The sequence below is a fragment of the Heterocephalus glaber genome, unplaced genomic scaffold (assembly GCF_053883595.1).
Source record: "Heterocephalus glaber isolate CG9 unplaced genomic scaffold, H.glaber_assembly_v1.0 deba00001743, whole genome shotgun sequence".
Taxonomy (NCBI): domain Eukaryota; kingdom Metazoa; phylum Chordata; class Mammalia; order Rodentia; family Bathyergidae; genus Heterocephalus; species Heterocephalus glaber.
This window is the reverse complement of record NW_028258449.1, coordinates 623,051-911,408: the sequence shown is the minus strand read 5'-3', so window position 1 is coordinate 911,408 and position 288,358 is coordinate 623,051. Positions and strand designations below refer to the sequence as shown.

At 47.2% G+C, this 288,358-nt stretch overlaps 2 protein-coding genes, 1 long non-coding RNA gene and 2 pseudogenes across 10 annotated transcripts; 2 read left to right on the top strand and 3 right to left on the bottom strand.

The window, feature by feature from the left end:
• Window positions 1–5,356: 5,356 nt before the first annotated feature.
• Window positions 5,357–6,079, bottom strand: LOC101696510 (DCN1-like protein 1 pseudogene; annotated as a pseudogene).
• A 108,620-nt stretch (window positions 6,080–114,699) lies between these two features.
• Window positions 114,700–255,824, top strand: Spats2l (spermatogenesis associated serine rich 2 like). Of its 5 annotated transcripts, none has more exons than XM_004871675.4 (13): window positions 114,740–114,838; window positions 135,525–135,677; window positions 186,182–186,242; window positions 205,488–205,596; window positions 208,604–208,653; window positions 211,997–212,240; window positions 225,189–225,395; window positions 226,487–226,622; window positions 240,960–241,018; window positions 246,156–246,265; window positions 249,112–249,214; window positions 251,490–251,710; window positions 254,971–255,824. In XM_004871675.4, exons 3-13 carry the CDS (start codon window positions 186,204–186,206, stop codon window positions 255,367–255,369), a joined length of 1,677 nt encoding a protein of 558 aa, XP_004871732.2. In that variant the 5' UTR covers window positions 114,740–114,838; window positions 135,525–135,677; window positions 186,182–186,203; the 3' UTR covers window positions 255,370–255,824. The 5 variants fall into 5 exon arrangements, with proteins under 5 accessions (XP_087056499.1, XP_004871732.2, XP_087056497.1 ...); XM_087200371.1 differs by having other exon boundaries at window positions 114,758–114,838; window positions 135,525–135,574; XM_087200373.1 differs by lacking the exon at window positions 135,525–135,677 and having other exon boundaries at window positions 114,700–114,838.
• On the top strand, window positions 251,717–254,964 carry LOC106008415 (serine/threonine-protein kinase 17A pseudogene; annotated as a pseudogene).
• A 2,063-nt stretch (window positions 255,825–257,887) lies between the features above and the next one.
• LOC147821395 (uncharacterized) lies at window positions 257,888–258,966 on the bottom strand. The gene is made up of 2 exons (XR_015447059.1): window positions 258,236–258,966; window positions 257,888–258,086 (listed from the first exon to the last, which is right to left on the bottom strand). It is a non-coding gene; the product is annotated as an uncharacterized LOC147821395 (long non-coding RNA).
• Window positions 258,967–262,456: 3,490 nt separating this feature from the next.
• Window positions 262,457–280,067, bottom strand: Kctd18 (potassium channel tetramerization domain containing 18). 4 transcript variants are annotated; one of them, XM_087200375.1, is made up of 10 exons: window positions 279,814–280,067; window positions 278,510–279,512; window positions 273,004–274,713; window positions 270,725–270,915; window positions 269,074–269,263; window positions 267,731–267,809; window positions 266,706–266,899; window positions 265,318–265,412; window positions 263,834–263,936; window positions 262,457–263,356 (listed from the first exon to the last, which is right to left on the bottom strand). In XM_087200375.1, the coding sequence occupies exons 3-10, from the start codon at window positions 273,081–273,083 to the stop codon at window positions 263,086–263,088; spliced, it is 1,203 nt and encodes a 400-aa protein (XP_087056501.1). In that variant the 5' UTR covers window positions 273,084–274,713; window positions 278,510–279,512; window positions 279,814–280,067; the 3' UTR covers window positions 262,457–263,085. The 4 variants fall into 4 exon arrangements, with proteins under 4 accessions (XP_087056501.1, XP_021105428.1, XP_021105430.1 ...); XM_021249769.2 differs by lacking the exon at window positions 279,814–280,067 and having other exon boundaries at window positions 278,510–279,760; XM_021249771.2 differs by lacking the exons at window positions 273,004–274,713; window positions 278,510–279,512; window positions 279,814–280,067 and adding an exon at window positions 272,565–272,703.
• Window positions 280,068–288,358: the final 8,291 nt, after the last annotated feature.

The window sequence follows — 288,358 nt, the reverse complement described above, 5'->3', positions numbered from 1 at the left end:
GGCATCCTGTGCTTCCTGCTGGAAGCAGGAACTACTTAGCTTCTTGGATTCATTTCCTCAGCTGTGAAATGAGGATGCAGCTAGCCGAACATAAGGAGAATTGAGAAAGGAAGCATTGTGACTGCTGTTAGTATTGAAATGTATTCACAGTTGTCCTGGATAACTTTGAAATCACCCTTTTGTTTATTCACCATAACCCCATGGAAAGCAAACCCCACTCTTCACACATGGGCTTAGGACATGAGAACATAAAAATTCGTCTGGGGGAAGGTTCTCAAACTCTTAGGTGTTGCCAACCTGGCTAAATTAGCCTGTCTGTAAAGGATAATTTCAGGTTAACATGAAAAGCTATTCAGTTGAAGTTTAGCTGATAGTCGGGAAGAATTCACTGAAGTTAGTGAAGAGTTCTCGCCCAGTGTGTGTCTTCAGTATGGCCCGAGGTGTCCCGGTATTGCTAACCGGTGTAGCTCGGAAGCTGGGATGGTCTCACCAGGGGACAGTGTGGCCCCCCCAGCCTGGGCCAGGGTCTAGGCCCTGCAGGGCAGCTGCTGTCACACTCAGTCTGCATCAGAGCTACGAGGAGGCCTGAGAACTCAGCCCACCCAGAGCAGAGGCGTGCCTGGCTCAAGGTCTCTCTCTGTAAACCCCAAGTGCTGAGAACACAGCATGGCCTGGGGTGCATTGAGGAGCTGGCTACAGGGCTGCCCCACAGTGCCATCTGCCACAAGCAGCCCTGCAAAGTTCACTTAGCCAATGAGCATTTCTCGAGAGCCTGTCTAGGAAAACAGAACAGAATAATGATCTATCAGAAATAGCTCATGCAGTCGACAGAGGGGCTGAGTAGCCAAATGAGGTGGTGGGAGCCCCGGGAAAATGCAGTGGGAGGAAGACACTACACCCGAGTCCCTGGGCAGCTGGAGGAGCAGCATGCCTGGAACTCAGGGCCCAGGGGCCTGGTGTTGACGGAATTAGATGGGGCCGGGTGCTTGGGGAACGGGGCTGGTTCCTGGGCAGACAGAAAGGGAAGGATGGAACCTTGCGCCTGCCTCTGGCCCTCCCTGCATGCACACACACACGTACATGCACACACTCATGTGCACACACACACACATGCAAAGACACGTGTACAGAGCGGAGAACAGATCCAAGGGCCACAGGCCTGGGGCCTCCCACAGGTCTCCTCAGGAGGACAGAGGGACGGACCTGCCCCCGCCTCCCAGGCCCTGGTCGAACAGGTGGAATGTGGAGCCAGCAGCACTGTCCACTCGGAGTTTCCCGGGGTCCCGTACACCCAGAGAAGCAGTGTGCACTGGGGTTTGCCTCCCCCACCCCACGTCCACACTGAAAGCTGACTTCCACCGCCATGGTGCTCAGTGTTTGGCCCTGGAACGTTATGGCCTTAGGGAATGGGGTGGTGCCGGCACCCGGGGAGGAGCACTCACTCTTCCCGCCCTGTGGGCACCGAAGTCAGTTGTCTACACTCCAGGAGGCGGAACCGGACCTGCCAGTGCTCTGACCTCAGACCTCAGCTCTGGAACTGGGAGAGCTAAGTTCCTCTTGAGGTTAAGCCGCGCAGGCTGTGGCATGTCATTTTAGCAGCCCAAACAGACTAAGACAGGAAACACTTAAGTAAGTTGATTATGTTGCTTTACAGATAATGATGCACACAGTACATTTATCTACAAGAAAAGCTAAGCTTTAAAATGATTAAAATTATAATTATCATACAATGCATTCTTGCTCATCTGTTTAGGAATAAAGTTATGGAAGGAAATATTTTTCTTTTGCTCGAATAAACATACTTTGTATAAAAGTATGTTTTGAAATGGAAAAACTCAGAAGTAGCAAGGTTATCTTTTGAATTTATGAACATTGTTACTGTTGTGTAAGTTACATTAAAATTAACAGGCGCTGAGGATGTGCACTGGGGGAGGAGTGGAGCTCTTGCTGAGCCTTTTTTGGGGGCCATAGCTGTGCCAAGACATGGAGTTTTAGTCCTGATACATTATGAAGCACAAATCGGTAGCAGGCAGTGAGGCACCCATGACAAGTACACATGGCCGCCTTTGACCCTTGAGTGCTCTGCTCTGTGGACACCCCAGAATCAGGCACACATTGGAATCCAAGTTCTTGCCAGGAAAACTCTATTTCTCTTGTAAGCTTGATTTGGGGGTGGCAGGGTAACAGAACTGTACCGTTGAGTGTAGTTCCCTGGAATGCATTTGAGTGACCTTGGCATTTGGGGGAAGATTTCCGAGAAGCTGTGAGATAAGCACAGAGCTGCTGGCTAGCTGCAGCCAGACAGTAATGACATCAGCTCCACCTGGGAAAAATAACAGCATGAAATTCAGCTGATTTGCCTCAAAAAAAGGACATGAAATTGCATGTATTTGTCTAGAGCATTCTCATAATAGCAGTAGAGGGATAAAATTTTGTTTCTTGGACAGCAAATGATTTTGAGACATGGTTCACATCCAATATATCATTGTAGCAATAAACAAGTGTCAGGAAATGTCTTGTCTTCCTTCAGTATTCGATGTCACTGAGTAGCTTATTGAGAGCAATGGCATATTTTCCGCACAAGTCTAGAATCTTTCCCGGACCATCTGCAAATCTTACTTTCAGGTCAGCAGCTGAGCCTGTCTTCTCTGTGGAGACAGCAAAACAGTGCCTGCTGGTGAAAGGACACCGATTTCTCTCCTGCCAAGAAGATTGTGCTGGTGCTGGTCTGCATGCACAGGTGTCCTCACAAGGTAAATAAATGTTCCTGACAGGCTGTGCGGAAGCTGGGTCATTTTCCCATTGGCTCATGTTATCTTGTCAGTGATCTTACATCTTCCTTCCAGACTGAACTTCAATTAACTTCTAACACTTTCTATTTCTCTTTAGTCCTATACTCTTTCCAAACTTCTCCATATTCATCTGGGTAGCCTGAAAAACACAAAAATATTTGGGAAACTTCGTACTTGGAGGATCCTTTTACTCAGCCAAATAACTGCCCTTCTTTCCTTTTTTTTTTTTTAGCTGTATATCCTTTAATTGGTGCATTTTAGGTATACAATATAATGACATTCATCATTGGAAATTTGCACCTTTACATAATCTCTCTTGGTTCTTATTTTTCCCCCATTCCCCTGCCCTCCCTTCACCCCCTCCATCCCTCCCTATTTACAAAGACTTTGTTTCCATTTTTTCATTTTCTCATATTAATTCCATTCCCTTCTTTCCTTTCCCCTGCCCCTCCCACTTCCCCTTCCCCTTTGCCTCTTTTCTTCATATTTCACATTATCTATTATACCTTTTAGTCCTTATTTACACTTTCAGTTTCTCACACTAGAGAAACTATTCGGTATTTACACGTGTGTCCGATTTATTTCACTTAAGAGTATTGCCTCAATTTGCATCCATTTAGCTATAAATGTCTCTAATTTCTCATTTTTTTATGGCTGAGTATTACTCCATTTTATAAAAAAAAAACACACACACATTTCCTTTATCCAGTCTCCAGTTGATGGACATTCGGGCTGTTTCCAAGTTTTAGCTATTACAAACTGTGCTGCTATGAACATGGGCGCACATATACCACTGTGGTATGATGCTTTTAATTCTTTGGGGAAGATACCCAGCAGGGGAATAGCTGGGTCAAATGGGACTTCCAGTCTTAGTTCTTTGAGGTATCTTCATACTGATTTCCACAGTGGTTGCACCAGTCTGCACTCCCACCAGCAATGGAGAAGGGTTCCTTTCTCTCCACACCCCCACCAGCATTTGTTATTGGTTGATTTCTTGATAGCAGCCATTCTTTCTGGGGTGAGGTGGAATCTCAGTGTTGTTTTCATTTGCATCTCTCAAATGACCAGTGATGTTGAACATTTTTTCATATGTTTATTTGCTATTTCTACTTCTTTGTGTGAGAAATGTCTGTTCATTTCAGATGCCCATTTTTGGATTGGGTCTTTAAATTTGGGAGGTCTGATTTTTTTAAGCTCTTTATAGATTCTAGATAGTAGGCCTTTGTCTGAGGGACAGCAGGTGAAAATTTTTTCTCACATTGTGGGTTGTCTCTTCACACTGCTGGTGGTTTCTCTTGCTGTGCAGAAGCTTTTTAATAAGAAGACATCCCACTTGTTGATTGTTTGTGCTAGTTCACAGGCAACTGAGGTTTTGTTCATAAAATCTTTTCCTACACCAATGTCTTCAAGAGTTCTACCTAACCTCTGTTCCAACTGGTTCAGAGTTTCTATTTTAATATTTAGATCTTTAATCCATTTAGATTTTAGTTTAATGCATGGTGAGAGATATAGGTCTAGTTGTAATCTTTGGCAAGTCAAAACCCAATTTCTCCAGCACCATTTATTAAAGGGGCTGTCTTTCCTCCAGCGAGGGTGTTTGGCTCCTTTGTCAAAGATGAGGTCTGCCCTTCTTTCCTTGACAAAAGTCATCCCTGCACATAATAAGCACATTTACCTATTATTGGGAAATTAAATTCAATGATTGTGCACTGAATGACCAGTGTGTGCCCTGCTGGCTGCACCTGGGTCATCAAGGATGTCCGCTGCACCCCAGGAGAAAAGGGGAAGACATAGGCATTTCTCAGTTGCTACAACCTGGAAAAGTCATGCCTGCCAGCTGCCAGGAGAGCCTTGATACCTGATGCTTTCAGGGTTTGCATCTTCTCTATGGAAAAACAATGAGGGGCTCCTGTATGGTGGACGCTGTTCATAGTCTTGACCTCCCGGCCACCTTACTGTATGATCCTGCACTGAGATGCTTGCCTGAGACCCAGTGCCCAGCCTCAGTGGTCAAGGGTTGCAGCTGGGGTGAGCCCCGTAGTGGAGCATTTGCCCAGCATGATTGAGGCTCTGGGTTCCATCCCTAGGACTGCAAAAAACAAAAATAAGCATTGCATTAATTTCCCTCATTCGTCTTCTTTTTTTTGTATTTAAGAAGTTTTTGTAAATTGTTTGTGATGTTCATTATGTTTAATTCTTATGCCAAACTGTTTTCTGATGAAGACAGCATTATGCTTTATGCAAGAATGGAAACCTCAAAATAATCACCATAAAGCTTCTAAGACTTATGGGAAAATAAATGAAGATGGTCCACAGATATTAAGATGAAATCCACAACGTTGGAATTATAAATGTTTAGAGCAGCCCAGACTAGAAGATGAGCCCAAACCACCATGTGAAGAATGAAAAATGATGTGGTCTAAAATGTATCCTTAAAGCTTTGTCTCAACCCTCAGTCTGAATAGTGGGGATAGATCTTCATTCCAGCCAGCAGTAACTGACTGTGCAATTTTCCGGTGTGTTTATTGTACAGACTATGTACATTCTAGGAGGTTCTTTTAGTGCTACACTGTGGTACTTTTTGCCCCAGCAATTTGCAGGCGTTCAAATTCCACAAAGTCATCAGTGAGAACAGGCCGTGCTCCTCTGTCACAATTAGACACGTCATCTGCAATCACTGCACTAAAGTCTAAAGAAGACTCCAAGTATCTTGGTATCGATCGTTTATGATGTTCCAACAAAAATTTATTCCACAAGTCTAAGAATTTAAATCTTCCATTCAGCACTAAGTTCCAGTAGGCAATGGCCATTTCTAGATCTAATCCTTTCTGTCCTGGATTCTTTGCAAAATTAAAAGTAAATTGGTACAAATCCTTAAATCATGGTTCTTTCAATTCTTGTTCCATCTTGGGTATTTGAGCCTTTAGCTTTTCCATGCTGGCTCATCCTGATTCTGTCACGCCGTTCATGAACTCCTGCGTGGAAAACTCACATTGTGCTGATGCTCTGAACTTCCATGCAATGATCAAAATACTAATGCTGGCTGGACCAAGTGCCAGGTTATCACAGAATTGCTGTATACAATCTATTCCAACTTTATTTTCATCTTCAGGATCTTTGTATCTATTGTATAGCTGTTCTATCTTCTTCCTGTCCAACGATCCTTTTACACTCTCTCATACACACAGTTCAGGATTTTGGAAAAAATTATTTGTTGCATCTAACTTCCAGTCATTTTGAGAAAGACAATTGACTGCAGTTTTTTCAGTAGATTGTGTGAAGATCATAAACTGTCGAACTTTATCCTTCTGTGATGATTTCAACTTGTTCACGTTGGTGTCCTCCAGGCCTCTCCCCTCCTCCTCTCTCTGATTCTTCTTCCGTTGCACTGTAGATGTTTTTCTACTAAACAGTCTATCGTGTAATAGGTTATTATAGTTTAGACTAAAATGCACCCCCCCAAAGTCTCATGTACTCAGAGGCGGGGCTTGGGAAGGTGACTGGATCATGAGGTGGGCTGCTCTACTCGTCAGTGGATTCGTTCATTGATGAGTTCACTGCCAAATATGGTGGGGCCTGCTTGGAAATATGTCACTGTGAGTATGACCTGGAAGCGGGTATTCTGGTCTCCATCTCTCCCCTTTTCTTTCTGCTTCCCGGCTTCCATGGGTTGAACAGCTATTCTTCCCCCATGCCCTTCCACCATGCTGTTTCTGCCTTGAAGCCGAACAAAAATGGACTGAATCTTCTGAAACCATGAGACAAAAATAAACTGCTTCTTTAAGTTCTGGGCATTGAGTATTTTGTCCCTGTGGTGGGAAACTGACTAATACAGGCTACATTGTGGAATCCTACAAATATAGGTTTGAATTCAATCTCTAATAGCTAGTAACCACATAGTGTCTGTGCCTCGATTTTTCTCATTTTAAAAATAGATTTATTATGCACTGTCTCACAAGGCTGTTGAAAGGCTTAGTAATAACATATGCTCATACCTAGCACAGAGCATACACATAATTGACACTCAACAAATAAGTTATCATCTATGAGCTAAGACCAGCATAGTACCAAGCATAGCAGATCCTCACTAATTATTGATTGAAGGAACCTAGAGGTAAAGTTGACATGTGAGGTTCAGATCCATGGACTGCAGATTCCTTAAGCCCCACCAGCCTGTGGATATGAAATAATTCAGGTTTCTACTTCTCAAAACACCTACCCACACTGCTCCTTAGCCTCTCATGTGTGCATCTCGGCACTTCCGTGGGCTTCTGGGGTGGTCTCTTCTGTGCCCAGCTCCATTGGATGGCAGCCTGGCAACAGCAGGAGGCCTGGAAGGCTGGAGAGAGACAGCTCCATGCCCTTCACAGCTTCTCAAGTCAGGCCATGGCCTGCTCCTTACTCCTCCAGACCAACATCTTCAGGGTCACCAGCCCCTTGTGAAAATTGCTTGCGCTCAGGACCAGGCAGCCGTCCCTGACATGTGGGGCACAGCCGAACCACTACACAGCTAAAGGCGGGTTCAAAACTCAACGTCACCTCCTCTGAGCTGGTGACGGGTGACACTGGCAGAAAGGGGCTCGTCATTCCTCCTTCCTGCATGAAGAGGGGGAGAGCATGGAGTCCAGAACACAACCCTTCACATTGCCACAGGGCCCAGGGACTGTCACCCTGCTGTGGCTCAGAGTCCCTTCTAGGAACACTGGCAAGCAAAGCAGAAAGAGCTCCTGCACAAGTGACACTCGGACTCCAACCTCCCTTCTATCCCCACACACGGGGAGGCAGGCAGCGGGACAGGGAGGGCTCAGGACAGCCTGCTGACCACCACACTCTGCAGTCCCAGGAGCCAGGAGCACAGGCGGGGCGGGGCTGCCGCTGGCCTGGGCACAAGCTGAGAGGACCCAGGGGCCCTGAGTCCACTGCTGGAAGGGAGTCTGGGCAGAGCCAGGAGGAAGGCGTCCCCACTGTGACTGCCTTGCCTGGCAGTTGTCAGGCTGCTAGTCGCTGCATAGCAATGAGGAGAGGAGCTTCCAGAGGGTAACGACTAATGGCCCTGGGTTTCCTGCTGATGCTGGAAGTTTTGTGTCATTTTGGTTTTATGTTAATTTATGCACACAGGATTAGGGTATAGCATTATGTGGTCATTTAATTTAATTGAAGTATAAAACTTCATGGGCCTAGTTTCCCCTTTCCCACACAGATCTCGGTGATTTAATCTTCCCTCAGATCAACATTCCTCATGGCAATGATATCACATTTACATCTGCACCCCACTTCCCTTCGGGGGCTCCACGCATCATGGCCCATTACCCCACAAGAGCGCTGCCAGGCAAATGCCAGGGGATTTGAAGCACTTTTCTGAGCTTTTACATACATAAAAACCTCCAGCCTTTATCACAGAGATAAGTTCCCAGCATTTAAATTACTCCAGGATGCAGTGAGAAGCCCTGCTTATGCATAAGGCACCTCCTGGCCTGGCCTCTCCAAGCTCAGAAATGCGTGACCTTTCAGCTGACAGCCTCCCTCACAGGGCAGGAGTTGTATGGAGCCTTGGCTGATCTGCCTTCCTCCTGAGGAGTTTGGTATCTGTGTCCCATTGCAGGAAAAACTGTCCAAGGTCCAGGAGACACCCAGCTGGAAAGTGCGGGAGAGAAAATGGTGTCGCTGCATTGGTTAAGAAGCCTCAGAGGTGAGATTTTCCTGGTGGTTCAAATCCCAGGGTGTCCTGAGGCAAAGCCCCCTCCTGCTAAAGGGCCATGCCAGTGTCCACCCATGACGGTGGTACGTACGCAGCACTCTGGTTTTCTAAAGGCCAAAGAATGAGGAAAAGCTGCTGAGCCTTCTGCCCAGGTGTGGTAGGGAAAGAGCCCTCTCTGGTCTGAAAGGGGGTGTGGGGAGAAAGCAGAGAGGTGGGCAGGTATCGGTGCAGTTCTGGGGCACAGCAAGTGGCTGGGCTTTCCCTCGCTGGGACAGCAGAGCCACACCGTCAGCCAGGATCGCTGCTGACAGCCTGCAGCATCCATGGTGGAGGGAGGATGGAGGTCAGCAGAGAAGAGTCGAGACAGCCGACACCCGCCCCAGGTCTGCAGGCCGGGCACGCTGTCTTCACCTCGTGGTGCACTCAGCACGCAGAGTCAGCGTGAACCCACAGGTTCAGAGCTGGGTCCTCCCACTCCAGATGCCACTTGCTAGTGGGGTCCCCAGGCCACCCACACACCTGACCAGCTGCTACGGCTCTGGGGTTCCCATGACTCCCCTTGGGTTTAGTAACTCACTAAATGATTTGCAGAACTCAGTAAAGCACTGTTCTTACAGTGTAATATACCAGCTGCAGACTGGACGGCAGAAGTTTGAGGCCCAGGAGGGGCTGGGATGGAGAGCTGCCACCTGCTCCTCCTCTGGAACAAGGAGTTGCCCTTCAGGATATTGCCACTGGGCTCCAGGGCCCTTGATATAGGAGAAATGCAACTCCTGATCCTTTAAATGTCAATGTGCAGAGTTTGTGGTCCCACAACATGGAGGAATCAAGTTTCCAACCGAAAGGGGAAGGTAGGAGAGTTTTGTTGGAAATAAGGAAAGAAGAATAGCCCCCAAGAGACAGGAGGGGTCCCGGAAGTGGGTTGCCATGGAAGCCTTTTGTCAGGGGTAATTTATACAGCAAAGTCACAATGTGGTTACTGCGGGGGTCAAACTACCATCAACCTACAGGATTATAAGTAAAGCCACTTAGCTAATATGGCTCCAGTAGGGAGGCGGGTCACGGAGCAAGGGTGCATGGAAAGAGCAAAGGCATTATGGGGAGGGATGGGTCCAGATGCCCTCGTCACCCAGCTGGGCGATTCATGCCTGTCTGGACTTCCTGGACCAGGCGGTGCTAATTACAGTACAGTCTCAATTTGCCGATTATCCCTCAGGGAGGCATGCAGGCCTGGCCACTGCATCTCCTTCTTGAGGCCTGGCCTCCTTCAGATGCGCCTCCAGCCACAATCCTGATGTCTGTATTTTTGTTCCGACTTCCTTGAGGGCCCAGTCCCTCTCTGACCATATATTAATTTCTGTCTAACTCAGCTGCCTATAGCACCCTGACTGTCCCTGGAATCATGCATCACACAGGAGTGATTAAATCATCACACAGGTTGTAACTCAGTCTGACACTCCACTCCCCTCCCTCGGAGGCCAGGCAGTTCCCCTTTCCCCTGTTGTGCCATGGCTGTCCTTTCCAGGGAACTGTCCTCCTCCAGAGCCACCTGGCCAGTGTGCACTCAGGATGGTGCAGGGGCTGGTGAACAGTGCTGCTCCATGAGCTCAGTGGAGTCCAGAGCTTCCAGAGCTCTGTGCCAGGAACCCTAGGCGAAGCCAGACAGATGCTCCCCTCCCCGCTATGGGGAGATCACACCCAGGGCCCAAGCAAGAGCTCTGCCAGCGAGCCACACCCCCAGACCAGACACATCCTCCAGCGCCCAGTCAGAGCTCCTGGTCTCTGGCAGCACACACCTGCCGGCTGGGGTCCCGAACCGAGGGATAGAGTGCAGAAGGTGCGTGGCTCCACTTTCCTCTTGCTGGGACAAAATCCTGGACCTCAGCAACTGAAAGCGAAGAGGTCCATTCTGACTGGTTACAGGCTGGGCCTGAGCGGTCCCCAAGGCTGAAACAAAGAAGCCATCCCACTCTTGCAGAGAAGTCTCCAGGTTCACTGACACCCATTGCGGAAAAATAACTTTCAGGACGGGTCAGTAGGAGGCCCAGGAAGGGTTTATTAAAACAGAGATTTCAGGACACACACAACAGCAGGATGTGGGGGTTCAGAGAAAGGTGCATTATGAGCCGGAGCTGGGGATATCTGGGGGCCTTGGGTGCCTTCGAGACTTGGGGTGTGTGTTCCTGCTGTCACCCGTCTGCCCGTCTGCCAGGCTGGATCAGGATGCGATACAGCCATCCACACATGTTGGACACTGAGATCCACTTTCCCCCAACATTGCTGCTGGCTGCCTTTAGGGCTCAGGAAAGTGCAATTTACAGGTGAGAAGGGCAGGCCCAGAGCCCATCTTGCAGGATTTTTTTTTTTGAAGCAAGTTTCCTGGAAGGAAAAATCACTTGAGCGACTTTTGTGTCTTGAAGCTGCAATTTTCTTAAGTACAATTTTCACATCTTGATTTCCTTGTCTCCTTTCTGCCTAGTGTTTACTTCTTCTGTCCGACCTCAGCCTCTAAGGCAGAATCGGCATGGTGGAAAGGCGTGGGGAAAGGACGCTGTCCACCACCTGGAGCCAGGAAGCAGAGGGCAAAGGGAGGGGCTGGGGACAAGGACCCTCCCATCCGCTCACCCCCCAGCAATCCCTGCAACCAGCACATTCAGCCAGGAGCAGCGGGCTGAGTGGCTGAGGTCAGGGCCCTCTTGAGCCAGTCCACCTTCCAAAAGGCAGCCCCGGCTTGTAACACCGGATACTCTGGGACACTAGGTCTGAACCACCACAGAAGGAACCCTTAAATTGGGATTTAGCTCAGTGGTTCCACTGCCTGCCTCGAACCCTCAAGGTCCCGAGTTCAATTCCCAGTACCAAAAAAAGAAAGAAACCGAAGTTTTAGAAAACACAATTAGGAGAAGAAAAATACTCATTTGCTTATTAAAACACTGGAATTCTAGCATCTTTCAGTTCTGGTGTGCTTGAGATGTGATGGTGGCATCAGGGAGCTACTGCCGAAAGGTCGCCTCTAATCCTCTCAGCTCCCACACATAGCACCTGGGTTTGCGCGCACTCTGTCTTTGTGTGTTTAGTCCGTAGTTTTCCCCATCGGTCCAAACCCACAGAAACGTCGCATGGCCAGTCAGGTTCTGGCACACGGTGCTGGCCGCTCTGTGAGAGCTCCCTGAACAGCCCTTTGCTGTGTTTGTCCCTGAGGGGAGACACGGACGCCCCAGGCCTGCACCCGAGAGGTCTCCACGGCGCGTAGAAGGGCAGGACTTCGCTGCAGTAACTGTCACCTCACTTCATTCTATTTAAATCTGACTCGGAAACCCCACCTGCTGACCTATTAGAAAGAACCTCATTCGCCACATAACCCGGCCCTTCCCTTCACTCATCACCCCAGAGTATCACAGCAGGTCCCCGGGAGCAGCTGTCCCCATCCCTGCCCCACCAGCCTCGACTGACAAGGCCACTACAGAGCCCACATGAGCCCTCACATCCACAGGCCTGACTAAGGGTCACAGGCTAAACCATCAAGCGATGCCACCGCCTCCTACCGAGCGGCCAGCTAACAAATCCTGAGGGCGCAGTTTCGGATGACAGTGTGCAGCCCGGGCTCGGGTGGGCAGGGCGGTGGAAGGGGCGCAGCAGGCTGACCCCATCCACGCGCCATCACCACACGCCTGGAAGTTCAACGCACGCCTGGAAGTCCACCCCACACTCTGCGTGCGCATCCGCACAGAAGCCTGCACGCGGCGCTCACAGTGGCTCTACTTGTGGTAGTCAGAGACTGAGAACCAGGCCGAGGTCCTTCCGCAGGAGGGGGATGAGCAACGGTGGTGCACGCGGACCAGAGCACGCTGAGCACGCACGCGGAGGGTCTCAGAGACGGGCGGAGAGGTGCCGTCCATCGCATTCGTGGGCTGTGCAGAGAGACAGCACTGCGGTAACAGACAGCAACCCGATGGCTCCACGGCTGACGTGGGTGCAGCAGTGACTACCGAGGGCTAACAGGGATTTAGGGGAGATGGAACTCTCCTCCATCCCAGTAATGTGAGTCTGTACACATGCTGGCATTCATTGGGCTCTACAAAAGAGAGGAGTAAATTTTACTGCGTGATAACTTTTTAAATGAACATTTAAAACTGAATGTAAGGGCTTATTCTTTTGATGCCAGTTTCAAGTGCAGAATTCCACAGATCTGGGGGCTCCGTGCTGGGGTGCAGCCTCCCAGAGCCGCAGCCTTGGGTTTGTCGGGGGCAGCAAGGCCCAGGGCAGCACCTGCCCAAGACTGAAGACTGGGGAAGTAGACAGCGAGGAGGGGGCGGAGCAGGGCTGCAGGAGGCCAAACAGCGCCCATGCGGAGAAGTGGGTGGAGAGGGAATCACCCACTGTGCACCAGCCCCATTGTGCGGTGCTGAAATGTGTCTGTGGAAGGGAAATTCAATATACAAACACAAAAATTTGGAGCCACTAGAAAGATTACATATATTCTAATTGAATTCAAGTACTTACCATTACACAAAGCCCCAACTTGCTGAAAACCAAGGAGAAATGAAAAATGCTGGTGAAATCTCTGCCTCCTAATTATTCAATAAAAATAAATCTTTAAGCTATTATAGAAAGACATGCATTATACCAGAAAGAAAGAAAGAAAGAAAGAAAGAAAGAAAGAAAGAAAGAAAGAAAGAAAGAAAGAAAGAGAAAGACAGACAGACAACTGGGTGCTCCTAAGGATACACTGAGAAACAGTGGCCAATGCTGTTAATTGTAGTTTCCTGCATCTACCTTCTAAAACAGCCAGTGAAAAGAACAAGATACCACGATCTGGATAGATCACCTTCTGATTTTCTGAAATAATAATAAGATAAAGTGATAATAAAAATAAAATTTTAAAAATGCAGCATTCAATGGACCAGGATCCCAGGGGCTTTTCGAGGTATTCACAGATCTACGTGCGCCAAGCATTGTCAGGATGGCTCTGAGCAGCCTGAGGCCTGCTACATCTCCCGTCTCTGGTCACACTCGGGAACAGGGCCAGTGGGCTGGGCTGGGGATGCTCCAGTGAGATGCCCTCACTGCTGCACCCCAGGTGGGAGCCAAGCCCGGGCTCTGCTTCTCCAGACCCCTCAGCTGGGCACAGGAGGGCTGTGGAGACAGGACTCTGCACACCCTGCCCCACTCTCTGGGCTGTCCTACCCTGCCCCTCTCTAGGTCCTGAAGTTGCTTCGCCAAACTTTTAGGCAAAGCTTCTGTCTCGCTGGATTCATGTGAGTGATAAAACTAATGCAGCATAGGAGCAGTGAGCAAGGGGTTTAGCGTCTTCCCCTGGGTTGACACCAGGCCACAGGGAGTCTGCTTCGTAGCACTGTCTGTGGGTCAAACAAAGAAGGAAAATTCAGATCTTATGGGGTTGGCAAGTTATCTTTTGCCTTTAAAAAGCAATCTTGTCACAATGCTATCTATGTAGTATTCCAGTCCAGCCAAGAATGTGTAATCTGAATCTAATCATGAAGCTAATCAGGCAAACTGAAAATAAGGAACATTCTATTAACAGTAGAAGAAACAACTATAGCCTTCAAAAATGTTACTGTCAAAAATATAAAGAATGTTCTGAGCACAATACTTACCCCTAGCCTGAATCCTGAATTGGAAGGGGAAGTGTGCTGTCTTAAAGGACATTGGGTCCATGAAATGTGGATGTAGATTAGATAAAAGCATTGTGTCAGTCATTGCTATAAGGGGAATTGTGTCAACTAAATGTGGAGTAGATTAGATACAAGTACCATGTCATTGTTAATGAACTTAGTAATCATACTGTGCTTTACAGAAGAGAATAAACCCTATTCTTAGGTTATAGATGCTGAGGTATTTAAGGATGAAGGGTCATGAGGTAAACAACAAATCTTTAAATTGTTCCAAAAAATACTAAATGACATGGGAAGAACATAAATGATAAAGTAAATGTTCATAATAAATGAATCTGATAAGCGTATTTCTTCAGTTTCTTCCCACTCTTGCATATTTCTGCAAGTTTAAAGTTATTTTCAAAAAAACCTTTATTTTAAAAATATTCTGATAAAAGTCTTAATGCCCAAAAGGTTGAGAATCATGAACCTCAAAGTGTGAATATTTAACGTACTTACCTGCCTCGGATGCCTTCCTTTGATCAGAGTAAATATATGGTTAAATTCTGAAAAGTGTCTGCAACATTGATCTGTTTTGTTTCCTTTCTGGCCTCATTCAGCTGGGAAATTTGGCAACATTAAATTTTATTTTATTTCCCAATGAAATAGATGCCTACTGTGCACAGGGCACTACAGGGATGAGAAGACACTGTAATCGGCTGCCTTTGTGGAGCAGAGATTAAGTGGATGATAACAGTGCTGAGCTCACAGGTCTGTTATGCGGGTGTAAAGCACTTAGAAGAGTGGCTGGCTCTTGTAAGTGTTCAGTAGATGTTCACTGTTATTGTCATCACACTCACTGCATAGTCACAACAATACGGTCATCTTCATGTACATTTGCAAACCCAGCTTGAAGTCCAAATACCTTTCCTCCAATGAGCCGGAGACTAATCAAGTTTATCAAGGCAGTGGTCTTCAAAGGTTTTTGAAAAAATATTATAATTATTAGCACATATTCCTTGTACTTATCCCACACGTGTGATCATGCATGTGTACACCATGCACTGAGCATGTCCACCCCCACTTCTTTTACTGTCCCCCCCACCTCCATCCCTTCTACTTTCAAGTCTTGTTTTTAAGATTCCACATATGAGAGAATGAACATGCCACACTTGTCTGTCTGTGTCTGGCCTGTTTTGCTTACCATGATGTCCTCTGGTTCCATTTTCCTGCAAATGATAGGACTTCATTTCTCCTAATGCTGCACAGTGCTTCCTTGTGTACATGGCCATGTTCTTTTATGCATTTACCTGCTCATGGGTCCTAGGCTGGCTCCACAGCTTAGCTACTATTCGAAAGCCCTTTGTGTGCTGACTTCATTTCCTTCAGACAGGGACCCAGGGCTGGGGTAGTTGGGTCTATAGCAGCCCTGCTTTTGGGTTTTTGAGGAACTGACACACTGTTTCCACAGTGGCTGCGTTAATTTGCATTCCCACCAGCAGGGTACAGAGATTATATTTCTCCATATCCTTATCAGCACTCGCTATAATTTTATAATGGTCATTTCAATTGGGCTGAGATGGAATCTCACTATAGTTTTGACATGCATTCCCTGATGGTTAATGATAGGAGAAGGTCTTTATGTATGTATTGGCCATTTATATATTTTTTCTCTTGTGTCTTTTTCAAGGTCAGATTACTTTTGGTTAAGTTTTGAGTACTTTTCATACTCTGGATGTTAACCCTCTGTCAGACAAATAGATGGCAAATATTTTCCCCCATTCTGTAGGGTTTCTCTTCACTTTTTTTTTTTTTTTTTGGTACCGGGGATCAAACTCAGGACCTTGTGCTTGCGAGGCAGGCGGCAGCAACACTGAGCTAAATCCTCGGCCCCTCTCTTCACTCTTTTGATTGTTTCCTTGCTGGGCAAAAGCTTTCTAGTTTGATGTAATTAAAATAATCATTAATGATCCAAGTCCTATCCAGAAAGTCATTGCCTGTAATAGCATCTTGGAGACTTTTCCCTGTTTTCTTCAAGTAGTTTCAGGTTACCAGCCCTCACCTTAAGGTCTTTGATCCATTTAAGTTGATTTTTGTAGGAGAGAAAAGGGCCCAGTTTCAGTTCTGTACCCACAGACACCCAATTTCCCCAGCACCAGAGTAATAGAGGGCGTCCGACCTCTGAGGGGGTAATTCACACCCCTTGTGGAGAATCAGGGGGCTGCAGATGTGTGAGTTTACTTCTGGGGCCTGTATTTGTTCCACCAACCTGTGTCTGTGTGTGCCAGTGCCATGCTGTCTTCATTATGGTTTTGTGGTGCGACCCACTTTGCTCCTTTCTCTCAGGATTACTTTAGCTAGGCAGGCCTATTGCACTCCCATAGGAGTTTAGGCTTGTTTGTTTGTTTGTTTGTTTGTTTTTTCTAGTTCTGTGAAAAATGTTGGTGTTGATGGGATTGAGTTGAAGCTCAGGACCATTTTGGGTAATATGAAAATTTTAACAATATTATTTCAATCTATGAACTTGGGAGTCTTTCCACCTTTTAGTGTCCTTTTCAATCTCTTTCTTCAGTGTTTTAAACTTGCCATTATAAAAGTGTTTCATTTCCTTTGCTACGTTTCTTCCTAGGCATGGACGGGTATTGTGAACAGGATGGCTTTCCCGTCTTTCCCGCAGATTCTTCCCTGGTGTATGAAAAGGCTCTTGGTCTTTGTGTGGTGACTTCATATCCTGCAGCTTTGCTAAGTTTACCAGTCCTAAGAGTCTTTTCGTGGAGACTCTGGGTTTTTCTTTACAGAGAATGATATCATCTGCAAACAGGTACAGTCTGACTTCCTTCTTATTCGTATGTCGTTTCTTTCTTTCTCTTGCTTAGTTTTCTGGCTACAATTTCTAGTACTGCATTGAATAAGAACATGGGCATGGACACTTGTTCCTCTTAGGAACATGCGTGCACTTCTAACCTGTGTGATGCGTGATGACAATTGCACAGCTTTCACTCTGTTGAGGGATAATCCTTTTATATCTAATTTGCTCAGGGCTTTTATGACAAAAGATACTGAATTGTAGCAAATTTTTTTGTCACTCTTGTCATATGATTTTTGTCTTTCATTGTATTCATATGCTCACTAGATTTACTGATTTGTGTATGCATTCTCAGAATGAAACCAACCTGACCACGGTGCATGATCTTTTGATGTGAAATGAAATGTGATTTACCAGTGTTTCGCGGAGAATCTTGCAGCTATGTGCAGGAGAGATGGTGGTCTATGGCTCTCCTTTCCTGTTGTTGTCGTACCCTTGTTAGGGTGTGGTAACAGGCTAATGCTGGCCCCACAGAATGAGTATGGAAAGTTCCTCCCTTTGAATTCCAGAATAGTTTCAGAAGTATTGGTGCTGGTTCTTCTTTAAACATTTGGTAAAATTCAGCAGTGAAACCATCTGGTTCTGGGCTTTTCTTTGTTGGGAGGCTTTTTATTACAGATTGAATCTGATTCTTTCTAGTAATCTAGACCAGACTGGTCTAGTCAAGGCTTTATATTTAATGTTTTCCTTATTAGTCCATGTTTACAGTACAACATGTCTTCCTTCTCTGGTGGAGTTGGGGCATGGACACGACACATCTTACTTCCTTTTTTCATCCCCTTCCCTCCTCCTCCCTCTATCTCTTTCCCCTTTGAGAAAGATCTATTTTCCTAATTCCTGTGACATATTTTTATTTTGATCTTTATTTACAATTTGGGTTTTTCATTTAAAAGAAACTATGTGATATTTAAGCTCGTGTGTCTGATTTATTTCACTTAACATTATGGTCTCAAGGTGCATCCATTTTCCTACAAGTGATTCAGGTTTATCCTTCTTAGTGGCAGAGTTTTTTATATCCTCTTACTTCAATTTTGGTAGATCATATGTGTCCAGAAATTTGTCCATTTTTTCTAAATTTCCTAATTTATTAGCATAGCATATATATTTTCAAAATAATCACTAATGCTCCATTGAATTTCTGTGGTGTCAGTTGTAATGTCTCTTTTTTCATCTTAAAACTTATTTGGGTCTCTCTCCCTCTCTCTTTCTCTCTTAATCTAGCTAAAGATCTGTCAATTTTTCTAAAAAGAACCAATATTTTGCTTAATTGATCATTTATATTATTCTTTTAAACTATTTAATTTATTTCTGCTCTTATCTTTTTCCTTTTACTAATTTGGTGTGGGTGTTTTCTTGTTGTTGTTGGGTTTTTTGTGGGTTTTTTGGTTTTTGTTTTTACTTTTCTAAGATCTTGGGTTACATTATTAGTTATTTACTTGAGAACTTTCTATTTTTTATGTGAGCATTCATTGCTATACATTTCCCTCTTAGTAGTACTTTTGCTATATTGTTCCATGGATTTGGGTATACTGGGTTTCCATTTTCATTTGTTTTAAGGGACTTTTAAATTTCCCTTCTGAATTCCTCAGTGACCTATTGTTGATTCAAAAAATGTGTTGCTCAATCTCCAAGTATTCATATAATTTCTAAAGTTTCTCTTGCTGTTGATTTCTAGTTTCAATTCATTGTGATGAGAAAGGATACAGAGGGTTATTTTAATTTTTTTTTTTTAGCTTTGGGAGTCTATTTTGTAACCTGATGTGTAGGCTATTTGAGAGAAAATGGCATATGCTGATGAAAAGAATGTGTTCTACAGCTGTTGGACAGAATATTCTATAAGTGTCTGTTAAGTCCACTGACCTTTTAAAGCTTTCAGTGATAACAAACAGCTGGCTGCAGCACATGCCACCCCTGATATAATTTTGATGTTTCCTTGTTGATTGTTTTGTCAGGATGATCCTTTGGTGAGAGCAGGGTATCAAAATCCCCTAATTTTATTGTAATGGAGCCTGTATCTCCCTTTAGATCTAATACTGTTTCTTTTATAAAATTGGGTGCTCTGATAATTATGTGCATGTAGATTTATAATCATTATACCTTCTTGATGAATTGATCCCTGGATCATTACATATTGACTCTCTTTGTCACTTCTTACTGTCTTTGTTTTAAACTCCATTTTGTTAATTATACCTACAGCTACTCCTGCTTGTTCTCAGATTCCATTTTCACGGAATATCATTTCCACCCTTTCGTGTTCACTCTGTGTTCCTTTATTGGTGAGCTGAGTTTCTTATAAGTAATATATTGTTGGGTTTTGTTTTTTAATCTATCCAATTAGTTTGTATCTTTTAATTGGAAAGTTAAGATTATTTACATTTAGAGTTATTAATGAAAGGTATAGATTTGTGCTTTTTGTTTATTTTCTTCTTGTTTCCAATGCTCTGTTTCTTCTTTTATTTATCTTTTTGACTTAATACTCTATTGATAATATTTGATTCTTTTCTATTTCTCATTTGTGTATCTACTCTTCTAGTGAAATTTATACTTTTATGTTATGATTGGAGTTATCTTTCTTCTGGCTGTAGGATTTACTTAAGTATTGTCTGTAAGGGTGGCCTGGTGGTTATGGATTCATTCCCTTAGTTTTTCTTTATGTCAGAAGGTCTTCATTTCTCTTTTGATTCTGAAGGATAGCCTTGTTGTGTATGGTAGTCCTGGTTGACAGTTATTTTCTTTCAGGACTTGATATCCTATGCCCTCCTACTCTGTAGGGTTTCTCTTTAAAAATTTGCTGTTAGTCTAATGAGGTTGCCCTCAAATATGACTTGGCAGTTTTGGCTTGCAAATTTAATTTTTTTTCTTTGTTCTAAACTTTGACAGTTTGAGTATAATCTGTTGTGGTGAAGCTCTTTTTCATTCAGGTCTATTAGGAGTTCTTTAGATCTCCTGTACCTGGATTTGGGCCCAAGATTAGAGAAGTTTTCTATCATTTCATTGACTAGGCTTCCTATGCTTTTAACGTTTATTTCTTTCCCTTCGAGTATGCTAGACATTTGATCTTTTAATAGTGTTCCACAGATCTTGTATGTCCTCATCCTCCTCTTCATCTCCCTCCTCCTCACCATCCTCCTCCTCCTTCTCCTCCTCCTGTTTCTTCTTCTCTTTCCCCTCCACCTCCTGTTTCTTCTCCTTCTTCTCCTTCTCGTTCTTCTTCCTCTGTCTGACTGTGATATTTTGAAAGACCTATCTTCAAGAACTAATATTTTTTCCACTTGATCTAATCTATGACTGAGGCTTTCAATTAAATTTTTATCTGACTTATTGAAGTCTTATTTTCCAGCATTTCTGATTGGTTCTTTTTCAAGATTTTTTTTCATATTCTGCATTATCTTCAAATTTCCTTTAACTATTTTTTGTATTCTCTTGGATTTCATTGAGTTTTTAATAAATCATTCTTTTGAATTGTTTAATATCTTTGGAATATGTTACTAAAGGATTATAATCTTTAGGAGGTATCATGTTGCCTTATTTTTCACACTTCTTATGTTCCTGTGTTGAGTTTTACACATCTGGTGGAATGGACGCCTCTATCACTTTTATAGGACGACCTTCTTAGTAAGCAGCTCTCTCCTGATAATGTGTCTTAGAGTCTCAGTTTGTTATTTACTACTGAGTTCATTTCCAGATGAGCACCTTAGTGTAATCTCCTTATAGCTTCTTCAGCTGTGATTAATGAGTTTGGGCACTGTGCATACTGTATTAGAGTTGGATAAACTCACTAAATCAGTAGCTTGTACAAGAATGAGAATACTCTAGTGGTTCAGACAACTGTAGCACAGATAGAAGGGTGTGTGGTGTGCACCCTGTGTGGTTACTTCTAGATAAGAGTGGTGGCCTTATTAACGGATATTTGCTCTGTTAGTTGAATGGGTCTCTGGTGTTGGCTGGTCCAGTAGAAGCGAGGGTCCTAACACATTTGTCCCCTAATTAGAGACTGCTACAAGTCCAGGTGCTTCATGGGAGAGGCAGACAGAGGACTCACAAGGCCCTCTCTGGATCCTCACACCCAGTCTTGTCAGCAATGCATGATCAGTCAAGGTCCAGGGGTGACAGTGCAGGGTCCCATGAGGTGTCTGGAAGCCAAAGTTGTGCTGCTCCTCTCTGCTGCTGCTATGTGCCAGCCCAGGGACAGAGCACCGGACCCCCTAGCTGAGCATGCCTGTGACAGGGCAATGGCTCTCCAATTTTTTTAGCTGAAGTGCCCACCAGGAATTGAGCAGGAGTGGGTCATGCCTAAGCTGAGTAAAATTCAAGTCTTCGTTGTTGATTAGAAAATGAGACTCATTATTTAGCTAGCAGTTGGGTATCACTTAATTATAAAAATCTGGAGTCTTGTTTTTTTTACCATCATCCCACTTTTTCAAATGTGTCCCTGGAATGCCTAGGGACATGGGACCTCTGCCGTGGAATTTACAAAAAAAATTAAAGTTCCACATTTCAAAGAAAATTGTAAACTGCTTGTGAGTGTAGACAAACAAATGAAATCAGTCTTCCATTTTTTTCTTAAGCAATAACTCTGCTGACTCTTCAAAGAATCCATGATAAATTCTGATGAGCAAAGACTATTAATCAGAGCCAAGAAGGTGGGTCTGGAGTATGAAAATTTGATGAATCAAGTGTGACACCAGCAGAGGCTCAAACTCAAATCAAACGGGGGATCATTAAAATTGGGGTGCTGGCTTCCCATGAGACCATGATGGTGGGCATCTGGCTTCTCGATGCAATCTTCAGAGATGTCTGATTGGATTGAAAGATGTCAAACTGCACGCCCAGAGTGAGACCTTTCCATTGTAACAGCACTGCCAAAGATCACTCTCCTTTCATCACACCTTCAGAGTCGTCAACTTTATCCCAAGCTAAATCCAGATCTCCCCGAGAAGAAGAGGTGGGGGTGAGGAAGAATGCTGTATTATGTTACTTCCTGAGAATTCTCTTTCGTTAATCTTTGCTCCGAAGGTGCCTTTGAATGGGTCTTGATGCCATGAATAATGTTCACGCACAATCGCTCCTGTCAAATATTTTACTCACTCTAAAGTCTGTGGACAGTTCAGCAGCAGTGGCATTTGCTATTATGTTTTCCAATTGGCTTTCTATTGTCACTTCAAAAAGTGTGGAAACACTTGATTTATGAGAGCCTTGCTTAAAAAGTGTCATTTCCACTACCTACTTAGTAACCACCTCGAATACATAGAGGAGGGCAATTTGGCCTGAACTTGCTGTGAGAAGCTCTAAGTTTAATTTATACATTGGAGAGAGTTTTCTGATTCATTGAAATTCTGCTTAATGCATCCTCAGAAAACACCTGGAAGACAAGAAAAATAAAGCTACAGGACGCATGACCTTCCAGTTGAGGCAGCAGCTGTGTGTTTGCGAATATGGCCCCCAAGCACATGCTTGCTTCTCTGTCTCCCCGACAGTGTCAGAACATATGAAAAACAGAATTTCAATGGCTTGGAAACTGTTCCATAGTTAATAATTAGCCAGTTTCTCAAAGATACTTTATACTTCTTATTTCCTTAAGTACTCGTATATAGTTTATGTAGGTTACGCTTGATATATTTTCTCCAATAACCTCATGCATGGTCCACGGCTTTAAAGTTACCAGCAAAGAACTGACAGTTTGCAAAGAGACGAAGTTTAATTTAATACATGCAGGCACCAGAGTCTCTTAGAAGACAACTGGTGCCCAGAATTTTGGAAGGTCATTATGTGGACACTCCAGCACCATATCCTTTGAACCTTCTTAATGGGGAAGGAGGAACATTTATGCATAGTGTTATGGGCTCTTTGTACAGTGGTCCACCATGCTGTCAGTCACCTGCAGGTCTCCAGAATGAGTTTTCCAAATGCAGGCTCACACTCACCTAGCTGAGCAAGCAGTTTGCAAGCTCCCCCCGCCCAAATTGGTGAGAGTTTCTTAGAGGCTGCCTCTCAAACTTTAATATGGAGACAAGTCACCTGGGGAGGTTGTTTTCATACAGATCTTGACTCAGCAGCCCAAGCTTGGGACCTGAAGTTCAGGGAACTGGTGGTGCTTCTGGTCCACCATCCACACACAGGGAACTGTGCCACCCCAGTTCTCGTACATGGAAACAAGGACTGGAGTATCAGGCATGCACAGTTCTACTGCTATGGTGGAATTGTCTTCAGATTCATCTTTGGTATTCATTCACAGTTTTCTTCTGTCACCTCCAATTCTCCCTGTTAAAAGTGAAGAGACTGAGGCAAGAATTCAACAGATTTGTATGAATCACTGAGAATGGTCTCATGCTCTACTTGGTTTTAGATTCTGATTTGATGGTCAGAAGGTAGAGTCTAGCTCTTAACCCGAGTACATCAGCATGCAAATTGTAACTTACAGAAGGGAACAGCAAAACTTGCATTTGAGGTTGACTTTTCTATCCTCAATGATTTGTCCTCAAATGAATACTGAGGTCAATGTGGAATTGCCAGGTTTTGCCATAATCTGTACAACCGTTTTCATGTGTGAAAATTGAGTTAGGGTTCTAGATTTGCTGCATCTGTGACCCCCTTTTCATTCCATGAGAGCAATGTAGGCTTTCACACAGGCTGGGATGACACCCCGTGGCTGCATTGGGGAGACTAAATTGGACAATAACTCGGGCTTCTGAGATTTAAGGCAGAGTCTTGCAGTCCCAGATGTCCCTTCCCAGGCTTCCCAAGCACTTCTCACCTGCTCCACCTGGAGAATGATACTGCCTGACTCCCCCAGCCCAGCAGCTCGTGCTAAGTGGGTCATGATGCTAGTGCTGAGCCAGGGAGGGCAGAGGTGGTTAAGTCTGAGACAGTGGGCTCCAAGGTCAACATCAAAGTCCCAATAACATGGTAGCAATGAGCCCTGACTTATAACTGCATAGCACTTTACCATTTATAAAGTTCCTTTATTACGTTTTGATCCTGACAGTAAAATTCAAAAGTTAAAAATGGCCATCCTCTCTACTGACTGAATTCTAGGGTAACAAGGATGTGTGGGGTAACCTTTGACTATGAAATCCTACAGCCAAGCCAGCTAAACCAATAGAGCTGCCCACGTGAAGATCATAAAAAGATTATGTGATGCTTATTTGTGTAGCACTGATTTATCTTGGGTCAATACGAAAGCCTTCTCTTCTTCCCAGATAATACATAATTAATAGCAGTAAGAGCTAACATTTATTGAGAGTTTTCCATGATTCAGCACTGTTTATGATTCGGATAGTCAGGTTTCCACCCCACCCCATAGGCTGGATACTGTTTTATCCCTGCCTTACAGATGTGGACTTCGGGATTCAGATAATGCACTCAGTCCCTCATGGTGCCCAGAGCCCTGCGTCCCGGAGGCTGTGTCCCTGACCGGAGCTGAAATTGTCTTTGGTCCTGAGGAAGGTGTTTTGATTGCAGTGGACAAAGGGGCACCTTATTAGGACCAGGCCTGCACCACAGTCCAGCCTGGGATGCTCTGTGCTCCCACAAGCACAGGGCCTGGAGCTGCGCCCTGACAACCTCTGAACCTCCTCCGGCTCTGCTTCAGCCACCCCAGGATGACTCCAGGTCAGTCTTCTGTTCTGGTTGCATCCCAGCCCAAGGCTCTTCCTCCATTAGAAACGTCCGCCTCCTTGGCCCCTTGCTTCCTCCTTGCCCTCTGCAGTGGGCTCTGAGCGCAGCAGGGGTAGGCTGGGTTGGCTTGGTGAAGGCTCGGGCTCAGAGCCCCCTGTTGCCTTCCCAGCTCACTCAGAGGAGACCCAGTCCCCCAACAGCCGCAGACACCTGCAGCTCTGCATCCCCAGCACTTCCTGAACTCGCGTTCTGCTTCCCTCTTCTTCCCCCACGCTGGCTGCTGTGCTACTCCTCTGTGCCCACCACGCGCGCACGCAGGCTTCTCCCCTCCGTCAGGACCCCACCCTGAACACCTCCACCTAACACCAACACCGATCCCCCGCTTAGTTGCTCATCGTGGCCTTCAGCTCCAGCTCCTTTTGCGGCAAATGACCTCACAACCTCGTGGTTAAAAGTCATCGTATTGTGCTCCGCGAGTTCCGTGGGTCAGGAGCTCAGCGAGGGCACCGGAGGGTGGCAGGGCGACCTGAGCGCCAGGCGCTGAAGGCGGGCGATGGACGTGACCTCCAGGCTGCTGCCAGGCCCGCACAGCGCGGCGTCTGCTGTCCCTGGGACTGGGGCTAGAGCGTCCCTTTCACGCAGTCCCTGACTTGCCCAGGCTTAGGGAGCGGAACCGATACCCGCCGCCACTTCCGGCTGCATTGTGCGGGAACGCAGTGGGCGCGCCTCCCCTGCCGGCTTTATTTTATTTATGTATTTATTTAAATGGGGGGGGTACCGGTGTTCAAACTCGGGTCCTTGTGCTTGCAAGGCAGGCCGCAGAACCACTGAGCTAAATCCCCGGCCCTGCTGGGTTTATTTTAAATTGCAATTACTTCCTGCACTCTGCCTCCTCCATATCAAAATTCTCTACTGCCAGTCCTTTAATTTGCCCAGAGCTTTGGTATTAGTTTCCTGTTACTGCTGCAACAGATTACCATAAATTTTATGGTTTAAAGCAACATGAATTTATTTTCTCACAGCTCTGCAGGTCGAAGTCTGAAGTCAGGGTCACTGAGCCAAAATCTAGGTATGGAGGACTGGGGTGAGCCCACTGCCTCATTCTGCGGAGGCTACAAGGCCTGTTCTCTGCTTCTATCATCACACTCTCCCCTGACTCTGACCCTCCCCACTCCTTCCCACAAGGCCCCTGTCTTACACTGGGCCTGTCTGGACAGTCCAGTTACTCTTTTTATTCCCAAATCCTTAGTTTGTTTGCACTGAAAACTTTCCTTTGCCATATAAAGCAGCACACTCACAGGCCCCAGGACTAGGACGCGGATGTCCCTGAGGACATCCCTACCAGAACACTGATCACCATTTGACTTATTATATATTTTAATCCTTTTCTCTTTTGTTTTCTGCTGTGTCCCATGAACCTAGAATAATCCCTAGCATGTACCAGAACACAGTATGCATTTATTGATGAAGTTACTTGCTCATTGAATGAATGGTTCCTCCATGTGCCAGAAGATGTGGCTTTGTTAACATTTATTTTCCTGAGAGATCTAAACACCCTGTGTCTATAAAGAAAGCTATGTGTGTGGTTCATCCCAGTAAAAACCCAAGAATCCAACCCATAACCATTATAAAATAAAATTTTTCATTCCTTTCTGTACATTTTGCCAAAAAACACATTGCCTCTGTCACAGCACGCAAATAGCATGAGTCTCTGTGACCCTCCCACCCCCAACCTTTGTCCTAAGGAAGAAGGCAAGACCAGGGGTGAAGGGCCCCAGCCTTGGTCTTCCCAAATGTAATTTTTTTTTTGTACCGGGGATCGAACTCGGGTCCTTGTGCTTGCACAGCAGGCAGCGAAACCACTGAGCTAAATCCCCAGCCCTCCCCAGCCTTGGTCTTGATGACACACAGCAAGGATTTGGGCACTGCTGTCATTTCCCTCCTAGCTGGACCGACCTGAGTCTGCTCCTGGAGTTTTGTTTCCATAACCTTCTACAATATTTCTCCAGACAGTAGGCAAATAAAAATGGTGTATTAGCTTTGAATATCCTGATTCTGGGCCAAACCAGATATGTGGAAGAGAGAGGGAGAGTTTGTTCAGACATTGGTCCACATGCTTGCATAGATGTGAATTCTGTAATCTTTTCTTCCTCCTTTTCCTTGGTGATTTGTACACACAACCTCCTAAGGCAAATTTAAAATTAAGTCGGATCTGTTTCAACCATGAATGTTTCAAAAGATCATATTCATTGTGGTGTCCATATCCATTTAAGCAAAAATATGGTCACATATGTCCACAAATGAGCCTCACGGAAGATTGGCCTTATCAATTTTGTTTTGCAACACAAACCAAATTGGACTTATTTACATTCATTTCAGATATAATGACTTAGCCTGTTACTAAACATCATATAGGAACCAAGATCTCAAAATAAAATACAGCTAAATTAAACAAAAAATGTTTTCTCTGTCAACTAGGATTAGAAAATAATGTATAGGGAAAGAAGCAAAGAGTAGTTAAGAACTATCGTTTCTCTCTAATCCTGTTTTCTCCGCTGTGGAGTGGGCACACTAAAAACTTCCTTGGTGATTTACTTGGCCTCTATGAACTTGATGGCTCTTCCCACAAAATTGAGCTGAACAAACAGAAGTTGAGCTGAAGATGACACAGGACTTTGAGGGCAGGGGACAGAGCCTGGGGGAGGAGAAGGGAAGGGAGCTAGGAGGGAAGGTGACGTAACCAAGGCGTGATAATATTGCAAGGAGCCTGGCAGTTTGTACAGTTAACATGTGTTAATAATTATAAAAATAAAAAGCCAAGTTCTTAGTTAATATCTAATACATTGAACCCATTATTATTATTCACACATAGGAATTGATTCACATCAACAGATTGGTAAATATTTTTTAAAGCAGTGTTTTAGAACACCTGTGGGCTCAGTATAATTGATCTAAAAGCACAAGATGTCCCAGAAGCCTTGCCCCACACACGCCTGTCCATCAACATCCCCACCAAAATGACCGCTTGTTACAGCCGATGGCCCCTGTAATATCCATGGTTCACAGTTCACATCGAGTTTCACCCTGTGGGCCTGGACACCTTATCATGAACACACCCCGACAGAGCAGTTGCACTGCTTGTAACTGCTGTGTGCCACCCACCCAGCGAGCCCCTGGTCTTTCTACTGCCTCCACTGTTTGTGCTGTTGCTGAAATGACTTATGTTGGGACAGACAGTACACAGTTTCTTTGGATTGGCCCCTCTGTTAGTAACAAGCATTTAACATGTCTGTCCATGGCTTGGGAGCTCATTTCACTTCGGCGGTGAGTAATATTCCAATGTCTGGATGTACCACAGTTGATCCGTTCACTTACTGAGGACATCTTGGTTGCTGACACAGCTGTTATTTGTAAAAGCAGAAAGGATTATTCTAGTTGAAAAACTAAAGAATCACTTATATAGTATTATTTAAACAGCACTAAGAATGTTCTGGTTGTCCTTACAAGGTTCTCTTCTACCTTGGAACACAGCCTCCTGTTTCTCCAATAAAGCTGAATTCATCTGACCTAAGATGTTAAAATGGAAGTACTCCTAGGAGCGGTGTTACTCCAAGCATCGCCGGCTCCTTACGCTTTGGAATAAGTGCGTCTTCTGAGCAGCCTGCGGAGAGCCCCGGCAGGAAGGAGAGAACTTCTCCTGCTCCACGATTACGGGTGACTTCCAGGGTCAGCACGCTCGATGAGACAGGAAACATTTGGTCTCAGAGCCCACCCCACAGCTCTCCCAATTCCTCGCCCGAGTGAGCAGGCCTCGGAGAGATTCCAGATGCAGGCAAAATCCCACTAACTGACCCACAGCGTTCCTCAGGGTTGAAAGCTTGCCTTAGAGGACTTATCACGGGCCTTGGAGCCCACGTACTTGTAAGTTTCATGCTCGAGGCAGAAGCTGAGGAAGGAGTGCACCGGTGTGCTGCACCCACTGCAGCTCCCCTGACCTTGCAGGGCGCCCGAGGCCCACCCGCTCCCCTACAGGCCTGCCAGCCTGGGTCTCCCAGAGCGAGGCACGTGGCCCGCTGCGCCCACAGCCAGACCTTCAGCAGCTCTCCCTCACATGAGCTGAGCCCGGCCCATTGCTTGCCTTCTCCTGGCCTGTCCCACTGGGTAGGAAAATGGGGACCGGCTGAGACGATCCACGAGACAGACCCTCCGGTTCTGATCACTGCTCCTGGCCGCTCTGTTCGTGCCTCAAGACCAGCTGCCACTGTTTCCCAGGACTCCCCAGGACTGTGGCTGGGATAGGAGCTCCAGGCAGTGCCCCTGTCCTTGGCACCACGCCTTCCTCTGCCCACCGCAGCCGGGCCGAGGCGAGGCTTCATGGCCCCAGCTCTCCTGCTCCCTTCCAGGGCAGCAGGCAGGCGATGCTGGAATGCTCAGCCTTGCTTGGAAATTTCCCCATGCTCTCTGACTGCTGATTTCTTTCCCTACAAAATGGAAACAGCAATGCCCATCTCATTGGGCTTTTGGTGGGAATAATTCAACCGCTCTCCTGACACAGGGCCTGGCATATATTGCCAGTTTTCCCATCCTCTGGACTTCACTGATCTGTGCTTTACAGATTCTGACTTCTCCTCAGTGGTAAAGGGAAGAAAATGATCTAGCAAGACAAACCATCCCGCTGTCAGCAGGCTTCCAGGCTCCATGGGCTCAGCCTTTACCTCCAACCCTGGAGGCTGCGGCTCTGAGAGATTGGGGGAAGCAGGGGTCTAGCTAAGTGCAGATTTCTCTCTGGGTTCTGAGCACAAAGATCCTCAAAGTGGGGCCAGGGATTTAGCTCAGTGGTGCCGCCGCCTGCCTCACAAGTGCAAGGTCCCGAGTTCGATCTCTGGTACAAAAAAAAACAAACAAAAAAACCCTCAAAGTGGGTTCCTGAGTTTACTTTGGCTGCTAAGCAGCCAACTAGGCAGAGCAGAGGACGGGAACAGCAAATCCCACATCCTCCCCCACTCACCCACAGACAGCTGCACCACCTCCTGCCTGGGAACCGCATGGCCCTGAGCCCCCACCCAGCCAGCTGCAGGTGCAGGGAAAGGAGCAGGTGGGAACTGGGCAGTGAGGAGCTGAGGGCAGCTGGGCCCTTGTGAGGCTCACACAGAAAGGCTGGGCCCAGACCCGTCCTGGCTTGGGGGCCAATCCCTGCGCTGCCTGCAGAAGGGTCCAGGCCCTGGGCTCAGTGTCCCTAGCGCCATCCCTGCAGCTTCCCCTCCCTGGTGACAGCTTCTGCTCGCTGAGTGGCTTCCACAGCTCCACTTCCTCACAGGTCTGGCAGCCTCCTCTCTCCTCTGCCGACATGGCCTTGAGGCCACATTAGGGACCACCTTGTCTGTCTTGGGCCTGCGCCCCTCGCTCCTGAGGTGGCCAGGCTCTTCCTCCCCTGGGGTGTGAGCTGCTGAGGACCTGCGTGATGCGCTGCTACCTCCAGCCCCAGCCCTGCTTGTCCCCAGGCAGCGGGGCACTCGGTGGACATCTCTCCCGTGGATGCTCTTCCCTAGATGCAAGGGAGCTAAAGGAAGAGAGGCTGCTCTTTCACCGTGTGGCCATGCCCCTGGCCCCAGGCTCCGAGGGCTCGAAGAACTGAGGACCAACTAGCTCTGGCGTGGCCGGAGTCCACTGAGTCTGGCCAAAGACCAAGCTAGAAGTCATCTCAACTGTGCGAAGTGAACACTTGCTTAGCCACTTTCCCCCAACTCCACAGTCTTTCCCTGCCCACTTAGAAGCCCGTCTACTGCAGCAGCAAGGCAGTGTTCTCACTGCCCGGGCTCCGGTCCTACCTCTCAGACTGCCTCTTACAAGCCACACCAGCAGCTGGGAGGAAAAGCAGGTCATGCACTGGATGTGCTCAGGGATCTGCCATAAAATGAACATGAGAACAGGTGGGGGAGGGGTCCTTCCTGACAAAGTGTGCCATTTAAGCCTTTCTGAGATGATCCATGGTCGCCCACCATGGAGGACTCCAAGGCGTTCACGGGGGCAGGGTTCACTGGCACGACGCTTCCTCACCGGGGCACAGACACTGTGCACCACTGCGTGCGTGAGGTTAACTTTGCTCTGTCTCATCAGATGATCACACAGGCTACAGACACGCAGTCTGCAGGAGCATGTTCAGTCTGTGTGCTGGCAGTGCTCAGAGGGGAGTTGCCAACGTCTGTGCCCAAAGCGCTGGCCAGAGCTTGGCGGAGGTTCATTCTGAGACCTCTCCTGCCGCCTTCACAACACTCATCCCCTCGTGTGTGGCTCCCCTAGAAGGACTCACAAATACCTGCAGAAACAGCATCCTCGCAGAGAGACAGGGGCTCCACGCTGGAACCTGTGGGCCACTGAGTGGCCAGGAACCCTTCTGAGCTGCAACTTGGTGGGAAGGCCTGACACAGCCTTAGGGGTCTTGGAATAATTATATAAAGAGAAGCATGCTAACTCTTTGTTCTCTTGGGACCTTCAGATACCACTAAAGTTACATTCTTCCATCATTGATGTGGACCACAGGGAGGAGTAAATTCTCCTGAAGCAAGTTTTATGTATGGGGAGGAGAGGGCACAGGGGAGCCAGGTGCAGCTCTGGACAGGTCTCCACTGGGCTTTCTGCCCTGGAGCTTGCTTGGTTACCCTGACGCGCCCAACTCCTAGGGAGGCTTCAAGAGGTTGCAAGCTCATGGGTGCTGTGACAGGCTGGGGACTCAGGGTGATCATCAACTGACTGGTTTAAGGCACACTTAGGCGGTTAGCAGAGCACACTTCTGGGTGTCTGGTGGGTCATGAGGTGTGGCCTTGGGGACGCTGTCTGGATGCTAGATTACTGACTCCATTTTTGCACTAAGAAGGGTCTGCATATGTCTAGGACTTTTAAGCAGTCTATAATAGAGCTGAGATTTACACTTAGGAATTTTCTATGAGCTTGGCATACCTCTCAGCTCCTTGAGCCTCAGTGGAGAATAATCCTTTTCACAGTGTACATGAATTGCCTCACTATTCTGCACTCAGTCTTCTGAGACTGCACCCCCAACTTCCCTCTGAAACTACTCACCCTGCTCTCACTGTGTGTGCATTGGGTGATGATCTTGGCTTTGGCACATGAACACATTCCTTTCTCCAGGAGCAAGGACAGTGAGATTTACTGGGTGTTATTGTTTAGATCTAAAATATACCCCCAAAAATTTCATGTTTGAGGTACACCTAGCTGGAAGGAGAGGAGTGCTGGGGGCATGACCTATAAGAGTATATCCTTATATACCAGCTTCTCTCTTCTCTCTCTGCTTCCTGGTTACCATGTGGTGAGCAGATTTTTCCCCACTGTGCTATTCTGCCTTGGAGCCTGCTAACCATGGACTGACTCCCTAAAACAGAGAGCCAAAATAAACCTCTCCTCTTTTAAATTGTGGATGTGAGTATTCTGTCCCAGAGACAGAAACCTGACTAATACAGAAAATTGGTACCAAGAGTAGGACTGTTGCTATGACAGTGCCTGATTAAGTGGTTTAGAAGTGTTTGAATGAGTTTGCATGAGGAGTTTGGAAAGGTTTAAAGATGTGGGCTACAGAAGCCCTAGGATGCTATGAGCTGAACTTGATGGGTGATAATTATCAGAGCTCAGAAGACCAGAATGCTGACAGGAATGTGGACAGTAAAGATCAGGCTTGTAAGGTTTTAATTAGTAGCAAGGATTCCATTGGTAGTTGGACCAAAGCCCATGTGTGTTACACTCTGGCAGAAAATGTATCTACATTTTGCCCATATGCTGAGACTTTTGAGAGAATGAAATTAGGGGTAGTTTACTAATTGGTCTGGTAGAGTAAATTTTAAGGTAGCCCAAAATTCAGGCTATGGCACAGATTCTTCTGGCTGCTTTTGGAAAGATGTATAGTAAAAATCAGGAGCAAAAAGCAGAGCCAAAATATGTGGAAGCTCAATATGGTGATGCACACCTATAGTCCCAACACTTGGGAGGCTGAGGCAGGAGGTTTGCCATGAATTTGAGGCCAGTCTGGGCTACATAGTGGTTAAGGCCAGTCCCTATCTCAAAAAAAAAAAAAAAATTGGAAAATTTTGCTGGTGGCCAGAGCAAGCACATGTGAAGTGGATACCAAAAGAGTCTGCTCTCTTGTGTGCTAAAGACAGGAGCTGCTAAAGAGATTAATACCATTATAAAGGAACCAAATACTTTGTATGGAGAAAAGAGGCCTTTGGGGCATCTCTGGAGTCAGAAAAATCCCACCTATCACAGGTTCACAGGTGCAAAAGTGACAATCTTGCTTTTGAAAACTGAGCACCTGGGCCCTCTGTTCAAGAAGGGCTGCCTTGGGGAATTGGTCCCTGAGATTAGTTTGCCCAGATGCAGCCATCCAGACATTGACATCACCTACATGGTGCTAGTTTTTCAGGCATGTATATTGCAAGAGTTGTGGGCTTGTGGAGGCTTCCACCCAGATTTTAATGGAAGGCCTGGGAGGCCAGGCACTGTGCCCTTGAGGTGATAGCACATGCAGCTATGAGAGTGAAGCCAAAGGTTCAGTGGCGACAATGGAAGTTGGAGATGTAAGGAACATGGAAATTCTGCTGAGGAAAGCCACAGGCAGTGAGCACAGCCAGCTCAAGGGAGAGGCCATTTGGGCCACAGCCAGCAAGGCAGAGGGGCAGCTGTCCAAGCCTTTTGGAACTTACATCTCACCACAGCCCACTACAGAGCTATGAGATTTAGAGTTCTGCCCACTGGATTTCAGTCTTGCTTTGGCCCGATTCCTTTCTATCTCCCTATACCTCTCTTTTGAAATGGGAAGGTTTACCCTGTGCCACTGCATATTGCAAATGTTTGACTTCTTGATCTTTACAAGGGCTCACAGCTAAGAGTTTGCCTTGTGTCTCAGATGAGACTTTGGACTTGGACTTTTCAGCAGTGCTGGAACTGTGAAGGCTTTGGTGGCTCTTAGAGCTGGACTAACTGCATGCTGAATAATGAGATGAATATGAGACTTTGAGGGGCCAGGGTCAAAATGTTATGGTTATGGTTTAGATCTAAAATGTCCCCCAAAAGTCTCACATTTGAAAGTAGAGTCTGGTTGGAAGAGGCAGGTAACTAAGTGCATGGCCTGGAAAGGTGTTTTCTTGCCCCCGGCTCCACCCTTTTGTCTCTGCTTGCTGGCCACCATGCAGTGAGCAGTTTTTCTCCATCACATCTTTCTGTCTAAGAGCTTGCTGACCATGGACTGAAACCACTGAAACTGCAAGTCAAAATAAACCTCTTCTCCTCTAAGTTGCAGTTGTCAGGCATTTTGCCTCAACAATGGGAAAGCGACTAATACACTGGGGAAAATACTCTCCCCTTTCCACAGTAGACTTAATACAAAGAAATACATGTGCTAGACCTGCTCTTCAACCTCATCAAAATCTTCATGGACTTTTCCATTCCAGGTCATTGCATCCTTAGCATTTTCCTTTGCCCCTTGCCTGGAACACTCTGTCCCCACCTTGACTTTTTGTCCAATTATTTCTCAACCTCAAGATTTAGTTCTTGTTTCTTAATGATCCAGACCACCCTAGTCCAACTTCCTCCTCATCACTCAAGGACCTGAGTTAGTGGCCTTGCTTTATACATCTGTGGCCATTGTATCTACTCTGCTGTACCACTGATCACCTTGCTGTGTCTCCTTTGGCTTCTCTACCATTCTACATCTTTATCACCCAAACAATGCCCAGTCCATAGGTGATGACATAAATTAAATGACTGGAAGACTGAATGGTTTATGGTAAGGCTATCATGACCTCCGTCCAGTATAGTTCCCCCCACGGGGTAAAGGCAGCAAGTAGCTGATGAAAATCTCAAGTTCTGCTCTTGGCTTTACAATCTCCTGGTTGCTGATGGTTGGCACCACAATGTGTGGGGGTTGAAATGTTGGTTACTATTTGCTTTGGGAGATGATAAATAACATCTTCCAGTCAGTTGAGATCTGAGGCACAAGAACAAACATATAAGGATTAAAATGTCAGCTGCATCATAGCTGCAGTTGGTTGGGTGCATGACTTTGATTTGGTAGCAAGGTGGGCTTTCAATTACTTACTCCCTTTGGAATAGAGTGAGCCTGCAGAACTGCTGCCTCGCCCACCTCCATGGCAGACAGCAGAGAAACAAAACATTTGAAGAATTTTGGCCCATAGCTTCAGGAAGTACTAATAGAGTCTTTGCAAACCCAATGATCACACAACTACCTCTCCTGTCTCATGTGCAGAAGTAAGAAGGTGCCAAGGAGAGGCTGCTGTTTTGCTTAGAGAAAGCCATTCCTGGAAACATGAGGACATCATGTGTACATCACATAAAGGACATACAGAAATCAGGGACTCTTCAACCCAGGAAGTTGTGGAGTGTCCACAGAGAAATACATTGGTGCTGGTTTAATTGTTACAGGGAAAGCTAACATACTCAATGAAGCTGAGATCACAAAGTTCTTATTTGGGTGCTAGAAAACACTGATTAAGAATTTGAGCACTGTGCATTTTATCTACTTCAGCAGTAATATTTATGACATGTAGAATAACAAGCCTCTTTGCTAACACGTCCAATGACATTTCTGAAACATGAACAATTACAGTGTTCTTTAGTTTACACGGCAATTTCGTTTCTAATGGAAAATGATGAAATATTGTATTACAATCTTCAGGCTGAAATAAGCAAGGCATTTTTTATACTGTTTGCAAAACTTGGGGGAAAGAGCAGCCCAGGCTCATTTCTTTTTTTTTTTTTTTTTTTTTTTTTTTGGTACCGGGGATCGAACTCAGGTCCTTCCTCTTGCGCAGCAGGCGACGAAACCACTGAGCTGAATCCCCGGCCCAGGCTCATTTCTTATTGCAGCTTAAAATGCAGCACGAGGCTCGCTCACTTCCCCACCTCAGGCTCCCCTTTCTTCTTAGGTTACAAATGGAGGGAGAACAGTGAGTTGTATAAAAACGGAACCAGTGGAGCCTGGGATCTCAGAAAGTCAGTGTGGGGAAGACCTCACCTCCTGAAGCTCAGTCCTCGCCTTCCACCTGTCACGTGAGGATACTAAAACAGCACCAGCTGGGATACAGTGTGCAGAAATCTGTGGGACAGTGCCAGGTGTTGAACCAGGTGCCTGATAAATGGCTCTGAAGGCATCAACAAGTCATCCATGGAGTCTATGAGGTTCCGGGGCGTTCTGATCGGGTGTGGCTGAGTTTTGCCAGGGGCAGGCTCATCCTGGAAGCACAACATAACTACTAGCATTGATTTACAGAAACGCCAAGGTTAAATCCTGGGAAAAGTGAGAGGAAACATTTAAAGTATTTCAGTAACCTTTCTCTAAGCTCTGCAGTAAGGCCTCGAGACAGGCACTGTCGCGGATGGATACAGAGCCTCTGAGGTCTTGGGGTGAGGAGGCATTGGTGGGGGAGACTTTCCTGCAGTGTATACGCAGGCAGCAAGCAGCAGCACCCTGTGAGAAACCGTTCACTGCAAGCCAAACACCACGTTGCAACATTTCAGTTTTCCATTAACCAGTCGAATGTTCATGACAAGTATGCCAAGAGCTGAGTGTGTAATTCAGGCTGCAGGACGCATGCTGTGCAGCCCAAGGGGTACAGGTACCAGAGAAAAAGAGAAGACCTGGAGGAATAATCGCCACCTGTCTGGAGGTTTTCTGTAGCCATGTGTTTCATCGGCTGCCGTGGCTGGAGTCTCGGACTGTGAGCAGAGAAGGCAGGTAGACAGCGTGGTCGTGTTTGAAGGCACACTTTGAGAGGATGCATCTTGTATTTCAAGAAAGATGTGCATGGATGCCTGTCTTCAAGTTGACATTTGAATTGTCCATTTCCTAATTTAAAAATATAAACGTGGGCTTTGCAGAATTAATTGGTCACAAATGTTATTAAAATTGCGTACAAGATTTCAAGCAGGAATATTTTTAACCATTTCATCCTGTTTAGTATCTGCCTGCAGTGACCTCATAGAATCTCAATACCTATGGAGTTAATGTAACTAAATGTAAATGTCTTCTAAGAGCCATAGATGCTGCATTGGTTCCATGTGTGTCTGTATCCTACAAAAGAAAACTAGGTGTAGTAATACATGTGGCATTGGGAGCACTCTAATTGTGATGTCCAAAGGGTAAGTACCATCCTTCCCACGTGGCTGTTGCTTGCAAATGAACCTGGCACCCCAAGGAGGCAGATGGCCTGCTTGGGTCACTGGAGCACCCAGTCCAAGCTGCCTGCACCCTGCATCTCAGCCCCTCTGTGCCAGGCCCCTCCTCACCTCTCTTGCTTCCCTCTGTGCTTCAAGGGTCTTGGTCTTGTGGACACAGATGCCCACTTTCTCCAGAAAGGACAGAGCAGTGCATAAAAGGTGATCAAGACACTACCTGAAGTAAACCAGTTTCAGATGGAAAAAGAAAGCATCAATAATTTCTCCTCAATGCCTGCTCTCAAGATGGCCAGCAAGAAAGATGTGACTCTAATGCTTTTCCCCTCAGAAAAATGCTTCGTTCTGCTGGTAGCTCAGGGTTTACTGTCTAATGTCACAGCAGAGAATAATTACGCTCTACTTCCCTGTTTTTGTTCAAGACAAACTAATGCCAAGCTCTGCAGCTCAACTCTGGAAGGCTGAAATGAACATCACAGGAAGTGATCAGAAATGGGAGGAGATATTTTTGTAAAAGTTAAGCATTCTTCCACTTAATTCCCTCCAGGACAGATAAAGGCAAAGCCACCATAAAATTTTATTTCCCAGGACATCCACAGAAGCACTCCAAGCCAGGGCTACCGGAAGTGCCTCTAGATTTGTCTGTTGTAGCTTCCACTTGAACTCCTGCTCTGGCATGGCCTCTGCCAGCACCTCCCATTCTTGGCATCCATGCCCAGAGTTAGAGGTTCATAGCTTGACTGCAGCCAGCCAGCATGGACAGTTTCCAAGGAAATCCGTGTGTTTATGAACTAAGGAAAAGTGAATACGGTATTTTAAGCACGTGTCCCAGAAGCCTCTGAAAGATTTCTGTGAGACAGACAATAGGAGAGAAACGGAAGAGCAGATAGGAGACAAGTAGATAGGATCAACTCAGAACAGCTGAAATGAGACTGAGAACAATAGTCCTTTGATTGATAAGGTGATTTAAAAATTAAAAGCAAGGAGTCTGTCTGTGAGCGAAATGCCAGTTTCTAGAGGCTGATGGATGGCAGGCGGCTTCTTCCCTTTGTGGCAGTTCAGATAAAGATGTGGGGTTTTTAGACTGATTCTTTCTAAAACAAATGCATGACTGGAGCACTCTGTGTGTGTGTGTGTGTGTGTGTGTGTGTGTGTGTGTGTGTGTGTGTGTGTGTGTGCTACCCATTTCAGAGCAGGGCTCTGTCTCCACCGAGAAGGCTAGGCTGTCCCACACCCTTGAAGCTGCCTGCGTGGCGGAGGCACTTTGGAGACCCCTCCCCGACAAGCTCTGTCTCCAGTTGTGCGTGTGCACCGTGTTAGCCCGCGTGATTAAGGAAGAAGGGATTGTGTGAACCTCCGAATCCATCTGTCATGTCGCTGACATTGAAGAGCCTCACTGAAAAATTAGCTTCCTCCTTCCCCCAACTTGTGTTTTCATCCTGGAGACAATTCGGGCAGCTCTTAGTGGGGAGAGCAGGGAACAAAGGGGCAAGGAATTCAATAAAAAGAGATCCTGGCAAAATGAAATATTGTTTCTCTGTGTACCGGAGCGTTAACCGTTTCTCTGCTGCAGCAGGGCGGAGTGTGGGAGACGCCTGCGTGGGAGGCGTGAGGAATGTTGGGAGGAGGCTGGGGCCAGAGCCACCCTGGGCACCAGAAACGGCCAGCGAGACAGGAAAACACCGCCAGGTCCCACGTGCTTGGAATTTTCCTGGTACACCTGCTTAGTTATACGTGTAGGCTCAAAGGCTTCCTAGATTCGTAAACCTCCTTCTTCACATCAAAGAATGTCCTCAATGTGTGCTTACGGTTTATTTGCTTTTACACATGTGCATTTTTCCAGGGAGAGAATCCACAGCGATCGTCAGACTTTTGAAAGAGCATTTGTGATCCACAAACTTCAAACACCAGCAAGTTCTTTCTTACCTATTATCTGTTTATTTTCTCAGTTGCAAAGGGTAGATTTTCGTTCACCGGGGATGAGGAGTTGGAAGACAAATTCTATCTATGAAATACTTGGACCAAGAACAGACAAAAGACACAAGTTAACTAGAAAAAAAGATACAGAATTAGAACACCAAAGGGAATAAGGTGAAAGATATTTGATTTACAAAGACATTTCATAATTCATAAAGTTCATTTCATAATTGCAATTCAGACTCAGGCAAAACATACAAGACACACAGTGTATAGATTTTTGTTGTTTTTTAAATTATCCTTTTAGGAATTTTCTTATAAATTTCTTCTTATTTCAATTGAGAGGTATTTGCAAGTATTTGGATGAATGAATTCATTTAACATTCCTTCAGTTGATATTAGATCTGAAGAAAGTTAATTAAAATAGGAAAATTATAGAATAGCAAACTTGTTTCAGGTCAGGGGCTTTTGGTGGAAAGAATTATTAATGCAGCTTGCCGTAAACCAGCTAGCATGGCATCACTGAAAATTTTAATCTGAGAGCATTCTGCTTAGCCTCAGTATTTTCTAAAAGTTAAAAAATAACACATAAGTGTATTGCAGAGTAGATATATCATCAACAATGACTGTAAAAGCCACGTAGGGTGGGAAAGTCACCCCCAGGTGTGGGGGCAGAAGAAGGAAGGTCTCTGTTGAGAAACTGACCCCTCCCACCTCCTTCTCGAGTGTCAGAGCAGAGATGTGTAAAGTGACCCCGAAGAGACCAAGGCCCTCCATGATCACAGCGCTCAACACACACTCAAGAGAGAGATGGAGCTTGAAAAACCAGAACCTCACACTTAGTGTAAAACACGAGATGCTTTCTTCCCAAAGGGTGCCTCCCTTACCATATTCAGCCATTGTCCTAAAGATTCAAGCCACGGAAATTTATTAGAAAAAAATGTAGAAAGAATCCATGTTAGAAAGGAAGATGTTAAGATATCTTTATTCACATACAATCCTGTACAAAGAAAATCCTAAGTGATTCACAGAAAAACTATTGGAGCTAATAAATAAGGGCTGCAAAGTTGGATACAAGATCAATACAGAAAAATCAATTATATTTGCTATGCTAGTAATTAATAAGGTAAACATAAATTTAAGAAAACAATTTCATTTATGATAGTATCAAAAAGAATAAAATATTTAAAATTATTTTAACAAAAGTAGTGCAATTTTATGCTCCAAAAACCACAAAACATCTACATATAGGTTTGCAGATCGGAAGACACAGTGTTCTTAAAATGATAGTGTTGCCCAAACTAATCTTAGATTCAACACAATCCCTGCTACAAACCCATTTGGACTTTTTGTTTTCATTTTAGCTCGGTTTGTTTATTTGCTGAAATTGACAAGCTGATTCTGACAGTGACTTCGAAGAGCCAAAGCAACCTTGAAGGAAAAGAACGAAGTTGGAAAGACTTACACTTCTTTATTTAAAACTTATTGTAAAGGTACAATAATTAAAATGATGTGACAGTGGCATAAGGACAAGTGAATAGGTCAATGGAATGAAAGTGAAACTTCAGAAGTAAGCTATTACATTTATGTTCAGCTGATTTTCAACGAGGGTACCTTAGACACTTCAATAATAGAAAGAATGGTCTTTTCAACAAATGGTGTTTGGACAAATGGATAATTACACACAAAAGAAGCTTCACTATGTAGACACAAATTGATGTGGAATGGATCACAGGCCTAAACATAAGTGATAATACTCTTAGAGCTATGAAACTCTTAGTGGAAAAATACGCGGGAATGTTTATAACTTTGGGTTAGGCAATGGTTTCTCAGACACAACAGAAACACAAATAACAAAAGAAAAAGCATGTGATTTGAACTCTTCAAAATGTAAAACTTTTGTGCAAGAAAGGACCCTATTAAAATGCCCAGCAAAATCCCACAGAGAAGGAAATCATTTACTCAGTACAAGTCTAATATTCAGTTTTAAATCATTGAAAAAAAGATAAAAAATAACCAAAAGCTTGAATAGACATTTCTCCAAAGGAAATGCAGGAATGGCCAAGGGCCACACACAAAAGCTGACTCCTCCAGTTCTTAGGGAAATGCAAGTTCAAACCCCAGGAAACACCACCATTCCCCTGTAGGTTGCTGAAATACAAAGGACAAACAATAGCAGATGCTGGCAAGGGCGTGGACAAATTGCAGCATTTGGACATTGTCGGTGGAGGTGTAAAACAGTGTAGACATTCTGAAGGGAGTGTGGCAGATCCTCAAGATATGGCCCATCCACACCACTGTGTGTTACCAAGAGGGTTGAAAACACACATACACAAAAAAATCACAACCAGAAATGTGTATGGCAGCATTATTAGTAATAATCAAGAAATGGAATCAACCCAGAATCCATCAAATGATAAAAGAATGAGCAAAATATTATACATCCATACAATGAGCTATTGTTTGGCATTATCAAGGAGTGATGTACTAATCACACTACAGTGTGAATGAACCTTGAACACACTGTGCTGAGTGAAGGAAATTGTCACCACAATCTCACGCCGTGCAATCGATTTAGGCAAGTCCACAGCTCCGGAAGGAGACTGGTGGTTTCCAGGACCAGGGTGGGGGAGGGGCAGTGATGAGATCGTTCTGAAAGTAGATTGCTGATGGCTGCAAAACGTGTGTGTCAAATTATATGAAATTGCCATTTGGGGCTAAGCAAAAATGCCCAATTATCAGGAATTTCATGTAAGTTTGTGGTGATTGGGGGTGGAGTACTCTACCCCTTCCTATTGATATCGGTTCTGATTGTGTGACTTGCTTTGTCATACAGAATTAGTAGCAAGTATTTGTGAGCAGAGATTCTAACTGTGCTTATGTGACTTGTTTTGTGTCATAACTGTTCATCATGAGGACATTCCCTGGATTGTCCAAGGAAGCTGAGATATATGTGGGGCAGAGCTGGCATCATTCACAGCCTGGGGCTGTTCAATAGACTGGCAGCCTAAATCATGTGCCTGCGCCTTCATGAGTAGGAGAGTAATAGTACTGGTGTCAGCCAGGGAGGTTTTGAAGTTATTTGTTACACAGCATTATCATGTAGCTAACTGATATATAGTATCACTAAACAGTGAAAGGACAACCACCTGAAACAAAAGCAGACAGTGTCCAAACAACATTCCAAGGAAATGCAGCCCTGTTAAGCAGACTTGGACAGATGAATGTGGTGGAGCCCAGTGGTGGCAGTGGGTAGCCCAGGCAGTGGACAGTAGCATAAAGACTGGCCTTGGATCATTGATGGAGTATCACACTAAAGGGAAAAACTGAAAACTGACAGATAGCAACTTTCAGAACTTCCCAATGTAGACCAAAATCTGTGTTGCAGCCTGGGCTTTAATCTGAATTCTCATAAATGGAAGAGAAAAATCAAGGAAAACAGTTGGAATACAAGCAAGGGCCCAGGTTAGTTATGGCTGTAATATACTGTGGGCAGACACTCAGGTTCTATATTGCTTTCATTTATTTTGAATTTTATGCTAAGTACTTTTCAGTTGTGGAAACCCTAGAGTTGAACAGAATTTCAGAAATGAAGCCAGAATTAATTGAAGTTGTTGGAAAATGCAGAATCAAGGGCTCATGCATTTATTTATGTCAACAATTCCAAAGAAAATTGCTGTTGTGTCTTACCAACTGTCATCCACTTGTCTTCTTTCATATCCTGGGGTAAACAATGACAATAATATTCGCCAGTCCCCTTGAGCAGTAGCTGCTGCTCGCTAAATCCTTACCAGGTACCAGGGGCTCTGCTGGGCCCTCCGCAGACCTCGGACCCGGGCCCCACCTGTCACTGAAAGGAGAGCATCATGACCCCAGGAGGTGAGTAATGCTACATAGTTAACAACACAGGGAGCTAGAGTGGGGACCAGGTCTGACTCTACCCTACTGAGTTGAGCAAATATCGTTTAGCTGGAGATTTAGTTAATGAAATAAAAATGTCCCATTCATGGAGATCTAGCTGCTGGCATATAAAGATCTTTCCATAAGGTAGTTCCAGTCACCTATCTATCTGTCTATAATCTCTCTAAATCTATAAGGTACACTCGAGAACAGTCACCAGAAAAGGCCTGCGTGATCTAGATTTTACCTACGGGTATCTCCTTTGTCTGAACATTTCATTCATTTTCAGCTCAGTTACTGCCTGTGTCTTATCACAACTGCATCATGGTTCCCTGGCTTCGTCCAGAACGGGATTGCTGTGAAGCAGTCTAAATACAGATTCCAGTCCTTGTCTGTATCTCTGAGAAGACCCGCATGGAGTGTGAACACAGAGTAGCCAGGTCTTAGGAGCCCAGGGTCCCGAGAGCCTCCTGCCCTCAGCCCCAGGAAACCTTTAATCCTCCCCTTCCCCAATACCCTCCCTCCTGCATCTCTCCTCTGTCCTCTGTCCTCTCTCCTTCCTCTTACACCCTTGACGCTGGGCCGTCCCAGACCCCCAGGAAGCAGTGCTTCTTTCCAGGAACAGCCTCCTCCGAGGCTTCCTCCATTCTAATCCTCTCCTCTCCCTGCCCTTTTTCACTCCACCTCACAAGGACCACACTGGTCCAGAGCTCTCTTCGCAAAGCTATGGGGCAGCTAAACCCGGAATATCCTCTCTGGCAGAGCTTGGAGAAGGAAAGGGAAGGCTAACTCGCCCATCCTTGTTCATGCTGCTGGCCCGGTCGTGTGGTATACTGGTTTCTTATCGCTTCCAGTGGCTTAAACAACGCACTCATTGTCTTTAAAAAGGAAGCCCACGTGGGTTTTGCTGAGCTGGAGTCACTGAGGCTCCAGGGAGGATCCACCTCCTTGCTGGTGGTGGTGTGGACAGAATCCAGGTCCTGGCAACTGCAGGACAGTTCCTCCCCTCCTCCCCTCCATCTCAGCTCTCCAGCCCTTAGGAAGGTTCTCTGCTTCGAAGGATGCCTGTGCAGAGAGTGGGCCATGCAGACAGCCAGGGTAATCTTTATAACTCCGAGCTCGCACACAGCCACAGCTGCAGGTCCCGGCTGTCATACACAGTAACGTGTCTACAGGTTCCTGGACCACAGCCTGGGTATCTCTGGAGAGACGCTATTCTACCTAACACATGTAGTCCCTTTTATAGGTGGAGGCTGAAGTCTTGAAACCATTGCAGGACTGGACGTCCACTATAATTCAGACCAAACGAAGGGTCAGACTGAGCTGAAGCTAACATTCTCCATCTGGTCTTTGTCCTTGCAGAAAAAAACAAATAGTTGGGCCAGGAATTTACCTCAGTGGTTCTGCCGCCTGCCTCACAAGTGCAAGGACCTGAGTTCAAACCCTGGGACCAAAAAAACCCCCCAAAAACCAAAAAACAAATAGCAACATAGGAAAGTCACATGATAGCTGTTTTTTGATCTGTACAGTTTTTTTAAAGCTGCATATATTTAGAATGCTTTCAGTTAAGTATTAGAAGAAGAGAGACAAGTTCTCTTCAAGGTATGTTTTTAGAAAAAAGCTTTAAAAATAAGTGTCTGTGATTTTAAAATGAGAAAGACTGGTTTGTGTTTCTGTTAGGCCACCTCTCAGTAAGGCTTATCTTTTCACAATGCCTTTCCAAGAAAGTCGCGTTTCTCTACAACATCCTCTCTAAAAGTCTGAATTGGCTGGGTTGAGGTGACTCAGGAGTCCCCGGTCACCATCGCACAGGAATCTCGGTGAAAGATGGGATTCGAAAAGCTTCTGCTAAGTGGGAGGCTGTCTGGGGCGGTGGGATGGCCACTGCTATTTGCTCCGCTGGTGCGCTAGCACTGCTCCGGGAAAACCAGCAGCCAGACTGCCCCAGGGGACTGCAGCACGCTCGAAGCCAGGGTGGACAGGCCCAGGGCTACCAGAGCCACTGTGGTGAGATCAAGAGAGAGAGAGGGAGGAGATGGTGCAGCAGGGTCAGCAAGGCGTCACCCACACCTAAGCTAAAGAGGGAAGCACATGGTGGGCAGTGAGGACACGCCCTGGGCTGTGCACCCACAGGGGCTGCCAGGGTGGAGGCTAAGAGGCCTCTGTGGCCTCTGTCATGGGGAAGATGCAGGAGAGTGCTGGTTTGTTTGCCCTTCCATCAGCTGCCAGATCTTCCCAAGGATGCTTTCTGCCTCACTTCAGCAGGGAGCAGGAGTCATTAGGGCAGTGTGAAAATGTGGGCTGCATTTACATAGTCATTCAGTGCCTGTCATGTAGAGCCAATCGCTGGAGCACAATTAAGAGTCTCTAATTTGAATAAAAACCTGTTCTTTCTGTTTCCTGTCATATATAAGATCAAGATGAGCTCATCTCCGAAGCTATCATAGCGCACCCCCCTGCACCTCGAGGGCCCATGCCTCTTCAACCCTCCCCAGCTCATCAGCACCGAAGCCTGCATAAGCGGAGCTTGGAGCTTGCATGCAATTAGCCTGATTCTGTTCCAGCGTGGGGGGGAAAGATCAGATCCAGCCGAACAGTCTTATCAGGGACTCATGAATTGATAATCGTGATTAATAGGAAACCACGGGGCAAAACTTGTTTTAATTTACCTGCGCATGTAACCTGTGCTACAGAGAAATGTGAACTTCCATCCAGAGCAAACAAAGAACGTGGAGACCAGCAATGAATTTTAGCCCCGGGCAAGAAACATGAGCCTCCAATTTCAAGGATAATCTGGAAGGATAGAAATCAGTGTGGCAAAGTCGAGTGGCTTTGAAAACACCCTGACCTGAGCCCACAGAGAGAGAAACAGTGACACAGACCAGGTTCTTTGGTTGTCACTCTCAGTGTGTGAAGCAGGGACTTATGCTAAGTGGAACAAATTAAGCTTCCTGTCTCTGCAGAGCCTGAGATTCCTACAGTGCGCCTTTTCTTAAAAGTGGTCTTTGAAAACAACTGCAATAGGGCTATATGCCCCAAGAACTGACCACTTGTAAGAAACCCAGAATCCTGACCTATCATGCGTTCCCAACTGAAATAAACTTCGCGAGCAATTGTCATGTGACAGGACCCAGGCCGAGTGCTGAGTAGGGCCACCTCAGCCTCCAGGCATGCTCAGGCTGCTGGGCCGGAGGATCGGGAGGCTGAGATGGCCCTGACCACAGAGACGTTGACACAGGGCTGACAAGGGCCACACTGTGTCACTGTTGCTACAACGAGTCAGCCAGGGAGGAGAACCACACACCAGCAAGGTCCTGACAAAATGGCTGTGGGAGGCTGGGTCCCCTCCCTGACCACTGTGGGGATCGACAACTACTGTTGCCCCATGGGGTTTCAAGGTTCACGTGGGAGCTGGCCCAGCCCCAGGAGGAGGTGTGCCCACCCTGAAGACAGGCAGAGCTGGACTCTGCTTCCATGAAGGACCTGAGACCACCACTCCACGTGTCGCATCCCCGTGAGAATGCTGCTGACTTAACACTGCCTTTGGTTTTTCTAATTTGTTTTCAAGAGAAGCTGGATTTTGGTGTAAACTTGAATTATTAATGTTGGTGACTAATTCAAATTTTTTAAATATTGTGTGGACCAAATAAAATTCAGATTCCATACTGATTCGTGAACTGGTAATTTCCAAATTCTAGGTTATGCAAAGATAAAAAAGATAAAATAAAAGGTGTGGGAAGTTATAGGGAGTGAGTAGAGAAGTTAGATTTGGAGGTGGACGCAGAAACATGGATGGGACTCTGAAAAGATGGGTTGACATCAGAGACCACAGAAAAGATTAACCTCCAGAACTGGTGTAAAAGAGCAACTGGAACTGTCCTTAACATTTTCAACATGGAGGAGCCTGGGAATTGGAACAAGAAAACTTGGTGGCCTGGCAGTGAAGGAGCAGGCAGAGCCTCGCCCCCACCAGGGCCACGAGACAGCGAGTGTGACATGTCATCTTCTAACGTGAGCTTAAGGGACAGTCGCTGGCAGGGCTGCAGCACAGTGGGAAGGACTATGGCCCCTGCCACTTCTCCCTTGAGTCCGGGGGACAGTGTGCGTGCTCAGGGCTCTCACTAACCAATTGCTCACACTCCAGTTTACAGGGCTCCTCCAAACTTAGTCATTCGTGGGTTGAAAGAGTTAGAGTGAGGTCAGAGAGGGAAAGAAAAGCATAGAGTGAGCAAACACTTTGCTTGCTTAAAATCTAATCTCCCAGCTGATGGTGACCATGGGCTTGGTGATATTTACAGAACAGTGCAATTAAAGTGTGCAGAGCTAGGATTTACTCTGTACTGCGATTCACTCCTAAATTAGAAGGTTTTCAGAATGGATGTATTTTCAGGGTCTTTAAAATAATGAGATCTTGCAGTTTTTTTTCTTTAATCAGATATTTCACATGATATAGCATTTTTCATAAAGTGTGGTTTCTTTGACATCTCTTAAAAGACTCCATCTGTATTGAAATACCTCATTAGGGACAGAAACAAAGAGAGCTTTTTCTGCTTTGTTTGATCTGACAATGACGGGCTCATCAGGCGCTAAACTGGATGGTGCAAGTCTGCAGCTTCCTTCCCATTCTGCAGACTGTCCCTCCTCCCAGCCCTCGGCCAGGTGCTCAGATTTCTTTCCAAAGTCACAAAACACAAGACAAGTTGAACATCTGGCTCATAAAAGTCTGTTTGAAGCAAAGCAGAAGATCTCTGGGTTGGCAGCTCTTCTGTGTCCCAGCAAACCAGGGAGGTCACCATCATCCGGGTACCTAGCTGCCTGCAGCTGTAATGGGAAGTTTTCACGCCATGTTCAACAGAGAAAAGGGGTGTGCACATCACAGGCTAAACCTGCAGTCCGGGAGCTATGACACGTATCTCATGCAAACCACCCTTCAGGTCCCTGGGAATCTGATTTGGATGTAGCAGCTGCCAAAAGGATGAAAATGCTGACTGTGAAAGTGTAAAGCCCAGGGAGCAAGAAGAGAATTGTTGAAGTCACCCACAGGGAAGAACGATGACAAAAATCTACATTTGATAAACTCTGACTGACTAGTTGACCATGGAGCTAAACTGTGAGTTTCTGCTCCTCATTTCACACCTCCCGGGGGGCTGGAAGTGGCCCAGGCACTTGAGCGTCACCAGTAGGCAGCCAGCCAAGGCTGGGCATCTGGTCTACCTTAACCAGCACTGCTGTCTTCTGCTAGTACAAGGCTCTAGGCCCATTGGTCCCTAAATGACTTGTTGAATGCTTTGAAAACTTAATTGTGTGGCCAAAACCATTCTGTAAATTACCTGTGACACGACTGTACAAACCACACCCACCCCCACACACATATATTATGTTGTTACTAAAACTGACCCCCAAATAGCTGTGTTTCTAGGTGTATTTCCCCCTTGTCTTTGTCCCTGTTTTAATGAATACACCCAATTTACCTCCTGGATCTTTGATTCCAACAGGAAAGAAACAGAAAGACCTTCTCCCTCAGGACAAGATGCCTCCAGAACTATTAAATACATCCCTACCCTGCTGGGGTCCAATCCTGAACATCCAATTTAGCCAGAAGGGATGAACTATTGCCTCAATAATTAAAAGGGCAGAAAACAAACCCAGGCACCCATTGCCCAAGAAACTTCTGAGATATGTGACAAACGTGTGTCAAACCAGTGCAGAGTCTAAGGGCAATCATCAGCCTCAAGCTCCCAAGAACGTTGGTCTGCAAGGAGGATGACACCGTGTGACCGAGCTGGTATCTCTGTTACTTAGTGCAGCAGACTGCGAAGGCCCCTCTGAGCCCTCAGAGGCTGACAGGGGACCGCAGCTAACGGAGGTCTCTGACTCCACCTCAATGCTTCTCAATCACCACAAGCCTCAGACCTCCGGTTCCGCTGTTTCTCTTCCTTCTTCCTTCCCTCATGCCCTCCCTTGCTCCCTGTTTAATTTGATAGCTCAAGGTCATAACTACACAGGAAGTGGAGGACACACTGAAACATTTTTCAGGTGATTTGAAACGAGTTTAGTAGAGGACTATTAGCAATCATAGAAGGAGCCCGGGACAGGCAAGGCAGTTCCCAGCTCTGGGAAGAGTCCGTGCAGCTCGCTAGCCCTGCCGGAAGGGGCAGGGCAGAGGGCCCAGGAGCCGGAGAGGGCTGAGTGGGAAGGGGCTCCTGGTGCAGCGTTTGGCCTGCCAGGAGGGTGGGTGGAACAGACTCCTCCTGCCTCTGCCTCCACCCGTGCTTCTCACTAAACTAACCCACTGGGGGCAGCGCAGGGCCGGAGCTCAGTGCAGCCTGGAGCCTGAGGCCAGGGTCCCAGCAGAAGGTTCCTGGCCCCATGTCTGACTTCCGCTCAACAACAGATGTCCCAGGCCGTTATTTTCCTCCTTCAGTTGAATTTTAAGGTTTTTACTTCCATCTCCTGACTGATAGCCTATTTTAACTACACAGACCTTCATTGTCTGGTTTCCAGACCATTTCAAAAGTTGCAAACCAAAGTAATCATTTAGAAAACCAGACTGGTATTTACATCAGCAACCATGATGGGTATTCAGTGCTCACTGTAGGGAATTTAAATATCTAGGAGTTATTTTGAATACACACATTCTTTTCTTGGAGTTTACACTAAAAGACTGAAATCTCTTCATCAGAAGCCAGACTAAAAATGCTAGTTTGGTTAAAGTTAACCACATCATCAATTCTGTGCTGAGATTCACCCAGAGTGGTTTATGCTCTTTATGCAACCAGAGCTTAAATCTGGAACAAGACGTGGAATTCTCATTTGGAAGCCATAAGAACTCTATTTGTAAGCCTTTCACGTTGGCCACCTCTCCTTCCTTCTCCAACACGGGGAGAAATCCGACTCCCCCACCACGAGCCCCCACCCTCATTTGACCACAATAAAAGCCCAGGTTGGGCTTCCACTGAGAGCCCCAGGAATCACAAGGTCGGGTTTTTAATTCAAAATTACTTCAAACCTTGCACGGGCTATTTTCCAAGCGTGCATCAGCTTATACGAGCGGACTTTCCATCCAAACACTGTGTGCCTCGGGCTGGCTTGCGTAGGACACTGTGTGTCTGGGTGGATGAGGCCGCTTCGCCACACGTGGCTCCTCGTGAGTGAAGGCAGATCCGTGGGCGCCAGACATGGAGCCCAGCGCTGGGCTCTTGAGGAGGACGCACTTGAGACTGTCTCTTCCTTTGCTCCGTGTGTCTGCACTCTCACCAAGGTTTCTTGGAAGTGATTTAAGAACCACTGAGCCCGTAACACTCCCTGGAGACACGGGTGCCTCCCTGTGAGGCAGATGGGAATTGTCCGAGGCCTCTGTGAGGACAGCAACTCCTGTCCTTGTCCTGTAGTGGGGATCTGTTCTCCGGGTCCTGCCACTCCTGTGGATGTTCCTCCCAGTACCTCCTCCTGCCCACCAATCCATGCAGGAAAGCTGGACCAGCTTAATTCTCAGGCTGTTCTTGTTGTCCTCTATCTACTCAGCAGATCCTTTTATTAAGCCATCCCATGACACCCAAGCTTCAGCTCGAGCCTGTGCTTTGCCCTTCCAGCCCGAGAGGTCCCAGCCTCCCCTCCTGCAGCTCCTCTCGCCAGCCCACCTCCCACTCCCATGCAGAGCTCATTTAGGAACAGGCTCACTCCTTGCTCTTGGATGACTTGATTGTCAGACATCTGTTTCCCAGTTTGGGCAGAACCTGTCTTCAGGGGTCTGCAGTTGGCTGCCTCCCTGTGGTGTCCTCCTTTGCCATCTCACGGGCGCTTCCGGGCCTGAGGCCTCAGGCAGACACGTGGGACAGTGAGGCACCCACGAGAGGCAGGCCTGGGCCCCAGGGAGCCAATCCCACCCAGCCCCAAGCCCTGCCTGCCAGCACATCGGCCGTGGTTCTCTCTGCGGTCTCTACACCCCAAGGTTCCCAAGGACAGGACATATTCTGTAGCGAAAACTACCGAAAAGTGCCCAAAACAGGCGAGGCTTTTAGACAGTGGTATCGTGGAAAAGGTGGTGAAGATGAGAACAGTGCTGGGCACAGAGGAGGCGTCCGGGACTCTGTGCTCCATGGAGATGCCGTGCCTGCCTGGAGTGTGGCCTAGCACCAAGTGTGTGAGGCACACAGCACGTGCGGGCGTCTCGAGGTTTCTGAGGCCAGCTGGGGCATAACAAAGGTGGCATTAAAGGAGAAGGATGTGGCACTCGTGCCTGCCAGCAATGCCAGGCCAGAGCAGGTCACTCAGGCAGCCCAGAGGCAAGAGGCAGAAAGAGGACCTGCAGTGAAAGGACCTCAAAGTCATGCAGCAAAAGATGCAGCCATGGGAGCAGTGCAGCACCGGGTCATGAGTGCTGTTTACCCCACTGATTCAGAGTTGGTCAGGATAGGAGGAATGCAGATACCCTTTGTTCATCACAGAAGAGGATGATGGGTAGACATTGGTGTTTCCCTCCCCTGGAGCACTATGCAGCCCTGAAAAATGAAGAAACTGTAGCTGCCTGGGTGAACTCATATGAACCTCAAAAACAAGGTGTTGACTGAAAAACACGCAGCTGCAAAAGGAAAAGCAGAATATAAAATTGCTGTGGTGAGCTTCTAAATTGTTGTGGATGTACATGCGGGAATAGTTATGCGTGTAGTAAAAATGTAAAATGTGGATAAATAGATGCAATTAAAAACACAAAACGTGGACGAGACAGATGCACCCAAGCTCATCAGCTTGGTTCTTGCTGGAGAAAGAAGGAGAGAGAGGCATCAGAGTGGGCTGTGGCTGGGCCTGTGGCGTTGTCTTCCTGGTATAATAAAACAGGAGCAAACACGGGAAATCAGAACGTCTGCTAGATCTCAGCACTGACCGCACGGCGGCCCTTGCGAACTCTGGCAGTTCGTCAAGGTCAACAGGAAGCCACTCAGCTGTGGGCCTGGAATAGAGGCGATCTCAGGACGCCAGCCACAGCTCCACTTCCTGTTCCACTCCCCGTCAACACTGAAATCGCTCCAGACGCAGACGCTGAGAAATCAGGCAGAAAATGACAACCGGGAAAGCGAGCTCCACTGCACCTCATCCGGCTCGCCCGTGGGTTTGGGCTCTGAGTCCCAACACAGACCCCACTGGTGCTGGGGACAGGCCTGGCAGTCGGGGCCAGCAGATTTCGGCCCTGGGACGAGTCCAGGCTGCGGGGAGAGGATTTGGCCTGGAGGGAGGTGCTGCACTCGGGGCTTTTTTCTTTTTAAGTTAAACTTTTATCAGAACATCTCAGAGTCTCTTTTCTTCCCAAGGGAAATGAAAGGGCTATTACAGAAAGAAAATAAAGCCCAAATTTTGTTACCCAATGTTAGGAAAGTTGTTAATCGTGGCAGAAAAGCCTGGCAGCTGAGCCGGGAGTGAGCCAGGCGTGGGGTAGGAGGGCAGTGGGCCTGGCCGCCGGCTACCAAGAGGTGGGTTCCTTCAGCAGTTGGCTTTTTCGCTGCAGCATTTCACTCTGGGGATGAAGATCCTGACTGGAAGCAACTGTGTGTGGAGAGGCAAGGAAAGGACAGCAGGATGCTCCAGGCCCACGTGGCCTTGGCGGGGACACCGGGTGGCCGTTTCATACACAGGAAGGCTGAACGGAGCCGCGTCTTCAAGATCGCTACTTCATGGAGAGGGCGGGGCGGCCAGGTGCACTCCCACTGCCCAGGGCAGAACTCAGCTCGAGCCCAGCACCCTCAGTGACCCGCACCTCGTGCTCCGTGGCAGCCTGAGCAGCTTTTCTGTAGGGCGACTTTAGAGTTATTATCTGTGATTTAATAAACTCAATAAAGGGAAAAGCCTCCTGTCCCTCCTCCTCCATTCCTTTATGGCTACTCATGAGTTAGCTTCTGAAGTGTGTCCTGCATTGCTCCATTTCTAGCATCTCCACGGCCCTGGCTGCCACCCCAGCCAAGCCACCCTGCCGTTGCCCTGGGCAAGTAGAGCCCCACCCAGGCCCTGGGCTGCTCTGGCCTCCTCTCCCTGCTCTCCACACAACAGCAAGAGCCGCCTTTCTAAACATCAGTATCGAATTCCCTTGAATTCCCCGGAAAGAAAGCTGTCTCCTCTTTCTCAGTGGCCCTCAAATCCTGCGTGTGGCTCTGCCTACAAGATGCACTGCTGCCAGACTCCCGCCACCTCGAGATTCTGCTTCCACCCCAGTTCTGATTCCTCACGGAGAGGAAAGGGCTCTGCAGGCTCTGCTGTCCCTCTGCAGACTGTCGCGCCTCCCTCCCGCTCCCCAGAGGAGACCACGTGCTCCCGTCTTGTCCAGGCAGATTCCTCTGGACTTTGCCCAGGAGTCTCTAAACACTGTGCTTCCCAAACCCTTTTCGTGAAGGTGAGGACCTGCTCTTTCCCATCTGTCTCCAGTGCCCAGTGCAGCGGCAACACTTCACAGCAGCAAAAGCAACAAGCGACTTGATCCGTCTCTTTCTGTCCCTTCTATGGTATCCAGGCTACCGGAATGAGGGCGGTGTGAAACCGAATCGCCCACCCTAATCCCAGACCCCCAGTCCTAGCATTGCTCCAGAATCAGTCACACTCTAGATGGAGCCACCTCTGAAAAGCCCCCCTAAGACTGCAAGAGGCCCTGGGGGACATCTAGACACGGCCATGACAGTGTGCAAAGCAAAACTTAATGAATACTAAGTCGTGAACTTTCTATAATTTTCATGTATCACAAACTGCCATTCTCCTTTTTATGAGTTTTTTCCCCAACCATTTCTAACTGTGAAAGCGTTCTGAGTTCTTAGGGAGAACCAAGCCAGGCATGGGCCAGATCTGAGCCTGGCGCAGTGGTGTGTGGAACCTTGCTCTAGACTCACTGGGTAAACACAGGCCGGGTTCACATTCCCAGTCTGAGGAAACCTGCAGTTAGTACAGGACTGCCACGCTCCATAAATATTAACTGAGTGGATGAATGGCTGATTTATAAGCAAATTATAAAGCCCTGAGGTAGGAACTTTCTGAAAAACCTGTAGTGTTCACTCCACATCCACCCTCTCCACTTAAAACCTAGGTGCAAAATTACATTTGCAGCTTTATTGACATTTTTCTGGAAATATAGCAGCATCAGTCTGCCTAAATCTCATTTATCCATAACAAATGTGCCCAGAGAGCCTTGAATAATCTGAAACTTCAATAGCAGAGTGGTGGAGGCTTGGTGCCCTCAGCTCTGCAGAGAGACGAAGCAGTAGCATCAGCACCCCTGGGCCCACGCTTGACCCAAGGCCAGCAGGAGACATGGAGCCAGCCCAGCCCACAGGGTCCTAGAAGCTCGGCCACACCCCACCTGCTCTACGAGAAACCCCTGCCTGACATCCACCCGCAGGCCAGGCCAGGCCAGCATCTCCACCCCCTCACCCCACTTCCTCCTTTCTCTCAGTGCTGGAATTTCCCTCCTGTCCTTGCCCCTCCTAATCCTGTCTCCTCATCGCTGCAGGCTCCACTAGATCCCATTCATCCTCTCCTGACTCCAGATGAGTGGTCTCCCAAACTAGCCCATCTGCCGGGGCTGAGCAGGGGCATTGCTTGAGTGGTCCTAAATGTCCCTGCCTTTGTTAAGCTCACTGGAGTGTGGAGCTTCTTAGAACCTCAGCCTGGCCACGTCACTTGCCTGCTCCAGAAGCTTTGGTCGTGGTCCCTGCCGCCAGACACAACCACCTCAGCCCACACTGCCAACCCAAACTCTTTAGCTTCATCTCTCACCCAAGGCCCGCATCTCTGGCAAGATGAGAGTGGAAGAGAGCACTTGTCTTCCAGCATTTATCTTTCCCTTCTTCCTTTGACAAGGCACCCTTGGCTTTCACATGGACCTGGGCCACTCCACTCCCAGCCTGCCCTGCGGTCCGCCACGTGCATTTGTCCAGGTAGCAGCAGGATTCGAGGCGAGCTGCGGCCTGCATCCCACAGGGAGCACCTTGGCCTGGCGTGGTTCACCCTGTAACCATCTTCTCCCATAGGGGCTGCTCGCCTCCCCTTTGCAGTCTGCCCTGCCTGCCTCCAGCATCTTCCTCCACCGTCCGGGCCACACATTTCCCACTCTTTAGATTCCCCAGTACTTTTAATCCCCATCTTCCCTCATTGTGGTCCTCTCTGACTCAGTTTACCTCATGGTCCTCTCTGCTGTGTGAGGGCAGACAGCCCCGTGGCACCATGGATCCCACGCATTTTGGGAGTCCCCCAGCCCCCAGCAATGCGCACCCCACCCCACGCCCATCAGGCTTCTCTCAGCCCTGACTGCCCTGCAGGCCGAGGCCCTGTCCTCCCTGGGGGCTGATCAGCTGCGTCTCCTGAGAAGTGGAGGAGGGACAGAGGCCGCAGTGCAGTGGGGAGATGGAAGAGACGGAGAGGCACTGGCTGTTTTCCAGTGCTTGTCTCGCCTGTTCTGGAGGCCAGGAAGTGTTCTCTGTGAACCTCTGATTCTTAGGATAGCAAATGTCTGCTCTTGGCTGCAGCTGCTTCTGGCTGACTCTTCTTCCTTTGCACCAAGAGGTCAATATACACATTTGTAGAATTTTGCTTAACAAAACAGATGCATACACTCCTTGTTGGAGGGTCAGAGGGTATTTAGCGACAGTGCTGCAAGCCTGTCAGCTATGTCGATTCTGTGGAACAATGCTGCAGGTTAAGAACTTCGCACATTTGTTTCTTTCTCTCTTTTCCCCAAAGTGTGACCTCTTTTGCTTTTCTGTGGCCTTTTTATCTGTGGCCCTCACGACATTTACCGTCTACTGCCTTATTTTGTCAGTTTCCTTGAGTATTTAGTTCACAAACTCCTTGTTTCGGCTTAGATCTAGAATGTTCCCCAAGAGCCTCAGGGGTTCGGAGGCGGCTTTTGAAGGAGATTGGGTCACAGCAGGGCTCCAGCTGACTGCTGTTAGGAGGTGGGGCCTGGCTGGAGGTCACCACTGAGACAGGACCAGGAAGGCAGGAAGGCAGGCAGGCAGGCAGGAAGGAAGGAAGGAAGCCAGGCAGGCAGGAAAGAAGGAAGGAAGGAAGGAAGGAAGGGTGTGTTCCTGTTCCTGGACCCTCCCTTGTCTCTCTGCTTCCTGGCCTCCATGATGTGGGCAGCTGCCTCCCCCAATCCCAGCCCTCATGCACCTCCCTCCTGGAGCCTGGTAACTATGGACCAAATGCTCTACACACTGTGAAGCCAAACAAACCTCTTCTACTTTAAGCTGTGGGTGTCAGGTACTGTGTCCTAGGGGCAAGAAAGTGGCGCAGGCTCTTGTATAATAAGATGTGAAACTATCTTACTGGCTCTCGTGTACATAAAAGTCTCAACTGATCTACCAGCATGTTAATGTCTCTTCGTGAGAACTGAGAACAATCTGAACTCTCACAGGCCAGTGTTTGTTATCCTAATAAGTTAACTTAATCTTCAACAAGATTGAGTTTATTTGTAAACTGAGGTCCACAGATGAAAGAAGTAAGAAGAAAGAAAGAAAGAAAGAAAGGAAGAAAAAAGAGTTGTATTCTCTTTACCACCTTAAAATCCTGACCCCAAAGAGCAGAAAAAGCAAAGGTGAGCATTTTGAAGAAAAGTGCGTTTCAATGAGAGAATCCTAATACGAGCCTCACTCTGTGGCATGCACAAGAAGGCTTGTTTTCCTGCTTCTGTGTTTAGCAGGCAGCTGGAAACCCAGACAGGATGCCAAAACAATGTGACCTACATTTGCAGCTAGCCGGCATTTGCTGAAAGGAAATCCAAGATTCAGAATCTTTCACTTCACAGTTCTATGGGAGTATTATATGTTCTGGATAATTGGGTAATGGATCCATTGCTTGTTGGCTTCCGGGTATCTATAAAATCATGTTAATGTGCCTCTCTATTCTTCAAAAAAAGAACAAGAAAGAAAACTCCACTGGAGCTTTTATTCAGTGATAAAATGTTACCTAAAAAAAGTTTGAAAGTTTTGTGGGGTTTTTTGGAAAGTTTAACTAATGCATTGTATGTCTGCATCTTTGGGGTTACTGAAATAAACTACCTTCTTACATCCCAATTTACATCTGCTTCCTATTAGTATGGATAAAATCAATAAGGCTAAATAATTCGCAATGCAGTCAGATTCATTTTCTCCACACACAAGTGCCTGTGAGTTCCTTTTCGGGAGTCAAAAGCAGATGTTTAAAGGGAAATTCCAGATTCCCCTGGGGTTCCCTGAAGGTCTTCTCGGGTCTAGCAAAGAACTCTGTTACAGTGGGCTTTGTGTGTCAACTGTGCAGCCTACGCCGGAAGGTGTCAGGAGGCCCCTACAAGGCTCTGCACCCGCTGACCCTGACTCACTAGACTGAGCAAGCGTGTCTACACCTGGGGTGACCGCATTGACTCGCAGCCTTTGGCTCTCCCCTCCACTCACTGAGCTTTTCATTTCCCCAAACTTCTGTGGGAAATTAACAGACTATTCCCACACTTCCCAGAGTACCTTCTGTCCGCAGTGTCTTTACCATGCTTCTTTATTATCTCTTCCCCCCAGTTACCATTTGGCCAGCAATATAAAATAATTGATTCAGCAAGAATTGTAGATTCTATAACTAGGGGATGAAAATTTGAGGAGAAACAGGACATTCATGCTGTCAAGAATATCTCTCCACAAGAGTCTTACTTACAAAGAGAAAAGTAGTTTCACAGTAGAGGAATCTAACAAAACCCACCTTGACCCAATGACCAGAATGACCAGGACTGGGATAAATCCACACCATGAGCCTCCTGACAGGCAACTCGGAGGAAGATGCAGCTTCCTCGCTGCGGGATTCTTGAGTGGATGTGTTACCAGACTGATCATGGGGAAACACCAGGAAAACCCACTCAAGAGACTTCCTGAAAAGTAACTGGCCTGTTCTCTTTAAAATACTAATACTCCCTGAAGTTTGAGGGAAGATGGACTCCAGAACAGAGGAGACTAAAGAGACAAGACACCAAGTGAACAGATGGCCTGAAATGCTCTTGTGCCCTGCAGAACGGGTCTGTGCCGGGAGTGATATCTGCCTGTCAGGGAACAGGGTCGCAGCATGGGCTCCTGACGTTCGGGGCGCAGTGGTGAAGAGGGGCACATCTCTGCACCTCGGGGAACACACTGAAGCTCCAGTACAAAGCCACACATGATCTGACTTACTCCAATGGTCCTGAGGAAAATAGCACGTGGAGAGAAAGCAAGCAGATATGGAAACTGTGATAAGATATGGGTACAGGAATTATTTACATTATTGGAAATTTTCTCAAGTCTAGAATTCTGAGAAATAAGGTGATCCAACATGCCTCTGCTTCTCACCCTGCCACCTGTCACCCAACCCGCGTGGCCTTGACAGGATCTCCAGCGACCTCAGTCCTCCGGATCCAGTCAGATCTCTCTGTCCTCTTCTGGTTTTCTTCTCATCAGCACCTGACACTCCTGTTCTCCACAAGGACTAGAGTGAGGACTGTTTGTGATTGCCTCTCTCTGGGCCTCTCTCTTACGTGACTCTTATCTTCGATTAGGAAACTCCAGCCCGTCCGTCAGGTGTCAGCTCGTGAATGGCCTCTTTCACCACACCCTGTCTAGTCCTCCACTCCATGCCTCCTCAACCCACTTGAGACCACATCCCACCATGTCAGTCACTTAGCTGTCTCCCAGGCAGAACCCGGGGCAGGGACCTCAGTGTGCATGGGACACGTAACCATGATGGAAACATCGTGTTAGATCTGAAGAGAGAATCTGGGTTCTTATTCCTAGGCATGTCACCCCAACGCTGGGTGTTTCCGTGTGTGTCTTGCTAAGTGGGCATGTCTCATCTCTAGGGCTGCTCGGGGCGCGTGGATGGGTCAGTTGTGGGCCTCCTTCCGGCTCCTCCGATAACAGATCGGGTGGGAGAGTCAGCGCTGTCTGTCAGACTCTGATCTGCTGGTCTTCTCACGCCTAATGCAAGTTCCATTTCTTTTATACTCTAATTTCCTCCTGGTTTCCATTTGGTAGAGAAAATGAAGTTTGGCATAGGAGATAAAATGTACTCATTATCTTTATAACAGCTTCAAAATGATGCTTAAAATGACTTTGTTCTCCTGAAAAAAATTTTTTTGAATTACTGAAACAAAATGAAACTCCAGAAGAGTTTCACATAGAAATGCTTTATTTTTGTCCCTCATAAGGATTTATCCCAAAGACCAGCATTCATAATATCTTGTCACAACTATAAAATAGCTGAAAGGCAGCTCACCTCTAAAACATGAATGTCTTCGAGGTCACACTTCAAGTCCTTGGCATAGAGCACACATTAGGAGGGATCTTACAGAACACTAAATTCAGTGTTGCTGTTTTCAATGGTTAAGAAGTCCTTACTTTCTGTTTCTGACTGTGAAGAAAAGCAGTCAGGGATAAAGTTGGCCAGGAGAGTAGCTTGACTGGGCTAGAATTATCATCTCCCTGGGCTTCTGCTTCCTCTATTACCTCTTGGAAACTATGTCTTCAGCTGAGTGCGGCTTCGTGGGCTTGGATTTGCATTTGGATCCGGATGGACAATGAACTATGAGACGACATTAAGGTCTCAGCAAACTGGGAGAGAGAGGAGTCACTAAGAATTCAAGGTTTTCTCCAAAGACTCCCTTTTTTCACACGCCCAGAAGTTAAACTCAAGTGCTGTTCTTGGTGTCGGTGAGACAAGCCCTGTCCTCCTCCCTTGCCTGGGTGCAGCCTGTTGCCTCTTGGAGCTTTGGGGGTGGCAGACCCAAGACTCAGCCACTCAGTCCTGGTGACTCTTTTGCTCCCTTGGTGCTCACCAGGGTAAGCCAGGTGCCCTCTCCACTCAGCACCCAGCCGCTGTCGGGTGACTCCCCTACACTTTTGTTTCCGAGAGCTGTGGGCAGACCTGGCCTCTGCCATTCTGAGCAGAAGCAGTGGAGGTGACAGAATTCTGCCCATGCCCTCCTGTTCTTTCCTCCGGCCATGACAGCCTACACAGTGAACATTTCATATGCCTGGGTCTGGAATTAAAAGTCTTAATAGACTTGCATCACCCACGGGGTTGTGGCCAAAAAGAGAATATTTATAAGGTGATCACTGAAGTTCTGGGGTTGTTTGTTGCTACCAGAGCTGACTAACATATACTCCATCTGGCAAGTGCACAGAAAATTCTACAAACTTGAAATCCCTGGGAACCTTTTCCTTGCCTGTGCTGATCAATCCTTGAACTCATCCAGGAATTCCAGGCTGAGTGCAGGGGATAGAACCTCCAGTCTGCCCTCACCCTTCTTCCTCCACTGGCACCTCTGCACCTTCCCGGGGCACGGAGAAATCTTTTCTAGCCTAAAGGAGAGGCAGGAAGCTCCTTGTCTTCCCCTCAACCTCAGCCTCATCTTTTAAACTAAAAAGCCAAAATGTTGGCATCTTTGCCACACTTAGATGGCCCAGAGTGGCTAGAGTTGGTGGCTCAGGCACAAGAAGATCAGGATTCAAGAGAAGAATTTCAGGGAAGCCCAGGGTGGGAGTGGAAAGTTTGATTACTAAATCCAGAATATATCCATGGAATAAGCTTGAGAAATTCACAGCTGCTGAGAAGACACAGGCTGTTCCCCTGGGCCAGGGGAGAGCCTGCCGGTCTGCCAGACGCCGTAGGTAAGGAAGAATCCCCTGGAGTCCCACCAGGAGGACAGAAGTGCTACCTGCAGAGGAACAGAACAAAGGCTTCCTGGGAAAATGGCCCCAAAATGGAATTAAAAGTGAACATGATTCCCACAGGTATAAAGAGAGGAACCCCACGGGCAGAAGGAAGAACGTGAGCAAAATCTGAAAGCTTTGCCCAAAAGGCACCATTTTAAAACAGATAAATTGAAATCCACGATTATAATTTTTATTATGTTCTTGACCATCTAATGGGTCTTGCTTTATTTATTTTCTAGATTATTTGGTACTTATGGGCTAACAAAGATGGCAGCTTCTTCATAAAGTGCATGTGTTATATGTTATATAACTTGCTTCATTGCCCTTCTTGGCACACTTATTCTTAAATTCTAGCTTGTCTAAATTTAATACTATTGTCCTTGTGCTTTTTAAATTTTTCTCTTTTATTTCTTTCTTCTTATTTTGTTAAACAGTTGTCTGTTGTCTCTTTATTTTTTAGTTTTTATCCTGCAGTTTACATGATTTTTTTGCAATCAGCACATAACTGGGCTTTATTTTGGTGGCAGTTAGGTAGTTTTTATCTTTTAATGGGAAAATTTAAGTTTGGTCTCATGTGCCACAATCACTGATAAAATTGTATACCTTTTATCTTATCATATTTACTTTCTTAATTTTTTCCTTTTTCTCCTATTTTTCATTGTTTCATCAAGTTTTTATTCATTCCTTTTTCCCCTTGTAAATTCACATTTTTTTCTCTGTTAAATTGCTATGTCATTTCCCCTGTTCTCACCACTACTTACCTATCTGCCTTGTAGGATTTGAATAGGAGATATTTTTCTAAAGACACAATGTTTCCTGTTATTAGAGTCCCTCTCCCTCCATCTGTTTCCCAGCTCAGTGGAAGTGACCATCAGAACCTTTTACTGCCATATTGCATCCTCCCGGGCAGTTCCTGGGTTTTGATTATGCGACTTAGCTCTTGAAATCATGGGCTGCTGCATGCACTCAGGTCTGTCACTGAGAAGTTTTAAACAAATTGGGAAAGGGGAAGTTAAAAAAAAAATTAAGAAGTGTTATGTACATAGACCAATTCCCCATGGTGAATGCAATCATTATGTACTGCAAACATACACTAATACATTTTTTTAATTTAAAAAGCAACATTTCCGGAAAGAATTAAAAGCATCATACCACAGCGATATATGCACATCTATGTTTATAGTAACCCAAATGCCCATCAACAGATAAATGGATATAAAAGATGTGATTTTTTAATACAATAGAGTACTATTATATAGAGTACTACTCACCATAAAGAAGGATAAACTTGAGACATTTATAGCTAAGTGGATGCACCTAGAAGCTATACTCTAAAGTAAAATAAATTGGACACACATGTAAATGTCGCATTGTCTCTCTGGTGTGAGAAAATGAAAGTGTAAACAGGGACCAAAATGTATAATAGATAATGTGAAATAGGAAAACATTGTACAAAAGGAAAGAGGAACTAGGCAGGGGAGAGGGAGAAAGGAAGGGAAAAAAAGGAAAAAAGAGAAAAGAAGGAAAAAATAGAAACAAAGCTTTTGTAAATAAGGAGAGGAAGAAGGGTTGAGGGGAGGGGGGGAATGGGAAAAAAGGAATTGAGATGTACCACGAACAGGAACAAATTCCCTATGATGAAGGTGATCACTATGTATATCTAAATTGTACCAATAAAATTAACATATAAAAAAATAGAAAGGAAAAAATAATAAAAAGCAATAACAGCAAAATAAAAGTAACTGTAGCTTCAGTGGAAAAACCTAGACAGGAGCCAGCTATTTCTCATACTCACATTTACCAGCCATCCATGTGCTGAGTGAGCTGAAACAAGCACAAATGAGTGGCGTGCAAAAACATGACGCACATGCTCTACGTTACATTACACTGTAAACATTACACGACGCCCCTCACAAATCACCAGGCCAACGGAGGGCTGAGAGCAGGGGGAGTCGGGGCAGGTTGCCCACACTTCCTACCTTGGCAAAGCCAATCTTCCTGTGCCTTGCGCGGCCAACAGTGGACACCCTGTGGCCTCCCAGACTGAAGTGTCCTCGGGGCTGTGCCCTGGAATCTGTGGCAGGGTTGGCCAGAGCTCCGTGTGTGGAGTGAGCCGAGTGCAGCCATGGAGGGTGCAGGGGAGAAGGAGACCCCAGATGACCCCAGCACCCACCAGATGGCCCGAAAGAGACCCTCACTCCGAGCCAATACCAGGAATGGGAACGGAAAGGGGACCCTTGGCCTCTGCCCCTCAAATGTACACAAGCGCGGTTAGGGAAGCTGCTGGGGCCAGAGCGGAGCTTTGTGTTACACTGCAGGTTGGAAATTAGGACCAGTGGAGCTGGACTTCTGAGTACCTGAGAGCAGAAGCGCTGGTTGACATGGATGAGGCTGGGAAGTGGTGAGGTCGGTGGAGGAGGCCAGGCCGGCGGCTCTGAGACTCTGGTGTGAGATTGGAGCTGCTCCCGGTACACTCCAAGCACCCGAGCCCACTGTCACACCGGCCTGTGCAGCGAGAGAGCAAAGCCAGTGTGTGTCCACACCTGCAACCACACGTGCACTTCGTGGGAAGTGGGTTTCTTAAAGATACACAGAACACGGGCAGCTTGATAGTGAAGAACAGGAGGAAGACAGGAGTCCACGGTAAGTGAGTATCAAAGGCCGCAGGGAGTAGGACAAAGCCCAGTGGTGCAGGGCCCCCTGCTTCCCGCTGCCGCTCTGTCTCTCCCCTCTGAGTCCCAGGACCGCTGGCTCTCAGGCACCAGCAGCAGGTCAGGAGCAAGAACAGGGGTGCGGTGTACCTGCTCCCTGTGCCCCATTCCTGCCCGGGAGTGGGCAGTGGTCACATCCTGGTTCCACTGGGCGCCCTGATGCCCTCAGCCTCCCCAGAGGGCCTCTCCCCAGTCCACACTGCTCGGTCACAGTGCCTGCTGCCCAGGCTGGGGTGGCCATGGCTTCCTGACCATTGCCTATGTCTCACGTCCCTGCTGTCCCCTTCCCCACCTGTGCCCCTTTGACAAGAACTGCTGTTAGACCCCATCCATCCACTGAACTCCTCTGCGCCTTTCTGGGAAATCAGACTTCCTTGCTGTCAGTGATGAGCAGGTTCGCTGACAGGGCCACCACGTGGCCTGGGCCACATAGGATAGAGCAACAGCTGGTGCAGCATGAGCCTAGAGCCCAGGACCACCAGCAAAGCAACGGAAAGGAAGAAGGCCTTTTGTGCCCCAAGGGCCCGTGTAGGAGCATGCTACGCGGGACAGCCCCTCGCCAGAGGGCTTGGAGAGACGAGCCCAGAGCGCGGCCCCGTGTATGCCTGGCCCAGAGAGGCCACCGCCTGGTGCACAGCAGCGCAAGGATGGTGCCCTGGCAGCGTGGAGAAGGCACCTGTCATGAACTCCATCTTGGAGGGTAAGGAAGAGGTGCAGGGGCAGAAGGGAGAAACGGCACCCAGATGCCCAGGACTCCAGCTCCTCCAGGCACATGCCCGCTGCTCCTCTAACCCAGACGTCCCGCCCCGCTGCCTTTGCTATCTTTCTACCCACATCCACTCAAGGTTTCACACACTTAGATCAGTGGTGGCGAACCTATGGCACGCATGCTGCAGTGGGCTGTTAGTCATCACTGAACACTCTCAAAGATTCGCCGTCGCTGCCTAGACTGTCTGTCCCTTCAGATGTCAGCAAAGCCACACGACGCAATAGCATCCAATGTGACAGACACCACATACCCTTGCACCTGGACAGCAGGAAACCCTGGGGGCCTCACTGGCTCCCCATGCTCAGTGGACACAGTTGTCGCTCCCCGCCAGGGTCTCTGCTGCCCTGAGATTCAGGACCCAGGTCCGAGGCCTCCTTCACCAGGAACACAGCATGGAGATTCCTTCACCAACAGCACCCACACATCTGCCTGCCGGCAGCACACACCTGGCAATGAGCCTTTTTAAGTATGTTGGAAACCACTGCAGGGTTAAGGTGCCTGTGCTCTCGAGGCTGGGCGTGTTCATTTCCACCGAAGCAAACTCATTGCATTGTCGATATTAGGGAATGGATTCACACCAGCAAAGGGCTTGTTCACTTTCAACTTGCTCTTTAATTTTCATCCATATGGTTCCTGAGAAAGAACTTTAATATAGCAACTGAGATTTGGTTCCCTGGGCAGCAGCTTTTGATGAGTGAGCAGGCCACTCACGAGTCATGGTGAAGGACCTCAAGCTGTGTGACCCAGCTGCTCGTCCATCAGCAAAGGGGAAGACGCTGGAGCCGAAGCATGCAGGCCACACTGAGGCAGGCACTTAGGCAGTGAGGAAAGTAGAGCACAGAGCTGTTTGAGCAGAAGAATGACAAACACGGGAAGCCTGGCATTGCCGGTCACTAGCCTCTTCTTTTTTCCCAGTACTTCTTTCTCTTCTGATCGCTTCAACATCTCTAATTCTCAATGTCACAATCAAGAACCACTGAAAACTTCAGTAAGACATTTGGAACACTTGTCCAAGCCAGGCATTGTGGCACATGTTTGTAACCCCAGGACTTGGGCAGGACTCTGTAACCCCAGGACTCCGGCAGGACTCTGTAATACCAGGACTCTGTCTGAGGCAGGACTCTGTAATCCCAGGACTTTGTCTGAGGCAGGAGGATCACAAGTTCAAAACCATCCTGGGCAACTTAGCAAGACCCTGTCTCAAAATAAAAATTTTACAAAAAAAGGCTGGGATGCAGCTCAGTGTGAAGGCCCTGGGTTCAATCCCTAGTACAAAGAAAGGAAAGAAGGGAAGCGGGGAGAGAGAGAGGGAAGAAGGGGGATTGCTCAAATTCTGCGCTCTTTCTCTAAAAGAAATCCATTCATTTATTCAAGAAATATGCACCCATTACCTGCAATGTATTATTCAGTGAGGGAGCATGGACAAAACACAAACAGAAAGGTGCCTGCTTGGTGAACATTAGTAGGGTGTGAAGAGAGTCATCCTGAGGGTGACCACTTCCCAAGCAAAGTGCTCACTGCAGACGAACTCATGAACAGGGAGAACAAGGCCAACATTTAGGTGCCTTCCTTTCTGGTTGGGTGAGACAGAAGCACACGCACGCGCGCACACACCAAGCCTACGGGGCCAGCATGCCCAGTCCTCTGGAGGAAACAAATCAGATGTTTTGATGGAAAGATAGGGAAAGGAATTCCAACAGGGTCTCGTGTCAAGTGAAGGTTTGAGCTGGTGAACACGAAGCCACTTTCTTTTGTCAAACACCGTGCCTTTAAAAAAGAAGCATCACGTGAAGGAGTTCTCTTAATTTAGGACATTTGTCTGCACTCAGGACGCAGGCAGCGGCTGCCCTCTCTGGTTGCTTGGCATGGCCGGCGGCTGCAACCTGTAGGGTCATCTACAGGTACTACACTTGATCTTAGCCAAAAGGCCGAGAAGTGACTGGTCATCTTCTACAGGGCCACAGCAACAGCGGAGTGGAGAGGGCGAGGTAACAAGTGGGAAATAGAAGCCATCGTTCCGGCTCCTTCCCCAAATTACTGACTTCGTCCATTTATCCTCCTTTATTTTCCCAAGTGTAATCCCATTGCTAAAGTTTAGAGGAAATGCTAATGAAGTAAGAGCATTGCTTAAAGAGGAAAGAAAATTAGACTTTGCAGTACAACCCTCATCCTGGATTTTTTTCCTGCTTCTTTGCAAGCATGATGTTTTTGTGTAACTTAATTGGCTCACTTCTCGTTTCTTGTCTCCTCGCCCAGGGGCAGACCATGGTATCCTACGCCATTGTTCTGACCCTCTATCAGTGGCTGAGTATGCACACCCTGTCACGAGTAATAGCGCGTCATAACCCTCACCTGCAACTAAGTTAAATATAATTGGACTTAAAACAACCAATTATGTCCTGAATTCAGCTGGTGGGCAAGGTGAAGTAGGTAACTTCCCTGAAGGGAGTGGGATTCCCTGCCTCTATGAAACACTCCTCAAGGACTTTCCAAGGGTCCCAGGTGCTGCCCCTGCATCTGCTGGCCCAGGAAAGCCCTTTCATGGCTGCCTCAGCCCCCAGCATTCCCCAAACACGCCCTCTGCCTCCCAGCAGTGTTTCTCTTCAGGGCAAGCTCTCTCCGCTCTGTGATCTGCTCTGAAACCCTGCTCTCCCAGGCCCAGTCCAATGTTACCTGGCTCCTACAGCCTCCCTCTCTTCAGACCCCCTGCCCCATTTCACTCCTGTGGCCCTAGGGTCTCTCCTCACGCTGCGCCTGGTCTCACAGGGACTGCAGTCTCTACTGTTTCCCTTTCCACCGTGCAAATTCACTGGGGCAGGGAGTTTGAAATTATTTTGTATCCCTTGTGCGTGCACTGCCTCCCTCGTAGTTCTGATGTTCAGGATCCTCGCGAAGGCAGAATATGCTCTCCTCTCCCCAGAAGAATTCCTGACAGACCTCTGCTTCTGCGCACAGTTATAGGGAAATACAAAGCCCCCGAAGAGGAGGAAGCTAGTCTTGGCTTCCTTCCCCTGCAGCAATGCGCTGTCTAAACAGTTTTCCTCTCAGCATGGCGGTGAACTCCTGTCTGCCTGGGACCTTTCCTGATGCAGCAGGGCATGCCCAGAGCCCTGGGTAACAGGATGGGCCGGGCCTGCTCGCTGTGCACAGGCAAGCCTGAGTCCTATCACCCACAGAAGATGGCTTCGAAGTCTAGTACTTCCACCTCTATGAGTATAATTTAAGACAGTTTTCTAAAAGATAGATTTCACGTGTAGGGGTAGTCCTTGCTTTCTGATTAATTCCAGGCTGCAGAAGGCCCTCAGGGGATGCCGGCCTGCAGGGCCCGTTCCAGCCCAAAGATGGTGAGTCGCTGAAACCACCCACCTGCCCCAGACGGTTTGGCTTTGGATGTCCAAGGTGCCAGCCCTGCCGGGACCGGGACTGCGGGCTAGGCTGGCCCTGCGCACCGCGGATGCACTGAGCTGCACAGATGGTTTCCCTCCAGCCCAGACGTTATTGGGTCCAAAAATAATGAGACGGGCAGGTCTGGATCTAGGAAACTTTCTAGCTCACAGACATATTTAATCATGGAAACACAGGTCCAGAATTTCCTACAGAGACCTCTGCTTTGGAAATGGTTTTATTTATACATCGCTACAAAAATACCATTTCTGAAATACTTCTGTGGGGCCCAGTATTCAATCTTTTCGTGACTTCTGGAAAAGTTCAACTGGTAAAACCAAACACTTCTCTTTTCTTCAGAAACCACATCTGTAAGTGTAACCAAGACAAAAAGAAAAAAGACAGAAAGAAAGCAAAAGAAAGGGAGAAAAAAAGAATAACAAGTAAAAGCAGAGTCTGTCCATCCACTCATGAGCTGATGCTTCACTGATAAGGGTTTCTTTTTGGAGAAGCTGGGTGTGTTTTCTTTTTTGTTTTTCAGATACAACCCAACATTTAAGCATGCAAAGTTGACCCTAGATGTTTTCATTTCGCTTGACACCGAGCAGTGCTGTGCGCGTTGTCATTGCAGTGCTAGAAACAAAAGTCATTATTAACAGCTCTAAGGGAGTTTTAAATTCCCTATAAAGTCTTGGAAAATGTTTAAATCTCATTAAATCCATACTCTTCTTAACCAGTGGAATGTGAACTGCTTTCGGGACTCGGTCCACCAGCTGCTTCCAGCCCGGGCTGGTGTCCTCTTGTGCAGGAAGAGTAGATCTGGAACGGAGCAGGGGGCAGCCCAAGCCCTCACTCCTCCACCCTGGGGTGTTGAGGCCACTGCTGGGGAAACAGCCAAGGGAACCCAGCCCTGCTGCGCCTGGAGAGGGCTGGGCTGTGGCCTCCCTCCCGCGCCTGTATAGACTCCCAATGACTTGATCTCGATCTATGGTTTTTTTCCTGCATTCTTCACTATCAAGATGCTTCGTAGAATCAAATGACATGTGAGGCATGAAAGCATTTTATACACTGTGAAAGATCAGAGAAACAAAATATTACTTTTAATAAGGAAAATGGAGGAAGTTGTTTTAAAATTAAACCTACTAAAATTTCTTCTGGGTTATGGAATTTATCTTTATTTTCCTATTTTCCTAATTGCTTTTAAGGGGTTGTCATGGCATCAGGGAGATGTTTTAGGCAGTCTACCCTGGAAGTTTGAGGTGAGAGGATTATAAATGGGCAAAACTACCAAACTATTGTCCTAGAACCTCTGTGATTCAGAGCCGCAGAGGAAATGCAGTGTCATCCAGGCACTGTGCTCTCCTGTGTGTCCATCCACACCCGTGGCGACACAGCCAGGAGCCCCTGCAGCTGGACAAGGCTCCGAACTGTGAGCTGACGGATGAGCTCACAGCAGAGCCCAAGCTGCACCAGGTACTGGGTCCACCCATCTGCCCCAGCGAGGTCAGCCGAGTCCCTGGATTGGGAAGTGGTCCCCAGGGAGCCGCAGAGAGGAGGGAAGAGAGGGGGAAGTGCACCCCCACACACCCCACCCGGGAGCGGTGTGCACCATGGGGCTTGCATGCCTGGGCACAGGCTAGTCACATGGCCGGTTCACCTGCAGGTGACGCCAGGAGTTATGTCCCAGCGCACAGCCGAAGCTTCACGGAAGGTAACTGTCAACTTGGTGCCCAGCTAGTCCCCAGCCTTGGCCGCAACAGCCATTCCACAAAAAGCCTGGGGAGGTGGGCTGGGGGCACCCAAGCGACCTCCCTTGGCATTTCTCAGACAGCTTGACTGTGACCAACCGAGTGACAGGACATTCAGGTCCTGACCCTGCCCCACTGGCAGCTGCAGCACAGGTGGTGGAGTGAATGTGTGAAGAGGGGACAAGCGGGCACTTTCCACCATCAGCTTCCCTCTCCTTGTCACCTTTCACAGCTGGCCCTGGCACGGTGACTTGATTTCTCAGCCTCCCACCCAGGTATCGACCCACATTCAGACCCAGCCTGTCCCTTTGGCTCCCTGGGCTGCATGACGCACCCAAGGTCACGCGCAGTGCTGGCAGCTTTGGGCCCACACCTATGGTCTCCTTAGCCTGGGATGTCTAAGGAAATGTGTTTTCTGCTTTAATCTAACTATCTTCACTGGGAAAATGTTTATATGTTTGATATAGGCAAGTACTTATGAATATTACTGAAAATTTATTCAATAAATCTCCATGTTGTAAGTTTGAAGACGCCATCATGTGAAAATATCAATACTTCGGTAATTGAAACCTCAGTTAGCTGAAAAATAGGAATTGTTTCCCTTTTATGCATCTGTCTTAATACTGAACTCAATTTTCTCTTTAAAATATTTAAGAAAACCTCTTCCACAGTGATTCTAAAATTACTTTTAAATATCCATTCAAAAAAACTCTTTTAAATACTCAGGTATGAAATACTTTAAAACAATGTGTATTTCTTTATTTTCCTCCAAGGTTATTTTCAGGTTCCAGAGCAGTTGGGGTGTCTCCCAGGGACAGCCACCCTTGTTGGAGACAGAGCCAGCTATCTACATGTCGGGACAGGGACACTGATCTCCACATTGGGACAGGGACAGCCATCTCCATGATCGGACAGGGACAGTGATCTCCATGTCGAGGACAGGGACAGCCGTCTCCATATTGGGACAGGGACAGCGACCTCCTTGTTGGGGACAGGGGCAGCCATCCTTGTTGAATGAAGAAGGGGCATCAGGAACCACCCACATCTGTGAAATGAACACACCCTCTTTACAGTCAGTTGTGTTTATTTTTCTTATGTTCTCAGCAAGGCTCATGGTGTTCTCATGATCTCTTGCCAACATTTTTGATGAAGAAGATTGTGTGAAAAAAGCTTTTTTCCAGTACACACTATACATTTTCCTAGATGAAATGTGCTGCACAGGGTGGTTCTCGCTGTGGGTCCTGGGTGGTGGGGTGGCCGGACTGGGAAGCCCACCTTGGAGCAGAGGGTGTGTGTGGGGCGGGGCGGGGGGGCGGGGGACCTTGGCAAAAGCTCTGGGAGGAAAGAGTCCCCTGCCTTCCTGAGGATCACAAGAACTGGCTTAGGGTCCTGGAGTCTGAAGAAATTGGTGAGGGAGGGGAGGACTCTGGCACCATGGGCTCAGGGCTCAACTTCTGGTCCTAAGCTCTACCTCCCCCTGCACTCACCTGGGTGACAGCGAGCAGTGGGCCTTACCTCCCCACCCCGGCCAAATTCCTCATAAAGCAGGCATCCCCACATCACCGGGTCCCATGAGGATCGAGGGAGATAATATGCATGAAGCACTTGGGGACATGTCCTGTCTGCAGAAAATGTACCATAGCTCTTACCACGATTTTAGGGCTCCCTCCCTAATCACAAATGACTAAAGAAGGTTAATCTGAAGCAAATTTCTGAATAATTCCTGAGCAAATGCCTTTAGGCTACAGAAGCATTAATTTTTTTATAAATCCTTCCCTCTGCTATGAACTTGCTATGTAGCCCATGCTGGCCTCAGACTCCTGCCTCAGCCTACCCGGAGCTGAGATGCAGGCATGGGCCACCATACCTGGTCTAAAACTGTGTTACTTAAAAGGGCCTCTGTGGGTCATTTGGTCATCTCTAAAATGTAATGGGAAGGCTCTTTCCCAGCCATCGGGAGGGAAATAGTGGAATGGACTCACATATTCAGGGAAACAGAGCTGCCTCCGGGTGTGGGTCTGACGGAGCAAGGGCCGCCCAGCGTATTAGAGGATCCCGCAGCAAGGGAACTCCGCACTGTTCTGACTGCTGACCTTTTACCGACCCAGAATCTCGGTCCAGAAACGTTTTGGGTCTGCGTTGATTTCAGCACGGCAGACCCCACCGGATTCACAGCTCCTGGGCTGGTGATTCGGTGCCGCTGGAAATGAGTCTGTCTACACCGGGGAAGTAGCAGCACATTTAAATAAGTTCATGGGACCCTAGCTTGTCTCCAGGAATCCTGAAAGGCAGAGAAGAGAGTCATCTGGGCAGTCTGCAAGCCTTCCCGCCCACGCCCACCCCCACGCGATTTCCTTTGCCTGGCTGATGACAGGCAGGCTCTTAGGTCACTTAAATCTTACAGGTTTAGAAGCTTGTGAAATTCAGAGCTTGTTTTCTATTTAAATGCACTACTTATTTTGAAAGAAAATTTAATCTACTACACACCTGTATTAAAATACGACCTTCTCTGTCTTTGGGGGGACTTTCTTTTCTACTCTGAGGAAAAAAATAATAGCAATTCAAGATTGGTTAGTAAATTTCAGTTTCTACATCATATAACATTAGATTTCCCCCCTGAAAATACTGGTTTCAGAGGCAGTTTCATGGAAAATGCAGGCCTCCTCTGACAGCTGCATGGAGAGCCTGTTTGGTTCTCCCCACCCCGGAGCCAGGCCAGGCTCACCGGCAGCCCAGAGTGGCCGTCAGCTGAGTGTCACAGGGATTTGTGGATCGATCTCAGACAAGTTGTACTCCACACTTGATTTTTAAATGCAATTCCTATTAAATCCTATAGAATCAATGTATAAATATTATTACTCATTAAAATAAGACTGTTAGAATCACGTTATTGGTTGCCACACATTTGTCTAGTCAGTAGCACAAAACTGAGCAGAATGATTGACCATATTCCTTCACATAAATAAATCTTAGATTCTTGAAGTTCAGAGTAAAACTCATCAGGCACATAAACTATTTTAATCAACTGAAACTATTCCTCAGCTCCAGGAGCTGCTCCAACGGACAGAATTTTCCTGTTTGCAATTTTCAGCTGGCAGATGAGAAACGCATGAAGCTTTATCCAAATGGAAAACCCAGTCATTCTTGGTAAAGTAGAAGGGGAAAAAAGCTGTCAGCTCTAAGAATTTGTCACTAGGGAGAATATTAAGCTGAAGCAACTTATTTCTTTGAGTAGACAGGCATAGACTGACTTCTGATCCTCACGCTCACCAAGGCTCTCTCCTCGACTGTCTTCTCTCCCTGGCTGCCCTGCGATCCATCACCCCCACACACACACACAACTTCTGGGAACCTCTGAGTGGCACTGGAAGGTTGGGTGCTGGGGGACAGGTTGTCCCCGTCCTGTAGCTAGAGAAGGAGCAGGGCAGAGATGGCCAGGGACACTCCTTCTGGGTCTGGACCCCCACCCACTGCAAGCTGCAGGGGGAAACGCGAGGGGCTGACAGCTGGGGGAGCGGTGTTGACAGTCACTCCTGAGCTACAGCCCACTCGTTTCGGTTGTCCGCTTGGATTCAGGTTGCAGAGTGAATGGTGAGGAAGTGCTTAGGGAACCAATGGGAAAGAGAAGGGCATGGACTACCATGTGGTTCCAGGCTCTGGGCTTCATGAACCAGTGTTGTTGGAGAAAGGCTGGAAAACAGGAGACAAAAGTCGCACATGAAACAAGTTCCACTGTCTGTGATCGCCAGGCCTTCATGAAAGGAGCACCACTTTCTCACTGAAGGAGACCACACTGTGTCAGTGCGGAGGGCTGGTCCTCCCCAGAGAGGGCGGATGGACGCCTCTCCAGGTGTACACAGGGCGTGGGGCGGTTGCTTACTTGCTGGGCTGCCCAATCTCCCCGGGTCCACCTGCAACCTTCCTCCAAGGATGCCCCTGTGCTTCTGGTGTTGCTTTGGTTTGATGCACAGAAAACCAGAGGTGCCCGGGTTGGGCCCTGTCCCATGACCCTGAGGTGGCCTGTCATGTGCTGGAGGATGGAAGTCCAGCAGCCCCTTCCTCAGAGGTGGACACTACTGAGGGACAAATGACAGTCGGAGGCCAGGCAGCACCCAGCAGCAACTGGGACTGCTCTGAGGCCACGCCTTGCCTGGCTTCTCCTGGTCCCTTTGTGCCTCCCACACCCCGCTGGCTTCTCCTGGGAGCCAATTTGGATTAATTTGCTTCCACATAAATCCTTGCCTCCAAGAAAATCTGTGCCAAACAAGTGGGCGAAGATGTCTCCCCATGGGTGTCAGCCTGTTTGGACTTGGGGGGACAGCCTAGAGAGCAGACTGGAGAAGAAGGCGCAGGGTCCAGGCCAAGCTGCACCTCCCACCAGACAGCTGGCTTGGCCAAGACTCAAAGTGCCCAGCCTTGCCCTGTGGCAGAGAGGCTGGCCAAGGGGACATGGAATGGGGCACACTGGGGCAGCTTCTTTGTCTCCCAGAGCTGCTCTGGCCTTTCCTGAAGCCTCTACCCATTTAGTACGGAAGAGGACAGGAAGTTCCCACATAGTCAGCGCAGTCCCAGGCAGCCATTTAAATACTCCTTTCAGACAAATCATTTTCCAGACAAACGCTGTTCTTCTGAGCTCCTCTGCTTTCACAGAGTGAGGGAGGGGGTGTGCCCCGAGCGGCAGGAGAGGAACACCTCCCTGCTGCCTCCCATCCTGCGGCCGGGTGCTGGACCCAGGGCTCTTGACCCGCAGCCAGGCCAGAGTCCGCACCCCTGCAACCGAACACCCGGGTCCTCCGGCATCAGGACGACCTGAAGACTGGCTGTGACCCTCTGCTCCTCACCGCATTCCCCAGCTCCCTGCTCCAGTGACTCCCGCCCTCTGCAGGCCCCATCTCCTCCTCCCCAGACCTGGCGCACCTTCCCTCTGCCCAGCCACCTTGCGCCATCACTTGGGGACTGGCACAGGGCACAGTTGCAGGGGCGTCCTCCCGGGTCCCAAACAGGAATGGGGAGAAATCCCCTTGTCTCAGGGCTTCCCTTAACCCTGCTCAAAACCTGTGGCCCACTGGGGCTTTCTCTGGAGAACAGAGGTCAGGACTCAGAGCCCACACTTCTCCTGTCTCCATCTGTCTTCTCCCACCGTCCACTGAGGACCAAAGCAGTGAGCGTTCTGTCTCCCTCCAGCTAGCCCTGGCTGTCTCGGGGCCGCCACTTACAGATGTTCAGCCTATGACCTGCACCAGGGAAAGCAAGAAGGATGTGAAGTCCAGCCTGGCTCGGCTCTGCTCTGCCACCATGCGCCCCGCACTGCTTGTCTCCCCAGAGCAAGGTCCTGCTCTAGTCTGCATAAGGCCACGTAAGGATGGCAGCTCGGTCCTGCCCATTCTCCTTGTGGACACTGACCTCCCCCCTCCCCTGGAGCAACAGTGGCTGGCTGAGGACTCGGCCCACATTGTAGAGAAGGTGCGGACGTTGCTTATCATGATCAAGCTCTGATCCAAGCTCAGGAGACAAAGAGGGTGGGGAGTCTCCTGCCATGAGGACAGGGTGGGTCCTGCGAGCCATATAAGACAGGACCCCGAAGAGGGGTGCAGAGGGACCCCAGGGAGCAGGCGGAGGTGTGTTGAAAGCAGGTGGGGCAGCCGGGCCACCTCCGAAGTAGGGCACCAGCTGAGCTGCACTTCAGAAATCTGCCCCGGCCTAGAACTGTCTCGTCCCTACCTACGTCCACCTCCTGTTTTTCAGGAGTGAAGAGAAACCAGGTTTCCCGAGGTGGCCACACCTTGTGTGTTCCAGACAGGAAGTTTTCTTGGTCCCTTTTCTGAGGGAAGTGCACACTGCCACCGATTTCATCTACCTCTCCTGGTCAGAAAAATTTCAAACACAATTATCAAAGTAAAACTTCAGGTGGGAAAAGCCCAGGGCGGGAGTTATCCCTCCGCCTGCTGCACTGCCACCCTGGGCTCTCCCATGCCTGCCTTCCAGCCTCACGGGCCTGTTTGTCCGCTGTCTGTCACCAGGGCCTAGCCCTGGGCCTGGCTCGGCTTCGCCTCACCTCAGACCCACTGCTCCAGCTTCCGGGGCCAGGCGTATGAGTCCCTCCCCCAGAAGCCGGCGAGCCTCGGGTTCCCTGAGAGTGGCCTGTCACCCGCACGCTGAGCCCCCGGAACCTCTGGGCTGAGGAAAGGCTGGAGAGCAGGGGACGCACAGGAAGTGGCCGGCGACGTGTTTCCAGGGGGCTGAAGTCCATGTGCACACATCTAATTGTAGATCTAGTATCTGTGAATGTTGCAGAGGAGGAAGAAACAGAGAGGTTATGTTACGCTGTTAAGGACAATAAAAAAGTGTGTTCATGGCCCTTCTAAGAGATTCGGGGGGAGTTTTTCCTCTCTGTTTTAACTTATCAAAATAGATGCACTACGAAAAAAAATGCAGTACATAAATTCTAGTTATATTAGCATAAAAATGAAAAGTAATCACAGGACATGATTGCAGTTTAAATATGCTTATAAATTCAATGTTTTTCTTTGTAAAAAAAATTCAATGCATGATTTCCAGTGGAAAAAATAGTCTGTTCATTTCATATTTTACAATGGACTCTCTTTTAATATAAAAAGGCAGAAATACCCCAGATGCTGAATGTGAGTTAATATAGTTACAATTAGTCTGAGCGGTTCTCCCCCTGCTCTGGAGCACGCGCTAACATTCATGGGAAATGCCAGCGGGGGAAATGCCAGCTGACAGCTACGCCTTAAGCGAGGACAGAAGCATGCATCCTCTCAGCCCTGGGAGACGAGAACCAGGCTGTTGCATGTGTATCGGGCCAGGCCTGCCCGCAGGGGCTTCCTTTCCAGCCTGCCCAGCCCAAGTACTGATCCCTACATCCGCATGCAGGATGAGGGGATGAGGGCCGAGGGAGCGTGGAGGGAGCTCAGCCAGCCTCACCTTCCTCCATCGGGCACCCGGCCCACTATGCGGGCAGATGCAGAGGACTGTGACATCGATTATGCCCAAGGCGGGCCATGAGGAGCTAACCCCACAGTCCACTTGTTTTGGGGGTTTTTTCGGGTTTTTTTAAAGTTTTTTATATCAGACACTTACAATGCGTTAGATATAGTTCCGGGTATTGTAATTTTTATTTGTTTGTGGGTACTGAGGATCGAACTCGGGACCTTGCGCTTGTGAGCCAGGCGCTGGAACCACTGAGCTAAATCCCCAGCCCTCCACTTGTTTATAGAAGTGAGTCTGGCTGAAGCCTACATGCCGAGGTCAGAGTAACTCGAACCCAAATTCCGTTCCCACAGCTAGTCCCTTCAGACTAGAAGGACAATGTTCTAATTACAACCATATCTTTTGTCTATTTTGTTCCTGATTTGAGAATGCTTTGTCTTGTCCTTTATGAGCCTTGTTTACATTAATTTCCATAGAAACCACATGGCACCTTTAGCCCCATTGATTGCCAATAAATTCCGTGCCTGGGCCTGGCCAGCGCCTTTGTCGGGTATCCCAGCATTGGTTGTCCTGGCCCCTGCTCTCTCTCCTGGTTCTGTCTCTTAATGGATTCTTTTCTTGGGCCTGCATGACACACTGGGCAGGTGGGGACTGGAGATTTACTACAGGGGTCTCCGACAGGCAGCTGCGGCTGGAAGACTCACACAGGTCCTGGGCATCGGCTCAGGGGCTCCTGCCTGGAGGACCTGCAGGGACCCCTGAGCACCACATGCAGAGAAGACACCCCAGCAATACTCACCCACTTCATCCTGAGGAACATCGAATGCAGTCTTGTCCCCACCTTCCTTCTCTGCCTGCCCAGTTTCAGGTTCTGGGAGGCAGAAGTGGGCACATGAAGGGAAGGGAGAAGCCCAGACCAGATGGAGGCCAAGTGGGACCAGGGCTGGAGCCAGGCGCCCGGGCTGGGGAAAAAGAGCCGCAGAGGGGAGCACATGGGTGGGAGCACAGGCTGGAGAGAGTGGGGAGCAGCCAAGGTCTCAGGGTTTCTGCCAGCTGTGAGCTGCAGGAAAGAAAACCCTTCAACATCCACAGACTACCAGCTCTCTGGAGACGCAGGTAAGGCCACTGGGTCCCGGACTGCTTTTGAACAGCACAGTCCTGTGCTTGAGGCCTGTGGGGCTGAGGCTGCAATGCACTGAGCTGGCAGCCGGGTCTCCACAGCCCACGCTGTCCACCGTTAGCAGCACACGGACACAAACGGCTTGGCCAGCAAGGTGTTAGCAGTGGTGTGCCGCAGAAATCCTTGCAACAACCACAAGCAACTCTCAGATCCCCGTGGTGTTCTGGAAGTCGAGATTGCTTCACAAAGGACAGCGAGAGTTTCTCAGGGCAGCATTCGACACAGCCAGCAGGGACTCCCGTGTGAGCCGATAGTTACCATCTATTTCCAGCTGCAGCCACAGTATTTTTTGTTTTACTCTGGTTAAGTTATCCTTGCAAACTCTCCTGAGGATGTAGTAAGAGAAGGAATCGGAGCAGCATTTGGGTGTGGAGTGGTTGTGTCAGGTTGGAGATTTCCACTCAGTGAGCAGCATCCCTGCACAGCTGCTCTGTGAGGTTCCGGCACCTGTGGCACCGGTGAGCTGATATGAAATGAACCATCAGGGCTGCATTTATAAACTAAATAAAGCCACACTTGCATCCTGGAACACAGTGGGGGACAGTCTCTGCCCCAGCCCGAGAGGAGCCAGCCTCTCTTTGGGGCAGGGCCTCCCCGAGGCTGCGGATTCCGGGGCTCTGGGAGACGAACGTGCTAAAACGACTGCTTCCCACCAGGATGCTTCACTTCCTGCCCACTCTCCAGGGACTTGAGGACCAAAGTATCCCTGGGGACCACAGGAGAACATCGAAGGGCCCTTGGCGGGTCCTTCAGCACCCGCGTCGTCTCCAGAAGCCCTTTGCTCTCTCTGCTTTGTCCCCTGTATGCATTCTGTTTGCAACCGGGACCTATTTCAGTTTCAAGTTGTCTCCGAGCTGCACCCTGCCTGCCGGACTCAAAGGAGGGCTCCAGGAAGGGCCTTCTAGAGCAGCAGTGACGGAACCCATTGCTCCTCACCCCCAACAGTCCCTACTCCCGGCCTGTCTACAGGAGGAAGAATCCACGGCTCCCACAGGAATGTGCATCGGTTTCTTCTCATGCAAACCAGTCTGATGAACAGATAGCTCTGCCAGATTCACCAGTGGCTGAGTGTCCTTAGCTTATTGACTTTCATAACAAACAAGACGCTGGCAGAGAAATTCATTGCCTAGTCCCCCAGCTAGAACTGAGTTCTCTCCTTTTTATTCCTTGCCTGTGTCTGCACACCCCTCTGGATTGTACATCTTGCGGCAGAATGATTTAAGCTCATCTTTTCACTCTTACTAGGTGTGAGCGGCTTCATCTCGGCTTCATCATCTTTATACCTTACACAGCATCCAGGACTGTGCTTTGCTGTTGGTGAATGGTGTATATATGTGGTCACTCTGTAGTTCAGGCTGGCCTCAAACTCACTATGATCCTTCTGCCTCAGCCTTCTGAGAGCCACCACGCCCAGCAGAGTTCCCAGCACTGTGCTGGGTCTATGGAAGGAATGATCCCCACAGGAGGGGCATTCACAACAGCACACATGGACCAGAGAACACTGCAGAGTAAATACACCAGCACGGAGGGAGACACACTGTGTGATTTCCGGTAGGGGCAGAGTCAGGCGTAGAGGCGCACACAGAAGCAGCAGGAGAGGCCAGCTTGGTGACCAGTCTTGGGGCGGTGAGAAGACAGGTAGATGCAGACATGGCAATATGAGGGCAGGCTGCACAGTGTTGTATTGTGTACAAAAGCAACTAGGAAGTGGGTGGATATGTAAATTTGACTATAGTGCTGATTTGACTGATTGTATGTATATATGTGTTCCTTAAATGTATGCTACAACAAACAAGTTTTTAACTAAATAAGATAAATCATGTCAGTGAAACAAGTCTCTTGTACCCAGATGACCGGAATTATGTGTATCTATTGAGGCTGTTAATGAGCTGCCTTCAGCTTCAGTTAATATCTTCTCAAGCCTAGTGCAAAGGAAAATGCTAAAAACTATTTAAAATAAGCAATGGAATACTATACAATATACACTCCTATAAATCTGTGTGCGTTGAGAAATACCAGATAGTAAGCTATAACAAATAATAAGGTAGTCTTATTTAGTAAAAACCATGTCTATTAAGAATGAGGATCCTGGGCCAAGGATTTAGCTCAGTGGTTTCAACGCCTGCTATGCAAGCACAAGGACCCGAGTTCGATCCCCGGTACCAAAAAAAAACAAGAATGAGGATCCTTAGGCTGATCTTAATGTTTATTTTAAGAAAAGCAAGTAAAAATAACAGAGAAAAAAACTTTCAAAAAAAGTGTGTGTGTGTGTGTGTGTGTGTGAACAGTAGTAGTAGTAGTAGTAGTAGTATTACCAGACATTAAAACATATTACTAAGCCTCTGTAACTAAAACTGTGTGGCATTGGCTCATATCAATGAAAAGGCTCAGAAAATACAAAAATAGTCATTACATATGAGAATATAATGTTTGATAAACTTGGCATCTCAGGTCAGTAGGGGGAGATGTTCTATTAGTAATCGGTAAGGAATAATTAAAGAATTGTAAGGAAAATTGGATCCATTCTTCATACTACACATCAGGATAAATTCTAAATGGATGTAAGACTTAAATGCAAAACATAAAGTCATATAATAACTAAAAGGAAACAACAAAAGTAAATTTATAATCTGGAAGTGGGAAAAACTCTCCTAACTAGAACTCAAATATCTAGGAGCAATAAGGGGAAAGGATTAATACAACTGACAAAGTATCACTTGAAAACAAATGGAAAACTTGAAAGAAGTACTATCAGCTGCTGTCATGGACGAAGTTAATAGTCTCGATACAGTTGATGGTAGGAAGGAGTCATTGTCAACTTTGTAAGTGTGATTTTTCTCTTATGCTTATGGTTTTGAAAAATTGTCTCCATTCTTTAAAGATTATTTATTCAAATGTCTGCAGATGAAAGCATGTACTGTCTTGAATTTGCCTCAAAATCATCAAGAAGCAGTAAGAGAGCATGGAGGAAGGTGGAGTATCCGTAACTGGAAAGTGCTGAAGTAGGACGATGAGCACCTAGAGGACCATTGCACTGGTCCCTCCTTTTGAATAAACTGGACGTTCTCCATCCTTACAAGAGAAAGTGTTTCCTTCTCCCTCCTTTGCACCAGTCCATGTTGCAGTGCATCATGGTACATGTACACAGCACAGCTTCATTCTTCTTTTCACCCCCCACCCCTTCCATCCCCTCCTTGCTCTTTCCAACTCTTGGTCCCCTCCCCATTTACAAAAGCAAAGTAAAAGACAGACAATAGGAAGCAGAGATTGTTCTCAAATGGGAGGGGAACTAGAGGGAAGGGCTGGGGAGGGAAGGCAGGAAGAAGGAATGGAAAAAGGAAAATGCTTTTGAATTTACATGATCGCACAAACTGCTTACTGCTCTTACGGAGTCACATCCATCGTATGTGTGGCTGGATTTATGAACACAGTGTCGCGTTTGGCCTCATAAAGCCTTCCCTACCGCATTTTTTCCAAAATAAAGGTCATCGCTTCTGTCCTACAGCTGACTGTGTTCTCTCAGAGATGGTCCTGCGGCCGGACGGCCACGTCCTATTGATGACACGCTCAGCAGCATGATGGGAGGCACAAAGCGTTCTGTCTGGGGTCATTCCTCACCATCCTCCAAAGCTCACCATGGGTTCCAGGAGCGGGGACACTGGCAGGGGCAGGTTATCTGCTACTGGCTGGCCCACTGCAACAAGAGCAAAAGTACCCCAGTTTCCCTAGCTGAGACCCTCAGAGAGGCCCCAGCAGAAACAAATCACATCTGGATAAAAGTGATCCACTCCTTAATTTGGCTCTCACTAAGTAAGATCAAACAATGAACTCATAAGGAGAGATCAAGAAACTCACAGGAATGTAGGCTCTCTGACTTCAAGTTGGCAGAAACAACCATAAAAACACAAATCAAACAATGAAGCAAAGCCAAATCAGAACAGATATGGACTCTAGCAGACCTAGGTATTGAAACTGTCAGATATAGAATTTATAAGTGCCATGTATAAATTTATGAAGTTATAAAAGATTCAATCAGACATAAGGCCAATCAACAACAGATTATGAGGAAATAAGCTAACAATTCTAATTTTTTTTTTTTTTTGGTACGGGGGATTGAACTCGGGTCCTTGTGCTTGCAAGGCAGGCAGCAGAACCACTGAGCTAAATCCCCGGCCCCAATTCTAATTTTTTTAACTAAAGCTTTGGGAAATGAAAATTTTGAAATAAAAAAGTCTTGATCAAAGGATACAACATTAAGTTCATCCTTTGATGAAAAGATAAATAGTGCACAGGAAGAGATCTATAAAAAATACCAAAATTGCAGCACAGAGTAACAAGAAAAGATGAAAGAGATAATGAAGGTGGGAAGAGAAAGAATACTATAAACCTTATCCAAGTTGCAGAAGAAAGAGCTCAGAGTAAAAGGCAAAGAAATATTTAAAAAGATAATGGCTGCTAAAATTCCCAGAATTAATGAAAACCACACATCTGCAGCTTTAGGAAATTAGACCAAATAAAATTAACACCAAACATGATAAACAAAAGGAAATTCACACTATCAGAGTGAAGCCACATGTCACAGGTGGGGTTGTCTGGAAAGAGACCCCGAAGCATGATATTTATTAGGGATCGACCTGTGAAAGGGCAGAGGAAAAATTCAACTGCAGCCAGGCACAGAGCCTAGGCTAGCTCCACAGGGCACTGGTGCTAACACACACTGTCAGAGTCACATTCCGAGGCCCATATAACCCCAAGATCAGTCCCTGGAGGTAGTGCATCCAATGGGCTCACTCTTGCACCTGGTGGCTTTTGAGACAGTCACACCACTGGTGACTGATACCACTCCCAGCACCTACTACAGAAAACCCTACTTGAAGAGGAACCGGGGGAGGCCTTTCTCTAACCATCACAGTCCACCCCTTGTCCTGCTCAACTTCATTTCACCACGCATGCCCAGCTCTTCCAGAGTTCCACGCACCAGTCCTTCTGGGAGGGTTAGTAGGACAAACCACTCTGCCACTGCAGCTGGTCATAAGGCAATGACTATTACACATCATCACCCCCTTCCATTAAACATTCTACATTTTCCTCACTCTTAGCTGTCAGCTGGTGGTCTTAATGGTTAATGTCATGGTGTGACCCAAACCATTTGTGAAGAGTCTGAGCCTTTGGTCACCATGATTTTGTGTTCTTCAATTTATCATTCTGCCAACAGAAATAGGCAAAGTTTTGCCAACAGAACCAGAAATCTCCTAAGTGAATCAACTCGGGTGAAGAAATATTTCTCTCTGTTCCCCTTGTATAGCAGAAGGCTTCCTCTTTCTGAAATTTTGGAGGAATTGTCCCAGCATACTCCTGACCACAGGAATCCAAAAGTTTTGGCTCATGTGGCAGTGCCCATCTCTGCACCCGGCCCAGCACAGGTGTCTAATGAAAGCATTCAGTCACACCTCACTGATCCAGTCTGGATCATCCCATTCAGTTAGCACACTGTCATTGGTATATTGAATCAGTGTGATGTTCGGTGTGAATCCAGATGGCCTAGATCTTTTCAGACTACCTTATGACCAAGGGCATGAAAGACTATATCCCAGAGAGAAAACTGTAAATATATATCTTATAACACCACTAATTCCATTTGGAGGTTAACTATTTCTGATCATCTTTTTTGTCAGAATGGAAAGAATGCTCTCAGGAAATCAGTAGCTGCATTCTCTGTGTCTGAGGCCATGCTAATTCCCTGCTAAACAGCACAGGAGCTGTCACTGGAGCTCCCGCAGGCTGGGCTGAGAATGGTCTGCTGTCATCCTCCAGAATCCGGTTTTGCATGGCCAGACTGGGGAATTCAGTGACCATATGATGGGCAGCTCCCCTAGCCCCTGGCCATTCATTCTCCGGGCAGGGGTTGGCAAACCGTGGGCTGACCTGTTTCTGTAAGTAAAGTCTTGTTGGAACCGAGCCACACCCATTTGCTAATGAATTGCCTGTGGCTGTGTCCAGTGGTTACAACAGACCACACAGATCACAAAGCCCAACTCTTTACCACCGGGGTCTCTACAGAGGAAGTTTGCTTTGGCTTTGTAAAAGTGTCAGTAATCTCCACTATTGCCCTCCACCCCTTCTCGTTTCCTGTCTTGGCAGGGGAGCCTCTACTTCAGAGGGTAAAACTCCCAATATGAGGATTATTCAACTGCAGCATATAGGAATTTCAGCTGTACACCTGGGACCTGAGAAATGACCAGGACTGAATGAGCCCATGGACTCCAGGGACCCACTTTAAGTTGACTTTGCCCAGGACCTCACTCATGACCTGGGCCTAGGGTGCTCTGTGCCATGACAGCTTCTATCCAGTGGTCCTCAAAATATTGGATATCGCCCTCTCCCCCATCTGCAGTGTATGGGCCACTTTTCTGTTGCTGGGAAAAATACTTTATACTTGCAGCTTCGAGGAGGAGAGGTTAATTTTAGCTCATGGTTTCAGAGGGTTCAGTCCTTGGTATTCTGGCTCCAAGGCAAAAACATCATGGTAAAAGGGCCTGACAGAGAAAATCTGCTCGCGTCATGGTGACAAGGAAGGAGAGGAGAGAGGAGCAAGGGACAAGAGTGCACCTTCCAGGTTGTGTCCCAGGGACCACCTTTTCAGACCAGGCCCCACCTCCTAACTGCACATTCAGCCAGGAACTCATCAGTAGACTAATCCACTGATGAGCACAGCCTCCCCATGAGCCAGTCACCTTCCAAAAGCCTTACTTCCCTCTGGACACATGAGGCTTGGGGGTTGGTGCTCCAGATCTAAACCATAAAGTGCCGTTATGTAGGTAAATGGGCACAGGTCCCTTTGGAATGCTCTGGGGAAATCATTACCAATTGTACTCATCCTGGTATCTCCCAGTTCTTCCCCCTGGGGATATGGCCTTCTCTCCAGCTTCTGGGTTACAGGTTTAAAAATGACTCAGGTTTGGGGAAAAAAACCCAAGAAGTTTTTGTTTTGTTTTGTTTTTTATTAAGGAAACTGCCCTTTGTCTCTGACCATTATCTCTGATTTTTTTTTCTAGCGGTGCATGCTGAGTAGCACCCTTGTCAGCTGTCTTTCTATTTCACAGCAAAGAATGTCATATTCTGTTAACCATCTCTGTACATCTATGCAGGGCAGGCCTGCTTGGCTGCCACTCCAATCTACCACTCATTCCAATAACCTTGTCCCCATGGCCTCCTGTGTCGGGATCTCATCGCCCCTGTAGTGGTCAGCAACCCCTAGTCTGTACTGGCCACTTGGGAGCCACCCGAACGCCTGGGGACACTCACCACACTTTGCCATGGCCTCTCTGACAGCAGCTCCCCATCTTCCCATGGCTACAGTGCACTGTCCTCGGGTGGCCCCAGGCCCATGTCGCCATTTTCACTGCCTTCTGCTCAGTCTGCCATGGCAGTCTGGAGTTTAGGTTTCCTTTGGCCCATCACTTTGTCCCATGCAGGAGCCGTTCTCACAGCAAGGTCACACTGCATCCTGAGGTCCCTGCCATGGTATGAAATCCTATCTTGTGAGAGTGACCTCAAAGCATTAAATTCTCCCTGCTCAATTATACATTCTCGCTGCCTGATGGTGCCCCTCAGTGTCCCCTCCCTGCAAACTCTCCTCACTCCCACAGTCCATGCTGGCTGAGTCCACAGCCCCTTCTGAGCATGGCACTTCCCATCCACTATCCGCTCCCGAAGGTTTCCTGGTTGGCTAAGGCCAATTCTAGACAGAGGAGTTGGGTGAGGAGGTGGGGCACATCGAGGGTCCATATTGCTGACTGGGGAGAGGCCTCAAGTACTGCAAGCAAGAGCAGAGTGGGACCCTTCTGACAGAGCAGAGTTCTGCATAGGCACAGTTTTAGGAGTGACTCACCCAGATGTCTGGACCCCAAAAGTGTGGCCGCCCCCATTCCCAGTTAGGACCTGACCATGGCATCACAAACTTGTTTAGGTTGTGTGTCTACCTTTCTCTGCTGTTTGATCGGGAAGCCCTGTGCTTTTCAGCCCTAGCTTTCCAGTTCCTTGTAAGTCAAGTGCAGATTGTATGTTCTTCTTCTAGGGCATCAGCAGTACTGAGCAATGCCCAGGCATCCCATTGCGTAGAGGGCTCATGTACTCCTCCACTGCCAGACAGTGGGCTGCTGTCCATCACAGCACTGTCTCAGGTCACCTCCCAGGAGATTATCGGCCACTGGGCTGCCACTCGTGCCAGAGCTGTACACACTCGCCCACCACGGTGAGAAGGATTTCGCTGCCAACAGGGAAGGGCAATCCACCTCCAAGAATGCTCCTTGCCCCATTTTCTCAAACCAGTCCCAGTGCCGACTGTCTCAGACTGGGTTCCTCTTGGGGAAAACTGTCAACTGCACATGGGAAGAGCAAAATTAGGTTTATAGAAATCACACATAATTTTCCAGTGCTGTGGCTGGGTGGCAGGTTCATTGCTGTTTGTTATATTACTTGTAATTTACATATATTTACATATAATCTTTCAGGTATAGCTAATGGCTTTTTAAAGATAAGAAGGGAAAAATTGTTTATTAATTTTTATATTGCATAACACCTTATGCTACCTTAATTAGAAAATTACCCAAAATCATTACTACAATTAAAATTTTTCTCTTAGGTTTCCAATACTTTAAAGCAGTTTATATGCCCCTTGTTATTGCTGTTGAAAGTGTATGTGGTTTGTGGGAATTAACAAAGAATAGTGATAGTGCGGTATCTTTGTCAACTTTTATTGTATTCTTGTCTAGATAACTGATTTTGGATAGAAAACACCTCGCTTCCCTTTAATGAAGATGTCTGCTTTAGCTTTTAACCAATAAACATTTTAAGCCCTGACTTGGAGGTACAAGCAAAGATTGATAAATCTCTGGAAGGACTCTTGGTCTTAGCAGGTTCTTGAGCAGACACTTTCAGTGTGACGAAGGAGGGTTCCCTACCTTAACCCTAAAAGCTTATGTGCTGACCTTGCTTCTTTAAGTTTTACCTTCCACAAACTTCGCTGTACTAGTAAGCATGTAACAGTTCTCAATTTTTCACACGACGGAGCTCTTCGATGTTGAGAAGATTGTGCACAGGCAAGGGATACAGCTAAGATCTTGGGTGATTGACTATTTTTTGTTTTTTAAGCAAGAGAATAAATGATGGCATCTATGTCATGTGAAATATATGCAGCTATTAAATGGATAATGAGTAAGAGAGAAGAATTAGGATGAGGAGAGACGCCACCAGGAGCCCTTGCCAAAGCCCAGGTGAAAAGGAGTTAAATCGGATGGTGACACTGCTGCCAGAGCTCGAGGGTGGATCTCAGAGACTTCTTGAGTTTATCTTGGAAGGACGTGGTGATTAGTCAGACAGAGATGAGGACGGGGCTGGCAGATGACTCACGTTCCCGGCCAGGGGCCGAGGAGGTGATGTGGTCAGCACAGGTCGGTCACAGTGAGCCGAATGGGGCTGGGGACAGGATGGGCTCAGCTCCTCGCCGCAGGGACTGGGAGAGGCCTGCAGGTCCTGAAGGCAGAACCACCAGGGATCCCAAGAGGGGCAGTTCCCAAAGGGCGATGTGGTAACAGTTTAAATGTTTCTAAAGCCTCTTATCTCTTATTTCTTACTTCTGGGCCAACCAGGGAGGGGACTGATCTCCCAGCCTGTGGGAGGGAAGGAGGGAAAACCTGCGGCTGGGAGCAGCCCCAGGTCAACCGGGACCACGCACACACTAGGTGGCCCAGTGTGGGACAGAGCACCCCTCAGTTATTTTATATTCTATTCTTTTAAAAATCAAATACAGAAATATTTTCAAAAGTATAGCAAGCCCCGTTCTTTGTTTTTTAATGTACAGCTTATGCTAAAAATGAATGATTATATACTGAGAAGCCCTCAGTTCGTAACCCCCAGTTGGCCGACACACAGATGATCAGCTTCTAACAGGGGCCTGTCCACTGTCACTGTACAGCCACAGGCCTCCGCCTGGCCACGTAAATGGGACCTACACGCGTAGCAGCTCATCCAACTTGGGCTTTTATTTTCAGTTGGGCTTAGCTGACCTTAAAATAGATTTGCACTGGGGTAAATGTAAAAGTTCCTCAAACGGAGCACTACTTAAGTCAGCATAAATCAGGAGGGGTGGGGAAGGGCGACTCCTGAGAGACTCTAGGTCCCGGCGAATCCAACAGTAAGGCCCAATACTAACTTATTTGCTGGAAATTTTCGCCTTCTTAAGGAGTTTAGGAATATGTCTTTCAGTAATAAAAACACCACTGCCTGGTGTGTCCCTCGAGCTGCTCTCCCCTCTGAGATTAGTCCTTCAGAGTCTACGTGGAAGGAGATCGGGTTTCACTTTGGTAGCCATCCCTGCAATTTTGTTAGGATGCCAACAGATGGCGATAACAGCAACAACAGTGAGATCAGTCCTCCGAGGCTGTGCCTCAGGGGCACAAGGTTGGCAGGCGATTAATTGATTAATGGACGGATCCTCCGCAACAATGATTTTAGCTTCTGTGCTCACAACAGCACAAGTACATTACCATAAGCCCGCCTTCAATAAGTGAATTTTGTCTTCTGGGCTCTCCGTTTTCCTATTCAGACCCTTAGCACCTTAAGTACTTTCTTTATTTCCTGGCATACCTACAAGTACCTGTCTCTGCTCCCTTCACAATAGCCACAATAGCTGTCTTATTACCGTGTGCCAAGGCTCCCAATCATCAGTCAGTTGTGCCTCGTATCATCTGAGGAGTAGGCATTCTCATCACTTTTCATTAGGTTAATAGTACCAGGGGACCTGAGGATCCAAGAGAGTAAATCATCTACCTGAGGATATTTGCCAGGGATCACTAGAGAAGCAGGACCAACAGAAAGTGCAGTTTTGGAGGAAGGGTGGGAGGGAGACCAGGTCCAAAATCCAAGGACTGAAAAAGCAGGGGAGTCAGGGATGGAAACCCTAGATCAAGGACAGAGAGGACTGAAGCCCAGCTCACACGGGAAGGCAGGAACCCAAAGGAGCGAGTTCTCCTTCCCCACCTTTGATGCATTTGATACTCTCAGCAGACTGGGTGATGCCATCCTCTCGGAAGGACTGCCTACTGTACTGAGTCCACTCAGTCCAATGGCAGTCTTCCCCAGAAACACCACCACAGACTCACGCAGAAGTAATCTCTCATCTGTGGACCCCATGGCCAGTCCAGTGACCATATAACCACCATCTTGAAGTGGGGGTGGGACGCAGGAGCAGCTAGGAATCATCTGTATAAGACCATCAGAGCTCCAGGGACCGCTTCCTTGTTGGCATTCCTTGTTTATCGTCACCTGTCCACCAAGATGAAAGCTTGTGGGAGGTTTAATCACATGACCCCACCTCCGTGGACCATAGGCACGTGATTCACGTTACCCAGTCATGTCCCTCCAGGCATGGTGATTGGTCCAGAGGTGCATGTGTGCTCCAAGTAGAGCCAATTAAGGTCCATTTCTGGGATTGATGTGTGGATACTCAGCAGAAGAAGCCATTTTCCCCCTGTAAATTCTAACCAAGGGCGATGTGAAATGTGCCCATCATATGGAAAGAAAGAAGCACCTCAGGAGATGGAAAGAGTTGGGAACACTAATGACATTGTTTGAACTCTTGGGTGTATTGATTAGACTTGCAATTACATGAAACACACACATGAACAAAATATGTTCTATGTGCTCATTTGGGGGGTTCTTGTTTCATGTAGCTGAAAGCTGAAGAAGCAGTATAAGAAGTTATGTTGACAGTATAAGGTAGGCTGAGTTTCTCTTGCTTAGAACCAAAAGTTCTGACTTCAAGAACAAGGAAGCTGTTACCCTCAAGCCTTGCTGGGCATACTTAGCAGAGCTGTGCCGCTGCATCTCTGTGGGCAACAGGTGCAAAGCACAAGGCCTGGTATGGGTCTGCTACTCCCCACCTCTGTGCCCCACAAAAACAGCGCTGTTGGCTGTGTATGTGCTGTCTCCAGGTCCCTCCCGGAAGGATTTGGAAGTCTCTGCCCCTCTCTCTGTAAGACTCAAGAATGTTGCTGGGAGCAGCAGCTGTGGAATCCTAAGCATCCAGCCCACACTTCACTCCCTATTAGCAATTTAAGCAGTTTTGCCAGCAGATCTTGGGACTTGACTCTTTTTCTGTGCTGACTCTCCGCAGATGCTGAGCAATGAACTGAGATCACGGATCTGAGGTTTCTACCTCCAGTCTCTCAGAGCCATATTTTAACTCATTCTTCTTGATGACGAATAAATTTCAAATAGGAATAATAGGAAAAGGAGCACTGTGTGGGCCTTTGCTGACCATTGTTAAATCAGTGAATCATTAATCAATCTCAACTACCTGGCGCCGTGGGAGGCTGAGGGCTGGGAGCGCTGGCCTGGCCCAGGTGTGCTCTGTGGTACTGAAGTCCTGGCTCCTCAAAACCCATGCTAAGGTGAGGTTTCAGTCTCACAGCTCTGATAACTTACCACCTAAAATAAACACACTCTCCAGAGACAACCACTACGTAAACATGCTCAGGAAGATTTCTCAGTATCTGCATTCAGAGGCTGCCATGCCATACCCAGGGAAGCCAGGGCGCGGCTCATGACAAATGCTTTCTCATTTGAGAGACCAGCCATCTGCTGAGCACAAAAGAAAAGGAGGACATAGATCATTGTTCAGGCCCAGGCAGGGAAATGCAACATGATTCACTGCCTTGACTTAAACAGCTGCCATTCACTGTTCCCTAAGTGCTCAGATGGGGGTTTGCCTTTCACTGCAAACACAGTGCCTATGCTCAGCATCGGAGCTGGATTGCAGAATATTTCCTGAGAAGCAGAGACACTCAATATGTTTTGTTCTCACTGCATACTGGGCCAGGCCCAGCAGAGTAACTGGCACTTACTAGGCATTTATATTCTCATGCATCCTTCCCTTACAACTATCTTCCCTACTTCCTGCAAAAACGATTTGCAAAAGTCAGAACTCTGCCAGGTAAATTAGGGCATAAACACTGCAAAATCCTTAAGACTCCTTCACTTCAGGATGATTTTAAATGCCAAGCCCCTTGCTTAGGATGCATTCAAAGCTATAACAACCTGCACTGAGCTTCTCCAGGAAACTTTTAGTACAAAAACAAGGGCTCGCCTTTGTGTATGTCATTTTCCCCCATCAGGAATTTGCAATGCAAGGGCCAGGATGCACCAAAGGAAAAATTGCCTGGTGAGAAAGGAAGTTGGAACTATTTAACTTCAAATTAGGTTTGGGGATTATCTAAGGTCTTCGAATATTCATCCAAACTGTGTTCTTCATTATCCTGTGTAAATAAGAGAGGCAGTGTATATGAATTTACTGCTGCAAATCATAGTGGGGAAGCCTCCAGAATCACCCACTTGTGGATGTATGGGTTCTGAGTGTGAACTTTTGCCCAGAATCACACACTCTTCCTGAGGGTGAGCATCTCTGGCTGAGCTGTTTGAGAAGAAACTCGTGCCGAGATGCAGAGGGAGGGCAGCGAGCGCATGCTCCTTGACACTGTTCTCCTGGCCTGCTTGGAAGGCTGACAGCCCACACCTGCCTCCAGCATGGACAGGCTTCTCAGAGCCCAGCAACCCCCACGGCCTGCTCTGCCTGCTCACCCTGCCCCTACGTGGCCTGGTTATTCCACATTTCTCTGGGATGTTGCAAGGAAACAATTCATTCTAGGCCAGAGCCGAGTGTGTCCCTAAGCATCTTGTTCAATGTAGGCAGCTGGCTTGGCTTCTTTTCTCTTATTTTGAGTTCATGTATAGTTTTGTGATTTTATATAATTACACATAACATTGTCCAAGGAGAAGTGATGTTTTTCATGGTTCCTAATTATCTAGGGTCTGATTCTTACTTTTAGCATTTACTGGCTCTTAGCTAACATTTCTGGCTGCCAGCTATTAATTCCTTTCCACTCTTGCTCCCAGATCACCATTTATAAATACCATCATGCCAGTGCTAAGTCTCCTTTGGGACCTAAACAGCTGAAACCCAGAATCTCAGCGACAACTCCTGTGACTAATTAAGCCCTTGGACTTGAACAAGTCCTGAACCCAAGGCCTCCTGCAATGGGTAATTGTGTGTGGGTAGTTCACGTGGTGAAATATCAGTCTAGCTGGTTTGGGGACTGTGATTTGAGGCCAATGGCTTTGAATAAAGCAGACGGCCCCCATAACACAAGTGGTAATGGTTCAATTGGTCGGAGGCAGGAAAAGACCAGAAACACTACCCCCACACACACACTTCGAGGGAATTGCTGCAGACAAGGGCCACAGCCTCCAGCTGCAGCACCAGCCTGTCGCTTTGTCTACAGCCTCAACTTGACACTCTTGGACTGGGCCCTGCCAGCCCCTGTGCCACAGGGAGTGGACAGGAGAGCACTCAAACTTGGAAGGATTTGTCTCAGCAAGCTCTCAACTTAGGGATTTGTTGTGAAAATCAGTGATTTTTTTCAAGGTTGAGCAGTGAGAAATTTATTCTTCTAGAATGGTCTTCTGTGGGTTTCCCTCATTGGTGTCTCCACCTGAGTGCCAGGACAAGGGAATCCAGCCTGAGCTAAGCACAGCCTCGGGGGATCAGGAGGATGGCTCTGTTTCAAGGTGAATGTCAAGGTTGGCTCCCCGAGTATCTCTCTCCCCAGGCCTTAGGAGCAGGGTGTGACCAGCCTTCCACAGGTCCCCTTCTCATCACCAGGGCTCACTGGGGTTTCCAGGTGACCTCTGACTCTCTCCTATGCCTTGCCCACCAAGACCACACTGACAACACAGTGACTTTCTTACTCATTCGACTTTTTTACACATTCTTCCTCCAAGGCCTTATAGAAAATTCATCATGTGCCAGGCACTGAGGGTCCAAAGACGAAGAAAACACTGTCCTTGTACCTAAAATTACACACTGTAGGCTTTTACAACTTCCCAGGGAGATGACAGGAGATATTTTCAAGTCCCTAAAATCAGGAATACAGTATTTTTCAGTCTCTTGAATCCTATTTTTGCTCCATCACATAACCTATGAATATTTTGACACCAAAAGTTACCTTCCTTGTAACTGAGCTCAACCGTTAACCTATTTTCCAGAAAGGTCACTTTTCCCATATAAGCCCTGGCTCAGTCAGTCTGTGGCGTGTTTGCTGGGTAAGCCAGAGAGAGAGCACTGACCAAGGAGCGCAGGAGGCCAGCAGTCAGCAGTCAGCATGTTTGTCCAGCAGCCTGATACCCAGCCCTGGACCTGAAGTCTGACCCCACTGCTCAGAGGACTCACCTGACAGCCAAGTCCAGGGAGCCATTTTCCCTCCTCCCCTCAGGTGTAAATGCAAGCACGCCGGGACCCGATTGCAAAGCGCATCTCTGTTTCCCTGCAACTTGGCCCTCCTGTTGCTGATGCCATTTTGTCCGCTGGACTCTGCCTCTGAGCCCCACAACCATTGGTCTCCATTCACAGGTCCCTCCCCTCACCCATTACCCACACCCCTTCTCCAACTTACAGGCCACCAGATTCCATCAGCCTGGCCCCCGTGGCTTCTTTCTTAATTTTTTATTGTCCATGTTTGGAGTACTTCGTGTTTGCCCTCCTCATGTGGAGTTGCTGCACCCGTGTATCACATCGTGATTCCTTTTTTCATCCCTTCCTCCCTTCTCTCCCCTTTTCTTCCATCTCCTGATCTCTTTCTCAAGTGAGAAAGACATGTCTCCCTGCTTTCTTTCTCTTTTATTTTGCTCTTTCATTAAAATTTGAGTTTCCCATATAAGAAAAACCACATGATATTTATGCTTGTGTGTCTGATTTATTTCACTTAACATTATGGTCTCAAGGTGCATCCATTTTCCTACGAATGACTTAAGTTTATCCTTCCTTATGACAGAGTAGTGCTCCATGGTATGTAAATGCCACATTTTCTTTATCTGTTTATCTGTTGATAGACATATGGGCTGTTTCCAAAAGTTAGCTATGATGAAATATGCTGCTATAAACATGGGTGTAGAATGATCACTGTAATATGAAGTCTTTGACTCGTTCAGAAAGACATCTAGAAGAGGAATATCTGGGTCAAATGGAATTTCTAGTTTTAGTTTTTCCATAGTGGTTTTATTAGTTTACATTCCCACCAACAAGATAGAAGTGTTCCCTTTCCCCTGCAGCCTCTCCAGTATTTGTTATTATTTGATTTCTTGATGGCCACTCCTTCTGGGGTAAGATGGAATCTCAGTGTTCTTTCAATTTGCATTTCTCTGATGGCCAGCAATGTTGTGTTTCTTCATGTATTTATTGGCCATTTGTACTCCTTCTGTGTGGCCTCTTTTGATCCTCATTGCTCCATTTTAGTCTAGCTCCAAGCCTTCACAAGAAGCTAAGCCAACTGTTTTATTATATTTGAAGTCAATTATTGGAATTCCAGCAACCTTTTCGACCATATAAATGTCTTCGATGGCATTGCTCTTGGAGCTAGGCCTGGTGGACCATCTTTCTCTCTTGTCTTCTGTTGTCAGTACTGCATAAAGCTCAGGGGGTGTCCACAGAGGGCCCGCCTGGGGTGCAGCCAGCGCCCACCTGGAAAGACAAAGCTTCTCAGTACCCCGAGGGCCACCGTGTCCCTACCAGTCACTACCTCTCCCCACGGAGAGCACTGTCTTGCCTCGCCTGCTTTAACCTCCTGGACGAGGAGCTAATGCTGAGAACGCCCTGGCTCCGGCAGAGGCCCCTGCAGCTGGCAGCTGGAGAGCCCCAGCCTCCGGCGACTGGACTTTGGACCTGTGGCTGAATCTCGCCAAACCTGGGCACCGCCTCAGCTGTCCCAGCCAGTGGCCGAGCACTGGGGCCCGGAGCTAAGCCGCTGCTGCCCGGTGCAGGGCCCCACCACTCCCCTCTGCCCCTCTCTCGGTGTGGACCAGCGTCATCCAGCAACACCTCTCCTCGCCCACTCCACTTCCCGCCTGTACCCTGAGGGCCCCACTTCTGTCTTCGCATCTGAACCTGGTTTGCAGTCCAGCTCCTCTCACTTACATGTAGAGGAGTACGTGAGGTTCACTCAGAAGCCACCCTTCATTCACTAGTCGGATTACGGAGGAAGATGTCTCTTAAAGACTCTTGGTGCAGATGTCAGACTTTTAGAACCAGTGATATCCCTTTTTCATCAGCGAGATCGATTGTCTTCTCCCAACTCAGGCCTCCTCGGGCTTCGGCACAGTGCCCTGAGGATGTAGCCCGCTGCAGGGTGCGTCTGACAGGAGCAGGCCCATCCTGGCTCCCTCGATGGCTGACGGACACACCGCGTCAGGCCCACACATCCTGAAGAGCTGCATGCCCTGTTCCAAGGGTGCCTGAGCTTCCCACGTGTGCTGCTCCCAAGCCCAGGGTAGATCTGGGTGGGACCAAAATCCTTCCCTGCAGCACCTTCCAAGTCAGAGCCCAGCCTGATGCACCAGGTGGGGTTGCTGATGCTGAAGGGGGGGTCTCAGCAGGCGGGGCGTCGTAGGGGAAGAAGTCAAACACGAGCTCTCACACCTGGTCTTCCGGTTGCTCTGCGCTCTGAACAGTCACTCGGTCTTTCTGAGTCCCATTTGTACAATAAAGGGATCAGTCCTGGTGAGAACACCGGCCTCGGGGACAGCAGAAGGCAGGTGCTCCTGGCTGCACAGTGAATCGCAAGGGCGTGATGACTCATTTTGTCGTTTACGAGGCTGTAATCTCCAGGGCTGCCCCGTCCCCAGGACTGAGTGACCCGCTGTCCATCTGGTACTGATTCTGTGGGCTTTCGGGGACTTTCATTTCCTGTATTGGAGTCTGGAACCTCTGAGACCCCTAATTTCAAGTTGGAAGGGGATAAAACCGGCCCTGCCTGTCTGGACTTGGAAAAGATGAACGCTGTATAATCCTTGTGTGTCGTAAACATGTTCGTGCACACACACAAGCCCCAAATAATGTCATTAATGTGTAACAGCTGCTGTGTACATGAATAACTTCCACTTTTAACTTGTAGATATATATAGTTGATTGCATCTTTTTTGAGTGTACATCTAAAACCTTAATTGTAAAAAGCAGTGTATTCAGGATTCAAGGACTGCAGAGCTAGTCATTTCAAAACATACTTTTGGCTTTCTATATTTGCCAATGATCTAAAAATAGTTAAAGAAGTACTTTTGCTTTTATTTTAAATATGAATTCCACTCGGCTTGACTGTCTTCAGAGGCTCCTAGCTTCTCCCTGAATTGAGTCTTCTGCCTGAATTTCAAGGCCTGAAAATAGTAGTTCGGCATGGAAGCATTGACAGCATCCACAGCAACTATCCTCAAGTCAAAATGCTTCCTATTAATGTGGGCAATTATGTAATACTTTAAGCACTTAATAGCACTTAAAAGATTTTGTCTTCAGAAAGCTCTAATTTTCCCTGGAGTTTTAATTCCATTTTCCAAGAATATTTACTTGCTGTTTCAAATAATGTTCAGAGAAATCCTAGATAAATATGTGACTAGAAATTTAATAAGTCTCTTTAAGTTTATGACAGGGTAGGGGAAGGAAAGAAACTAACATTTATCATATATACATATGTATATGCATGCCAACTTGTGTGCTGTGAGCTTTCATAAAGCCTCTCATTTAATTATAGACAAAAAGCTTAAAACTAAACAAAGAAAAAGTATCAACATTGAGGATTTAACAGACGTGTGATGCTTTTACTAGATGTATGCAGGTCTTTCCAATGCCTACTTAAGTTCAAATTGATAACGAGTGTTTACTTGCACTCCCTGGAGATGTAGCCTCTGTGTGGAATTGGAATGAGGCCTCCCAGGCTCACCTGAAAGATGCGCTCGGCATCCTGATGCTTCCATGTCTCTTGTTCAGTCGTGTTCGTATTCAGTGGTATCTTGGGTTGAGAAAGCTTGTGTTTGCAAACAGTTTGGTTTACAAACAGAAGCATTTGGCAAAATTTTGTTTTTGTTTGCAAACTGTATCAGGTGACAAACAACTGCAGCCACCTTTCCCACACAAACAAAAATGTGACCATCTTTTCCAAAATCATAGGACAAATTAAGTTTGTGAACCAAAAAACTATAAAACTTACATGTTACTCATTCCTTCCTTTTCTCTATTTTCTAGGGAAATCTGAGAACAGATTTTCATTAGATGTGATCTGTTCTTCATTGAGTGTTTCAAAAATGTATTTCATTTGTACTTAATAGACTTCACTGACATAAAGTAAGACATTTTTAGGTTACTTCTAACTTAAGGTTTGAATTGTTAATGAATCTGTAGAAAAAATAGTAATATAAAAAAATTATAGCTCTTAAAAAGACTCATTTATACCTCAAAAGTATACTGAAGTTGTCCAGGCATATTAAAATAGAAATCACTGGAGAGGCGAAAGATCCTTTATCCTGCTTGGCAATGAATACCGAGCAGGATAAAAGATTTTTAAAACTTCATTCCCATGCAAAGACCTGCCCCTTCCTTCAGGAGCGATGAGTAGCAGAATGGGTGGGGAAGACAGCTTCAGTCCCACACCACGAGAAAAGTGTGGATGAAGGCGTCCAAGGGACTTGCCTGCTGCTGATTCATTCACTGGAGTGGAAATGTGAGTTAGGAGAGTGAGGAAGGTTCAGGAGCAACGCGAATTGCACCCCTCCCTCACTTGTTTGCCCAGAGCCTGTCCAGTCAGTGTGTTTGTCAGCCCCCGCCAGGGGCTGCCCCAGGGGCAGGGGGCATCAGTGTCTGACAGCCACAGTGGGCATGTCCTTAGGAAAAGACTCTGAAACCCCAAAGCCCTTCTTCTGAAGAGCTCAGTTGGAAGCCTCGGGTGTGCAGTGGGCCTGGGTGGGGCCCAGAATGGCCTTTGACAAGTTTTCAGGGGCTGTTTCTGCTGTTGATCCATGGTCTACACTTTGAGTAATAGAGTCAAGGCCTCTGGTTTTGTTCAACATGGTACCTAATAAAGACAGATTGCTGTAGTCACAAGGAGACAGGCAGCAGGTCACATGATGACTGTGATGCTAACAGGGCCACTTGGCATGATTGTTAGCTGCCCAGTTGTAGAGGGGATACTTACATGGTCTACAACCCGCACACTTGTCCCCTGCATCCCTGAGTGCTAAATGCAATGTTACAAGAGTAGAAATGGGCACAAAAGGGAAGAAAGCAATACTGCTGTGACTGCTGAGTTTGGAGATTTTTCAGATTCGTAACCTGTCTAGTCAGGCTGATTTGGGGTCAGACAGTTTTCCTAAGAGGAAACTGAGATCTGCTTTGGAAGCCAGGGCTCTGGGGAGAATGACGTTGATGCAGCACTGTCTGGGACCCAGGGGTGAAAGGGCATCAGGAAGCTGGGGGGCGGTCATTCCACTAATTTCTGCACAGAGCTCCCATGGACTTCAGTGGCCCATGGCCACGGCAGCAGCAGAAGTGCCACTGAGGTGCCCTGAGGCGGCAGTGGGGTACAGTGCAACCTCCAAGTGCTGATAAGGGCCTCCTGCACCGAGGCAAGCCAGAAGAACCCAGTCACCATGAGGCACTTCTGGGACTCCAGTGGGTACTGAGCTGTGACATGGGCAGCACAGCTGAGGACTGCAAGGCTGGCTGAGTGTCACCAGTGACCTGGCCTTGTGTGCTCATGCCAGGCAAGCTCTGAGGACTCCTGATGAGAGAAGGAAGGGCCAGAAGTCATGGGACACAGGTCCCAGGGTCCCTTCTGGGACACAGTGACTTCATTATTTTACCATTAGTCACTCAACCTGAGCAATTCACTCTTCTGACTGACCTCTGCCACTCGTAACCTGCCACTTTCCTTTCGGTTTGTCATCGAACAAAAACCCAGCACTCTGACTGAAGGTTCAGATGAGCAGGTTGTGCAGTGCTTGAGGCAGCTGAATTGTGAAGATCTTTCTGCCCGTTCTCTGCATCCCCCCACTGAAGGTGACAGGAAGAGCTATCTATCCCTATCTACCTGGATTCTTCCCCTAGGGAGGCATGACGCCTAACTGACCAATTAGGGAACAGGAGCTGAATTATTCTTTCTTAGAACTTTTGATCAGGGTGCTCCTGGTGCGCGCACGTGTGTGTGTGTGTGTGTGTGTGTGTGTGCACGCGTGTATGTGCTCTCCTCTTTTGCCTGGCAGGGGGTTGTCCTGCAATTGTGTGGAGACAACGGGGTGGCTAGTCCAGCTCATAACCACTTGGCTGCTGCCTTAAGCCACATCCTCGCATTAGGGTCCTGCAGAAGCAGATGGCACACTCATGTTAGGATAAAGGAGGGTACAAGTACCAAGGGACAATGCCAGCCGAGTACAGGGAAAGCCCTACAGACAGTGGGGGACTTGTGGTCAGGGACACAGGCACCCTGAGGCAACATGGCAGGAGAAAGTCAGAAGAAAAGAACCCTAAGGCCACCGAGACCCATGCTCATGACCCTGGCACAGCCCATCAAAAACACCTCTTTGATGGCTGCTCACTGACAGTGCCTGTGACTGCCCGACTGACTGATGGATTTCTCCAGCCCCAGCATCTCCTCCCTAGCACATAGAGCAGTGTAAGTACCTGTCAGGAAGTGCTGTCCTCAGGGACCAGCAGGAGGAAGGATACCTGCCCCTTTTGCTCAGGGACAATCCCAAGGTGTCTTCTCTAGAGGTCAGCAGTAGGAGGGAGCTTAGCTGGTCATGACACAGTGCTTGTAATACCCCTCTCACTGGGCCTCTGCCCTTCCCTGTCTCACAACCCCAGTGTCTTGCCTTATGATGATCACCTACTAAGTAAGCCATTTTGCTCAGCTCCTTGACTGCAGATCTGCTCTAAAGGCCCCAAACTTGGACAGTGGAGCACACAGGTCAAAGAATCAGTGAATAAGGCCCACAACAGTCCAAGTCTGTCATCTAGAAACCTGGAAGACAGTGCCAGAAGAAACAGGCAGAAAGATCCAGAGCAACTCCCTCAGCAAAGGGATTTGGAATAGGGCTGGAGAAACAGGTGGACAGGAGCATCTGCTGCTTGTTATAACTTTTTAGGTTACTTGATATATGTGCATGGATTTCTCTTATGAAAATAAAAGATAACACTAAAATATGCTTTTGAATAACTTGCAAAACATGAGCAGCAGGGGAGTGAAGGAAAAAACAAAGAAACAGGATGATTAAGCTGGAGAAAGGAAGAAGTTCCTAGAAAGAAATGTGATCTTTGTGATCAGGCTAGGAAAATAGGAAGAGAAAAATGAGATGCTGAAAACTGAATGTAACCTACTCAGTAAGGAAAGAGAGATGCATATGAGAGTCTACAAGCTCATAAATGTGGAAGTATGAAGCAGGATGATGTTTTAGTTGTTATTGGCCTTTGAAAGGTGAATGAGGCTCAGATAGAGAGATAGAGAGATAGGCAGACAGACAGATAGATGAGAAAAATCTCACTATTTCAGGGAGCAAACTGAAATAATTAAGATGCAAGAAGTAATGAATAGCATTCTCTTAAAGCCATAAAGAGGATGCCCATAGAAACCAGACCTTGAAACATGAAATGGCCCTACTAAATGATGGCAGAAAACTTAAGCAGCTTTGAGAAGAAATGACTGAAATGATCAACATAAAATATACAAAACATTATCAGTTTCCTGGTGACGTAGCTACTGTGCAGGAATTCAGAGATCACCTGTCCTAGAAGAGAACATGCTCTGAACATTCACAGAAACCAGAGGTTCTGCTCCTATAACAATGATCAACTCTAGAAAAAACATACCAACACAACTTCTAAGCACAGACAGTGAATAAAAAAGAGAACATATTTTGTTTGGATGGAAAGGATAGCATGGGATAAGTTTCCTACTTTTGTGGCTTTAGCACAGGCCCGAAGTTGCTATGAGCAGCTAGAAATCTGATAGAGAACCCAGAGTCAGTCTGCTCTCAGGGACCAGAAGATGGAGCAAGGAGACATCCAGCTGCTGCTAGAATGAGAGAATTATCTCAGAAAGTATTTAGAAAGACAGAGCTCCAAATAACTCTACAAATCTCTGCTAGACCCTTAAGTCCAGATAAAGATAAAGAAACTAAATTGAAATTTGGACTGTCACCCAAGAAACAGTGTCTTAGAATTTGAGTCTAACTAATTTAATTGGCTAACCAATCTCAAATGGGAAACAACAAGAAAAGTAATATTCAACACTCCTCAAAGAAATTTAATACATCCAGTCTCTACAACATAAAAACCCTGATGTCTAGGAACAACTCAAAATATCCAACATACAAAAACTAGAGCATTGTGACCCATCCTGAAGAGAAGCAACTATCCATACAAAACAAACCCAAAATGATTCAGATATTAAAATTAACAGACAAGAATTTTAAAGCAACTGTTAAACTATGGTCAATGAGGTCGGGGAAAAAATGATCAAAATGAATGAAATGATAGGCAATCAGCAGAAAAGCAGAAACTGTAAAAGAATCAAATGGCAATTCTAAAACTGAAAAGTAAAATTCTTGAAATAAAAAGTTCACTAGGTGGAGCACAATGGAGATGATAGAAAAAAAGAGAATTGGAAGACAAATCAATAGAAATTATCCAATCTAAAGAATAGATAAGAGAGACAGAGTTAGAAAAAAGGTATAGAAACTCAGAGACCAAAGAGAAAATAATGTAAAATGTCTAATATTTATAATTTATAATTGGAGTCCTACCCAGAAAAATAGCAAAGAGAATGGGGAAGAAAAGAATATTTGAAAAAATCATGCTCAAATTTTTTCCAAATTCAGTATGTCACAAATTTACAAATTTAAGAAACTCATCAAATATATTAAATATGAAAAAACTATGCCTAGAATATGATAGCCAAACTACTAAAAACCAAAAATATACAAAAATCTTAAAAGCAGCCTAAGAAAAATATATTTCCTCCAGGTTACTAACATGTATCTAAAAGCACAGAGGTCAGAAGAAAATATAAAGATATATTTAAAATGCTGGGAAAATAAAAACTCTACCTCCAGAGAAAATATCCTTTAAGAATAAAGATGAAATTAAAAAAAAAAAAAACTTCAAGAACGAAGATGAGGGCTGGGGATTTAGCTCAGTGGTTCCGGTGCCTGCCTTGCAAGCGCAAGGACCCTAGTTCGATCCCCAGTACCAAAAAAAAAAGAAAGAATGAAGATGAAATATTTGAAAAAAGAAAGCAATAAGAAGACTCATCATTGAGAGGCTTATATTATAAGAAACACAAAGAACATACTTCAAGCTGGAGGAAAATAATCTTAGGTGAATGTTTTTATCCTCAAAAAGTAATAAAGGCATTGGGAATTATGAAGAGCTCGATAATTACAAAAATCTTTTTCTTTCATCTTTAGAAATGTATAGAGTTTAGACTGTGTACAGATACAATAAATATGGCAACTATGGTATGAAGGTTAGATGTGGCGAATGAACCTCTATGGAAAGGTTTCTACACTTTACATAAATTGGTAAATAATAACTCAAAGTGGGCCATAAAATAAATGTTAAGGATAGGCATTATAATGCCTAGAGCAATTAGCAAAATGCATAATGCAAAGAGGCATAGGTAAACAGAAAAAGATAGATTGAAAAGCATTTTAAAATGTATTCAATTGATCTAAAAGAACAAATAGAATAACAAACCAACAGAAGGGTCAAATGTATACCAAAAATTTCTCTGGTGGGCATAAACCCAACCATATCAATAAGTATTTCGAAGTGAAAGGAGCCTTCTGAACAATGGGCACAGAATAACTGAGCACCTAACTTGACAGCACACAGCAGTTGATTTACAATAGACAGACTTAAATATAGAAACAAAAACAATAATCTTCTTAGAAGAGAACATAGAATAGCTTCATGACTTGGAAATGGGCAACATTTTAGACAGGACTCAGAAGCAGTAACTTATTTGAGAAAATGATAAATTAGACTTCATCATATAGAAAGAGACTATTTATAAGGTTGTAATCAGGACATAGGGAAGCATGAACTATAACACCAGACCTGAGCTGGCAACCACAAAGGGCAGGGAGAAGTTTCCAGAATTCAGGAGGAGAGAATCCCATGGGAAAGGTCACCTTGAGATGACTGTGACCTTCGCAGCAAGGTGACTTTGGTCAGAGGATGCAGCCAGTCAACCAATTCTGCAGGAAGGCAGCAAGAGCCACATGGAGCCCCGTGTCCGTCCTCCATCCTTCATCGGGCTCCTCTGGAATGAATCCCAGAAGCAGCCAAGGGCATGGTATGTTGATGTGGCTGTGTGAGACATTTGGGACCCCATCCGCGACCTTAGCCTTCACAGTCAGCTATGATGCAGCTATGGAGTCACCTCTGAGACTGTTCCTGTGTGATCAGCACACAGTTGAGGAATTTCTGCAGACACTGCCAGCTCCCAACCCCTCGGCTCGGTTTCAGATGCCCTGCCCAAGCTGCCTGCCAGGCCTCTGCACCACAGCCTGGCACTGAAGACTCCCTTGTGGCTCTTCGCTCCGCCTTTTAACAACTGACCTTACCCTACCTGGGGGAGTGGGCCAGGCAGGTAGAGATGTGTGTGTTTGCCAGCATGCTTGAGCGGGAGTTTGCCCTGGAGTGATAATTGACTGAACCAAAAAATTTGACTCCAAGACAGAGTAGAAGATAGTCAGATAACGGCAGCATTTGGAACAGAGAGAAGCTAAATTGCCACCATAGTAGAGTGCTAGAATAAGATACTGATTTCTGAGGAGATTTTAAAAAATAGATTTGCCAATGCTCAGCTATGTTTTTGAGACCATTTTTTTTAAAATGAGAAGTGCTAAGGCTTTCTGATACTTCCTAATAAACCCAAGGAGACAGGAACAGATGTCAGTTCTTTGCAACTGAAAAGGCCTGATCATATCTTTTGTTCTGTTAAGGGACAAGCAGAAAAGAAAAAAAGTAAACTTAGTGCCTCACACAATTGAATAGTTTGATCCAGCAGCTCAATGATACTGCCAAGGACGTGTCTCGTCATTTATCTCTTTTGCTATCTGCAGTGTTGGCTTCCTTTCCAAGTTCCAAATAGAAGCTCTTCTCTCATAGTAGGAGCAGGGCAGCTTTTACAACTTTACAACCCATCATTTGGAGGGATAAAGAAACTTCTGATAATGCACAAATCTTGAAATTCAATCATTGGATGGATTTAGGTCACATTCCCATCCAAGAACCAGTCTCTAGGGCCAGGATCAGCCTTTATAAAATGACAGGGGTTCCCTAAGAAATGGAGAGATACAGAGCCCGGGTCAGTAGACAGTGGCTGCTTAGAGGCAATGAATGTGTGCATGTATACCTTGTGGGCCAGATGGCTGCGCAGGGGTACATCTCTGTGAGCACTGATCTACAGAGCCCTGGCATTCCACTACTGGTGAGTTCTCTGGTGAAGCCTTGACCCTCAGTAACATGGCACTGTCTTTGCTAAGGTGATACACCTGGCACAGAGCCATCATGCCAAGGAAGGTGGAGATCTGAGAAAGGAAGAAAGCAGTTGAAAGCAAGAGGTTTGCATACTTTAGAAGAGGAGAATCCACCAGAAAAGAAAGTGAGGAGACTTGGGGTGCGAATGACATATTGTGCCAGAGAAGCATGGTGGCAAATGCCTGTGGTCCCAGTGCTGAGAGGCAGAGACAGAAGGACAAAAGGAGCCCAGAAGCCAGAGGCCAACCTGGGCAACACAGCAAGGCCTTGCAATCCATCAGTCAATCAAAATTAAAAATAAGTGGGAATATACCAAAATGAATACTTCCCCCTGTGGGCCGAATTGAGGAGGCTGAGAACGTCCACTTGCCACCCTCGCCCGGGGATGCTTTCAGCTTCACAGCCACTCTGAGTACTTGAGACATTTTCAATTTGACTGTGACAGCCCCCAAAGCTGAAGATGGCTTCACCGCAGGGCTCCTCTGTCCACGAAGCTGAAATAAAGAAGACCCGAAGTCAGCCGTCCTCTCCCCAATCCCACGAAAGTGCGCAGATGTGCACACGCTGATAAAGGCATTCTCTCCTCGCCAGGTCAAGATCCATGCAGTAAGGTGTTTCTATGGACGTTCCTCACTGAGCTGAGTCCGAGTCAGGAGCCACGCGGCCTGGGGGAAGCACCGAAACCCTCGCGCACACAGCGCAGGCCCATCTCTCGTCCCCTGCAAGGAAATCAGAGACTGGGCCGCTCACTAGCAGAATTCACATGTGACGCTAATCAGCCGAGGGGCCCAGAGACAAAGCAACCTCGGTGTGCTCCTTTACTATACAGATGAGAAAGTTAACACAATAGCTTAAAAATATAATAAAGAATATGTTTTAAAAGTTAGGTAAGCAAGTTTGGGCTGTTGACATCTTAGTCTTGAACACATAGTTGTAAAGCAAAACCTTGTACTGATTCCCAACAAGAACAGAAGTTCTCCTAATTTGTGTGAATTGATATTTTCAACAAATTAAGTATCCAAAACAAGAACCCTCAGTCCATACCTCCCACCATATTAAACAATGAGCTCAAAACGTATCATACACCTAAATGTAAACCCTAAAATTATTAAAATATTTAGAAGAAAGTGTAGGTGGAAAAAGTTGTGATCTTTGGCTAGGCAAAGATGTCTTTGATGTGACGCCAGAAATGCAATCCATAAAGAACAAATTGGACTTCATCAAAATTAACAACTTCCATTCTCCTGAAAACACAGTTAAAAGAACGAACAGACAAGCCACAGCCTAGAAAAATATGTCTGAAAATCGTATATCTGAGAACTCTCAAAACTCAATAATAAGAAAATAACACAAATAACACATTTTGAAAATAGGAAAAAGGAGATACACAGATGGAAGATAAGTGCAGAAAAATATGTTCAGGATTAGTCATTAGGAGAATGTAAACTAAAACCTCAACACAATACCACTCAGCATCTATTAGGATGCTAAAATTAAAACACATGGCCATCCACTTCCCATAGACCACTGAGGTAAACATAAAATAGTGTAACCTTTGGGGGAAACTGGCAGATTCTTATGAAGTTAAACATACACCAAACATACAATCCACTCATTCCGTGATTATTTATTTACCTGAAAGAAATGAAAGCGTATGTCTGCACAAAGACTTTTCTCTAAATGGTCAACAACTTTATTTGTGATAGATGAAAGCTGGAGACAGCACAAGACCCCACCAATAGGTGAATGGATACACAAGCTGTGGTTCACCGATCAACACAACAGACCACTGCTTAGCAATAAAAAGGAGTGAATGATTGTGACAGAAAGCAAGATGAGTGGATCTGAGAACAGTTACACTGAGGGAAAGAAGCCAAGCCAAAAGTAAACGGGAAAGGAAAAGACTACACAGGCATGCATCCACTTTGATAAAATTGTAGAAAACACAAATTAATCCACAGTGACAGAAATTAGAACCATGGTTGCCTAGCAGTGGGCTTGGGGTGGGGGGTGGGGGTGTACAACGAGGACACTTTGGTCCCAGCTCTCAGGAAGGTTCAGGCAGGAGGATCTCAGTTTAAGTCCAGCCTGGGCAGCTCAGTGACAGAGAGACCCTGTCTCAATATTTTTTTTTTGTAAGGGCTCCGGATGTAGCTTTGTGGAAAGGCTCTGGATTTAATCTCCAGTACTGGAAAAAAGAAAAAAAAGAAATTGTGCGAGCCATGACTAAGTTCCCCTATCTTGATGATGGTAAAAGTTTAAATGATATACACATATGTCAAAACTGATCAGACCGTACACTTTAAATGTGGGCAACTTATTAATTTAGTATAAATTAATTAAATGTTATGCATCGTCGAAAATACCCAGCCATGTCGTCAGCCTCCCTGGTATGTAGGCTGGGGTGGCCCTTTTCTACACACAGCTGCAGACACTTCAGTGTCTGTGGCCATCTGTCATCTTGCCTGTGCCCTGCTGGCAAGAAGGAATGTTCGTTGGGACACTTGTGGATTTGGATTCACATCACCCCCCTCTTTTAGAGAACTAGACTTCAAGTAGTGTTGCCAGGCTGGATCTCATCTTATGGCCTCTCTCCAGTAACCACGCTTCCTCTTTCTTTCCCGCCTGGCATCAGAACTCTTCAAAACATTCTCTGTCTCCTCCAATATTTTAGTGCCTGCTGAATTAGCTGGACGACATTAGGCAGGAATTTCACTTGGCTGTTGTGACTGACACAGGGCACATCAGTGACTTACTTAGAATTCTCCCCTCATGTAAAGAAGCACCCAGAGATGGACAGTCTGGGGTTGCCCAGGAAGGCCAAGTGCCCTTCTGTCTGGAACGCCATCCTTAGCTCTGGTTTCTATTTGCAAGTTTGCTCGTGGCTCAATTGTCTGTTAAAGCCCCAGCCCTCAGGTTGTTTCCCAAGAAAAAAGCAGGGGAAGGGGAATAGAGGACAAAAGGCACACAGAGTAACTATTTGTCCTTTCCTTTACAGAAATTTCAGAAAGGTCCACCTACAACTTTTCTTTTTATCTCACCAGCTAGAAATTAGTCACATGGCCAGCAAAGCCCAAAAGAAGGCGGGAGCTCAGGGAGAGGGGAAGGGTGGACTTGGGGCGGGCGACTAGAGCCTCTGCCATCATGGCCAGGCTCAGAGGTTGCCCTCATGCCTTGTCTGCCTTTCCCTGCGCCGCTGTCCTGTCTCCTCTCTCTGACCTGTGTGCACATCTGCCTGCCACCTGTGCAGCTGCCTGTACTGCTCCAATCCCGTGGACCCTCCTTGTTGGCCTCCCATGTTCTTGGCACTAGGTGAGCATCATTTGCCTACAGATTCCTGGTAAATTGTACTTTCTGGTGTTGCCGGAGAAGTCTGAAGTTCCGTGAGGAAGGGAAGATGAGCACATTCCACAAGAGGCCAGTGTGGGAATGGGCAAGGACGTTAGTCACCAGCTCAGACAGAAACACACCTGGGCTAGGGCAGCAGACCTGCACCTTCTCATTGTACCCAGTCAACCCTTGACTCGAGGATACCCCCCGCATCAAGACTCCTTCCAACCTTGGCAAGCACCGTACTACTGTCAGAAATGTCTCCTCATTAGGGTCTCCTTGGCTACAAATCATTTTCCAGCCACAAGTCTTCAGTCTTCGATTTCCTCTGAGAAACTGTGTTTTCTTGACTGCCTCCCTCCCCTAGCCTGCCAGACACCCCTTCTCATTAGCAGCATCTCCAGACTCTACCTCGAGACTGTTGATAAACAAGTTTATTTCCAGAGCCTTTGCTGGAGCGGGCTCTTGTTGGCTTGGAGGGAATGACTGTTAAAAATGAAAATAAATATAAAAATAGAATTTGTGAAACTGTTGGTGGCTTGAAATTTGTCATGGTAGAAGTATTTACAACAGAGAAAGCGCACTATGGGCACAATCTCTGCTGTTATCTGAGAAATTATTTCTGATTTCATTTTTTCCAGATCCTCTTTCGTTGCCAGTTCAGGGAGTCCAGGTGGTTGAGTATCAGAGTGTTCCATCTCGTTTCCCTTGGGGGCTGCTTTAGGTGATCTGGAAGTCTTGTTCTGAGACTTGTGTACGTGTCTTCTCATTTCAATGGGGTGGGGTGGGGGTGCTGCTGGCACCCACGAAGTTCACCTCAGTGCTGGGGGCGGTGGTATGGCAGCCCAGAAGCTTCTACAACAGAGAAAATGACACCCACTACCAATCAGGGCTTGCTTTTCAGCATACCATTGCCTATTCCTCCACAGAATGACCCCCTCCCCTGTATGTGTGCACATGATGGACATTTCTCATCCCAGACCTCATCCCACAGTCCAACTCAGCCTCCAGCTGCAGACAACCTTCATGCTCAGCTAGGGCCAGGGATTTAACACTTCAGCTCCGAGATCCAAACGTTCACTGGCAACATTTGATAATGGAATATGGAACTTGAGAAAGCACATTCTGGACCCTAAAAGACTTTTCCAAAGTGACACTTGAATCAGCCATGATCCCATCACTGGGACACGATACCTCACATCTGCAACTTAAAGGAGGAGAGGCTTGTTTTGGTTCAGTTTCAGTGGGTTCAGTGCATGGTCCCTTGCTCTAAGACTGAAACAGCATGGTGCAAGGGCCTGGTGGAGGAAGGGTGCCCATGTCATGGTGGCCAAAATCAGAGAGGGAGACAGGGCTTCAGGACAAGACCCACCCTTCCAGGTCTCACCCCCATGACCTGCCTCTTCTGAGCAGGCGCCACCCCTAATAGCACATTCAGCCATGAACTCATCCATGGATGACTCTACTAATGAGCACAGCACCCCATGATCCAATCACCTTGCAAACACAGGAGACCCTGGGGAACATTTTAGGTGCAAACCCTAACAACACTATTGGAGTACTGCTAACACAGCCCATCTGTCTGTCTTCAGGACACACATAGCCATGTGAAGGAATCACTTGTGGGGAAACCCTCACATGTAAAATGGTGTTGCAGTACAGTGACTTCATCTGCCCTGAAAGAGAGGACTCATCACAGAATTCTGAGAAGTTAATGTAGGAGGGAAAGGACCAGGGGACTAATACAGACATCTCAGAAAGCCTGGAGCAGGGCCGGCGGTTTAGCTCAGGGATTCCACCGCCTGCCTCGCAAGCACTAGGTCCTGAGTTCGATCCCCGGTACCAAAGAAAAAAAGCAAGCAAGCCAGCCTGGCAGAGACTGTACAATGGTGAAGCTGCTGCCTAAGCCAACCAAAACATCAACTTGCCTTGCCCTGGGCAGGAACTCCATCAGCTCAAATCATGCCAGTACCTCCTGTTGATCAGGAGCTGTGTTACATCTGTCTTTGATTAAAAACAATGAAAAATGATTTATTAATTTGATTTATCATTGAAGCATTACAGTAAATAAAACCATTCAACCCTTGAAGGAAAATAGTAAACAGGATCACGACAGCCTGGAAACCAATAGACTATGAATTTGCAAAGAGTGGCCGAGTTTTGATTATACAATAGCTAATATTGCTTGGGTTACAAACGTCCAGAGGTTGTTATTATGATAGCGCTGGTTATACAGGGATAATATTAGAGCTTTGCCACTTATCAGCTATGTGAGTTGGAGCAAGTTACTTAATCTCTCTGTGCCTCAGTTTTCTCATCTGTAAAATAGAAATAAAGCACCTAGCTCACACAGTCACTGTAACACAAAATGGAAGAACACAGGCACTGCTTGGAATGTGACCGGCATACACATAATTAACAAACATTGGGTAATCTCATTTTTACCACCACTGCTATTTCCTAATCTTTACAATGTGCCAGGAACTGTGTGGCAGCCTTTGCAGCTTGAGCCTGCTTTAGGAGGAAGGAGACTGACCCTCAGTGAAATGGTTCACCCTTCCAAGGCCTCAACATATTTAGGAGACTTCATGTGAACCATCGAAAGATGTGGAACCACGGTGGTGTTGACACTCGAGCCACCCAATGTTTGATGTTTAGTTTTCTGTGGGGAAACTGTTCCTTCAGGGTCAGCTAAATCGCTGCATGGTGCAACACAAGCACCACTTGCTCTGGCTCCACAAGGACGGACTGTCCACATCCACATCCCTTCTCCAGGTCTTAAAAACACACAGCTCCTGCAGGCCTTCCTCATGAATCCTATGTATTAACCATAGAATAATCCACAGAAGTACTTCCACTTTCTCTACCAATAATTTTTAAATTAGACTTTAAATCTAAGGTTCATTATTAATGTAAGTAGGGCGCAGTACCCTTTGGCTGAACTTGTTTCCTTTATGAAGAAGCTGAACATAAGCACCTGTATCACTCAGTGCTCACTAGGGAAACAGATTTAATGTAAGATTATTAATAAATGTACGGCTTTGCAAGGTGGGCTTACAGTGGCCGCCTGTGGAGTCAGGTGTGGGGAGAGTGCGGAAGGGCTGCCTGCGCCCTGGAGAGCCAGAGGATCCAGCCCATGGTCCGAGGCCTGGAGCTCGCTGCATAGTCCCATGTGAGTCCCTGCGAGGAAGCCAAAGGCTTTGTGCTGGGCCTGGAAACCAGGAGATGATGTCCAGGGTGAAGACTGGAGCTCCTCCGAAGAAACAGAAGCGAGCCTTCTTCATTCCCCTTTCATTCTACTCAGGCACAAGCGTATAGGTCGGTGCCACTCACACCCAGCTGGGCTTCCACCTTCAGGAAATCCCTTCAGCCACACCCAGAACTGTGCTGATCAATCAGCTGGGTGTTTCTCACTCAACAGTTAACTATCACACCATCCTTTCTGCCTGTTTTGGACTTCCTCATCTGCCTTCCTATTTAAAAGCTGCTGCCCACAATATACCATGATATATTTTAGTAGGACTTTATACAGTGCCAATTTTTCACCATTTTTTCCCACAGGGGTGACCCTCAACTCACTTACACTTAGTGTGGGGTCAACAAGGCAGATGGCAGTGTAGAATGATGTTGTTCAAAAAGCCTGTATGGCTTCATTGTTAATAATTCATTCACTCACTTCTCCTGGGTCTGGCCATTCCTCATAGAAAAACTGCTTTATGTAGCAGACTGGCATGGCATTACTTACAACAAATGGTTAATAAACAAAAGAGAAGATATTCTTTCTCCCTGGTAATGAGATTTGTGACAAAAGCTGATCTTGGTGAACAGGAAATGCTAAATATATATCGGAGAACAAACACACACATCCTAAGTGAATGAGTGGCAGCACATTCACCTGTAATTCACCCTGGTCCACTTCTCCTGTGTTGGCACGACCACTCTAGACTGCACCTACATTCATATTCCTCCAGTGCATGGTGACGCACACACAACCTTTCAAACCAAACTCAGCCCTCTACCAGGTATGTGTTCACTACCGGAACAACTCAAAGAGAACAGAAGGTTATTAACTCACAGAAGTCTGGAGCAGCAAAAAGATAACCTATCCAGTTCAGCAAAAAGATAACCTATCCAGTTCAGCCAAGGTACATCCTTTGGTTTCTGTTTCCACTGTTTTGCCTTGGGGCCAGTGAGGTTATGCTATCTCTTCTCACCCAAGTCTTCATCTTTTCTGGAAATTTTCCAAGCAGAACACTGGCTCTGGGTGGAACTCTGTGCGCCTCACCAGGACACTGAGAGCATGAGTCACGGCTTGGGTTTGTGTCAACACGTCTCTGTCCTGTCCACCAGCCCCAGCCCTAGCATGGCCAGTCTCCACAGGGGTTTTCCTTTCAGTCTCTCTCACCTTCTGCCTTTGCTTCCTAAACAACATTGTGATTATAAAAATGGCATGTCAAGGGAGAAGTGCAGGTGTGTAGATTTCTGCCCTTCCTTCCTCTTACCGCTGGGAAACCCACCACTGGCCCCTTCCACGTCGACACATACCTATCCCCTCGTCTCTAGACAGGGATTTCTGTTCCAGTGTAGATGGACCCAATTTCCTTAGCCATTCTTCTGTACATAAATATTGAGACGTGGCCCAGATTTTTTGGCTCTTACAAATAATAGTACAATAGGCATCTACACAAATACATTTTTGCATACTTAGTATGTCTGTAGAAGAGGTATTTTGTAGTGGAAATGTGTTGTCAAAGGCTATATGCATTTTTAATATTTATAAGTACTGAAATTGCTTTTCAAAATGTTTAATTCACACTTCAGTATAAAAGTTCCTATTTCATACACACACTCACAAACACTTGCTATTAATTTTTTTGCTCAACTGATAAGTAAAAATGTTATCTTGAGGCTGGGGATTTAGCTCAGCAGTTTGGCCGCTGGCCTCAAAAGCGCAACGTCCTGAGTTCAATCCCCAGTACCAAAAAAACAAAAGCTATCTTGTTTTTAATTATGCTCAGATCATTGGTAGAGTTGAGTAGGTTTTCATGTACTTATTAGCACATGTTCCTCACTTAGAGAGTTGCCTCTGCGTGTTCCATTTTCTTATTCTACTCTCCTCTTTTCATATTGATTTCTAGACACAGTATACACATTAACTTTCCTGTTGTGAATAAATGTTGTGTATATTTCTCCCTTAGCCTAATGTTAAGACCTTTCACTATACACAAATGTTAAAGTCTCGGTCATCATGTCTGTTTTATCTTTTCCATCATAGATTCTGAGATTTTTGTCATGATATTTCTAATCAGTGCTATAAAGATCTTATAAAACAGTCATATGTTTAGTCACTCACAGTTCTTTTCTAATGTCCAGAGCATTAGTCCATCTGGACTCTGCCCTGGAATGTGGAGGAAGTTTGTGTATTAGCGATACCGTTTACTTGGGTAATGACCATGGTGAGTGTTCAGTAAGTGCACCTTAGGGTGCTTCAGAGCCCCGGCTCTAGCCTCTTGCTCCCCAGCTCTAGGTGGGGGTGTGCAGATGCCGCTCACAGCCACATCCAGCCCACTGCTGGTTTCTTGTAAATCAAGCATTATTGGAACACAGCCAGGCACGTTTGTTTACAGTGTCTGTGGCAGCTTTCCCATAACAGTAGCGCTGAGGACTTGTGATAGAGGCTGTTTGATGCACAAAGCCTGAACTATTTGCTGCCTGGCCTTCATAGGGAAGATTTGCAGATGCCTGCTCTGAAGCCTCGGGCCCTTAGTTTCCATATGGGGAGGTATCCTGCAGGAGTTTAGCTCTGGGGGGCCAGCACGGGCACCACAGACTGTCCACCAACCTTCCACAGGTCAGAACACAGCCACGTGGCCTCACCTTGCAGCGTGGACAGCTAGGGACCATGACTGAGTAGGTGGCCGTGAGGAGAAGGAATGGCTGGCCTTTCTCTGCCACAGGGCATCCTACAGTTACTCATCTCTTTCTTCCTGCCTATTTTTAGTCATAAAAGGCTGGATTGTGCTACAGAAACAAGCAACCCCCAATCCGTGTGGCCTCGAAAAAGTTTTATTTCTTGCTCATACTGCACGTCCAACAAAGACAGCAGGGTGGCACTGCTCAGTGTCATCCTCATGCAAGCTGACGGCAGCGGTCGCCATGCATCTGCTGTCTCAGGCCCAGAAGGAAAAGAGAGCACAGGGACACGTGGACAAGGCCCTTGCTTCTGGCCAGAGTGCTCTTCATCACTTCCATCCACTGCTCCCTGGCTGCCCAGCTGGGTGGGGACGTGTCATCCAGGAAGCAGGGCTGGGGCATCTGGGAGCACCCCTGCAGCCAGCACACACTCGCCACACATGTGTCCCTCCCCGCGGGGAGATGACCAGGACCCCACCCAGGGACGACACCCGTCAAAGTCCAGGGCCCTCTCTTTCAGGGCCGAGCGTCACAGAGCGTCCTGGAGCCTAGCGACTCCAGTGAGCCACTCTGGCCGCACCACTCAAGCAGATGCACAAATTCCAACACAGCACAACCGACCACATCCAGAGCAGGCTCTGGCCTCCAAGCTCCTTCATGAGCATGGGCCCTGCTCCAAGTGGCCATGCCTGCAGCATGAGGAATCCTGCAGATCCAGGCCATGAAGCGGGGCTGATGGGCCTGGTGCTGAAATCAGCAGTGTAACAGTGGGCGAGATGGACATCATACTCACAGTGTGCACACTGGGTGGGTGGGTGGCACAGGAATAAAGCAGCAGGCACAGGTTTAAGTTACCTACGTGTCAATGTCAGAAAACAAACTGACCTGCTTGTTCACCCCTCAGAGAAGACCTGTGCTCTTAGGTTCTCGTTTGTTTGTTTCAGAGAAGAGATTTTCCCTTTCCATTTAGTTTAGAAAATAGCAGCAAGAGACCCTCTAATCATAGAGAAGCATTTTGAACAACAGGCACATGAGCACACACTAGACATCCTCCAGTCTAATCTCAAATAAGTGTTTTTCAAATAAACTTTTCAATATATGGTGAAAATGTCACTTTATGTCTTTTAATGTTCTATTCTTCATATTTTTATACGTCATGTAACAATACGAAAGTATTCCATGTTTTTTAAATCATTTACGTTTGCATCATCAAAATACCATTCTGTTAGTTCTTGAGGTGCAGGAAGCTTTTCTTTACATTTCAATAAGCATTTTAAGGTCTTTTTCAGAAACTGAACGTTTTGTTTTTCCGGAATTAACTCGAAGAGCAAAGATTTAGGCTCGATTTGAAACTTGCTGTCTGAAACTTTCATCCGCCTGGCGTCTTCCTCTGGGCTTGGTTAACTGGCTAACAGCTGAAGGAGCTGCCTGGATCCCAGCGAGCTGCTCGCTCGCTCGCTCATCTCTTCCCTGGCGCACCAGGCCCCCCAAGGGAGCCGCGGCCCGACCCCTCGCCCTGGCCCGGGCCACAGCAGGGCGCCGTCACGCTGGGCGCCGCCAGTCAGAGGTCGGCCGGGCTCCCCAGCCTTCCCGAGCCTGGTGCTGGCCCTGCGGAAGGACAGCGAGAGGCGGGGCGGCCCCGGAACTGCGCGGTGGCGGCAGCAGGGCACGGGCGGCTGGGGCCTGCGGAGCGGGGCTTCCTCCTCCCGTCGGACTCGATTTCGTTCTGGGCGGGCCTGAGCCGGCATCCGGTTCCCAGCCACCCGTTTCCCCGGCCCGGGCTCCTGGCCGCTCCCCGCGGTGTTCAGCCTCAGTTTCCGTCGTCCGTGAGGCAGCGGCGCGGCCTCCAACCGACGGCACGCGGGGCTGCGGGGCCCGGCTGCTCCGCGTGGGGGCGCCCCCGCGAGGCCGGCCCGGGCGTCCGTGTGGACGCGGCGGGGCGCGTGCCCGGCGGGTGTGAGGGAGCGCGTGAGGGAGCGCGTGAGGGAGCGCGAGTGCGAGTGTGCAGGCAGCGCGGGGACCGGACAGCGCCGCCCGCGGCCGGGAGGAGGGGCCGGCGCCGAGGAGGAGGTGGGGGCGGAGGAGGGGCCGGCGCCGAGGAGCGGAGCGGAGCGCGCCGGAGAGCACCGCTGGGCGAGGGCCGATCCTACGGGCCGAGGTGAGCGGGCCCGGACCGGGGCCGCGGGGCCGCGGGGCCGCGGGGCTGGGAGGGCCGGGACCAGGCGGCGGGGCCTGCGCGGCGGCGGGGACAGGGATGGGGCGGGGGCGGCCCAGCTCGGTTCCCTTCGTCGTCTCGGGTGTGGCCGCGGGCGGAGGACGCGGGCCGGAGCCTGCTGCCGCTCCTTGCCAGTGCAGACCCGGCCAGAGCCCGGCGCCGGTCCTGACATCCAGGCGACATCCAGGCGCGGGGCCGCGAGCCGCCGCCCGCACGGAGCCGGTTCCCGGGAGGGAGGAGCCGCTGCGGGGCCGGGGACCGGGGGCCGGAGCCGGGGCCGGGCACGGGAGAGGTAGCAGGGCCCAGCCAGCGATCCGCACGCTCCCCGAAAGTTGCCCGGGATAGTGAGCCGCAGAGCGCCAGAAACGCTGTGGGGGCCGGCCGGCCGCGCGGGGGGCTCCTCAACTTCGGGCTGGCTTTCCGAGTGGATGGGCGCACGCCGCCGCGCTCCCTGATTAGAGCTCTGGAATAAACTCAAGCTGGGTTAGAGCCCAGTGCGGACCAGCAGAACAGACCGTGCCGGATTCCCTGCCTGTGAGGCCTTGCACACTCACCCACGCGCACACACCAGCCCCAGAAGATAATTTGCACAGAAATACGATGCCTGAATACAGAGCGGATTTACTATGTTTGTGGAAACTGAACATCTGGGAAAGGGGCGTGTTCTTTGGCAATTTTCTTTCTTCAGTCTTTGGAAATATTAAATGATTTCCTAAGAATCAGCTCAGTTTTGTGTGCTCATTGAGATGGGAAAAAGACCAGCACTCTGTTCCCATCCTGTTCTAGGGAGCCTGGAGGAGGGTCCTCGGCTGTTAGTGTCTCTGCTCACACCCACTTCCGGGGCTTGTGAACGGCTCCACTTAACAGCAAGTGGTCACAGCACACTTAGGCCGTGCCATGGCGCCTTTGCTACGGAAACGGGGAGCTTTCCACCAGCAGTTCAGCCTTGGGAATGCCTGCCTTCCCGTCCTGATGTTGATCGGTCTCTTGAGTCCACAGTCAGAAAATTGCACCCCAGTAACAGCGAGTACGATTGTGTTTTGGAGGTGCGCAGGTGATCTTCATTCTGCCACCTGTGTGCCGTTTTAGTCAGCGTGTTATGAAGTGAGCCACTTTAAGAACTCTTGGCTACAGTTTTGTTACCATGGAAGAAGTAGAAGTCGCCCCTGATGAGACCCAGGCTGGCCCATCTGTCTTGCCGCGTGAGAGTGGTGTGTGTCTTCCGCACCGCCGACAGGACCTGCTCAGTCGCTGTTGTGTGATTCTGCCTTCCTAGCCACCGCCTGTAGAGCTAGTACTGTTACTTGGCTGTTAAAATTGAATGTGATGGTGGTTATGATTTCCAGACAGCACAGTAGCTTTCATAAACACGACAGGACATAAGGGCAGATAGATGGGCAGATTTAAGGGATTTGGGTCTGTGTATTGATCTCTGAATGGCTTTGCATAATTCACCCAATCAGTTCATTCCATCAGCGTTCTACCTTCGAGTGTAATCACACAGTAAAAATAGGATTTTCATTATACAAACAATTAAAAGCCCAGTAAACGTAATCATAGAAGAAAAACCATTTCTTTTTCCCTTTATGAGGCAGTCTGCTATGAAGGTGTTATTTCCTCGACACATCAATATGGCTAATTTGGAGTTGTGATGCTTGTTATATAAATAAGCCATATGTTTAAATTCTACAGAAATTTATCCGTTCGGTGTTACATTAATGGATAAGCATCCCATTAAGTACCAAAGCTAAGAAAAATAGTCTGTGAAATATCTTGCTTTCATATATATATATATATATATATATATATATATATATATGATGTTATATAAGATATCTCTCTAATATATGTATAGTATATTTTCCATTAAAAGTCTTTTAAAATTTTATTTAATAAAAAAAACCCAAAATTTCATAGCCAAATAATAACAGGGTAGCATAGTTAATACACTGTGTATCATCTTCAGAGTAGCTACTCAGAGTACAAAACAAAAAAGATTCCTCTTACAAAGAAGAAACAGATAATAGCACAAAACTTCCTTTTCAGTGAACTAAGAAAAACTTAGTATAAATGAAACAAGTTAGCATATGTGTTAAAATATTTTTGAAACAATGGAATAGGTAATTTGGGGAGTTATTTGAGCTTTTCTTGAAAGATTCCTATGATCTGTCCTCCCATCGTATGCTCTTTAACGCTAGTACTGGCCAAGACTCTAGTCACACTTACTCACTTGCATATTGGTCTTTCCATGGCGGATGATGATTTCCTGTCAAACTAAAGGCTACAGACCTGATAATAAACTTGTCATATTCTTTGACAACCTTCGCATTCCCTGGTAACATGTTACTTCGATGATGAAAAGACTTTCAGAATCCTCTTCATCAGCCAGACTGGAGACTTAGGAAGCACTCCTGACTCTTCTTCCTCTCTGGAAAGCTGTATCAAGGCCCATTAACTCTCCCTCTGTAGCAGTTTCCCAAGCCCACTTCCACACCCCTTTTCTTTCATTACTCCCCCTTGCTGCTGCTGGTCACAGGTCTCCAGTCCTCATCTCTCTGTCACTGAGTTCCTTCCATTTGTCACCTCTGCCATATCAGCCTCTCTGAAATGCTTCTCCTTGCAGTGCTTCTCCAAGGATGTCTCAAGAGAATGAATGTCGCATTCATACTTATCTGGTTTTAAAGCTGGTGTTCTTTCCATCTTAGGGTGCTTCCACTTAAGGACTCTTTTTGACTTGTCTGTGCTGGGAAAGCAATGTGCATTCAGTAGAAACCATACTTGTAATTTTGAGTTTTGATATTTCTGTGAGCAGGATGATACTCTTTTGTGAGGCTGGGAGGCTGCAGCCACAGCTCCCAGTTAGCCACAAGCTCAGGAGGGCAAACAACATACTTTACAGTGTCCTAAGCTGGCTGTGTTTTTCCATTTAAGTATTCAGGGCATTACATGAGTGATGCAGTACTTTGTTGTAAAATCAGCTTTGTGTCAGCTGGTTTTGCCTGGCTGTAGCAGGCTAATGCTCTGAGCATGTTTAAAGTAGGCAGGTTAAGCTGTGCTATTTGGTAGATTACAGTAACATCCAAGAGCACCTGAAGTCCACTAGTTCCCATGGCTCTGTCCACCCTGCTAACCCTTGGCACAGACAACCCTCCTGGCCTGGTTTTCAGTCCTGCCCAAATTTGAGTTACCAACTTCATTTCCTACTTCTTTTCAATATGAACCTCCTGTGTCTCCTGGCTGGAGTTCACTGCCCTCCTGCTCATTTTCACACTTTTGTGTAAAAGTGCTTACACACTTTTGTTCTTGCCTGCTTTTCTGGTGCCTTTTCCTTTTTTCTCTGACATAACCACATTCTTTGGGTTCAAGCTCTGATCATGTTACTCTCACCAGTTTCTTCTTCTGCCCTCTCTCTGCTTCATTCTTTAGAACTTAGATACTTTCTTACACCATTACTGTTCCAGCTAGGTTGCATGTTCCTTGAGGGCGCTGGCGTGCCTCGCATTCTGTCTGGCAACCATCCCCAGGCCTTTGGTCATCCCACATCCCTGTGCATACCTGTGGAATGCAGGAGCTAAAAGGGCAGTGCAGCTTTAGATGGTGGCTTTGATGTGGTCCTGTCTCTGAGCTGCAGAGCTAAGAGCCTCGCCTGTGGCCTGACACTTCACATGACCTCATAAGTATTTGTTAACGTAGGAATTCGTGTTGACATTGAGAGGGACAGGCATTTGCAGGAGGCATCTGTCCAGTAGCTTTTCCCATTCTTCTTCTGTGGCTTTAATCAGCCTCCCCATTCATCAGTGGTAAGGATTCTGAGGACTTGGCCTTTTCCAGAGTTGAGATAATGTTGGAGCCTGGCAGTTGTGAGTTGGAGTGAAGAAGGCTGTTTTGAGGTGAAGGATGGGTCCTAGTCATGAGCTAAAATAAAAGCAGCAGGCTGGATGCCAGTATTCTGTACATAAAACAATTAGGCTAAAGTTATCCCTTCCTTAAAAGTTCATTGAATTGGCCCTAAAATTCCAGACTGTATTGCACACCTGCCCAACCTTTTTATTTAAAAGCATCCTTATAAAGTGAAAAAGAAAAAGTCATCTGGGAATCCATCTGAAGGTGAAAGGTGACGCAGGGAAGAGTTTGCACGTCCATCATGTTGTATTTAGGATAAAATTTAATTCTTTAAACTTTTACTAAAACTTACTTTGTAAAAGGCACTATGTCTGATGAGAAGAAATATAGGAGAAATAATATAGGCACTCCAGAAAAAAAAGTCTAAGAGAGCTCAGAAGGAGAATCTCCTTCATTTGGGAAGTGGAGGGGAACTTCCTGGAGTAAAGGTTGTTTGAGATGATTAAAGAATTTAGCTAAGATTTTCAGTGCTAGCATTGGGAATATAGAGAAGGGGGAAGGAGACAGGAGTAAGGTGGGGAGGGGAAGCCTGAGTTCCAGGATTTTTCACCCAGCACTGAGGATTGAGCCTGGGGGACACTGATTCACAACCCTAGCCACTTTTATTTTTGTTATGAGGCGTGGTCTTACTAAGTTACCAGGCTGGCCTGGGACTTGCATTCCTCCTGCCTCAGCCTCCGGAGTAGGTGAGATTACAGACATACATCGCCACACCTAGGGTTTTGGGTTTTTTGTTTTGTTTTTTTTTTAGCTCTAATGCAGTTCTCTATCACACCACCACTGCTTCTAAGCTGAACCCCAGCACAGGCTGTTCCGGACACTGGTGGTTTGCAGTGGACAACTGTGGCACCTAAGGAATATGTAGAAACCTGCTGTAATTGTATGTGATGACCAGGACCGTAAAGCACAGAATAGACCTTTGAAACAGCACAACCAGTATGTTCCTGGGAAGCACCCAGCTCACTTAGAATGCTCGAGAAGGGCCCCTGCTGGATGGAATGCTGCCAAAGGCCGACCCTTACACAGTAATGTAAGGAAGGAGAGGCCCACAGCGGAGGTGGCACCAGGCAGCCAGTCTGCAGCGGACACTGCCCGGGTCTCTCCAGAGCTCAGCACACAAGGAAGCACACTTCAGTACAGAGCCCTCCTGTGTCCTTGTGGCCTTACCCTCATGGACTGTAGAAGCAGGACCAATGGGTCACTTCAGGAAGACAGGTTTGGGGGGAATGTAAGGGAGGTTGTCCCACAATGGACTATGCTCTTTCAGGGGGCAGCAAGCTCCCATCACCGAACGTGTATACATGTAGGCACCCTCAGACAATGGCCTTGCTTAGTCCCATGCGTTTGTCCTGTCTTCCTCCTACAGCACTGTGAAATACACACTCACATGATCACGATTTACTGAAAAGCAAAAGGGAAGACCCAGGAGCTCAAGGAAGTTCATAGCATTGTTGAATCTGCAAACTAATAAAGGTGGTGTCTATCACTTTTGTTTGGTGTCTGACCTCCCAGCCCACCTGTGAGTCCCACACAGCCTTTGCAGTTCCCTGAGAGCTCCGTGTGCAGCTGCTGACCACACGCGACCCCTGGGCCCTACGGGCGGCAGCATCACCTGAGGAGGCGTTCCAGACCTGGAACTCCCAGAAACTAGTAACTCTTTACTGCTTTCAGCATTCATCTGATTTCACACATGAGATGCAGCACTGTTAAAGAAAAAGGCCTTTGTGTGTAATTACTGTCTGCCCTCTGCACCTACAGGTTCCCTCTCCAACCTCGACCAACCACGGGCTGAAAATATTAAAACATAATCTTGTCTGTGTCACTATTCATTAAGTCTGACAAGTGTTTAGGTCGCGTGTGTGTCGTGTACGGTGTCATAAGCAATCAAGAGGCAATTCTGATGCATGGGAGGATTGCAGAGTTTCAGTGCAAGTACAGCAATGTATGATTTTATAAAGTATCCATGGATCTGGGTTCTGTGGGCGTCCTAGAACCCATCCCTTGGGGATACCAGGGGACAGTTATGTCACATTTATATTTCTAATTTTGCAATGGTAATGGCACATTTTGCTCATGAGTGTCAGGAACTTCCTCTCTCTGTCTTCCACTCCCTTCCTCTAGGCTGAGGCCGATCCTTCTGGATGCCACCCCTCTTGCTTCCTCAGGGACCTTCCTTCATCACCTCTTGCTCTTCAGGTCTCAGCCACCCTTTTCTTTCAGCACCTAAGTCTGCATAAGTATCTTTCCTCCCGGCCCTTTCTCCCCTGGTCTGGTTCTGTTCGTCTCCTTGGTCTCAGCAGACAGCTCTGTGAGGGGCAGGTGCTCATCATTGGCTGCACCTCCTGGCCAGCTTCACCTTTGCAACCCTGTCCTCCCACGCAACTGCTGCTGCTCCCCAACACTCTTAGGTTTCCTGGCCTGGAGTAGCATTGGGGGTCATCAGTTGTGTCTGCCTTCTGCGTTGTCCCTCCCTCGTCAACGTTTTCCCCTCACCCCACTCTTAGAGCCCTTTGTCAGCTGCTCTGCTCCTCCCCACCCTCAGCGTGATTCGGCCTTTGGCTCTCCTCTCGCCCTGGCCCTGGGAGCTCCTCCACTGCTGCTTCTGCTCCCCAGTGTGGCTGCATCTTAGTCTGTTTATCCAGTTATGAATGCTTTTTTCTCCCCTGCCTCAGGAACTTTAATCTCGGGGAGCTCACAGCTCTACTTCCCCAACTCCACACCAGCAAGTTTTTCTGTGTTTTCTGTTTCAATTGATAAACCCACTTCACCAAGTTTAAAATCTGAGAGTTGCTCTGGAGTCTTCTCTCTTCTTCATGTCCTGCATTTTGCTAGCCATGAGCCCCGTTCAAGCATCTTTTTAGACTTTTGGATCTGCCCTCTCCTCTCTGTACTGTTTCCGCCATGGCTGCCTTGGTCCTGAGGATTCTTACAGTAGCCTCCTAACCAATGTCCTTGCCTCAGGCCTGGCCTGCCTCCAGTTCCATCCCCACACTGCTGACTTTCTGGAAGCCAGATCTGATTCTGACTCTCCCCTGCTGAAAAGCCTTTCAGCACAGCCCCTGTATCTTCAGGATAAAGGTTGAACTTCCTGGCATGGCACAAAAGCACCTCTGTGAGCATGGACCTCCCTTCAGGTATGTATCAGTGTCCTGCCACGATTCTGGTCCCCATGGCCTGCTGTATCCGTGGTGTTGCCACTTGCAGAAATGAGTTGTTATAAGAAAGGAAAGATGGGAGAGACAGGAACAGAAGAGGGGTTATGGGACTGGGCTCCATGCTATAGCTGTGTGGCAAGTGGCTGTTGAGCATGTGAATTACGGCTCGTTCAGAATGAGAAGCATAAAGTGTAAAGGAAGATCTCATGTGGAAACAAATGGATGTAAAATGTCTCATGAATATATTTTAATACTGATTACATATGGAGAAAGTAATATTTTATATAACCAGTTAATTAAAACATCATTAAAATTCATATTATTTTAACATGGCTACTAGACAATTTAAAATTACCTGTGTGGGTTGCATTCTAGTTATGTTGGACAGCGTTGTTACAAACCCTGTCCCCATTCTAGGAGATGCATCCCGTACAAACTGAGCCATGAGCCTTCCCAGTGATTAGGTCAGCCCTACACCGTTGGGAACCAGCAGCGTTCAGTGCCTGGAGTCCAGATAAAATTCAGAATTGGAGAGACAGATTCCAAATACCTCAGCCAGGACTCACACACATCATGTGTGCAGCGTGGAAAGCACCAGTACAGTGCATTTGTCCTCCAGCCTCCCAGGTTACCGTCAGGAGTGGGAAAAGGGAGGTCGTGTGGTGCGGCAGAAGGAGGATTTGAGCAGAAGAGCAGGGGAAGAGAAAGTAACCACACTTAGAAGCCTCCTACTTGTGAAGTACCTACTAAGACTCAGACAGCCAGGGCTCTGAGACCCCAGTCCTGCCATGAGTCCTTGCCAGTAGGTTAGGTCCCAGCTCCCCACGATCAAGCTCTAGGAACCTGAGCAGGATTATGAATCAGTGAGTCTCGAGTCTCAGTAATATGTGCACCATGCAATCATTGTGCATCAAATGAAACTGTGTGTCCACAACAGGTATGTGTTCTGCCAAAGTTAGCTATGCCTTGAGATACAAAGGGCAGCCATGTGTGCATCAATTGGCCTAAGAAGCTGAGAGGAAGGGTGGATGGGCTACCAGACCCAGAAGGTAGCATATTGCATCCTAAGAGATACTCAGAGCCCTGTGTGTCCACAGCAAAAAAACCAATCAATAGAAAGTAAGAGCCAATCAAATTGGAGCTAGAAGGAGAAGCCCTCCTGGAAGAGGAGCTGGGAGAACCAAAACAATGAAAAGCACAGTTCGGAGGTCGGATTCCCTCGAGGGCTGGTCTAGCCAGGTGGCCAGGGTCGTCCCTGGGGGCGCTTTGGATGCTGTGTTCTGTGGAGCCAGAAGGCTCTGTGAAGAGCCTCCCTTCTTGAATCCAACGTGAGCAGCTGTTTTTATTTACTTTATGCCCTGGGTATTTGGATAAGATTTGTTAGAGGAAAATGTCTTTGTGCTAAAAATAAGTTTGGAAGTCACACGTCTGTAGAAGGTGGCCTGTGAGGAGCAGTGCTTACCCTGGCGCTGCAGGACCTGGCCGGGCTCAGGCCTGCGTGGTGGGGAAGCAGCCCCTGCCTTGGAGCCTGGGTGACTCACAGGGGTCTGGCCTTGCTGTTTATCTAGGCTGCTGTGACTCAGCCTTCTCCTGGGGGTGCAAGGCCCCGCTCTGAGCACTGGAGCCAAGTGTGCTCACACCCACAGCCTGGGCTTCGAGTTCCTGTGTGGGAATCCAAGTCAGGTTGGGTCCGGGCCCTATCTCTCCAGTCCTTCTCGGAACAGTGGTGTTGCCTCTGGGCTGCAGACTGTAGTCGCTGTTACTCTCTGAGACCCCTTCAGTCCTCACACCTACCAACAGGAGTCAGGAAACCTAAGAGCTGTTGCAGAATTGAACAGTTTGCCTGCATATTAGAGGCCTTGTTCATTTTTTGCTACTATGACAGGATACCTGAGGCAAGGTAACTTTATAAAGAAAGAGGCTCATTTGGCCCACAGTTTGGAGGCTGAAAGTTCAGTCAGCACAGCGCCAGCTTTGACAAAGGACGTGCATGGAGATGTGCATGTGGGAGGGAGAGATCCTGGAGAGAGACAGGGTCTCAGGTCCCTTCTGAGGGCATGTCCCCCAGGGGCCGGGACCTCCTGGCAGGCCCACCCCTGAAAGGTCCCACCTCCCACCACTGCTGTACAGAGCTCCAGGCTCACGACACCTGGAGCTCCTGGGAACGAGCAGCACCCAGGCTGTGCCGCTGCTGCTCCCTGGTCCCAGACCCCTCGCTCCAGATGCCCTGCGGAGTGGCTGCTGCCCTGGCCTCTGGCTTCCCTCTGTACTCTGTGTGCTGCTTAGAAAGAGAAGGAGCTGGCAGGCATAGCGCACGTGTTCCTGGGTCTCCTACACCCAGGCCTGTGTCTCCGGTGGACAGGCTGGGTTGTGTGTAGGTGAGAAAGGTGGCTACCTTTTCGGTGTGATTGCAGAGCCCAGACTCCCAAAAAGGGCACTTCAGACTTCAATGGCTTCTCTTTCTTGCTCTCTAACATGTGAAAGCCTGCATTACAAAAACTCTATTTTCTTTCTTGAGACAAGTATGGTTTGAAAGAAAAAGATGAGCTTTGGAATTTGAAAGAGCTGGTTTTGACTCCTATAATTGGCTCACTATATGAACAAGATCACATTGTTTAATCCTTCTGATCTCAGTTTTCTCATGAATGAAGCAAAACTAATAGTACCTACTATTTTATGACTAAATGAGACGAAATGGGAAGTGCCTGGCAGCAACAGGGGCTCAGTGTAAGTGCTGTGGAAGTAGTAACTCAAACTTACCAGACATTTGCTCCTTGTTGAATGACTTTATAGCCCCTTCCCTGAGACTGACAAAGAAGAGAATATAAAATCGGACTGGCGAGCCCAGATTTTACCATCCCGGGTAGAAAGGATCCGAAGGAAGTGGCCTTTACATTTTGCATAAGCCTAGTCCTTGTAGTTTGCATTTGTGAAAATATTTGTCTGGGTTATGAGTACGGTGTGAAGCCATGGAAAAAAGGACTATTTACATCCTCTGTCAGGGTGGCATAACAATAAGCAAAGCTTGCATTTGAATCTGTGAATAGTCAGGTGCACTGCCATCAAAATAAACTTTTATTTCTATTCTTTGTTGACAAATTACAAATAAAGGAAGCCACTAAAATACCTGAAAAGGAAGATTCCTATATAATTTAGACACCAGGAATGTATTCTTTATGCTTATTTTTGTTGAAGCCATTCTTTCCTTTACTGTGGGTGTTTGGGAAATGCTTTTGTCAGAGCCTTTGCTGCTTACAAGAAAGAGGGAAAAGCTTTAGTGCATTAAGGAAAGCTGTTTTGATTGGAGCCAATGCTGTGCTCAGTGTAAGCTGGCTTCCATCACTCTAGTGATTACTAGTACATGGCGAAGGAAACCCTCTTACCCGAGTCCCGTAAGCAGAGGAGATGGCTTGGACACACTGCCGCTTCTGACCCCCAGTGTTTACTGTACGAATGTGGGCAGTCCTGGACACTCCAGACAGCAGGGCCAGGGTGAGGGTGATGCTGGTGTCCTGATCCAGCAGTCTTTCTCCTTTTCATACTGGGAACTTCCATGCATGGGATCTTGCTTCAGTGGTAATGGAAATTAAGACTGATACAAAAGCACAAATTTACAGGCAAAAGCATTAATTGAGAAGGAAGAGAATGGAGAAGGGACTTTAGCTTGAAAAGAAGGTGAGCTGGAAGAGCACAGCTCTGAGGGAGAAGGTCAGACTGGCCTGGGTAAGGAGGGGAGGAGCTGCGCTTTACGGCCTCAAGGGTGGGCTCCTGGCTGGGAGTTTTCCACTGGATCATCTGTGGTTGTTTGGTTTGTTTTGGAAAGTTTCTTCTGATGTGTTGGGGGACTTTTTTCTTGTGTAGGATTTTGGTCAGTGCCAGTCTCACCCTTGGAGATATCCTGGTGTCCCCTGCTGTGACAGCTCCCCCTGGTCCTTCCACTAAGAGCAGGGGACAAGGGCAGGGTGCATTCCATCCGTGGCAAGGGAGAACTGGATGTGCTTTAGGAAGTGACAGGTCATGGGTGAAGGCCTGAGAGTCCTTCCACCTCTTGTCTACACGAGGGTCCCTGTCCAATTGCACTTTCTCATTTACTGCTTCCGTAAAGTCAGGGTGGTAGAGTGGGTTCAGCATCTGCCCTGGGCTTCAAACTTCTTCCATTCTTGATGCAATAATCACCTCTCTGTAATACCATGGCCTTGTTACAGTGTCATATTGAAATAATGAACGCTAAAAGAAAAAAAGTAAATCTGCTGCCTCGAAAATTAAAAATAAAGGCCTCTAAAATGTTATTTAAAGCTGGTGTGTGACACTCAGTGTATAAACTCATTTATTGTTCTGATGGTCCCTGAGCAAGAACTGTTTCAGCTGCAGTGGATGATATCAACTAAGGTTCCCATGGCAACATTAATTTATGATTTCCAAACTTTTGTAGAATCTTACCTTGTAGAGTCTTTTGGATTACATTTAAACTTACAGCTTTTTTCATTTATTAAGGCCAGGCACATTTAAATATTGTGTATGTAAACATACTAAGAGCAAGATCATGCAAGTTATTAAATTAAAAAATCAGAAGCACAGGACACAGGCATTGGAGAGAAGTAACAGTGCTGTGATCTGAGGTCCACCACTGTAGGACCCCTTCCCACCACACCCTAGAAGCTGTTTGAGCCCAGCCAGGCATGGGGGTGTCCAATATAATGACCCCAAGTAACTCCAGTGACAGTAGCTGTGATGCTCCTGGATCTTCAGCTCCTTTAGAGTTGGGCCTTGTCTTATTTGTGAGTGCACCAGCACTCATTTTCAAGCACAAGCAGGTACAAGTGTCTTTGAAACCCTTTCCTCCTGGTGCCCTGGAGTTGGCATCCCTTCTCTTTCGTACTAGTCTTCCATCCACTCTTTGCAGTGCCCCAGAATAAACAGGCACCTCTGTGAGGCAGCTCGACAAACAGTTGACCTTAGCCATCGTGTCTCCTAGAGTATTCTCCTGTTAGGGTTATGTGGTCCCAGTTGTCTCCCAGTGTTTCTCACCCTGCTAACTCCTGGGACCCAGCACTCTGCTCTGCCCTCTTCGGAAAGCAGCATCTTAAACTCAACACCGTGGGCCTGTGTCCTGGGAGCAGTGGCACATGCAGTTACAACTGACCCTTGAACCACGATGCCTCCTTATGAGTCTGGTAATATTGTGCTGGCTCCTTTGTAAATCCAGGGTGGCTTGCTGCTAGCTTACATGTGAAGTCAGGTGTCACCTCCAGAGCTCCTTTTTCCGACACAGCTGCCACAAAACTAGGTCTCCCTCATCCTCACGTAAGCAGCTAATCATGCCTGCTTGCTCGTAGGACTTACCGTATGTTCTTGTTCAACTTTGTCTTTTTTGTCCAATTATTTTTTCTCATTATCAAGATATTTTTGAACTCTAATTTTTTAATCCAATCTGTTAGTCATACTTTTATTTTTCAGTTGCGTGTTTGAAAATGGTGCTTTCTCTGTCATAGATAAAATGTTGACCAAAAGAGGCCAAAGATAGAGCCCTGTGAATTTCTGCAAGAGACTTCTTGCATCGGTGTGTGAATTTGATAGTTTTGCTTTTAACTGGTTTAATAACCTTTCATCTGTGTTTACTTTCTTGTATGAGAGAATACAGTCAGGGACAGACGTAGCCAAGTGCCTTAGTCACAGTCATTGCTGGTCCACATCCTGTCCACCGTAGAACCATTGTTATGAAGTGAAATAAGGTTAATTGGCAGTAATTTTAGATTGTATTAATTTTTCTTTTTAAAAATTACTTTTTAGTGGATCATTCTGTTCTCTACAGAATCATTGCTCTTAAAGAATTGTTGAGGTAATGAGAACCTGCCCTGAGATGTTGCTCCAGCACGGCATTCACCCCTCCTGGGCCAGGGAGCAGTCAGGCCAGGCAAGTCCAGGCCGTGTTCCCGCGAATGTCACCAACCTGCAGGGACTACGGTGACATAGTCATGTCACCTATGAATGTGTTCTCTCTGAGCCCAAAATTCTGTATTATTCGAAGAGATTCTCCCTCTTACACAAATTCTTTGACTTTTTAGATTAATGTTAAATATTTGTCAAACAACACACACTGTATTTCTGAATTGTATTTTGTAGAATTCAAGTACAAGTAGTTTTTATGTGTTTTTTGCCTTGGACTAAATATAAAAAAGAAACCCAAATATATGATAAGTCAAGGAATAAATGATTTTATCATAAGTTATTAGCATTTGTCTAATACTTTACAATTTTTGAAAATTTTTCTTTTTTGAAAAATTTGATTATAAAAATAATATATATTCATTAAATTCAGAAGGTGTTTGAATGGATGAAAAGTATATTAAAAATCACCCAGAGATTGTCTCTGTTAGCACTTGGTGTATTTTCCTTCCAGACATACACTTTTGTGGGTTGTGATTGTGCATGCTTGCATGCTTGTGTGTGTATATGTGTCAGGGAGGCGGCTAAATTAGCCTCGTGGGAACACAGGAAGTTCTTCCTGAAGGAGCAGCAGGACATAGTAGTTAACAGTGCTTTGGGAGCTGGGGGTGTAGCTCAGTAGACCCTGGGATCAGTATAAAAACCAAAAAAACAGTGGTTTGAGATTGTAGTCCTGGCTATACTACTTATATAGTGACTATAGATTACTGAAACTCTCTAAGCCTCAGTTTCTACTTCTGTGAAATGATGACAAGAGGAGTATATACCTAGTAAGTTATTACAGGAATTAAAATGATAAAGGATATATGGTATCCAGCATGATGTTTGGTGCATAGCATATACTCTATTATTATAATGCAAGTTTGTTCTGCTTTCTTTGCTTAAATTCCAGATTTAAAAATTCCTTGTCATAAAATATTATTTGAAAATATTTGGAATGAATACATAAGTTTTAATAGATGAATATACCTTGATATTGTCATTTCCCTCTGGTTAGAGCATTTCCAGTTCCTAGTTGTCATAAAGAGCACCACAGTTAATATTCTTTACATTAATTTTTGTGCATAGACAACAAATTGAAAAATGAATTATTAATGACATTTTATGGAGATACAGGAGAAAACTAATGATTCTTTAATGTTTACTAATGTAGCAGGTTATATTCTATATTCTTTACAGAAAAATTCTCATTTAACTGAGCACAACCACCTGAAGTAAGTCTATTGCCCCCCATTTTGAAATGAGAACACTCTAAGGCCAGATAAGTAGTTTGCCCAAGTTTGCAGAGATAGTGGTGCTGGAAATGATTTTCAGAGTCAGCTGACTGATTTCAAAGCCTGAGTCTTTTCCATTTTGGCATGGATTCATGCCTGTCTTTTTGAGGCTAGCAGAATGAATAGATACCATTGTGCTTTCTACAAAATGTCACTTGGTGCCATGTAAAAGATAGGACACTTGGCTGGAACTCTTGGCTTCTTCCCTATAGTTCTTCTTGTATGCATATGCCCTTTGGAATCAAGCTTCATTAAAACAAGTTGTTAACTAAAGGAAATGAAGCATTGATATGATTACTTGATGAAAGGAAACCTCAGGAGGAAAACATTTCTTTAGTCAATAATACTAAACTCTTCTTTGTTTACTTGTATGGACTAGGCCAGAATCACTTATCTCCCTAGGAATTAGAGGGTTTCATATAAATCAGTTTAGAAATTAAGCAATAAGAATACTCAAAGTAAGCTGATGCTGTGAAAAGAAACTGAACATTTCACTACTTGTATATTGGGGGTTGAAAGGGAAAAAAATATTTTAGTTAGCCTTAGCCATATGTAATACTTTAGGAAAGAGCTGTTATTATTGCTGCAGTTAGAAGAGGTAATGGAAAATATACTGGGATAAACCCCAAAGAACTATTTGGTGAACTGACAGGTTGCAAAAAGCCAGTCTTTCAGAACATTTGTCTTGGCAGCTCTCAAATCTGACTTATGGCATGTAGTATGGCAGCCAATTTTATAGAAAAAAATGCATAATTAATATGAAGAAGGTACAGGCATTTCCAGTCAGTACCTTACACACAGTATCTGGGAACAAAGGGACAATTGAAGCCATCTTTTAACGGGGTAGTCTTAGTTTGTCGTTTTGTAGATTTTGGTTTTTTGTAAGAATGCAAACAAAAACAGAAACCCTACTAGTAATGTTTCATATGCAAGACATGTTTTGTTGCAGAGTTTAAAACCAATTATTATGTAGGCAGGAAAGCTCTTTAGTTTTTGAACTCTTGAATTTTTATAGCCCTTGAGCTTGCACATTTTTATCTGAGAATTATTCCTGTTTTCCTTCAGTCATTTTATTTCCTGCAAGGGAGAAACAATATTCTCAGAGCCTAATAGCCAGAAAGATTTTAGATCTTAACAGAATATACTGACAGAATATATTGAATATATTTCCACCATGGTGGCTTTGTAGGTGTTGAAGTTCTTTGTACAACTAACTAGTGAGTAGTTAGAACTGAACAGCAAGTTAAAAGTAGGCTGTACATATTGGAGTCTAATCATATCATGCACCACTTAGTAGCCATCCAGTCCTGGACAAAGCGCTCTGCTGTCTCCTAGCCCCAGCTCTCTCTGCTCGCCAGTGTAGTTAATGACCACTGCCTACTCAGAAACCATTTGGAGGATCAAATATGTTGGACAGGCATAGTTGGTTCACTCAAAAAGTTCATTTCCCGAGAGGAGGAGGAAGAGCCAATTTACCATTTTAAGTATTTCCAGATGAGAATATTTGTAAAAAATATGTAAAATTGTACCAGTTCTGGGGACAACCTCACAGACCCTCCCAACTCTTTCCTTACCTTGTCCTGTGACAATGGGACAGAGCCTTTTTCTGCCCTGAAAGCCCCTGCTGTTTGGACTCTCCTGAAATCTGGATGCTCAGAGGAGGAAGAGGCCTCTGACTCCAGTAGGTGTTTCCTTCAGCCCCAGTAAGGCCCTTGGTAAAAGCAAGCATTTAGTTTTGTTGTGTTGTCCTACAATAGAAGCAAGACTGGTATATCTGATGCATATTTTAGCTTTCAATTTAAAAAGCTCAAAGGGAAAGACAAAATGGTCAAAGAAATATTCCAGCAATAGTATTGCATTGTAGAAAACTGGAGGAAACACTATGATCCTTGAAGTTCTTGTGGGAACTAGTAGGGGAGACGGAGAAGTCAGAGTCATAAGCTTTGGCTCTGCCAACACCCATGCAGGCTTTTCGGAAGCCTCTCCTGGTTCCTCCCCAGGCCCAGTCCTGTGGGTAAGTGCTCCAGAGCTGTACTTCTCTGGTTCCTGTTTTGTCCCCTGGGCTGCTGAGGGGCTATCTCCCTGGCTTTTTTTTTTTTTGTACCGGGGATCGAACTCTGGACCTTGCACTTGCAAGGCAGCCGGTGGAACCACTGAGCTAAATCCTCGGCCCTGTCTCCCTGGCTTTTACTAACTCCCTGACAGTCCTGGTGGGTGGCCTTTCCTCTCAGTCCCTTAGGAAGATAGGCCTTGTTCATTGGTCCCCCTCCTTGGGCTGTCCTGTAGGATGCTTCTGAGGCTGTCTAGGGCAGTTAATGCCCCTCTGGGATTTCCCAGGGTGGGAGTGTACGCCAAGTGCCTTAGGATGCTTTGGGCCTCTCTGACCACTTAGCCAAAGGGAGCTGACCCACTCCCACTCAGCCCAGGACTCCCTGGGCACGCTAGGTGGGCATGGCTACACCTGTCTGCTAGTCTCATTTGGGATCAGTTTCTAAATTTCATTTCTCCGTCTAAACAGGAAAGTACTCTGAACTTCCCTCCTTTGCTTTGGTACCAAAGTATTTGTTCGGCTCATTTCTTCATCAGTGATTCCTTAAGTATTTGGTCTATACTAGACATGGTAAAAGGAACAAGGAAAATAAGATGCTGAAAAGGAACAAAACCCACTTACCCTGCGTGGAAAACAAGATGTGCTTCCAGAGTGGAGAGAAGAAGGGGTCAAGTTAGTAATGGCTTTTCTCCAATAAATTGTACTACATAAAAATCTATACCCATATTCATTTATGTGGAAAATCCCATTATAATGAAAATCTCTTGTAACTGTGACTCGGACTTGCATCTGTAGCACATTCCAGTATAGCAGAGGATATTGGGCAGTCCCTTGTAATGAGCCACGTGGGGTTTGACCTATATATCAAGCTTTTCATGGTTTTGATATTTTTCATTTCCACATGTCAACAAATACCTGACTTGATATTAAAGTCAGTTAAATCAATATTTCTTGCTGTAGTCAAGGCACAGCAACATGTATCCAAGGAAGCATATCCCCAATAGTCGTATTTTGTTGAGTGCATATATTTTATTATAAACCTAACTACCCAGGCTAACGTCAGGTGGAACTATCTTCTGAGGAATAGGATGAAAAGACCAGTATAGCTATCATAAAAATGAAAGAAAAGCCAGGGAATCTGTAATTTTGCCCCTTGCCCACATTTAAGCAGTCCACAATTTATTTTGCTGCTTTTAATCATAAAGAGTCACAGCATGGACAAGGTCTTGGCTGTGGGAGCTGTGGATTCTTTCTCTGTCTTCAAATGGATCTGCTTCAACACTTCTCCAACTCCCACCCCAGCAGGGACCACCCAAGGTGAACTAGCGTCTAGGACTGTAGGAATCTGGTAAGGAGAGTAGGTCACTACTTAATCTTTTCTGAACTTTAAACGGTTGGAAGATTTATAAAAGTTATTACAAACTCACAGAATTTTTTAAACAAATGGCCTGAAGCATCGGTGTATAAACACCAACAAACTGGTTTACTGTTTGTAATCAGAAAACCCTAACTTATCCTCCATGGGCTTCAGGGCATGTATTATTCTCATTTTACAGATAAAGAGATGTGCAAGGTGGGCTGCTGAGAAACTTATCAAAGGGCATCAAGATACTGGAGAACATGCTGGGATTTGAACCCATTTGCCTGATTCTAAAGCCTCTTCATTTTACTATGTGAGATTGCTTTCATAATATATCATGAGACTAGGAAAAAGTGTTTTCAACTTGTCTCAGTAATACATACTCATTATAGCAAGTTTAGAAAGCAAAGAAAATTATAAAGAAAAAACTACCCATAATCCTTTACCCCAAGGATAATCACTACCAAAATTTCGGGGGTTTTTTTCTTTCCAGGCCTAAGAAAACTATAATTTGTATAACCAAATGCATACTGTGGCTCAGAGTTATCATCTTTGGAGTTTATGATGTCCCCCAGCAGTGTTGCATTGTGTAAAACTTTGGAATCCCTTTTGGAACCAATTTGGGAGCCACATCCTCTGCAGGCCTCCACGCACAGGGTAATTTGTGGAAACAGCAGGAAGGGTGTGTCTGTTACCTGAACATCTCCAAAGGCAACACAGGACGTGTCTGAGTAGTTTGTGCCTCTAGGACTGTATGCCTTGGCTGCTTAACCTCTCAGAGAATACCTTCCTCGCTCTCCCCAAGAGCTGTTAGACATCTGCCGACCTGACTCGCAGTGGGCAATGGATTTACCAAAAGGCCACTTCTTTCCATATCAAATATTAATGGATATTTTGGAGTATGTTTAAAAGCTTTTATTAAAAATTAAATCTATAAATATTTGATATCTTGACAACTTATTTATTACAGTCTCAGTGCAACAATGTTTGCCTTTTGTGTGCACAAAGAAAATTAAAAAATTGTTCTTGTCAAAAGTTTGAAAAGTATATTTTGCAGTCAACTCCTTTTTCATGGAAGTGTTACATTCACTAAATTTTTTCCCTCCAAGAAATTTTGTGAAAGCAAATGTATCTAAGTGTGATGAGCTGATCTTTAAATAAAGTCAGAAGCATCTTGTGTAGCAGTCAGTGTTTCCCAAACACAGTAAAGATGCATGTGTCACACAACACATGCACACACATGCATGCGCGCATGAGCAGACTGCTGTCACAGTGGCTGTCCATGTACATTATTAAAATCAAGGAGTTTAGTGCCAGCTGCGTCCTTGTCTCTTTGGTTTGTCCCATGTAAACGGCACTATTTTAGGAAACAGACTTGACCTCCCGTCTCCTTAGTTGTCTAGTTTCTGCCTTATTTTCGTGGATCCTTTTATCCACGCCATCAGCTGAGCATGCTGGCCTCCCTCACAAGCTGCTGGGCACCAGGGACATAGGGAGCTTGGGCTTTGGGTTGGTGCAGATTTCTTCCAGGCAGTTCCCAGGGTTCCAGATGGGCAAACTGGGTGTGTCCTCCGGCACTTGTTCCCCGGCTGCTACCTCCCTGGCTGTCTGGCTGCCCAGAAGCCCCAAGATAACAGTGCCTTGGGCTTGCGGAACTAATTACAGAATGTAGATCGGGTCGCCTGTTGAAAGCTTTGGCACTATCCTGACATGGCGTAGAGTCCGTGTATTGGGTAAATGAAGGGTTATAACATAGTCGCTCAGAAAATGGAGTCTTGGGGGGAAAGTAGTCTGATAGAAAGAAAGTCAGATTTGTGGATGAGCATCACAGCTTCAAAGCCTGGAGCTCAGTCCTCGCATTCCGGTGTGAAACCCAGAGATGTCAGCTGGTTTGGAGGAGGCCGCCCAGAGGGCTGGGTAGAGCCAGGCACAGCCCCGGCCCCTGTGGCTGTCCTATTCTCCCGGCCCTTCCCTCTCTGTTTTCTCCGCTCATTTCATGGAGGCCGAGCTTCTAACTCTGTAGGCTGTGACTGGGCATCTGGGTCCCTGAAGTTCTCAGCAGAGCAGTGGAGACGCAGGGACTCAGCAGTGCTTACGAGACCGCAGGGCTGCGTGAGTGAGTGTTCACTATGCCCTGGCGCCCTGCATGCGCGGCGCTCGGCTGCGCCCGAGTCCTGTGGGCGGTGTGTGCAGCACAGGCTTTCCGGGCAGGAGAGGGTTTGCAGCAGTAATAACAACAGCTGACACTTGTTCGCAATTCATTAGGCAGGATGTCACGCGGCTCCCAGTCCATGCGCTTGCGAGGTCCTGATTGTCTCAGGTGGAACCCCAGCTCCACCTATCACTGGAGAGTTTCACGAAGTAGTTAACTTGGTCTCTCTGTGCCTCTATTAATGGCATCTGTAGATGCCAGTGACTACCGGGTGTGATGGCACGTGCTTGTAATACCAGCACTTAGGAGGCTGAGTCAGGAGGATTTCTGTACGTTCAAGGCCAGCCTGGACTATAGAAGACCCTATCTCAAAAACTAAAAAGTAAGCCGGCAATTGCAGTGTCTCTCGCAGAGCACTGAGAGAGTTAGTCTGTGTGACCAGTGGCCTAGAACAATGCGGGCACTTTCCAGTCAAGCAGTGAGTGTTCCATGTTATTGCTACTGAAGTGTCACTATTGTGTATGAGGTGTGTTAAGTGCATTGCACGTGTTGCGTGTCACCATTAATAACTTGGTGAAGAGGTCCCATTGTCCCCCTCTTACAGCTCAGCACGTGGGGCACAGAGTGCTTCTCCATCTGCGTAGGGCACAGAGCTGCGAGGTCGTGGGTGAAGGTCAGTTCCCTGCCTGCCAGCCCCTGGAGGCTGGGCCTGAATGCCGGTGTGCCAGGGATGGACGGCGAGGCTGCTGCTGTGAGACCTGCTTGACTTCCACTTTTCCTTCCTTGTAGAGCATTCCAGGACCCATACTACTTTCGGGAGCGCATCTGCAAATCCCCTGGTGAGTAGGTGGTCCTCTCCTTCTCTGTGACCGCCTCCGGAGACTGCAGCAGACTGACCTGCCTGACAGCCTCGGGTGGCCTCGGCTCAAGCTGCCCTGTGCTGTGAGTATGTGGCCAGAAGACTATGGCCCCAGCACCCCGCGTTGAGACGGAGGGGTGTCCTGCGTGTAGAGCACTTCGGAGTTCCGCAGCAAGGCCACCGGAAGGGAGGGAGGGGAAGGGAGGGAAGGCCTTCTATAGATCTGCATGTGATGTACAGAGTCTTGGGTGGTGGGAGTGCTGCCGTCTCCCTCCTCGCGAGACAGCGTTCCTGCCCTTGTCACTGTTGCTGGTGAGTCCGGAAGGCGGACTTGTGGTCTCCGTACCGCGGCATGCACTCAGTCGGCCTGAAGGATGAGTGGAAAGAGCAGACCCAGGGCAGCCAGCCTGGCTTGGCCTTTGCCTGCCGCTTAACAGTCACATGGTCTTCGTACCTCCCCTGCTTGAGCCTCATCTCCTCTCTGATAATTATGGTGGATAATTATGCCCGTCTTGGAGAACTATTGGGTGTCTCAAACTAGTACAAGTAAAGGAAACTTAAACAGGGTTGACATCCAGTAAAACGTGATTATTACTGTTATCAGTTATTGGTGTTGGGATGGATATGTCAAAAGTCTATGCTGGACACAAAACCTGTTGTTGATTTAGGTTCCTACAGACTCTGAAATGTTTTTATTGCCTCCACCTCCACCCCCAGCAGTCTCTATTCCTTGTGAAAATATCATTTTTGGTCCAGATCCTCTCAAATAATCATAAATTCCCATTGAGCCAATCCTAATTAATGAGGCCTTAGTGCCTCCTGGATATATTTCTATCAGTGTTTAATCTAAACTCGATTCTTTTGCCATCACCCTGGAATTTTAGTAGTAAGATAATTAACTTTTTGAAAAGAGCCATTAACCTGGGTGAGAGTCAGCAGTATTCCATGCGTGGACTAGAATGTTGAACGTCCTCGTACCCCAGTCACCGTGAGAACACTGTCTTTACTGTTGTTGAAAGAGAACAGTCACAGAAACAGCTGCTGGGTTTTTCCATCTGTTTCCCTGTACGTGCACACACAGAGGAGCTGTTCTTTTGGTCAGGCCATGGAAGAGTTTCTCTGTAGACTCGAGCAGCCTTCTTCCATCAGACAAGCAAGGGCACAGTCGATTCCTGTTTCCTTGGAACGTACACCAAACAGGCAGACATCCTGATTATTCTACTGGGAGGCAACATCTTGATGGAAAGATGCACTAGCTGGAAACAGTTCTGGTCATCTTTTCGTCAAGGGGTAAGGCCCCTAGCTTCCCGTCACTCATCATGTCAGGGTGGAGAGCAGGAATGGCTTGGCCTGCAGAGCTGATCTCCTCTCAGGTTGCAACACTGATCTTCCAGAGCGGTGACATTAAACATCCCCTCTGTGACTGGCCTTGACAGTTGGTAGTATTCTAAAGCATATGCCACGTGAGCACACTTAAGGGATTTTCTAATTACAGCTCAAAGGCTTTGCTGCTATCTTTTTATGCTAGTACTGCAGACACCACTGATTGAAATGATTCTCCCTCAACATAACCCTACTGCCAGCAGTTACAGAAGACAAGGAAGGTGGCAGATGAAACCTAGTCGCTGAAGAGGTGTCCAAATTCATTAGGAAGAGGCCTGTCCCGGGTGGACACATAAGCCATATAAATCCATTTTAATTGTGAGCTGTGGTACTTATCTGGTCATGTTTATTTTGGATGCAAGTGCCAGAGCTGGATTTAGACCAGAACTCCAGATCTTCGTGCCTTAATGACTAATTTGGGTGCCCGGTGAATCCCTTAATTCATTTCTTAATTAGTTCTCCCAGAATTAGAGAGTTGCTTGGTTTCAATCATTTGCACAAATTTCTCATAAACTAAAACAAGTGTATATACATTTTCCCCCTGTGGTTCGTGCCTTTTTCTCTGATCTTAACGGACTCTTCTTGTTGTGGAGACAGCGGTAACAGTGGCAGCAGCGGCAGCAGCACAGCTCACCCTGTGCAAGGCAGTGAAGTGCTGAGCGGGGTGTGGCTCCGGGTGTGTGGCTTGAATCCTGCTCTACCACACTTAGCTATGGGATCATGGCCAGCTCCTTCCCTTCTCTGCACCTCAGTTTCTAGTGAAGGGGAAGGCTGAGGGGACCCCCTTACTAAGGTTCTGAGGAGTGAAGGGGCTGCGAGGTCCAGAGTGTCACCCGCCCACACGCCCAGCACAGCCCTGGTGTCAGCTGTGCACTGCGAAGCAGGCAGACCACTGCCGTCTCCCTGCCCCTGCCCCTGCTCCTGCTCCCCTGGGAGGGCAGTCATCAGAACGTAGGGTTACTCTTCATTATTGGACTTCTCCTTAATTGGGCCACAGAATTATCTTCTTTGGCTTTCCAGCCTTGGTCAATGTTAACTTGAAAGCTTTTTGGTGCAAAATTGCTTTAAAATTTGAAAGAACATCTTATTGTCTCTGGGTACACAATATTGACTATTAAAAGGAAAAATGTACAGGTAACATGTAAAAATTAAGAGGGGAGGAAGAGAGAGATTCGGCACACTACTTTTTTAAAAACAATTTTTTTCGTTACTGGGAATGGAGCTCAGGACCTTGCGCTAGCCAGGCAGGTGTGTCACTAGTGAGCCCCACCCCGCCCTTGGCACATGGCTTTTAACAGAATAATAAGATGCACTTAATGTCGTAGTTCATATTTAGTGAATGTGCAGGAATTGGAATCTACAGAAAGGTAAATCTAGTAAGAGTTAATATTAAAAGTAAGGCTGAGGCCGAGGATGTAGCTCAGTGGTGCCGCCGCCTGCTCCGCAAGCACAAGGTCCTGAGTTCAATCCCGGGTACCAAAAAAAGTAATGCTGAGAGATGCACTGGGATAATTTTCCCTTAGGTTTTTTAAAGCTCTGTGAGCTATTTGTGTGTGTGTGTGTGTGTGTGTGTGTGTGTGTGTGTGTATGTACATATCTGTGTATTCTAGAGAAATATATGCTCAGGTATATCCAGAGATATGTGCAAAGTGTACTCATGTGCTGAACTACTATACAGCAATGAAAAATGGACTGGAGCTGTATACAGTAACACAGATGTATCCTGTGGACACAATATTGAAAGAAAGATAACAAAAGAATAATACGTAGTGATCTTATTACACTTACATAAAGCGTGAAAACTGGCAAAACTAAACTTTATTGCTATTTATGCATCCATTCAGGAAAGTTATTCCTGAAAAGATCAGGTGTCAGGGTAGGGGCTACCTAGAAGGGAAGGAAAGGAAGGGACCTGGAAGTTAACTAGATAGGGGATTTGGAATATTTTTAGCTGTAACCCTCACAAACTAGCAGAATACTTAAGAGATTCTGCAAACTATTCCCACAGAGATAATTGTGATGCTGGAGGCAGCGAGACGCAAAGCTCACATGAACTCTGTGCCAGTCACTGTGAGCTTACAGCAGTGACTGCCGGGCACCTCAGGCAGGAGGCTGGCACCTAGGGGACACAAGGGCTACTGCCATGCTGGTCCTGAGCTTACCCTCTGCACACTCGCCTGCGGCCTCGTACCTCGCACAGGGCAGGCCCTGTGCCCGTGCTGTCGCCCTGCATGTGTCCGTGTTTCGTGAGGTCTGTAGTGTGTAGTGCAGCAGCACAGGTGCGTGATGAGGCACAAGCACCAAGCCCATTCTGGGGACCCACGTGGCTCAGAGCCGTGCTGCCTGGCAGAGTGTGGAGGGTAAATGCTGTTTCCACCAAAGGCACAGCTCAGCCCTGTTTTGTTTATTGGCAAATCTCAATATGAGGCAGTGGTTTACACATTTTACTGCCTCAAAATTTTTCCTAAGGCCCTAGGTTAAGGTTAGGGCAGAAGAGTGGGAGAGCCCCACACAATAGCTTTGCCCTTTGGTTTTATTTACATTCCCGTAAGCTTCCCCTTCTCTAGGGGCTCTGAGGGGCAGTGAGGAGAAGGGAAAGTTGAGTGCCGCTGCTGGGTTTCCCAGACAGGAGTGGTGGAAAGCCAGGCCGACGCTGACGTGCGCGCCAAGGCGCTTGCCGGCCACATCTGCAGCCTGGTCCTGCCCGAGCTGCAGCAGCCGAGCAAGCCTCGCCACCTCTGAGCTGCCGGCCCCTCCACCCTGCGCGACAGCAGCAGCCTCCCAGCCCATGGAGGTCAATGTTTGCTGCAAATGTAGGAATTATGCCAGTCCCACCCCCGTCTCTCTCTTTGAACAACATGTAGCCTAACGAAGTCTTGATGTGCTTAACTTGCAAGGTTCTCTTGATTGCAAGCTACAGAAAATGCCTGGCCAGCTTAGAGACAGTTTAAAATGTTTTCCCGGGAGGGTCCCGGGTGGGAGGTCACACTGCACCACAGCCCACACGAGGAGCAGCCTCGGAGCTCAGGGAGCTCCACAGAGGGCCTTTCTCCAGGAGAGCGCTGTGCTGGGAGTGGACAGCCGTGGCCTGCAGCCTCTGCGGTCCAGGGTCCCCAGGCGGAGGCTCCCAGAAGAGACAGCTTACCATGGCTGCAGTCTGGGTCACCTTGGTTAACGGAACGCAGTCACATAAGATGGACGTGATTCTTGGGAGTCCCGGCCCAGCATAGCCAGGCTGTCTCAGAAAACCAGGGCTGCCTGGGAGTGTCACCTGCGACTGGTACTGATGTTTCAGCAGTTGCGGATGGCCTAGTGAGGAACTCTCATAATAAAAACTCCAAAGAGAAATACATACAGAAGTATAAGAGGTGAATATAAATACAGAGGTACGTTATGACATTCTCTGACAATGTCCATGTCACCTGGCTGAACTGGGCTTCTCGTGTTCTTCTTGGGTGGGCTCTGGACTGGAAATCACCATTGCTAGTTGCTGAAAACGTCTCTGTGGGTCCCACAGGGCTTCCTGTGCTTAGGCTGCTTCTCTACAGTTTGGCTTCACTTCTACTTTTTACTATTGATTCACCTCTTTGTTAGAAAAGCATTAAATCAATGTTATAGCACTTCTGATGATGATATTCTCTTCACCAGCAGCCAGGCTTGCCCTAAAATTCTATGCCAAAGGGGATGAAGATAAGAAAGGTTCCGAGTCTAATACCACAGGCACGTCGTCACATCATTAGCGATCTCCGGTCTTTCCTCCTGTAGACCTACCGGAGTGTGAGAACATATCGCAGCCATCCCGGCACAGACGTAGACAACCATTTCTCACACTAAACGGGTATCTTCAAGGGCTCAAGCAGCTGTAGTGTTTCAGGAATGGAAATGGTGGAAATGTTCACATGTATGAAAAGTCAATGAATATCTTCCGAAGCAAGTTAAACCTTACTTTCAAATATTGTCTCACATAGTGAGTGCTCTAAACTGCCCCTTTAAAGCATTTGCGAAAAGCTACAGTGCTGAAATTGTTTTTCAGGCACATGTATGCATGAAAAAAACAGACTTTATATTGTTCACACTTTCTGTAAAAAAAATGTTCTTTCTTAGAGAAAGTATAATGCTGAAGAAACAGATAGGGCAATAACAATCATTATTTTACTTAGCTTCCATTTTCCAAAGGGCAGAGTTAGGATATAATTTATAGTTCATGCTTTTTAACCGCCTCTCAATACATTATGAACCCAATGCTGCACACTGCTTACGAGAATGATTTATTATTCGTCAGATTCTAAGTGCTGAGCCATGAAATGCTGAACTTCTATTGGCAGCTGTTGTCCAGAGGTTTGCAGGTGCCCTGGCTAATGCTTTGAAAGACCGGCATTAGCACTAAATTATAATTTCTCAGTACTGGAATGGAAAGGATTTTCATTCTGAATCCTCTAAGCCTTAGTATTTGGAAGTTACTTGCATGGGAAATTAAAGCAAAAGGGTAAAACATTCTCAGGCTTTACCCCTTGAACTTGGGGCCAGCTGTAGTCAATAGCAAAAGCATCTTGGTAGCTTTGTTCTCCTAACCCGGAGATTTCTTGGCTGTGGGAACTGACAGAGTGCCAAGAAAAGGCCTAATTGCATTCCTGGTTGCTGAGGAAAAAAAATCTCAAAGGAATTTCCTTTTTCTCTAAAAGCGGTACCTGAGCATTAACATTTTGGAGTGTGGCAAAATCGTGTATGAGACTTGCAGAGCTTTCTGAAAAGAGAGCTTGAATAGGGCTCTGGCAGCCAGCTCAGAGGCAGGTGTGCTTACCTAGGGCAGCAGGAGTTGGGGATGGGGATCGCAGGCTCTGTCCTTTCTTACTCCTTCTCTGAGATCTGCTGGAAGATGAAGCAGGCTGGTAGTGCATGGCGTGTCTGCTAGCCCCATCACAGACACCAGCTTGTCTACATGTTGGTCCCATTTCATTCAGTAGTATTCTCAGTGCTGTGCCCTTGGCCTGGGACGTGGGAGAGGTCCAGTTGGTATTTGTGCAACGAGTAGTGTGTCCAGGTTGATCTGTCTGTGATCTATGTATTAGAGTGCCTGGGCCACATCTACTGGAGCCAGATTAACTCTGGAGTCTGTAGCTAACTTCAGTAGACTGAGTTCTTCCAGTCCATGGAGTTTATATTCTAGGGAAGGAGCCAGACAGTGAAGAAACACAATAGTTAGAGCTGGAGAGAATACCCATAAAGACCTAAGTGAGGAGGTTGTGAGAGATGTGAAGGGCTTGGAGAAACTCAAACCTGGAACAACCCATCACTTGGGGGTAGAGATGGAACTGACACCACCTCTCTGAGGCTTTGTGAACTCCACAGGTCAGCACATCCAGTGAAGTCTCCACTGGCCGCGCCTCTTCACACCAGCTGGTCTGCAGTCTTCTCCATCCAGGAATACCCACTTCAAGTCCGCAGAAGTTTGTACCCTGCACCTCAGTTGTCAGCTCCTATTTCCCAGCCAAGGGCCAGCTCTCTGCTCACTTCCCCACCTTCCTACTGTCTCCTAGATGTGAGCCGTCAGCCACAGAGAAAAGCAGTGGCCGGAAGGGGTGAATCCACACATAGTCACTGCCAGAGCTGGAGAAAGGGACCTCAAAGCAAACGCTTGCTGCCTGTGGGTCAGAGTGGTGTCTGTCTCAGGGACAGAATGTTTAATGAAGGTTTGGATACAGAGTATGCTTCACCCTCTAAGCATGCTGAACTGTGTCAGCCAGAGAACTGTTCCTTAGGGTTCACAATTCCCCTTTTCCTAAATTAGAAAGTGCCAGTGTGAACTGTTGACTCTCACCAATACATGTTATCAGTGTATATAAGGCAAAGAGTAAATAAGACACTTGCCTAATGAAATAACTGAGTTCATTTTAACTCAGCAAGCTGGAAGTAATTTTAGCTTTTCTTTTTTCTTTTTTCCATGCTTCTTTATGGAAATAGGCCGCAGTCATATTTATTCCACCATTCTTCATAACCTTATAGCACGCTTCCTGTTTATGCTTTCAAGAGCTGTTTTTAAAGACCCTAAGGGATATCCTTTTATACTTTCCTTTTTAAAGTAGTTATTCATCTGTAGCACCCCCTTAGAATGTTTGAAGGTTTGGAAATACAGAAACTTCTTAATAAGATATGGTTAATGGTCTATGCAGGGTATCACAATGTTTATGCCTAGTTTATTTAACATAAATTATATTTAATTAGTCATTCTAGAGAAGCAGCAGATATTTTGGAATAGATTTAGTACCTAAAGCACACTGTTCGCTTTTTATGTACACTGTAACAGTCAACAGTAAGATTCTATGAGCAGTATTTATAAATTTAAAAAACATGTTTGCAGTAACAAAGTCGATTTTTAGGGACTTTCAGGAATAACGTGAAAGAAGAATTTGTCTTGGTGGTTGCAAAGCATCCATGTAGGACAGACAGTCTCTTAAGATTCTTTATAAACTTTAAGACGCTGTGCAGGCAAGCAGAGCCCACCTTACTGCTCTTGTCACACGGGTGGCGTGCAGAGCTTCTGGGCCGAGTGCTGCATGTGTTGCTGTGCCGTGGGTCCCTTCTCACACACGCCCTGCGCCAGGGGCGCCCTAGTCCCTGTGGGGCTCTTTGACCTGCGCCTGCCCCGTGACCCCTCCAGACGGAGCTTGGGTTCCCACACGGTGCCCCGGATGCTTTGGGAGGAACTGTCCTGTCTAGGAAGGATGGACTGGCCATCTCCCCAGTCCCTCATGGACACTAGCGAGGACCGAGAGGTCTCCAGTGCTGGTCGTATGTGGCCCTGTTACGGTGCTCTGGTACCCAGTGTTTCCAGAGGCTTTCCCTCAGGACACTGCGCCTGCTGTATTTCTGGCATCTCAAGATGGGTTTATAATTATCCCAGCTGCCTGCAGTTTGTTCTGCCCGTCTGTATCCTGGTGGTCTCCATTTGTCCCTGGCCCCCAGCATCAAGTTCTGCACGCTGCACCTTCTTTTCTGCCCCCACTGCTACAAGAAACCAGAAGAAGAAAGAGCTTCCTGATGACATTCCCCTACCAGCTGCCCAACCTCCTGTGTGGTTGCTCTTGTCCCCAGCACTCCAAAGGTGCCGGCTGCACCTCTGTTCCCTCTCCTGGAGAATGGAGAGGGTTCGAGGCCCAGCCCTTTCTCCTTCAGTGCTCCTCTCCCGAGAGTGCCCCATTTTCCCCTTTTCCCCGCCGAGCAACCGGCCCTTGGGAAGCAGCTCTGAAGGCCACCATGGCTTACACAAATGCAACTTCCACTTAGCTTGGCCTTCCATTGTGCTGGAAAATGACTGAAAGCACTTCAATCCTGTACTGTATTTTTCTGGAAATGAACATAAATGAGGTTCTTTTAGGAAGCCACACTTGAACTTTTGCCCTTGCTCTTCCTTTTTGAGTCACTATATCCAATTCAGGGTTTCCTTTTATCATGTATTTTCCTTTTGTGAAAATTGGTCAGATAGTTTCTGTACTGGTGAAATATGAATCACAGCACTGTGATTGTTCAAGAATAGGGCCCCTTGCATGGCCTTAAGATGTTTAGTCCTAGGAATGGAGCCTTGCAGACATTTCTCAGGTGCTCCTGTGTGCACCCAGTGGGTCGCTGGAGACCTTAATTCCATAGCTGCTTCCTGCGTCCCCTCGGTTACGGTCCACAGCAGCCCTGGGAGGGGTGCTCTTCTCATTGCCCGTGTCTTACAGATGTAGATGCAGAGGTGCCATGAAATTAAGGGATCCGCCCAAGGTCTTGCCAACCATGGGCACAGCCTGGATTTGAACCCAGGCAGGCTGGCTTCTGTGCGCTCTTAATCTCTGACCTGACTTCCCACGTGGTTCAGATGCCTAAAAACACCCCTAGAGCCTCAGTTTCCTCATCTCTGAAATGGAAGGAGTAGCACCTACCTTACTAAATTGTGAGGATCCAATAAAATAATTACACAAAAGGGCTCAGTAAGTTGTAAAGTGCTAAAATACAAGGTTTATGTCTAGGCTACATGTGGAAATGACGTTTACTATTAGGTAGGTTATTGTTGAGTTTGGTTGGTATACTGCTAGTTGAGATAAAAAAACTTCCTTGACATTGTCTTGAAATCACAGAAAATCTCAGTGTTCCACAATGAAAATGATTCTTTTCTTGCAAAACAGCTGGGAATGTAGTTTCACGGTAGATCATTTGCCTCGCATGCCCAAAGCCCTGGGTTCAATCCCCACTGCCACAAGGGGGGAAAGATGGCATTTGGAAGTATTCAGAGCCTAAGTAAAACCTTAACATTTTTAACAGCCAAATACGTTCAATGTCATTGTTTCCCTTTAGTCCCAATCCCCCACTAGTGCAGCACTGAACACCCTTTCTCTTTTCTGCTAAGTCACGCAAAATGAATTTTATTCCAAGTATCTGTCCACTACATACAGTGGACTTGTCATTTACTGCCCTTTGATGTATTGTTTGGGATCTGGGGCCATGTCCCTTCCTGTCAGCATGGGGCCCTGAAACAGGAGAGGTAGTACGCGAGGGCCAGGCTACAGAAGAGAGTTAGAAACATGCTCACAGGTAAGGATTCAGAGAGTGCAGACTGAGAATCCAGCTTCCAGACAAGGGGCAGGAAGCCAGAGCCAGTGCTGCAGGGGTTGGTGGTTGGCGATTGTCGTTGGGAGAGGCAAGGACTGGGGATGAAAAAGGAAGAGGACCCTGAGCAATCAGGCCGCACAGGAGAACGGTGGTGTCCTCCTGCCTAACGACAGGAGGGCAAAGCTGGCCTGCCTCCCCTGCCACTCTGCCTCTTGGGGAGGTGAGAGACCTAGAGGCCTGGCTTTTGTGATTCTTTAGAGCTTTGAGAAATCCTAGAAATTGAGTTCATCTGACCTTTTTATTCTATGGAACTGGAATTCCACACCAAGTGTCACCCTGTTTGACAGCCTTCCAAGCAGGATTTGTGATCATACAGAATTATTTTTCCCCTCCTCTCTTTTCTGGATAAGAACAATATCCTTGCTATTTGATCTCCAAATATAACAAGCAGCTATGATCAAAGAATGTCCTTATGTGAGGGAAGAAGTGGCAGTGTCATTGATGTCAACATGTCCCATTTGGGAAATATGTTTAAAAGAAGAAGCAGCTTGTTGTTAAGTCTGTTTTGGAATCAGGTGGAATATAATTAAATAGGTAAAAATTTCAAAAAGAATGTGTGGTCTGAAAACACCTTCTGCTGTCTCTCTTCAGTCTTACAGGTACTTTTTGATTTTGCCTCAACTTCAGACATAATTTCTATCTTGCCATTAAAATGTCAAGCTACAAACTGGTTCTGGCATCTAATTGAGAGTTATTATGGTTTATATCTAGATTCCCCCCCAAGCCTCATGCATTCATAGGTGGGGTTTGGGGGAGTGACTAGATGGGCGTGTGGTTCTGGATCAGTCCATTGATTGGCTTGTCCTAGTTCTGGGTGTGGATGACAGATTTACTGGAGAGGAAAGACCTGCCCTCGGTGTGGGTGACACCAATGGAATAAAAAGGGGAAGAGGGAGGAAAGCCACTGCTTCCTGCCTGCCCTGCCATGGACTGTTTCTTCTCTGCCATGCCCCTCTCCCATGCCACCCTGCTTTGGAGCCAGCCAACTACAGACTGAAGCCTCTATAGACTGTGAGCTAAGAGAAACCTTTCCTCCTGTAACTTGTAGGTGCCAAGTGTTGTTCCTAGTGATGAGAAAGCAACTAAGACAGGAGTATAACTTGCATAAGAATTTTCCAACTGATGAATGTAATCAGAGCACTTCAATAACATTGCTAGGGACTAAATGCTTAGAACATCCTAAAGAATGTTGATGAGTGTATAGGATGAGCACTTAACATGGAGGAAGGAAAATGGTGTTAAGGCCCAAAGAAAGTCACAGTGGGATGTGGTCCCCCCATTCTGTGGGGTCTGTCCCAAAACCCCCATGGTTGTCTGAAACTCTGAAGATCACCAAGCTCTATATACATTATCATTTTCTCTATACATACCTCCAATGAAGTTTCATTTACATATGGGCCAATGTCCAAGATTAGCAATACTAATAAAACAGAACTATAACAATGTGTTGTAATAACAGTGTGGTTCCTCTCTCTCTTACTGTACCATTCTCACCCTCTTTTTAAAAAAATGTTTTTAGCCCATGTTTTCAGTCCATCTTGATTACATTCCTCATGGGGAGCTGCCACATGTACATAACATATCTTAAGGCTTTTCATGTCCCCTTCCCCCGCTCCCTGCCCCTCCCCTGTCCCTTGGTCCTCTTCCCTTTTGTAAAAGATCAGTCTCCCTGTTTCCTACTATCCATCTTTTATTTCCTCTTTATTTATACTTTGCGTTGCTCATGTAAGAGAAACCATGCGATATTTAAGTTTGTGTGTCTGATTTATTCCCTTTAACATTGTGGTGACAAGGTGCATACAGTTGAATGGATAAAGAGAATGTGGCACTTATACACCATGGAGCACTACTCTGCCATAAGAAGGGTACATGTGTACTCACCGTCTTGGGATGCTGTGAGATGAGTCACTGCCTGCTTGATGAATGAGGTGAACAGTGCAGGGCTCTGATCTAGGGTTAGGTCACTGCAGAAACACAAGCACTGCCGAAAATTAGCTGTCAGCCCTGCCCCAGATGACTGGAAGCAGGGAGTGTTCACAGCATGCACACACTGGGCAAGGGAGTCACATCCCCGGGCAGCTGCAGCAGGGCAGTGCAAGATTTGATCGCACCACTTAGAACAGCATGCGACCTACAACTCGTGAATTTCTTATTTCTGGAATTTTCTTCTTTTGTTTCTAATTTTAATTGACAAAGAAAATATATATATACACACATGTACAGTATGGGCTTAAATACATGTCCATTGCAGAATGGCTAAATAGAGCTAACTGACATGGAAACCTCACTTATCATTTCTTGTGGTAAGAAGACTTAATATCAACTCTCTGAGCTTTTCAAGAATCCAGTGTATTATTAGCTAAAGTCACCATGTTGTACAATAGGCCTTTTGAACTTTTCCTTTCTTAACAAATTTTGTATTCCTTGCCCAACATTTCCATCAGTCCCTTCCCCTGTCCCTGGTCACTACTATTCTATTTGCTTGTATGACTTTTGAGTGTTTTTCAGATTCCACGTGTGCATGAGATCATAGGGTAATAGTCTTTCTGTGCTTAATTTGTCACGCTGTTGGGAAGGACAGGATTTCCTTCTTTTCCCATGGCTGAGCAGTATCCCACTGTGTCTGTACCTTGGTTTCTTTATCCATTCACCTGAGGACAGCGGGAGGTTCATTCCATATCTTGGCTGTGTTTATTAGTCTTGCCCTGAATGTGGACATAGAGACATCTCTTTGACATGCTGATTTTGTTTCTTTTGAATGGATAGTCAGTAGCAGAAGTACTGGGTCATATAGAGGTTCTAGTTCTAATTTTCTGAGGAACTTCAGATGTTTTTCCATAATGCAGTAATTTACAGTAAATTTCCATATCTTTTCTAATACATGTTACCTTTTGTCTTCTCGATAATTGCCATTCTAACAGGTGTGAGATCTGTCATTGTAGTTCTTACATTTCCTGATGATTAGGGACATTGAACATTGTTTCTATACCTGTTGGTTATTTGTGTGTCTTCTTTGAGAAATGTATATTCAGATCCTTTGCCTACTTTTTAATTAGGTTGTTTTCTTGCTGTTGAGTTCCTTATACATTGTGAAAATAAACCCCTTGTCAGATTATGGTTTGCAAATATATTCTCCCAGTCTGTAAGTGTTTCTTCACCATGTTGCTTGTTTCCTTTGTTGTGTAGAAGTTTGTGTGGTTTGGTAAAATCCTGTTCATCTTTATTTCTTTTGCTTTTGTTGCCTGTGCTTTTAAGGGTCATAGCCAAGAAATCTTCGTCCAGACCAATGTCATAGAGCTTTTTACCTATGTCTTCTTCTAGTACAGTAGTTTTATAATTTCAGGTCCCATATTTAAGTCATCATTCCATTTTGAAATTATCTTTCTGTGTGTGGTTATCTTTATTCTTCTGATGTGGAAATTCAGTTTCTCCCATGCCCTTTACTGAAGAGACTGTCCTTTCTCCACTGTGTATTCTTGGTGTGTTTGTCAGAGTCAGCTAACTGTAAATGTGTGGATTCATTGTTGGGCTCTCTGCTTTCTGATGGGATCTGTGTGTCTCTGTACCAATTCCATGCTGTTTTGATTGCTGTATCTTTGTAGCCTATTTGTTGGTTTTTTATTTGCAGGTTTTATTATGATAAATTTCACCCATTTGAAGTACATAAATTATTTTTCTTTTCCATGTTTTTAGTGCATATTGGTTGTACAGATTAATGGGTTTTATTTGGCAGATTTGTACATGTACACAACATACTTCAATCATTCTTCCATCATTCCACTTCCCTGGCCTTGCCCCAGCTTTCCATTTAGGGGGATTCAGTGTATATGATATATTTGGGTCATATCTATCCTTCCCCATTACCTGTCCTTACATCCTCATCCCTTCCCCCTAGTCCTTTCCTTTTGTGTAATAATAGTCTCCTTTCTAGTTGTGTGTGTGTGTGTGTGTGTTTTGAGACAGGGTCTCACTATATTGTCCAGGCAGGCCTTGACCTCACAGTGATCCTCATGCCTCAGCCTCCCAAGTGCTGGAATTACAGGTGTGTACCACCACGCCTGGCGGTCCTTCTACTTTCTTGTCATCTTTTTAGATTCCACATGTTAGGAAGAACATGCAGTACTTGTCTTTCTAAGTTTGTTTTATTTTGCTCAACATGATGATCTCCAGATCCATCCATTTTCTGCAAATGACAAAATTTCGCTCTTTTTATAACAGAATAATGCTCCATCATGTATATGTGCCGCATTTTCTTTATCCACTTGTCTGTTTACAGGCACCTAGGCTGGTTCCTTGTCTTGGCTGTTGAAGATTGTGCCACCCTGACACGGACAGGCAGATATCCCCGTAGTGTCCTGACTTTGATTTCTTCAGGTCCTGTACATGCCAAGGGAGTGGTACGGCTGGATCAAATGGTAGCTCTGCTTTCAATATTTTGAGGAACCTCCATACTGATTTCTGCCATGGGTGTACTAATTTGCATTCCCCCCAGCAGTGTAGAAAGGTCCCCACCCCAAATCCTCACCAGTGTTTGTTGTTTCTTGTGTTCTGAATGACAGATGGAGTCTCCGTGTAGTTTTGATTTGCATTTCCCTAGTGGCTGAAGATGTTAAACATTCTTTTGTATACTTATCAGGCCTTTGTGCTTCTTTAGACAAGTGTCTGTTCTCCCCCGCCCCCATTTGTTATTGGGTTATTTGATTTTTTTTATATTAAGTTTTTAAAATTCCTATGCAGAAGCTTTTTAATTTGATGTGATCCCATTTGCTGATTCTTGTTATTTCCTGTGCTGTTGGAGTCCTACTCAAGTCTTTGCCTGTGCCCATGTTTCCCCTGTGTTTTCTACTTAATGTTTTTGGACCAGGGTTGTCCCCAGGTGACTGAAACTGAGGGAAAGAGAGAGTCCTCTGGAAATCAGTCGGGAATGGATTATACCAACAGGGAGTATCTGGTGTAACATCGTCTGGCTGCCTGGGTCTCTGTGGTTAGGATTCACCAGAATCACAGCTGTAAGCACATCTGTCACATTTGACAAACACAGATGTGTCTACATAGTTTCTGGTCCTACAGTGCTGAACTGCTCAAAGCAAGACCTGCAACCAACTCAAGTAAATTAAATCTTGTGACCCCTTTCCAGAGGGCACTTGGCGATTTTTTAAAATTTCCTTAAGATGGGTTGTCTGTTTTGTCACAGAAATTTTATTTCTGGGAATTTATGCTAAGGAAACAATTAGGAAGTGTCCAAAGGTTTTAGCCACAAAAGTGTTCATTGTACCATTGTTTATAATGTGATAAATAGGAACTTGTTTAGGCCCAACATGGTGGTGCAGGCCTGTGATCCCAGCACTTGGGAGGCAGAGGCAGGAGGATCACTGCAAATTCGAGGCAGCCTGGGCTACATAATGAGACCCTGTCTCAAAACATAAAAATAAAAATAAAGAAAGAAAATAGGAATTTGTTGAAATGACAATAAAATTAAATTAATTATATATATTATATTGCAGTCATACATGGAAATAGTGTTCAGGCATTATAGATGATATTGTAGATAAATTTTAATTAAAAGATGTTCATTGTTAAATAGTCAAACATTACAAAAACAAATATAAGCAGTATAACTATATTTTGCTAATATGTGAATATATTCTTAGAATAGGGCCTGGAAATATAGAGTTTGAAAAGTACTTCCCTGGGTAGTAAGATTATGGATTTAGAATGTTCTTCCATTTTATCCATGTCTTTTAATTTACCTATTCTTAGCACATACCCCTTTCTTAATAAGAAAGAGAGAGAAATGAACAAGGTTATTTTTACCTGAACAGAAAATTCGTGAGCCAGAGCATATGAAAGAGACTGACTGGATCCCTGAGACTTCCCGTTTCCGCTGACACATGTGCCACTGTCTTGAGAACAGTGGCTGCCCTTCAGTACTGTGACTCAGCACAGGTCATTTTTTTCTTCGGAACCTCCCACCAAAATGAAGGGACTCTACTGAGCAGAGGCCCGGAGGTTTCTTCCTGTTCCTGGCCCCTGGCCTGCACCTCCTGGGCCAACCAGAGAGCTGAGACGGCAGGCTCCCACGCCTCTGTTTACAGCCATGGGTAAGAAGGACCCCTGTGGTGTCTGTGGCCCCACCCTGAAACTGCCCTGAGCTCTGCTCCTTCCAGGAGGGAGATTCAAAGCCCCAGCTCCCACCTCTGCCTGGGGAGCTTATGGTAAGGACTGCATACCTGTAAGTGCCCATCGAGGTCCGGCCAGGTGAAGCAAATTGTGACAGAGAACTCGTTCCCGTCAGAGTAAAAGCCCCCTGGTGTTAACCCCAGTCTCCTGGCCTCTTCTTTCTGTATCTAGGAGGCTCTGTCTGTCCACACCACAGGACCTGGCTCAGCTCAGCAAGACAAGATGCTGTTGAGTTTCCCTCACTGACCCCCATGGGCATGTGTCATGGTGGGAAAACCCACTTCTTCTCCCTGTACCTTGTAATTTTATAATGGCTCCACAGTGTGTGTAGACAAAATAGGTGACAGGACACGGCTTCTGAACAGACACTGGAGGCAAGCAATGCTGTGCAGCCAGGGAGTCCAAGTTTCGACCCAGTTCTTGTGAGTCACTGCAGAGAGGACCCAGCCTGTTAGGTCCAAGTGTTTCTCCCCAGGGTGAGAGGGCTGAGTTGAGTCCATGTCAGGCTTCCTCCCAGGGCTCCAGTGGTGTGGCTGTGGTCTGCAGGGGCCGTTTATTTGCTCCTCTGTAACTAGAGACCAAAGGTGGAGCGTCCGTTTGCAGCCCGTTCCCGGAGAGCCCCTGCCACAGACTTCTCTGGCCCAGTAGATCACTGTTGTCTTGTTTGGCTTTCTTTTCTCATGCCACGCTGCACAATTTCAGAGAGAAGCAGATTTTGGCATTTCCTCTGTCCTGTAATGTATGACATATCCTTGTGGCTAATGAAAAAAAATCTTAAAAGCAGCTACTTCCATTATTCTCCAATTTTTGAAACTATCCCCTGGGAACTAAATGTCAATTCAAGCATTCCTGTATTTGTTATCATTTCTAACCTAAGCAATAGAAGTCTAAGACATAATTTGAAACAGAAAGATTCTTGCCTGGAGAGGTAGCCTCATAAATACGTACTTTGATTTATTCCTATAATTTAAGAAGAAATTAGAATTTTTAACATTTTAGCATCATTTTATTCAGTGTCTAAACTGAATATGCAAAATTGGACTGTTGTACATGCTTATAGACACTGCATTTTTAATTGTAGAGGTAATATTTTTAAATTGAGTAATAATTTCAAATGACGCTACTAGAAAACAAAAGGTTCTTGACTAATGACATATTTTACAAATCAAATATGGATTTTCTCTTGCTGTGTACTTTGTAGATTCTGAAATAGAACTGTGTTGTTCCTCCTTCACATATGTCGAATATCTGGCTATTTTCTGTGGTAAGCACAAAAATCCAACCCAAAGAGGCCTCGGCAGAAACTGCTACTTTCTCACCCAATACCCATTCCTGCCTCCTACTTAGTAACACACTGATTTCAGCCGAGAGAGCAATGTGTTTAGCCTCCCTTACAGGTAGGGGCAGCCAACACAGTGACCCTCGGGTGAGATTTCCAGAGGCCTCTTCACAGGAGTTGGCTGGGATGTGCATGTCTTGATCAACATCTCTTTGTTGTCCCCTTTCTGAGATTCACATGGTCTCCAGGGAGCCCTGGCAGCTGCAGTGTCACCATCTGCTTCATTCAAGCCATCACGGGAGTGTCGTTTCCTAATAACTTAGAGACTTTTCTTGCTTGTCCATGGCCCAATGGCCCAGTTGGGTCTATACAGAACGCATAACAGACCCAGGGACTGATATGCTGATAAACTCCTCTTGGGTCAGAGGACCCAGCCTCCAGCAAGCCAGGTCTTGGCTCTTCTGTGGCTAGAAGTGAAAGTGGATGATCAAGCCGTAGATATCTTCCCACCAGATTTGCTGCTTCCTCCCTGAACTATTATAGCCTCTATCATGAAACTGAAGGCTCAAAGCCTTGCCATTAATCCAGATTAGATAGCAAAATACAGTTCTTTTAGCTGTTCAGGGTAATGTCTTACAGTAAGCCATATAATGTTCCTTTCTCATTACCACCCTATCTATATATGGCCTTGTAAAAGGACTGCATCCAAAGTTAGCAAGAAAATCTTTTTGAAGACCACAGCAGCTGTATTTTTCAATATAGTTTGCTGATGTGGCAGAGGACATTGTTTCTGAACATAAAATTGTGTAACAAGGTAGAGCTACATGAGATTTAAAACAACTTGTGATAAGCCGTGAAAAAGTAGTGCTTTAAAACAATAGTGTCGGCAGGCTGTTGTGTGAGTGTGATTCTGTGTTCTGAGTGTGGAGGGCTCTCGGGTACAGCGGGGCCTTCAGGGTCCCTAGTGAGACCAAGGCCTGAAGCGCAGAGCGCCCTGCTGCTGATCCCCAGGGTCGGACTTCACTTTTCACTCTTTCCCCCGAGTTCCACTCAGTAAGGACCAGAAGAAAAGCTGAGCGTGAAGAAGTTGAGTTTGGGTCGGCCTCCATCCTTTCAGCCATGGTGGGTTTTGTCCCGAACGTTGGAAGCAAGTTTGCCTTAAGAAGCCTCTTTTTAGAGAGAAAGTGTCAGGCCATCACGTCCCAGTCGGCTCAGGAGTCAGCTGAGCCTCAGCAAAAGAACAGGGAGAGTGCCCTGCCCCCTGCCCCCCCCCCCCCCGCCACCCCAGCAGGTCCCTGGGCTGCAGTCCTCCTCTTACAAACACGGAAACAGTCCTGGAAGAGCAGCATGACGCAAAGGCCGCATCAAGTTAGAGACACAGGCAGGAACTAAACCCACGGTCAGGAGAAGCACTGTCAGAACTCCAGCCACTGGAGCATTCGTCCTCTGAACTGCTCCTTCTGGTCACCTTTGAGTTGCCAGTCTCTTCCGGCCACTGGAGGGCAGGGATTTATTCCTTTCACCAAATTCAGCTTGTTAGAAGCCACCTTCCACTCCCCAAGATGTCAGCATGGAAGTCTTCCTACTGCAGCTACCCAGCGTTCCAGGAATGACACCGCATCTCCTGCCTGGGGTCTGAGTAGCTGCCACTGACCTGGCAGCGATTGGGAACAGGCTGGGGCCTCCCTGTCCTGTCCAGACTCCTCAGGAGGAAGCCCAACGAGGTGCAGGGCGTCTCTGCCTCCCTCCGCAGTGCCTGGAGCCCAGCTCTCTCCAGGGCTGCTTTCCTGCAGAGTAAACCACCCATGTCCCACAGTCTGCCTGCTCTGAGGCTGGGTCTCTCAGGGGAGCCTTCCTGGTGCTCTGACGGCCCTGGCTGGCTTCTCCCTGTGTTTCTCCTGTGGACCCTGGCCTCGGCATGCTCACTCTCCTGTCTGCTCTCCATCCTTCAGAATGGTTGTGTTAGGTCTAGGCTGTCAGCAACTCCTCTGCCTGTGTTTGTCCCTCGGGCTATGCCTTTTTTCCTTCTCACCATCCTGTGGGCTTGGGAAGGAAGCAGAGGTCAGCACAGTGTTTATTGTCCCCTCTCCCATCACCCGTAGCCATTTTTAGGGTTCATTGTGTAAAATATCATCTCTCTTAGTACAGGGTCCTAGTGTGACTGTCCAGGGCTGGGCACAGGGTGGTTTGGTTTTGCTTTGTTTTGTGTCGTATGTTTGTTTAAGGATCTTGGTCTTCAGCAGTACAGAGCCTGGGTAAAGGAAATATTAACTCTTGGGTGTGCGGAATTTCCATCCGTGAAGATCATACCATATGTTCAGTCCCTGCCAGGAACCTTCCGAAAAACACGTCTTCTCAGGTTTGGTGTTGTCAGTGAAAATTAACCTTGCAGCGTAGTTCACGGTCATGTTCGTGAAAGCGTTCTGGAAATGGAGGGTGCCACTCTGCAGCCCTGGGCAGGAGTCAGCCACTCCCGGGGACACGCTACGGACCCTCTGTCACTGCAGGGAGGTGTGCCAGCCACAGCGGCAGTGTTTGTGGTTTCAGGTGCTCTCACAGCGAAAAGCTCTGCTCCATGTGTGTATGTGCCAGGAAGGCAGAGGAATCAATGTTTGTTAAGTGAATAAGTTAAACAGTAAGTTGATGTATGGTAGATTTTGTGACTATAGCAACGTGTTTACACTAAAAACGTTTGAAGTCAAGAGACTTCTCAAAATCCTAAAAAATTAAAATTAAATGAGTAGCACATATTTTATTTTGCCAAAGACTAAAATTTTCCATGAAAAATATAAATATGCTACCTTGTCACTAACTTTTCTCTACCACCTGATGTATTTCAGTTAATGCCACATTATTCCTGGTGTTCTGACATACAGAATTGTTACCAAAGGGATTCCTCTAATAAAGTATTCAGAATTGATGCCTGATTTACACAGCCTTAAGACATGACAGACAGAGTAGTGAGGTTTTTATATCCACCCCCCAGTTGAGGGGTTACCGATTGAGTTTTCATTTCACTGCAGCTACAGTTCAGCCTATGAAAGCACAGCTAACCCTAATGTAGACTTTGCTGTAGGTTGCTCTAGGTGGACATCTTTATTCAGGAAGCGCTGCATTCTAAAATTCTCTGAGGGGTTTGATTCCAGCCCCCAACCCTTGACATTGTTCTTCAGGGGGTGAAACCCTGGACACTGAAGGTCCTTCCTGTGACCCGGGTCACTGTTGCTGCATTCAGGGTCACCTTCTGTCGCCCTTCAGTGGACTCTGAGCCGTCATCCTCCACAGTCTTGCTGGCCACCTTTGTGGGTAGGTGGTTCCCCATTCCAGTGGCCTCTCGCATTCATGTCTGTGTGCTCCAAGAAGTTCGTGAGCCTTTGTGTCCCACCTCCTGATTTTTGTGATCTCCGATGCTGTGCCCGTGCCCCGTGGGTTGTGGCACGGAGAGCTACTTGCTGCATTTGTATTCTAAGTTTGTTTTCCTGTGTGAGTAAAACTGCCAATTGAAGGACCATAGAAAAAGGTGTGCACTTAAAGATATAAGATGATCTTTTGCAGGCTCTCTATAAAACATGCAACGTTTTGGTTTTAAGGCCATCTATAACCAGCAGAAGTTTTTAAAAGGCCACAAACTGCTATTTTTCTGTCCTTTACATAGTATCCCAGATAATGGCTTCACTGGTCTCCCATGCTATTGCTCAGTCCCTCTGGCTCTGCGTGGAGGAAGCTCAGAATACTCCTGAGTCTGCTTCTGGCTTTTAACCCCTGGGCTTTAAAAGAGCTGGGTTTAATGGCAGGGGCCTGGGGCTCTGTTTCTGGAGGCCCTTTCCTACCTCACCCTTGGGAGAAGTTGGGTACAGAGAGGGTCGGTGCCCACACACCTGAATTCCCGGTCTGGCTCCCAGACAGTTTCTCTCTTGTTCCTCAGCCTTGTGGTCTGGGGGCTTGAGGAGATGAAAGGTAATGAATTCCTTCAGGCAGTGATAAGAGCTACATTCCAAGAGGATTAGCACACAAAGCCCTGCAAGCATGAGGGGGAGGGCACAGCAGCGACACACACCACCCACCCAGGTCTCTGCCCTCGCCCTCAGAGCCACATCCAGGCTCAGCAGCCAGTGTCTCCACAGTGACAGCCTAGTGCAGGACACTGCAGCCCTTCACCTTGGGGCGTTCTTGCTGCTATTGGGAGGGTGGTGCCTTTCCTGGTGTCCTGTGCTACAAGAATCACAGCTGGCCTCTGCTAGCTACCTCTGATCAGAGTAGAACATTTTCCAGACCCTTTGATTTCAGACTTTCCAAGCTAGGGGAACAAAAACATAGGGGATGAAAAGTCCATTTCATCTCTTAGCCACATCTGAGAACAACGCTCTGGAAATGGAAATTTGGCCCCATTAAACTTTGCTAAAACAGCACGATCACTGCATTGAAATTTGGGATCTTAATTGTGTGGCGCAAGAGGAAGTCTCTTGTCTGTTTTGATGGATGCATTTGGTGAGACTTAAAGGCAGTATTATTCTTGTCTGCTAATCAAGGGCCAGAACCAACCCACACACATCTGCCCTGTTCCTACTGCCTGTTATGAAAATAAACCTCTCATTTTTTCAGATGAAGTCACTACCCCTAAAGCAGAAGGCAGGAAGAACAAATGGATGTGGTCCCTGGATATTTTCACCCCCTTCTTACCCTTCTTAATCTTCCCCCCACAGGAGCTGTGATACCAGAGTTTTCAAATTTTAAATTTAATCACTTTTTTCACCATATCCCATCTTTTAGAAGGAAATCTGACTTAGTTTAGGTTATCACTAAAACAAAAACAAAAGGAAAAAAATCTGAAATGATTTACCATTCAGGCCCATTATCTTTGAGAAATAGATACATAATCAACTCATTGAGCAGTGACTTTTATAAGTACTGTGCTATAATCTAAAATAGAAATATGTGCCACTGTTGTGGGAAACCGCAGCTTTTACATTTTCTTGGCAGAACTCAAGACTCTCTAGGGAGAAGAGAACATCCCGCAGTTATCCAAGTGGGCCTCTGCTGCAGATGCCCAATCCATATTTGCATGTGGTGTCCATTGGAAATACATTCTCTTGATGTCAGAACAGGCTTGATGGAGTTAAACATTTGCCAAGTGAGTTTGTTTTGGAGAGAAGTTGCCTCGGGAGGGCATGTTAGAGCAAACCTAAGCTTAGCCAACCATGTGTAATTATTTGCCTGTGCCCATAATTTTAACAATGTGAATCATTAGCTCAGACCATCTTTTATTCCAAAGAAGAAAAGATGCATTGGCTGAGGACCAGAAGTTTTAGTGGAGGCTGTGTGTGTGGTGTAAAAGGTGTCTGTACTCTTACCTTTGCGCGGTGAGGCGGCACAGCTGTGGCCTGTGTCCTTGGGCGTGGAGGCCCAGGTCTTGCGGCTCTAACCAGCCCTCGTAAAGGAATTGAGACGGGCTCAGCCATCCTGCTTACCCTCACCCATGGGAGAGGCTAGTTATTGCCAAGGATTGCTGTTACTGTCCTTTTCTCCCATTTTGTTGGCAGTTTGTAGACAACACAGGCAGCCTTTAACTGTCTGTAGATGTATTTTAAAGTATCTGAGATACACAAGAAAATACTTTTCAAGTGAAGAGAAAACTGCCCGAGCGTATTCATTATTTGCTGTGTCTGAACAAACCAGGTTTTAGCAACAGAGGCAGAACTTTGCTGGGGTTGTATTTTGTAGCTAAACATGACATTTAGGAAATGTCAACTGTGAATGACTTTTTAAAAATTGTGGTCAGGTACGGTTGGAGATTCGTACAATCTTGGGCTTACAAGAAGTGGACAAACAAGTTTCCAGCAGACATGAAAGGCTGCCCTTCCTCCACCTCCCTCCTCAGCATCCCTTTCCGGACCCCTCTTCGCCCCTCCCCTGTCTGTGCCTGAAGTGCCAGAGCCCCTCAGCACTGCTGCGGAAACTTCCTGTGGAAAAACTTGGCCCTGCTGTGAAAACCATGCTTTCTGAAATGAAGAAGCTGGGCAAAGTAGACACAGCCAGGGGTCTGCCCAGAGGTGGCTCCTGGGCAGGACCAGGTGGGCTCTGCGGAGTTCCTCTGACTTCATGTGATTCTTCTGCACTTCATTTACTTCCATTCCTTTGGCATTCCAAGTACACTTTTTAAAAATCCAGATGTCTGTGAGCAAGATAAGGAAAACTTCCATTCACTGATAGGCCCAGGTGAATGGGGGGAAGCTAGTGACCATACACACGCATACACCTCACATCTGTGCAGCAGTCACATTCCACTGTTTATGGAAAGCTTCCTTCCACACACACACATTTGTCTTCACAGCTGCTTTACAAATGATGAGACTGGGACTAGAGAGCTTGAAATATTTGAGCTACTGAAAGCAGGATTGAAATTGCAGATTTGGATTCCGAACTGAATTTTCTGTGCATTTCACGTTTCTTTAAGTTTCACTGCTCCTTCATAAGTAGTGAAGCAAACACATTTGCAGATGATTGGCAAGCAGAGTAGGACTCAGAGAATCTGACACGGTCCCCATCCTGGGCCCTCTGCTGTTTCAGGAGATCCTTAGGCCTGGCAGTAAGAATGGACATCTGGTCTCTAAGGGAGATAAGCACAGTTGTTTCGTTACTTTGAGTTCTTTAGAGATTGGGATTATTGGGTCTGCCCACACAACACACACCTGAATGTTAAGATTTTACAACTTATGTGTTAATTAAATAATTAATAAATTTAATCATTTCAAAATTACCAGTTATTTCCTTGCTTATAGGTGTATACCCAATACCCATAGTACATTCATGTCTGGTTTTAAATTACTTATTCCACTCTTGCTAGGTGGGTCTTTATATCTATAAAGTTTACCAGGCCAGAAAGCCAGACATATTAAATGTTTTCATATGATAACCTTTCTGGTTAAAGCCTAAACTAACATAATTCTGAAACTGACAAACTGCTGCCATTTTCTGAGGGAAAATTCTCGCATTTTACAGAAAGCCAGAAGTAAAGACAGTTCCAAAGAAAAAAACGCATGTTAATAATTATGAGTGTTTAGCATATTAGGAGGGAAGAATGGGTTATCAAAACATCCTTTTTTTTCTCCTGAAGTACAGAAACAGTTTCCATTCTCTGACTTCATGATGTCATGCTCTGAATAAGAATGCCAAAAGAAGTGGAACGATGCAAATGAATGATAGATTTGTTACCAACTGACTTAATAGGAAGTGAAAGAATGAAGCCTCCTTGATAAATACCTTAGGAAGCCTTGTTTTCTAGGATCTGGATGAATTTTGCATTTAAAACTATAACATCACCCAGCAGCCTTCATATATACTGAATCCTATCACATCACCATTACTTGCAGACCCATGTCGTGGACCCGTGCTCGGCCTTCCAGCTGCCCTCTGAGGAGGGGTTGCTGTGTTCCCGGTGGTCCTTTCCCTGGCAGTATTCATGGAATTGTGCTGCGGTTTCTGCTGCAGTCCTTAGCGTATATGGCTGAGTGAGCTACTGAGAAAGGAAGCCAAACCCTCAAGGTCATGGAAAGGCTTCCCTGCCATCTGAACACCGGCAGAAGTTTGGAGACTTGGAGTCTTAGCTCAGCCTGTCACTTTCTTTGCAGACAGGCAAGTAGTTAGAGAGACCATTGATTTCTGCCTAGGGAATCTCCTAGAGAGGGGGAAAGCAACTATACAACCCATGTGAATTTTTATTAAATGCCTCTTTTCTTAGTTTTAACAGGATTAGAGAAGCCAGCCTAGACCGAATTGCTTTTTCTATGCTTTAATACATCTTCGCTAAAGTTTAAAGCATAGGTTGCATTTTATATAATGAGAGCAGTGAAGCTTTATTCTCATTTCACATGAAATGGCAAGTCCAGCGAGTGACTTAGCTCAGAGCAGTTTACATCCAAGTAGACCATCCTGGTGGTGCGTGGAACAGCCCTGGGTTTGAAGTCTGTGGTTCATTTTGGAGCATCCACACGTGTCCAGGAGCAGCCCCTGTCTCATAGTACACTGGAGACATCATCTGTGAGAGACAGCAAGGACAATCAGGCTGACTTCATAGCTGAAAGCACCCAAGCACACACAGTTGCTCAATCAACGAGACAGGGAAATGTCCTGATGTCAAGCAGCTAATATTCTGTCATTTGCCAACCACTCCTGCTACACAGTCATGTTCTGAAATTTTCATGGACCAACTAGACAGAAAAAAACCTATGATCTGGATTAAATAATATCTGCCTAAAAGGAAAGCAGTAAAGATAGCCAGGAGGCCAGATGGCCGATATTTTCTGCAGAACTCTATTTGGAAAGTGAGCTTTATGCAATTTTTGGTCATTTCTTACCATCTCAGGAGACCATTTTCAGAATAAGTCTTTGAGGAATCTGGCACACAGCTGTGAAAAACTAAACTGCATAGGTGCAGGAGCTGCTTGAAGGAGATGCTTGCATTTCTTTTTCTTCCATGACCCACTCCTCTGTCCCATCTTCTGTATCATTCACTTGCCTAAATTATACCAGAACTAACCCTCATAGCTAAACATTCTGTGCAGTTCTCATGTAGGAAAAACATGGCTGAAAATGTGCATGAACACATTATTGGTCTTTATCTTGTGGTTTAATAGATTATTCACTCATGTGCAGAAAACCAGCAACTGTGCACTGCATTTCACACAGACTATTTCCTTCCCTTTTCTTCCTGGTAGGCAGAGCACCATTTATAAATTGCATCTGGTGGCAAACTTAGTAATACGTTGGACTCTTAAGGATTTATTCTGTTTTCCATGTTTAAGAACTTTTTTTGAGGCTATAGGGTAAGACCCAAGCTTTGCAGTAAGAGCAAAGAAACATCAGTTCACCCTGGGATTACTTTCCGTAGCAAATTAGAGAGGGGAATGTCAGGAAATCAATCAGAGTTGTTCATTTTCCAAATGATGGATGGGATCATCTCGACACATATTTGATTTCTTCTCTTTCTTCCTCCATTATCTCACTGGTTACCAAGGATTGATCATATTTCTTCTAATTGACTTTTTCTTTCATTCTTTCTTCTCTACTATCACTTTTATCATGCCAATCAGACTGTAAAAGTCTCCTTCTAGATTCTTCTGACCCTTTCTAACCAAACCCCAAATTTTCCCATCCAACATTCATCTTAACCTCAATCTAAGTAAAACAATGATATCATGATTTTCTTTGTCTCATAGTGTTCAGTGGTTCTGTGTTTAGTTCTACAACAAATCTAATCCAGCTTTCTCTGTCTTGAATGCATGATCCAGAGTCACCTGCCAGTTTCCTGTCTCCTTCCTTCCATACCATTGTCCTATTCTATAGTATGTAGATGCTCAAGTCTGCATGTTGAAAGCCAGTCTGTCTCTCTTTCCAAGATGAGTCTGATCTTGGAATAAGGTGTCCCAAGATAAGCCTCACTGGGAACCCCTCTCCTTTTCCATCTAGCTCAGTAACTTCTGCCCATTCGGTGACAGTTGACTCAGTCCCCACCCCCTTCCAGGTCACCTCCATACATACACATTGAGCTTCTGCTACTGAACTGAGTCACTCTACAGTGCATGGTGAGGAGGTCGAGGCCATAGGACAGATTCCTAGTGCCCTGCCTGACTGGTCAGCCCCAATCCCCAATGCTTCTTTGCTGAACTTCTGCATCATTTAAGGCCTAAGGGACTCCAGAGAGGAGCACTCAACATAAACTCCTGGGCTTCAGGAAGAATGTACTGGAACTTATACTGACACTTTTTCATATCTATTCAAATTTCTATAACACACAATATATTAATACAGAAGCACATTTATGACATTTAAAAATAAATAATACATTGTTGTAGTTACAGTTTTGGCAAGGGAATACATTTAATATAAGACACATAATTTATAGGGTTACTTTATGATATTCACCCAAAAAGTCAAACATGGAGGGGTGCAAGAGATTACCCACACACTAGAGGCCTAAAGAATCCAGCCAAGGGCCTGGATCCCACAGCAGTGTCCCACACAAGTCCACCTAGTGGCCGAGAGCCCACCGCAACATCTCGTGCTTGTCCATATTGAGGATCTGCACCTGCAAGGCCTAAAGACCAGTGGTGGAAGCCAGAAAATCTACACCGGTGGGATGAAGGATTTTTGTCACCAGGCTGAAGGATCTACATTGGAGTCAGGAAGTGATGCTCACGGTGAAGATCAGAGCCCCCCTGAAAGAACAGCAGCCATTCCCAGCAACAGTGAGGCCCTGAGCTCCTCCTCCAACGAGAGCAGCCAAGTTCGCTTCAGGAAAACCATCCGCAGGAAGCTTCTCCTAGAAAATCAACAGCCCATGATCTTCCCCTCCAGTTCCCTTTTTATGGCTATTGGCACAATCCTCAGGTGGATCTTCCATGGCCAGACCATGCTGATTCAGTTCAGCTGGGCATTACAAGCTGACCATTAGTTAATCCACCACATACATGCAATTGGCCCTCTTTGTCTGTGGGTTCCATGTCTATGGATTTAATCAACTGTGGACCAGAAAAACTCAGGGAAAAAGCTTTCCTGAACATGTGCAGACTGTTTTCTCTGGTTATTATTCCCTAAACAATACTGTAGCAGTGTTTATATGGCATTCACATTGTACCTGTATTGGGTAGTGTGAGTGGCCTAGAAAAGGTTTAACGTATGTAGGAGGATTTGTGCAGGTTATATCCAAATACCGCACCATTTTATGTAAGGCACTTGGACAAAAAGCCCACTAATACCAAGGGACAGTGGTGTGTATGTGTGGTCAATGTGCAAACACTGTTTTTACTGGAATAAATGATCAAAAAACAGAGCTTCGAAGTCAGAACAATTTCATTGGGGTTTCAGGAGGTCAGCAAACTGCCCCACCCAAGTTTATTGATTTTCTCATTCAAAAAATGTGTATTGATCCCTGACAACATGCCGGGCAGCATGAAGAGATGAAAAAGCTGGGTGAGAGATCTAAACAAACATCCACTTGTTTCTGGGAGAAGCTCACTGGAAGATGTCACTTTAGATCAGGGCCTAGATGGTTTGTTCATACTTGGCTCCTGCATTAGACCCAGCTGTGGCAAAAGGGACTTTGCACCCCTTTTCTGTGTACCCTGTCCTGCTGCAAGGCCAAGAACAGGAGAGAAGGGCCCTCTCTGCAGCAGGCAGAACAGTCCTGGAAGTGTCTCAGGGTGGGGTGAGTGGAGCACACCCCGCTTACTCTCTCAGAAGGGCCCATGAGATTCGCTGCTTCTCCCCGGGGAAGGGAAGCAGGGACCAGTAACAGAAGTTCCCTCCTAATAATAAGCCACTGCTGTTCTGGCTTTCATCACCACTTAGTAAGTTCTTCTATTGTTTCAAATGTCTCTTTCTTGAAAAGAGCACTCTTCTCTGTGTGCAAACAAATTAGCAAAGCGCATAAAAGCTGTTGACAGGGTAAGTAGAACTGTGTGGAGTGAAGATGCCTCTGTTCCAGCTGCACTCGGTCTGAGGCTTGCTGCCATGTGAGGGCCCCTCCCCGGGGCCATGATCTAACTTCCCAGTGTTGCAGTAGAGTAGGAACTGGGTGCTTGTGTGCCCACGTGCACACTTGTCTGTCTGTAACTGAAATGTGAATTGTGTCAGGGTACAGGGGAAACTCCTTCCCTGTCTCCACCCCTGTTCCCTACCACTCATGCACACACACCTAGACACACACACACGTTGGTCCTACCGTGAGCTGCTGCAGAATTTGGCACATTGTAGAATTGAAGATGTGGTCTTGTGGAACAGAGGGAAAAGCTTGTTTCTGTGCTGGTGAATACAAACTGATTCAGTGGGGAGAGACAGAAGGACTAGGACAAGGCAGGGAGGAGAGAGGAGTGGGAGCCAGAAGGAAGGCACTGTGGTTGGGATCCACAGCGCGCGCCCCCACCCCCCACCCAAAGGCTCACTGTGTTGACGGCATGGCTGCCGTTGGACTTTTGGGAAGGGATGGGATAACAAGGGCTCCAGTGGATAATCCAAAGATGAGATCATAATTTCCTGGCATCATTGGGAGATCTCCAGCCGCTTCCTCTGTGGCCTTTCCCTCCCTGGCTCCTCCCTGTGCTCACCCGTGAGGTGAGCAGCTTTCCTCTGCCACACCCTTGCACCGTGATGCTTCTGCCCTGCTATAGGCCTAAAAGCAATGGAGCCAGCTGGCCTTGGACTGAAACCTGTGAACTGTGGCCTCAATAAAACTAACTGTGACCTTCATCCTTTAAGCGGTTTATGTCAAGTATTTTGTCACAACAACAAAAAGCTCACATGGCCTCGGGGATACTTTTCCCCAAATCACCAAGGCTTCAGTTTTAAATGGTTTTCTTTCCATTGGGGGAAGATACCATCCTTCACCTGATACAGTGACATTAAGTTGACTACTAGATTTATGACCAAGTGGGCCAGTCCTGTGCCATCATACATCTAGTAGATACATACACAGTTCCCACATCCCACATTCACTGTGGGAACTAAGTAGAAGGGTTATGTGGTGCTTTCCTTGCCTTCTCTGTATTAACCCTACTTGTTCAACTTTTTAAAATTTGTAATGTCAATTCAAAATCAGTTCTTTACCTGTCCATCCTAATTTCTTCAGGGCATTAGAACATTTATACATAGATCTTAAAGATAATCAGATGATACAAAAGCTGGAAATCTCAGGGGGGTCAGTGTGGGAAATTTTTAGATTCAATATTAGGATATTGATTTGGCTACTTGTGATAAAGGCAAACAGCAGCAGCTTAAAAATGTAAAAGTCCATCTCTCGGTCCTGGGAGTTTAACCACACAGGTGGCCGGGGAGTTCAGTGGATACTGGGACAAGTGTCCTGTCCTAATGTTCAGCTCCCCTCACTTGATAGTTCCTGCTCTAAGATCTCATCTCATGTCACCGGCAGGAAGGGAACGAAAGGAAGTGGGCAGCACACGCCTTCCTTTAAAGATCCCTTCAAATCCCACTGGCCAGTTGCAGTGTGGACACAGCGAAGTGCAGGGAGGGTGGGCACTGCCACTTTGAGCTAGGCAAGCCTGTGCTGGGTTGAAGGAGAGTGGGTATTGCGGGCACAGTTCTTGCTGCCTGCAGCTTTGGAGAGCTGACCTGAGAAGCGTGCTCGACCCTGAGCTCAGCTAGGTGTCTGGAAGGCAGAGTGGGAATCACCTCGGGATGGGAAGTGGGAGAGGCTGCTCTGGAGTACAAGTGTGGAGCAGCAGGCTCGCGCATCTCAGGCCTCCAGTCCTGTAGTAAGATGTACCTTGCTTCTTCTGAAAAGCTGAAGCATAATCCCAAGCTTACCTTTGGCTGCTGTGCAGTTGGATAAAAGTAAGTTTTTTCAGTGCAACTTTCAGACTCAGCAGATTCCATATAAAGCCAAGATGACCACCTCTGTGTTCCTGTGATTTGAGTCCAGAGAGCCTTGCTTCCCTCCATCAGACCCTTCCACTACCCCAAGTCATTGCTGCGCTTCCAAGAAAGCAGCAGGAATTTAGACTTGAGCCCAGTGAGGATAAAAACAAAGCTTTTTAAATGCTCCTGGGTGGATGTGTCTACGTTATGTTTTTAATTGTACTCCGACTGTCACCACATTGTAAAACCTGCCTTCTTCGAGAATGTCTGCCTAGGAAAATAACCACAGGCACACCCTGCTGGTCGCAGAGCTGCTCATCTGGGACTTGGATTTGTTTACTCGATTAGCCGATCGCTCTTTCCTGTTAGTGTCCACATTCATCTTTTTCAGTTGTAACCCTGGTTTTTGTCTCAGCCTGACAAGACCCACCTGGATTTTGACAGCCACACTGATTTTGATCTGTTTAAACTGCTAGAAGCAAAATCTGATTTTGCTCCTCACATTCATTATTGGAAAAAGTAATTTTAAAAAAGGCAGAATTAGATCAAAGACCTGCATTATTTTAGCCAGGAAAAAAAGAAATTATAATACAAATATATGTATATATATCAAGTATTGGATTAATTTAAGTGTACAGGGGATGTTGAAAATTATAACTAAAACATGGTCATTTATTTGATACACAGATGCTAAGATTTTGAGGTCTGAAGTAGAAATGCTGTGATAATGGTGACTCTCTCCAGCCGAAATGGGAAATGGGACATGGCTGACTTCGACGATGGAGGAAACAGGGGACCTGGACCACGGTCCACAGGCAGCCTCTGGAACCTGGAGGACAGGAGCAGACTCTCCTCCAGGGCTTTGCACCTGGAGCAGAAAGATTGCAAACAAATGTGTGGGGCTGGGCTCATGTGTTACAGTGCACTGGAAATTGAACACACTCCACTTCCTCTCCTGCTCAGCGGGAAGTCTAGACCCACCCAGCACTAGCAGAGTACCCTGGGAGGCATCTCACCCAGGGAGTGTGTGACAGCCGAGGTCTGGCTGGGTCTGCACACCCAGTGCACTCTTCCCACATCCAGGCTGCTCCTGGAGTTCTTTGATTGTGTCAGGGACGGCAATCAAGTCTCATACTGGCCATGTCTTCTCCCTGTCTTCTCGCTGTATGTTGGCCTTACATTTCATCTCCCAGATGTGTCATGTCGTGGTAGGAATGGCCTTCTAGTGCCTCCCATGTACCACTCAACTTGGCCCTTTCTCAGGCCATTCTCCTTCAGCTCTTGTTCCCATCTGCCCTGCCAGGAGAAGTGTCTGGAGGCTTGGGGGTGTGGGGAACTTGGGGGGCACTTCCAGAGGGAGGAGAAGGGGCCTAACTCCAGGCACCTAAGTGAGGTGGAGGGGGCTGCTCCAGAGCAGCGAGTTCCAAGGCAGGGCCTAACTGCAGGGAAAAGCGAACTCGGCCTATTGCTTTCTTTTCTTAACTTAGGGAAAGTTGTTTTGTTGTGTTGTGTTTCGTTTCATTTCATTTAATGACTAAGAAAATATCTACACAGAAGAATCTGCACGATCTAGCTTTCATTGACCTGCTTCTGGCCAGTGGAGTCATTTGAGTAGAGCCTCCAGTGAAGGAAGTGAAGGCCACAGGCTTTTGTGTCTTTGTGTTGATGGTCAGGTTTATATGGGTTTTACATTGTCCCAGGAAAAGAAACCAATGGGATTGTATTCCTACTACCCAAGTGCTGATGCCATATGGATTTGCGCATTATCTTTTAATCCTCACAGTGTCACTCTGGAGTAGATACTATTATTTGCATCTTCTGCTGAGGAAGGAAAGTACTCACACATCACTAGGAAGGAGAGAGATCTTAGCACTCCCATTTATCACCAAGGACCCAGGGCAGCTGCACAGGGTACAGTGGGACAGCACCTCATCTGCTGCCTGGGCTGTGGCTGGCTGGTTGTAGAAGCAAGACCTCTCCACTGGGGCCATGTTCCAAAGCCTGGTTTCAGTCTTCAGAGTCCACACATTGCACTCCATGAACTCAGCACTGGCTTGCTCTACAGGATAGACTCAGGTCAACAGAATTTTAATACGGATCCTAGGTCACCCAGAAACCTTATGTCTTTATTTTAAGGTATTTCTTTCCAAGCACGATGTTCTTCCCCCTTTCCTCCTTCACTGTGCCCCTTTACCTGGCTAATTCAGAGACCAGCTGAGATCTAATGTTGATCTGGAAGCTTCTTGATCCTGCTAATCTTTGTCATTTGTCCTCCACCTGCCTCCCATTCCACATGCTCTGATGACATTGGGCTCCCCTAATGGCTTCTGTGGACTTGTGTTCTCTGTGTGTGTCTGGTAACTGCCATAGGATCAAAACTCTGAAGGCCAGCCTCCCTGTTTCATTTATATTCTTCTAGCTGGTGACTTGGCACAGGTTTATCTGTATAGGACAAGCTCTGTGACATTTTCTTGTATGAATAAAGAATGGAAGACCTATGTACAAGTCCTGGCCCTGGCACTTTCTCATCATGTGACTTATGCCTCTAGAGCCTCAGTTTTCTCATTGGCAAAGGGAAATATTTTGTTGCAGTGATAGGAAATTCTTTTCAAACATGAACATACTGGGATTGGCTGTAAATCAGCAATCATATCTTGCAAATGATAACTTGGGAGTGCTGCCATGGGCTTCGTTTCTTCCCCATGTGTTGATTCTTTCACTGCACTCAAATATATTAATGGCTCACAGACACACCTATTTTTGTGTCAATAATTCAGTCCTTGACCCAGGGTCTATTTCCTATGGGATATTCTCTTCATTTAGATGACTGGCTCATCTAAGAGGAGACTTTTGAGCCTAAGAAAATAATTACTTATGTCCACTTCGTTGTTGTTGTTGTTCCCATGTCCATCTGTTTTTACCAGTGGTAGCTAATGAAATCTTTTGCTGTCCTGAGAATGTCAAATGAAGATAGTTGAGTAAGCTAGTATATGAGAATTAGCAGTACCAAATAAGAAAAAAATCTTCAGATATTACTGATTATCCATGAACGTGAGTTGGTATAGACATAACACCATATAGTAACACTATGGGATATTTGATAGGAAAATAAAAGGAAAAAAGCTTACTGTAGCACACCAGCAGTAAAAATGTGAATATCAGTTGTAAGTAATTGTGTAGCTCACACATAGTGCCCCCCAAGTTAGTCCCAGGGTAGAGGAACCCATGTAAAGCTATACCACTGGACTTGAGACGTCTACATTTTGGAGTTTGCTGCCTTCTATATTCCTAAAGCTTATTACCATAGGAATCAGAATCTTACCACATCCTTCTTACTAGTAAATTAAACACATCTAGCTATTTCATTAATATTGAGTATGTAATAAACCAAAGTGCTAATTTACTAAGAATCTGTACATGAGCAATTAATTTTTCCTCAAATATGTTCTACTTTTTGATTCAAGACTCAAACTGAACATTTTTTAAAAATTATTTTTTAATCTTCTTGCAAAATCTTGATGTGTTCTGTTTTTTGTTTTCTTCTGAGGGGTTCTTCCTGTGTTGCCCATGGCTCGCCTCCAACTCACTTAATCTTCTTGGTTCAGCCTCCTGAATAGCTGGGACTACAATGCCAGGCTACCTTACCGCAAAGTCTTCATATCTTGGAAAATGATAGCAAACACTAGGAACACTAGTATTCTAAGTAACTCACTACAAATAAATTTAGTCTATATTTAACTGAATATTTCTTGCTCAGTACGGAATTTCTTTCATCTTTGGACAAAGACTGTTCAGTCTAGCTAATAGGTTAATTAGCATTAAGTTGAGTTTTTCTTTTTTTTTTTTCTCCCTCTCTTTCTCCCTGCATTACCTTCATGGCTTGCTGCTTACTCAGCTTATCTAGCAACCCATGATGATCTCTGACACGCTGACTCCGCAAAGCCCACTCCCGAGTCAGCTGGCCGAGACCTCCTGTGACTCCTGTGAACAGAGGTCTGTTAGCCACACACCAGGGTGGGAGCAGGCACAGTCACTCTGGACTCAGCTCACAACCACAAGAATGACTCTCGTGACTCAAGTACTTGGTACAGAAACCTTAAGGAAAGTCAGTACTTTTCAGGAAAATAGGAGTATATCTCTATTTCATATTGAAAATAAATTGTGATGGACCATTTTGGGGATAGCTTTTGTGTTTGATTATAAATTCCTTAAATTACTTTGCAAAAAGTAGGTTAAAGAAATTAGGAAAGCCATGTTCATATTTGTAAGTCCTAGTGTTAAGAGTGCATTGCATGGGCCGGGGATTTAGCTCAGTGGTGCCGCCACCTGCCTCGCAAGTGCAAGGTCTCGAGTTCGATCCCTGGTACCAAAAAACAAACAACAAAAAAAAAGAGTGCATTACAATTTTTATGCTACCTATGGGGAATATGGATACATAAATTAAAGTGCAGCTCTCAAAAGTTACTAATCATATTTATGATAAATAATGATGTTATACATTTGACTATGTTTTCATCATTCAGATCGGTGATTCTTAATTGGTGGGTGATATGAATGTGGTTTATAAATAATGTAGTACTGGGCTGGGGATTCAGCTCAGTGGTTTCACCGCCTGCTGCGCAAGCGCAAGGACCCGAGTTCGATCCCCGGTACCAAAACAACAACAACAATAATAATGATAATAATGTAGTACTTTGTCTATTGGCTCTGATTTTTAAATTACTTAACTTGATATTTAAAATAGCCTAATGAAAAATTTTCATCATTGAAATATTAATAAACTTGGCCTTATCTACCCTAAAAAAGGGGGTTGGCAAATGGCAGAAGTTTATTTTACTTTTGTAGAGAAAAGAATAAGAAAGGGACAAGACCTCTGATGAGGAGAGCAAAGGACTATCCATCCCTCCCCATTCTTGCTTTTAGTCAAGCACACTCATTTCCCACTCCGAATGGATAGAAGGAACAGAGGCCCTCTGTGAAAAGCTGGGTTGGTCCCTGGGCCCCAGCTGCTGCCCTGGGCTCGCACACCTAGCACTGATCTACTGCAGTCCCCCATCTTGGGGAGATTTCAGAGAGAAGCCCCAAAGCCTGGGCAAAAAGAAAAAACAAAATCCCAGCACAGTTCAAGAGTTTATTGTGAAAACAGAGAACACTCAGAAAAGGAAGCAGTAATCCTAAGAGTACTCAGGATACCTCATTGGAAAACTTGGGGACGGACGGAGGAAAGACAACAGAAGGGTGTTGTTTCTCCTGCTGGCACTCAGCGCCCCCCTTCCTGTACTGTGCGTGTGTCCGCTCACTGCACAGCACCCCGTGACCATCCCACTCTGCCCAGGGGCGTTCTATGACTAGATCACTGCCGCACTGTACGGCTTCTGCCCTTTAAAGACACGAGACGTAATGGGAAGAAAGAGGGACCGAGGAAGACAGCAGGCTCAGGAAACAATGAGGAAGTGAGTGGAAATGCCTTGGGAAGGGTGTTTCACAGTGATTTTCCTATGAGAAGTGGAGAGCAAATCTTAGAACACTGGGAAAACATTGCTTTTTCCCATTGATAATTTTCCTTCCTCCTTTGGTGTTTTTACCAAACCTCCTTTAGTCTTAAGAATCTAGCTCTTTTGAATACTAGGACATCTCAGTGGTAATGAACTCACCAGGTAATTTTTAAACAATTCCATTTATGTGCATTGAATCAAAGCAGTGGCACCAGACTCGTGGAAGGAGCGGCTGGGGATCCTTCAGAGGATTCATTCCCACCTGGCTGCGCCTGGCTGCAGGACCTTGGTCTTAAGGTGCAAGTACAGGTTGTGGCTCCCTCCTCCATAAAGTAGAGATAACGATGCCGCCTGGCAGGAGCCTCGTGGAGACCCCTGAAGTGGACGAAGGATGTGATCACCCAGTGCGCTCGGTGCCTGTGGGTCTGCGTGTTTCGCTCTCCGTTCTATGCCCAGCACCCAGGACAGAGCCCAGTGTGGAGCAGGTATGCAGAGGAGCAGTGAAAGAGTGAGTGATTGCACAGGTGTGACAGCTGCCAGACACCAGAGGCCTTGGTAAAGCAAGTGGCTCATTATCCTGAGGGTTGAAGAGGAGGTATGCTTTGTCAGATCTATTTTTTCCCATCGTGCAGCATGGCCTTAGGACCCTTCAAATACCGACTAACATTGTATCCGCTGTGTATGTCCAGATTGTCTTTCCTTAGCCCTGACCCCGTGTCCTCCATGAGGCATCTAAAATGATCTCAGGCTGTCTAGTCAGTATCATTTGAAAGCTTGAAATGAGAAATCAAACCAAGTCACACCTGGCTGGTAGTCATTCAGAAGTAAATACACTCATGGATTAATTTTTGAAGACATTTTCCATCTCTACTGCTTCCTCATATTTCTGAGAGAAGCATTTAGTAAAACAAGACTATCTTTTCAGCGTCTAGTTATCTCTTTGTCAAGACTGAGCTTGGTAGATTACGCAGTATTAGTGTTGGTTACTTGCCAAGTATAAAACCGGGTAAAAATAAAACCAAATAAAGCCCTAAATGTAGTTGAGAAGTTGCTTTCCTGAACCTAAGTGAAATTCAGCTATATAGCTTTTATTTGTTTTTAGAACCCGATAATATCAGTCAGATTAAAGCATATATTTTTGTAAAACTCCAGGGACAAAAAGTCAAGTTGCATCAGATTGAAGTCCTTAAAAAAATGATCCAGTTTTCAATTCAGCTTTTCAGCAATAGCAAAGACAATGAGTAAGGTTTAGATTCAGAACCTTGTACCCAGAAATGCTGTGGTCAGGGCCAAGAGAGAGAATTGAGCAGGGTGAGAATGAGAGGGAGTTTTCCTGTTTGCTTAAAAAAAGAAGGGAAAAAAATGAGACAAAGCCTTCCCTGGTCCCACCTTCAAGCTAGCCAAGGGTGTAGCTGAGACCACGCCATCCAGCGCCCTCTCTGAAGCTGCCTTCAGGTGCCATCCACTGCTCCCTGCCTGCGGCCTGGACTCCCCTCAAGGCCCACATTAACCCTGTGCTGCACTACAGTGCAAAAAACACACTGCACCCGATAAAGACAGGCCATGGGGCCCCAGTAGACACTCCTTGGCATCTGGACACTGAGCACACAGGTTCTCTCTGGCTTCACTCACAGCTTGCTTGCTTCTCTCTAAGAGGTTTCACTTTTGCTTTTCCTCTCACTTGGAATGCATTCTCATCGTGGCCAGCACAAAGGGTACCTCCTCCTGGAACTCCTCTCAGATTAAGCCATGGAAACTAAAGCTGTCTCACCCCTGAGCAGTGGGAATCAGTTCAGAATGGTTTGTTGGTTATTCTGTTGCATTCCTGTTTCTCTTGGTACCCGCAGCTCCATGCCCCACCAAATACACCTTCCCCCAGGAATATCCTGGTTCCCCTAGGGGCACACCCCCCACACCCACCCACCCTCCACAGACAGTGTTGGCCCACAGGGTGCACCCTCTGAGGGGATATTCCACCCCAGATAATGAAATTGTTAGCATTGGGAAAAACCAGATGACTCTGATTGCTTGTAGCTGTAAATCTGCCAAGAATGGGTACAAATGGAATCAAGACTGTGAGAGTTGGACACATTTACACCTCAGAATTGCTTTATGGCAGATTGGATGACTAATAGAAAGTCTTCCAGTGGGAAATAATACATGGTATTATATTTAGTTGTGTGACCTGTATGATGTTTGAACTACTGTACAAAAGAACTGTTCTGATTCAATCTTTAGAAAAATGATTTGGAAGAGATTACATATTTCTAAGGCTGATAGGCTATCGTAAGCATGTGATACTTTCTGAATTTCCCCAGTGTGAGTTGAGCCATAGGGCAGTGTGAAGTAGCAAGGACATGATATCTGCTCTTGGCCTTTTATGCTAGAAGTTAATGGGGTAGACAAGGCAGGCCACAGGAGGGTTTTCAGAACCTAGAGAGTGTATATGGGGGTCAAGAGCAGCCAACATTGATGTCTATACCGGAGTTACGTGCATGTGTCATGGTAAGGTTAGTGGTCACATGTGTTTGCTTTGGATGAAATTCTTTTGTTCATATTCTATAGAAAAGGTAAACTTCATTCTTTCTTTTTTTGGACAGTATAGGCTTTGTTGGAGAGGAACTAGAAGACTTAACTGGTGACTTGCTATCCTCAGTACAGACTGTGTGCTAAGAAGGAAAAGAACGTGGAAGCTGCTGGGGAAGTTGCCTTGTTGAGATTGAACGTGGGACCTGGTAGGGACCATGTGGAGGGAGGCTGCTGTGGCTCACTCAGCTTTGTCAGGTGGGGCAGGGACAGGGCCACTTCCTGTCAGTCCAAGCGTATGCAAAGTGATGTGGCTAGGACAGCATTTGACAGTGCTGGTTCTAACGGTGACATTGAAAGAGATAACTCAGCACAAGGTGTTGAACACTGGGAAATAAATTATTAAAAACTCATTGCAATGGCCGGGGATTTAGCTCAGTGGTTTCACTGCCTGCTGCACAAGTGCAAGGACCTGAGTTCGATCCCTGGTACCAAAAAAAAAAACAACAAAAAACATTGCAACCAAGAAGGACAAACAAAATGAGAAGACATTTATTCCTCTTTCTGCACATGTCTTTGTGGAACACTTAGGTAGTCAGGAACTTTGTACTTCGTGCTTTGGAAAGAAGAAAGGCAAAATGAAATTTATCACAAGCAGCCTTTTTAAGAGGAAAAGATTATTTTTGTAATTCATTAAATCTATTAAGTCTTGTATATTTGAATACTTTAAAAGTATTTACTAATTTTTCCATTCAACATATATCAAGTGACAAATTTCTATTTTTTTTTTGTAGTAGGAAACAGAAAAGTTGCTAAATAGTAAATATGACCTCTAGAATTTTGAACATACCAAAAATGATCAAAATGAGTTTTTATTTTCTGTGATTGCATTAGAATAAACTCCAAGGATATTAAAATTATATGAATTCTTTTATCCACTTTGATACAATTACCTAAAATAGGAATACATGGAAGAAGACTTAGCTCACTTCAGATGGTCTCTTCACTAGCTCCAGGCCTCCCCTTGGACGTTGTCCTTCTGTGTGACACTGTTTATTGCCCACTGGAGATAAGCGTTTCCCTCTGAACTTGGTCCCTAAGCAAGGGTCACATCTGGCAGCCAGGGCAGAAACCACAGCCTGGCTTGGCTGTGGGCGGGGTCCCTCAGCGGTGGGCTTGCTTCCGCCTGGAGTTTACGGGCAGAGAACAGATGACCCCTTCTATTGGAGCCACCCCAGCTCTCCCTTGGTGGCACCCTCGTGGGGCGGGGGTGTGGCCACAGGAGGCCAGCTCGGGGTCGGCGGTCGCTTTGCAGTGGTGGCGCCATCACTGGTTCAACCATGATATGACCAGCTCGGCTCCACACTCCCCTGTAAAGTGAGGGCAGCCGGATGTGGCCGCACGGACCGCAGGGACTGTGCGTGTCCTTTCGTAGCGCGCTTGTTGTACTGCTGTGTGCCAGGCGCTCCTGTAATCACCTTACAAATGGGAGTGCATTGCGGTTGCATGTCCACCCCCAAGGAAGTTACTCCTCTTATCCCCATTTCACCAGTGAGGAAGTGGAGACGTGGAGAGTCACCTGCTTAGATCCCGAGCCTGGAACCAGGCAGAGCTGGGATTCAGTCTGGCGTGAGAGTAATGATGTATTTTGTACCCTAACGTGCATGGCAGAAAACAGGCAGTGTCTCCTCCTCCCTGCGGTGGTCACAGAGACCCTCAGCAATCACGCCTTTGCCTAGGGGCTGCCAGCTGCATTTAGAGTGAGTCTGACATTAGGTTTCCTACAAGATCAGAGTAACAACGAGGTAGTAGATGCAGGACTCACTTATGTAGGTGAAGCAGGCTGACATAAGCCCTTCTCCACTGTGCCCCACGTGGGTCCCTTCACAGCACTCTTCCCCTGGTGAGGACGCCCTCACCACAGAGGGACACTGCTCCCTGGGCCATGTGACTCCAATAGGATGCTCACCCTGAGCGTGGTTCACAGACTTTGCATTGACCACACAGTCAGCCAACAGATACTTCCACTTGGGCCTAGAACCAGGAATAGGTTCTGGAGCAGGGAGAGCGGTCAGGGGAGCGTGCCAGCAATGCCTGCTCATGCTGGTGCCTCCCTGAAGCTGTGGAGCCCCGCACAGGCAGTTACACCAGAAGCTGACCTTTGGCATGTCAGTGCTGTCCCCACCCTCCAGGTGCTCAGAGTGAAGGTTGCAGGCTCTGTGGTACAGCTGCCCCTTCCCCGATAGACGGACGGAGAGCTGAGCAATCGCTGGCGCCAGCCTGAAGGCAGACCTCGGCTTGTGCAGAAGGAAGCAGTCAGTCTCTCCAGAGGCGAGGCCTCAAGCTGCAGGTGGCTGAGGCCACCAGCTCACTGATTACTCAGCCACGCCCAAGATCCTTCCACCACCCAGGTTTCTGGCCCCACCTGCGTCACTCCTTCGATGACCCAGAGTTGGTAAAGGTGGCCAGTTGGGGAGGCAGGGCTTCTCTGTGTCCGGAGGAAGCCAGCAGCTGGGGACTGCCCTGAGAGTGGCCTGGGACACCAGGAAGCCTGGCACAGTGAGTGGAGGTTGCTGCTGGGAAGCCTCGAGGGAGGAAGCAGAAGCGTGAGCGGGACCCATCCTCTCCTGGCGGCTTCCAGGCCCTGGCCCTCCACCTCACCTCCCAGTGTTTCTTCCCACCTTTGCCGGTGTGGGCAGAGCAGTCAGCGTCCATGCTTATCAGCCAGTACCCGAGACATTCCCAGGAAGGAGGAAGAACCTGACTTTCTCTGCTACTTTGAGAAAGTCATCAAATACTTACTAAGAGGATTCTGACTTGAGGAGAGGGACTGTTGTGGTTTTGTTGAAGCTGGAATATACTCTGAAGAGTTGGTGGGTTCCCCAACCAGGCATTTATCAGGGGACGAGGGAGCCAGCCTCCCAGAGTGAGCTACAAACTAAAGGCTTCCTTTGCCAGATTTAGACAGCGACTCTCTTGGCCAGCCCAGAGTCATGCTGCAGAACAACAAGCTGTTTTCTTGGGAGATGGCTGTGCAGTGTTGTCCTGAGACATAGAATAGAAAGTCTGACAAGCACCCAGCCCTAGCCAGCCCTGGGGTGAGACCTTCTGCAGGATAGGCCTCAGTGCTGCTCCCCCAGAGCCTGGCCATTTCCGCCCTAACTCCCTGAGTCCACACTCGAGTTCCTGCTCACCTTCTTGTCTGGCTGTTTTTTGTGTTTCTGTGAACGTATCTGTTCCCATCGCTGATCTGTAAGCTGCTTGGGTGCCAGGAGCTCGGAGCCAAGGGAATGCGAGTTCCAATCTCAGTGCAGCTGCTTCGTCGCTCTGTGACATGTGTGTCCCTTCCTCTCTGTGCTTCGGTTTCTTCTTCTGTGAAATGGGCACAGAAAAACACAAATCCATGCTCCCTCGACTGGCATGAGAACCAGAAGCATTAATGTGTGGAAATACATGGAAAGTGCTGAGAGAAGTGCTGAGTGTGCAGTAGGAGCTCCACCGTGCTTTAACCATGACCAGCGTCCCCATGGAACCTGGCATTGTCAGTGCCGAGTGACTGTTTGTCAAATAATAAGGAAAACCATTGCCTCCTCTCGAAATTGCCCACAGCTAGTTAAAGAGATGGAGGATGGAAAGAAAGAAAAGAAAGGTGTGCTGTTTTTCTTTATCGGCATCTGTGGTCTGCAGTGAGGTTCTTGGTGCCCGAGGTGTGGAGAGCTGTGTGAAGATCTTTCATCTGAACCCCTCTGAGGTTTGGGATTTGCCGGGGGCAGGGGCAGAGCAGTGACCTGTGGGGAAAGCACCGCGCGAGGGTGTACTCCATGGGCGGGGCCTCTGCTGACCCCCTTCTCTGCTTCCCACAACCCCGGCTGCTTCGCCTTCCCGAGGCGTCACTGAGGAGAGGGGCACTTTAAAGACTCGAGCTTTCATCACCACATCTTGAAAGAAGTGCACATAATTGCACTGCGTATCAAGTGGGCACTCATACCGGGTCCAGGTCACCGCATCACTATGGAGACACGTTTGCTTTAAAACCTGGCAGTCACAAGCAGGCCTTTCTTCATAGGAGCCAGTGTCGAGTCCCTTTAGAAACAGGCATTCATTCCTATTCTCAAGCCGTAAGAGGCCTATGAAATCAAATAATTTCAGATTAAACAGAAAATTCATGCCATAGATGAATGCTAATAAATCCTGCCATGTGTCCTCCCCTGAGCTTGCACCGCCTCAGATCTGCTGCATTTATTTTCGCTGTCCTTTGCTCTTTTGCTCCCATTTGCATTCTGCTGCCATGGGGAGGTGGTGTGGCACTTAATGCAAAAATGGTTAATCTTCATTCATAAGCCCTTGCCAGTACTGAAATGGAAAATTCGAAGGCAAGCTTGCCATAAAGTGTGCTTTGTGCTCCTGGCTGCCGTATCTCTGGGTGTGCAGCCTGCAGGAGGCTCACGATGCCGGCTCCGGGGGCCACATCAGCACCCAGCTGCTGAGGAGAGGCTTCTGCCATAAAGGTCCAACACTTGCATCAGCACATCTTGCCCCAGCTCCACTCAAGCGATATTCTAAGTGATTGGAAGCTTTTATCTGCCTCCTAAAGCAGGCCTTTTCAAATAAGTGTTGACTGTTAATGACCTGTTTAAATAAAACATTCAATTTTCTTTCTTATCCCCACAAAGAAGTTAGTAGGCAGCGACATTTCTAAACCAAAGGCTAACCCTGCTTTTCAAAAGAGGCTGAAACAGAGCTTTTAAAAGTGAAATTTTTTCTGACATTTGCCCTTAAATGCTTTTCAGTGAAGTTGTTCTAACAGTGGGTTGAGTGCATTGAAGCATCTGAATAAAAATGCAACCTTGAGATTTTTTTTCCAAATTGAACAACCAAAAAGCCCTAAGTACTGTCATATGAAATTCATTTTTCACCCACCACTCTCTATTTCGTTGTTTATGTGTCCTCATTCCTAATAATGAAGGAGACTTTCCTCTAAGGAGCAAGGCACTACACAAGAATGTTTATTAAACTGTGGGAATTAAGCGGTAGGAAGAAGCCGAGGCATGGGGCGTAGAAGAGAGTGATCCAAGGCCCAGTGAGGAGAGGAGGAGTCGGGCCGGGCCGTGCAGACGCCCGGTGCTGGGAGCCTGCAGGACGCCGCGTGTAGACACAGTCCCCACTTTACAGCAGGAGCACTTTCTGCCTCACTGGCGTGCAGGTCTCTGTGCTTAGGGGACAAGTGTAAATGTGCTCGGTACAGAAAAATGCCCATCACCCATATCTGTGATTGATTGATTGGCTGGCTGGTTGGTTTTGAAGTGAATTTTCAGCTTCCTGCCCCCCGGGACAGCCAAGTGTCCCCATCAACTCTCGTTGTCCATAGGCAGGCAATGCCTCCCACCTTTCACTGCCCAGCTGGAGCCCAGCGGGCTGCCTCGTTGCCCTGTGCACAGATGTGCCGCCTTCCCAGCCCACACCAAGCCTACCTGCTCCTTTGCCCATTCTCTCAGGGCACTACTTCCTGCCAGGGACCCCCGATGGCTGCAGAAAGAAGTAATTCAGTCTGTGGTCTTGCTGCTTCTTCCAGAGGTGCTGGCCCACCCTAAACTAAGTGGTCAGGCCCATGTCTCTGAAGAGTCATGCTCTGGGGGACAGTTGGGTGCACTTTGACCGGAGGCTCTTTAATGCTTCTCACATCACGTCAATGCCTTCCTACACAGCCCGTCCTCGTCCTGACTCCTCCTGTCAGGCAGATAGGAGAAAACATCTCAGGCTCTGTCTAATCCTGTTGCTGTCCAGCCTGTGCCAAAGTCAGATGCATGGACGTCTTAATTAATTGATAATGAAGAAGCAGTTAAGCACTGGACCCTGCAATGTCACGGAGCTGGGAAAGCCACCTACTAAGTGCAGCCCTCTGCCCTCTGACCCTGGGGAGGAAAGCGCAGAAGCAGCTGTCCCTCTAGACCAAGCACATCCCTCCGCTCTGCGGTGTCTGTGCTGCAGTTTCTGTGTCCCACACTGGGCCCGCCTGGGGGTGAGAAGGCCAGACTCTCGGCACGCTCACTGCGTCCCCAGACCATGAGAGAGCGAGGACTTGGTCATACTGGTTCTGCCATGCGCATGGTGGCACAGGCTCCGAGTCAGCCTTCCTGGGTTGAATCCTGGCTCTGCCGCTTCTGGGGACCTTGAGCTATTACTCAGTCTCTCTGCTCCTCAGTTTTTCACATGTAGAAAATGGGGACAGTCATAGCGTCTGCTTCATAAGATTGTGAGGGTAAAATGAAAGGACGCGTGTCAAGCACTTTGGCAGAGTGCTGCACACTCTGTTCCTCTTGAGTGTGCTGATCACCATGTGTGGCGGGCCGGTGAGGGGACTCTTCTGGAGCGGAGCCTGTCAGAAGCTGCCCCGTCTGCCCATCCCAGCTTCTGAGGAGTCGGTCTCTTGTGTGCAGGGACCCGGCTTGGTCTCGGCTCCCCAGTTCAGCAGGTGTGCAAGTGCGTGTGTCCTGCCCTGCACAGCCAGTGGACACCACGGCTGCACCCAGCCCACTGCATGACAGGCAGGCCCTGGCCTTTCTGGGAGGTTCCAGGCACTGAGGCTGCTCTGTGGGCACCCGCTCTGGGACGGCACTGTCCAGTACAGATGTCTCGGAGCTGCACCTGCAGTGGTGAGGTTTCTACCAGTCATCCTCGAAAAGTAAAATGAAATGAGTGGAATGAACTTCAGTATCATATTTTGTTTTACCTAATCCATCAATGCCATCATTTCAGCATATAATCAATATAAATTAATGTAATATTATTAATAAGCTTACCTTCCTTTTTTTGTACTGACCCCGTAAAATCCAATGTATATTTCACGCTTCCAGCTTATTCTGGCTCAGGGTAGTTTTACACGAAAATGACCTGGGTGTTGCTGTTCTCCATCACTCTACACACGCACACACACACACACACACACACACACACACACACACCCCAATTGGCATGGGGCCCAGAAATCTCTTTCAAAGCTCCTCATTTGATTCCAATGATTAGTAAAAAAGACAAGGACCAGCCTGACCATTGGCCTTCTCTAAGCTGTAAGTTATGACACTCATTACTCAGGTCATATTATGATTATTAATTAAGTAATCTGTTAACCCCAAATATGCAGTATGATTTTTATATTTTTACAAATCATGGGGAAATTTTTGCATAAATGGCCTCCAAAAATTGTTGAAATTATTATTTTAAAGTTTTTCTTTTGTCTTTCCTTTGGCTCCCTAAATCCAGCTCAAGCAGAGTGATATAATTAATATCTGAGAACAGAAAAGTGAATCTAACAGCACTAGAAGGTTTCAGAGAAGGGAAAGTGAAACTATTACTGCCTCCTCAGTAAAGGGAGGGGAGGCCAGTGGGAAAGTCATGAGGCCAGTTGGCATTTCAACACATTGTTCTGCTTTTCAAGCTCTGTGTGATTGCATGAGAGATGCAAATACATGGAGTTTGATAATCCAGCAGATTGACATACTTACTAAGCTTCTTGAGCTGTACCGATCAGCTGTACTAATACTGAAACAAACATATTTACCAGAATTTCTACTATTCAGGTTTATTGTTCATCAAAAGTATTTACCTTTGTTTATAAGCTGGTAGGTTTTTTTAACGAATATTAATGCATAGTAGTAAGATCTGTGTTAAATGAGGAGTTCAGTTTGATATAGCTGTGGTTTTAGAGATTGGTGATAACCATATTTGTCTTATATTAATTTTATTATGGAGAAGTATAGAGATGATATAGTACAGTGGTTGCTTTGTGATATCTTTTGCTCATAAGTTTCAACAATTTTCTTGATCTTTATTTTCCTCTAAAATATATGTTAAAATATTATGATACCCACATATATTTGTAATGCTATTACTGAAATCTAAATACGAATTTTAAGGAAAAAAATCTTCAAGCGGTATCGAAGTCTTTGAAATGTTATACTTCACTTATATTTCTGGGTGTATGAATCTGTATTGATTAATTGATTTGCCTAGAGGACGCATCCATAGATTTGAATACAGCTGTGTGTCACTTATCTTGGGTACATGCTGAGAAAGCATCATGAGGTGAATTTGTCGCCAGATATCACAGAGCACAGTACATTCACACACACCTAGGTGGCACAGTCGATGACACACCTGGGCCATATGGTGTACACCACCATGTATGCATCCTGTCCTTGGCCATGACTCTGCTTAGCCCTCGGTAACTGACCTGTTTCAAGAATGACCTCAGCTGATAGTAAACATTTAAAACTAGGTTCCCTCCCAAGAGGTCAGAGATCCCTGTGCCCCTCTGTAGACTTGAGGCTCTTGTGACTGAGGTGTGTTCAGGAGTGATCAGTGGTCAGGTCCAGCAGCAGCACAGTACCAAGTGTGGCAGCCAAGCCTGATGTGAGGGAATTGGGAAGGTCTGCTGACCCCACCGCAGACTTAAAAATGACAGCATGAGAGGCTTCTTGGGCTTGCCCAGATACCTGCAGCTTGGAGACTTGGCTTCACATTGCTGAGCCCTAGTCTGGTCACATGGGAGGAGGCACAAATGTGTTCCCTGGAGGAAGTTTCTTAACTACCTAGAGGAAACCATTAAGATTCAGGTTAAGTGGAGTTGACTGTGGAGGTATAGTTCGTTACACAAAGCAAATCCTCAAAGCTTAGGGCTCAGCACAGTTTTGTGTTTGTCATGGGGAGGACGGATTCTGCTGCAGGAGTTAGTGAGCATGTGCTGCCATGCAGGAACGAGATGTGACCTGAACCTTCTGGAGGGACTGGGACCAAGTGGAAGGTGCCAACATTCAGTGAGGACCTGCAGGGCACTCCGCTGGTCACTTCTTGTCCCACAGTTTCCTTGGCAAGTGTCCTTAGGCATAGAACCCAAATTGGTAAATAGCTACTTAATTTTTAAAGGCAAACCAAATTTACAATCTGTTTTGATTAAAACTTTTAATTAGTTTTCATAACTGAAGCTGTAACTAACTTTCTAGCCTCTGCTATACACTGGCTGCAGAAAGCCATGGTTTGGAAAAGGCACTGGAATCCACCTGGAAGGTAGAGCCCACAGAGACCATCTTCCACATTGGAGGAAAAAAGAGTTCAGAGCATAAAATGGAAAAGAACAGCTCTCTGCAACTATTTTTATATTATCCTTACATCTGAGAAACCTGTGATAGCCCCATTCTGTCCTCATGACCAGCACTTTTCTTCCACAAAAAATAACATTGGGATTAATCCTCTTGGCATTAGTACCAAATAAAAGTCCTCTTTGAGTTAGACTTTGAGGTCAAGGAGATAGGGAGGTGCCCAGGACGTGTGCGCGTGCTTGTGTGTGTGTGTGTGTGTGTGTGTGTGTGTGTGTGTGGACATATACATTGTATCTTATGGATGTAGCTTACCGCCCAGTGCTGCCATCTTCTCAGATCTCAGAAATATCTCCTCAGTGGAATCCTCACTGGTTCCTTCCTCAGTGGATTATAATACTTCAGCTTTAGAAGGTGCTGCACACCCAGACCCACGCATCATTGCTCAAATGCAAAAGTAAAACATAATTTTTCCTCTCAGATTTCACACACCTATAATGGCAGCATTAAATGTGTCCAGGAAAGTCAGCCCATGCAGTCAAGGGAAAACTCTATGGCTCACAGGCCCGGCCCAGCCCTTAGCACCAGGCCAGCAGTCACATTCAGTTCCTGTGGTCACACAGGTTCACCCCTACACGCACCACACACTGGAAGATGCATTGCATACATCATGTGTTCACATAGTCCCCAACTTTCATTTGAATAAAAAAATCAACTGCCCGAAGCCGTGAGATGTGACTGCATACCACCTTGCAGTGAGGGCCGAGGGCTCCACTTCTCACCCATAGCTTGTAGCAGAAACACCCGATTATTTGTTGTTGTGCCTCGCACACCATCTCTGTTCCCTGTTGGAGATAATTGTAAAATAACCTTGCCTTTTACTAGTAGCTTTCAGGGGGAAAATACCTAAGAATAGAATTTAGGTATTATTTGACTTTCTCCCATATGGCAAGTCAGAGAATATAGACAGTGGTGATTAGAAGAAATGGGAGCTGTTCTCAAGGGCATGGACACCCTGCAGAGCATGCAGGAAAGAGTCCCCTTAGTGGGAATAAGTAGGTGACATCTCCCCTGGTAGTGCACCAGTGTGTCAGCTCTGGGGCCATTTGGAAACTTCTAAAACTAAAATTGTATTGCTGCCAATATTTGATAATATCCTATGTAGATCCCTATGTGAGGATAATTGAGCTGATAATAGAGTTAATGTCGCATATTGTCAAGTTTTCATCCTAAAATTACCAAAATATAATGGATCTGGATTTAGGCTTTAAGACACAGGTTTAAAAAGCAGTAGTAGGGGAGAGATCAGAGAATTTGCAGGCTTTCCCCTGACATGTATCACCTCTGGAGAAGGGAGCACCTTACAACACAAGTCAGGAAGAATGGAAGAAAGAGCTTCTGTGGTTCTTGAGTGACAGAAAGCATTCACCATCCAAATAGGTCATATATGTTGATATCGTGGCTTGAGGAGCTGTTAATTTTTGAACTAATCTGTTCATGCATCTAAGTCATTTATTCTCTATTTCAAAAAGATTGAAGCTATTAAAGACTTAAATTCTACCTTCCATAGTAATGGTGAAAGATCTTGACCAGTTGAGAGAATCAAAGACATCGCAGCTTGATGTTAGAAATGTAGACCTCATAGAGGAGGGGGTGAGGGGCACATAGGTGATGGGGAAAAAAATAAGACCCAAGACACATCATGTACAGGTACAAGCACCCGATGATAAATGTAAACGTACTGTATACCTAAAATGTACCAATAAAAGAATTTAAGCAAAAAAAAAAAAAAGAAAGAAAAGAAATGTAGACCTCAGAGTCTCAGAGCGGGCCATTCACAAAGCCTGGGCACCAAAGGCAGGAAAGGAGAGAACTTCAGGGAAGCAGGATCCTGGCAGTGGTTAGAGCCCATCAGAAGCTGGAGGTCACGCACTGATCCAGAAGGTTACTCATGAGGGAAGAGCGAGCTTAAAGCTGGTATACCCTGGGAGAGAGAGGCAGGGAGGTGGCAGCTCTCACTGCGCGCTCGGCGAAGCCCTCTCTGAGGAGAGGTGACTCCAGCTGAGACGAAGATCCCAGCAAAGAAACTGCCCTGCTAAAATGGGAGGTGAGAGCATTCCTGAGAGAGGGAAAGGAGAAAAATGCTCTTGTGCCTCACCTGGAGCCCTTTCTCCTGTCTCTGTAGCACTTGCGTTATGCACATGCAGGGAACCCCTGTGTTTGCGCAGTCTCCAGGGGCTGAGAAGGGCTCTGGGACTTGAGGGCTGTGATGAGAGTGTCTAGCTAAAGTACAGTTCCCCTCCTTGGCTGTTTTTGACCACCTTTCCTTTTACACAATGAGAAGAAATACATTTTGGGTGCACTCCCATCTGTCTTGTCAATTTTCATGTCAATACAATATGAATAAAAGATTTTGCATTGTCTTCTAGAGTTATCATAATGTGCTTTTAGAACATATCTAAGTCAAAGGCTTTGCTTGGAAATATTGTTACATTCTAAAGTAGTATTTATGATTATGACTGAATCAGATTGTTTACTGTGTTGGAAGAGAGCATAAAAATAACACATTGAGGAATAAGTTTTAAAACCTTAATCTCTTCCCCCTTTCTTTATAGGGCTTATTCCACTAGAAGCAAGATGGCTGAACTCAATACTCATGTGAATGTCAAGGAAAAGGTAAGACCAAGTTATAAGTTGACTCACCGAAACTCTAAGCTAGATAACCTAATCGCTAGCTGGTAAAAACTCAACTACAGTGGAAGAAGGAAACGCCGGTTCTGAGGGATGCTAGCAAGCTTGCTGCACCAGTGAACTGTTTAGCAGAAAGAATCACAGGTTGCATTTACCCAGTGTCTGTTAAATACCTACATTCATTTGTCACTTGATTCTGTCATTATCTCCATTTAATAGAGGTGAGAAAAAGAGAAGTACTTTGACTAAGTCCACAGAGCCAGTAAGCCAGACCTGGGATATGAGCCCAGGTGGTGCCAGCCTGTGCTCATGTCCTCCTGGACCACGAGAGGTTGGTCCTCATAGCAGGGCCGTTACATCACCTCTCCAGGAACAGCCACCATGGAGAGCCAGGGCCTTGCCTGGTGGTCCATCTGTCCTTCACCAGGAGAGTCCACACATCGGGAAATCGTGCTGGAGGCTAGTCGCCTCTCCAAGTCCCCGCTCTGTGGAGCTTTCTGTGCTGACAGCTAGCATCCCTGTCTGGCCAAGGTGCTACCTCTTGGGTACTGTTGGCTCTTAGTGACTGAGCACTGCAGCCCATCCACCTAGTGCCATGGGAACAGGGGACCCCAAAAGTGATTTGCCCATGGTCATGGGGCTGGGCACAAAAGCTGGGTGGGAATCGTGCTCATGCTGATATGGGGGAAAATATAACTCCCAACCTGCTAGATAACAGATGTGCCAAGATCGTGTCCCCTGAAATCAAAGAACGAATTCCAAAGGACAAAGGAGGTTAAGAGTAGGAAAGGTTTATTTTATTGAGAGATAGCCCCTGAGAGACAGGAGGGGTCCCGGAAGTGGGTTGCCATGGAAGCCTTTTGTCTAGGGTAATTTATACAGCAAAGTCACAATGTGGGTACTTCGGGGGTCAAACTACCATCAACCTACAGGATTATAAGTATAGCCGCTTAGCTAATATTGCTCCAGTAGGGAGGCGGGTCACGGAGCAAGGGTGCATGGAAAGAGCAAAGGCATTATGGGGAGGGATGGGTCCAGGTGCCCTGGTCACCCAGCTGGGTGACTCATGCCTGTCTGGACTTCCTGGACCAGGCGGTGCTAATTACAGTACAGTCTCAATTTGCCGGTTATCCCTCAGGGAGGCATGCAGGCCTGGCCACTGCATCTCCTTCTTGAGGCCTGGCCTCCTTCAGATGTGCCTCCAGCCACAATCCTGATGTCTGTATTTTTTCTGCTGATTTTCCTTAAGGCCCAGTCCCTCTCTGACCATATATTAATTTCTGTCTAATTTAGCTGCCTGTAATAATGCCACTGTCCCCAGGCTCCCCCTCTGCCCCGTTAGACCTCCTCTCAAGGAGTGTCTCTGTGTAACCCCACCGTGCCAGGGATGCAATGAAGGATGAGAGACGTACCATCCATGGAGTCCTTGCTATTTTCTTATCTCACTTAGGAAGATACACTGGACCCAAACACTGTTGGAGATGCTGGGGAGTGGCCCTGCATGTGGAGATAGGGTTCTTGCTCCCACAGAGCTCACGGGGAGGGCAGGGAAGCAGATGGGCCCCACTTCCCAGTGATAATGACTGCGGGCGAGACCTGGAGGGATGGTGTGATGCCAGGGCGTGGTAGGGAAGCCCCCGGAGAAGGTCACATTCATGCTGAGGTAGATGGGATGGAAAGCAGCAACCAGCTGCAGATCCAGGCAAAGGGTCCCGGATAGACCCAAGAGCAGAAGCAGGAAGCAGGTGCTGGAGATGGAGCGCCAGTGCAGCCAGAGTGTGGGAGCAGGGACAGAGATGGGAGCTGAGCTCAGAGGGCGCCGCTTCACAAGTGTTCGTGGACCAGGGGACCACGCACAGCATCCAGGAGCCCGCGGGCGCAGGTGGGAACACGTGCATCTTGCCTTATAAAAATATATTTTATCACCACTAACACCTAAAGGAAACAGCATTTCCATCCATCACAAATGTAGACAAAGGGGAAAACAAACCCACAGTAGCAGCAGCAAGACCTGTGATGTTCAGGGCTAGAGATTACAGATATTCTCATATCAAATTGCATTTGTTACAGATATCAGAGATTTTGTTTGTTCATCACTACTTCAAAATCACGGTAGTTCTAGAACTTGCCACACATTGTGTTTGCATTAATAGAGACGCATATATTACTGTAGCATGAATTTGGTTTTTTAATTATGTTTTAGCTATATTTTAGCATCAGTGGTTTCCTTTGTAATCAAATGCATTTTGTGTCAGGAATTTTAATACACGGTCCTGAGAAAGCCCTGGCAGACTGCTGAGGGATCTGTGTAGCATAAGTTGAAAACCTGTACTGGAGCCATGAAGGTCAATTCCAAGGGCAAAATCTTGCGGTGGGGAAGTTGCATGAGCTGCGTGACCTGGTCTAATGTGGTTTGAAAAGCTCTCCCCGGCCCCACAGGACTGCGCCACATGCTTTGTAAGTCTTCTCGTTAAGCAGCCTTCTGCTTGGTGAGGACACTGAGGCTGGAGGTCAGACCCAACTGGGTCAAGGTCAGACTCAGGAAAGTCGCAGGAGCAGGCGTCCAGACTTGGCTGTGCCTGTCCCCAAGTCTGTGCTTCACCCCTGTATCACTGCCTCTCAGGGCCTGCCCCAACCCCAGGCACAGGACAGGCTGCCCATTCTATGTCTCTGGGGCCGTGGTCCACACCGGCTCCACCTACACAACAGTTTCTTTGGAGCCTATATGTTAGCTTAAAATTATTCAATCTCTTGTATACCATAATGTATTTGTTTGTTATTTTAATGTAAAACTGTTAGCTTATTGACGACTGAGGAAACCACAGCAGAACGGCTGCCCCCTTGACAGCATGGCTCTGATGCTTGCTCTCCTCATGTCTGCATGAGAAGCTGGGTGAGGCAGCACAGTGCAGGCCAAAGATTGGCCCCTTTCCAACTGCCTGTTGGGGGTGGGATTGATCAGCCCCTCAAGTTGGAATATGGGAAGAAAAAGCACTTAAAAGAATCAGATTCACAGCAACCAACACAGTAGGCTGAGCAGCCAGCATTAGAGCATCTCATTCCAGAGAGGGGGGCGTCAGACCTACAAAGGGAAGCAGGCTGACCCACACAGTTCAGTGTGCAGGTTCCAGGCCTGGCTTAGCCACATCCTTCGGAGCATGAGAATCATCAGGTACCCATGAGAAGAGTCACAGGAGATGTTTTGCCTTTGCACTTCCGTAAAAGTGAGGTTTAGGCTGTAAATACTGTAAATATTGTCAGTCTGCATGACAGTGAAAGGAGAGCTTCCCTCACTCAGCTAGTGAACTGCACCTTCCATGTCAATGGTTAATAGATTTTCCAACTCTGAAATAAACCGTGGTAAACAACCGAAAATTCTGATCATTCATAATTTTACATTGATTTATTTTACTACACTTGCCTCCTTTAGTTATTAGCTTTTATGGCCTTTTTATGATTAGTTTGTCCTCAGTCTGTCACACAAAGCATGACATTTCAGTTCTGAAAATTAAGAATAATAACTGTTATGTCTTAAATTACAAGCTTTCGGAGATTAGAGAAGAGATCTATATAGTGTTTTGACACAACATCTAGTCAAGCACTGGGAAATTAAATAATAAGTGCCTTGCAGTGAAATGAGTTAGTTTATCTCTAGTGGGTCCATAACTGGATGGTTTGAACGCGAGTAGGTGCTTTGGTGAGGAAATAATTTTTGTCCTCATGCAGCTTTTTGTCCAAAAAAGGAGCTAATGGGTTTAATAGTCAAGACAAATGAAGCTTACAATAGGCACTGTTCATGATAGTTTTATTGAAGATATCTTTATGTTGTTAGGTTGCAACTGTAAGGAATTAAACTGGAAATGTTGGAGTCAAAGTCTGATCTTCTCAGTATGGCATACCTCTTCTGCATGCTTTGACCCTGTCCCTTTACCCTTTCGTCTGATTCCACCTCTCCACACGCCCCCTTGGTCCAGCCAAGCTAACCTCGAACGTGTCTGTCACTGCGCTGCTGCAAAGGTGGTTCCTCTGGGTGGGATGTCCTCCTCTGGGCCCTGGGGCTCACTCACCTTCCCCTGAGGGGCCCTTTTCTCCCTTGCCAGAACTGCTTACCTGGCCTCTGTTCTCCACCGTGTACTTCAGTGGGGTTCTCTGCTCTGTCCATCACAGCGGTTACTCCACATAGTGGGATTCTAAGTTGTCTCTGTCTCCCTGGTGAGCCTGTGTGCTCCTCAGGGACAGGGACTAGGTCTTACACTACTTGGGTTTGATACGCAGTTGGCCCTGCAGTCAGAGTTAGTAAATGAATGAGTGACAAATGAATGGTTAATGGAAATGTCATCTCGTTTTAATATTCTTTGCTATTAAAGCATGTTTTAAATTGCTTCTGAAAACAGAAATTTGGGTTGCTTAGGTTGCCTGCCTGTCATTCTGTAGAAGAGTAGCATCTTTATGAGATGATTAACAAATACAAGTGGTCTCAGGTAAGTTTCAGGTAACAGTTGGGGTTGTTGGCTAAGCAAGCATATTCTCCCCAAACAAAATACAGAATTCTCCCAAACCTCACTTAATTAAGGGTTCATCTGGGAGCTAATCAGGGATCTGATATTTAGGGAAAAACTCATTTTTTACAGTTCTTTTCTAGATGATTGTAGAAAGAAATTTAATGCTAGAAGCTCATAGACAAGTTAGTCGATAATGAATTAAATTATCTCTTGCTTGAAACATATGGGTACCAAGCTGAATTGATTTCCACATTTTTAAATGTAACTCTCAACTGAATAAGAAAGGATTATTAGAACTGGTATAAACAAAATAGAACTTTTGCCACATAATTTTCAGGCTTCCTTATAAATCCATTTAAATTGGACTCAATTCAGCAATAAGACTTGGTGATGGAAAGTAAAGGGAGTCCTTGTTTGTAAAGTGGGGTTAATGTGTACTGAGTGTCCAATTTTGGAGCAGTAACTCGTTCCAGTCATGAGAGGCCCCTACGCCAACACAGTGAGGTGGGGCTGTGGAAAGAGTGTGGAGTTTGGGAACAGAGGGCAGAGGTTGCTGGCTCTCCAGGGGCTCGCTGAACAGCCCGGGCAAGTCACTCCCCTGTCCTGGGCCTCCTCTCCCTAATGAGTCCACTAGACCTGACTGTAAAGGCCCCTCACTGAGCCATCAGATAAGTGTGGAGATCCTTTCCCAGCACTCAGTAATATAAACTACAGAGAATCTGGGGACCTTGTCTGCTTATTTTACAACTTGAAAATGGAAAAAGGAGCTCTAGTTAACATTTTGTATGGAATTTAAAATATAAATTCATGTAGAACCAAGATTAGGAAGAAAATAAATAAATAGCCCAAGTGAGAAAAAGAACATAAAAGTGGACTTGTTTTTCAAATTTTGATAGCTGTTGCTGAGTTTCGCAAAAAATAATTGAGCAGACAGTATGAAGATATGGAATAGAGAATAGCTCCATCTATGATATCGCTGCTGGGCTGTGCCACTTACTATGCATAGCCTCAGAGATGTTAAAGTTTTCGAGGTAAATTGGACTGTAAACAGTAATCGTGCAGAGTCATTAAGATGACGGGGAGGATAGAGAAAGAGAGAAGCATATCCATGCCAAACGCCAGAGGGCCATTGTCTGCATTTTCCTAGTGACTGAGATGGAGGTGTTCGTGGGTCTGTGTCCTAGAATCCTCCACAACGGGTGGACAGACATTATTATTTTATGATAAATATACCCCATTTCATTACTCTTTTCTGTAACTGACTTGATCTATGTCTTACAAAATACTGCCGTGCAGTTCAGACCTGTGAGTGGGGTACAGTCAGAGAAGCCCAGCATTTGAGTGGAGAGATTGTAATAGGGCCAGAGGAAGAAACCCATCGTCACCTGTCTTTAAAGCATTTCTCTATTTACCAGAGAACTCATTTCTCAGGACTTGGGTCAAGTTTTAATGATACACAGTTGTTTTGAAAAATAAAACTGTGCAAGCTTCGGGGCAAATCTTAGTTTTATAATTTTGCAGGAGGATTTAAGTTAATTTAGCTCTATCCTTGGATTTCAACAGCAAGGACACCAGCCACACAGCTTTCAGATTTCATTGTAGATTGGTTCTTGTCATCATTTTCTCATAGGAAAAGGTCATTAAATTTCCCTTTCAAAGAGAGGAGAAACATTGACAATAGTTATTGCCTAATGCTTATGTACAGAACTGCCGTTATCGTTGCTTGGCAACTAGAAGAGATTTGACAAGGAGTCTAAAGGAACAGAATGAATAAATGAAAACGTCAGCATCAGTTTCAGGGGATAAGAAGAAATTTACTACTGCAGGATTAGCATCACATTGCTTTTGCTGAGCCGCATAACTGGAGTGCACAGGGTTTCTGTTGGGCTTCTCCAGCCCCTTCCTTGAAGCCTCCCATCATAGTCCTCTGCACTGGGGCTGAGAGGCATGTAGAAGATGGATGGTTGATGCTAACAAGCACAAGCATGTGTCAAGTATGAAATCCTTCGACGGTGGGAAAAGTAACTCTGTTGGCAATCCCTCGGAATTTATAGGCACCTTACCAACATCCCTGTTATTTCTAACAATGATCCTTCATATAAAATTATCCAGTTTTTACAGATAAAAAAATGATAGGATGGAAATAATAGTCTGTTCAGATAGATTGTATAGACAGAATGACAGACTCAGCGCTTGAAAGTAAACTGCGTATATTATAAAAACCATTTTTTCTCTGTAAGTCCTTTACCCACAACTTAATCACAAACTCCTTCTAAGCAGATAAGAAATTAGTGCTTTTAAAACTAAAATTAGTTTATTAATAGCTCCTACAATTATGTCATAGGTGTTATGTTCCCAAAATATGTGCTAATTAATCAATATTTAGTTTAATAATTTAGTCAAGATACTATAATGGTAAATCTCAATTTATAAGGAGGAAGAAGGCAGTGGGACACGCCTCCTGGGTCAGGGAAAGTGTTAGAATATCAATGGGGAAAAGACAGATGTAATGTTCCTTTGAGTCCTCCAAGAAGCTGTCCCCAAGATATAATAGGAGTAGAAGAGGTATATCAGGATGGGGAGAGAGGAAGTAGCGCTCATAGACCATAAAGAGGAGAAAGTTCAGACTTCCACACAGCCTGATGTCTCGGAAAGGGTGGCTGAGGACAGGAATGTAGTAGAAGCTGGAGCGTCACTGCAGTGCAGCACTAAGGAGTCCTTCTCAGGCTGATGGGGAGCACTCAGAAGACTGTCATGTACCTCAGAAATGGACAGGGATAGCACAGCCACCTCACCTGTTGACCAGGAACTTCCTGGAGGCCAGGTGGAAGTGAGGACAGGGCTGTCACCAACCGTGCTTCCAGCAGCAGATTCCTGCAGCCTCTACAACACGCAAGGGTGCAACAACGTTGTGCATTTTAAGAAGGAAACTGGAATACATATTCTTGGAAATCAGCCATGAGGAAAGCATGTCTTTGCATTCCTTGAAAAGAATGAAAAATTCTGAGAACCACTCCTCTCACATATTTAGTAAATGAAAATGCAAACTATGGAATTTCTCTTCTCTTGGCAAGCTGAGCCATACTGCTGCTGTTATGAGGTGAGTGTCTTCTCCACTTCCAGGCTAAACCTTGATTTAATAATCACTTTTAATTAAAAGTATACCCTTATTTCTAACCACAATTAACAAAAGAAGACTAAATCTACTGAAAAGGCGTCTCCTTCGATGCCTGTGTCAGCTCTCTGGGCTGCACTGTCTTCATCTGCCATGAGAGAATTCGAAGGCTGATCCTCCAGCACCTCCCCATCTCTCTGACTTGTAGACCCCATGAGAGACTGCAGAGCACACTGCCACGAAACAGAGAAGCGGGAGCTAGCCTTAGTCCCGACGTCAGTAGCGGCCTCCATTTGAACGTAGTACAGAAACCTCTCTGTGCTTCAGTTTCTTATAAAGTGCAGGAATCTGATCAGATCATCCATACCCTGCTATCTTGGGACTCTCCAGAACTCTGCTTCTCCGCCTTTAAAAGAAATTATCAATTAAAATGTGTTGAAATGGTGGCTGAGGATCAATTATGTAACTTACAAGGCTTTTTCTTTTTTATTGTTGTAAGAACACTTAATATGAAATTTATCCTCCTAAAGTTTTAAATGTACAATACAGTACTGCTAACCACCAGCATGATGCCTCTGGAGCTCACTCATGTGTACATGAAGCTTCATACCCTTCTTTCTCCCCTTGCCAGGCCCTGGAAACCACCAACACACTCTGCTTTTGTGATTTTATTTTAGAAACCTCGCATAAGTGGGATCATACAGTATCTGTCCTGTGGTTGGCTCACTTCCCTTAGTGTGACTTTGTCAGAGTGGTCCGTGCAGATATGTGGTGGCATATTGCAGGATTTGTTAAAGCTGAGCGATGTCCCACTGCACATACATGCACTCATCCATTGAGGGACCGTTGTTAGGGTCTTTTTACAAAATACTTTCTGCTCAAATTATAATTTTAGTTACGGGACCAAGGCCGAGTGCACAAATTAGCTGTGATTCTTTACGCTCTTTGGAGGGAACAAATGAATAAACTTATAAAATAATAAGAAAACAAGAATTGGGCAGCAGGTGACTCTTCAGACTGACGGCCAAGCCTGGGCCTTCTCCTTAATTGACCAGACCTGTTAGACAAGTGCTGTGTGCATGAATGAATGAGCACTCAAAGGAAAAATGTGTCTTTGTGATGTGTAGATGGCCTGCTGCCTCCATGCTGCAGTGAAGAGTCATCCAAGGCTAATATAATTTAGAGATTAACTAACTCCCTTTCACTGTATTGACTAAAGGGTAATTAACTTTTTTATTCTAGTTTGATTAAAGGGCAATAGTGACTTATGCCTTTAAAGTATTCTTTCTCTGAAAAGTTCTGTGAATGAGAAAGGAAAAAATAACCCTACAGCAAGAGTGGATGTCAATAATCACCATTTTCCCAAGTAGAGACTTTAAATTTCAAAGAAAATGAATAAAGATTTTACTGAAGATTCCAGGTTAGAAGCAGAAGATAAAAGTGTCTTCCCTTTCTACCACAATTAAAATACCAAAACAAAGTGTCTTGTGAAAGTAGCATTGGCTTTTCATCTTCAGTAATAAGTCAAAATATGGAATTTGTCAGAGATGGTAGCGTGGTGGGATATACCTACGCCTGATCATGTGTGGGTGCGGCCAGCTGGCTAAAAGCAGACTCCAAGGGATCCAGGGCTCGCTCTGGGGATGGGGAGACTCAGCACAGATGCAGAAGCCCGTGGGCGTGCACTGGACCTGTGCCAGTGCAGGAGCAATGAGGGGTGCACAGGCCCTTGTTCGTCTCAGTGCAGATTAGAGGGACAGTGGCCAAAATCAGCCACTTAGGGTTGTAGCTAATTAAGCGTCGAAATTCAATATGAAAAGTGTATCACTGACTAAGTTAAGATTTAAAATACTTTGTTTTAATTCTACTATTTCTTTAGATAGGTGAAAAGTCTGTCTGAGTATGTTTTATGCTACAAATTATTAGACTTATTTATATCTAACATAAACTATTGGTTCAGTGTTTTAATAGCGGTTAAAATAACGCTTTTTTTAATGTTCATTGGCTAGTATAGATACAGACTAGGTCAAAGGAAATCTGGGCTGTTGCTTTTGTTACCTTTTTCCTTTGCGGGCGCCTGGACTGCAACACTCCTGTATTAGGTATGGAGTCTGAGACCTTGCTGGGGAAACTGGGTCCGCTCTCCTCACTGCTGACCAGTGAGTGACCTCAGAAGGATCCTGCCTTCTCACTGGCTGGGGCTCCTGCACGGTGCTCTGACCGCCATGTAAAGTCAGACTGTGCCGAGGCCGCCCGCCCCATGAGCAGGGACCCAGCGTACAGAGATCCCCGGCCATGCCCGGAGACGGCCACCTTCACCTGCACCAGAGCCCCAGGCACCCACTGGGCCAGAGCTCCCAAAGCCCAGACCAGCTAGACAGGGATCAGTAGACCACCCTTCCTTCCCAGTTGCGAGGCTCGGGGTGCTTGTTAGGCACAGTAGGTACCTGGGTGCCTTCTGAAAGGGAAGGAATATATTCGTTCTTGGACAGTTTCACTTTACAGAAAGTAAAACTGTTCCAAACCAGGATGGATAGTTTTGAAATTCTGATGCCACATAAATAATGAAATGGTGGAAGAGTAATAGTCACTCAGGTAAATTAGTTACGACTTGAGCTGTTACCTAAAAAGACATTTGTCCTGGGCCAGCCTCTCTCCTTTCCTGACCTACTCTCCTGTAGCGATCTGTCTGTCCACTCACAGTCTTCAATGCTGGGCGGACGTTAAAAATCACAGTGAAAAGTTTAGAAAAGCTCAGTCTCAGATTTGACTGTCCAGGGAGTGGGGTGCAGCTGTAGTTTTAAAACTCACCCAGGTGGTTCCAGTTTGCAGCCAGGGCTGGGGCTAGCAGAGCTGAACCTCTGTCGCTGGCTCATTCTTCCTGGTGCCCCGGAGTCCCGGGTCTGGCTGCTTTCTGGATGTCTGGACATAGCTGTCTCTCAGGCCCCTTTGGAAGGAAGCCAGTGTCCACCTCAGGTGCAGTGCTGTGTCCGCTGCAGGCTCCCTCCCAGGAAGCTACCCACTCACGACATTGACACCCAAGCCAAAACCTGAGAGTTGTCCATCCACATTGCTTCCTCTTCCTTGTCCCTTGTGTCCAGTTACTTCCTGCCCGGGAAGGTGTGAGTGTCTACACTGCTCCATCCTCATCCTTTCCCTGTCCTGGGCACTGTGCTGCATCCTCTGATCTCCTCCACCTCACACACGGGGAGGCCACCGTGACCTCACGTGTGCACACACCACTTCCCCCCCTCCGGGAGGAGCCCTTCAGTGGCCTCGCCACATGACTCGCAGGGCTGTGCCCTTTGTCCCACACCTTTCTCTCCCCTCTGCGTCCCCTGGCTGTGACCCTCAGTGCTCCTGGAGCTGTGTGCCTCCTTTCCTCACGCGTGCCTCTCGGAGGCCTCTCTTCTCCCCTGCTCTTCTGCCTTAGTGCTGCTCACCCTTTATTCTCGGATCCAACTGACTTCAGTCCTCAGGGCGTCCCTACTGCAGAGTGAGGGTGTCTGTTCCTCACAGATGACAGAGCACCTGCATTTCTTCTCTCACCACGTTCATCGCCGTCTCTTCCAGAACTGCAAATTCCAGGCAGGTCAGGGAATGTGCACGTCACTGTGGTCCTGCTCTGCAGTCTGTTTACTGTGACTGACTGAATAAACAGAGGAGCATGGATTAAAAGATCAGTATCAGCTCTGAGGGAAGTTCTTTCGGTGATACTCTGGCCTTTGTACTCAGAACGAGTGGCTAATGCATTCCCTGTTTGCGGTGACAAAGGATAACAGCTGGACAGGATGATGAGTGAGAACTCAAATCCTGAAACCTGCCGAGGTGGATGTCAGACCCTGCCCTTGTGTTGGTCAGCACACAGGTGCAGGACAGGGACCCTTGGCTCAGTGAGCAGGGAGAATGAGTGGCCAGGGAGCCCATGTGACCCGGTCACTGATGTGGCTCCAGGAAGTGCTAACTCCATTTAGACACTCGTGGCAGATGAGTGGGGCCATCCTCAGGGACAGTGCACTTTGTGTGCTCTTAGCAGGAAACACTCAGAGAATTCTGCTCAGCCCAATGGGGTGCTGGGAAACGACAGCTTAGGAGCATTGCTGAGGAGGAGCATGTGCCTGCTCCATCACAGTGGAGTTAGGAGACACCATCGTTCTTTTAATAAGGGAAGGGCTGGGCTGGGCTGGGCTGTGGGAGAAGGGTTAGCTCACCAGAAGGCAACATTCGGGCCAAAGACTGGCAGTACCTAACTGCCTCTCCAGCGCAGCTCACACATCTTCATCTCATCTTCAGCCTTTCTGGTCCTTTGCAACATCTATTCTTGGTTCTCAGCAGGACATCTTCTCCCTTTGTCTCTCCATAGTCCCTCAGTCCGTCAACCCTCATCGCCCTCAGAGCCTGGTCAGCGGCCTGAATGATACCAGGCCCCATATCCCAGAGCCCAAAGACCTGCACTGCTCCTTACAGCTTGTACCCCTGGGCCATTGCTTCCCTGGGCTCTGCGCTGGCTTCATCAGAGTTGCCGGGGAAGCCATGCCAGCTGGCTCCCTGACAGATTCGCGCTGGGCAGCTTTCCTCCCTCGGACCTGCTCAGCGTTCCTCTGTTCATCAGAGCCATTTCCTGTCTCATTCCCACAAGGGTGGCCCTGAGCCTTCTCCACTTCCAAGCTCCAAAGCAAACCAACAATCAAATTCAGAGGAATAGTTTGCAGAAATTTCCTTCTTCGAAATCTCAAGTTGTTATGTCTCTTCGCTCTCCCTTCCTCTTTTCCTCCTCTCTTGAAATTTTGAGAGAAGAAATAAATGCTCCCTTCCAAAGCTTGCTCTTCCGTATGGAGTTTTTGTAACATTTCTCATTTCCTCTGGGGTCTTGCTTTGTAACTTACCTCTCCTCTCTGCAAATTCTCCCCCACACCGGCTCCTTCCCTGCATCAGTACATGTGCTCGGACATTTGTGGAAGATAAACTGTGGACAGTGCTTGCTTCAAGGTGGATTGGAGAGAGGGGAAACCAAGCCAGAGAACCCAATCAGGAGGCATTTTCCAGAGTCCCGGGGAGAGACGAAGGCACCTGCCTGGGTTGGTGAGGGAAAAAAGGGAGAATGGGCGGGAGCTGGGGCTGTGTTGTCAGAATGACTGCAGTTGGCCATCACGGACGGCTTCACCTTGTCTCGCTTGCTCTTTCTTTCAGGTCTGGGGAGCCGAGATTGTGTCGGGTTGAGTTTCCTTTCATCCCCTCAGCAACGCTAGCTTGAGTGAGCGCACAGCTAGAGTCACGCAGTGTTTGCTGGGGGCAGCGCCATCTGGAAGGTGTACTTAAAACAAGGGGTAGTTAGTGAGGTCAAGAAAGACACCTCCCTATGAACAGAGACACTGGGACACATGCTCCCCACGGGCTGGCCTCTTGCATTAGTTTCTCATTGCTGCTGCAGCAGATCTCACCTTACGGTTCTGGAGCTTAGAGGTCCAGGTGGGTCTCACTGCACTCGCAGCAGGGTGCCAGCGTGGCCGCACGCTCCTCCGCGTGCCCGCTCCAGCTTGGGAGCTGCCTCAGCTCGTCCCCAAAGGGCCAGCAGTCCTGCTCACACAGCATCACTCTAACACTGCCTCTAGGCCCTCTACCCAGAAGCTTCTGTCATTGTACTGGGCCCACTGAAATAGTGAGATGACACCACCACTGCCTCGAGGTCGCGCCATCTGTATAACCCTCATGTTCACAGGTTACAGGGACCAGGTCTGGAGGCGTGGGGGAGCCACTGTTCTGCCTGGTCATCCCTGAACGGTGGCATCCACATCACCTCTGCACTTACTAGAGATGCAGTCTCACCCCAAGCCTCTGAATAAGAGCCACATGCCAGTCCAATGCCCAGGGAGTTGGGGTCAAACTTTCTTTGATTCTAGCACAGCTCCATTTTTTCTCTTCAAATCTTCATTCTTTCTAATGCTTATTTCCTTCCCCCCAAGTTAACTTTGATCTGTACCCCTGGTATTAATTCCCAAAAGTCAGCCAAGTTGAACATGATACTTCATACATACTTTTACTGGCAGAAAGTAGATTCAGAAAGGGCAGCGAAACCATGGACTTAGCCATGATGCAGAGGAACTGGTGTGCAAAGCGTTTCCTTCCCCAAGAAGATTCATGGGAGAGCTGCCTTCATTGCTGCAGATAATCTGAGTGGCCCAGCAAGGGAAGCAGAGCGCTCACAGGTGAGCTGTTTTCAAGGCATCTCTGAATGGTCAGCATTGGAGAAATGTGACCAGAGCTGATTATAAAATTCCTTTCAAAGTTGCAGAATGGCAAACCCATAAATAATTCCAGCTCTCAGTGCCAGCTGTTTGATTGCTGTCCTTATTGCAGAGGATGAGATCGAGCTCGCTCTGAGATTGCAAGCTCTTTAAGGCAGGCACCAGCCGTGTACACTGCGTGGGACCTCAGAGGCACTGCACACATCCTGGCTAGAATCCATTCAGCTGTTAATACTGTGTGATACTTTGTGCTGAATTATAGAGATGCACCGAAAAAAAACAGATTAAAAATCTGGGAGTACTTCAGTGATCATTGTACTAGATTCCCTGCTTTTGTTTATTCCTTCAATCATTCAGCCATTCGACAGACATCATGAATCATCTGCGGAATGCCACCCATTGTTGGAGGCCCTGCCACTCAGGAGCTCATCCTTGTGGAGCAAATGGTGACACAGTAAATAATTACAACAGTGCACACACCGAGGGGGTCTGAGCAGCACTCGTGAGCCGTTCACAGTTGGACTGGGTTTGCCTTTGAAATCTTCCATGTCCTCTTTGCCAACTAGATGAGTTATTTGGCTACATTACTTCTCTTTCCAATCCTGTCTGCTAATATTGCCCTCAAGCACTCACTAAAACCTTCTCACGCTAGGGCAAGTAAGAAAGAGGCCACTACACAGGTCTGGTGAGGTGTTTGGGACTTTGGGAAACCCAGGCAACAGCGTGGACCTGGCATAGCACCTCTGAGCCTGGCCTGTCCTTCCCCAGTCAGGCTCGCTCCCTCCGTACTAAGTGACGAGACTCCCAAGGTAGGGAGCCTGATTGGTCCACTTGTCTTCAGACCAGGCACGGCCTGGCATTGCAGCTCACTGCAGTGTGGTCTCATTGCCTGCTTCGTAGGACTTGCAGGCCTGAGGTGCCATTACACATGGTCCCCAACTGATCATGGCTCTTACAATTTTTCAGCTTCAAACTTACAATTTTTCAGCTTCACAGTGGTATGAAAGCAGTGCTCATGTAACCATTCTATTTTCCATTTTCAGTACTGGATTCAATAAATTAAGATGTCAGCACTTTATTTAAAATAGGCTTTGGGTTAGACAAATGTAACTGCCTGAGCATGTTTAAAGCAGGCTGGGTCAACATATGGTGTTCTCTAAGTTAAGAATATTAAATGCATTTTCAGTGTATAGCATTTTTTAATGATGGATTTATCTGGCTATAACCTCTGTTGTTAGCCAAGGTGCATCTGTATGTAGATTTTCAATTTACGTTTTTACATCTGTTTCCTTCTCTAGGTCTAGCAGTGACTTCAGTTTGGCAGTATTTCTTTTGTTACTGTTGTGTCTATGCCTTAGTGCAGTGCTGAACATTTGGTAAATAATGGAATGAAAGAAGAAGAGGGAGATGGAAGCACATTTCAGGCAGGCCAAAGATGGACTTCCTGTGGCACCTGCAGCTGTAGGAGAAGAGCTTTGGGGAGAGTCTTGGTCCACTGCCGGGAAGCAAGGCTGTGGAGGAAGAGGCCCTGAGAGGAGGTATTCGGGCCACCTTCCCTAGCGAGCTTAGAGTGGCACTCCAGGCCCAGGTTCTTGGGGTTTCAGAGCCACGCCCTGAGCATTCCTTCCTCGTGGCCCAATATAAATGCTGCCACTCTTCTGTGCTTGAAATTTATTGAGCAGTTAATATATGTCCAATTCTGTACCAAACACTTTCACACATTGTCTCTTTCCATTTTTACATTCGTACAGGTAACATCCTCATCAGAACCAAGTTTCAGAGATCTAGGTAGTTCACCCAAGATCACAGTGCTAGCGTGTCGGGGAGCCAAGATTAGAACACAGGTGTGCTTTACCCCAAGCTCCTTCTGTGGCACGTGGCTGTCCCCTCCCAAAAGAGTTCTCCCCTCCTCAGGCAAACAGAACTGCTCGCTTCTCGGTGGGGCCACGGTACCTGGTTTGTGGAGACACTTCCCACTCCTTACTCCGTCATTGCAGATGTGTCTGGCTCCACTGCTAGGCACTGCCTTCTCAGGGCAGAACTCTCCTGGCTTCTTGTTTGGTCCAGTTGACAGTGCTGGGCCTCTACTGTTCACATAGCCTGTGGAGGTGGAGTCACTGTGGTTAGAATCACCTGGGACTCAGGCACAGCCTAACGGCTCATCAGGAAAGCCAGCAGAGCTCCTAAGAGCTCAGCACAGATAGGCTCCAAACTGCACCATGTGAATGAGGAGATCCATTGACAGGGCTGTGGCATTCATCCACCCTGCCATGCTGCTCAGCTGGGGCAGCCAGGTGAGTCAGAGCCTGTGGGGCCAGAGAGCAAAGCCCCAGAGAGAGGAAGGAATCAAAAGAAAACTCAGAACAACCTGCACAAACTGAATTTGCCTAATAAGGTTTAAACTAGAAGAAGCAAGACAGAGGAATGTGATTTTAGGAAGGTAAAGCACTTGCTAACTGAATGTGTTGATTATCAGCCAGCAGCCTGAGTGGCCACCTGTGGGCCCTGTGGGCCATTCTACGGTGGGCAGGAGAGTCCTGCAGAGCTTCAGTCAAGCACAGCAGCTTCCAGCATGGGTCTGAGGCCACAGCTGCACCACACCAGCCTGGGGTGTGGCCAGGAGGAAAGCCTTGGTGTGAAGCCTCCAAAAGCAGTCTGCCCAGCAGGCAGTCCTTCATATGAATCTTAGTCCTTCATATGCAAGCTCCCATTAGACATGCACCGATAGAGCCAGTCCTCCAGGAGCTCCTTTCCAATGCAGAGGCAGCCTTGGAGTGCGGCCTCGCTGTGACTCCAGGTAGCTCCCACACCCCGTGCTAACACTGCTTCCTGACGGGTGCCCCTTAGGACAGAAGGCTTCCTCCCTGGGGTTCTGCTGAGTCAGGGCTCAGCAAGCCCGGGGGTCACAGCAGAAAGTGGCTGCCCTCCTGGAAATGCACTAGAATTCAACTTCACGGTGGAATAGCCATAAATAGACAGAAAGTATTTTTTTTTCCTTCCTTTCAGTAAACCTTGGAATACCTGTGTAAAATAAATATTGTCCTCTGGGAATTCCATAGTTAGATTTGATAGCAGAACTCAGTTACTGCCATTTTTTTAAAGATACGTTGAGAGCTAGCATATAGAAAACGAGAAATATGGAAAATGCTTTCTGTACATACCTGACCGAGGCTGTATTTTGGGAAAAAGTAGTATAAACACCTAGAAAGGAAGTGTCTCTATAAGCACTGCCTTATATTTCATTTCACCTTTACTTAATAAAACATTGTGTTTTTCAGGGGAGAGAGTGGAAGCAGGGAGAACAATTCGATGTTTGTTCCATAATTCTGGGTCTTTATTGTTCACAGCTGTGTGGGTAGATTGAAAACTGATCTAATGTAACAATAATTTAATTGATGTAATTAATAACTAGACATTGTATTAGAAGGGCACACTAGATGTGGAAATAATGATAATAGTAAGAAATTTTATAGACTATGGATCAATCCACAGTGGCTTAAAATGCTAGAATTTTATTTAAAAGAAATGTATTAGAAGACAAATGTGCATTCGTATATGCAACTCCAGTGCAGTGGTACCTTCGGGCAGACTTATTTATTATTAGACTGTAATAACCATTCAGGTTGGGATGCATGCATTTTTAAAGATATATGAGAGAGAAACAACTATCTTGCTAACACAGTGAGTGAATGAGGAAAGTCACGTCCGTGGAAGGCGGCTGAGGGTTGCTCAGTGGGCCCCTTCCCTGAGGGGCCCAGCCTCCTGCTGACCCTGACCTGGTTCCACCCGCTGCAGCCTCTCCCCACCTCCTCCACTCACTTCTAGCCCCTTCTGGCTCCTGTCACTGCTTCTGCCCCAAGTGCACTCCCCTTCCCACCCACCCGTCTCCTCTCACTATAAAGTCAGGTGCCCCATCAATGCCTGTGTAGTGCTTGTATGCAATGCACAGCTGCATGTTAACTTGTGTGATCATGCAGTCAGTATCCCCTCCAGTTCCAGGAAGTTTGGTGGCTCATCACACAATAGGTGTTCAAAGAATACTCACTGAATTGGATTTGGAAAGATGATATACAGAAGAAATAAGAAATAACCTAGGTTTAAAGGAGTTACTGTTTACTGTTTTTAATGGAGCCTAGAAAACTAAGAATCATTAAATGTGAGAATCTTGGAGATATATATATATAATGTATATTACAGTCCTGGTAAAAACTCACATTTAGCATTTACCAATGTCACAATTCAAAACCAAATTTCTAATCAATAATGCCAACACCTCTGTGAGTCATGTTTTTCATAGCTTTTTCTGTTTTTCATTATAACCCAAATACTTCTATATACTATACGGAATAGGCTGCCTGTTTCTAACATAGTCAAGAAAGAAACTGTATTGTTCAATTAAGCATCCTGGTCAATAGCATCCCATTGCACATTGCAGCCCATATAATCCATATTTCATGAATCTGATTACATCCAACTCCATTTAACTCTAAAACTCGTTGATCTTAATCTGACCACTAGTGAGAGTGGTAGCAAAGCTTTTTCGGGGCTTTAACAGCCGTTACCTTTGAATAATGCAGGAATCTAGTATTTGTTAGTACTGAAATCCTTTTCACAGAAAACTAGGATGAACTGGGCATTGCTAAAATAGACAGAGCATCCTGTAATAATCCCAAGTTCTTTGAGATAATGGCCAATTAATTCAAATAGGTAACAAAAAAGAATACTGCTGCTGCATTCTAGGGAGAAATGCATATAGGTTATCAAACACTGAATATAAGCTTATACCTATCAAAACCCTTAGCTCATCTATGTTTTTACTTTCACAGTTTTAAATGTTTGCTTTTCAGAAGTGTGTTTGAGATCATTTTCTGGATTATAGCTAGGATTACCATTTTAAAAATAGAGTGGTCACATTTGCCTATCTTGATAAACATTAGTGGGGTTCATGCCTACTCTGTGACCCCACCATGACTGCTTCCACTGTGCAGCTAGAGAAGCAGAGGCGCGAGGCTGTTTCTGTACACTCTTAAAGGTGCCCCTGAGCCAGCGGGAAGGAAGCCCGACACACATCAATGCTGTGTCCTCACTGAAAACACATCTTGGATGTGTCTCGGTCCTGGGGAAGGGGGCTGCCAAGCCAGAGCTGGCCCCTTGGCCCACAAGGAGGCCTCTGTGGAAGTGTGCGCACAGGTGGAGGGCTATCGAGGTGAGCATCATGCGAGGCTGCACTGGCCTGCAGCGCCTGGAGGAGGAAGACAGAGCAGAGGCCTCAGGCCTCTCTCGCAATCTTCTGGCCAGTGGGAGAGTTACAAATGAAACATATGTAAAGTGTTTACCTTTCTTTCTTTTCTTCTTTTTTTCCTTACAGATCTACGCAGTTAGATCAGTCGTTCCCAACAAAAGCAATAATGAAATAGTTCTGGTGCTACAACAGTTTGATTTTAACGTGGATAAAGCTGTGCAGGCCTTTGTGGATGGTGGGTATACCTGCTCCCTGAGACTGAAGATACTGGAACTAAGTCACCCATAATTAGGATGTTTTTTAGGTTTGGGGGCCTTTAAATCAACTGAATGTCAATTAGCTCCTAATACGTCTCACAAAAATATGCTATACTTTAAGAACACAGACATATTTAGTAAGAGAATTTGGATATTCTTTTTAAAATCAACAAAAGACTACAAAGATAAGTGTACAGCGGTTACTGGCTGCAGTGCTGCAAATCTCCTTCCAATTTGTCATTAAACACATGCTTTACTTGGTGGCACCCTTGCGAATGGAGGACAGCATCATCACTGTCACCCTGGGAGGTTTTCTTACCTTTCCCACCAGCATAATTCTGCTCAGCTTCATGACCGGAACCTCGAACTCAGAATGTCTGTTCATTTTTCCTGCTTCTAAAACCTTTTTGTTTCCTTAAAAAAAAAAAAATTTTTTTGTTTTGTTTTTAAACAGACCATTGCCAGGGATGTGACAGAATCTAAAGTCTCATGACTGTGTTTATCCTGTAATTTCATAACTTAAAGCCTTAAATTTTCTGCACATTATGGGGAAGTCTCCTCCCCAGTCAAATTAAACAAGTTTCAGCTTTGAACAAAGACCCTTTATCGGTCCTCTGATATGAACATCTTCTGCCCTGGTGTTCATTTGTTCTGTAAACATGGACTTGCTACTCGGGATCACAGGAAGGAGGCAGGGGCCACGTGTGCATCAGCACATGTCCCAGCTGCAGCTTGCATATGCTTTGTTGAGGACAGTAGGATTTGCCTATTTTCCGAGGAGTAGAGGAACCTTCTTGAGTTTCTGCAGGTATAATTGCATGTCAGGGCAAGATCCCAGGTTCAAGCAACTGTTCACATTCTGATATCAGCTGTCAAGGTGCAGGGCTCTAACTGGATTAGCGAATGGTCGTCGTTCAGAATAGACCTGCAAGCAGATCTACTGTACATGACTTTTCTCAGTTTTTCCCCTCTCCAAAAACTAACAGATGTAGACTCATTACTAGTTAGAAACAAATAGTAGGATATATAATATTAATCTGACTTTGGAGCATTGAGTAGTTTGTCTCAAAAAATTTTTTGGAAATGAGCTCATCCTGGCTCAGATAAATCCCCTTCTGAGGTTTCTCTTGGCCACAGCACTTATTGGAAAAAAGTTCTAGCAAAAGAAAAAGGCTGCCCCCTCCTTCCTCCCTCTCCCCACTGCCGAGGCCCGATGAGCAGCACAGACGCAGTCATCAGTGGCGTCTCAGGTCTGTTCCGGTCTAACTGGAGCACCTTGTTGGGCCTTCTTGAGACGTCCATGTTCACCCTGTCCATGTTGAGATTTGTTAGAAAATTCATCAGGACCTCATATCATGGTGGTCAAGAAACAATACGAAAACGTGTTTAAAAAACACTGAGAGCTGAAACTATGTAGAGTCACTTATTAGGCATATTGAAAAAACTGTTTCCAAGTGGCTTTTAAAAATTCTAAATAAGTAGTTTGATGTAATTAAAATGTAATAGTAACAGTTTCAAAATCCTCTATAAATATGGGTGTTTCTTCTACAGAATTACTCTTAATAATCCCATCATCCAAATTACAAGTAGAATTTATGTCACATGAAAATGAGAGGACTAACTGAATATTGCAGTTGCAAAAACAGTAAGCAACTCACCTTCTTCTGATTAAAAAGAACAGCATTTAACAATTTTTAAAATTCAGTTTTACTTGTAAAATGAAAGCTTGACTATAAGTAAGAATAACCCTAATGATTAATGACCACTCGAGTGACTTACTAGGAAACTTCATGAAGATGACTTCCTATAACTCTTCAACAGGAAAATGCTGTGAAATGTTAATTCTCCAGGCAAATTAGAGAAAGATCATCCCAGTTAATAAAAAGTCTGAATTATAACTTACTGTTAAGGTGCAATCTTATTATTTCAAGTACACACAACTCAAGTCTAAGAGAGGCATTGAAATGGAAACTTTGAATAGATAAAAATAATCAGCCTGTCTAAACATGGCAGTAGGGCCTTCTGCTTACCTGTCAGTGACTGCAAGTTTCAACTGGACCTGCTATTGTGAAACTTGTTACAAAGACTGGCCTGAAGCTTATCCTTGTTCACCCAGCATCCTCCTTGTAAAGAGCAATTAGTCTGGTAAGATCATATGAGAATGCTTAAATTGCTAAATCTTTTAGGGTTACTCTCTTCAAAGTACCTGTTCATCTAAAAATAACTGATACACTCATTCCTAGTAACTTGTCGAAATTGCCCCAACAGTTAGAAGGAGTGAAATTGGTTGTCCTATGTGGAAATGCTGTAACTGGCCAGTGATTAAATGTCGCTTTAAAACGTCACATGACATCATCAGGCCAGGCTCCTCCTCCAACTCAGTGCAGTTTCCTGCTTGTGTGTAAATGGGATGGCCGGGACCTGGGGCCCAGTTTGCCGTCTGGTGAACTTCATCGGCCTCAGAAAGTCCTGCCGTCCTGTCCATGGCAAGCAGAAGCTGACGGCAGGATCTGCTCCCGTCGTCTCCCTGTAGGCTGTGAACATGAATAAACACAGGAAGAGGGAAGCAGTCCCCATGCAGAGTGCTGATCCCCGGCTAGTAATATTCACGAACTTTTGCCTGGCTCAGAGGCTTGTAGGTATTTTTATTCATATATCAAACAAAAGTTTTAATTCTACCTATGGCAGTAAAGACATCAGAAAATTCTCAAGATGTATTTCATTTTCCCTAAGACAATATAATGATTTTTAAAAGTAAGTTTCATGTAGTGGAGCTTAATATTTTGATAAAACCAAGATTGTGCGGTGAATTAAATGAAAATCTGGGAAATAAGAAATGAAACTGGCATTTTCATTAAGGTAGAATGTATCAAAACAGATGAAAAAACCAAAAAGAAAATTGCTACTAAGATAGAAAGACAGAGATGAATTTTGTGTGGGGTTTTATTATGTGGTTATTTGTTGAAGCTTTTTGTCTTTATCTAGGCAGTGCAGTTCAAGTTCTGAAAGAATGGAATCTGACAGGAAAAAGGAAGGTAAGAGTAATGTGACTGTGAAGTAGTAATGTCTTCGATCAGACCGTCATAGTCCCCTTTTTAACAAAGATGCCAGTTTATGCTTTTTTCAAATTCATTACTGTGTACACCCAGAAAGCTTTCCGGGTCCTGAGCCATCCTCACTGTGAATGCCCTTACTTCCCGTTCCACGTCTTCAACCACAGACATGCTTAGCAAGTTCCAGAGTTGTGTTTCTTTCTTGGGGTCAGGGGAACCCAGCTGGAGGATTCAAATCATTCAAGACATTAACCTGCCTGAATATATCCCATGGTAAATGGGATGGGAAAAAAAAGGAGTGTTTTGTAGATACTTGAACACCTCCAAATATGTGTTCTCAATAGAAAGAATTTGTCCAAGGCCACCCTGAGATGGATTTTCTGGCTAAAAATAAGGTAGATCTTTTAATAAAAGAAGAAAGAGGGGCCGGGGATTTAGCTCAGTGGTTCTGCCGCCTGGCTCAAAAGCGCAAGGTCAAGTTCGATCCCCAGTACCAAAGAAGAAGAAAATGCCAGACAGTGCCCTCGGTGCTGGCGTACCACCCCTTGAGGACTGCGGGCAGTTTTCCTCCGCCCCGTGGAGACTGTCACTGGGCACAGCTGCCCGCGCACGTGATGGAAGACCCTGCGGTGGTCTTCTGGGGAGTGAGGCTCCAGCAACCACGACTCCCCCGCGGGAATCGCTGTCTGCGGACAGGTTCCCAGCGCGAAAAGAAGGGCTGCTTCCACACAGTCCCAAGGTCGCCGGGTTCCTAGAGTCATCCTTTCTCCTCTTCTGGTCTTTTTCATCTTTGTATGTCATTTTTTAGTCTCTGCTCGTGTTTAATCATAGCTTAGGCTTCTGTGCAGGATGAAGATGATTTGCAAGTGATTGAAAGGCAGTATTTATCTTTACATGGAAAAATTTCAGATGTGTGATTTGGGTTTTAAATTTCCCTGGTGAAAACAGACGATGCAGACAGCAGCTGCGGGCCCAGCTTGGCCCTGCTCCTCCCTCTGGAGCAGCGACGGCAGACCTCTGAGCACCCGCAGTGACACCAGCAGCCCGCTGCGGCACCCGGGCGTGGTTCTGCCACCACCGCCCAGAGCCTCGCAGTCAGGGCTTCCAGATGCTCCTGCAGCCAGAGGTCGCCTCTTTGGCCAGGGCGTGGTTGCAGCTTCAGGAGAAAAGAAAGGGAGTGGGAAGGAAGAAACTCCTCCGTTCCAAGTGCGCAGCAGAACAAAGCCAGCTGGTGCTCAGCTGGTCCTGCCAGGTCCGGAGGTGGGCGGGGCTTCCTCATGCCCCCAGCCTCTGTTCCCAGTGGCTGGGGCTGCACCCCTCTGATTGTTAAGGGCACTGAGCATCAGCTGGGTACAAAACCAGAGCCACACAAAGTGTGCCGCACAATCAGGACCAGCATGTTCTTAGTTTCCGGGGTAGCATTGTATATTCACCAGCAGGACATTTTAGGAGACATGTGATAAAACCGGTCATAGTGTAGTATTGGGGTCCCAAGGGTTGTGCTCTTTCAAAGTAGTGAAATGAAGCTTATAACACTGTTTGGCTGGTCACAGAGCAGCCCAGGGATCCGACTGCACAGCCCCAGTCCAGGAAGCCCGGAGCAGTTACCATCACCTGTGGCAAGGTCTTCGCTGGCTTGGATACGCATGGGGCTGCCTGGGATCCTGACCACTGATGGTCATTCCAGGACATCCTGGTTAGTGGTACCTGTTTCACACATGCCACCTGGCCTTCGAGGACCTGCCTTTCTCCTTTCCAGCCCTCTCCTGGTCTCTGCCTCCCCATGTCAGAGCCTTAGCTCCCTTTTGGCCTCCCTCACCCATCACCTCTTAAGAAAGGAGCTCACTGGATGTGGTGGCACACACCTGTAGTTCCAGCACTTGGGAGGCTACGGCAGGAGGATTGCTGTGATTTCGAGGCCAGCCTGAACTACACAGTGAGACCCAGTCTCAAAAGCAGAAAGAATTAAAAAGAAACCACTAACAGAACTAAGAGACAACCTACAATGTGAGAAAAAAAATTTACCAGCTATTCCTCCGACAAAGGACTACTATCTAGACCCCCCAAATTCAAAGACCCAATTGAAAAATGGGCATCTGAAATGAACAGACATTTCTCAGACAAAGAAGTAAAAGCAGAAAATAAACCTGAAAAAATGTTCAACATCACTGGTCATTCGAGAGATGCAGATGAAAACAACACTGAGATTCTACCTCACCCCAGAAAGAATGGCTGCTATCAAGAAATCAACCAATATCAAATCCTGGTGGGGGTGTGGGGAGAAGGGAACCCTTCTCCATTGTTAGTGGGAGTGCAGACTGGTGCAACCACTGTGGAAATCAGTATGGAGATTCCTCAAAGAGCTAGGACTGGAGGTCCCATTTGACCCAGCTGTTCCCCTGCTGGGTGACTTCCCACAGGAATTAAAAGAATCATACCACAGCGATATACATGCACCCATGTTCATAGCAGCACAGTTTGTAATAGCTAAAACTTGGAAACAGCCCAAGTGCCCATCAACTGGAGACTGGATAAAGAAGATGTGGTTTTTTAATAAAGTGGAATACTACTCAGCCATAAAGAATGAGAAACTAGAGTCTTTTATAGCTAAGTGGGTGCACATTGAGGGTATCGTCTTAAGTGAAATAAATAGGACACACGTGTGTAACAAATAGTTTCTCTGGTGTAAGAAACTGAAAGTATAAAGGATCAAAATGTATAATAGATAATGTGAAATAGGAAGAAAAAGTCTAAAGGGGAAGTGGGAGGGGTAGGGGAAAGGAAGGGAATGGAATTAATAGGAGAAAATGAAGAAATGGAAACAAAGTCTGTAAATAGGGATGGAGAGGGTGAAGGGAGGGCAGGGAAGGGGGAAAAAATAAGAACCAAGAGAGATTATGTAAAGGTGCAAATCTCCAATGATGAATGTCATCACATTGTATACCTAAAATGTACCAATAAACTTAATAGAAAAAAAACAATCCGCCGCCTGCCTCCCAAGCACAAGGTACCGAGTTTGATTCCCAGTACCAAAAAAAAGAAAGAAAGAAACAGGCTGGGCTTCACGACACCAAGACTGAACTCAGGTTCCCTCAGGGATGTCACAAGGTTTTACTGTGTTACCATTCATACAGCAGAGTCCCAAGTAGAAAGAAAAAACTTTAAATGAATCTGAGTGGTTAATAAAAATGTAGGCATTTTTACCCATCCTGTTAAAAGCGCTAGAACCAAAAAAGATGATCTTATTTCCAAATCTCTAGTTCATCTTATATTTCAAGGCTCTGAGCTGAATACTGTTATTTTTCTCATTTGCTTCTCACCTTAGAATAATAAAAGAAAAAGAAGCAAATCCAAGCAGCATCAAGGCAACAAGGATGCGAAGGACAAGGCTGAGAGGCCTGGAGCAGGGCCCGTGCAGCCACAGCCCCTGGTGCAGAATGGCCTGGTGGGCAGCTGCGAGAAGGACAGCTCGTCCACAGACTCGGCCGGCGAGAAGCCCGCCCTGCCCTCTCGGGAGAAGAGGATCTCCATCCTGGAGGAGCCTCGCCAGGTGCCCCACGGGCTTGCAGGTCAGTCGCTCGGGGCCGTGAGTCCTGCAGGGGAGAGGTCAGCCTGCTGCACGAGGCCACCAGAAGGCGCTCGCGTCCGCCAAGGCGGAGGTCACGTTAGGGTCCACGGAACACGGGAATTCTGGGCCCGGGATTTGGCTCAGTGGCACCGCACCTGCCTTGCAACCACAAGGTCCTGAGTTCGATCCCCAGTACCAAAAAGAGAAAAAGAAAAAGAAAACGGGAGTTCTAGTTCAGAAAGGGCACTCTTGCCAGACAGTTCTGCTGGAACAGACTGGTGACAAAAAGCAATGTTACTGTTTTCTTTTAGAAGGGGTAGACCACATTATTTTAATTTCCTGGCAACTTCTGTGTGATGCCATAGAACATACCAGTGTTAGAATCTGGAATGTCAGTGATTTGTGTTACTGCCATACATGAATTACTCCGATCTCTGGTGCCTCATTTCTTCAAGGTCTCGTTTCCATTATGTAAAACAAGCACAGTCTTAGTCTCTTTTCTGCTACTGCTGCAACAGAACACCACAGGCGGTAAATCACACACAATGGAGTTTACATGGCTCACTTTCTGGAGCCCGGGAAATCCAAGACCGAGGAGCAGAGAGTGAGAGTTAGAGGAGAGCCCTCTAACTGGCCCAGTGACCAGCAGCCAGTGGCCCACTCTCCTGGCCGCAGCCCGGCCCCTTCCCGAGGGCGGAGCCCATGCCCGGTCACCCTGCAGTCCTGCTCTCCACAATGCTGCACTGGGGACGAGATTCCCTCACAGGAGTCTGGGGAGCACACTGGAACCATTGCACATGCCTGCACAGGCCCCGAAAGATCACTGGTCACAGCAACTGTCTGACCCTGTCAGACCCTAAAATGAACTTTATACATGACATATCCTCCCTAGAAACAATTTCAGCGGGAATAGAAGGACTGCAGGAAGAACTGAAATAGAAGCCTTACAAAGTGGCCAGATGTTCCACTCACTTGTAATGAATTGCTTTACTTAGAAGAGGTAAGACATTTGCCTGTGTGACATGAAGAAGCCTTCAGTAAGCACACGTGTGTGTGCATGTGTGTGGAGTCTGGGAATGCAAGGGTAGAAATTCAGACTGATGGGTGCTCGGTGCCAGCCCGGGTGCCAGGCCCTGGTGTGGTTGGCCATGTGCTCTTGCACTTGGTGAAAGACCCTTAGTTATAAACACCATAAAGTGCCCTCTTCCCCTTTAATGTACACAGAACTTGCATCCTGAAAACTTTCCTAAATCCTGAAAACTCATAGTAAAACCATACAGGCTCATATAATTAAAAAAGAAAAAGAAAATGTTAACAATAGTGCGTGTCCAAGAGGACACGAGAACATGTGGGTCTCATGACAGCTCTTTGTGCTGCAAGACAGACGTTCCTGGGACTAAGTCATGCACAGTCATTTTGCACACATTTCTGTCACCCCTCAGGTTTTCAGCTGACTGCTGTGCAGGGGCAAATCCCTCTGAAAACCTTGACACAGCTAACTCTCAGTTTCTTTTGCGGCTGTGACATCCTGAGTTCATTGAGTGACTGTTGAAACTTGTCCGACATTTGGGGCTCAGCAGAATGGGGAAGACATGGTAGCCTGGGCTGTGAGGGACCACCATTCTAGTATTCTTGTAGAGAAGGCGATGGGTATATTGGTCAGCATCTCTGTCACTCCCTGTCCCTGGGAGACAACACCCGACACCCACAGCTTATGGGAGGAGAGGCTTATTTTGGCTCAGTGTGTAGAGGTTTCAGCCCACAGCCTGCTAGCTCCCAGGCAGGCAGCACTGTGGAGAAAGCAAGCTGCTCATAATAGGCAGACAGGACCCAGAGAGAGAAGGGAGGAGCCTTCTAGGTCACACCCCCAGGCCCCTCCTCTTCCCCCCAGGCCCCTCCTGACGGACAGCAAGTCCTCTGCAGGGCCTGTGATCCAGTCACCCTCCAGAGGCCCCGCCTCTGAGCATGGGAGGCCTTGGGGACATGCGGACACAAACCATAGCAATGAGTTTAGGATTTGGGCACAACCCAGGGAGACACGTGTATGGAGGAGATGAGTGTTGAGGACCAGTGTCCAGGGTCAGGTGCTCAAGACAATACAAGGCTGGAAAGCAGTGCGGAGCCCTTGACCCAGAGGCCTGGATGGGCTGCACCCCTGCTGGTCACCAGGCAGTGCCGTCCTCCACAAGCCAGAGGTGCTCATCACATGGTCCTTGCTTCAGAGAGCCCGGTCCATCGAAGAGTGGGCACGGGCACTGTGTCACTCAGTGCTCCCTCGAGAAGCAGGTCTAATGTAAGATATACAAACACCTAAGTATGTACATGATGGGCTCACAGCGGCCGCCCACGGAGTCAGGTGTGAAAGCGTCCAAAGGGCAAAGGTTGAAGGCCCGGAGTTCACGGTAGTGTGCTGTGCAGGTCTGTCAGGAGGCTGACGGGTCTGTGCGAACACCCAAGGCAAAGGCAAAGCCGAGAGCTCCTCTGGAGAAACAGAAATGAGCCTTCGTTTTTCAGCCTGCTGTCTGGTGGGACTCACACCCAGGGTGGGTCTTCCATTTTCAGTAAATCCACTCAGTCACACCCAGAACTGTGCTACCCAGGCAGCTGGGCGTTGCTTGTTCAAGGTGACGCAGCAGTTAACCATCACAGGGATGGACGCAGGAGGGAGTGTGGAGTACCGCACACACAACATAGCACATGAGCTTCTCACGTTGCTCATAAGAAACACTTCGTAACAATCCCATTAAAAGTCCTGCAATTGGGGGCTGGGGATTTAGCTCAGTGGTTCCACCACCTGCTGCACAAGCACAAGGGCCCGAGTTCGATCCCGGGTACCAAAAAAAAAGGTCCTGCAATTCAGATCATCCTTATTTACTACATGACAGTAAACAATGACAACAAAAGTAACCTATTTCACTTTGAATCCAAATTCTCCAGGAATTTTTTAATTCAGTTTTTACTATGCCTGCAATTTTGACAATGTTTTGATTTATAGTCAGGGCAGGAGGAAGAAATTAAATAATCGAGTGGCAGATTCCCAGCTTGTTATTGCTTTCACATGAATTATTTCAAAATCTCATTATTCAAGTTGCTGTTTCGATATCAATCATAAACTAAAAGCCTAACACATATATTTGTCCATTTACTTATAATTTATGCCTTCTCTGTAAAACAGTTTCAGCACCTCTCTCAAGTGTGTGACACTGGAGCAAGAGCCATGTGAGGGAAGTGCTGCACTTCAGGCCGCAGCTGCCCTGAAAGCTCAGTGCCCAGCAGGGAGCTCCCCGCATAGGGCTGTGGTGAGCCCTGGCGTGAAACTTCCCCAGAGGAAGTCGAATCGGTGCCCCTTGGGTTTGTGAGCTGGCGTGAAAGCGTTAGTTGCTAACAGCACTGGTTCAGTACAGATCTTTATGCTTCCTGTAAACTTTTCCGCTAAAGAACAAATGCTGGTAATGTCAGGTTATTAGATGCTCTTGGGAAAGGAAGAGAATCCCCCTGGTTGACCATTAACTTCCTAGCAGCCCACGTGTTATGATCATAAATTTTAAAATGAGTTTATAATCAGCTAGATTTATTCCCCAAAGATACTGAATGTTTATCCATAAGTTCATGCCAAATCTGTTAAATGACTTTAAGATGCTTATTTGACCCACAGGAAGTCCTGAGACCGCCACTGGAGAATTCTGGATGAGCATTAGGCTTGGACATCCTGAGCCCCATGATGAGTAGAATGCTGGCCCTGGGGAAGAGGGGGTCTTCTTCGGTCCTGTCTCCTCACTGACAGCTAAGAGACAGGAAAGAGCTTTCTTTGTAACTCTCTGTACAGGAACAGCCTGAATGTGGTTTTTCTGTACACACAGAGTTGCTGCTAAAACCATGGGCTCCCTAACTCCATGTGTAAATGAGAAGTTAGAAAAAGCAGTAATGACCAAGCTGTGTGATGATACTCTATGCTGTGTGGGCTCACCATGTGAGCCCAGGAAATCTCCAGGCTCCAGGTGTGGAGCGTTTATCGGGCTCTCAAGTAATGAACCTGGTTGCGCAGCCTTCCTGGTGCCCCGCAGGGCAGGAGGCTGTGCGCGTGTGGGAAGCGTGTTTTATCTTTTTATAACACCTTGACATTCAGGGTCTCTCTTTTTTAAAGTCCCAGACAGAATCATTATTCTGGTAGAGGAGAGGTTGGTTTTAAGATGGATGCAGGTGGCACGGAGGTGTGCGTGTGACTTCCTACATGAAAAGTCACCACCCCCAGAGTGTCTCATCTTGGGCTGTGAACAGAGTGCTGGCGAGTGGGACAGAGCATGTGTCAACAGAGAGATCAGGAATTGGAAGCATGTCTGGGCCTCAGAGTAGTTTTCTTCTAAGTTTCAGAATTTTTAGTAACAGCTCAAATTAGAGCTTTGACATAATTTAGTCAAGTCATTCTGTGTTCAAATACTAAGGCAAGGAATAGACCAAAATGTATTTTTACCAAAAGAAGTGCCACTGATACTGTTTTCCCCCTCAGGCCCCATCGGTGTGTCCTAAGCACCTTGGCCCCCATGTTTTAAACTATTCCCCCTGCCGGATTTCGTGATGCTCATGTTGCTGCGCAGCCTAGGTCCTACCTCCGTGTAGGCCAGAGAGGAACTCAGCTTCCTCTTTGCTTCTGCAGAACGAAACTCCCAGGAGTGGGGCCAGAGCAGGACTGCAGGACACCAACAGCTCCCTCAATGTCCCTGCAGCTCCTGCAAAGCACCCAGGCAGCCAGGCCTCAGACATGGAGGCCCAGTGCATTTGCTGACCTCCACAAACCTCCTAGACCAGGGTCGGTCTGCTGGGGTGATAGGCCGGGCCAGCTCAGCCATCCTTCCCATACAGGGCAAGTTCTAGGTCCTTACACAGAACTGCTGTGTAGTGGACCACGTAGGAGAGAAAGGGTCCCTTTAGGGAGAGTGTGGATTGCTTGTTTCTCATTTGTGCTTTCTGGGTTTTTTTTTTGGGGGGGGGTGGGTTTGGTACTGGGGATCAAACTCGGGACCTTGTGCTTTTGAGGCAGATGGTGGAACCACTAAGCCAAACCCCCGGGGCCCTCATTTGTGCTTTCTGTAAAACACAGCAGAAGCACGTCAGTAGCACGTCAGTGCTCGTTCGTGGCATGGGGTTTCCATCCTACTTGTTCATGTTGCTGTTGTCCCAACCCTGAGGTGATTCTCACGCCTCTCTAGCCCTCTGCTGGGCCAGAGGATTAGAGATGACCAACACTAAGAACGCAGCTGGCTTAGAACTTTAACCAGGAGCACCAGAGGTGTGTGCCAGGGCCCCAGCAGTCTCCACCTCAGAGCTGGCCCATGAGCAGGAGACCCACATGGATTCCAAGCTTGGTCTCATCAGTTACTTGATACATGACCCTGGACTCGTTAACCACTCTGTGCCTCAGTTTCCTCCTCTGTAAAACAGAAAGTGTAAGCACACTTTACAAGATTCTAGAGTGCAGCCCATGATTCACTAGAGTGATGAGCACATCGTCTGGTGCAGAGTGAACCTTCGTGCCACTCATTTGTCCACCCAGGGAGTGTTCTAAGTATCTAATGTATGCAGGTGTTTCTCCAAGGAAGTGAATAATGTTTAAAGTTTTGCGCCTAGGAAGTTGACATTCCTTGAGGGGAGAGTGGAAAAGAGATAACAAACCAGGGCACCAAATGGTCCTGGTTCTGAATTTGGTACCGAATGGTACCAAATAATGTCGGTCACCATGCTTGCGCCAGAGGCCGTAGTCAGGGTGCTGGGCGTCAGATGGAGGCTGCGCTCTGCAGAGGGGACAGTGACGCTGAGATGCAAGAGCTTCTGCCCGGGTCTCAGTCAGACTTGCGGTCTGGACAGCCAGCACCTCATTTAAACTTTTATTAAGCACCTTAGTAGAAGCCCTTGAAAAACCATAGCCATAGGTTTTCACTATGTTTAAAAATTAAAGATATAATACTTTACTAATATATATCCCCGACTTAGAAACATTGGAGTTGCAAACTTTCACAGCTGTACTGTGTAAGATTCACTGTCAGATTACAAACAAATCTGACTTACAAACATTGTCCTGGAACAGAACTTGTTTGCCAGTCAGAGACTGTATACGTACATAGCTGATACTGCAGTTGTAGGAACATGCATCCATAACATTATTTTACAGCACACGGTTGCTGCTTTCACGCCTCCTCAATTCTCGCTTAGCGTCTAAATTCCCAGGCTTGACTCCCTCCATGGCTGCATGTGTCTGCGTGTTCCAGTGAGGGTGGAGAGGCTGCTTCTCCTCCAGGGGACAGTGCAACAGAAGCAGAGGCAGACGTAGGGCTGGTGGCATGCGAACTCGGACTCGGGACAGGCGAGGCCCTTCGGGTGTTTCTCTGCCGCCTGCGCAAGTGAACCCTCAAGGCTGCTCCTTTCTCCTCAGAAACCACATGTGCTGCAACTGTGCAGCAAGAGCACAAAACACCCCCCAGACTGAAACGTGTGGACCCTGACACCGATCAGGAGCTCTTGGAAATGTCCGAGGGTCTTTGAAAAAGACTTAAATGGTTCTGCTAACATGCAAGGGTGCAAAGAGAACTTAGCCTATTCTGCAGGGCCATAAGGCAGAGGCGGTGCTTACTGCTCAGCATGTCCACCCTGTGTCGTTGACAGTTTAATCTATTTTTTATTATCTATGATCTTGTAACATAAATAAACCTATAAAAGTAGTGGTGACATAAAAGATCTTGTCAAGGCTGTAAACAAAACTAAGAGCTTTCCTTCCAGTTGGAAAATCACCAGCTTTAATGCCTTCTGAGCTGCTCGAGTTTCATGGGAATTGAATGAAATAATGAAGTCTATCTATGTTTGATACATGAGAAGGCAGACCTGAGTGGTGTCAGTGTCTCTGTCCGTTTAGACTCTGTTCCAAAGGCATCGGTTCTCCTGCACATCTGTAATCGCCCTGTGCAGCTCTGAGTGTGCCATCTCGGTTGGTCACGGGGTCTGCTGGGGCCTCGCCCCTGGGCTGTTCTCTGTGTCTCCATCTCTCCCCTCCCCCTCTCCCTCACCCATCGTCCTGCTTGTTATGGCTTGCAGCCCATCTCTCCGTAGTAGCAGTTCCCATTAATTTACCATCAGCCTCCATGCATGTTTTGGTATGGTTTGGGTGGTACATCACCAGCCCTTTATAATTTTTTTTTTAAATTTTGAGACTGAGTCTTACTGAATTGCTAAATTGTCCAGGGTGGACTAGAATTGTCCTGCCTCAGCCTCCCAGAGTGCTAGGATTATGGGCATTTGCCATCATGCTAGGCCTGGCCTCCATGTTGTAAATCTACATTTACTCCTTTCCTTCCAGATCCTTCTCTATCCCTTAATCTTACAAGCAAATGAACCGTATGTTTAAGAGCAGGTGTTGTTCCTGGCCTACAGGCCAAGCATAGTCTGCCCCTGCACCCCACTCCACCTCTGAAGTTGCTTTGTGAGACAATTAGAGTTTCAGTTTCTGGGTTTAAATCACTTTATCCTAAAGAGGAAGTTTGGAAAATTCAGTAAAGTTTAAGGGGAAAAAAATTGTACCTCCCAAAAACTACTGTTAAATTTTATTTCAGATTTTTTTTTAAACAGATACATTTTTTACAAAAATCATATTGTGCAACAGGTGAACATTTTTATTTGCTTGTTGCATAGTAAGTTCCACTCTATAAAAGGTTGTACTAATCTCATTTTCTTTAGTTGTAAAATTCATTAATAGAAATTAGTAATAGTTGTAAAAATCAGGGATATGGGTCATTTTTAAGATGTTTAATTCCATTTGCATTCTTCTTTTGTAAATATTTAAGAATACTAAGATCAATTACCAAAGAGCTATCAATTACATTATTATCCATTATTCTAAAATACTATTATATTAATTCACCTAAGTACTTTAAAGAGAATGGTAATATACTTTTTAAGTAACACAGACATTAGGAAATCTAGACCTAATTCCAAGACAACAAAATTATAATTTGCTTTTTATCAACTTTCCCACAAAGAACTATTTAGAATACTTAAGTTAATCTTGATCAGATGGTGTGCTTTACTGAAATTACATGTGTATAGACTATGAAACCATCTTCATGGGTTGAAATAATTGTTTTAGAACTACTCTGGATTTAATGCATTCCTTGGAGCTAAATTCTGTGTATTTTCTTTCAGTCATGAATACATACATAGCTGTACATGTGATGAAAACCTTTGAATCCCAGCCCATGTATTTTCCCCAGAGGAGGGTTTCTTTTCTTTGGTCCTGTTAACAAAAACCAGCACAGCTCATGTTTTACTGTGTAAATCAGTCAAGTCACAGATAATTAAAGTATGTAAGTTGACACCAAGATTTAGTACCCAGGAAACTGACAGCTCTCAGTGTCAGAAGGGTTGAATGTGGGAAGGATTGCATGAGCTGCTGGGTATAAACAGGTGCAACATGGCTGGAAAATAACTTGGTGAAGCTCATCGAGAACTTTCCAGGAGGAAGAAAGGCCTGAATTTGTACCTTCTTCATCACAAACCCCATCAAATTATGACAGTAAAGGGATTTTTCTTCTTTTTCTTCAGTCCAGGTTTGCAGTACATGGTGACTACCTTCATCATGGGAGTTGGCACAGGCATGTAACACATCTCAATTCTTTTTCATCTCCTTCCTCTCACTCCTCTCTGTGTCTGATCCCTTCCCACTTGCAAAAGATCTATCTCCCTGTTTCCTATCATCTATCTTTCATTTTGCTCTTTCAGTTATGTACATTTTGGGTCTTATGTAGGAGAAACCATGTGACGTTTAAGCTTGGGAATTGGATGTATTTCACCGAACATGATGGTCTGTCTCATATGTGAAGCGGCACGGTATTGGTTGAAAGGTCTCTGTGATAAATGGATGACACGATCTTGGAACCTTTAGAACAGCCTTTAAAACGAAAGGGTTTTTAAATTTTTAGAAAAAGATAAACTCAAAATGATAAGTAGAATCAAATAATACCAATAATTACAGTAAATATAAATGGCCTAAAAGTTCTAATTGAAAAGCAGAGATTGACAATTGACAGACCAGATGAAAAAGAAAGACCCAAATGTGGTTATCCTCAGAAATGTACCTCAGAAATATGAAGACAGAGACAGGCCAGAGGTACATAGGGTCGCTGTTCTGTTCAGAGAGTTAGGTGTAATAAGACTGGGCTGGTGTCTGTATTTAGATCTGGTAAGTATTTCTCCTAAAAAGAATTCCAGGTAAAAGTAAAATTCAAAATCATGTAAGATTCCAGGAGCCATTTTTAGATATATGGACAAGGATTAAATTAAAATGTTTACAGTTTAGTGTGGTAGCATATGCCTATAATTCCAGCACTCTGGGAAAGCAGGAGGATCCCAAGTTGAAGCCCAGCCTGGGCAGTTCCGTACTTCGTGAGACCCTGTCTGTATAGAAAAAAGGGACTGGTGATGTAGCTTAGTGTCAAGGCCCTGGGATCAAGCCCCCCCAGTACCAATAGATAATTTATTTGTTATTTTTATAACATTTTTATATATCATACAATTTTTATTGACATCTGAGCAGATTGGGTGTTCCCAGAGATAGCATTTTCTTTCCAAGATATGACTAATTTGGTTCAAGTACAGTATTTGATAAATATTAAAGTCACAGCCAGAGACTCATATCAAATTGGGCTCCCAGCCTATTGTAGAGACTCATACCTGTAATCCCAGCTACTCAGAAAGCTGAGGCAAGAGGATTGCAAGGCCAGCCTGGGCAAATTGACAAAATCCTTTCTCAGAAATAAAAGTTTTAAAAGGGCTGGGGATGTAGGTCAGTGGTAGTGTGCTTGCTTAGCATACATGAAGGCCTGGGTTCAATCCCTAGTACCAAAAAGAAATCTAGGCTCCCTCCAATTGGAAGGTCCATAGGAATGCTGTGTGCTGAAGTAACACTATTCATGCATTCATTGCTCCCTGGCTCAGGATTCATCATGTACCTACTAGGTCAGTGCCAAGCACGCGATGATAAACAGGAGGTACATCACTTGGTACCTCACTGCTCTCCTCGTATACAAATTGGAGAGGATGCTTTGAGACTTGACTAGAGTGAGCATTCACCTATCCTAGAATATAAATGAATAGTGATTGCACATTGTAACCCACCCATCTCACTCTGCTTAGGATTCCTGTTAGTGCTAGCAACAGAAATAGAGTGCAGCTACAAGTATAATTTTGTATTTTCTAGTAGCCACATTAAAAAGTATAAAGAAATATATGGATTAAATTGGGTGACATATTTGATCTACTTTAATATCTAAAATATTGTTTCAATAAATAATATGTCTTAATTTTATTTATTTATTACCTTGCTGGAGATCAAACCCAGGACCTTGCATATCCCAGGCAAGTGCTCTACCACTGAGCAATAACCCCAGCCTGTTTTTTAAATTACTAAAGAAACCTTTTTCATTCTTTCTCTTGCACGGAGACTTCAGATTTCAGTGTGTCTTTCACACGGGCGCACATCTGCACTTGGACAAGCCACACTGCAGTGCACTTTGGCTGCATGTGGCCATGGTTGACTGATTGGGCAGTGCTGGTTTGTGTGGACCAGCCCCCACTCGGCCGTGGACTTTTGCAGGTTACAAGTGGACTCCAGGTAGATTCTAGAGAAGTGGTGGTATTTCTGATGTTAGGGGGAAACCACTGTGTCCAGAATAGGAAAGAACTCCCACTGTGCCATTGCTAGAAGCATCAGGATTTGTGGTCAAGATGAACATAATTCTCTTGTAGCTGTACAACTCTCCACCAGTTTTCATTCCAAAAAGTCCCAGATTTTATTACGTTTGGAGACAGACCTGTACAGCTAGTGTGAAATGTATCTAAGTGGTCCTAGAGAAAGTGTAAACCTTCCCAGAGCTCAGGGAGAACAATAAGGAGAGTTTTTCAGGACCCTAAAAAAACACTGCTACTACATTTGTCAATAAATATATGTTGGATGAATGATGAAATGAGCCAATGGCCCACATATCAGTTCTCTGAAACACAAACGAAATATTTTTAGCTCTAGGTTAATGAGGCCCTGCTCATCTGCATCCTTGTCTTCTATTTAATATTCATTTGCCTCTTAACAAAAGAATACCTGTTCCTGGCATCGATACTTCACCATGTGCAGAGAGCTGCATTTCAGTTGCTCCACTTATGACACTTCATGGGATTGAATCCCAGCTCAGATCTGGAAAGGGAAGAGTTGGAGCCAGCCTGGACTCAGTCGCTGTCTGCACAGACAGTATAGGCTCCTCCTCAGGGGTGAGACCACCTGTCCACTGCACTAGAAGCAGCTGGGAAGCTGGATGCTGGGCCCTGCTGAGCCCGAGTCTCATGAGGGGTGTTCGGGATGAACCTATGTGCTGAGCACAGGGCGTATCTCACCCCGAAGTGTGGCCACCTCTGTCCTAGTGGAAGACTGACGTTTACCTAGGCCTTGTTACAGAGGAAATGCTGTGTCCATACATGCTTCCCTTGTTCCCTGCCGTTGCTCAATGATTCACTGTGTACAGTAATTTCCCTTAACGTAAATTTTCATCATTTACCCCGTAAAGTGTGTTGTGCTCCCTTGACCTGTTGGTTATGAATGATGGATTTAACTAGAGTAAATTGTATTTAGCATGAATGAGCTAATTTCTAAAATCAGACTGACTAGGACCCAGATCATATTTGTGTGCATTTCCCCCAGTGTAGTCTCTGTAATGTTTGTGATCATGTCAGGAAAGCTCTTCTTTGTGGCTTATTTTTTTCTATGAGATCATTTTAAGTGTACTTTAATTCAATTACAAGCCTACAGAAAGCTGTTGAGCCAGACACACGCACCGAGCCTGCACATGTGAATCTGAGGTAGGGCTTGCCTGGTAGGAGGTCCTAACTCTACACAGTGATGAGGGGCAGACACAGAGCCTTGTGTCAAAACGGGATTGGGGCTTGGTGAGAGGCAGACTGGCTGCCTGGGGAGATCAGACTGCGCTGTGTGTGTGAGACACAGCTGGCTGGAGACTGCAAGGTCATCCAGAACCCAGGAGAGCGCAGCACCTGGCTCTTCTGGACCCAACCTGCATTCTCTCTCCATTCTCTCTTCAGTCTCCCAGAGCTGGGCCTTCAGAAGCCCATGGGCCTCCCTTCTTTTCCCCAGCGCTTCCCCCGCAGTAAGTTGTAAAGGGCGATGCACTTCCCTTTCAGGCACCTAGGCACATTTAACTCACTCCAGCAGTGACTACGTAGGAACCAACTCTAAAAGATGCCAAAAGCAATGTGTTGCTAATTTATTGCCACATCTATTAAGGCTCCAGACAGAATCTAACTCCCTGGATTTTAAATATAGTTGAGATATTATGACAATGTTTTCTGATTTAATCCCTCCATAAATTAGATGAAATTATTATAGTACCTGTTGTCACTTCATTCTTGCCCTGTCTCCAATCACTCATATCCCTTCATTCATTCAGAATAAAATACCACAAGACATTAATGTAGCACTTGGAGATAGGAGGGCTATGTTTTTATGGCTTCAATATGAAATCGCACTTAGGATGCCTCAACCTTTACTGGAATAGGGGGGAAAAGATAAAAACCATACTCATCTCCCATGAACCTCTTAATAACACTACTGGATGTTTACAAATGAGGAAACAGGCTTGGCGATATTAAGAGGCTTGTCCAGGTCACCCTACAAGTACTCACCAGAGCCAATATACCCTGGTCTTCATGTTGGAACACAAGGCTCTTTGTAGTCTAACTCGAATCTGCTGGGGGTTCCATTAAAACAATTTCTTGACTGTTTGCAATGAAAGGCACTCTTACCAGCCTGCAAGCAAAACCAAAGATCTCAGCATCCCCCCATCGCTTCAGCATCGGTGTTTCAGTTTATCACTTCACAGCCGCTGTTTGGTGTCTCTTACAGAAGGCAGCAAGCTACTACAGCAGAGACTGTCCTTAGATGGGAACCCCAGACCTATCCATGGAGCTGCAGAGAGGTCAGATGGCCCACAGTGGGCAGCTGAGCAGCCCTGGAGCCCAGGCAAGCCCAAGGCAAAAACGTCTCCTGTTAAGCCCAGTGCCCCTGCAGCTAACCCTGAGATAAAACCAGATGAGCTGGCAAAGAAAAGAGGTAAAGTGATTTCTTTTGCACAACTGAACATGTACTATAAGCACAGAACAGTGCAGGGTGACAAAACTTGCAGCAAAACACTGCTGAGCGCTGAGAGATGCACTTGAAACTGCACTTGTGGCTGACTTGCCTGGATTGAAGGCAGGTCCAGTCCTCTGTGTCACCCAAAGCCTTGAGTGTTTCAGAGCAGTTCTGCCCATTCCGCGCTCTGCAGTGGGTCCCCGTGTGGCGTGAAGGAACTGCACTCCCACCCTGTTGCTGCTGCACAAGTGCTCATGCAGAGCCCTGTGGGAATGGAACCAGTTTCCAGGGATGCAGGCTCTCAACCTGCATGGGGTGGGCACAAGTCCAGAGCCCTGTGACCTTCCCCTGTGAACCCAGATCTGTGTCAGAACTTCCAGACCACGTAACCCTGGGAGGGGATTTCTTCCTGGACACACTGGGCCCTTTACTTTTGAGCTGTGATACGTGGCCATAGCTGGCCTTACATTTTAGAGACTAAGTCATCTCCTTTCTGGTCCCTAGAAGACTCAGTTCTCTTCCTACTCAGCCTTGACTGTCAGAGGCCCGTGGCTGTGGTTCTCCCTCTCTCCCAAGGGGCACGGCCTGCGTGCAGCCTGCTCTCAGGCCCCAGTGTCAGTGTTGGGGAATCGCGTGAGGTTGGCACCAGTGGCTGCTGCCCCCACAGGCCTGGCCCAGCCGCACCTGGCTCCAATGCTGCATCCTCCATCTCATTGTTCCTCACCCAAGCCCGGTGCCACTTTCCTCTCAAAGCCCTGCTGGCTCTGACCACACACAGTGGTGTTCGTCGAGATGGCCAGCAGCACAAGCGGTCTTGACACCCCAGTCTGTGACAGAACACGGACCGAAGCTCCTTCCAGAGAGCAGAGCGGACAGGTGTGCCCCACACCAAAGCCCGAGACCCGGCCCCTGGGCCCCTCCCCTGGACAGAACGTTTCCCACCAAATATCAAAAGATGAATTGATGAATTTCTATTGTTGGTGTGTTAGCTGCTTTGTTTTGTTGTTTAGCACACAAATAAAGGATAAAGTACTCAAGGTAACACCTTTTTTTCTTGGCATCAATTTTAGGCCCAAATATTGAGAAATCAGTGAAGGATTTACAACGCTGCACTGTTTCCCTGACCAGATACCGAGTCATGATCAAGGAGGAAGTGGACAGCTCCGTGAAGAAGATCAAGGCCGCCTTTGCCGAGTTACACAACTGGTGAGTAGGCGCCCTAATCTGAGTTCCCGAGCCAGTCCCGCAGTTTGTAAAAGCATCAGATGGAAAACATTGTTTATTTAACGCATAAACATTGCAGAACAACTCTCCTGCAGATTTTTTAGAGCTCTGCAGGCAGAAACATATATCTTGGGGGAAAAAAAGAGGAGAAAGTATTTGAATAAGAAGAAACCTGATACACATAACTCATTGGAGTTTAAAGTTGGCCCCAAAGCTATAAAGAAAGTAGAATAAAATCTCAACAGTGAATAAAACCTCAAAAAATAACCTACTGACAAATTCAGGAACCCTAAGAACGTGAATGCTACTAAGAAAACAAAATATTTCCAGTGTTGTCATTATGCAATCAGAAAACTCCTTTAACAAAAGCAAGTATCTGTGTAAGCTAATGAGAGAACCCTGCTTTGGGGTGTTTAAGACCAGACTTAGTAGGAAATGTGTGTGTGCCAGTGTGGCCCTGCCCCGCCCTGCAGCTGAGTTGGAGGGAGGAACCCTCCCTGTACATTTGCTCCTGACAACTGGAATGAAACATTTGTCAGTATAGGTTGTCATCATCAGTAGAAAAACATTGTCCATGGGTCAGTCAGGACTTTGCAGTTTCAAGTGACAGAAACCCAAGTCATACTGGCTGAAGACAAGAGAACTGATCAGCTCACCTGCATGAAAATTCTTTGAGACAAATTGAGTTCTGAGCCCAAATTCTGTTATCGGGACTCTCTGCTCCCTCTCTCCCTCTCCCTTTCCCGCTCCCCCCCCCATATCCCCCAGTCTCCCAAGTCTGCTTATGCCTGAGCTCATTCTTGGAGAGACCTCTCCAGGTGACAGCAAAGACACCCCGGGGACCCTGGCTTACAGAGCCTGTAGTCCCTGAGATCGGAGAGAGGCCTTGTTCCCAGTGGCTGCAGCCAGACTCCGCAGCTGCTCCCCACTGGCGGGCCTGGGCCCGCTGCGTGTCTACAGCGGTCACTCACATGAGAGGGACAGACTGCACACTCAAAGGTCACCGTCAGGTGCGAAAGCAGAATTAGGACTCATCCCACCAAAACACCCGGGAACTGGAGTTGCTGAGCCACAGTTTCCTCTCCAGAGGAAAATGAGGTGCCCATACCAAAAAATGAAAACGTGTCAGAGAAGGAAAGCACGCGTCCACAGTGTGCAGGCTCGAGTGACACGGGCCCTGCCCCTTCTTCGCCTCCTGTGAGCCTCTGAAGTAATCCCATCTTCTCCATGTTTTCCTGTTCCAAGTACTTGCTTTGACACTGATGTGCTTCTTAGCAGAAACTGTGAGATTGTGTAAAACCAAGGATTCAGCTTCCCACTAACTTAATCTAAAATTCATGAAGGTTAAGCCATCTGCCGCACGTGATATCGTCAGGGTGCAGGAGCCGTCGGGGACTTGGAACCAGGCCATCTGCCTCCATGGAGTTCCGATCCTCTGAGGGGGAGACCCTGTGCCTGCACCTCGTCTCCGGCCGAAAGCAGGCGGTGTGACCAGGGGCTCAGGGAGCCACAGCTTGCCTGCCCGTCTGGAGGCGCTAGCTAGCGGCGCAGAGCCGTGCAGTGCCTCTTGTCTGCGTGTGGTGCGCCAGAGGAAGCTTGCAGAGTGACTCAAGCACAACTGACCGGGGAGCGGTGACCTCAGAGCACCTCTCCCAGCTGCTCTGAGTCCTTTTGTTTCATTCCGTTCCACCGCTTAATAAAATGGGCAGCACGTGGGTCCGAGACCGCGGAGATTACTTCCGATCATTGAGGGTCCCACTCCTCCGTGCCAGGAGCGCAGGGCGGGAAAGCCGCCCTCCTCGGAAGCCGGAAGCCGTGTGTTCTCTCTCCCTGTGGCTTCCCACCAGCCTACACCCACCGATAGCGATAGCGAGTGTGGCGTCGGAATGAGCAATGAGCTAGGTCTGCCAGGCGGTGCTTGTGAAGTGAAGGGCGCTCTTCTCCCGTGCTGGAGAGGCGGAACTGAACGCGGCCGTTCCTTCTGTGCAGGCCGCGGCTAAAGGAGGAGCCAACGCCAGCGCTTGCATCCTGATCTAAAGCGTTTTCTGACCTCATGATTCCACAGTCATTGCATGAGCATTAACTTAAACATAAAACCACAATACTCTTTTAAGTCAGCCATTTACATGTGTTTCTGCCAAATGGAAAACTTTGCCTCTGCTCCAAGTAAGCCTGCAGCCCCGCCCACGTGGTGACGCACGGGAATAAAGCCTCTCTCTTACTTTCTAAGGGGAGGGAAGGATGCGTTTTAGGAAGTGTAGTGCTCTTGAAAACTATCGGCTTGTAGCATGGGGAAGGCAGCCTGGAAGTGCTTTGAAAAGAAGCTTTCCTGTTTATCGATGGTTAAATCGCGTGTGCTAGGCGGGAGAAAACTGCGGATGTGGCGCTGGGAAGGAAGTTCAGCGTCGCGTCAGAGGGAGCGCTGGATGGGAAGGCGTGGGCAAGCCCTCTGCATTCCCAGGAAGAGTGCTGTCCAGAGCCGGTTGCCGCCTGTGCCCTCGGCGGCGTCGACAGTGCGTCCCTCCCCAGGGCTGTCTCCCCTCCCACTGTGGGCCGCTGCTCTCAACCCCAGCGACTCCGTGGGCATCGTCATTGCTAAGAACTTCGAGACATTCATTGCTACCCAAGGCCAGCTTGAGGACAGGAGCCCTGCTTGGCTGCGTCCCCACAAAATCCGCTAGAACTCCCGGAAGGACGGTTGCAGGAGCGGGAGGAGCCAAGTGGCCACACCCCTGGGTGCAGTGACCTGGTGCTACTCTCCCAGGCGGGCTGGAGGGTCGCTGAGGGAGACCGTGAAGTAGCTGACGTATAAAGTCTGCCCTGGCATTTAACCAGGATATGATGCACAGGGCTAAATAGCCAGAGCATGGAGCCTTTCGCCCTCCCAGAGCAACTGGAGATTGGGGGGCAGCAGAGACGACACAGCTCTGCACTGTACGTCTGGATGGAAATAAACTCGGCAGCGGAAGCATGAGAAGTCACACCAGGAACTAACGTGAAGCCACACCAGGAACTAACGTGAAGCATCTGGTTTCTCTTCTGTCCGTTTGGTCTCCTACCATAACTGGAAAATATCCACCCTCTGGAATCATAGCTGCCACATTTAATAGCTTCATGTGCAGGCGAGTCTAGCCTCTTGTCACAGATCAGCATCTGTGGGTCCACGTTGATTGTGAAGGCCTAAAATGAGCACTTAAACATTAAATTAAAGAAAATGGAGGAAGGATAATAATACTTGATATTTCTGCCATTTGCTCAGGGAGAAAGTATTCCAAAATAGAGCTGTGAGAGTTCTGTTAGGTGCCACTGTCAGTGTAGCATCTAATGAAGAGCGCTCCTGAGGCCAGTGGAAGCTGGTGCGGAGCCAGTGGCCAGCTCAAGTGCAGGCAGCAGGGACACTGCACCTCCATGCAGGAAAGGGAGGCCGTCAAAGGGACGGAAAACGCCCTCTGCCTGGTGTTTTGCTGCCACCATGCCAGGTCCGGCCCGGGCAGAGTTTGTAAGTAGGTCAGGACGGCCGCTCCCGACCTGGCCCTTGCCTGTCCCCATCCTGGGCTGCTGCTCCTCCGTCTTTCCCTCCTTCCCATCAGAGGAGTGAGCCACCCAGGACGGGGACTTGCGCTGGTGCCCCCATACCCGTGTCTTGCAAACCTGTTTTTCTCAGGTAACTGATGACGATGGGCCCCTCCGACCATGACACACATGCACGTTAGCACATGCTCTGTGGAGGGGACCCCCGGCCAAAAGAGTGACTCCAGGCTGACGATGTGGCTGCTCTGGGATAAGTATTCTTCCAGCACCCCAGGGTCCCTGTCGTCTGCTGCTGCAGCTCTGTTGGGCACCAAGCACACATACAGCACATCATCAGACAGCTTGCATCTCCATGGCAATTTAAGTAGTCTGTTCTTTCTCAGTACCGTGTGTGTGAGGGCCTCTTAAATGGGAAATTGCCGGAGGGGCTGTTGTGTTCAGAACGACCTAGGTGACGTGCGGCCAGCCCCACATTCCCAGTTTGCTCCTCCCTGTGTGCCCAGGCAGTAAAAAATTATTAAGCTCAGGTCTTTGGAGCCACTTTAGTTTCAACCCAAATAAGACCATTTTTCTTCACTTTTCTTCACTTCTGAAGGTTTAACATGCGGTAGGATTCTTGTCTTGTTGGTTGGTCCCAACACACATTCCTCAAAATGTGGCTGCTTTTGTGTGCTACCTGGCTTTCCATGTAATGTTAGCCACTTGGTTTTTCCATTCCCTTTGGCTTTTTACTTGTTCTCCCTGTGAATAATTTAACACTGACTGAAAAATGATGTCTCTAAATTAATATTTAATTCTTGCCATACCAATGTGTATCTGTACACTGTAATTAGAAGTGCTCAGCTTTGTGGTCATCCCTTGCTGGGGACTCCCAGAGATACTGATTTCATCCTCCCAGGAATATGTTTCCTTTTGTTTTGTTGTTTTTAATGCAGGTGATTGGCTTGTGCATCTGTAGTTGAAAACCACAGGTTAGAGTGCTGCTGAGGGATTAGTACACCTAGTGCCGGGGCAGTGGTTCTCAACCAGCTGAGTGTGACCCCCAGGAGATGGCTGCCTGACAGTGTTCTGTTGACCACCGCTGCCAGGTGGGAATGCTGCAGGCTTCTGGGGGCCTCCGTGGGGTGCACCGCGCACCCGCCCCTTTCATGCTGAGTAACAAGGAACCATCTGCCGTGAGGTGTAGCAGTGCTGGGCCAGAGTGCATCAGCTGCTGCAGGGTCCACTGCAGGTGGCTCCTTGAGGAAAGGGCAGACCCCTCCCTTTGTGATACCCCTGAGCTCCTGCCTGCCTTCCCAGAAATAGGAGAGGGGACATCCCTTTCCATCACCTACCTCCTCCAAAACATACCATGATGCCTTCCCTTTTTAATCAGTGCAGTAGGAAAAGATTCTCTCCACACTGCTGGAAGCATAAACCTTCTAGCTATACATTTTAAAGGTCAAATTACATTTCTGCCTCCTTGAGATCAGAAAAACAATTATACTGTATTGCAGAAAATTGAGGGCTGTGTTTGTCTGTTTTTCACTGTACAATTCAACATAATCCTTAGAAGAAAATGGAAAATTAAGAACTTAAGGTTATAGCTAATGACAAGCAGTCACTTTCATTAGCCATTCTGTCTCTACCTGAATCTTTTTCTCATGTTGCAATGAAACCAAGTATCACAGTCGGAGCCAGGATTAGGATGAAGACCTGTGGCATGTAGAGATAATACAGCGGGAGTCATTGCATCCGTGTCTGTTGGGGTATCCTTCTCTGGCTTCAGCCAGGCAGCAGGATCATGTGGTGTCTTAGGTGGGCCTCCCTGGCACCTGTGCAGCCTCTCTGATGTAGCGACCCATTCAGGTGTGGCAGCCCTCACACCACGGAAGCTGAATGAGACAAAAGCTCTTTTTGCATAGCTCATGGTGCTGGCTAGTTGAACAAATACTTTTTGGCCTTCTAATTGCCCCTTTAAGAGAATCATTGCAACTATGGCCCTATGTATACAAGGAGAGTATACATAGGAGAGCGTAGGAAAGATAAATGTGAGGTGCAAAAGCTCCTAGAATCAGATTTCTGTCACAAAACAGATGCCTTGAGAACAGCACACCTTGCCTGTGAACTCACTCACAGGAAGGGTATTGGTAGAAGCAGGGGGAGTAAGTAGAAATCCGCTTGTAAAACCAAGACGGCCAAAATAAGTAAGCATTCCTGGTGCACACACTACAGTCAAGGGTGTCGGTCCATGCTCTGCTGTCACAGTGACACTTCTGTCTGTGCTGTTGCGGGCGTGTCACAGTGGGTTGGAAGGAAGATCGGCCAGAGGAGCCTCTCCAGCCACCCGCTTACGTTGTTACGTAGCAGTCTCACAATGCTTCCAATTCCCTGTTTCGTGTTAAACAATTACTGCACTTTGCCAGCTCCTTAAGCTAAACAAGTAATGGAGACAAAAATCAAGAATTTGGGTGATGCGCTTTGGGATTTGGGGTTTCTTTGTTTTTTTAATGAAATCAAGGGTTTGGATATTGTTCTTAATTTTTAAAAGAAATTTAATAAAATCTGTGTCCTCCTCTAGAAATGAATACAATCTTTCCATTGATCAAGCCTACACAAACAAGACTTTCTGACTAGTCTGCTTCTTTCTCATCAAGTGGCTTTTCTAAGTTCCCACCTGCCTGTGACTTGTACAAAACACTACACGTAGGAAATTAAGCAAACTTGCTCCCCTCCCACGCCCAATATTCCAAATTATGTGACAGTATTAAAATAACACAGAGTGGGCATGACACACTCTTGCACGGATGCCAAGAGATAATAATAGAAGAGGCCAATAAATATGTCTGTGCCTTGAGAGAGCCACATGGATGGCTTTTATTGCTGTCTAGCTGACAAACTGCCCGAAATGACTCTTTTTCCTCACTCTGCACCTGTCCAGTGAACATAAATAAGCTCCAGCATCCATTCTGAGAGTGTGGAAAGGGCAGGTGCCGTACAATGTGGAGCCCCTCGAGGTCCCTGTGACTGTGCGGCTGAGAAAAGCCCCATGGGGTGGTGTCTCAGACCTTGCCTCGTTTGGGAATATGTGTCACCTGGACAGGTGGAGCTCACTCTTCAGAAGTGAAGGCGTCTCTTTTCCTATTTCCTTTCCTCCCTGAGGATTTCCTTGGCACTCAGTGTCCCCGGGGCCACTGCCAGGACTGAACGCATGGCTGGCCAGAAGGAGGGCACGTTGGGGAACACAGGAGGCCTGTGCGGGCCCTTTTGGTTCAGGTGCAGCCTGCGAAGCCAGCACACCTCGTCTGCACAGCCCCCTCCTCCTACATCCCCACGAACTCGGCACTGACGCCTCCTCTGCTCCTGTGTGGAAGAACAGACCCACAACAAGGGCTGAGGATAAAAATCGATTCTGACTTTGGCTTGAAGTCTGAAATGGTTTCTGGATCTTTTTGGCAAATTAAGACTACAAATCACCCAGCCTGCTAACATGCTTCTCAGAAAAAATGGTTACTCTTCCTCATAGACTGGAACCATAAGGAGGAATTAAACAAATTGTTCTATCTACACATTCCCACAGGGCACTGGAACATGATCTGTTTTAAAAATGTGCAATACAATCCATTTTCACTGGGAAAAATAAGGTAAATGTGCTCTTATTTGTTAGCATTAGTGTCAAACACATTATAATATTTTAAGGAGTGCCCCTCTAGATTACGGTTCTGGAAGAGGTCTTGGAGCCTGTTTTTACTTACCGGACTGGTAGAGGCCGAGATGAAAGAGTCATCTGGGACAATTTGTCATCCAAACCTGCAAGAAGTCACACAGAAAGGCTGTGCATGAGGTCAACAGAATGCAATTTCCTGTGTCTACATTATTCTTTCAGTGACTATAAACTCTTGATTCTTACTAGGCCATATTCTCATAAAAGTCATTTTTCTAAGGTTTATTAACTACTTAGGAGGCATGTGTAGAATTAGACAAATCAGGATTTAAATCTCATCTCCACATATTATAGGTCTGAAGCTGCTTGAATTTCCTGACTTCTATTTGGCTACAAACAAGGGTACAACTATCACTTTCTGAGGTTTTAAGAAAATTCATATTCAAGGTAATGTACCTGTCAGATGATTCTAGAAAATTGCCACCCTGACCCATGGTGGAGGCTCCATGAAGGCTGGGTCCTTTACGACTCCATGAAGCATAAAGGCAGCCCCATCTTTAAAAGGCCAGGTCTGCGGGGGATTTAGCTCAGTGGTTTCGTCGCCTGCCTCGCAACCACAAGGACCCAAGTTCGATCCCTGGTACAAAACAACAACAACAACAACAAAAAACCCAGGTCTGGGTGTGCAGGCAGCATGGCAGTGGATGCAGTGAAGCACACACTAGTGGGCTGTGACTGCAGAGATGAGTTCACTGACTGCTGGCTAGGAAACATCCATTGCAGAGGCGGCACCTGAGCTGGATCCTGAAGGAAGACTAGAAATGTGCCAGGGCAAGAATGAGAAAGAAGAGCCCATGCAGAAGGGCCAACATGAAGAACTGGAGCACCAAAGACTGCAGCAGGCTACGGGTCCATCCATAGTTAATGTGGGCAGAGAATTCATCTCAGTCATACATGTGAAGCATGGTTCATCTGCATTCTGAAGAGCAGGAAAACCTACTTCTTAGGAAAAAAAAGTTTGTAGGGTTGATGAGTATTTGGAAGTACTTTGCCAGCACTTTGGAAGCCCCTGGCTACAGCAGGGGAAGTGGCAGCGCGTGACACCAGAGGTAGCAGGAAGGTGGCTCCCATTCCCACCTCTTTTCACTAGAGAAAGGCCCTCGAGCCTGCCAGGCCCAGGAGCAGGGTGTGGCCAGATCCTGCTGGTACCGCTTCGGTCTCTCATGGTTTCTCAAGACTCCCCTCAAAAAATTATTTTACCAAAAATGTTTTTAGAGGGGAATACAACAGAAGTTCAGAATGGTTGCCTGTATTTTGTGTATGAAACAAAGAGGGGTTTGCCTTATTTTGAAATTTATTTTCTTTTATCTTGTTTTCTGTATTTTCCAGTTTTTTTAAATGAGCATATAAAATGAAGTAAAAATGTATACTAGGAGTATTTAACTCTGTTCTTTAAGTGGCACCTTGTGTCATAAGACAGTTGACACCCACAGAGTAGCTGCTTTCTTGCCCCTAGGTGTAGCTTTAAAAAGGTGTCAAGGTGGGGCAAACCTTAACATTTCTATAAAAACTGAAATGCAGTTAAGTTACTTTCCCTGACTAGTGGTCTCCGTGAAAAGACACCTAAATAAGCAGTCAGCAGAGACAAAAAAGTGTACTATTAAACAAAGTCATACTGTATAGAATTCTAAATCCTTAAGGAATATACACTTTCCAGTTGAACATTTGCTGTCGTGGGAAGTATAGACTTAAAGAATTCTGCAACTCTATCATTTAAAAAATTCCAAGAAGAAAAAAAGAGTCGGGGAGCGGGGAGTGTTAATGGTGTTAATTAACTGTATCCTTTTTGAGAAACTCTAGAATTGTATAAGAATTGGAATTTAGTCCTTAATGTTAAATCTACATGTGTCTCATTTCAGAAATAAACTCAAGCAGTACCATGAAATATGCATTAACTGGTTTGAAATAATTATGTGACTGCAACATGAAATATGAAGACTAAGTGATATTAATACATCATATGACTTCTGATAGAAATGGGAATAAAACAGTCTCAGCCTGGTCAGTGAATCGCGTGCGGTTGCTGACATTCACTGAGACTCGAGGGATATTTGCCTTGTCTGACTAGCGCGCTTCAGTCCTGGCGGCTCAGCTGCTTGGGCTCCGTGTTGGACATATCAGTAGGCAGCTTTCCAGGGGCCGTGTCCCAGCCCCGGCCGAACAGGGCATAGGGAAGGGGCCAGGCCGGAACTCACTAGAGGAAGAGCTGGGAACCAGGTGTGTGGGCCCTCTGCACCTTGCTGCAGGGGTGGCCCTCAGCAGAAGGAGGCTGTGACATGGGGGAGCAGAGCCCAGCTGGGTTTTCCCTGGGCCTGCTCCACTGCGCTGTGTGGGCAGCTGGACTGGAAGCAGTGCCGTGGGAGCACAGGTTGGCCCTAAGTGTGCAGACGACGTTTTCCCGGTCCCCAGCCCGTGGGCAGAGTCCCTTTCCCCGAGGAAGGGACACAGGCCCTGAACTGCGGGGCTGAAGTCGGGCCCTTCTTGCTTCACCGGGGGCCTCTGGGCACAGCAGAGCTGCCAGGAGCCCGAGGGCGGCACAAGGCTCATCCCGTGGGCCAGGAGCAGAGCCAGACAGGGGAAGTGGTTTCACAACGCATGGATGAAGTGCTGAGTCTACACTGGGAGGCCTGGCTCTAAGGGTTGTCGCTCACTGTGTGCTCTCTTGTGTCTGTAAAGGCCTGGAAGACTGGAACGGCCCATGAGCGTCCATTAGCATCCATGCTCCGGGCAGTTTCATCTCCTTCTTGGGGATGGGGCTGCAGATCCAGTTCCTCTCCAGCCCACTTTGTCTGACACACTTGATCCACAAGAAGGTCCGAGCAAACTCCCAGCAGCAGAGGGTCCGGGCCATTTCTCCGACGCCCAGTGTTGGCTACTGTTACAGAGGCTCCCCGTGATCCCTCCTCAGGGTCCTCCGAGGTGGCCCTGGGCTGGGGTGTGGCGTTGCAGTTCTGGAGAGCACCAGGCCTGACATGGCTCCTCCAGCTCCCAGACAAAGCAGGCTTGGCACTCCCTGTCTTCGTCTCCAGATGCAAAGACAAGTCCTTCACAAGGCAAAAAATCATACATCTATTCCTACTAAAGGGCCTTCTGATTCTTTTATTATTACTATTAGTTTCCTATAGAAAGAAATCAGGACAGCGGAAACATTTTATAAAATGACACTTTATCTCTGTGATTAACTGCATGAGAAGCCATAGAGCCTTTGCCGTGGTAATCTTCTTACACCTTATTGCTTTGATAATACAAGCTTTTTCATGGCTACAAAATAAAATTTTACTATCAAGCAGCAGAGATGAAAGGAGAAGACTGAAGGCCACGACTGAGACACTCAGGGTTGGCGCGGGCTCTGCGCGCACCTGGTTCCCGTGGGACGTGTTTCCTGCCTCTTCTGTCTAAGCTGGTGAAAGAGCTGGGTGTCCGTCCCTCTCAGGACCACTGCTGAAAAGCAGGCACACTCCGTGCTGCATGTGTGGGGAACGCACTTCAAAGCCTAAACCACGCCGGTGTGCAGACAGCGCCAAGGACCCGTCTGGGCCAAGCCAACACTGCTGGGCGGACACCGCTACACTCACACACAGGCGTATGCCTCCTGGTCGTCAGGAGCACGCGGGAGATCAACCCCCAGGGCCTGATGTGCCCGTTCGGCCCGCAGTCTGAGGCAGCTCAAGCCGCACCCTGATGAGCAGGAGTGTGGCCTGTCTGCACCCAGGGGGACAGAGAGGCGCTCTGTGCCGCTTGTGTGACTCCCCAGCTCCGAGGTCGCTCCGCTCAGGGCCGCCACAGAGCTGCCTTCCTCTGTGCGCCTTGTTTCTCTGCAGGACTCAGTCGGGCTGCAGGTGGCGCTGCTGAAAGGACTTGCAAAGCTCCACTGGGTGCCCCTGCCCGGCGGACAGTGAGCTGTTCCATGTGGCCGCCCCTCCCTGACCCTCCTTGGTGTGGTGCCAGCACCTCACTGTCTGAAGCACAGTCTGCCTGGGTCTCCTCCCTCCACTGCCTGCAACCCTGGAGGCCACGGCCAGGGGAGCCTGTGGGCTCTCCCAAGGCCACCCTACTCCAGGCTTACCTTGTCCACAGGCTCGGGGCGCTGCTGCCTGGCAGAGTCCTTGGCTTGCCTCCCCCATTTCCTTACCCCCTTTCTGTTTCTCACTGTCCCCCCAGGGAGTTCTCATGTTCTCCGCAGCTCCTGAAAGAAGATGTAAGCCCCACAAGGATGGAGAAGCATCTTCTTTTCTTTCTTTTCTCTCTTTTCTTTCTTAACTGTGCTCCCAGCCCCAAGCCCTTGGCTGGCTCATGGCCCGCAGGCAATAACATCGGCAGAAGGACGGAATATTCTGCCCCCTTCCCTGCCTGGCCTCTCTGTGCCACATTCCTGTCCTTCTGTCCTAACCCTGTGCACTCTGCTCCTGGCACTGGCGGTGGGAATGAAATGCCAGTCACCCACACACGTCCACACTGTCCCCTCACCTGGGAGCATCTTCTGCCCACCCCTCTGTCCCCTGTGTAGGGATAAAACTCAAATCCTGCTCCAAGGCACTTAGCCTGGCCCTTGCTTGTAGTCTAGACCTGATTCCAAACCTCCAGGTTCTCACGTCACCCCCTAGCAAGGGAAACACCCCTGCCTCTGTTAGGGCTGCCTCTGAGCGGACGGCAAAGCCAGATACACTGTGATCACAGAAGCTGTAGCTCTGCACGGTTTCGTACAGTGGCCCATACATGCTGATGTGTGCGTGGATGGACTTTGGAGAGAAATGTATGAAGCTACACTGGGGAAGAGCTCTGGGGAAGGGAAGCCAGCATACTGGAGTAGGTTGAGTGAAGACTCCACCATCCATTCACCTTTCAGCACCATGGATTCCTGTGTGTAGCAAGCACATGCTGCCATCACACCTACCCAGTGTTATTAAGGCGTAGCAGCTGACATGCTGGCCGTGCCACAGTGACCCTGTCCGTGACCTTAAGCCACATGTGTCGCGGGGTCAGCAGTGCTGTCTGCGGGCAGCAGGCGGGCTCTGAGCCCAGCTTGAGGAACTTGGCATGTCCTGCACTTACTCACTCTTCCCACAAGGGCTTGCTGGCTGGGAAGAGCTGAGCTGGGCACACAGTTGCTCCTGCGGGTGTCTGTCCAGTCACATCCTCTACTCGGGTCCTCAGCTGCTCTCAAGTTGTCCTAGGCACCACTTCTTACTTTGACAAATAATGCAGAATTCTTAAGAAAATACAAATTTGGAGCACATTTTAAGTTTGAGAAGCGCATCTGATGGAGGGAAACTACCCTGATGGATTAATGGCCATAGCAATAAGGGCCGCAAGTGCAGGAAATTGAAGGGCGTTAAATTTGAGTGGGTAATCAAAGTGGACCAAAAAGCAAAACATCTAATGGGTCGCCTTTGGGGGAGGACATGGAATCAATTGCTGTTTTGAAAACTGATGAAAAGAAAAAATGAAACATTTATCCTGCCTTACCTATACAAAATATACTTAATGAGAAGCAAATAGTTGGTGAAAGAAAGCCTCTCGTTCTAGAATTCCATTAAATAAATGAAGAAAGGGTGATAGCATTTGAATATCCCCATTTTGCAAGTCCTGTAGATCTAAACAGTGATGGTCAGTGGCTTCTAGTATCGTAAAAAAGAAACATGTCCTTTGTTTGTTTGATTTTTGGGGGATTTTTTTTGCAGTACCGGGGATCCAACTCAGGACCTTGCGCGGCAGGCGGTGCCACTGAGCTACGTCCCCTGCCATTGTCCTTTTCCTTTGTGTGTATGATAAATTCATCATAGGCTGTAGAGCCTTCATGAGACTTGGAGTTGGTTTTCCCAAGAGGAATACTTTGTTGCATAATTTTATCAGCACACAGGTAAAGACACAGCACTTAAGAGTGTCCCATCTAAGAGAAAGTTCAAACCTAAGTCTCATTGAATTTCCATCTCTAATAACAAATGCATAGGAAGTAGAAACAGAATGGGTTAAATAATACCATGGAGGTATAATTAAAAATTTAGGCCTTGGACCACTCTTAAAAACAACCTGGTTTAGGGCTGGGGATTTAGCTCAGTGGTTCCGCCGCCTGCCTTGCAAGCACAAGGTCCCGAGTTTGATCTTAGTTCGAGTTGGTCCCCGTACCAAAAAACAAAACAAAAAAACCTGGTTTATTCAAATAAAGGACAAGAAAACAGAGAGAACTTAGTGGGCTCAAACTCATCAGAGTCTAGTCAGCCAGTTGCAAAGAACAGGCCTAAGTTAGGTCCTGGTTTAAATAAATTGTTAAAAGGACGTGAGGAACAGTTGGGGAAATTTGAATATTGCATAGATATCTGACATCACTAGATTATTGTTAATGTTTTAAGTGATATAATAATACTTTGGTTCCAGTCCCAAAAAGTCCTTAACGTTCTAGAGATACACATACTGAAATATTTGTGGTCAAAATGAAAATAAAAAGAGCAACTGACATCTGTGCTTGTGTAGACATAAGAACCTGCGGTGGAATGCGGCAGGAATGTGTACTGAAGTGTTGCTTGGGAGAGGAAGGGAGGGAGCCGTGGGCTGCGGAGGACTTCACGCAGGTAGCTCGTTTTCAAGGGACTGGCCAAGAGATTCACGAGCCGAACCTTGAAGGCGGACTGGGAGACTGAGAGAGGCATAGTGGTGGCCCCTGGGCGCTGTGTCCCAGGGGGCCCGGCGCACTCCCTCCCCGGAGAGGGCACAGAGGCGTTGCCGAGAGCCACCTGCTCTTCTCTTCTCGCACACTCACTGCATTGCTTTGGAGCTTCGCGTGTACAGGGCAAAGCCGCTCCCAGATTTCAGTTCCAGGCAGCCCAGTCCTGAGAGTCTGAAAGGCTCCTCTGAGACGAGTTGACAGTGATTTAACCAGCAGATGTCGCCATGTAATGCTTGGGAACATCCCTCCCCTGTTGCCTCCTTTCGGAGAGAAGGAGAGTGCTGCTGGCATTAGCATTAGCATAGAAATATTTATGGTAATTCTGTGTTTTGTTTAATGCAGCTCATTTTCTCTTACTCCCCTGCTCCTGAAACTCTGTGTTTGATTGAGCGTCCTTGCTCTTGTTTCTGTTTTTCCCCAGCATCATTGACAAAGAAGTTTCGTTAATGGCAGAAATGGACAAAGTGAAAGAAGAAGCCAGTAAGTGTGCTCGTCTCATCTGGTCAGGGCTGGCGGGCCAGAGTGCTCCCTGCCCAGAGGACAGTGGAGACCTGCCCTGCTCCGGACAAGCCGAGCTCACCTGGGGGACGTGCAGCACCTGTCACACCCCAGGGGAGTAAACCAGAGGTGTCAGTTGAGTTTCTTAAAGTCCAAGGGAACTTTAATTGGCTTTTAAATGACAGCTAAGTTAGTATTGAATTTTCAAGCACTGGTTTTTAAGCCTTCACAATTTATCAGTCGGGCCACCTTACTTACACAGTCGTTTTCACTGTTTCTCTTTTAGGTAATTTAACTGGTTTATTAAACTCAACTCCCCTAAAACGTAGTTCCATTTGAAACTTAATTATTACTTCAATTCCTCATAATGTTTTGAACAACATTTGTACTTTTAGTAGGTCTGATGTTTTTCAAGCACTTCAGGTACCTGACAAGGCAGACTCACAAACCTAACAACCAAAGCACTCCTAAGCTTTTAAGCAGTGTGTAGAAGATTAATAATTCAAATTTAGAGATGTTCTAAATGTGGTTTTCTTAAAACACTATAATTCATCAAATATGCTAACACCTGCAGATTTAAAACTGAAAAAGAAAACCAATTCCATATTTTAAATTGAAATCACGTTATGGGGCGTGGACTTAGCTCAGTGGTGCTGCTACCTGCCTCGCAACCGCAAGCTCCTGGATTCGAGCCCCGGTACCAAAAAAAAGAAAAGAAAAAGAAATCACGTTAGATTGCCTAATGCACCAAATTCCCCATTAAAATAATGAACACACTAAAATTATCTGATCACTTCAAAACTTTTCCTAAATTTCACACAACTTACAAACACACTGAGGTCGATTTATTTCCTTTTCCCTATGCTCGTGTCTACGCCTCCCCAGTTTGGTGAAGCTGCTCAGTGAGTAGCAGCCGGTTCGGCTCTCACCAGGGCTGAGATCCACGCGCCGGGAACCCCAGTGGTCGGGTGGACGCGCAGAGCCTGCACTCGCTGCTGAATCCAGCCTGCCGAGGCCCCAGTTTCCAGCGGGACTTTAGTTTCACAATCCTTGCTTCCTGGGCGTTTTAAGCTCTTCAGCCTTGCCGAGACTTCGTCTCAGAGATTAGATGAATGGCAGTCTGCACCCCAGCCAGGTTTCGGAAAAGTCCTTTCCTTTGGCTGCAGGGTCTCTTTCACAAGGATGAAATAGCAGGTCGAGTTCTTCACTCTTTTTATGTTTTTCTTTCTCTGGATGTTAGCCACTTTATGGAAAAGCTATCATTGTGTTTGTTGTTTGTTTGTTTTTGGTACGGTGATTGAACTCGGGTCCTTCCGCTTGTGAGGCAGGCAGCAGAACCACTGAGCTAGATCCCCGGCCCTGTCATTGTTTTTGTTACATAATTTTCTAAATATTTTAAACATTTTAAAACCAAAACACAGCAAGATTTATGAAATGAAATGAATATGGTCCAGAGTGGAGCTGGGGAATATCTGGGTAGTTACACAAAATCCGTCTGATTGTGAAATTAGCTGATTCTTATGAAATGTGTTGAGTTCCTCAGTAAAAGTGGATTATACACATGGCTTGAGCTTTTCCAGTTTTAGGAGCAGCTTCTCTCGGTTGCGTGTGCTCATGATAAAAGTGCTAGCAATCAGCAGGCACAGTGCTCCCAAGTCTAACACAAAGCCGCCTCCTCAGAGGGCCACAGAAGACTCAGGCTGCTTGTACTTACTCCCCTTCCTGGGGACAGTCCTGCTGGGTGCCGAGACCGTGGAAGTGGCATCACTGGAGAGCATCCCTGTCTTCCAGACCCCTCGCTGTGAGCTCTGGCTGTGCCTCCTTGCTCGGTGGGCACTGTTGGAGGGCAGGTGAACAGGGCAGGCACAGTTAATAGTATCCATTATTACAGTCAGAACACAGTGGCCAGGGACGGCCGCCTCCCCCGGGACATGCCTGTGTCAACCCCGTCTCCTTCGCACGTGGACAGAGCTGCAGAAGTAACCCGTGAACTGCAAAGCCATCTTCACAGCTGCCGTCTTGGTCCTGCAGATCTGTGCTCTAAAGTCTTTTTCAGGTTTTCCACTTGCTGTGCATGGTGTAAACCATGTTTCCTCCATCATAACATAAGCCCCCATATCCCTCAGGGCCCTAACAGCACTGAGAAGATTGATGGTGCTCCACAAATGTTTGTTAAATGAATTATCGTAATTTAGTGTCTGTAGATGACAGGATCCAATATTAGTGAACACGAATGTGATGCAAAGGGACTGTGAGGATAAACATCTCAGTGTTTATTGTAAGCATTTTGAGTAGACTCACTATACCAGGCACTTCCTAAGTGTTACTCCATTAGTGGCACAGTGACCTACAGGAGAGTAGAGTACTGCATTTCACAAACTGAGTGTGCTGCAGTGTCCTCTCCCTGCCGGAGGCCTGCACGAGTGTGTCCTGGGAACAGAAGCATGTGCTAGAAATCTGTGAGGAGAAAGTCACCTTGTATTCACAGAAACATGGGCATGCGACATAGTACTATCACAAGAATTTTTAAACAATTTGAAGGATTTCAAAGAATTGTGCTGGAAGAACCACCTCTGCCCTGACACTTGCCCCCAGGACGCTATGGACACCTTCTGCTCACAAGTGTTACTGGAGAAGCCTTCAGATTTTCCATGGTTCAAGCACCATGAGCCAAGCCTCTAATGTGTTCCAGAAACTCAGAGGGATTTGTGAATGCTACAGAGAAAAGAGAGTCAGCATCCCAGATACTGTTTATAATTGTCCATAAATAACACTCAGTCGGGCACACAGGGAGAACATAAGCTGTACGCACTGTCTCTGTCTCCCTCTGCAGATTTCTGAGAAGACTGTTTTCAAAACATACTTATTATTCCATTTTAAATTGTAAAATCAATGAATCCTAAGATCTGATCAGGTTTTGCTTTTGCTTTTTGTTTTTGTGATTGATGTATTTGAGGTGAAAATGTTTCCCCCTAAAGAATATTGGCTTTTAGATCTCAACTTTTAGGGCTTTTTTTATATATATAAAACGAAAGGCTTTAAAATGTTAATGAGACTGTATGTAAAGTGCATCCCCATGCTTGCTGATGTGAAGCATTCATTTTCATGCACATTTGCACAAGCTTAAACTCAGAAGTTATTGGTGATCTTGCACTGCTTTCCCATTTTAGGGTCCATTTATATCTATTTCTACAAAATCTTCTGTTTGGTGTGAATGCCCAAGTTCAACATAATCAAAAAGGACAATGACCCTAACTGTCGCCAGCCCTGCAAACGAGCCACTAGAGTCAGATGTGCTTACCACGCAGCCACTGGGGGCCTCCTGACCCCTCACCAACTCCTTGTCAAGGCTCAGTCTTCCGGACTTATTTTTTATCTCACTTTGCAAAAGAAAAATGTCTCATGGCATCTTTTTACTCAAGCTCATTTTCTTGTGTCCCATACGTATGTTGAAACAAATGACCAGCTAAAGGTATGGGTCCCAGACATCCCTGCCCCTGGAGACAGAAACGACAGTGCCTTAGATACTCATCCATTCACTGAGTCCTTCATCAGCAACCATACTGGGCGCCTCCCATCTACCAGGCAGCAGACACTGAGGAGGCAAAGAACTGCATGGTGCAGTCTGCACTGCAGTCCCACCGGTATTTTATAAGACACCTTTCAAGTGGAATTTCCTAATGTTGGGAGGTGGGCACCTAATTTGTGAAGGTAACGTGTGGGCTGGCAGTGATGTGGGCCTCCTTTTTGTCACCTCTGGTGCAGCTGAATAACCTGAGGCCTCATTCAGGAGATCAGAGTTCCTCTTACCCTCATCCCTTCAACACCAGCTCTTCCGAGCGCTGGAAGACCCCAGGCCCAGGTCATGTTTCTGCGTGCTGTTACAGATGGAGCAGGGAGTCAAAGTCAGCAACCAAAGCATGGCCAGAGTAGCTTGGCAAATGGGATTCATGAGCTACAGGTTAATTACTGCATTGGCTTCTCAGCATTGATATTAGCATAAAAAGATAGTATGTCCCTCTCTCTCTGTCTAGTGAATGGTTTATGGCTTGTAAGGAATCAGCCCTTGGTTGATGGTTTACTTCTTTTCAGATGTTTGAGGTGACTCTTGAACATTTTATACATTAAGAACCCTTAAAATCAGAACTCCTACTCTGTGGCTCTGCATGTGTGCTGAGTCTGGTTTAATAAAGCAGCTGGTCCTTGCTCAGTAAAGCAGGCCACATGAGCTCAATATGCATATCCCGTTAGATGGGTTCCTTGTTTCTTAGACCTTTACTTCCTTGTCCAAGAAAAATGAAAGCAAGCCATACACAATAAATTGGAGCGCTCCAAGTCTGTCTATTGAAAGACCAAACTTCATATTTAAATCTCACCTCATGTGTTTGTATTCATCGCTTCTGTGCTTCATAATATTTTGGGAAATACACACAGGCTAACCTGTGAGCTACAACATCTATCTGAACCTTTAGTTCATCTGACAGAGATGTGGAAATGCAGTGTCAGAGAACTCCCAGCGTCTTCTCTCTGTGTGCAGACGTTAATGAGTGCACACGTATCCAGTTCAAGCTGGCTTGACTTGCTCTTGGAAATTTTCCACCAGGGACACTTTTAACAAAGACATGAGACACTCTGATCCGAAACTTCCCTCTGCAGAATGGAAATCTAGCCGCCACACATCAAAAGCAGAGGCATTTTCACCTCACAAAAAGCTAATAAAATAAAACTTTCATGTCATAGTCCAGTAGCACAGCTGGTTGCCCTGAGTGAGTGTGTGTTAAAATTAGGTCTGATGCTGCTAGGGTTTAAAGATGCAGCACACGCACAAGGGTTTGCTTACTGCACATCCATCTGTGTGTCTCAGACTGGATTTTAATACATCTTTCTTCAGAAAAGTGCATATTAAGCAAGTGCGATCAGATGGGAGTGGAGAAAATGAAGAGCAGTGGGCAGTGATGAAGCAGCAGGGCCACATTTAGGGTGCAGTGGGTCAGGACACAAAGAAGTGGGTTGGTGGTGCCAACACTGACCCAGCTGAGGAAGAGCTGCTTCCCAGAAAGGTGCTCGTTTAATCTGCTTAGCTCTCTGCCCTAACATACTACTCCTCCTTACTTGGCAGTGGAAATCCTGACTGCTCGTCAGAAGAAAGCAGAAGAACTGAAGAGACTTACTGATCTAGCCAGTCAGATGGCAGAGCTGCAGCTAGCCGAACTCAGGGCAGAAATCAAGGTCAGTTCTGGAGTGGCCGAGGGCCTGAGCCCCCCATGCTTGTTTTGTGTGGACACCAGAGCTCTCTGTGAGTGTCGAGTGCTGCGCAGCCAGCCCTCCTCGGGGTGGAAACGGAATGCAGAGGGGTGGGAACCAGTCACTCACTGTATTTCAGCATAATGTGCTTCGAAGGGCTAACCCAAATGTGGTGTACTCAGCCACGGATTAGAGCTGGGTAGGGGTATTGTTTCACACTGTGCAATTTATATGTATGTCTACACACACACGGGGATGCACTGAGTGTAACAGCAGGGTATGAAGCGTGCCATCCGTGAAGACTTTTCCTTTACCGTTTCCTTGCTCAATTGCTTTATTAAGATTACTACCCCCAAATGTGTACATGGTGTGATAAAAATATATGATTATGTTTACATTTTTTAATTAATTACAGTAAAAGAGATATTGTCATTAATCCCCCTCATAGTACACCCCTTGGTTTGAACACACTTAGCTCATCATTCTTCACTTTCTGAAGCAGTTCTAGAAGTCCTCTTTCATGTGTCTCTCTGAGGTGTGATCAGAAATACAGTGTGGGGCTGGGAATTTAGCTCAGTGGTTCCACTGCCTGCCTCAAGCACAAGGTCCCAGGTTCAATCCCCAGTATCTCCCCTGCACCAAAAAAAAAAAAAAACATACAGTGTGTGCTGCTGTGGAGCACCAACTAACAGAAAGGCAGAATCATAAACACATGTTGTGTGTCTTCACCCACCTCATTCACTGAATCTGGCACCATTTGACCCCTGGCTCTTTCCCAAAGTCAAAATGACTATGAAAACGCTTTGAATCCATTTAGGACATTAAGGTAGCCACAACAGCACAACAAAAGACACTCACGAAAGAGGACAGAGGACTTCCAGAACTGCTGAGAAACTGCAGGGACAATGAGATGAGTGTGTTGGAACTGTGGGGAAGTAGTGGGAGGCAGATTCATGGCAATGTGTCTTTTACTACCAAGTGTTTTAAAATTTTAAATCTCAACCTACATTTATTAGATAGCTTTTGTTACAAGCAACAGAAACTGACCTTGTCTAACTTAAGAACAAGTAGAGTCTGGAAGAATGTTGAGTGCAGACCACCTAGCAGAGTGTGATCTGAAGGCCTGGGTCCAAGTGAGGCAGACACGGGAGCTCACGGGGATGTGGGAGGCCACTCTTCTCCCGCTCTCCAGGCACCACAGGAGCGAGTGACCTCTAAGCGTCATTAGCCCTTGTGCCACCACCCCCCATGCAAATCCCAAGAAGACAGGCTCTGATTGGCCTCCATGTGGGTCAACTCGTCGGTGGCTTGATGTGCAGACCCACCAAGATTGTGGATCTGTCAGCTGGCTTTGGGGTGCAGTTGCCAGAAGAAGAAATGGTTACCAGGAAGGCCAGAAAAAGTATTTAAAACACAGCAGGGAGCTGCAGTTTATGAAGTCCTCTTCGCCTCTCTTTCACCCAGTATACCACGCATGTGCGGGCGCACACAGGACTTGTAGGAAACCAAGTAGTTTCAAGACACCGCACTGCAAGCCTTAGAAGCAAGTTTGCTCAGCGAGTTTGCTCAGTGGTGCTGGCTGGCTGTGGTAGGAAATGGCTTTTCAGGCCCCTCCACCTTGGTTGGGTGTGAAAGGGACCCTGGGCAGGAGATGGTACCTGGAGCTCTGCAGGTGCTTCCCCTCTCACTGTCTCCGGCAGCCCGCCTGCCACCCTGAGCCCAGGCTACCCCAAGCAGACCTGGGCTCCCTCTTGTGGTCCATCCCCCACCAGCCGGACTCCAGTCTGGATTCCTACCTCCACCCACGCGCCCACCCCCCAAAGTCCCCAGCGTGGTAGCACAGCAGTGACGGACAGGAAACTGCAGCCTCCTGGTCTGTTGGCATCGGCTGCTCATGCAGGTTTCGCTGCAGCGTAGCAAACCACACACATCCTCCAATGGTGAGGAGCAGAGCTCCGGAGGGCAGCCGACAGCCCAGAACCCTACTTCTGTGGCCGGGGATAAATGGTTTATGATCTTAGGTCTTAGAGCCTCAGCTCCCTGATCTGCGGAATGGAAGCAGTAACAGTGCTGGCTTCATAACAATGTGATCAGAAGCAAATGAAATTGTGTGGTCAGAATTCGGCCAGCGTCTGGACAGTGTTCAGTAATCTTTAATGTTCCAGCTCAAATGCTTCCCCTCACATAACATTTCACATAATAGTCCCTCGGGAGGAGATCATTTCTTCCTCTTTTTCACTCCCAAAGCATCAACCACGTTCTTGTATTCAGTGCTGGCTCTCCCCCTTGCTATGTGGTAATCAAGGAGGGACTGAGTCGTAGTTATTTCTGCATTCTCACTCTGTCTACACATGGATCTTAATTTTAAACTGAATTTTAAATGAATGAAAAATAATCTATCCCACCTCCTGTAGCAGCACTTGAAACCCCACCGTAGATGCTGAGGTGCAGACACTGAAGGTTTTCTGGGCTTGCTGCTTTCCTGTTAAAATAGAGATGAGTGCCTAGGAAGGGTGCCGTGCTTCCTCTCGGCGGTTAATCACTTAGCAGGCTCTGGGCCCCACCAAGAAACCCTGCCGAGACGCAGCTCAAACTCTGCGCCTGCAAGGGACGCTGAGCGGTTAGGGACAAGTCCAGACGCAGCTTTTTTTGCTGCATCCCAGTTTTGTCCAAGCCTGAGCAGGAGAAAGACAAGTCCCACACGTATTCCAGGGAGACTGTCTCAGGACCCCAGTCTGCGACATCCCCGGGCACCAGCAGCAGAGCAGGCGAGGCTGCAGCGGGCTCGGGCGCGTCTCCATTGTGTGGCCCGCTTTCCTTCTCTACCTCAGCACTTTGTCAGCGAGCGGAAATATGATGAAGAGCTGGGGAAGGCGGCCCGGTTCTCCTGTGATATCGAACAGCTGAAGGCCCAAATCACGCTCTGTGGAGAAAGTGAGTTCTGCATCCTGGCTAAGCGTTACTGTGTGCGCGGGCTCGGCGCTGTCAGAGTTGGTGTGGGAACCTCAGGTGTGCAGTCCCCGGAGGCTCACATGAGGTCTGGAGAGTTGGAGGGCTCAAAGCACGTGACCCAAGTCACTAGAAATGTCCAGGTTTGAATGTAGACTCTCTGAATGCCACCACCCACCGTGAGTCCCCAGGACTTACGAAGCAGAACAGAGCAGGTCAGCTGGGCTACTCCTTCTGCAGACTGCCCGAGTAGCGCCCGGTGCATCACCCCCGTGACTTCAGTCCTGGTCCCACAGACGTCCTCAGTGCCCAAGCTGCAGCTGCAGTTGGGCAGGGCCTGACTCTCCAGCAAGGCCCCAGGGGCCTGCGCTCCCCGCGCTATGTCCTCTCTGCACAGGAAGCAAAGAGAAATGAGACTTTGCCAAGCCCATAGCGTTAGTCTTGTCCCTATTAAGCCTCAATGAAGGCAGCTCATCTGCAGCAGAACTGGCTGACACCCCCCCACACACTCCGGCCCACCCCAGGAGGCCAGACGGCAGCAGTGTGGCCTTGAGGACAGCCACCAGGGAGGGCAGGGAGCTCAGGACCAGCTCCAGCCCCCAGGCCCGGGAAGCTCAACTGCCCTGCACTTTCTCAAAGTGGAAATTGCTTTTCTTCTAAGTATAAAAACTATAAACTTGATCTAAAGTTATCCAACTATATTACATAGGACTTGACATTATTTGGGGGTCTCCTTTATACTTTTTATTCCCGTATAATCCACATATGATGACATAATTAACCACGGACAGTAATACAGTTCACTTTCATCGCTTCACAAGAGTTGGCAGGCGTTTTCCATGTCAGTCTGTCTAACTGATCATTTCCTTAAACAGAACTGCTCTAATCCAAGCCTCTGGTTGTGGCAGCTCAGTTGCTTGAGTTTCTCACCACACCGCAGTGTTGTGGGCTGCTCTTCTCCACACTCGGGCAGTTAGCATACCTGGTGTTAACTCCGTGTCTTCCAAATTCCTTTTTCCCTGTATGTTCTTGCTCTCTTCCCCCACCCCTCTCTCTGAAAGCCCTGCCTGGGTGCCGCTCTCCCTCCCCAGCTGTGTCGAGCTCAGGCTCACAGCTGGAAGTTTAGTGCCCACCCAGGTTTCAGTCCCGCAGATGAGCAAGACACTGGCCCTGCGTAACCGTGCCACAGGTCCCTGTGGGCAGGGAGGCGTGGGTCACCCACTTCCTCCAGGTGCCATCTGGTGAGAGAGGCTGTCCCTGCCAGCTCCCTGTGTCCACCTGACGACAGCTAGCAGTCCCTGGGCCTTCCTGTCCTGGCTTTGGGGAGGACATACCAGGAGCTTGCAGCTCCTGAATGGAAGCATTGACTCTGAGCTGAATGTGGCCGAAGTTCCTGGTTATGTCTGCACAGCCCCAAATCTCATTCACCCCTTCCCTACACAATGAAGGCACTGGACCTCTGTCTCGGCTTTTCCATTTCCATTTTCATTTCTGCTGTTCTGTGACCCCACTAGTCACTCCTAATCCTCTTGCTGAACCCTGGGATTAAGTCTGATCCACCAGAGGTAGCAGAGAAAATTGCTTTTTAAAATTGGTGGCAATTGTAAGATTCAGAGAAAAAGGCCCTGCGTCCAGCCCAGCAGGTGCTATCCAGCCTTCGCCCTGAGAGGGAAGTCACACTTCACCCTCACACTGATTCCTTCTGTACAATCACGGAGAAATCATCCCATCAGGAGCCACTTCTTTCCAAGCAGCAGGAGTGGCAACAATAAATGCAGGGCACGAGGACCTGCATACAAAGGGTGCTTGGGGGCCTCAGGCCTGGCCCTGTGACTGGGGAATGCGTGTGACTCAGCCACAAAGTCCCGAACCCCATCCTCCGTGCCCGCACTCTGAGTGGCTGTGCACCCCATCTGTGTGGTGTCTGATGGAGCAGCCAGGAGGGCCTAGTGGCAGGGACCCAGGACAAGCTGCCTCTGTGGCCAGGCCAGAGCGCAGCCTCAGGCCTCATCTTGCTGGTGGTGCTCAGCCCACAGAGTGCTGTTTACTCTGCTCAGCTCTGTCCTCTTACCTGCACTTGCCTCCAACCTGGACGGTGTGCTGTAGTCACTGCTCGGGGACCCTCGCAGGGCAATGTGCACTGCAGGTCCCCAGGTCCCTTTCCAGTGGCGCCTTTGAAAGACAACTCAAACTCCTCTCCGTGTTTGCACGGCCTCGACCTGCTGGCCACCCTGACGTAACTGTGCCCTTCCCGCTGCAGTCACTCATCCGAAGGCCAGCTACTCTTCCCGGACCCCCTGCGGCTCCCTGCTGCCCCTGCTCAGCACCCATGCAGCCGCCTCGGGGAGACACAGTGGCTTCACCCGGAAGTCGCCCAACAACAGCAAGGGCCCTGAGGGTAAAGCTGCCAGCCCAAAGCTGGTGGCTGGCCTTCCCAGCACCATGGAGCCCTCTTTCCAGGCCTTGCCGGTCATCAAGCAGGTAAGCCACCCTGGGGCCCTGCAGACCGACCTGGGGAAGGAAGGAAGTGCCCTGCTGCCCTCCACGGTGCATCTGCGAGTGCCCTTGATTGTCACCAGCCCACACAGACCCAGGAACAAGATTCAGAGCCACTTCAGTATCAGGGAGAGGAAACCTGACTGGTGTTTTTAAGATCATTTAACTCCCAGTTAATGTTTAGTATATCAGTAAGAGGTCATTTTAGGGCAAACTTCTCTTGGATTTCAGTAAATGCAATGCAATACATTTCAAAATGATATTACTCATTCCTGTCTACTGTGACCTCTAAAAATACAAATTTCCAAGGGACAGTCTTCCTTCTCTCCTGCTTCACCGTTCCTTTGAGCTGCAATCTCTCCCTTGCAGTCAGAGAGAACAGGAAATGGGACTTGATGGAACAGGAGTTGGCCCTGCTGTAAAGACGCCTGTCTTAGTTACTTTTCTCTCATTGCTGAGACAAAATACCCAGCATCCAAAGTTAAAGAGGAAAGGTTGATTTTAGCTCACAGTGTGTAGAGGTTTCAGTCTGTAATCAGCTGGCTCCAAGGCAGGGTGGCACAGGGCAGAGGAGCGTCGCACAAGAGAAACAGCTCATGGCGCGCACAAGGTAGCATAACCAGCAAGGGAACCTTAACAGCATCTCCCTGCCCTTTTATCTTACTCAGACTACACAGGGTGGGTAGCACGCATGCCCTTAACCCTAGTGTCCTCAGGCCTGGCCCCAACATGAATCAATCACACACCCTAGATTCAGCCCCTCCACATAGCCTGTGACCACATGAGGCTTTGGGGACATCTAGACACAAACCATAACAACCCCTCTAACTCTGTTAGAGTCCGGCCTCTCCTTGACCCAGAAGTCCTCGGGAGCTCTAAAATACTACTTTGACAGGAGCATTTACATCTTCATAGCTTCAAGATCATAATCAAATCTATTGCACTTGTAGTCTAAATACATCTTCACCTCTTCTGATTTTTTGCTCATTATTAAACACCATGCTAAAATCAAGTCTACCATTTAGTCTGTTCCTCTTTCACAGTTTTTTAAGACAAAAAACAAAAAAGCCAGGGCTTGGGGTGTAGCTCAGTGGTACAGCGTTTGCCTAGCATGCACAGAACCCTGGGTTCCATCCCCAGCACCACAAAATAAAACTTAAATTTTAAAAATAAAAGCAAAGGGCCGCTGGCCACCGCCGCCGCTGCCATGATTCCTCTGGAGAAGCCGGGCAGCAGCGGCTCGCGGTTCGCCCCCGCCCCAGACTCGAGGGCTGCTGATGTAGATCCGCGCGGAGGTGCGCGCCCCGCCCTTCCGGGACGGCTGCCGCCTGAGCCAGGCCGGGAACTGGGCAGGGGAAAGTTTGCGGGGGTGAGGAAATGTATAAAGAAAGATTCTGGACAAGAGTTTGCAGCAAAGTTCATGAGAAAAAGAAGAAAAGGCCAAGACTGTCGGATGGAGATACTTCATGAGATTGCTGTACTTGAACTAGCACAGGACAATCCTTGGGTCATTAATTTACATGAAGTGTATGGGACTCCCTCAGAAATGATCTTGGTTCTGGAATACGCTGCTGGGAGCGAAATCTTTGACCAGTGTGTGGCAGACCGAGAAGAAGCCTTTAAAAAAAAGATGTTCAGAGGCTCATGAGGCAGATTTTAGAAGGTGTCCACTTTTTACACACTAATGATGTAGTTCATCTTGATTTGAAGCCTCAGAATATTCTGCTGACAAGTGAATCTCCTTTGGGTGACATTAAGATAATTGATTTTGGCCTTTCAAGAATAATGAAGAACAGTGAAGAGCTTCGAGAAATTATGGGTACTCCTGAATATGTGGCTCCTGAAATTCCTAGTTATGATCCTGTCAGCATGGCAACAGATATGTGGAGCACTGGAGTGCTAACATATGTCATGCTTACAGGAATATCACCTTTCCTAGGCGATAATAAACAAGAAACGTTCTTGAACATCTCACAGATGAATTTAAGCTGTTCTGAGGAAGAATTTGGTGGTGTATCTGAGTAAGCTGTAGACTTCATCAAGTACCTTTTACTTAAGAAACCTGAAGATCGAGCCACTGCTGAGGGATGTCTTAGACGCCCGTGGTTGACACCAGGCAGTATCCCCAGTCCTTTCATGGTGAAGGGAGCAGTGGGAGCAGCAGACATCCTCCAAGAAGGTGATTCTGTGGCTGAACTTAATGAAGATACTGAGAAGTCAGAATCTGAGGGACCACTTATGACGGAGGAGTTAATTGTAGTTACTTCGTATACTTTAGGACAATGCAGACAGTCTGAAAAAGAGAAAACGGAGCAAAAAGCTATTTCCAAACAATTTAAATTTGAGGAACCATTGCTACAAGAAATTCCAGGAGAGGGCCAGGAATTTAGCTCAGTGGTTTTGCTGCCTGCTGCGCAAGCGCAAGGACCCAAGTTTGATCCCCGGTACCAAAAAAAAAGAAAAGAAACTCCAGGAGAATTTATTTACTGAGCTGTATCTCCCTTTAAAACTTTAAGATTTCTCCATTGAAAATGGTAATATTATTTATGGACCTCTGGCCAAATGTATGTGTACTGGAAGTTGATAGCCAGGTAAAACTGACAGAAACAAAAATAATTTTGTAAAACTTTTGGAGTTAAGTGAATCAAACCAGGTGTATAAAATTGCCAACTAAGGATTTAACAGGTAAAGTTATCTGTTTCAGTGTTCTTTTTAAGAAGAAAGATGTTTGTACCTTTTAACAGCGCGTTTCTCTAGAATGAGAACTTATGTACAAAGATACTTGTATTTACTTTAAAAATCCAAGTAAAAGTGCCAAAATTACAAAAATAAAAAATAAAAAATATAAAAGTAGAGGAAACCAGATTGAATGCTATGGAGTAAATACCTTTTCAGCTCCTGCTTTAGCGTTTTCAGTGACAACCTATACAGGTTGAAATGCCCTTCTCTACCTAAGGCAAACACTAGAAAGAACTACTCACCTCTGTGAACATATGTTCCCCACCCATTCCATGGGAGCCACCAAGTTACCTCCTGACACCTAGTTTTTGATTGTCTCTTGCTTGTTAACCTCTCTTTCAGTCATTTTCTTGTAGTTCCGTTGATGTGACAGTCCCCATTATGCTCAGGTCAGGGATCACACCCGTGGGGCCTCATCTGCCTGTTGCTGTACTCTTCCGGGGTACAAGAAGCTCGCCTGTGGCTTGGGTTTGCTGGCATCTAGAACTTCTCTCTTCTCTTTGCAGAATGGACCTTCCAGCCAAAGACGGAGATTTAACCCCCAGTACCACAACAACAGGCTCAATGGGCCCACAAAGTCGCAGGGCAGTGGTAATGAAGCTGACCCCATGGCGAAGGGCAGCACCCGACACGAGCACAGAAGACAGCCCCACAACGGCTTCCGCCCCAAAAACAAATGTGGCACCAAAAATCAAGATCCTCCCCTGGGGACAAAAACCCCCGAGGCCCTGACCCATTCTGAAAAGCTGCCTCGGCGAAGGCAGCACACTGTGGACAGCTCTGAGGCCAGGCCTTTCCGGGGCAACGTTGGCCGTGTCTCACAGTGCAACCTCTGTCCCACGAGAATAGAAGTGTCCCCAGACGCCACGGTCCTCTCAGTCCCTGCTGTGACGCTGGTGGCCTGAGTGAGGAGATGGAAGAGCGGTCCCGCTCAGTTTGGTTCCCTGCCCGAGGTGCTGACCCCACTGGCTGCCAAAAGAGAAATCAGTCAGAATATACAGACCCCGTATGTTGTGTAACCCTCTCGTAATCAGTTTACTAATTCCAGTACCCAGCTGTGCTTGCTTCATAACTTTCATGGCTCTGCTTGATCTGTTGGCACTTCCTCTCCTCAAGACTGCAGCATTTAGCCAGGCAGTATTTACCATTTGTTAGGAATCCGAGATGTGGCTGGAGACCTAGGCCGTAGTTGTGATGTCTGTAGTGAGTTCACGTGGAAACAAACCCTCAACTGTCAGACAAACACAGTCTGCTGAGACACATGCGTTTTTGTAGAATTTCACATCTGGTGTTTTTCTGGAAAAAAAAATATATACATATATTGCTTTATTTGAAACAAATTAAAATATGCTGCATTTGACGGCGTGACTTGCTTCTTTTATTGATGCCTGCTTTTTACCCAGTGCTCTCTGTAGTACTCTCAAGAAAACATGGTGCCAGCCGGTTTCTGTGCCGTGCTGTTCATGGCACTCCCTGGAGTACATGTACACCCTTTCGATAAAAAGGGGCGCTTCAGTTAGAGACAGGCAGGAGGCTGCAGACCTCAGCCACAGCCACCATGTGACAGCTGGAAACCTGGGTTCCAAGTGACTTCAGCCCAGCCTGGCTTAGACAGTAGGGCCATCAGTGGCTCTGCGACAGGAAAGCCCAGCGTCACAGTGTGCCTGGGGTCCAGCCTGCTCAAGCTCCAGCCCCTTCCTCCCTGGGCTGCGTGGTCCTCGGAAGGGTGCCCATGGGTCCCTCCTGAGCCTTGGTCTCGCCAGCATTGTGGGGGAGCTCTCACAGAGCAAGTCCTTCTCCCAAGCCCTGAGGAGGATGGCACAGGCCGCTTGTCGGCTGGAGACATAGGCCATACCCAGCAGCAACTCGCTGACCCCAAGGAGTCAGAGCACCAGACTTCTGGACCACGTGGTGTCGCACACACGTTACGCCAGGCGCTGCACTGCAGTGACAGGCGCCCTCCGGGTCTGCCGGTCGCTTCCTGCTGCAGGGCTGCTGCTCAGCTCGGTGCTGACCTGTGCCAAAGCAGCCGGGTTCACGCAGTCCTCACAGCAGTCCGGCAGCTGAACCCGAAAGCCACAGGGCGTCCACGTCTGCTCTTGCCAAGTGCAGGAATGTTTACTCTCTCTACAGCACTGAGGCTTCGTAGGAATTCAGAAAGATAGGTCACATTCCGGGAAGGAAGGACGAGTTGTTCATCCAAACAAGAAAGATGAATGTCCGGGGCTTGGGGCTGCAGTCTCTGTTCACCCTATCTGCGGCCCTGAATTTATAAACTCAGGGGGATTCTGCACACTTGGTGTAGCAAGATGTTGATCTCCACCGGAAGACACCAGTCCCAGCACGATTGCTTTCAAGCGCTGTGGACTGTCCTCTGCCCACCCAGGTTCACCGCAACGAGACACATCAAGTTCACCCCGTCAAGCGAAGCTCACCCTCAGTGGAGACTCGTCGTCGGGGACTAGCCACACCACAAGTCCAGTGCGGGCCCAGTTACGAGCAGGACAGTTCTGTGGCCTCGGAAGAGGTCTAATGAAACACCCTGAGAGAGACGCCGTCATATGAGGTCCCTGAGCGTCATGCAGCAGTGTCTGGGCTGGAGTGACAGGCGGGGTTCTGCCTCCTTCCTGATTCGGTGAGGAGTGGGGACCGAGGGGCTACAGAGTTCTTTCCCTAGGCCGGCCTGAGGGGCGCACCAGGGGCTGCCGGGACACCACACCCTTGGACAAAGACCGGGTCTGCGTGCACTGCTGTGTGGAGCGCCCTCGCGTGTCCAGCGAGGGTAGCGCTTTTGTTTCTCAGCAGGAGCCTCCGATCAAACCTGCTTCACAGCAGGACAGGAAACCGAGGCCTGGGGACACAGAAGCCACTGTCCCAGATACCAAAAGCAAAGCAAAAGAGAAAAGCCAACCCTTGCTCCTGAATGCGTAAGCAAACTATAAAACAGCAAAAGACAAAGGAAAATTCAATGTGTATATATCTCTCCCACATTTTCCTGCAAGTAGTGAGCCATCTTAATTGCTCTAATTTTGTGAGAAAAAAAAATGGTGAAGAATTACTTAGTCCCAGTGGTTCTCTTGTTACTGAGCTAAGAACTTGAAGCACAATTTTCATACTCTAACCTTAGAAGGATCCTGTTTTTCATCCTTTCGCTTTTTCTAACAACCCTTTCTGACTCCTAAGGAAGTTTTCTGCCCGAGTAGAAACTTCCCCATCCTGAGAGGCAGAGCAGCAGAACCCGGAGTTTCCTCTCCCGTAGCGCCCCCGCCCGGCCCCGCCCGGCCCCGCCCGGCCTGGTCTCAGGGTTTCCCAGAGGCGAGGAGCGCTGCTCTCACCTCGCAGGGTCCAGTTCAGAGGAGCTCCGGGGCTCTCTGAGGGCAAGTTCCACAGCAGGAATTACTGTACACAACTTTCCCAGACCAATAAATCCTAAAGCAAATTTATTTATTTGAAAAAGTATGTAGATTTTGGCCAAAAACAAATAAATGAATGACCTAAAGAACCGTGACTGTGACAGAGAACTTCTACAGAAAGAAGTCTTAAAAGAGGACTGGAAGGGCCAGGGATGTAGCTCAGTGGTTCCGCCGCCTGCCTCGCCAGCGTAAGGTCCCGAGTTCGATCCCTGGTACAAAACAAAAATGTGTTAAAAGCACTTATGGTTTAAAATTACCTTATTCTTAACTAAAGATCCTTCAGTTTGAACTAGACTTAAGTATCCCTAGTCTTTTGAGAGCACACAAATTCTGTAAACTCCTTCATTTTGTAACTTACCTGACATTACCGTGATGCACAATAAGGACTCAAATGCTGATGGAAGAAAGAAAACAGATCTGATACTCCAGCAAGTGCTAGAGGGGATGGAGAGAGAGCAAATCGGCTCAGGGCCTGACCCTCAGCCACCTGCTGGATTGGGGTCCAGGCTGCACTAGCTAGAGGCAATGCTATAAACATCTCATTGCCTTGGCTTCTCCTTGGGCAAGAGGAGGCCAGTGCTCGAATGGCTCAAAGGCTCATTAAAGGGTGGAGTGTGTGAGCATTTGCAAAGTGCTTGGAAGAGCTTCTGGCCCCTTCTGTGCATGCCAGGCAGGAGCCAGGACCACGGAGTGATTGCAGGGGAAGCTCTGTAAGTTCACCTGGGGAAGAGAGGTGTGGGGTAGTAGTTGGTAACAGGGTTCACCACTAAGAGACAAGAACTCTAAGAACAGAGGAGCCACGGGAACAGGGAGGAGGCACAGCTAGAGGCAAGGCAGAGCCCCCGAAGCTGAGATTTGCCCCCATCCACAGGAGCGGGAAGCCACCACAGCCCTGCACAGCACTTGGTGGCTTTGCTCAGGGGTGCTGGGGACTCACCAGGGACACTTGGCAGGAAGCCACCCAGGGTGCTGTAGAACTCATGACAGGCAGGAAGCTGCCTGAGGCAGAGCTCGCTGGGCATGCAGGAGGGGCACCCTGGTGGGGCACACACCCTGCATCCTGCTGCGTCTGTGGTGACAACACTGACCACTGACCTTAACAGCTGGCAGAAGAGACGTGTGCACAGGGGCAGCTCCAGCATCACAGCAGGGTAATGAAGTCCGGATCTGGGAGAGGAGGGAGAGTCGGTAACCAGCGTCCCTTCGAAAGTGCGCAGGGGTCTCTGACAAGCACAGGAGATAGCCACGCAGTGAGGACAGCATCGCATCCTGCTGGTAGCCAGGCACCTCGGCCGCCACTGTTTCCCCTGTGAGATGAGTGACTCGGATACATCCACAGCACAGGGTGAGTGTGCCCTGGTGAAAGGCAAGGCGCAGGACAGAGCACGTCTGAGTTTACATTAGGTTGCTGCTCAGTCAGAAAAGCAAACCAGACATCTCTAATACTATCCCCAAACCAGACACCACCAGGAGCGGAAGGACAGCTTCCCTGCTGGAACGCAGGCATCCTGCACTGGTCTCACCCTCGCTGTGACTTCCAGCATCTGAGTCCGAGTCCTCCTGCTCCCCCAAGACGGCCCCAGCCAGGGTGCCAGCTCTGCACGGGGCACTTGGGAAAGTCCGAAGATGCCGGTGAGACCTGCACCTGGGGCACAGAGGTGCTGCATGGCGTTGCTGACATACACAGCGCAGGGCACAGCCCAGGGGAGGCCTGTGAGAGCCCATGCCCTGGGGCATGACTGTGCTGGGAGAGGCGGGCCAGGCCAACACAAGGGCAGGCTGTGAGTTCCAAGCAGTACCAATACCAGACAGCCAGGCCCGAAACTGGGGAACAAAGGTAGTTTCTGATGTTCTTAAGCCACTAGCGTTGTGCACACTTAGACTGAATTCCCAGGTCTTCTGAGAGAAGAGATTGGGAGTGAACTCTTGGAAGAGCTGCCATTAAAGCAGAAAGGCCCAACATTTTAAGAACTCTTGGCAGAAGCAGCAGTATTTGCCTTTTCCCAGCTTTAGCAAATATACTACCTTTTTATTTTTCCCATGATGCTTTTTTTAAACCAAGTTTCTCTTCTAAGGCCCAGGCCCCCAAATTTCTACTTGCAGTTCAGCAGAATTTTACTAAGGTAATTAGAGCTCTGGAGGCAACAAAACCAAACAAAAAATATGAGAAGCAACATTATCAAAATGACAAGTGGTTAAATAGACACATGGCGCAGAATACCTACTGTTGCTGTAAAATTCTTTGTCTTAGCCACAGCCTACATCAGAAACCAGCTATGGAGCAAACACAATGCAAATGTGGGCTGCTGGGTAGCACACAGGTGAACAGAGACAAATCCACCCCTGTGACCACATTCACCGCCTCTCTGACAGGACCCTTGCTGGAAGTGGCCCCTTCAGGGCTGCTCCACTGGACAACCTCCACCGTGTGCCCTTCCAGAAACAGCCGGAGATGTCTCTTCCTTTTACCCTGCATGATGCTTCTTGCGTGGCCAGGCCGCGCTCTTGCAAGCCTGCATGTTAACTCAACAGATACTCGGCCCCACTACTCACAGGGACCCCGATACTTGGCAGAGCTCAAGGAAGGGCTCAGCACCCAGGAGGTGACAGATGCGCCGATTTCAGATTTCACAGCTCCTAGTTAACTCATGCGCACGCCCACATCATCTGAAAACGCAAGTCGCACCTGCACTTTAGTGTCTAACCAGCGCCAGACCAAATGTAGATTAAACTGATACAAGTGTTACCCCTCTTCCCTTGGCAGAGATTTCTTCCCTCTGGCCTTCGTGCACATCCAAAATGCTGAGTAAATCAAGTTCTGTCTGTCAGGTAAGGCTGGATAATGCCCACCCTCTGCATACCCAGTGTCAGCACTCACTAAGGAGGCCATAGTGGAGCTCAGGGAGCCCCGCCGCCACCCCTCCGAGGTCAGGAGCATTGCTCCACTGCTCTGGGACCTGGCGGTGCCAGTGTCGAAATTATTTTCAGCGGGTATTCATTTTATTGTCAATTCAATAACAATCAACTAATCTAGAACTGTTACTGCTCTTAAAAGATCTTTGTATGGTTAAAAAAGATCCTCATAAGGTACATATAAATCAGAATTCCCTGATTTCTTTTAAATTTGGGGGTGCACAGTGATTCTGTGGGGCTTGATCCGTATCCATGGTGCATCTTGGTCACTTTCACTGCCCCTGCCTTGACCTTCTCCCCATCCTGCAGGCTTGAGCTGCCTGTTTCTTACCACGGCTCTTTCATGTCACTCTTTAAACACCATGCCAAGTCACATTAATTGTGACCAGCATTACCCTGGCAGATGTGGTTGTGAGCACATTCTTCTGATGGTAAACTGGAAAGGTCAGAAATCAGTTTCTGCACTCCCTAAAGATTTCTACCACATAACTGTTCTAAAGTAACCTTGGTGGTGGGGGGGGGGTGCCCACAGCTGCCCTGCAGTCTCTGAGGCCTCCCGTGGCCGGGCATGCCGTGCAGCAGTGAGTCTCCGGCCAGTGGGACGTGGACATGGGACCCAGGGCTTCACTGTTTCCAGTCAGCAAACCCATAGGCTTCCAGTGTACCTGCTCCTCCTGTGAGAATCAGATCACAGGGCTGAGGGGCCTGAGGGACCATTATCTCACGGCTGTTACTTCCTGAACCCCATTTCCTTGATCTTTAGGAACTGGGACTTTTTCCATTATAATGTTTTCCTGAAAGCAAAAAGCAGTAAGCAAAACATATGAAGGTAGTCAGTTCACTGCAACACAGGCAAACTGTCTGGAAGCCAAGTCCTCAGCTGGTCCCTCCTGCCAACCTTAGGCTCTCCATGACACAATTAAGCAGATTTCAGCAGGGCACGCCAGTCTCAACGCACATCACCTGGGATGGGGTGGGTCAATTTTGCAAACTATTCCATTTACAGTTAAGAGCTTTTGTGTGTCATCTAATCCATGAACAAGAAGAGGCTTAGGATAAGGTCCCACTCTCGTTTGCAGTCTGCTAACCTATGAGGGTTTTAGAATGAAAGATGAAAGTGGAAAAAATACTTATTCACATAAACTTAAGTTAACCCCAAAGCCTGGAGCATCCAACCTTGCTGCTGACTCCGGCCCCGGGGGTTCTCCACACTCACTCACAGGGCCGGGCATGCTCATGGACTGCCCTGAACTGCCTGGATCTCCAGACAGAGTCCCCAGATCTCGTACGAAATGCACGCTGCGCATGTCTGTTGGTATAAAATGTCCCCACATCAATCAGCACCGCACTGTCCCAGATCAGTTCCCACCAATGCTGTCCAGAGGGCAGCCCCGAAACTCACTGTGGCCCTTCATCTTCAGCTGCCTGGGTTCTCTAGAAGAGCATTAACAGATGACTGTACATCTACTCCACAGGAGAATGTCATTACCGACCATCAATTCAACAACTGCTTTTTATACCCAAATAAATCACCTATGGGTTTAATCATTTTGTCCATTGTCTGGACAAGAAAGCAATTTTGCAGGCAGAAATAGAAAACCAATGTAAATAACAAGCTTTCAAACTACTAAAAGGCTGAGGCATAAATAAATACAGTCATAAAATGTCACTTTTTATGGAAAGGTTTTTCTTTATTTTGTAAGTGATGTTTGGAGTATATTTTCTTTCGAGGCAATGTAAAGATAATAGTAGGCATTCAATGGAAAGGACCCTGCTTTAGGAACTTAATTCTGAAAGAAGTGTGTGACCAGTTACAAAATATAGCATGTAAGAGCAAACACACGCAAGAGAACAGCCATGAAAAAAGAGCTTAATCCAAATATTGTTTAAAATATTAAATTCAAGTTATATGGAAATTTTATCCATAAAAATCATATAGTCAGAATGGCTCTTTAGTGGTTTAATTTTCGTTAAAAAGTTAAACAATTTTAACTTCTTCCAAATACATTCAAACTTTCACTTCCAATTGAAATAGGTGTCTGCGCAATTCGTTCCACAGCCAGGCGCAGGAGTCTTGGGAGTCTCAGCGGCGTCCCCTGCGGTGTGGCTCACCCTGCGGGCAGGAGGCGGGGAGCCGGCAGGAGGCGGGGAGCCGGCAGGAGCGGAGCAGAGCGGCTCCCAGGGCGGGGCCACACGGGGGCGGGGCGAGGCCTGCGGGCACCGCCCCCTCCACCACGCCGCCGCTCAGCGTGCTTCCGCGTCGGCCGCAGGCCCCGCTCCCGCTCCTTCCGGTCCTCAGCCAGCTCCGCCCTGCACCCCCTCGGCGCCCGGGGCCCCAGGCGGCGGCCGGGCGGGGGCGGCGCACAGCGGGGTCCTCCGAAGCTTTACCACCCGGCGGGGCGCCGGGGCAGGCGGAGGGAGCGCGGCCGTGTCCGCACCCCGAGGGCCCGCGAAGCTCGCTCCGAGCTGCGTGGTGGAGGGGCCCGAGAGTCCGCCCGGCGCGGGCCCAGCCCTGCGGCGCCGCCCTGGCCCGGCCTCTTCCGCTGCTCCCCGGGTCTCCAAGCGCCTGCAAGCACACGAGGTTGGCTTCTTACTGTCCGTCCGTCCGTCAGCGGCCCACAGCAGAGCCTCCGAGCTGCGCCTGCGGGGCTCGGAGCAGCCTCCCCCACCCAGCGCGAAGAAGCCCGCCCGGCTCTCCAAGACCACACGCCCCCGGGAGTGCTGCGCCGGCCCCCGGGTTGTACTGGGTGTCGCTCTCCCAGCCACCCGGGACAGCGGCCCCGAGAAGACCCGCAGGCGTCCTCCCGGGCCGCAGCGGCCATGTGCCAGGGAGGTGGGGAGGGTGGCAGGGCGTTAAGCCTCTGCCCCATTGTGGAGCGCGAGCCCCAGCCTGTGCGCTCGCAGTCGTGTAGTTACTGAGATCGCCACACATCCCCGTGGCCCGGCAGGATGCTCACGGCCGACCCAGACCCAACAGCCCTCCGAGGCCCAGGGCCGAGAACCTGCACCGCGCCCCAAGGGCCGAAGGACGAGTCTCGGGTACCTCTTGCGCAGGGGCGCGGCATGGCACACGCTACCGAGCAGCGGCCGCTGCTCCAGGGTCCAGCACTCGACTAGCTCGTGGGGCACCCGCCAGTAGCTGACGCCTGTGGAGGAGAGGACCGCGTTGGCGACATTGGGGTCCCCCGGGCAGCAGCTCCGTGCTGGGTCTTGGGGTGCTACCCGCGGAGCCGCCTGGCCCTGCTGCTGGTGAGCCTGGGACACAGCTGGGTGCTGGCCTTGACCCCACACGTGGCCTAGGAAGTCACTGCCTGGGCCTGAGTGTTCACACCCTCTGACAGGATGGCGGCGCTGGGATGCACCATGCAGGACTACTGCGACAGCCGCGTTAACACGTGACAGAGGACTCGGACCTGTCGTCCTGTGGCTCGCAGCTCGGTCCCTGCCCCGTCCCCTCCCCAGGCTCCTGTGGCATCGAGCCCTCCACGCGGGCAATCAGAGCAAGCAGGAGACGTCCCGCAACACTGTGCTCCACCACGGCCCGCGATTCACTGGACCCCCTCGCTCCCGTGAGCCTCGGAACCAGCACCAACAAGAGGAGCCAGACCCGAGGGTCACTTGCTGCTCGGCTCCAGCCCCGTGAAACGGGCAACAAGGCAGCCTGGGCACAAAGCAGGGCAGGGAGTGGTGGCTGCGGAGCAGACCGTGCCTGCTGGGCTGGAACCGGTCTGAATTGCGGGTAGTGGCCGCCCAGCACGGTGGCTGGACACTTCCAGCCAGTTAGCTTTGTTACAGGTATTTCACTTCAGTTTTTAAAAACAAAAAATTATACATAGACACAAAAAAGCTCGAAGAGCTATGTTGAATAAAAATTCCTTGGCTTTAAAAAAAGAATAACCTCATACATCCCAGGAGCAGAGTTGTTTTCTTTTTATCACTGAAGTTCTAGTAATAATCACCGACCTAGCTAGCAGGGCACAGAACCGGAAGAGGGTGCCCCTGCCCGAGGCTACTGAGCTCTGTGAGCCCCATTTGAAGCTGATTTGCAGGAACTGCTTGATGATGCCCCCAGCCCTAACAGGCTCAGATTTTCCCAGACCTGGCCCACTGAGTTGGCCTGATTTTTTATGTCAGGCTGCATTTTTTACAGAGTGGACCTTTATGGTGCAGTCACACGGGGTCACAGCATGCTCCCCAGCTCTGCCTTGCCCAGAGCAGCATGCGTACAGCAGCTCTGCGCCCCTGCGCCCCAGGCTGTTCACAGCTTCGCTGTGTAAGCTGCCTACAGGGACCTCACTGAGGAGCCCCAGTCCACACAAGGGCTATGGCACTTGTTTAAATGACGTCCCCGCGTTTCCCTCCCTATAATGTGATTCTAAAGCCCTGGGGTCTGAAGAATGGAAAGAGCTGCCTCAGTATCACTCTCGGAAACACTTGCTCAAAAAGACAACAGCAGCACCTGCACCTGCACTGTCTCGTGAAGGAAAAGTCCACCCACTTCCACAGAATCATAGACTCCCACCGTACCTTTTCCTTCCCACGCATCAAAGGCGTCCATCATTTTCTTCAATTCTGCCACCGAGTAATAGCTCCAAATGTACTGGATGTTATTCCCAGCCTCTCTAGAAAAATTACCAAAAAATCATGAAAATGTAGCATGTAGATATGAACGTGTGTATATACACTAAGCTGAGGGATACTCAGAGCTTGTGATGACCAGGAAACAGTGGCTTGGACTCGTTCTGTGGCCCATGAGCGCATTTGCGCACTCACAAATACACACGTGTGTACAAACACCACACTACTGGCTCACCCACATCCGATCTCTTACCACAGTAAAATACTTAATTCCCCAATATAAAACAGATAAATCTACACATTTCTTTTGTGGGCTGGAGTTGAGACAGGCTCTCGCTACATAGCCCAGGCTGGCCTTGAACTCACAGTGATCCTCCTGCCTCAGCCTCCCAAGTGCTGGGATTACAGAGGTGTGCCACCATGTCCGGCAAATCAACACATTTCTAAAATCAGGTTTTAAAAAAAATCAGCTGACTGTAGTACTTGGACTAAAACTCCTGTAGTGTCACGCCAGGCACTTCTGTATCACAGGAGTACCTTCGCTTATAGAGAAAACCAGAAACTGACATCTAATCAGCCAAAGCACAAGCCCACAGTCATGTGTCAGCCACTGACCGCTGCTCAAATGAAGTACAATTTCTGCTGTGTGAGAAGACCAGGTAAGATCACAGGGAAACACTAAGGCGAGCTGGAAGGGCTCGACACACCCAAGTCATGCCAGGGCAGGGTGTCCACAGAGTCACAAGCTTTGAACACAGCCATGTGACTTTCAGCGATGTTCTCAGGACCAGTCACCTGGGGCTCCGGTGTGGACTGCAGGGGAGACAGCGGGCCCTGTGAGAGGAGGCCACAGGACTGTGCTGCCTCGTCCTCCTGCGCCCTCCCAGTCGGGGGCGAGGGGGCGTGTGCAGAGGCAGTGTGCTCATGCCCCCCGTGAGCAGGAGGGTAGCACCACTGAGCACGGAGGGCAGCGCCTCCACTGCTCGCACGTGTGCCTGAGAGGCAGCACTCGAGGACGTTAGCAGACCGGTCCTTTTTCCGGCTTACCTATTCAACTTGTGTTGCTTTGTTGTAATGTTACAATGAAACTATTTTTGAAAAGGAAGTTCTGCCACTGATATTCATTAGCTACGCCTTGTATATGTGGCCCCAGACAAGTCCTCTGTCTCCGTGTGCCCAGCCTAGCTGAGGTGGACACGTGCTCTGGGGCACCAGGCTCAGCTCCCTCTTTTCCTTTCCAAGCTTCTGGGGTACCAGCCTTGCCAGGTGCATGCAGCAACACCTCCTGCAGAGCGAGGGCTCCCTTGCCCCGGCGGGCGCAGGTGGCATAGCCCTACCTCTTGAAGATGCTCTTGCTGCGGACCCTGTGGCCCAGCTGCTGCTCGATGGCGTCCGTGCCGTCAGCCCTGGTGGTGTACACCCCAATGACCCTGCTCTCGCAGCTGGCGCCAGATGTGCTGAGGTAGTGCAAAACCCAGACAGTCGGCTCGCTGCAGACCAAGCCGTAAGAGCCGCAGAAGTCTGCCAAGGCCTGCAGCAAGAAACATGCACAACACTGGAATTTAACCAGGGGAAAAATAAGAAACGAGTCTGCTCTGCTACTTTCATGCAGAGCTGCAAGAGGAGATGGTCAGAAGAGAAATACAAAGATGACAAACTTCAGCCTGGTCTTTAAACATGTTTATGATGCATTAATTGGGGGTGGAATGACAAAAACACCAGCCCCAAATCCAACACCTTTCCATCCAGAGAAGCTTTTCCCACGTGGAAATTCTATTTTTATCTCCTCTTTCAGCCTGCCAGTATCATGTTTAATTTTATACTCTATAAAATATAATCTTTATAACATTTCTCCACTCCCAACGTTCCTCCCTTTTACAATTTTCATACATGGACTGAAAGTTAGATCTTTTCTTTCCTTTTTGGACTGTTTTCTCAAAAACTTCCCATTTGCCTCAATCTTCCTTTCACCTTGGACTGACAAGCCTTGTGGGGGCTCTGACAATTCCAATCACGGGTTGGCCAGGCTGACTCGCTCTTTTACACTGAAGTGGAGGGGGCGACATCCACACGCACCGTCTGAAGGTGCTTGGCAGTTTCCCCGCCTGTTCATTCACCTGAATACTGAGTACCCACTGTGTGCTGGGCACTAAGGTCCGGAGGCACAGATAGGGCCCAACCTCCAGAGGTCCAGCTCACGAGAAGACAGGTGCGCTCAAGCCACCAGCACACGGGGCAGCGGCGCCACACCCAAGGCCAGCCCTGGGGTCCCCTCTGCCGACCCTCTCAAGTGTCGGAACGGGCTGACACCCAGGAGAGGCCCAGCATTCGCCAAGGCGGCGCACACGCCTTGCACATCCACCTGACACTGCAGTCTCGCTCTGCATGGGTCCTGGGCTTCACTTGTACTTCTGTCAGAATCCCAGCTATACTGTGGCCACCTGGAGGGAAAGAAGCAGGCGCTGCACTTCTTGGTGAGCTGCACAGTCCTTGTTCAGTGTCACGTGTCACAAACACTGACATGGTCACATGCTGACTGGTGCACAAACACAGCGCGCTCTGTTCTGCAACACCGGCGAGGCCTCCGACTCAGCAGCCCTGGGTCAGGAGCAGGAGAGCACCCTCTGGCCTCCAGCCCACACTCAGAGCCTCTGCAGACTCGGCCTAGAAGCACTGTGAGCCCTGATATTAACCTGAGAAATAATCCAGAACTGATGTCCACACAACTCCCAGGGCACCAACCTCTGCCTTGCGCAGAGCTCCTGACCACCAAGCACCCAGCACCGCTTCCTGAACACTGGCCTCTGAGCCAAGAACTCAAGCCCATGAGGGTCTGTTCCCACCAGGAGCAGCTACCCAGGGTGCCATTTGATAGCAAATATAGTATTTCTCAATAAGACAGATCTTACCAGATCTTATCAATAAGACAGATCACAGAAAGATTTTTTAAATGACTCAAAATAGAAACATTTTCAAAAGATTTGTCTCATAATGAATTCATCAAAACTAATCTTTTTAAATGAATTGCTCATCTTTTAACCTAATCTTTTAAACTGATCTTTAACCTTGTAACAAACTACTATTCTCACTGAATCAGACACATATACATATGTATGCATACTATGTATACATAGCATGACTACTCTTTTATAAAGAAATAAAATGTTGTCACTATTCCCTCACACATTATACTATTTTTCTTAATCTGAAGAGAACTTCAGGAGCAGAATAGCTCTATTTTTAAAAGCCAACAACAAATAGTGATAAATACTCAATGAGGACTATAACTTGACTTTTGCATTACTAAGGACTTTTGAACCCAAGGCCTCTGCACTGGGCTAAATCCCAATCATTCTCTTATTCTGGCACTCTGTTCGGAGGCTCTTACTATGTCAATAAACTGTCCAGGCTGGGCTTGAGCTTGGGGTCTTCCTGCCTTGGTCTCCCAGAGTGCGGGGTTGCACACGTGTGAAACCTGAGAAACTTCTGAATGGCAATATAACATGCTTTTTTATAACTGAATTTTGACCTTAAAAATAGGAGTAATTAAGAAACATGTCTTCAAAAATTATTAAAACTGTCTCATTTTGGTCTATGTGATAACATAGGCTATGAAAACAATACATATTGCTTTGGGTATAATAAATAAATATGTATCACAAAACTTAAGAAAATGCCAAGACCTTTTTAAGTTCTATATTTGACCTTAAAGAGTATGTCTCCATTTCATTAGCCAAGTGGTCTGACAGGCTGTCCGGATAGGGGATGCCGAAGTAGTCGGCCTCCTCCTGCAGGGCGAAGCGAGTCTGCGAGTCTGCAGGGATCTGAACCTCTCCGTGAAGATAATCCAGGAGGTATTTGAACAGGTGTCCATCACGCTCGATGACACAAGCCCCTGGAAAACATCCGGCACAAACTGAGTGCACAGCTTCACATCACCATCAATACAGTGTCACTGAGTCAGAGTTGGTCTGGCTCCCTGGCGATTAGACTTCACTTTCGCACAAGAAGTTGAGCCCCCGCTGTGTCAGCCCCTGCCAGGGACACTCCCTGCCGGACAGGAGGGCACCCTCTCCTGTGTTCTCACCCAGCACACAGGAAGATGCGCACCATGCTCACGCGGAACCTTGGATGCAATCCCTGTATCCTACCTAGGGTGGCCACTGCCATCACCAAGGGGACCTCGATGGCTGGCAGGAAGGAAGCTGGGCCAGTCCAGGGCAGGGGGCTGGTGCATATGCATGCAAGGAGGGTGCACAGGGTGCTAGACAATGCGCCCTGGCTTGATGCAGCCACACAAGCTGGGGACCATTCGGGTGTGCACCTGCAGCTGGGTGCCTTGCTTGGCTCCTGGGAGTGTGAGAACCTGCACTGTGGAGAGGAATAAATGATATGCAGGCACCACCTTAGGAGAAGAGACTTCTCCTCAGCAGAATGGGGCAAACCCTCCTGCATGGGGCTTCTCAAGAACTCCTTTTCTCTTTGGAAAGCCTGGAAAAGGACTGGGAGGTAAAACGGGGGAAGAATGAAGCTCGATCCCCGAGCACTGTCACTGTGCAGCCTCCACCAGGGTGCACGCACCGGGTGCCCACCTGGGTGCAGCCTCTCCTACTCAGCCCACTCCGACACAGGACCAGGGGGCGCTGCAGCTCGAAGGCAGGGCTGGAAGATGGCCGGGGTTCTTCACAGCCAGCAGTAGCTCCCCGGAACCTCACAGGACAGCCCCACAACCTTATCCTTTTCTTTCTTCATCTTTTTCCAGTACTGAAGACTGAACCCAGGGCTTTTGCTCTGAGCTACATCCCCAGGTCTTTGTTTATTTTTTATTTTGAGGCAGGCTCTAAGTTGCCCATGTTAGGCTAGAACTTTCGATCCTCATGCCTCAGCTTCCCAGAGCACTGGGATTACAGGTCTGCATCCCCAGACCTGGCCCTATCCTCATATTTTAGTTTCTTCTAAAGCTCTGACTTTGGTAGCTGGCAGTGTCAGCACACTGCCATCTCAGCCATGCTGGTCAACATCCGGGCAGCTGCTCTCTCCAGAGACGCGCATTCCCTACCCTGAGAATACCCCAATACAGTCACCCTGAAGACACATGCAGCGACAACTGTCAAGTGCTAGTTAATCCCAGCAACAGGCCCTGGCCAGCCTTTAGACACCCACTCCTTGTCAACTTCTGATGGCAGCATCACAGAGCTGAGAACCTGGTATTTAACTTCTCTGTACTCTTAACGACTCCACACGGTCCTGATGGTCTCAGTAATTAGTAGACTAACCTAATATCCTCCAGTGTAATTAGGAAACAGACTCTTCTCATGAATATTCATGAGCATGCTTCTAGACTTGGGATATTTACCTGATTCGTCCGTTTTCAGAGGAAAACGACCACTGAACATGGACGCCAGCATGGAGTCCTTAAAGCGGCACAGGGACTGGCGCCTGGCAGTGTACATGCAGCCACCCACATTCAGGCGCAGGACCTCCAGCACCCCAGCTTCAGCCATCGCGCCCCACACCTGTGGCTCTGCCCAGGGGGACAGACTCCCACTGTGAAGGAATAAAATGGCACTTCTAAAATGATGAAGGGACATTCCTCAGGACCCGAGACGCTGAATGAAATCTGTCTTGTGATTCAGAGGAAGTCTGAGATACGCTGAGAAGCTAGGATACTGGCTCTGAGGATCCATAACAGATAGCAAAATACACTCTGACTGACCAACTCAGAGCTGCCCAACTGCCTGGGTAAAGAATCAGCAAGAAAACCACCCCTTCACCAGGCGCTGTGGTCTCTAGGTTCACGCAGCAGCTGGGAACAGTCAGAGCTATGTGGCCCATCTGACCTGGGGGGAGGCACTGGGCTCCAGACCTGCTCCCCACCCACGAGCCTGGGGACCTGGGCTGGCCAACACTGCTCCTCCTCAGGAGTGACTGCACTGTGGAAACCAGCATGGAGACACCTCAAACAAGGACTGGAGGTCCCATTTGACCCAGCTACTTCCCTGCTGGGGATCTTCCCAAAAGAATTAAAAGAATCATACCACAGCGATATATGTGCACCCATGTTTATAGCAGCACAGTTCGTAATAGCTAAAGCTTGGAAACAACCCAATTGCCCATCAACTGGCGACTGGATAAAGAAGATGTGGTTTTTTTATAAAGTGAAGTACTACTCAGCCATAAAGAATGAGAAGCTAGAGACATTTATAGCTAAGTGGATGCACATTGAGGCCATATTCGTAAGTGAAATAAATAGGACACATATGTGGAAATACTGAACAGTTTCTCTGGTGTGAAAAACTAAAAGTGTAAATAAGGATCAAAATGCATAACTGATATTGTGAAATAGGAAGAAAAGGTCTAAAGGAGTAGGGGAAATGGGAGGGGTGGGGAAAGGAAAGAAGGGAAAAGAAAAATATGAGAAAAGGAAAAAAAATGGAAACAAAGTCTTTGTAAACAGGGAGGGGTAGAGGGGGTGAAGGGAGGGCAGGGGTGTGGGGATGAAAATAAGAACCAAGATGCATCATGTACAGGTACAAGATCCCCCCCCCCAAAGGTACAAGATCCCAATGATGAATGTAACTATACTATATACCTAAAGTATACCAATAAATAAACTTAACATTAAAAAAAGGTAAAAGAAGATGAATGACTGGGCCAAAGGACCAGAGGGACAAACAACAGGCGAGCAGCAAGCATGAGGAACGCCTGGGCAGGTTCACCACAGTGCAGAATCAAGACAGAGAAGGGGGGATTATCCACAGTGACCCCCGAAGTCACACGACTCATGACCTGTCCTCTTCAGGGCTCCTGGACACAGGAGGCGGCTTGGCCCAGGGCAAGCGGCTGCACTGGGAAGTGTTCGGGCTCCTCCTCTGCTCGAGCTCACTAGCCGCGCGGCCTGTGTCTCCGTGGGTCTGACACAGGCTCTGTACTGAGTGCTCTGAGGTGGCCGGGCCCGGACCAGGGCGTCGTGTGCTGACGCTGCGGTCCCACCGGCTGCCGCCAGACGGGCACGGCAGACTGGAAGGCCGCGCGTGGGCCCGACGCGGCCCGGAGCAGGACCCGCCCGGACCGAGATCCGCCCCGCGCCGCCCCGCCCCGGTCCTCGGTGGAGTCACCAGACGCGCCCCGCGCCGGGCCGCATCGAGTCCTCGTCCTGAGGCCCCGCGCCCGCCTGACCCTGGTCCCAGCGTCACCTGTGCCCCGCGTCGGTGTCGGGCTCGAGGACGCGAAGACCAAGCGCCCCGCCCGACTGCGGCCTGGCCTCCCGCCGCCACCCCACGCCTCGGGCACTCAGGGACTCGGACCGGACAGCACGGCGACCCCTCGCGGCTCGGCGGAAGATAAAGAGGGCGGGCCGGAGAGCCCCGCCCTGGACACGCCCCCGGAGCCTGATACTACCCCCCCCCGCGGAGGCCCCGCCCCGGATGCAGGGGCCGCCCCCGAGCGCGGGGCCTGTGGTTGAGGATGTTTGGCAGGCCGCCCGCGCTCCCGCTCCTGTGACAGCCTGTGAGAGGTTTTGCAGCAAGGAAGGCTGAGCCTGGAGCAAGCCCTAGACACTTGGTTTCGCACAGTCCGCGACACGGCGCCCCCCAAGAGTGGCGGAAGGCGAGGGCGCGAGGGGGGCTTCCTGACCTGTGACCTGTGGCGCCCGTAGCGGAGGTCGGGGACCGCGGGTGGCTGGTCCGGAAGCCGGAGGGAGAGCGCGTGCGCATCGGAGGATCCGGTCTCCCGAGCACCTGCCGAGAGGGTCCTGCCCCGCGGGTCCTGCCCCGCACGGATATGTCCTGAGTCCTTGGTTCGCTCTGGCCTGTGGGAAACCAAATGGCAGCCTGGGGCTACCACCTGCCTTTCTCCAAGCGGGAGAAACGGACCCCAAGCCGAGGAGGGTGAGTCCTCCCTGCAAGGGACACTGACAGAGCGGAGCGACAGCGGCCGCTCCGAGGACTGGGATGTGGACGCTTGGGAAAGGGAGAGCGCGGGAAAGGCCCGCGGCACGACAGGACGGGGTCCGCTGCAGAGAGCGCCAGGACAGGGACTGTCATGGACAAGCAAGGAGTTATACCATTTGTACATGCCCACCATACATTGTTTCCAGCTTTTAGATATTTTTCATTACTGGCGGTGGGTGTCTGATAAGAACATATACTGTCCAGATAAGAAGATGTAACACTTGGATTCTTAACACATGACCCTTTTCCTTTTATATCCCCAATTGACAACCTCAGTTGTTTCCAATCACACTCATTCTGGTCAACTTCTGAGAAGGTGCTGTTTACTGCCAACCCTACATAATACGGGGGACGTGGACTCAAACACAGCCAACACCCTTGGGTAAGATTGGAGCTAGACTCATTTAACAGGGTGTACATGGCATCCAGGGGTTTTAGTTATGGTGGGATCCGAGATTCAGGAGCAGCTAATGACACATTATAGGTTCCTTTTGCCTTTTCTTTTTCTTGAGGGCCAGAGACCCTATAGATGTTGCCTACCAGTTTAGGCAGTACTATTACTGGGCTACGCTGGATGAGGAGGTCAGTCATAGGGTCCTTTCCACCCACATAGAGTGCCATCATCCAGGATTTTCCTTTTTCCCAATCTTTATACAGATTCTGCCATTGTTTTAAAGTTAACTTGATGGGATTACATTTTCCTTTGGAACATGAACCACTTGGTGTTTGTTGTTCCAAGGCCAATTACGCATCATCGTTTTTCCACGGGGCAATAGATTTGCAACCCCAATAATAACAGTGGTTTCCTGGTCCCCCATTGCACCTTTTATTTTTTCCTATGGGGCAGGCATAAATATCTATGTCTTGGAGGGTTTTTTCCAACTTATCATCTGTTCCACACCTCCCTCCGCAGCCCCCTTTACCCATCTTTCCAGATGAAACTTTACCCTTTGAACCAGCCCCCCCACACACCATTAATGATTGGAAGCCCCAGAGCACACAGGTCTATAATAAAATGGGGCTGTCTATCAGTAGTAATGGTGGCAATGTGAGCTCCCGTTAAGTCATTTTTTAGGGACCAAGTCCAGTTCTGGGGAGTGTGGCTGGACAGCACCAGCTGGTGTCCAGATCCCCCTTCCATCGGGCCTGATAAGAACAGTAGCCCCAAGAATCCCCATATTGTCCAAACTAGTCTTTGATCAATCTTATCTTGAGGGGGTCGTTTGTGTTCCGGTCGATCTGCCATGTTGATGTCATTTCCTCCAGGGGTGCCGCCTTTAAATGGCTGCAGTGGATCCAGGCAGAGTGTCCAGCTACCTTCACTGCTGAGGGAGTCACCAGGACAATGGGAAATGGTCCCTTCCAGCGGGGTTCTAGGGTCTTGGAGTCAAACCTGCGAATGAGAACCAAATCTCCCGGCTTATAAGGTAAGGGTTGCAAAGGTTTTTCACTGGGACCAGGCATAGTTTTTCTCAGCTTATCATGTAGCTCTAATTGAAGCTGATGGACTGCTTTTAGGGACTTAAGGAGTTGGAGGTGGGAAAGTTTTTCCTTCAACTCCAAATCAACCAGAGGGACGATCAGGGGAGATTGCCCATAAATGATCTGGTAGGGTGACAGATTTAGAGGCAGCTTAGGGGTACACCGGGTATGAAGGAGGGCAAAGGGGAGAAGTTCTACTCAACCTTGTTCAGTCTCCAGGCATAATTTAGTTAGGACCTCTTTTAAGGTTCAATTTGCTCTTTCTACTTGTCCTGAACTCTGAGGCCTATAGGCACAATGCAAATTCCATTTTATCCCTAAAGCTTTACTGATAAATCAAGATAATTTTAGCCATAAAGGCTGGGCCATTGTCGGACCCCAGGGCTAAGGGCAAACCAAAACGAAGAATTATTTCTGTCAAGAGCCTTTTGACGGTTACCTCGGCTGTCTCTCTCTTAGTAGGAAAGGCTTCTATCCATCCTGAAAAAGTATCTACAAAGACTAATAAGTACTTGTACCCATACATGCCAGGTTTCATTTAGGTAAAATCCACTTCCCAATGTTCTCCTGGAGTTAATCCTCTATGTCGGACCCCGGGGGATCCAGTTACCCGGTTTGCATTTACCTTGATACAGGTGGGGCATCGTCTCACCAGGTCTTCGGCCTTTTGTGCCATTCCCTTGCTGACGAAATGGGGTCGCAGAGTGGCCATCATTCTTTTCTCACCAAGGTGGGTGGACCTATGCAGTTCTTGTAGCAGCGTATCTGCTACAGCAGCTGGGAGCACCACTTTTTCATCCTTGGTCGTCCACCATTCATGTTTACCTTGGGTCCACCACTTTTTGGCCATTTCCACCATTTCTTCATCTGTGTACTCTGGTTTCTCTGGCAGCACCGGTGTAGGGAGCAGAACCATCTGTTTCCCCACTGATTTGGGGGCAGCCTGTTTCGCTGCCAGATCAGCTGCATTATTACCAATCACCTCGGGGCTATCCCCCTTTTGATGCCCACGGACATGGATGATAGCAACCTCTCGGGGCAGCCAAATGGCTTGTAACAATGTCAATATCTCAGTTTTATTTTTAATTGTCTTTCCTTCAGAGGTCAGTAGCTCTCAGTTTTGATAAATCTCCCCGTGTACATGGGCAGTGGCAAAAGCATAATGGCTGTCAGTGAAAATATTTATCCTTTTACCTTTACCCAGTTCCAGAGCCTTGGTCAAAGCAATCAACTCAGCCTTTTGTGCTGATGTCCCTTGGGGCAGCCCTTGCTCCCATTCCACCTGTTGGTCCTGGTTGACCACCGCCGCCCCAGCATAACACACTCCGCCACACTCAAAGCTGCACCCGTCAGTGGATAGGCATCTGTTCGTTGGACTCTGGGAGTAAGGTAGCCGGGTTGAGGCTAGCAGTGGTGGCAAACTTGATGCGTGGCTGCTCCAATAGGAGTCCTTGGTATTGCAACAATCTGGCATTAGATAGCCACTTGCTAGGGGAGCTGTTTAATAAGGGCTCAATGGTATGGGGAATGACTAAAGTCAAATCCTGTCCGAATGTCAGTTTGTCAGCCTCTCAGGTTAGAGCAGCTGCTGCTGCTACAGTCCTTAGACAGGTGGGCCACCCTCGGGCCACTGGGTCTAGCTTTTTTGAGAGGTATGCCACCGGCCGCTTCCATGGTCCCAAAGGCTGAGTAATCACTCCCTTAGCTACCCTGTTCTTCTCTGCTATATACAGAGTGAAGGGCTTGGTTATATCTGGCAATGCCAGGGTTGGTGCCGATGCAAGCATAGTTTTAAGCAATTGGAATGCCTGCTGGCAAGCCTCAGTCCATTTGAGGGGCATATCTCCCCCCACGGTGGCTTCGTGCAGGGGTTTGGCAATTTCAGCAAAGCCAGGGATCCAAATTCTGCAATACCCAATCACCCCTAGGAATTCATGCACCTGTTTCTTTGAGCTTGGTTCTGGAACCTGGAGAATTGCTGATACCCTTGATTCTGCCAACCTCCTCTTTCCTTCCTCAAGAATATAGCCCAAGTAGGTTACCTTGGTCTGGCAAAGCTGAGCTTTTTTCCAGGACACCCGATATCCCAAGTCTTAACTTCCAGGAGGCCCTTGGTGGCTGCAAGACATTCTTCATCGGTCAAAGTTGCCACCAGGAGGTCATCTACATACTGAAGAATAGTTGCTTGGGGAAAAAGCTCTCCTTACCTCTCGTAAATCTTTGCTGAGAGCTTCCCCAAACAGAGTGGGAGAGTTCTTGAATCCCTGTGCCAGCCAGGTCCATGTCAGCTGTCCAGTAGTCCCGGTGTCTGGGTCAGTCCATTCGGAGGCAAAGAGGGGCTGGCTCACTGGTGCTAGGGGCAGGCTGAAAAATGCATCCTTGAGGTCTAATACTGAGTACCACACATGAGCAGGAGGGATGAGACTCAACAGAGTATAGGGGTTTGGTACCATTGGGTGGGTGGTTTCCACCCGGCTGTTTACCTCCCGCAAATCCTGTACTGGTCTGAAGTCTGAGGTGCCAGGCTTCCTCACAGGAAGCAGGGGTGTATTCCAGGCTGACTGGCAAGGGACCAAGATGCCGGCCTCTTGGAGTCGGTGGATGTGCTTAGAGATTCCCACCTTGGCCTCCAGCCAGAGGGGGTATTGTCACACATGGACAGGGGCAGCAGAGGCCAGCAACTGGACCACCACTGGGGCATGGTGCTTGGCCAGCCCAGGTGGATTGGTTTCAGCTCATACCCTGGGAAACTTTTTTTGAAGGTAGTCCCATTTCTGTTCGGGGGACTCTGCACCCTCCTTTAGCAATCTGAATTCATCTTCTAGGGGAACCATCACCATAATGGCAGAGGGTGGCTTAAGTTCAAAGGTCCCTCTTTCAGGCTCAAAGGAAATAATAGCCCCCAACTTTCATAGCAAGTCTCTTCCCAGCAACGGGTACCGGCACTCAGGGATAACTAAGAAGGAATGGGAGACGGTGCCTTTTCCTAGATTCACAGTCCATCTAGTGGTCCAAGGGTAGGAGGCTGCTTTCCCAGTGGCTCCAGTAATGGAGGTTTTTGAGGAAGTGAGGGGTCCAAGGGGGGGTCTTCAGGACAGAGTGGGCCGCACCAGTGATGACAAGGAACTGAACATCTGTTCCCCCTATCTCCAAAGTCACCATAGGCTCACTAGGGTTGAGCGGCCATGAGCCTTGGCCCCCTCAATCTTCTTCATCTACTAAGAGGATTCCACCTTTTTCCTTTTGGGTCTCCTTTTTTCTTTTTCTTTTTAGCTTTTCACAGTCCTTTTTAAAATGGCCCTTTTCCTTACAATAGGCACACTGATCTTTCTCTAATAAGAGTCAAATCTTTCCCTTGTTCCCTAGCTTATTTTCAGGTCTTTCTTTCTGGACAAATCCTCCAACAGCCAAGGCAGCTATGGTCGTTTTTCCCAGCCTCTTGGCCATCCTCTTTTCCGGGGGATCGCTGTTGTTAAACGCCTTCATGTCTACACTCATCAACTTTTCTCTATTCTCTCCCTCAAATCCTTCTAGTCTTTGCAGCTTCTTTCTATGTCTGGGGCCGACTGGGTAACAAATGCAAAATTTATTGCCTGCCGATTTGCAGGGGTGTCTGGATCAATCGGAGTATACGTATGATATGCTTCCAACAGACACTCCAAAAAGGCAGAAGGGGATTCCTCTGATCCTTGAAAGACCTCGCTTACCTTGCTCAAATTGGTAGACTTCCGAGCGGCTCCCCTCAGGCCAGCCAGGAGATGCTGATGATAGTTCTGGAGAGCTTCTCTCCCGCCCAAGGTATTAGTTTGCCAACGGGGTCTGGTGGATGGGAGTTGTGCTTCCAGACGGCCTTGCTGTTGGTCATCTAGGGGGCCTTCCAGTCCACCTAGTACCAACCTCACAGCTTGTCCCCAGATCCTTTCCCTCTCCTCTGAGGTAAAAAGGGCCTGGGGGAGTTGTTGGCAATCACCCCAAGTAGGATCATGGGTATGGAAGATAGACTCTAGGAGAGATATTAGGGCTTGAGGCTTCTCTGAGAAGGGAAGATTTTGATGTTTCCAATTATATAAGTCACTGGTAGTGAAAGGGATATAAACATAGTGACCTTGTTCTGTCTCCTGAAGGGGCAAGAGAGGGGCCGAACTAGTTTCCCCAGTGGGGACCTCGCAAGGCCTGTATGCATCCCCAGCTCGTGTATGTGGGGGAGAAGTCACAGAGTCCGGGGACTGGGGCCCCTCAGGGAGAGGAGGATAGAGAGGAGTAGGAACCGAAGGTTGAACAGACGGAGGAAGGGAAGGATCGTGGGATCTAGAGCAGGAGCCATCTGAGGGGGTGGAGGATTCCACATAGGGCAGAGGCCCTCCCAAGGGGTCTAGCGGGTCAGGTTCCTATGAGAGTACCTGCTTGGGAGCCTGGGTCTTAAATCCCCGGGGTCCTTTTGGGACAGTGACTAAAATGTGAGTGTGTGTTCGAAGGGAACACCGCTGCAGCCAAGCCGGAGGTTTCTCACAAGCCTGAACCCAAATGTCTATGTAGGGAAATTGGTCTGGGTGGCCAGGACAACTGGTGACCTTGCCCCAAACCCCCGGCAAACACGGGGGTCAAAAGTCCCTTTGGCTGGCCATCCCACCCTGAAGGCTGGCCATTCCAGTTGGTACAGAGAGCGGAGTCTTCCGCGAGACAATTTTACCCCGTATTCATCTTCTTGTTCTGGAGAAAAAGCCAATTTAAAATTAGTGAGAAAGCAGTCAAGAGGAGTGGACCTGGTAGAACAGGTTCCTCCCATTACTCTGCTCCTGATGAGGATTGGAAAGAAAAAAAAATGTGAAATCAGACACACAACAGACACAACACTAACATACAAAAGACAAGACGAACGGGCGCCACGACAAAATGAAACTAAATCTTCCCTTGTTCCTCATCAGGAACCTCAGGGTCAGGGGAGGCTTCCCGGCTCGTCAGCCACCTCACACCTGACTTAACAAATGGTTGCAACCGGCCGAAAGCTCACCTCCAGAGGTTTTCTGAGGTCTGTGCCTGAGAGTCTCCTGCTGGATCCCGCCACGGAGTCTTGGCTGAACCAGGGGTTCCTACCCGGGCATCTCGCTGGGGCCTCCAAATGTAAGACCGTGTGTCTCACCAACTGCTCCTGAGGAGCTGGCTACAGCAAGGATCACCCAGGAGGGAACACACCGGACAAGTTGTGAACTTAAAACAGACCTTTATTAGTCTGGCCAGACGGCACTCCCAAGCACCAAGCTTAGAGAGGCTCCTGCCTCAGAGCCTGAGGTCCTTTTATAGGAGATGTTAGAGGAAAGCTGGCAAGCAGAAATACAGAAGCAAAACGCTGAAGGAGGGAATTTTTACAAATTGTTCTTGAGATAACATGTTCTGTTATGGAGTTGGGTAAGCATGACGGAACACTGCGCACTCAACAGACCTTCCTGGCACAACAACAAATACATTCCTGGAACTCAGTGTTCCCCTGGTGATCCGTAACAGAAGCAGACAAGTTGGGGCCCCATTACAAAATGGAGTAACTGTTGTTCAGTCTCACACTAACCATACCTCTTCCTCCTGGTAGCACCACAGGAAGCAACCAAGCCTTTAGCACATGGCTTTGTGGACATTTAAGATGCAAACTATAATAAGTGCTTTGCTGAGGAGGCCAAACCAGATGAAAGTAGCTTGGTGAGGAAACTGCTAATGGGAGAGTGGCTATCTCTTTAGAGAAAACCACAAAGAGAAGGTGTGTGGTTGAGGAGGGAAGGGCCAAGGAGAGGAGGTAGGGGTGAGAGTTCCCAGAGCAGCTTGTGCAGGCAGAAGTGTAGAGATTGGTGATGCATGAGGTAGGCAACCGAAAGAAGAGAACAGTAGGGAAGAAGCCAAAGGGTAAGCATAGTGCAGGGATTTCTGATTAACAATAACAGGGATAGGAAGCAAAACAGGAAACAGTGTGAGTCCAGTCGTGCTGGTGGGTATCACAGCAGGAAGATGGAGAAGTTCAGATCAAGTGCTGCATGCTTTCTCAGTGCACTCTAAAGTGCACTCTTTCTTCCTCTGAAGGAAGGGGGGATGAGAGGGAGGGTGCTGTATGAAGGATGTTCCTTGGAACATTGAAAAGCAAACTTTCCATAGAAACATGGCAGGTAGAATAGGTTCTGATAAAGTAGAAATAATAACTAGAAGTGGGAAAAGAGCAAGAGGAAAATAAACTCATTGATGGTGATATAAGCAATACATATGGGTGAAAGATAACAAAAAAATAACAAAAAAGGTGAAATAGTAAGATAATAAAAGGTTAAATAAGAAACAGGAACTAAGGGTATTAAGATGTAAGTAAAAGATAAGCAGGCAAAACTGCAAGGTTTCCTACATACAAAAAACATCTAAAAATGAGAAAAGCAATAAAAACAAAAATCCAAATATATTTAGTCCATAAAATAATTTTAATATAAATAAGCTGAGATGAAATACTTCATATTAGTAAATATGAATGGTTTTAAATTATCCATTGAAAGGAAAAGATTTTCAAGTTTGCTTACAAAGCAAGATGCTGAAAACAAGACACATACCTATTAAAATGATCCAAAAGGCTAAAATTGAAGAGACAGGCAAAAGTGCATGTACTAAGCAAGTGGGAACCAAAAGAAAGCAATGTCAAGTCTTAGTCACTTTCCTCCTTCATGGGACACAGTACCCAACATCTGCAACTTGAGGAGAGGTTTATTTTGGCTGATTTTTAGCCCATAGCCGGCTCCAAGACAGGAAGGGCTTGGTAGAAGGGTCTGGGGGAGGAGAACTGCTCTGGGCATAGCAGACACAATCAGAAGGGAGGAGCGGGAGGGATATGAACCCTTCTAGCCACACCCCAGTGGCCACCTCTAACCAGACCCCACCTCCTACCAGCAAGTCAGCTGTGAGCCCTGTGATCCAATCACCTTCCAAACACAGGAGGCTTCGGGGCCAATTTGTATCTAAACCATAACAGGTTGTAGCCCTCATAGTGAAGTAGAATTTTTTAAATACATTAAATGAAACAAACATGTTTTAATGCCACAGTTTATGGTGAATATATAATGGTTATGAATTGTATTCAACAAATAATTCAGCAATAAACATTTATTTCTTTCATTTTTTCTCATAACAAAATAGAGATCAACAATGGTTAATTTGCTGTGTAACTTGATCTTAAAAGAACCGCCAAAATGTTACTCAGAGTACAAGTCATAAACAACAACAACAAAAAAAGATTCTCTTTTACAAAGAAGAAACAAACGAAAGAACAAAACTACATTTAGATTCCATCTTACCCCAGAAAGAATGGCCACCATCAAAAAATCAAGTAACTGCTGGCGAGAATATGAGGAAAAGAGAACTCTTCTACATTGTTAGTGGGAATGTAAACTAGTACAAATAGCATAGAAATCAGTGTGGAGATTCCTTACAGAACTAAAAATACCAATTCCAGCTAACCTCCATCTAGGTATTGTCCCAAAAGATTTAAAGCATATTACAAGGATACATGCATACATGTGCTTACAGCAGCACAATTCATAACAGCTAGATCTTGGAAATAGCATATATGCCCATCAAAAGATGAATGGATAAAGAAAATATTTATACATAATAGAGTACTCAGCAACAAAGTAAAAATTATAGGACATGCAAAGAAATGTTGATAGAAAAACTAATAATAAAAGACTTCAGTACACCACTTTCAGTATAAAGTAAACTCAGTAGCTACAAAAAAGTAAGGACAATACAGATCTAAGTTGCATAAGATAATATAGGCTTTATGGATATATTCACACATTAATCATAGAAAATACAATAGCAACCAAGAAGATAAAATGTTTCAGAATGAAATTATCATGAAATATGCAAACCTCCCATGAGAAGAAGTTTAAAACACCATGAAAGATACAAAATAGAAGTAAACTATGGAAAGACATTCTTCCACATTATCAACATCAGTTTTCTCTAAGTTGATTTATATCTTTAACACAATACCAATAAAAATGCTAACAGGCTTTCTAACAGAGACAAATTGATAATAAAGTTTATGCAGAGAAATAAGTGTTCAATAATAACCCCCCAAAAAGGAAAAATAAAAGTTTACAAGGACAGACTAGCCAGTTATTAAGATGTTAGTATAAATCTGGTTTTTATCTACTCTTGGTCCAGGACCATGAACAGACAATACACCTATAAAATAAAAGTGAAACTTCAGAAACATCTTTATTCATAGGGAAATTTATTATATGATCAAAGTTATTTCTCAAATCACTAGAGAAAAAATGAATATTTTAATACATATTGGGATGAGAACCAGTTTGCCATTTGGAGAAAGATAAAATTAGATTCACCAACTTATACCATAATCAAGAGAGAATCCCAAATGGACCAAGGACATAAAAACTGTCTTAGTTACTTTCTTTGTTGCAGGGACAAAATAGCCGAAACCCATAGCTCTAGGGAGGAAAAGTTTATTTAGCTCACAGTCTGTAGAGCTTTCAGTCCATTGTTGGCCAGCTCCAAGGAGGGCAGCATGGCACAGGGGCCTGGCAGAGGAGAAGCAGCTCAGGCAGACAGGAAACAGAGAGATGGACTGAGGAGAGAGGACCCTTCCAGGCCATGACCCAGGGACCACCTCCTCCCCTGGGCTCCGCCTCCCAAGCTCCCACCCAGCTCTAAACTCATCAGTGGACTCATCTCCCGATGAATATAACCCCGAGATCCACTCACCTCCCCAGAGCCCCACCTGTGAGCACATAAGGCTTTGGGGGACATCTAGATAGAAACCATGATAGAAACCATGTAAGTTTTAGAATAAACCGTGAATGATTTTTCTCTATAATTAGATGCAGAAAAGAAATCTGTGGCTCAAAATTCAAACGCAAGAAAAAATAAAAGTGACATATTTGATAGAGCTTTAAAATTGACTAACAACAAATAGACAAAAACTGGGAGAAAATATTTGCAACAAATACTCTAGACAACTCTTAAACATTGAGCATGAGAGGGAAGATGAAAAGGTCAACAAATTCACATGAAAGGCGCTGAAAATTCACAGGTGTGCACACACACACACACAGACGCCACAATAATCACACCCAGAGACCAGCCCACAAGGCATTCCTTGGGTTGTCCCGACCACACGGTAGTCTGGGCTCTTAGGCAGCGAAATTCCTTTCTCACTGCTCTGAAGGCTGAGTCCAACCCTAGGCCGGGCTCAGGACACGGCCTCCCTGGTGTCAGTCTCCATGCGCATTCCTCCCTTGAAGGTACTGGGCCCCTGGATGGGGCTTTCTTCCTCTTCCTCTTCCCCACCACTAGCACTCGTCCAGCAGATCGGGTCATAATACAGTCACCTAGTCCATCTCACTTAATAAAGATGGAGAAGACAAATATCTTCTGCAAAATAAAAAAATGACTCATTGCCCCATAGAGAGAATAGTTCTTCACATTGGCTTGGGGCAACTACAACAAGGTTTTCTACAACCAATCTTTAGGGTAGATATTTGCTCAGCTGAATATTGAGTTACTTATGTTTCCCTGCCTTGGCTGAGAAAGATCTCCTCTTGGTCTGGGTTTCTTTATGTGAATCATCTCGCTTTTGCTTTCTGTCAGGAGAAAGAATCCCCCTTCCTCCGAATTTGTCTTTTCCTCTCAGTTTCATGGTGCTTTAGCCTGAAGGTGACTGGACAGGCCCCAGTGTGTGTCCCACTTGATGAACTGTGTCTAAGGAGGCCCCAGGTCTCCACAGTGCTTGATGTAGTAACAGCTGAGAGCTGTTACTAAGCACGAACCAAGGCCTTCCTCTCATTCTGTGAGAGGAACCATTTTCAGGAGTTGAGTAGGTCTCCGGTCATGTCTAAATGATGTCTCTGACTTGACGGGGTTTTTTGGGGTTTTTTTACTAAAAGAATCAAAACTTTTCAATGTAGAGACAATTTTTTAAGGAAGGGAGTGCTCTGACCAAGTGATGGGCCAAGGTCCTGCATTTGTAGGAGTCTGAAGACTTAAACAATGCACCTTTGTTCACGCACTCAGCACAGCCACATCCGGCCCTGCTCTGCCTTTCTCCCAGGAGCAGCAGTCCCTCAGCCCAGGCATGGAGACCTTGGGACACTGCCCTCTACCCACTCTTTCTTCCACCTCCTCCCCCAACCCCTCCCTCCAACCGGATGCCACTGTGTCCCCAAGTGTTGTCGGTGTCCACTCTGCATCTGCAGGAAGACACTATGAGTCTGAGTCCTGCGGTGTGGGTCAGGGCTGACTGTCCCCTCCTGTAATGACTTCCCTCTGCCCCGTGTAGCTGGTGCCTCCTCCCACCTTGAACCAACTCCTGCTTCCTTTCTGTCTTCCCTCCAAGGCTCAGGGTCACCCCCATTTTCATCCATCCTTGTGCCTCCTGGACACTTCCACTTGGACACCCCGAAAGGGCTCCAGCACCAGCCACAAGGGTGGCAGAGAAGGGCTGCACAAGAGAAAGGATGGGGAGGCCTCCAGGCTGCTCCACAGCCAGGCCCTGTCCAGGCTGAGAGAATCGTGCAGTGCCGGCTTCCAGCACAGGTAGGGCAGTCCATTAGTAACAGAGGAGAGCTGGGCCACACACCTCTAATCCCAGAGCTGTGGGAGGCTGAGGCAAGAGGACTGCAAATTCAGGTCCCCCTGGGCAACTTAGCAAGACCTTATCTCAAAATAAAAAATTAAACAGGGCTGGGAACAAGGCTCAGTGGCAGAGCTCCTGTGGGTTTCATCCCCCTACCACATACACACACACACACACACACACACCCCAAGTGTGCACAGCAGTAACTTCTCCAGCCCCCCGCAGGCCTCCAGGTCAATGGTTTGGATTCATCGTTGGAATCTTGAGTAAAGGAAGGCTTACAACTCTTTGGATCTCCCCAGAGAGGCACAGACTGGGGGATGGGGTGTGGCCTGCACCCCAACCTCTCAGTGTACAGTGTCTGGATCACAGCAGTGAGGATGACCTGGCCACAGTGAGAACCATGCTGCAGGTGAGTTACCAGACAGCCCTCACTAGTTAGTGGATCCCCCCCCAATACATCCTGTTCTCTCAGTCAGGACAGGAATCCTGATGTCTGTTACACATTCACACCTTTGCCAAAGTCACAGACATGGCCTGGAATCACCCCACACCTCGAGGCCCCCTGTATTCACCCCTAAGATTGCTCCTGGGTGGTCACTCGGTGCTATATCCCACTGGAGAACAGGCAGAAACTCAGGTGATGGGCACTGCCTCTCACGACCAAGGCACAGCTGGCCAGACGCTTGGGGTCAGTCTTCCACGAGCTACGTGACTTCCCATGCCTCAGTCTCCCCAGCTGTCAAAAGGAAGCAATAGCACCACACGCCAGGGGCGTTGAGCACGTGGCAGACACCGTCTGCCACCCCTCACCAACTTAGGACACCTCTATTAAAAGAAACAGAAACCATTGTTCTAGTAAAGCAGCATAAAATACACCTTTGTCCTTTCCTCCTTTTTGCTGCCCAGCTCAAAATGTTTTCCTGTGTCCCAGTGGGAGGCTGAGGTCGCCCCTCACTCAGGCAACAAAACCCACACCTGTTGTCCAAAAAGGTCTCTTGCTCTGGCACTGCCAGCATCAGAATCAGCGCCACCAGCCGCCAACCCAACCAGGTCCACAAGGCCAGAGGGGTCCAGGGTGGGGGCAGTGTCCACAACTCCTCCTGGATGCAGGGCTATGGCTTTCTCCCAGCTGCTGCCAAGGCCCTGATAGCCAAGCCCAAATCTCCAGCGTGTCCAGGAGTGTCCTAAACCACCAGCATTCTGTCCTGCTTCCCCAGCCCCACTCAGTGTCCTGGCAGCTCAGCCTGCCAGGCTGGTGCAGACGATCAGACCAAGTGGCCTTCTAAGATGCAAGCACACTATGTCCAATGCATCTTACTGGTTTATCAGTTCACAGGCTCATGGGCAGCTTCTGCTCAGGGTTGGTTTTTCCTGAATGATTTTTTTTAGTAATGCTGATCTGTTAAAAAGGACTTAAAAGAATTGTAGTAGTCAATGTCTCTCTCCTCCCTTTTCTTTGGTTGTGTGGGTGGCTCAGGACAGGCAAATTTTAACTGTATGAAATTTAACCTCAGGTAGAGAAAGCCAGGCAACTAGTGGGTGTGACTGAGGGGACAGGAGGAGCCCAGAGTTGCCATCGGGTGCAGAAGGGGTCATGATGACACCATTTACAGACATGGAACCACAGCAAGGAGCCCAGAGCAGGCTGGGCTGCAGCTCTCAAAACCACACCAAGGCCCCTGCCTCAACCTGACCAGGAGGCCAGAGGTAAACCACTGGGAACCACGCCAAGATCAGGGAAGCAGCCCCGCTCAGAATATGGTCCAGGTGTAGCTGTACATGGGGACCCCCATTTTCAGCACTCTTCACACTTTACAAAGCACTCTCAGCTTGAGCGACATTTTTAGAAGCATCTATAGCCGGGGACGTAGCTCAGTGGTGCTGCCACCTGCCTTGCAAGCTCAAGGTCCTGAGTTCAATCCCTGGTACCAAAAAAATAAATAAATAAAAGCATCTATACAAATTTTGGAAACATCTATTCTACCTCTGACATTCCTGTCTCTCTTTGCTATTTACTTTAGTTCTGAAGTTGTAAATACAGAAGGAGCCATTTGGGAAAAAACATCTGAGCAAAAGGGGTTGGGACTGGAACTATCATAAAAGTATATTGGATGTTGTCAGCCTCCACATTTACAGATGAGGAAACAGAAGCCTGGAGAGAGTAAATGATTCCCACTGAAATTCAATGACCATTAAAAGGCAGCACCACAAGATTGGTTTAAAGAAACACAGATTTTTGAACTTTTAATGTGCTAGGCTAGGTAAACAAGTTATAAAGCTAGTTAACGCCTCAGGAAATTTCTGTAACCAGTGTATTACATTCTAAACTACGATTAGTGAAGGCTGTATTAAATTCTAATTCTTGCAGGAGGCCACTGAATACATCTTTTCTACTCACACAAGATTCCTGTGGGATGTGGGAGACCTGTGGGAAGTGCATTAGCAGAGGGCAGGCTTCACTCAATAGTCAGGATTCTCCAGAGATGGGAAACTAGGACTCTCGCGTTTCCAAAAGAACAGACAATTGACACGTGGATCAAGTTGACTGCATTAACATATAATCAGCTATCAAAACCTATTTTCATTTTCTGTCTGATGGTTTATAAAGAGGAAAGTTTAGCTGGGCGTGGAGCTGCATACCTATTTCCCCAGCATTCTGCGAGGCTGAAGCAGGAAGATCACATGTTTGAGCCCTGCTGAGCAATTTAGCAAGACTAAGGATGTAACTCAGTGCGAAGACCCTGAGTTCAATACCCCGGACTGGAAAGTTTGTAGTTTTTCCAAAATTTCTGTACAGATTATGAAAGCCACGGACTATTCAAAGTCACGTGGGATGTAAGAAGAACATCCGTTTGTAAATGTAGCTGGCCGTAAAGGACAACGCCATTCTTCCAGCCAGCTACACGGTGTCCGGACAGGGCTGAGGGGTAGCGCG

Bases quoted from the DNA above. Each gene is read 5' to 3' on its own strand.
- Spats2l (XM_087200373.1), top strand. From the start codon at position 186,204: ATGGCTGAACTCAATACTCATGTGAATGTCAAGGAAAAG. The intron at 205,597-208,603 runs GTGGGTATACCT...GTCTTTATCTAG, and splicing joins TGTGCAGGCCTTTGTGGATG to GCAGTGCAGTTCAAGTTCTG. The intron at 226,623-240,959 runs GTGAGTAGGCGC...GTTTTTCCCCAG, and splicing joins TTTGCCGAGTTACACAACTG to CATCATTGACAAAGAAGTTT.
- Kctd18 (XM_087200375.1), bottom strand. From the start codon at position 273,083: ATGCGCACGCGCTCTCCCTCCGGCTTCCGGACCAGCCACCCGCGGTCC. The intron at 267,810-269,073 runs GTCAAATATAGA...CTTTCCCTCCAG, and splicing joins ATGGAGACATACTCTTTAAG to GTGGCCACAGTATAGCTGGG. The intron at 265,413-266,705 runs GTAGGGCTATGC...TAATTTTTCTAG, and splicing joins AGCAAGAGCATCTTCAAGAG to AGAGGCTGGGAATAACATCC.